Below are 262,198 nucleotides of genomic sequence, written 5' to 3'. Positions count from 1 at the left end.
TGACCTCTAACATAGTCATTATCACAAATTTACTTACATTTACATAGTGACCTATATACATACATATATATATATATATATACATTCACTTTCTGTACCACTTATCCTACACAGGGTTGCAGGGAGTCTGGAGCCTATCCCAGGGGACTCAGGGCACAAGGAAGGGGACACTCTGGACAGGGTGCCAGTCCATCGCAGGGCACAATCGCACACACACTCCCATTCACACACTACAGACAATTTGGATATGCCAGTCAGCCTACAACGCATGTCTTTGGAGGAGGGGAGGAAACCAGAGTACCCAGAGGAAGCCCCAGAGAGGGAGAACATGCAAACTCCGCACACAGGATGGAGGCAGGATTTGAACCTTCAACTCTGGAGGTGCGAAGCAAGTGTGCTACCCACTAACCCACCTTGCACCCAGCACCCAACAACATTTTAGATTTCCAAACATTAGTTTTCCAGCACAAAATTAAATGTTACAGAAAAATATTCATATGTCAGTAAAGAAAGCAGCACATTACATAAGAGACACTTTTCAGACAAAAAACATAATGAAGGCTGCTGGGTTTTGCTGCAAAAATAAGAAGAAAGTACAACAGTCAAAGTCTCGAGAAGACCTGTGGCTGCTTCTGCAAGATGCTCAGTAACACTTACAGCTCATTTCCTTATAAAACTGCACACACCGTACCTTTTTAAACAAAAGGTCGTCACACCAAATATTAGCTTGGTTTCATTTATTACTGTTTACTGCTCTTTATAGTATTCATTATTTGTGAATGCATCTTTGCTCTACAGCATTTCTTTGCATGTGCCTAAGACTTTTGCAGTAGTGTATATACATACATACATACATACATATATATATGTATATATATATATATATATATATATATATATATATATATATATATAGATGGTTAATTCATAAGGGGACATTTTTATTTTTATTTATTTTTGTTTTTTTCACAGTTTTGAGGACTCATTACATTGAATAGTACATCTGTTCCACTGTGCTGTGAAGCTACGCAACAACAATGTAGCTGAATGTGCTGTAGTTTTTGCTTAGTGTGATGAAAAAATGAACCAAATGGACACAGAGGATGTCATGACTGGTTTTATTATACTTGTGTAGAATCAGACCAGCTGTGGTTGTGTGGTTTATTTTCATACAGCAACTGTTATCAGGAATACATGGCAGGGGGTTGACAATTGATTTAGGATAAACACAATCTGCCACCATTTTATTTGAACATGGAATGTAACAGACTTTCAGCTCAGTAATAAACTAAAATACTACACCAGTAATAAATAAGTCAAACGTGTGTATTTTCAACTTGTTTGAATAACCACTCCACAAATTACAGTATATACAAATGTTATTACAACTGCAGGTTGTTAGCTCTACAAAAAATTGACTCATTTTACCTTGGTACTCGGACTGTTCTTCAATAAAGAGGATCCATTGTGCTATTATTATTGTGCTATTCACACTCACACGCCTCATTTTACAAATGTATCACACACAATGATTTATCCAATGTTAGCTTGAATGCTAAATTTGTTGGGGATAAACATTTACAGCTAGTTGGCTCTTGTGCGTTGCTGGTAATTCCCTATATACAAGGCAACATTACACGTCTTGAAAGAAATGAGCTTTCATTTACCCCAGGATTTTATTTTTTCACTTGTAATGAAATGGACATGCTAATATCATGATCGATTAGCTGGTTAGCATGTAAGCTAGGAGAGATGCTATTAGGCAGAGCTGAAACTTTGTTATGAAATACAAATAAAATACAACACCAGGTGTATTTATTACTGACAGCATACAGTATGATCTACCTGTTCATGCACTACACATGCATAACGCACCACTCGCTGTATCATGTTTTTTCTGATTTTGCTCAACATATTTGGATCGGCATATTTGCTCAACACATTCCCATTGGTTCCCTGGCAACTAGGAGGCGTGGCTGATGTCAGACTGACGTGTATCACTCAGGGGTCTATAGCTAGCTATGTTAGTCAGCATATCATACAATGGAAAATATGCAATGAAATATTACCATAAACAATGATAAAATGTCAGATAATTATTATGCAGTTAAAATTTTTATTAGGATATGCATGATCTCATACCTGACTATATGGCGTCTAAAGCCAAGAGAGCCTGAACGTGTGGCTATAAATGGGTAATGAACTAAATTAAAGTACGTGTCACCCGTCTATGCTCTACACACATGTAATATGTGATGGAGTGAATAATTAGGTTTCTGTCACTTTGCCCTTTGTACACTAAAGTGTTCTGCAGAGAAAAGTGAGCTAACCCACATACAGAAAAAAAATCAATGCCGGATCTCCCAGTGTAGGAAATTCCCTGTGTTAGTGAAAAGTTAGTAAAAGTTCAACATATTACACAAAGTCACATAAAGGATAAAAGTCCTTCATCTACAATTATTACTGAATTACACTGCAGTTAATCATAGTATAATTATTGTCTGTATTCAATAGGTATCCTTATCTACAATCAGTTCTGCACTGGGATAAGACACCAAAGTTAAATCTCTGCGTATCATCACGCTGTGTAATTGCATAATTCGTACTTTGGCTGGTTGCCGAGTGTCTTCCTCCACACTGTGTGAAAGATCAGCAAGGCTATTTTCACATTTCTCCAGCTGAATCATGCACAATCTCAACTCTCTTCTCTCAGCCGTCCTACACAATTAACACAGAGGCAGTGCTTAGGGGGTGTGTTTTATGCATCGGGTCTGTGTTTGGTATACACGTGGGCTGTGCGGGTCCTCATTAGAAACTGTCCTAGGATGCATTCCAGTCCTGTTTGTAATACATACCAGTTGACTTTGCATTTCTGTTCATTCTTTTAGCCACCTTTATGACCGTTCCATTACTTTACAGAGTGCTGGTGCATAACTACCCATAAGGCATCATTGCAACCTTTTGAGACATTTTCTTCTCAAAATGGCATATGAAGTTATTTATGGTACAATACATTACTTAAGGTTTCACAAATAGAACAGAATGGGCTTTATTACTCTGACACCTCTATCTGTATATGACGGGCGATACACCTGTGCTACTTCTGATAACTGTAGCTATTTGCAAGTTAGCATGCTAGTAAGTTACCTAGCCAAGTAGCAAGCTGTTATAACAATAGTATTGTCTCAAATTGTATTTTGTTTTCACACTGGGAAATCCAGGGAGATGCACTGCATTATTAATTCCTGGATGATGTACTAGAATGTGTGGAACAGTGGACGTTGTTTGCACTTCATGGTCGCACTCAACTCAATGTAGCATAGTGTACATATTAGCGGACAGCAAGATTTGAAATTTTCTAAATAATGTTGCTATTACAAGGGGCAGTCAGTTTAGCGTATGTTCTAGCAGTGATGTGAGATGTCAGTGATAATGTGCAATGATTGTGCATTTCCATTTAGTGCATCACATTAGCATACAAATTTATATAAAGTACATTATATAAAGTACTTATATAAGTCCTGTGTACTGTATAGTGCATAGTGCACAATTTAGGACAGAGCCAAGGTGAAAGTTCAGTCGAAATATCTTTTGTTTGCAAACCAGCTAGTTAAGACTCAAGCTAATTAGCAATGCGACATGACCTTTGACCACATAGTTCAAAGGAATTACACCATGCGATCTCAGAGGTAACACTTCAGCTGCATTGTTCTCGCTATTTAAGGTTGAGTGTGTTTGTGCTGAAAAATCTGCTCTCGAGTATACACACCCCATACCTTGTGCTGTAGGTGTACAATCAAGTGATGTACTTGATAGTTCTACTTGAATGATGAGGGGAGTTCAGAGAGCTAGAGCTCATACCCTTCTCACAGAGACAAGGATGCTGTGGCTGCAGTCAGCAATCCTAGCATCCTCAAAAGGAGCCACTGCTGCAGACAGTGAGCTGGCTAGATTTGATTTGGCTGGCTAGTATTCTCATTTAATCTAGCTTCACACCAGTGAATTACAGTATGTGGCCTGTTTCAGTGTTTGGGATAGCTTTTCTGAATTCATAGTGAGACTGAGCACTGTAATATGGCTAAGGCAGACATGTACCGGATGGCTTGCTCCCTGATATGGGCATACTACAACCAAACAAGGCAGTACCTGGCCAAAAGAGGTTACAAAGCTGCCTGCATACATCTCAAAAACACTTTTGCTGCTAGAGAAAGCCAAAAGAGTAGGACTTCGGTTTGTAATGCCTGTCCTTGGAAGACTCAACAAACATCTGTGTTCTGGGGATGATGGTGACATGGAAATATGCATCAAGCAGATCCACTGATGTGAACCAGTCCTGTGGTTGAATGGGATGAATAACATCAGAGAACCTTAACATGCATAAGAGGAAGGATTTTAGGAACCAATTCAGCCCTCTTGAGTCAGAATCAGATAGAATCTGAATAAAGAAATATGTTGAGTAGAACCCATTGTTCTGAACCATGAGGTTGACCCTTTCAATCACTTCTGGGGTCAGAGTAGCACACTTGATGGGGTCTGATATTGATGAGGCCCTGAGCCCTGAATAGGTTGTGGGCATATGGCAGAATTGGTTTGTACCCCTGCACCATTGTAATCAGGACCCATTGGTCCAATGTAGTTACTGCCCAATGAGCAATATTTTTGGCTGTGAAGTTCCCAACTGGAAGACCCCATACCCTGGCCAATGAGGGTGCTGAAACTTGCTTGGCTGTTGCAAATCAAGGGTGCCATGTGGCCAGTCTATTTGGCTGTGCCAAGTTCTACTTTCTGAAACCTACATTCTCTTCTCCAGAGCTTCTTTGGCAGCAGGCCCAAAAAGTGACCCTGAGACCCTGAGGGTAGATTATGCAGATTTTCTGGCTCAACACACTAGCTGCATTTAGCCACAGGCCAGCTTGTCAGCTAGATGGAGATGAAGGCCACAGTATGGGGAGGGAGAACCAGTCAACCACACTAGAAGCACATATTCACAGGCCTACAGGGTGCCAGGGGTGTGATGTGAAAAACTCAGAGGGACAGTTGATAGCTAACAAGGCTAGCATGTTAACAAGATAAACCCACCCAAGCCACCAGCCATGGACTTCTAAATGGCCTCTGGAATTATGAAAAATTACAATCACCACAATCAAACAAATGATGAGAGATGACAACAGTCTATCACCAGGTTTGTAAGACAGGGTACCTTCACTAATCTTGTATGCAAACAAGAAGGTATCCAGGTGATATTCACCACTCCTGGTGGTTAGACGGGTGAAAAACAGAATCATCCAACTATTTTTAAGGAAAAAAATTCCCTGAAGGTCCAATTACTCGGTCACTCCTGCCAATGGAATCTACACCCCCTTGCCATCTGGGAAAATATTTTTGAGTAAAGAAATTATTATGTTCACTGCATTTCTGGAAGACTTTATATAATTCATCCAGCCTCCACTTCTGTGGGTGACACACATTATTCATTCCTCAGATCAAATGTGTGAGAATTCAAACTGTTTCTAAAAGGCATTGAAAAAAGTTCTCAATAATTCTCTCAATTACCTCTAACTCAGAAGTACCCCTCTCTATATACATTACTAATGTTGTTTAAGGCAGTCATGAGTTGAAATGATAACATGGGTGAAATTATATGAGCAAAATGAAAGAGATATGGTGCATGTTTTAGCTAACAGGATGATACCCAGTTAGCCTGTGTTTTTAGTAGCTAAATAACCTGTGGTAACTTGTTTCTTAACAAAAAACTCTTAAGTATAAAATTTTCTATACTAATACTTAATATGCTCCTCTACTACACCGGAAGCGACAAAGCGGCAGGTGACCATTCATTGTCACAAACCTGTGATTTCAGGAACAGCGGCAAGCAACAAAGCAACAGCACAAGATACGATATTTGAAATGAGATTTTCTCAATTCTGCACAAATTAGGTATAGTAACTAGACAAATCCAAACTACTGGCTCGATGATTTCTCGGGAATAGTCCTATGGCGTGTGTAGTTTTGTTTAAATGGCACCCATTTATTGCTTAGTGTACAAAAATGGAAAAAAAACGTATACCCAAGGTTTCATCTGCATTTCATCCTGCATTTTACAACCTCTCATCAAATATGTATGGAGACTTTATGAAGAAAAATAAAGCTTGGAAGGAAGTAGCAAAGCTTGTTGGTGTCTAGCATGTCTAACAATTGTAGCATTTAACATGTAAATCAACCAGTTTTCACCCTGATTGTATATATATGTATATATGTACACACACACACACACACACAGGTATACTGTGTATATACAGTTACTACAGACAGTATGTGCCTACAAACAACAGCAGTAATGGTTGCTATACACCCACAAGAGACAAACGTCAAGCAGCACAATCAATTTATCACTCACTACTCTGAACATTGGGTTAGAGGTTTTTTTTTGTTGTTGCTTTTTTTTAATCATTCCTCCTGCTCTCAAAACACACTGTATGGGACTGCTATTATTTCATATTCACACATGCAATGTGTTTCTCATCCTGATCTTCCCCATATCTATAGGGTACTTGGATATATATATATATATATATATATATATATATATATATATATATATATACACACACACTGTATATGCGTGTGTAGGCCACAGTGTATATGTTCTGTCCTTTCTTTCACCCTCTCAGCATGAGATATATGTCCTGATTTCCCCTTCCTCTTGGGGAGAAACCTTTCTCCATTCAGGTTAAGATGACCTATCCAAGCCCATCCTGCAGCTTTTTCTGTCCTTCTTGCTGATTTAGCTTCTTCCAATTCCTCTGCGATTCTTCTCTTTTACATGTATAGGGTCAAAGTTCAAAGAGAAGAGGGTTTGCACTTGTCCAAAAATAGCCAGCCATTAATCAGGTGAGGAGACCTGAGGTTTATGCACACCTCTCCCTGCTCCAAAGAGCTACTGTAACACATTACTTCATCTTTAATCGTCAGAAATTGCAGGAGCACCACATCTCCTAGGGTTTCTAGATTAGTCGTGTTTCTGTTGAGGTCTAGAAAACCTCTACTGCTTTTGTGTCTATGCCTCCAAACTGTCTCTCTGTCTATAGATTTAGTCCCGGAAACTTGTTATGAATTTTGCATGAGATCAGGACAAAGCATTGGACAGTAAAGAAGAAATCGACTCATGTTGTCAAGAAAGAAAGCTGATATTTTATGTTTAATAATACCTTAAAGGAACAGTTCTGGCAAAAATGAAATATACACAATGTCCATTTTAAAAGAAATGTAGTTGATTAGCCTGGACATATTTGGTGTCTTATTTTCTTTTGGGTTTCTATCTATCTATCTATCTATCTATCTATCTCCATATCAATGGAGACTATCCTATACAACGTGTGTGTGTGTGTGTGTGAGAGAGACACCATTGTAAATGAGATGTCACTGTGTCTTACTGTAGCTATTCTTAATGCTTCATATCTACAGAGAGGAATATACAGCTGATGGGGCAGATTTGACTTTCACAGGCCCTACATTTGGAACATCCTATTAATATTAACATATCAGGATATTAATAAATCAAGATATAATTAATAATTACATTCATATATCATTGTGTCATCCATATTCTTGACCCTGGAAGAAATTAGCATCAGCAGAAATAAGCACTAACCTGTGACCTAATTCTATACTACATTGAACAACAAAAACAACAACAACAACAACAAAAACTATTATTATTATTATTATTATTATTATTATTAATACTTATATCATAGTGTTCTAAAACTTGTGTATATTTAATTTTTTTGCCAACCTGCTCTTACAGTATTAGTGTGTGTTATTTGCTGTATTCTACATTTTCCCTTTATAATAATCGACTTTTAGTTTTTGAGTTGTAAAAAGTCAGCAAAAACAATTTCAGTTTCAGCATTACTAATTTGGAACTCTTACACAGCTCATGGCTGGGTAATGTGCTACTGAAAACCATGCAAACGCCAACGCTAGTATTTAAGTGCTTGTTTATTAAGTCTTAGGAATACATTATAGCAGACAGGGTTGAGTGGATTTCTGGGATCACAGTGCTTTGTGCGTTATTGTATGTTAAGCTGATTGAATAAAAATGCCAAGCTAAAAAAAAAAAAAAAAAAAAAAGGGAGCTCTGTTCTGTTGTAATGTGTTTTCAGTGAGGGCCACATAGCTGGATTAAGGTTTATAATCCTTCTAGCTGTCTCAGAGTATTTAAGGGCCTCTCCAGCCAAACATCAAGCATATAAACCATAAATAGCTGTATTATAAGCATGCATACTTGCCTCTTTGCCTTTTATAATGGTGATTAAGTCATCAGTTTTCAAAAGAGGATAGTTATATGTAGAAACCTAGCTACATGAGTGACAACAAGCTAAAAGACAAAGTGAGCAAGTTCTACAATATCAGTTAGTTAGCTTAGTTTGGCTCCATTTTCCTTGAGAGTGTGAGGACAAGGAAGGTGTATCCCGAGTCTTTTGTGTCAGGTCTGTATGAAATGACAGTTTTCTCTTTTTACCAGAGGCCAAAAAATGGAATTTCCTCCTGTTTTGGGGTGCCAATGTTCAGCATTGAATTTATTTGTGATGTAACACTTCACACTATTGGTTAATGGCTCATATGAAAATAGACACTAAGGGATTTAAGAATTTGCATTGTTTCATAAGTATTTCTTTTTTTAACCTAGCCTACTAGGTTTAAATATTATTATTTTATTGTGCCAGTTGTATACAGTGTTTTACTATCAAAAAACTTTAGTTGCGCTGTCCGATTTATCTCTGTACCAATGTTATTGTGGAGAGGTGTGAATTGTTTGCCCAGCAGGGGGATCAAACCCCTCCCCTTTCCTATCGCCCTGCTCTCCAGCAGCTAGACACAGAGTCATGATACTCTATACACAGAAACCCAACAGTATCCTGACTAATCTTGTAACAGACTTGCAATGATAAAAGAATTCATTTGTTAATACTGATTGAAAATGTCGCTGGCAGAATGGAGCGCTAGTGTACTGCGAGAAAGGGTTAAATATTCTTTGCTGGATCCTCATAAGTGTGCTTCCAGATTTTGTAGTCCTGTGGTCCGAAGTGCTGGCAACACACTCATAAGTTTTCCTCAGGTTTTTTAACAATCTCTCATAGCTGTTAAAACTATCTGGGAAATGATGACAACAGCACCTTTAGCCTTTGCTCCTTCGTATTTTCCACATCAGGAATTGCTAAACTGAATCACTATTATTAATATTAAAAAAAAGGTTACTTTGTTGGACGACCAGTGGTCCAGGCTGCAAATTAAGTTTTAGCACTAATGCTAAAATGTAAAGCACTAAAACTGTCTTGGTGAAAAATCTAAGCGTATGAACCAATAGAAAACAAGAGAACTTATTCTGTGATCTCATCTATGTATAAAAAGAAAGAAACTGCTAGAGCTCACCCCAACCCATTCCATGATTGATGTGGCATTAAAGATGTTATATTTACAAATATACATTCACTGTCCACTTTAATAGGAACACCTGTACAACTGCTCATGTGGCACAGCAGCACAATGCATAAAATCATGCAGATACAGGTCAAGAGCTTCAGTTAATGTTCACATCATACATCAGTGTTTGATATTTTGTGCATGCTGAGATGCGTTTCTCCTCACTACGGGTGTAAAGAGTGATTATATGAGTTACTATATCCTTCCTGGCAGCTTGAACCCATCTGGCCATTTTCCTCTGACCTCTCTTATCAACGAAGTGTTTCTACCCACAGAACTGTCGCTCACTCAGTGTTTTTTGTTTTTGGTACCCCAGTCATGGAAAACCCTTCTGTCTCACTAACATTACCACAAAATTCCCTCCAAAAACTCAAGTAAAATAGTAGGTGACTGATATTTAGTATAGGAATGAATTGTGGAAATGATTATTTATTAGCATACATATTTATTAGCAATAGAACATTGAGGAACGACGGGACAGCGACACTCTCCAGCTCCTGTATTTGAACCGTGTATGTGATGCCCTCGTAACCTTTCCATTTTGACTCAGGAGCTAACCACCTAGCATGCGAACTAGGTTCTGTTAGCAGTGTTGTACAAATTATTCAACAGATCAGTAGCTGATAAAAGCACACAACCAAACACATTTTATTTTGAACACTTTTAAGAAATTCGCAAGTGTGTTTGGTAACACCAACTATCCCATTTTTATTTTCTCTGGCTAATCCTGGTAAAGAAGTCGATGCTATATGTTAAATGGATCGATCCGCTCTGGTTTTAGCCTTGGGTTTATGGACAGAAAATGCCCTACATGTGTGCTCATGTGGGCTAATGCTCCAAGGTGGAGTCATTAAATATTCACCATGGCAGCCATGTTTTATTGACTAGGATTGTGCTGAGCAGAAGCAGACAGATAAAAATATATAAAAAAATATATGACTCTGAGTCCTTTACAGTGGCTCAAATAGTTTTTAATCATGATGTAATGTGATTTGAGTTGATCTGTCTCTGTTTAAATGGATATAAGTGTTTATAAAGATTAATTTACATCATTCTTAATTAGCAAATAGCTCTGCGTGGCTAGATTTAGCATCCTAGTGTCCAGACTCCCAGTGCTAGTGTTTTTAATTTTAGTGTTTTAGGGTCTGTTTATGAGCTGATAAATTTAACTCAAGCAGGAAAATGACCAAACTGTCTGATCAGTGACCCGTAGAAAGGGCTGAATCCCAAATTACCCAAATCCCTGTAGTGCACTATAAATGGTCATACACACAACCCCTGCTCCCTATTAGTCATGAACTAAAGAGTTGTGTGGTTTTATTTTATTTTAGCTTGTGTAAGAGTAGACAGGATCCTGCTCTAAGATACTTACAACTTTTCTCAGTTGCCCATACACATTTCGGGAAACAGTCTCAGTATTCCAGTATTGCTCAAACACATTTCTAAAAACTATATATTTCGTCATTTCTTATATGTGTGGTGGTGTGTGAAAACCTATCAGATGTATTGTAACTGTGGTTAAATTCTGGAAAAGAGTTAAAAAGTGGCTTTGGATCAAAATTGGGTTTTTATGCTTATCCTTGCGATTCATTGTATAATATCTGCCATTTTGATTACCGAATAGGACATTGGCTGCATCAGTGTTATTAGGGTCTGTGCTATATTAAGAAAATTAATTTGGATTTATACTTATTGTCCAAAGGTTTGTGGACACCTGATCATAACACACATATATGCTTGTTGAGCATTCCGGCTTTAATCCTCCTTTGCTGTTATAACAACCTCCACTCTTCTGGGAAGGTTTTTCACTAAATTTTGTTGTGATGTGATCTTTCAGCCACAAGAGCATTAGTGAGGTCAGGCAATGATGTCAGGCAGGGAAGGCACAGGGGCATTGTCATGCTGGAACATGTTTGGGCCTCTTAGTTCCACTGAAAGGAAATTGTAATGCTACAGCATACAAAGACATTCTATACAATTGTGTCCATCCAACTTTGTGGCAACAGTTTGGGGAAGGTCCATATATGGGTGTGATGATTAGGTGTCCACAAACTTTTGGCCATATAGTGTACAATACATCTTCAACAAGCATCAGTGCAATGGACCCTCCCCGCCATGCTGCTTCGTAGCTACCTAGCTATGTTATGGGACAACTGGGAAGTTTATATCAGCAGCAGGTTTTGTTAACATTAGCAAAGATACTTTACTTGCCAACCACTTTTTAGGAACACCTCTACACCTGCTCATTTATGCAATTACGTGGCAGCAGCACAATGCATAAACTCATGCACATACAGGTCAAGAGCTTCTGTTAATGTTCACACCAAACATCATGGGGAATGGGGAAAAATGTAATCTTAGTGACTTTGACCTTAGCATGCCTGTTGGCGCCAGAAGGACTGGTTTGAGTATTTCAGAATCTGCTGATCTCCTGGGATTTTCATGCAAACCAGTCTCTCGAATTTACACTGTTTTTTTTCCTTCCAACTGTCCAGTTTTGATGAACCAAGACAACAAAAAATTTGGATAGATTTCTGTCAGTGTGGAATCAGCAGTTCAGGGGAAAGTACATAAGGATTACAGTCTATCTGATCAATTTTGTTGAAGTACTGTTTATTATGTTCCAAAGTAAAGTGAGTATTTCATCAGGTTTCACCTTTAGCTACACTCACGTTGTGCAACAAAGCCAGAAATTCAGACCCAGATATGGTGACCGCTGCAGAAAACTTATGTGACTGAAATGCTAGGATAACATACTGTATTTTGACACCTCAAAACCATAAAAATATTAAAGATTTTCTTTTCACCTCACTGAATTCACATCTAATTCACATTTCTGTAATTTGTCTCTAGAATTTTGACCTTTTCGGGTGATTTTACACTATTAAATAATTTTTACTGACATAGAAGTGAGTCAAAATACATTCCATTTTTGCCTTTCTGCCTTTACTTTCACCATTTAGTAGGCATTTCATGTTTCCAGCCCTTTGTGCACTTGACCTTTTATGGAGTTTTGTGGGCGTCTCTAAATGCAAATGAGCTGTGTCGGGAATGCACTTTGCACTTTATGTGTGATTAACAAACATAAGCGAGTATGAAAGCAAATCAGCGGCTCCCAAACTTTTGTAAATCCAGTGGAAATTTTTTGTTCAGTTTGGCTTCCACAAACATTTACACACAACTTTAATAAAAAGATTGATAAATGAGGTCCATTGTGGGTAAAATGAAACTTTCTATCCAAAACCATGAACAAATTAAACTCAAATTACACCAAAATACTGGATCACACACTCACACACACACACACACACACTCTCTCTCTCTCTCTCTCTCTCTCAAATGAACTTCAACAACAAACTGTGTTTTTCCACACTGCACTGATCAGGTGAGAACAGTGCATTCATAGTGTGTGTGTGTGTGTGTGTGTGTGTGTGTGTGTGTGTGTGTGTGTGTGTGTGTGCAGTATTCAGTGCTGCATATCCAGAAGAAAATTGCACAGAAATGCAGAAATGCAATGGATTCTTTACTGATGTATTTGCTTACTTTATATTTTTAGGGCAGTGGTGGCTGAACGGTTAAGGCTGTGCTCCAGGGGCGCTGTATCATGGCTGACCCTGCGCTCTGACCCCAGCTTCCTAGCAAGCTGGGATATGCAAAAACATTTAAAGGGCAGTAGTGGCTGAATGGTTAAGGCTCTGGGTTACTGATCAGAAGGTCAGGGTTCAAGCCCTAGCAGTGTCATGCTGCTACTGTTGGACACTTGAGCAAGGCCCTTAACTGCATCTGTTCTAGGGGCATTGTATCATGGTTGACCCTGTGCTCTGATCCCAGCTTCCTAGCAAGCTGGGATATGCAAAAAAAAACTGCATTTCATTGGCTCTGTACTCATACTCTGCAAAACCCCAACCTTGGCAAGAATGAATGTAGCATAAACTCGAACATTATGACTGTATAGCAGATAAAAAGTAAAACAGGTCCACTTACAAAGAAAGTAAGTCTATAGAATTTTGTATGCCTTTCTTCTACTTAAATCATGGTTGATGACATGGTCAATTACTGTACCTTGAATTTTATTTGAGACTCTTTGTCTCCATGAGAGAGAGAGAGAGAGAGAGAGAGCCCTTTCCCTCCTCTTGTTTCTCATCCTTTATATTTATATGTAACTTAATCTCTGTTCTCGGGTTCTTACTTTCCCTGTTTCCTCCAAACGTCTCTATATTACAGAATGTCTTACATTTACTAAACCAGTGAATGAAAAACCAAGAAATGAATACTCCACATGAGAGCAGCTCCTGGTGTAAAATGAAGAGGGCTACAGAGCGAGCGAGTGAGACGTGCCTCGCCTTGCATGCAGCATTGCATTGCGGGCGTAAATCTGCAAACCTGAGATGCCCTCTTGTAGTTTAAGACTTCTAATGGAGTTGTACTGGAGTGTCGTTGGAAATTTTGGAATGTTGTTATTCCATCTGCATGAGAGGCGTTAGAAGCCCCTCTAACTTCCACACCAAGACAGTGCCACTCTTGGCCTCTAAATATTACAAGACCGACTTCAAGTGGCTATAGGGCATAATAAATAACACTTCCAGCTACTTGAATATATATATATATATATAGTATGTACATAGTCCTTCTACTAATATAACATTCTCTGTTTAGCAACTCTTCTTTGTCACACAGTATCTGTGTACATCACCTCAAATCACACTTTTCTTTTCAATGACTATTACTATTACTTTTTCATCACAAATCCTAATAAGAATACAAGCATTTGGAAGCAGTTTTCTCAGATTTTCCACTCTTTATTTATCGGTATATCTATTCCAGAGATTTTTATTGCAGTATACTGTCACAATGATATTTCATTACAGCCTAAACACACACACACACACACACACTTTCTTGATGATCATGGAATATTTAGACCCTTGTTTGCTGAACACACACACACACACCCAAACACACACATGCCTCACCTTGCGAAGACCTTCGACTGACAGTGATTACTGTAGCTAATTAACGCTGTGCATACGTCTACTTCTAACATTCTAACCCTAACCTTTACCTAAGTAACCAAAGCTTTTAGTTTTTAAAATACAATCTGTAAAACACATGATTTTTGAAGGACTGGGTGATTGTGAGGACCTTTGTTCCTTTTTGGTCCTCACACAGAGCTAAATACATGCACACACACACACACACACACACACACACACACACACACCATGTTTCTCCTCCACATGCTCTGCTAATAAAACACCAGAGATTAGAGAGCTGACAGTTTAGGGATTTTAATCACCTTAAGACCACACACACACACACACACACACACACAGTGTCAGAAGGCAACCGTGATTACTTTCAACGTGTGTGTGTGTATGATACTACTACGAGACTCACAGTGAAAACATATCTCTGTTTTGTTTCAGATTTTTATTAAATATGTGATGTTCAAGAGCTGAGAAGAACAAGCACAAATAGAAAAAAATTGTGAATAGGTTGTGTATTTATAGATTTAACACCAATCTATAATGTACTTCAGGGGTCTTATCCGCAAAAAGGCCCGGTGTAGCTGCAGTTGATTGGAGACCAAGATGAACTGATTAAACAAGTGGAGTCAGATATGACTCCTGCTTGGATGGAATGAAACCTGCAGCCATGTTGACCCTTTGAGGATAGGACTGAAGACCCCTGATCTACATTAACTTCATTGTTTTTAAAAAAAAAAATCATGTTTGTGAGTGTAAGGTTAATCTAAAATGGCTGCCATCCTAGGAAGAAAATTAATTCTAGGATGGAATTTTTGGACGGAGCCTCAAAATGTGTCACTGCCTCCACATTTAAAAAGTTTATATTAATCAAATAATTTAAAATAATGTAATAGGAGAATAAAAAAAAAATCTAAAGAGAAAGCCGGGCATCACTCTGTTAAGTAATGCGCACTACAGGAAAGTATTATTCCTCCTTTTCAGTGCTTCCATTTTGGACCCGCTTGAGGTTGCACATGCACTGAAAAGATTTGTATTGTATCCCATATTTCCCTCACAGCCACTCAGATGTTATTAAATAATAAGATCAATTTTAATCAAATAAAATGGTACGCAAGCTAGCTGATGTTAGCTAGTCAGCAATACAGCAGCACGTAATAGCTTGGGTTCTTCACAAATAGCTAGCTGGCTACCTACATGTAAGATACACATGTATCATAATTTGTTGAAAATATATCCCAGAGGTGAATTATCAACATTTTTCTATTTTCATTTCCATGTTTTATATAGGCTCCTGAATTAATACAGAAATACAGAAATAAGCTTGAGCGCATTGCCAAAATATATATCATGTTTGTCTGTGATCGGCGACAGAACAAAATTTAATGTAATATGACTGACACTAAGGGGTGAATTGTGCCCCTTATTGCAAGGGAGATTGTGTGTGAAAAGGCTGCATCACACAAAATTTACACTCCAGTCTCTGAGTTTACATTGCCGTTGCTGGGGAAATAATGTGTGTGTGTGCGTGTGTGTGTGTGTCCCGGCAGAGTCAGGCAGAACAGGGCCTGTGCAAACACACACAGCTCTGCTGAGGCTGAACTCACATGATGATCACACAGAGGAATAAAACCTGACTTAAATGATATATAAATGGTGTCAGAGCAGTTTGGAAAATAAAATGACTCTAGTAGTGTGTGAACAGGAGATTCTTCAATAACAGCGCTCACGAGTGATGCCTTTTCAGCAGCTGTGAGGTTTCTCTCCCTTTTATCACCTCCATAGACATTTCACTGAATTAAAAAACAAACCAAAACAAAATAAAAAAAAAATACTCAACCAGTTCTAAGACTAATCATGTCTTATAATAGTTTCTTCTAAGCAAGAAAAGGCAGGGAAAAAAGGTGTAATTTATGAGGGAATGAATTACACTCCTGATCCTTTACAATGTGTAAATGATGCAATCATCAAATCAGTTGCCTTCCACTTTCAGGACAGTCTGTATTTTCTCCAGTATTAGGATCTCAGGATAGATTTTAGTGTTGTGTAATTATTCTATACTGTATATTGCAGGTTTTTTTGGACATGTACACACAGTCTTTGACTGGAGGGTCTCCCTTTCGGACAATGGGTAGTGTAGTATATTAGCATGTTACTTCAGCAGGTAAAAACCTTTAAAGGACCAAAGTTAAACCTCAAACTGAGTTTTTCCTTCGACCAAACCGGTGTGTGTTAGTCTCACAAAGTTTATAAGTTATCGCTAATAATCAAATTCACTACAGTGAGATTTTTTCAGAAGCCTCACTGTACTGCAATGTAAGGAGCTGGATTTCAGTATTTCAGGTCTTATATTGTGAGTTAATACATTAGTGTTCCTAAAAAGCATGTTGCCACACACACACACAAACACACACACTCGGCTCTGAGAGTGTGCGTGTGTGTGTGTATGTGTGTGTGTTTGTCCCTGTGGATCCAGGCAGAATGGAGGCTGTGCAAACACACTCATCTCTGTGGTTTAACTCCATCACATAATGATCACACAGCGGAATAAACCGGAACTCACATGGGGCTTTTTGTCTTTGTTTGCTTTGTGAAATGGCTGTGTCCTAATTACCGGAACATAGTCTGAGTACACTACCATGAACTGTTTATTTCATCAGAGAGGCCACTGTCATGTCATAGACCATGTCATTTTAGCTGTGTGTTCATAATCACTTATACCATGGATTGTGATTTTCATGACCCTTTAGACTATCATCAGGAGGAAGCTGCCTACGTAGGTACCATTTTGGGGGCAGCAAGATAAACTCAGTCACATTTGGGAGGCAGCGTAAGGACATTTTTAGGTCTGATGTTGCTCTGTTCACTCCCTCAGATTAAGATCAAGATTAGTAATCTGCTGATCTATGCGTGTGTGTGTGATTGCTCTCTGTGCAGCCTGAGAGCAGGTTTAATCTCTAATCTGCCCAATATAATCCACTCTCCCAAACTGCTACTCCAAATCTACCTTTATAAATACATCTTTAAAAAAATACCGTTCATATTTATAATATACATACTCATCACTCGATTTGCACATACTATATAGCTTGCAATTTTGTCTACCGTACCTTTTTCATATTGTTCATAATTACACTGTACGTATTCGCCATTAGATCTGTATATACCCATCTTCCTGTACATAGAGTTGCTTGCATACCTAACATACCTAAACGAACAGCATCATAATGAGCCAGGAGCTATTGAAACACATCCAGGACAAATTGGAGGGAAAGCATCGGTTAAAATCTAAAAAAATATCCCAAACTTTGCACATCCAGAGGAGCACTGTTACATCCATGATTAAGCAATGGAAAGAATATGACATCGCTGCAACCCTGTTTAGAGGAGGTCATCCAACAAAATTCAGTGACCAAGTAAGGGGTGAATTAGTCAGTGAACGAATCAAGAAGCCAAGAATAACTTTCAACATGATGCCACCACCACCATGATTCATTGTAGGGATGGCGTTCTCAGAGCAGCGATGGGTTTTCGCCAAATGTAGCACTTTGTTCCAAGGCCAAAATGTTCAGTTTTGGTCTCATTAGACCAGAAAACCTTTTTCTGTATGTTCTCCAACATGTCTTTTGGCAAACTCAAAACAGGATTTCATGTGTCTCTCGACATATGCTCCTTAGGTAAAGTCTGTCCCTTTAAGAATGCAATATAAGGAACTTCTAATGGTCTTAAAATGAGGCATCTATTTTTAAAAGCAAAAATTCACTGGACCAGAGTTTCACAGAAGTTTGAAAAACTATCTGAAACGGCACCCTTCTCCCTATTCCTGACTAACAGCAAAGTGCATTATGTTGTACACTCACTGAGCACTTTATTAGGAACACCTGTACACTTACTCATTCATGCAATTTTCTAATCATCCAATCGTGTGGCAGCAGTGCAATGCATAAAATCATGGGCCAGCAGCTTTGGGAAATGTGAGCTCAGTGATTTTGACCTGATTGCAGGTGGAACTCCTGGGATTTTCACACACAACAGTCTCTAGAGTTTACTCAGCATGGTGCAATAAAGAAAAAACATCCAGTGAGTGGCAGTTCTGCAGATGGAAATGCCTTGTTGATGAGAGAGGTCAATGGAGAATCGCCAGACTGGTTCAAACTGACAGAAAGGCTACAGTAACTCAAATAACCACTCTGTACAATTGTGGTGAGCAGAAAAGCATCTCACAACATGTCAAACCTTGAGGCAGATGGGCTACAACAGCAGAAGACAACGTCGGGATCCACTTCTGTCAGCCAAGAACAGAAAGCTGAGGCTGCAGTGGGCACAGACTCACCAACACTGGACAGTTGAAGACTGGAAAAACTTAGCCTGGTCTGATGAATCTCGATTTCTGCTGTGGCACGCAGATGGTAGGGTCAGAATTTGGTGCCAATAGCATGAATCTATGGACCCAACCTGCCTTGTGGTAACAATCCTGGCTGGTGGAGGTGATGTAATGGTGTGGGGAATGTTTTCTTGGCACACTTTGGGCCCATTAATACCAATCAATCATCGCCACTGCCTATTTGAGTATTGTTGCTGACCATGTGCATCCCTTCATGGCCATAAAGCAAAAGTCATCTCAAACTTGTTTCATGAACATGACAGTGAGTTCAATGTTCTTCAGTGGCCTTCCCAGTCACTGGATCTGAATCCAATCGAACACCTTCAGGATGTAGTAGAACAGGAGATTCGCAGCATGAAAGTGCACCTGAAAAATCTGCAGGAATTGCATGATGCAATCAGGCCAACATGGACCAGAATCTCAAAAATTATTGTGATACAAATCTAAAATCTAGATAAATACATAGATTTGGACTTGATTCTCTTGTACAAACTCCATCAGGTCTAGATTTACTGTAAAAAACTGGCCTGGAACTAGGCACCGTATTCAGAGTCAGTGACTTCAGTCCAAAATGTATTAAGGGGAAAGTTGCTCGTATTCAGAGTCAGGTTATGGACGTAGTTAAGTTAATTTTCTGAGTGGTTCAGTTCGATTACTGACCTTATCTGCATGCAGTTAATGGCATTGAGTTGGTTAGATCTTTCTTGGGTAGAAGCATCCAAGACAGGGTATTTCAGTAGAGTCTAGACCATTGCCTTGCTTTTAAGCCCAAAAAATAAATAAAAAGACTATTACAATAATATATGAATGAGAAAATTGCAAGTATTGAAGTAAACATCTAAGAGGAGTGTATTGCTGCGTGCATAGTCCTAGTTGTAAATATCACATTAATCACTGCAATTTGGGCAAACGACACACTGCAAACAATATGGCTTCCACCCACATTATTCGGCAGCTCATAAACTAGCACTTGACCCAGCACATCCTATTATTTTGCACTGTATTATTTCTTATCAAGCAGTTAAATGTGCACAACTTAATGAAGAGACAACATACTAAATTGAGGTCATGAAATTGTAATTCCGGGAATGTTTTATGTTGGCAAAACAGTATCTTTAATTTTGTTTTAGCTTTTGTTAAAGTTAAAAAATGGGTCATTGTGACTCAATTTAGACTCGACGACGATGCACAGCATTTTACATTAAAAAGCGTCTTTTTCTGTGTGTGGTGCCAAGATTAAATGGCAGGTTCTGACTTGCACCAGAACCTGAAGTATGCTGTTCTCCATAGAGAATCCCAAAAAAAGTGTGAGAGGACATGTAAACACTTGAGAGTGTAATCCTGAAATCCCTGTGTGTTTTATTTGCTACATTGGAGCTTTGATGAGTATAATTAACATAAAAAACTCTCTGTTCTCCTTTTAGCCTCTCTCCTTCGTTTACCCACAGTCCTTTACAGATCTTCTCTTACCTCCATCCTTTGTTACAAATAAGGCCAAACTCCTGAAGTCTGCAGTGAGCTTGACGCAATCCTGATCCACTCCAGCTGATAAAATAGTAGAACAGTCCTTAAGATGACCAAGGGGACTCAATCAAGAACACAGGCAGATTGGATATATTTTAAGTGAAATACAGAAACATCAGTACTCTTTACCCTGTACACTGATGTACACTTGGGTCCAAAAATCAAGACTACTACCAAGATATCATTAGTTATGTGTTATATGTATTAATGATTAATTTAGTGAACAGTTCTTGACAGTGTACTCAGGTTTTGAACCCGACTGTATATATACTTGCTTTAGTGGAGATTCCTGATGAACCTTTTTGGTCTTCTATTATTTAAAGGAGAATAATGCTGCTCTTGCACTGGGGAAGAGTGCAGAAGCTGAGAAAGCTGGAAATGGATGACAGCAAGTATGTAGACTGTTTCTGTGTGTGTTTATATATAGCTACTTTTCCCTGCAAATGTTTCCCAAATGTAAAACCAAATACAAAATGCTCTTTGGAAAAGGGAAGCTCTACGCAGACATCATGATGTACTCATAAACATAAGGTGTATATGATAGTGGTATGGGGTGTGTTGGCCAAACAGACATTTTAGTGTTTTTGCACTAAAGGATCCCAGGTTTGGAACTGAGCTCTGGTTATGGTATGTGTGGAGTTTCAAGAAGTTTCTTCCCATGTCCCTTGTGGGTCTCCTCTGGATTCTCTGGTTTTCCGCCCACCTTGCAAAAACATGCCAGTAGTTGGATTGGCTACACCACCCTGCCCCTAGGTGTGAATAAGTGTGTGAATGTGTGTGACAGCCTGTGGTTACTGAAAATGAATAAGCTTACCAAAGCAAAATGTGAATAGTTATGCGTTTCCATAACCATGGGCTAGTCCTATCTCTGCTCTCTGCATTCTGCTTTCTCAAGGTTCTCATATTGCTTTCAGTTGAACACGAAAAACACTCAATCACACTGCAGAGCACATGGTGCCCAATGATGCAATTTTCAGTCTGTACAATCTGGTGAAGGTAGACAATGAGCTCTACACTGCAGCTTCACAAAATTTCCTGAAAGTGATGTTCTTCATGGGCCAGCAGAAATGTAGCCATAGCATGCATCAAAAGACATTTCATTTCATTGAAGAACCTCTTGGTAAGAATTTGAGTTCTGCCAATGCAATCACCTGCTTTATGTAATGAGCTAACCTGTCTTTAGACAGCAGGCTCCATGACTGTCTCCAAAACATACAAACATTTAGTTGGTACCCGCTAGCTGGTGGTCACTTCTCCATAGCTCTTGAGAGTCCTCACTGGACACAGTGCTGGCCTGGGCAAATTGTTTTTCAGACCGAAGGAGGTGACAGTTCAGTGCCTCCTGGGTAGCTGTGCCAAACACCTGTCAGCACTAGTGGCAGGTGGTGTAGAGAGGCTCCAGTAATGGCATTTATGCAATGCCAATAGGCAGTGCATGTTTATGCACAATTCTTCATCATCCTATACAGCCACCCTTCTCATTGGCTATACATAGTTTCTCCAAGCTCACTCGTTAATTACATTGTTGGGAACAGCTTTTGAATTTATCTCATGCCCACTTCTAATTCCTCTACTCTGTGCTACAGTGCAGTAGAAGTATTCACTCTTCTTTCTCATCATCCAAGCTTTCTGCCCAATTTTGTTCCTACTGCAACAACAAATTGCTGTTCACTTTTTATTATTAGGAGTCTGAACAGCTGAGTCTTCTGTACTTTTCTGTTTCTCTTGCAAAACAAAGGTTTTCACCTTCTTTCTAGGGGACTGAGCCTGCTGCAACAATGCAGCAAAGGTGCTCACTTTTGAGGACTGTTCGACAACAAAAACAGAGTCAACAAAACACATTGATGATATGTTATGGCCATTATCCAATTCAATTGCAGTTTGGCGTGTAAACGGAGAATTCAAAAACCTGACAGAGTTAAAATTGTTTTTTAATCACTCAATCACTAAACCAAAAGATTAAAGCCCTATATCATAGAAATTCTTCTATCGTCTAGGAAGAAGACAAACATGATGTACTTAGTAGCTTTTATAGGCTACTCCCAGGACGTTAAGGTTACAAGGTCATTTCATCATTAGGTGACGAAACAAGCACATGTAAAGTACTTAAGGAAGTAGAATCAACATCCACAGCAACAGAGAGCACTATGAATACATGATGATACCATATGGTCTGGATAATGGCTGGATAACTTGATAATTTGTTTTATTATCAACCTAAAGCCTCCAAGAGGAGTAAAATAAATTTAGTGCAGTAAAATTTTTTGATGGACTCACAGCATATTAAGGAACTCTAAAATTTCTAAAACTTCTACTGCTAATTAATAATAAATTTAATGCAGGTGCTCCTTTTTAATCTCTTCTTCTAAGGAAAAATTCCAGCTGAAAAAAAAGGCACAACTCAGCTATTTTATTGACTGAGTCATGTTCATAACACTGAGTCTGCTTTCTTTGCCTGAACCTCTCAAATTTAATGAAACTGGTGGAGGGAACAGAAAAAGAGCCTTTTTCAGAGCCAAGTAAATATAGTGTCCATTCCTTAGGAATATATATTCATTCATCTTCAGTAACTACTTTATCCTGGTCAGGGTCACTTTGGATTTGGAGAAAATCCTGGCAACACTGGGTATGAGGCAGGAAAATAGTCCAGTCCATTGCAAGGCAAAATAGCACTGTGCCACCATAGCTGTCATTTTATTTCAGAATATTATTTATTTTGGAAACAGGCAATGGGAAAAAAATTGTTGTGGTGGACTAACATTTAGCTAGATAGTTAACACTGTTTTGATCTAATACCTACAATATGATATGTTTCTATTTTAAATACCGTGTTTCGATTCCCCTTTCATCACTTCACATCTATATCACACACAAACACTTTACTGTGGTATTCAAGTGTGAGTCTCTGTTTTCCATTCAGCTCATTATGTGCACACACACTCGTACACTCATAAAAAAAAAAAAAACAACACCAAAACTGTCTAAAATTCCTCTACTTTATTCAAGATAAATGTTTTTTTTTGTAAAACATTCAATAAAAAATGCCATTACTTATTGCTTAGTCATTAACCTAGAACCCATGATCTTATGCATAATCTCTAACTAACACGCTGCAGGTTTTTTAAAATTGATAAATATATAAAAACAGAACAAAATCAGAAGTCAGAGATTAACACACACCTTGCCTTGCCTTTGGAAAAAAATTAGTTTGTGCATCAGAGCCGGTTCGCTTACAAAACACATTCATTCTTTTTAAGGAAAGCGTGACCAAGGCAGTATCAGATGGTGAAAACTGGCATAATGTGTGTTATTTCTTCTTTTGCTCATCACACAGTCAGGTCCGAGAGTCTGAGTTTCCTACCAAGAGTTGTTTATATTTCGCCACTTTTCGAGAAACTAAAAAAATATTGAAAAAAAAAAAAAACAAACCCTAAAACAAGTCTACATTATTCTATAAATTAAAACACAGATCGTCATGTCTCCTTTGTGCACAGGCTAAAGTTAGCTAAGCACCTTTCCGATTACTAGTGACATTAAAACACTGGTATCTAGCCAGCTAGGTAATGAATAAGAATAGGAACGTTAGCTTGCTTGCTAAACCAAATAGACGTACTCTGTATTAACGTAAAATGATGACATCTAGCAACATTTGTGTGTTGGTCAGAGAAAACCCTTCACATAGTGATGTTTTGACATTTTTTGTGAGAAAACTGCATTTAAAGAATCCATTCCACTGAAAGACACCAGTACACTGATTCTCTAAAAACAACTATTATTTATTGATTTAATTTGCATTTAAATTTAACGTGTGATAAATAAAATATTAAAAAAATAATCAAAATGACCAAAAAAAAAAAATCTTTCTACCCACCTTTATACATAGGCTACAGCATTTTTTGGAGTTGTGTTTGTTAAACTGGCTCATTTACACAACGTGATTTGCAGAAAGCTTAAAGTTAAAGCTTCGAGTTTAAAATGTTAATAAAACATTTCTACATCGTTTTCATGAAATATCTTTACGCTTTCTTAATAGATGTGTCAAAGTATCTTATAGGAAGAAGCCCCCAATTTTTGGTCATTTTTGGTTGCCAGAATTCAGTCATAGCAACATCTGATGGGTTTTTAAAAACGTGTCTTACATATGTGTCATATATCATATCAAATGAAGATTTCTTAGCAGCTAAACACTGGATTCATTTCAGTGTTAAATAATAGACTGTAGAAATAAAGAAATGGATTCTGTTATACCAAGCGTCACCTATGGAGAACATCATATTAGTGTGTAATCAGTGAAGAAATTAAAAAAAAAAAATAAAACGTTCTCAGTAGTGTAACTCGGAACCTCAGACCTAAATTTTAAAATATCAAGTCCATCAGAGCATCAACAGTTAATTTAAAAAAAAACAAAAACAAAACATAAATAAATAAATAGATCATAAATTAAGTAATCAAACAGACTCAACGAAATGGTGCTGAATGTGAACATGTTTCTGTGGTTTCTGTCTAAATGGTGCACTGTCGTGATGGACAGATTAACACGCTGCAGAGAAAAAGAGAAAAATCTGCAGATTTATACATTTCAGAATGCAATAATTCTCTCATTTATTTGCAGGCATTAATCTGTCACTCATTTTCTGGCAGTGAGACACTAAAACTTGAGTTTAAAAAAAGCGCAAGCAAACTAATATGTAACAGACTAAAAGAACTAAGTGCATATAAATAGATTGAGTTATTTTTCTATGAATATAATATTAATAGTGAGTTTTTAATAACATATTGACCTTTATGAATATAATATAGTAATGCGTGGCATAGTTTCAGATCTTGCAAGTGACTGTACGGTGCTAATGCCGCTGTGTGTGTGTGTGTGTGTGTGTGTGTGTGTGTGTGTGCGTGGACATTCAGATCTGTGCTGTTCCGTTGTTTCCATCCTAAATGATCACACACTTGCCCTTTTCCACCCATGGGTTATTCTTCATCAGCTCAGGGTTCAAAAACGGGTCAGTGGGCACTCCATCCTCAATCCACTTCACCAAGCTGGAACAGGAAGAACAAGTGAACATCAGACAGACAAACATATAGAAAGATAAAAGGATAGATAGATAGATTAGAGGAGTAAGGTACGGCTGCTTGTATTAGAATGTTGGGCATTTTAAGGCTCCACCCCAAACAGTGGAATACACAGAGTCTGTTCTAATATGATGCTTGAAAGTGGTTATTTTCTGTGATTGTACAGTGATATTCTGTGTATTACCCATCGAATGCATGGTAAAAGTTATAAACAGCGAGCACAAATGCTGCGACATGTAGCAAGATGCCTGTGAAAACTCATTGCTGCAGCTGAATTCCTGAAAACAACCAAAAATTATGAAAAATGGGGTTTTGAAAAGTGAAAAATTTGAGTTTTTCTGTCAGTAAAATATTTTGATGTTTCTACTTTCAGAAAACATAAATATATTTTTCCAAAATGACAGAAATGTTTTTTTTTTAGGCTGCTTTCTAACTTTACCTTGTTCTCTGCCTGCAGATATCACGTCAGGTAAGGAGCCAGTTTAACAAATGCAGCGGTAAGTGCATTCAGTCTGCCTAATGATCTAAAACATTGCTTGCTCAGTGTGCTTTTCTCACAAATTTGATCAAGTTTATGAATACCGAAACAGGGCATTAATATGGAGTCTCCTTCGATCTTGATATTGGAAGGTGGCTGTCGGGATTTTAAGCCCATTCAGCCAGAAGAGCATTAGTGAGCTTGGGTACTGATGTCGGGAGAGAAGACCTGGCATATAGACGGCGTTCCAATTCATCCCAAAGGTGTTCAGTGGGGTTGAGTTCCAGTGAAGGGAAATCTTAATTCTACAACAACTAAAGACATTCTAAACAATTGTGTGCTTCCAACTTTATGGCAGCAGTTTGTGGAAGACCTACATATGGGTATCATGGTCAGGTGTCCACACACATTTGGCCATATAGCGTATAAACTGTGGCCATTACTCTATAAACTTACAGTATAAAACTTTAACTGACAGTAATACTGTTTTTCCATAAGTAGATTAGGTTCTAAATGTAGAGGTAGGTGAAGCTTCATTCAATGGAACTGGGATGAAACCTTTTAAATGCAATTCTCTCCCAGCGGTAACCAGCTTTTTAAAGTTTTTAAACTTTACTTCTAGTTGAGATACACTATGTGGCCAAAGGTTTATGGACACCTGACCATCACACCCATATGTGGTTCTTCTCCAAACTGTTGCCACCAAGTTGGAAGCACGGAGTTGTCGAGAAGCACGAGTTGTTTTTGTATGTTGTAGTATTACAATTTCCCTTCACTGGACCCAAGAGGCCCAAACCTGTTCCAGCATGACAATACTCCTGTGCACAAAGCGAGCTCCATGAAGACATGGTTTGAGAAGGTTGGACTGGAAGAACTTGAGTTTCCTGCACAGAGCCCTGACCTCAACCCCACTGAACACCTTTGGGATGAATTGAAAAGCTGACTGCACCCCAGACCTCCTCACTTCACATCAGTACCTGACCTCACTAATATTACTCTTGTGGCTGAATGAACACAAATCCCCACAACCACCCTCCAAAATCTAGTGGAAAGTCTTCCCAGAAGAGTGGAGCTTATTATAACAGAAAAGGGGGAATAAATCTGGAATGGGATGTTCAACAAGCACATATGGGTGTGATGGTCAGGTGTCCACAAACCTTTGGCCATATAGTGTACAGTTCAGGAAAGTCTCTTGTTTATGAAACTCTACCTTGTCAAACAACATTTTGAAAATTTATCGTGTAAACCACACATTTAAGCTGTCGCACCAATGGCGTGGTCAAGTGAATGGGAGGAGCTGAGATGAACTAAATCAGTGATAATGACTCTTTAAATGTCTCTTTAAAACTTTTTTGTTTTTTTATTAACACGACTTTACTTTACTTATGCTTATACAGGTTCACCAGAACTGGACAGTTGAAAATTTGAAAAACATGCCTAGTCTTGTTTTCTAGTCTTTCACCTGTCCAGATTTGCTAAGTCTGTGCCCACTGTAGCTTCAGATTCCTGTTCTTGGCTGACAGGAGTGGAACCCTCTGCTGTTGAAGCCCATCCGTCTCAAGGTTAGGCGTGTTGTGCATTCTGAGATGCTTTTCTGCTCACCACGGTTGTAAAGAGTGGTTATTTGAGTTACTGTAGCCTTCCTGGCAGCTCAAACCAGTCTCTCAGACCTCACTCAGACCTCTCTCTTCGACAGTGTTGTGTGTGAAAATCCCAGGAGTCATCAGCAGTTTCCTAAATACTCAAACCAGCCTGTCCGACTTTAGCTGACTGTGCCGATGTATATTTTGGGCGCTCTCATATGCTCTCTGCTAATTAGGTAAATGTGTTCAAGTAAAAAGTTGAATTATTAGAATGAATCCTATATAAGAATTCCTTGATCAAACTCTGGCACTTGGGATACAGTGCGTTAAATTGTGCTAAAATCTAACTGCTGCTGATCATCTGAAGAGTTTTGCAGAGATAAAAATGACAGACGTCCAGCATGTTGCATGTGGGAGTTTCACACTGATTCATCAGGTTTGGTATTTCTGAGCTAAAATCTGGGATGCAGACTGAAATAGTGATGATGGAGAAGAAGCTCCTCAGATTCTGGTGATTGATATATTTTTTTTAATATACCACTTTTAGAAACATTCTCTATAGTTTACCATGGTTTTACTATACTACTTCATGGGAATTATGATACTACAATTGCTTTACTAGGGTATTTCATGGTATCTATGTTTATTACATTTACTATATGGCCAAAAGTTTATGGACACCTGGCCACTACACCCATTTTTGTCTTTTGAGCATCCCGTTCCAGATTTAGTCCCTCCTTTGCTGTTATAGTAACCTCGACTCTTCTGGGAAGGCTTTCCACCAGATTTTGGAGTGTGACTGTGGGGATTTTTCCAATTCAGCCACTAGAGCATTAGTGACGTCAGGCACTCATGTTGGCTGAGGGGGCCTGGGGTGCAGTCGGTGTTCCAGTTCATCCCAAAGGTGTACAGTGGGGTTGAGGTGCAGGCAACTTGAGTTTTTCCACTCCACCCTTGGCAAACCATGTCTTCATGGACCCGACTTTTGTGCACAGGGGCATTGTCATGCTGGAACATGTTTGGGTCTCTTAGTTCCAGTGAAGGGAAATTGTAATGCTACAACATACAAAGACAATCTATACAATTGTGTGCTTCCAACTTTCTGTCAACAGTTTAGGGAAGAACCACAGAAGAACTACACACTTTAGGCGATGCAGTTTATTTACCCATGATACTGCCCATGGTATTACTACAGTGCTTTAGAATTTGATGTTATTTCATTATATATTGGATTGGTATTTAACATGGATTTAGATCTTATTTTTATTTTCTTGTTGATTGATTGCACTAGAAACGTCTATATGATCAACTAATGGTGTTTTTTTTTATTTTTTTTTTTATATTGTACAAAATAGGAAAAAGAAACAAGCTCTAAAAAGTGAGGACTACTAGACGTGCATATTGAGATAAATGTACAATATAAAGTGCAGTAAGTGTGAATGTGCCAGGGAATTGTAGCAGGTATTTTAGTATGAATCAGCAGTTACAGAGTAATGAGATTAGAAGTGGAGAGAGCTGGCTGCTGGCAGCTGATTAAGTGTAGGTAGTATTTAAGAAAAAAGTTTGTTAATGTGTGTTAAAGTGGAGTGGCTCTTTACAGACTGTGGGTTAAAACGTCTGACGCAAATCTTATATCATTACAACCAATAGTGAAGATCTGATTACAGCATTCACGGAGGACGATAAAGACAGGAAAAGAAAGGGTGATGGTTTAGTTATTGGGGAGAAACTATCAGAATATTTTTATTATATAAAGTGGACTTAAATATCCTTGTTAAATCCAGCGTGGAATACATAAAATGTGTTTATACTGAACCATTATAAATTGTGCTAAGACTTCTGATACTAATTTGTTGGATGATTAGTATTTTCATGTATGTAGAAGTACTCAAAGTTCCAGAATGCAATGCAGCTATATGACGCAGTCGCACCGAGTTCCGGCAGGGACTCGGCTCAGCTAGTTAGCGATCTACGAGATGACAAGCACGATGGCGTTGAGCAGAGTGTACAGATAAGGAGGTGAGAGAGCTGGACAGACTACAGGACTAAACGAAACAGGGTAGAAACGAAACAGGGGCTAAAGCCCACTGGCACCGCTAGCAGCAGGAAGACAAATGGCATTGTGGGTAATGTAGGAAACTGTTAACCAAAGTGAAAACAGACCAAAATAGACTGATGAAAGACATTAAAACAAATTCGTAAATCAACTTGGAATTTCTTTACAAAGCAAATCTTGGACGAAATTGAAGATCACGTTAATTGTAAATATTAGCATGAAAGTCATTCAAGGTGGATTTTTATAAGAGCTATGTACAAACACTACCCATTGGTGGAATTATCAATAATGTCTCTTTAAATGTTCTGCAGAAAAACTGGATTCATGAAGGTGGTGCTAATGACCTGTGTATCAATCAGTGTGTGTATTTGTTTCTTTTATGTTTATATTATTTCATTGTGAATTTCCTTTATATCTGTATATACCTGTAAAGCTCTACTTCACTAAAACTACTGGTGTGTGCTTAGTATTTCGACCACATCAAATGATATCAGCTGATGTTATTGCTCATCATCTGCATCGATGTTCCTATGGGCCGGGCCGTTATATAAATGATTGGTGTATGATTCTTACTCTGTGACTGTCTTGGATGATTTCTCCCTCTTAAACGCCAGCTGGTACTTGAGGCTCTCTACCTCTTTCTTCAGCTGCGGCACATCCATTTCATCCATGGCTGTGATTTCAGTTCAATCAAAGCAAACCTGGAAGGTGCAAATAAAGAAATAAAAAAGTTGAAAATTCCTAAAGCAAACAACCAAAAAAAAAAAATCTCATGACTGCCTCGAGCTATTTTAGACGGACGATATGTGATCTAAATACAGCAAACTGCAATCTGGGATCCTGTTCCTCCCACACACTGATAAAGGAATGAGCCAGGACAGCGTTAAAGTGTGTGTGTGTGCGTGTGTGCGTGTGTTAAAAGCATCCATCATGCAGGTGTTCCATTGCTTTAAAAGCACTTTTCCTGCCGGTCAGTCACTGACGTCTCTGATCTGATTTCACTCAGTCTGTAGTGTGCACTAAGAGTTCGCTCCTCTTGTCCTAGACGGTTTCAATTTTACTGCATTACAACTGTTACTGTAAAATCCTCAATCTGTGTTTTAATCCAAGTCCCTTCATGCTTTGGGATCCTCCTGAGGGCAGATTTTTTATGCAGGTGCATGTAAGAGGAAAAAAAAAGATGAAGGGAAAGTGATCTGTTCTCATCTTTTTTTGCTTCACCCCAGCCATTTTTAATGAACACTTATTTGCCCTTCTCCAGACCTGAACATCATTACTGTAACAGAAACCAACATTTTAGAACTGTGTCATGTTGCGTTGTATTGACTGGAAGAGAGCTCTAAATTCTAGAGATGCATCCAAATGACAATTCTTCAAAATAGAAATTCAACTGCTGGATTATTTTTTAATATATGCATAAATTGTAATTATTGTAATTATTTATTTAGATACTTGTGAAAATTGAAAGCCACTAATTTAAAGTGTTAACTAATTGAAAGACTATAAGGTAATTAAAAAAACTCTGTTATTGACAAGTTTGTCACTTAAATAGGACATTACTTCACCACAGCTAGCGGACAATAAATAAAGCAAATGATAACAAAATATGTCATGCTTTCAAACATTTGAAAAATTACCAGGCATAATTTTTTTGGCATTATTATTGACCATTTTCAAACAAAATTTTTCAGTTCATTCTTTTGGCACTCATTTTTATCCAGAGCACAACTTTGGTACTACTGCTACTACTTCTTCTTCTTGTTGTTATTATTATTATTATTATTATTATTATTATTATTATTACTGAGTAGTGGGAGGGAGTATTACCTACTGACTAAGTTTCACATCTGTATGACCTACAGTCTGGTAGAATTAGAAGAAGAAGAATCCTACTGAAAACAAAAGGCAAATAATAACAATAATAATAATAATAATAATAATAATAATAATAGGTAGTGCTCAAAGGCTCAATAGTGGCAAACTAATGACTTTCAAGTCACTAGCACAGTGGAATTACTGTTGCAGTACTATAGCTCAACTGCTCTTTTATTACTTCTATGTCTAGTATATAATTTTATGCGTATGTAATCATTTTCAGTTTAAAATCTGAATAGGAGAGAAGAGGAAAACCATATTTAAAACGTTCAATTCATTGAGCACAGTGTCTGTGATCTATAACGCCCTAAAATGACTCAACGTGCCATTAGCGTGTCTTGTGTAACGGAACAGGACGCAGTCTGGTTTTTGCCTAAAGCCAAAGCACAGATGAGTGAACACACTGAGATCGATGAGTCCTCAAAAACACAGTGTACTGTGAGTCAGTCTCGCTTTGACTCTGATCAGTTATATGGCCAACACACAGCCAAATAAAAATAGCTGGGTGCCAATATGGAACTCCCACGCCACAATAATTGCCAAGTAATTACAATTTGGGTTATATTCTTAATACTCTATTTTAAAGAAACGACTACACTCACCAGCCTTTTTTAAAAGGATCACCTATACATCTGCACATTCATGCAATTATCCGATCCTTCCAATCATGTGGCAGCAATGCAATGCATAAAATCACGCAGACATACATCAAGAGCTTCAGTTAATGTTCATACCAAATAGCAGACTGGGGGAAAATGTGATCTCAGTGACTTTGACTGTCGCATGGATGGTAGCGCCAGATGGGTTGGTCTGAGTATTTCAGAAACTGCTGATCTCCTGAGATTTTCATGCGCAACAGTCTCTAGAGTTTACCCACACAGAATGGTGCGAAACAGAAAAAAAAACCCTTTAGTGAGCAGAAGTTCTGTAGGGAGAAACACCTTGTTGATGAGAGAGGTCAGAGAAGAATAGCCAGACAGGTTCGATCTGACAGGAAGGCTATGGCAACTCAAATAACCACTCTTTCCAACCGTGAAGAGCAGAAAAGCATCTCAGCACACACGACACATTGAAAATCGATGTGCTGATGGGCTAGAACAGCAGTAGAAGACTTCCTGTCAGCCAAGAACGGGAATCTGAGGCTACAGTGGGTACAGGCTCAGCAAAACTAGGCAGCTGAAGATTGCAAAAAGACCAGGCGATGTTCTGTATAAACTCTAGAGACTGTTGTGTGTGAAAATCCCAGGAGATCAGCAGTTTCTCAAATACTCAAACCAGCCTGTCTGGTACCAACAACCAAGCAATGGTCAAAGTGAATCAAGAAATCTGTCCTGGTGAGAAGACACTACAGTAAATATATTAAGTAAAAAAAAAATACCAGTGGCTTAATAGGCAGATTTTGCTAGACCAGACTCTTGTTTAAGTGAAGGTGTGGTAAGCCCCACCTCCTTTCTATTTCCATTGGCTGCCGTGTCAAGGTAATCAGAATTGGTTCTGTCCCCAAGCTTGCTCTGATTGGTTGAATCTTAGTCAGCTAGTTTTGAAGCTCACTAACACTGTAACAAGCACTAACACAGAGGGCACTCAAAGCAGCACTACTTTCTAGCCCAGTACATGTTGTCTGGAACACTGGCAGAAGAACTGAGTGTTTTCTGGCCCTAAACAGGGAATATGGATCGTCACCTCACAGTCACAGATACTAGGTGGCCTGAGCAAGCGCGTCTTATGCGTCGGCAGTCTCAGCAGAGACACAGTGTTCGCTTGCTATATGATTGATGAGGTTGACACACAGAGGCACTGAAAAACGTCTAAACACACACTGGGAATTTTCAGCACCGCATTCTCATGCTGAACCCAGCAACATGACTGAGAGAGAGACAGAGAGACAGAGAGAGAGAGAGAGAGAGAGAGAGACAGAGATGCAGACAGACAGACAGAGCCTGAACCTCATTGAAATGACTCTTTTGGGAAAATGACAGCTCTTCCTTAGTGATGGTGACAGCAGCGCTCGCTATCTAACAACATGTCACCACCAGGGATCCTCAAGCCATACCTCCACTCCTTACTTTATACTGTGCTATTATTAATTCTTTTCTTATTTTCCTTTGCAAAATGCATTTGTAAACAATGCTTTGGCAATAATGTACTATGCAATCGTGGCAAAAAAACTATGACTGAGAAAAAGAAGAAGACACACTGTATGTATATTTGCACTCGAAGAGAGATGAACAGCAATGCAGCGGCAAAGAAACCACCGAGAACAAGAAATTTTCAGAAATAATCCTTTTAAAACAAATGAAAAACACATACATGCATGCGCACGTGCACACACACACACACACACACATATATATATATATATATATATATATATATATATATATATATATATATATATATACACACGCATACATAATATAAACAATGTATATAAACAATAATATAAACAATATATATATATGTTTGTGTGTGTGTGTGTGTAATATATATATATATATATATATATATATATATATATATCCTCTTAAAAAGTGACTGTGTGACTGACCAGCGTAAATCCTGATGCATGTTTGACCTTTTTAACTACTGTATTAATTCAGAATTATATGTATTAATACAAACATGTAATTTTCAAAAATCTTCAGTTTGTACGTTTATATTTAGCGTTAACTGATCAGAGAATTAACAGGCGGTGCAGTCCCTTACTGCTGAATTAACACATCTGAACAGCATTTCTACAACTTCAGATGTGCACAGATCACACAATGTAAAAGTTGTGTGTTAATTCAGCACTCTGCGTGTTAATGCAGCACTGTAGGTGTTAATTCAGCACTGTAATTCGAAACTCTTCTGTCGTTTATATTTAAGGGATCTAAAAACTGAGCACAAATCTAACACAGGGCATGCAGCATATATCATAAGCAGTGTGCATCATACAGATGTTACGTGAACCTGTACTCCTTTCATTAACTGAATTGACACAGAGCTGTACACAGGACAGAACTTGCATTAATGATTATATGATCAGAAGACAAATCATCTCTGAGCAATTTTCAGAAGTCATTAACAGTAAAATAATATGAATGAATACTAGAAGGAATATTATATAATCACATTGGCCTGCACACATGAACATAAACTGCACTCACTCATAAATGTGTGTGTGTGTGTGTGTGTGTACAGGACTACCGGAAGACTCTGCAGTTATTATGTCAGCAAAGCAAATAATCAAATACTCAGCTCTATCCGAGATCCGCATGAAAAATCCCAAGTTTTATATAACAGCATCCTTCCCATGTGCAGAGATCAGGATGGTGAGGAAATGTATTAAAAGGCAATAAACTCATCCGCATTGTGCAGCAAAGTCATGAGTCATATCTAAATATACCACACAGCTGTAAAATAACAACACTGCCCCGAGGATCATATCTGATGTTTTGCGTTTCTAGGCTAGATCTTACCTTTGGCTGAAACTGTAGCTGCTGTGCTCAGTAAAGGACGCGAGGTAGCTGTAAATCCAAGTGCACCCAATTTTACTGCTCCAAATCCTGGAGATCCTTTAAGACACTAAGAGTGCAGAATAAAGGGGAGCAGGATGCAGTGTGGACTCACTAATCCCCAGTGATGTGGAGGAGCTGCAGGGGAACAGAAAGGATGCTGGAAGTGGAGATGAGCACAGAGAGAACAGAGCTCACAGCCTGCTGAATCGCCAACGAGTACTGAATCGGTTCCTTTCTGAACGACTCTTTTAAATGATCCGGTTCGCAACACGGAAGAATCTTTTTATTATTATTATTAGTATTATTATTATTATTATTATTATTATTATTATTATTATTATTTATGTACAGCCAAACGCTAATTAAACCAAATTATCTTTTTCTGTTGTGTATTTTGTTTGTTTATATCTAAACGGGGTTGAATCATTTGAGCCTTTTGACTCATTCATTAAACAAACAAACAAACAAAACCCACAAGGTCACGTGACCAGGCCTAAAGCATCTTAAATTTTAAGTTTAAAATTTTTTTTTTTATTTGGATATCTGGGTTTTGAATATTTTCCAAATTATTTTTAAATTCTGACTTTCTGTGGTCACAATAACTTGTCCTGCAATGGTGTTAGCATGCTAGCTAAGTTGTTTTTTTCCTGTCTCACCTTCTGCCGTTATTAGATCACGTGACCACGCCTTAATAATCTTAAATTTTAAGTTTTAAATGTTTTTTTTTTCATTTGGATATCTGGGTTTTGAATATTTTCCAAATTATTTTTAATCCTGACTTTCTGTGGTTGCAATAAGTTGTCCTGCAATAGTGTTAGCATGCTAGCTAAGTAATTTTTCCCTGTCTCACCTTCTATCATTACTAGATCATTTCAGCCTGACCAATATAATACATGAAATGTGATGTAATGCCGTGGCTAAATTGTCAAATATGGACTCTTCTGAAGGTGGAAGAAGCCGCTTTGAAATCTGGTGACACAAGAGCCTACAAAGATGCCCTAGGAACCCTAAAAAATGAAATAAAGAGGCCAATCGTGAATACAAGCGGCACATAGAGGACCACTTCAAAAACAACAATTCCCACTGCATGTGGACTGGGATTAAAGCAATTACAGACTACAAAAGCAGCAACACCCTACATTCTAACATGGACGCTTCACGCTTCTTTCCCCGATATGCTGAACCAGTTAATCGCCTGCTTTGACAAGCAACAGGACGAAGCTGCCAACCATGCTGCACCACCTGAGATTGAGCAACCATTGTTCTTCACCACCAACAGGTGAGGTCCACTCTGCGCAAAACTGATATCACCAAGGCAGCCGGTCCAGACAGGGTCACCACATGCTGCGTACTGAAACAGTGCACTGACCAACCAGCAGATGTAGTTACCAATATATTCAAACTCTCATTGCAGCAAGCTGCTGTCCCCACCTGCCTCAAATCCAGCACCATCATCCCTGTGCCCAAGAAGTCAGCAGTGCAATGCTGGAATGACTACTACCCAGTTGCTCTGACTCCAATAATCATGAAGTGCTTTGAGACCTTCCCAAGTTGAGATCATCCCCCCGATCTCGACAAACACCAGTTTACATACAAACAGTTTTACGCAGGACATATGAGAGGATGTTGTTTGTTGACTTCAGCTCTGCTTTTAATACAATAGTCCCCCACAAACTGGTCAACAACCTCGGCATGTGTGGCCACTTTGCTCATGGATTATAGACTTTCGTAACCAACAGACCCCAGAATGTGAGAATTAGAGACTGCACATCCTTCACCCTCATCCTGAACACAGGCGTGCCACAAGGGTGTGTTCTCAGCCCTCTCATCTTCTCCCTGTTTACATACAACTGCACGCACTAATGCAATAGTCAAGTTTGAAGACAACACCACTGTGGGTTTGATTTCGGATGAGAACCTGATGGCCTACAGGGAGGAGAGGCAAAACCTGGTGAAGTGGGTTTGATTTCAGATGAGAGTGTAACGGCCTACAGGGAGGAGGGGCAAAACCTGGTGAAGAGAGCTACCTAGTCCTCAACACCACTAAAACCAAAGAGATCGTAGGAGACTTCAAGACAACCAGGAGATCCACACACTCTGCCCTCCCCATACATGGAGATGAGGTGGAAAAAGTGAAAAGCTTCAAGTTCCTGGGCGTCCACATCACAGAAGATCTGACATGGTCTCTCAACACCTCCTACCTAGTGAAAAGAACCCAGCACAGACTGTTCTTCCTGAGGAAACTCATGAAGGCCCGCCTACCATCATCTCTTTTGAAATAATTTTACTGCAGCACCATAGAAAGTATACTCTCCTACTGCGCAATGGTGTGCAAACTGGAGAAACCTACACCAATTGGTGAAAGTGGCTCAGCGAGTCACTGGGACCAAGATCCCTAGGCTAGACTCCATCTACACTAGCCGACTACTAAGGAAAACTCACAGCATTGTTGGTCACCACTTGTTTGCTCCTCTACAATCCGGCAAGCGATACAGGACAATCTACACACGGGCTAACAAGGCTACGGAACAACTTCTTTCCAAAGGCTGTAACCTCCCTCTCCTGCAGACAGTCCACCGATGGCTGCTAAACACATACACACAGACCCTACACTCTCAGGGCTGAACGCTAAGTGCTGCTAATGCCAGACAGCACCTTACAGACAGTGCAATACAGACTCTCAATCAGTGCAACAACACAAAATCCCTAAATCAGTGCAACAACTAAATGCTGCTAATGTTGGCTAGCACCTTACAAGAGTGCAATTCACACTGAACTAAATCAGTACAAAAACACAGTCCTGATAATACAGATTTGCACAGTATCTCCCACTTGAATCCACATAGTGTTTCAGTTTTTATATTTTATGTCTATATTTTTATATTCTGAAGTGTCTTATTCTTATTTTTTTATACAGTATCTTATAATTTCTGTCCTCCCATTCTATTCTTCTTCTAATTCTACTACTTCTTCTTTCCCATGGTACTCAACAGAACAGTGGTAGATTGTGTGTTTTAATATTTCGATCATTAAAATTTGTGAACAAAAGTATTCAACAAAAAAAATCCATTCTTCTTATCCCCCTGCAACAGTGCCCCTTGGCCACCCAGTTTGACTACCACTGAATACCACTAAGTATTATATTCTGTATTATGTTGCCCCTGTAATGATGTCCACAAAGGAAGGAATGGGGGTGGAGGGGGTGGAGCAAGAGAGAAGGAGGGATCAAACCTCAATCTGACCAGCCTTGCTATGTTTAGATTCTTCATATACACACAGTTCCTTAGTTTTTTTTTTGCCCTAGGTTTCACACACACTATTTCTGCCCTAATATGGTGAAATTCCTCTCCAGCATGACACTGTGCAGATTCACACACTCCCCTAGGCCAACATTAGACCAAACAGAAATCAACCAAAATTTTACAATTTATCCAAAACATATAACAAGCAAAAATATTTAGTTTGTTGAATAAAAACTACAATAACATCAGATGATACTATATATTTTTATTTCTTATTTCAAATCATAAAAAATCATGTGCATATTTGATGGACATGTCTCTTCTTCCCTCCTGTGACAAACTTTCCACAATCATTCCTGTACCAAAAATCTTTGTACCCCAAGTGGCTCAATGCCTACAGACCCATTGCCCTGACCTCTGTGGTTATGAAGATGTTTGAGAGACTGGTGTTGGCCCTTCAGAAGGATATGACAAAAGCCTGACAGAGGTTGATTGCCCAGAGATCTATGCCAGGGTCCATTAACGACTCAGAGGACCCTTCTGTTAAACTCCTAAAGTGTGCAGACAACACAACAGTCATCTGTCTCATCTTAGATGGTGAACATCTGGTCCTCTGGCACAGTCCCAACACTCTGGAGCTGAACACCATCAAAACAATAGAGAGGACAGTGGACTTTTGGAGGAACCCCCCCCCCCAACTGAACTCCCTTACCATGCTGGACATGTCTGTGATGGCTGTGGAGTTCCTGGGAACTATGATCTCTCAGGAATTGAAGTGGGAATTCAACACTGACTCTACTGCCAGAAATTGTCAGAGGCTGTACTTCCTGTGACAGCTGAAGAATCCCAGTTTCTACCACAGGAGCTGTTGGACCAGTTTTGCACAGCTACCAGTGAGCCTGTTCTCACCACGTCAGTGTGGTTTGGCTCTGCAACCAGTAATGAGCTGAACAGAATGCAATGTATTATCGGTTGAAAGTCGGTTGAAAATCTCATAGCAGGGAACGTGCTCTCCTACAGAGACAGAGCCAGGAAGCAAGCAGAAAAAAAAATCCTCACCAACTCCTCACACCCAGGCCACCACATACCAGAAAAGCTTCTTTTAATATGCAATCAGCCTTATGAATATTTAATTTCCTCACAAACATGATGAGCTGCAAGGAAAAACCACAGGTTTATGTTAAAGTGGTTGAATATATTATTATTTCTATAGTAATAGCTAAATCACAGTGAATTGTTTGGTGGATGCTCATATAATGTAAGACTAATAATAAAAGAATGTGCTATTATTTAACAAAGAACACCCTTGTAGTCAGTGAGAGGAATGAGGACACTTGAGACAGCATTCAGCAAGTTTCACACCAATTTTCTATTTATTTTGCTGGAGTACTATTCAACACTTCTTTTAGCAAACTCAATTATCTATTTAAAAACAAACAAAAGGCACACACAGTGTTTCCTTTGTCACCAGGTCTGCTAATGGTCAAGGTCCGTTCTGCCTGAGTAGTCCCTCTGGTGTGGGGTCAAAGAAAATTCATTACAACAGAAACTATCTATAAATACACTTCATTATTTACTACACACAGGTGCACACATTCATTCATTACCCCATTCATTCTCCATGACTCCTCCTCTCAATTACAGTCAGTGCTCAATCACGCCCCTGCTGCGACAGTTTAATCAGTGATATGGTGAGGTTTTCTGTAAGGAGACGTTTATATAAATAAACATTTATGGAAGGAGTCTCGAGTATCAGGGCTTTGTAACGGTCATAAGAAGAATAAAACACTTTGGTGTGGTAATAACTTGCATTGGGCCATTGATCATTTTCCTACAACAGCACACCTCGTTGTGTTTTATTCCCTTATATAGTATCCACTTTTGTACATAGCAAATGTGTTTCACAGTAGCAGTGTTTTCTATGTCCTTGTCTTTGTTATTTAGGGTGATTTTTTTTTTTAATTTATGGTGACATTTGTTACTGTCTGTAATCACAATTAAATTCCTTATGAACTCAAGTGTACTTGGCCAATAAACCAAGGTTCTGATCCTTCGTCTGAGATATGCTTGGTGAAATTTATCTTGAATTTGATATGATACACTTAGCACCATTTTTAAATTTTCTATTTAACCTGGGTTGTCCCAGTAAAGGCTACGAAATATAAACAACAGGCAGCTAAAAATGAAACTGTTACCTAAGATATTTACAGTCAGTTCATTGAAATTCTATGGAAAACATACAAGTCCTTTTTTCCTTATAATAAACTGGAGTTCAAGGTAGGTAGATGTAAACTATGTACTGTATTAGCCTGCTAGCTAATTGGCTAGTGTTGAAAATGATATTGAACGAAACATGGGGACACAAATTACTCATTATTTCCATTGCTTATGTGAATCCCCTAAGAATATCATCTTATGAATACTTGAAACCTGGACAAGTGTCAAAAAGTCTTGTCAAAAACTGATTCTGTGTGCTAGTGTTTGAGTCTTAAAATGGCTGTCGGTCTAGTAAGAACAAAAACTTGACATGAATTAGCATTGCACGTAGTATGGAGGTAAATGTATAAGAAAGATTCACAAAACGAAAAGACTGTGCTTCAAATCACACACTGATTTTAGTTACTGATGATAAATTAATGCCCCCTTTTACCAAGGAACCAAGGAACATGGGAAAACATTAGCTAAGTCTAACTAACGACAGCTTTAGTCCTAATCTCTCAAATGTTAGCTAGCATTATAATAACTCTGATGATACACACTAGCAGAATTATAATAGGTACTGTAGCTATCACAATACAAACTGCCTTGATAAATGCAAAGTGAACATAGCAGATGGATTATGGTTAATGTTTTATTAGACTCCTTGAAGCTGTCTCATAATAAAAAGCCTCCTTATGACTTATGAAATATACGATTATAGAGAAATATATTGATGTTGCGCTTGAAAATGTAATGAGTAGAAAGTAAAGATTTTTCTTTTTCTCAAAAGAATTAGGTGAAACTCAGGTACAGTACAGATACTTATAAAGCAGACTTAAGTACAGTAACAAAGTTACTTCCCACCTCTGCTTACATGTAATGTATAAAAGCACAATTATTTCTATTCTCTCATCTTTACCAACTCATCAAGGAGAACGAAGTCTCTACTCCCAGACATCTTGAAGCTAAAAGCCCCTAAAAATACACACGTTGTTATTATTAGACCGTATGAAGCACTGATGATATACAGCCTGCATGTTAGGATTTGACAGTAGGTCATTAAGGAGGAAGCAAACAACATGAGGCCATTAGATGATAACATGGACATGTGTTATCTGTCATTGATTTCAGGACGCTCCTCCACCAGTGCTCTTAAGTTCTTGATGCATTGCATCATGCACATTAAGAACTAGCATCAATGTCATTTGTATTCTTTTAGTGGTTTATAAGAATTAGCGATGTAACAGTACAATAAATTTACACTATGATAATAATCTAACAATATCATGGTTTTACAGCTTCCTCTGTTTAATAATAAAAGCATTAAATGCCATATAGCACTGCAGTTCTTCGGTTAAAATATTGCTTTTAAGCAGACTTGTTAAAGTCGTCCTAAATTTTATAAAACATGATTTATTAATGAGCAAATCCTTTCAGTGGAATTAATTTGAGTATCCAGACTGTCAAAGTGTGAAAATTATTGCTGCACAGTTTTGCTGTGTTATTTTGGGAAACAGGGAGAGCTGAACATCAGAAAATCAGAGTTATTCTCAAACACATGATAGGCAAGTATTCTCAAATCTGATTGATCATAAGGTGTTGATTCATTTTCTGTAGCAGCAGCTCTGACAATACTGCAGCTGCAAATCACAGGTTTACTGTATATTAATGTGCTTGTTCTAATACATTGTCATTTCTATAGTAAGACTTCAGTGTAGGGCAGACATTCTGCATAACTGAAGTCTAATAATAAATGGATTTTAAAAAAGTGGTGATGAAAAGTACAATGTGTTGTGTTATTTAATTAAAAATGAACAACTTGTAGCTAGGTGAATTGCTTTGGTATAAAAGGAATAAAACACATCAGGATGTGCTGTTAATTGAAAATAAAAAGTGTAAATGTTTCTGTACCATTTCTCTGTGCAATGGTACCATCATATCAAGCAGTTGATATTTCAATAATCTTATGGTCTTCAAAATAAGCTTTGGATGACTTCAAGACGATGCTCCTAGTCTTTGGGAGTTTATCAGAACAACGGAGGACAGCTTTTTTCCTGATTTTCAACCTTTTACAAAACAATCGATTGCAAGCACAACAGGAAAATGGACTGTACCATCCACTCAGGACATTACCCCTTCCTGCCAGCAGAGGTCACATTTAGAAGCTCATAGCTTTCAGTATCTCTTTGTGAAGTCTTGCCAATTGTCTAGTTGCGGAAATAATGTACTGTATCTATAGTAGCCGACTTGTCTTTGGACTCTGACTAGTCTTTGGATTAATTGTCTGGTTCTGTTGTTTGATACTTGAATGTGTTATGACCCTTGCTTGGTCTATCTGTTCGGATTTTAGACTGTTTTGGTATTGTCAATAAAGCCGTTCTGCATATGGATCCTAAACTAGTTATAATGAAATTTAAACAATTTCACACCTCATTATCACATCATAACAACCTAAACTCTATAATTAATATGACATAGTATGTTTTACTACAAAGCCTGTATGGCAATAAATTTGTGAGCCCACAAAATGGTGCACACAACCTTATATATCTGTGACATGCCACTCTCTGAAAAGACTCAGATTAGCGCATTCCACATTCTAGGTTATGGTGCCTGTAATCCTGCACAGATTAGACATTTTGCATATTCCATTAACCTTTATTATAAGCTGTGATAATATACATTTAGATGTAAAGTCACAGGTGAAAGGTTATATTGATGTGTAATCACGGCATTGGGATCATTCCATATCTCTTCTTTTCTAAAGAGTGCCATAAATTCTGGCGCTGACTATATTTTGGGAGATCCTTGTATTTATTTCATTTATTGTTGGCTATTCATACTGTATATGTGTTGTATTTCTTGTAAAGGCTCAAAAGAGCTGCAACAATTGACAGCTATAGAAAACTTGCTACATTTTGCTGTGCATAAATTGTCACTTTATTCAACTGGTGTTAATTAAAATCTTCATGCTGATATCTGGATCAAACCCAAAAAGCAACCCATAAAACAATCCACAGATAGAGCCAAGATTTCTGGATGGACAGATATCAAACTGTGAATTTATCATATGCTACATTTATCTCAGTCCTACATGTTGTCTGAAAATACTTAGTGATCAGATTAATGGCACTCCAGATTCTGGGTTACAAGGCTTTTAATCCTGTAATCCTGCATGGATTAGACATTTCCCAAGCATTAGCTTCCATTATAGGCTTTGATTGTAGGCTGTGAATATATACTGAGTTACATAGAATCTCTGGTTGGCCTTTGTATTTCATCATGTGCAGCAGTAATTGACTCCAGTCTTTCATTTGAAGCTCATGTAGATAATATTACAAGGATAGCCTTCTTTCATCTCAGAAATATTGCTCAAATAAAAAATATAATGTCACTACACAATGCAGAAAAACTAGTTCATGCTTTTTTACCTCTAGGTTGGATTATTGTAATGCCTTGCTGTCTGGATGTTCCAGTGGGTGCACAAACAAGCTCCAGTTAATCTAGAATGCAGCAGCGAGAGTCCTTACTAGAAGCAGAAGATATGACCACATCACCCCTATCTTATCCACACTGCACTGGCTCCCAATCAAATTCCTCACCGATTATAAAATACTACTATTGATCTATAAAGCAATGAATGGTTTCGTGCTGCAGAACCTGAGCAAACTTTTGGTCTTTTATGATCCGTCATGCCTACTTCAATCAAAAGGTGCAGGCTATTTGTTGGTACCTCGAACAGTGAAGGCTACAGCAGGGGCAGAGCTTTCTCTTACAAAGCCCCACAGTTATGGAACAGCCTTCCAATTATTGTTGTGGGCTCAGACACAGTCTCAGTGTTTAAGTTTAGTCTGAAAACATATTTGTTTAGTCAAGCCTTTTGTGAATAGTTTTTCTTAGGTAAAGGAGCAGAGGATTCATCTAGAGGGTTCATGGGCATAGGGTGTTTAGGTGAACTGGGCTGTATGGATACTGTCGCCCCCCCACTCTCATGCATTCACTCAGGTTTGTTGATGGTGGAGTGTCTGGCCGCTTTATGTCCCAGGATGCCCAGGATGCTCTCATGCATTCACTCAGGTTTGTTGATGGTGGAGTGTCTGGCCGCTTTATGTCCCAGTATGCCCTCGTGTCTTTGTTACCTTCGGGCTCTACGTTTTAGTTATGCTGTCATAGCTTGTCTTGCCAGAGTCCCTGCTTGCACTCTGCACACAATGTACATTGTCATTAACCATTACGTGACAATTAGCATACCTAATGATCTCTCTCTCCCTCTCTCTCCCTCTGTCTCTCTCTCTCTGTCAAGCTACACATGCTACTCCTGAGATACCAGTGATCCTGACCCCTTCTGCTCTCCGGACCTGCCTGATCCAGCCTGATGCCCTACTTCTGGTTGGTGTTCTCATCACTTGGGAATCACTCACTGCTGCTGATGATGGCCCCACATGGACAGCCTAAATATACATGAGATTACTGTGGATAGTACTACCTAAAAAAACATGAAGATGCCTTTGGACTGCAATTGATACGAACAGTTTTGTTATGATGGCTTAGGACTACAATTGTTATGATAGTTTTAGAACTGCAATTGCCACAAACAGTTTTGCACTCAAGTCTCCATCAGTGAACAGGTGATAACTTCAACGAACTAGACTTCATGTTAAAACTATAGTGAATTTACTGGTTACACAGTTGCACTTTTTGACCATGTAGTACACAGTTACAGAAGGAAAGTATGTATACTTGCACTATCTGTTGTCACCCAGATGAGGATGGGTTCCCTTTTGAGTCTCTTTCCTCTCAAGGTTTCTTTCTCATATCATCTTAATACAAAAACATTTCAATTTTTATGAAAGAGGTGTAATTTATCAACAAACTTTTGCAAAAGCTTTCCATACTTTCTCAATTTCCCTGTGTACAAACTTCAGCATTCCCAATGCATTCACTCACACTTGCACACTACATTGGGCATCCTAACTGAATTATACTCTTTAAGATGAATAACGGAATAATATTTGGTTTAAATGTGTGGCGTGTTGTGAGTATGGATCATATATGTGTTGAATTCCTGCTCGGATTTTCACTATACTGAATGATTCTGTTTAATGGACTAGAGTGATTCTGTTTAGAGTGACTAGAGAACTGATTGCTCCAGGGTTTGGGCCTTTAATGCCTCTCCGAGACATTTCAGTGACTTTCTAATGCCTATAAATACATTTCACTCTGAGAAAAAAAAAAAATTCATTGTGTCAGGAAGTTATGGAAGCCAGGATTAACGCTTCACCTACTTAACACAAAGGCAGAGTGGGACTGCAGCTGTGCTAATGGAACCTCAAACTGTATGGAAGCCTGCTGAAATATTTTTTTTTATCCATGGCATTAAGTGCCCTTTAGTGCTCTTAGGGGCAGTCCTGTGTGAAGGGGTGAAAGCAGTTCTGCACAGTGAAAAGAAACATGCAGTGTGACCAGATTACAACCTCAACACAAGATCATTAAAGGAGCAGCTCGGCCAAAAATGAAACGTACACAATATTCCATGGCCCTTGACACAAATTACCCAAGATAGCTAGGTTTGGGGTCTGAAGATTGCTTCTTTACTTTTGCATTTGAACTGCAAGGATAATGTAGCTATCAATTAATGGAAGATTTTACCTCATAACCACACTCGCCTCAAAAAACATTAATTAATAAATAAATTAATGATCATGTTAATAAATGTGGTCTTTGTTTGTTGCTTGTACCCACATAAAAGTAAGAACCTCCCGCTCTCACGACTCCTTTCTTGCTTCCCTCAGGATGCCGGGCCAGATACACATCTCTGGTCTCACCCAGATGGTTGCCAAGCTTCCTAAAAAAAGCAAAAACAAATAGTTTTGGTTGATTGGGTACATTTGGGTGGAGGTTTGTGGCTAAATTTTGGCCAATTTTTGGCCTAACCGTTCCTATAATGAGATAATAATTATTTCACCCAGTTAATCAAAAGGCAGCTCAAAGTGCTAAATATGACAAACCGGAAGAATAATAAAATAGGTACTAGTATAAATAGGTTTGACATTAAAACTGTGAAACAATAAAGGAAGGGAGGAAAGCAAAAGTAAATGGTATGCTAAGTAAACAATGTTACTTTAATGATAAAAAATATCAGTATGATTACATGCTAAATTGTAAAACTGGCTTTGAGCTATGTGTTAATGATTTTTTAAACTTTTTATTTAAATTTATATTTTATTTTATATTCCCCTAGTATACTGTTGAAGCCAACGGTTTGCATACACCTAGGCTAAAGATATTCAGATCTCAGTTGTTCACGTTATGATACATTTCTTTTTGCGAATAATTTGGAGTATCTATTTTGTTCACATTAGCGGTAATTTAAAAAAACTTTAACTCACTATATCAGAAATCTAGTGGGTCAAAAGTTAACATACACCAAGTTGGCTGTCTCTTTAAACAGTCCGGAAGATTCCAGAAATTGATGCAATGACTTCAGGAAGCTTCTGATTCGCCAGTTGTCATAATTAGAAGTTAATGGGGGCACACCTGGAGAGCACCTACCTTTAGAGGCACCTACCTTTGTCTTTTTGCCTTTGATACCATTGGAAAATCCAAGCAAGGCCTCAGAAAAAAAACGATGAAGCAATTTCCAAACAACTGAAGGTACCAAGAACACTGCATCATTCAGGAAAGAGGCACAAATTAACTCTCAGGGAACAAACTTGAAAGGTTCAACTGAATCCCAAGACAACAACAAAGGAACTGGTGAAGGAGTTGGAGGCATCACATATCAATGTAGGTACATCCATCATTAAGAAAGTCCTATATCCCCATAGCCTGAAAGGCTGTCATGCAAGGAAGAAGCCTTTACTCCAAAGACCAGCATGAAAAAAAGCCAGACTAAAGTTTGCAGGTGATCACCAGCCTTTTGGAGGCATTGGCCATAATGATCAATGCTATGTACTGTACTGTATGGAGGAAAAACTGTGGCTTTTAATCTCAAGAACACTATGCCAACTGTGAAGCATGGGGGTGGCAGCACGGGGGCGTTTTTGTTGGAAAAGGGACTGGTGTACTTCAGAAAATTAAATTCAGTTAAACCCCAAGTTAAAACTTGGTCGCAATTGGGTCTTCCAGCAGGACAATGATCCTAAGCATACCTCCAAAGTTGTAACAAAGTGGCTTAAAAACAACAAAGTGAAAAACAGAAAAAGCATGTCTGAGCAAGGAGGCCCACAACCTGACTGAGTGACACCAGTTCTGTCAGGAAGAATGGGCAAAAATTCAGGCAAAGTATTGTGAGAAGCTTGTTGAAGGCTACCCCAAGCACTGGCTTCAAGTTCATGCCATTAAAAGGCAATGCCACCAAATATTAACAAGGTGTATGTTAATTTTTGACACACTGAAAAACTAGATGAAATGTGTGGAGCTGTGAAAAATTGAGTTTGAATGTCTTTAGCCTAGGTGTATATAAACTAACACAAACGTGAACAAAGAGAACAATATAGAAAACAAGACAGATAATATAATGCTGCGCATTTCACTGTGTAGCCCGGATAAGAATGAAGCAGTCATAATACCGAAGATATTATACATTCAGATTTGATATGTAATGCTATAAACAATGAAGGTTTATTTTGAAATGAATAAAGATTGGATTTAATGCTACACCACTGATATGATCAAACAGCACCCTCCTGTGTTTGCACCACTCTATAGGCTTATGTGGTGTAGTAATAATTATTGTCACATTTATTCATACCATAATACTTCACTAGAAATACCATTACACAGTATGAGGTCATAAAAACAACCAAAAAAAGGAACCTGGACAGAGACATACAGCTGTACTGCAGCTTTACAGTGCAATCATGGAATTTCCATTTATGACCATTGCTGACACGTCATCTACTTCATGAATATTCATGAACACGTAGCTTCATTATGAATATTCATGAACACGTCTCTACTTGATGAATATTCATGATCACCCCATCTAGCTTTTTGAATATTCATAAGTACATGCGCCATATGAACTCTGAGATTTGTAGTCATTTAGGGACCTCACTGTAGTCATGTGTTACTCAGCCTGAGCCGTTTGTGTACACCATTTCCCAGAAGTCTTCGCGTGTTGTGAGGGCGTGAGCGTTATGAGGGAAGATGAAAAATTTTCGCAGCAGACTTTTCGCGCACTGGTAAAGAATCCTTAGAAAAATGTTCATGGTACATGTTTAAATGTTGGGTAAAGGAGTAGAATAGAGTCGAGGTGTGTTGTAGAAGTCATTCTTGTTGTCATGTTTGGATTTTGCGGAACGTGGCCGAAACCAAGTTGGTAAGTTAGCTTAGCTGAAGGTGGTTGGGAAATAACACTGACAGCTGTGCTAAGCTAACTCGCTCGCGCAGACTGTTAGCAGCAAAGCTAATGTGTGTGTTTGGAATGGATGTCTCTGTAAAAGCAGGACTGGCGTTTAAAAAAAGGTTTTACGCCTTTATTACTGATTATTACCGCGTTATAACGCACCTTTTTGTCTAACTAGCTTTTATTGTGTGTGACTTAAAGCCTGTATTTGGCTTGTTTTGATTTGGCGTGTTAGCCGCGTCTGCTAACGTTATATCTCTCTTTTTTTTGTATGTGTATTTTTCCCACAGCACAAGATGTTTTTAGAGCTAACTGTAGATTTGAGGGAATTAATTTCACAATTTTACAAAAAACAAATACTACTAAAACATCCTAAAGTTGATAAAGACGGGAATATTTTTAGAAATTTAATGAAAAGTTCAGTATTTATATTTAAAATTAGTATTTATTTCTGTATATGAGCCTAACTACACACTACACTAAAGACACACGTTAGTGTAATTGTGTGTCTTGTGAGACCCTGATACCTTTTTGTAAAGCACAGAAAGTTCAGTTCTGCTGATAGCAGCTATGATATGGTAAGTAAAGACTCACAGGCATGCTGATAGAGGAAAATAATCAACGTGAAGCATCCAGAAGTTAATTATTAAGCCCCAAAGTGTTTGATTTCTCTTATACCGCAGCAGTTTGTCAATCGGACTGTTACAAAGTGCTGACACTGGAGACTCCTTCCAAAAAAAAAACCAAACAAACGTGTACACACGAGCACATTAATATAACCGTTACAGCTGGCACTACTGTCCGAGCTGCAGTTATAGAAAATTAATCAACACCTTCTGACCAATCAGAATCGAGAATTCGCCAGCGCTGTGGTTTACAGTGTGTTGTTTCTTTAATATTGCAGCCAAGTCAATTTGGTTAAATTTGGTTAGATTGCTGTTTGGTGTTATTAGTGTGAAGGAAGCATTTCAGTGTACGTGTGCTTGTGAAAGAGAGAGAGAGAGAGTGTGAGAGAGAGGAAGTGAGGAACACAGATTCACAATAATGAAAAATCCACAGTTTAATAACGCTGGGGATTCGCCGTGTAATTTGTCCGTCGCTGATAAATTTCTATCAGAGTTGATAGTTATAATCAGATGGATTGCAGACTCTCCGATTTTATTTGGTCTTGCAGCGTGAGCGGACTCATAAACGGATCTTTAGAAATTGAGTGTGTGTGAGTGTGTGTGTGTGTGTGTGTGTGTGTGAAGCAACAGTAATAACACTGTTAACTCATAAACTGATGTTTAGAAATTGAGTGTGTGTGAGTGTGTTTGTGTGAAGCAACAGTAATAACACTGTTAACTCATAAACTGATGTTTAGAAATTGAGTGTGTGTGTGTGTGTGTGTGTGTGAAGCAAAAATAATAACACTGTTAACTCATAAACTGATGTTTAGAAATTGAGTGTGTGTGTGTGTGAAGCAACAGTAATAACACCGTGAACTGATTGCCGCAGCTGATATGATGCATGTGGCTCGGCGTTAGAGGAATCTGAGGCAGACTCTTTGGCTGTACTGCTTTCAGGCATGAAGACATAGAGTGTATCTGAGCTGGTGTATGATTTGTACAAAACGTACTGTCCTGCTTACTGTAACTTTAACGTCACTGTTTTCCCTGCAGGCTGTGAAAGCCTTTCTTCCTTGTAGCGTTTGATGGATTATGAGCTCTGGTAAAACGTCGCACTACAGCCATTTATCAGGAGAAGCGACATCCACTGCAAGCATCAGCGCCTGTTCGTCTGATATCAACCACACGGTAATCATTTTTATTTCTTTATTGGCTGTACCCAGAATGGAGTGACTGTATCGCCAACATGACGAAGAAAACCACTCCTACCTGTTACACAATAATGTCTCATCACCAAGAAATAAAACCCTCACTGCCTGAGTCATTTGGAACTCTTACCTAGTCAAACAGACGCATAAACAGAAAAGCTGGCCAACTCCTGCTTAGCAGACGTACACTGCAGACATGGACTAGACTATCTGTATACTCCAATAACAAGAGAGATAAACGGAGAGTCATACAGCAAACACAAAGCAATGATATGGATATAAATTTATGTATGATGCCTAGTGTTTTCACTGAATGTGTTTTGTTCCCTTTTTATGCCACCGTAACCACTCAGTTCCTGCCTTGCAAATGCTCTGTCAGATTACACATCCAGCATACCACTGTGACCAGCTGTAGCTTACTTCCTGCCTCCTGTAATTTAGTAGATAAATTACCTAAGGAATAAAACATGACAGGATGTGCTGCTACAGGAAAGTAATCAACAGTCAAGGTGGTGTGATGAAGGACACGTTATACTTTTTAGCCGTTTATAGTTAAGTTTTAATATTGTGGAATGTCCATGAGACATGTTTGTTATGTCATAGCTGCTATTAACAGTTGTTCCCTCACCAGGCTCTTTTATTTTCTCCCTCGAAGTAAATAAGAGAAAAACCGACACAGGTTGTGATGTCATTGGCTATGTTTACATACATACATCATATATTCTAATATTAATCAGAATTTGGCAATGTTCTCATTAGTATTGAGTCATGTAAATGCCGCAATCTGATTGCCCGATTCGGATTAAGACAATATTCTTATTCCCCAAATTCTAATTCCCACCCCTGGAACATGCCTGTTTTAATCGAAAATTCAGTCTGCAAGGAATTGTGGGTGATAACAGACACTTAGCTGTAGTTTGGGTATTTAGGAACGGCAACTCAGCCACAGATACAGTTATATTCCGATGCCTGGACGCATATAAACATCGTATTTGGAATATGGCTGCATGTAAACGTAGCCAATGAGAAACTGCAAAGTCCTGTCTCGAAGACTGTTCAGTGGCAGAAAACTCTCTGATTGTTGTAGGCAAAGTTTCCCAGCACTAGAAATACTTCAGGACAGTGAAATGACAGATCGCATTTTTTTTTTAAGCGAGACACAGAGAGTGGTTTGGGGGCGGGTGAGAGAATAACTGTTTATTGCAGCTGTACTGCAGCTGCAGGAGAGAACAGGAGCCAAAGTGTCTCTCGGACATTCCACAACATTAAATCTACCTATAAACCTTTAAAACGTGTGACGTGTCATTCATTAATAAATTAAACGTTGTAATCATTGGCATAACACACTTCAGACCCTGTGTAATATAAAAATCTTGCACTGAAGGGGGTTGCAGCACGATGCAAAGATTATTTTTCAGATAACCACATGGTCTCTCGCATGTTATTCCTTACTTCCGAAGCATTGTTACCAATTAACGTTCTAGCTGTTTAAACCGAGTTAACATTTTATCAAGTACACTCTTTTATTTTTATCTTATCCTCCAGCTCTTTTAGAAACCCATTTCACATTCAGCAGCGTGAAGGGGAAGTGAAACAAAATCTGTATTTATTTATACATTTGTTTATAGTTAACTTGTCTGTTTTATATCTGTTTCTGCAGGTCAGAATGGAGAGCACATTCGGGCCGACGTTTTCAGGAGTTGCCCCAGTTAGCAAAGGTGAGTTCAACAGTTTCTAACGTTATATTCCTTTTGAGGAGATTAAACGTTAGATTCATGCTAATTGTGTTATAAAAGTATAAATTAACTAGGGATTCAATGGTTTCGAACCAAACTTCACCAAAATCCACAGTTTTGCCTTGCTATTGGTCAGCAGGTGTGATAATGTAGCTGATTTTTTAATATTTTATATATTTTTACATACTATCCGTCATTTATAGCATAGCTTTTATTGTTAACAAGCAATAATTTTGAAGCACACACTATTTCTTGCATTACTTATGAGGAAAAAATTTGAGGTGATGAAATTTTAAACTAAACTGTACCATGATACATTTTATACTTAGAGAACACTACACCTAAAATAATAAAAAAAAAAAAATTACAAAATTATGTTTTTTGAGTCCTGATTGTAATTGCTTGAATTGAGAATTCAGCAGTGCTGTGTTATAAGTAATTATATAGTAATAGATACTTTTTTTTACTTCTTTTTTTCAGAAATTAAGAAATAAAAATATTGTAGAAGTATTGACCTGATTTGTGCCACTGCTTACTCTGAAGTTCCTCTGTCTGAAATAGATTTGCTGTAATGAGAATTTTTAACTAATGCAACTAATTTGCACGGTGTGATATTTTCAGCTGAGACATCCAGTAATTATAAACAGCACCGTCGAACACCTTCTACCTCCAGCACGCTGACTTTCTCCGCTCGAGACGATGACGACGGCATGGTAATTAAAGCAGTTAAAACTTGATGCTGTGTTTGTTTGAATTGCACAAAAAAATGGTCAGTAGAAATAAATATTTTCAGTTGCTTTTGATCAATAAATTTTGATTTAACAATTGAACAAGCTAGCTAACTGTACATTCAGTTCACAGGCTGTCTTAATTTCCCTACATCCCTTTACCTTGGTTGAGAAGATTCAGCCATCTTAAAGCTCGAGTGCTTAGCATAACTTACTCAGAAAGCAGTGCTGCATGTTTGAAGTGTAAGAGCAATATAAGTTTATAAGCATACTCAAGAGCAATAAAATGTTTCATATTTTCATTACATTATCAAGCAACAAGCGAAAAGCCGTTTTCTATGAAACAATGAAACATTGAGAGATATCAATGCAATATCAAACTGAAATCTCTTCCAAACCTCAGTTTGACAAATCACATCCTCATCTACTCAAACGGTGACTAATCGATCACATGTGTTGCCAATTCAGAACACATTACTCATTTGAATCACAAGATCATTTCAGCTCAGTGTTCTACACAGTGCTTCTCAAATGTAGAGAATTGACTGGGTATGTGTGTTTGTGTGTCTGTGTGTATAGCCACCCATCGGTACTTCACGTGGTTCGGACTCGGCCATCTCCGTTCGTTCTCTTCACTCGGAGTCCAACATGTCCCTGCGCTCAACTTTCTCCCTGCATGAAGAAGAGGAGGATACGGTAAGCACGCAGACACGCTCCATGTTGGTCCGTAGTGTGCACACACAGTCTTGTGCTGATTCACAATCCTAATAGCACACCTGCCTTTGACGGTCCAGCTGAGTTTGACAGGAGGTTCACACTGCTGTCTTGCTCTCTTGCTCTCTGTCAAATGCAACAGTAAAGTGCTTTATTGTTAGTACTGTCTTCTACACAGTGTTGCCAGCTTCACACGCTCACAAGATGACAACAATCTTATCCCACAGCGCTGTTGAATTCTTAAATCTGTTGATATTAATGCGCTCTTTTTAATATGTAATCATTTATACAGCAACAGGTCATACACAAGGACATATAATCTAAGCCTAATAATAAACAAAAATGAAAACTGTGCTGTTATTTAACAGAGAAAAATGTGTAATCATTAATATGGTGAAGCATTCTATAAGGAGAAGTTTATTTAACATTTTTAGAAGGAGACTGCTTTGTAACTATATCTTAGGTTTTCAGATGACTTTGCACTTTCCAGTTTCTCCGTAACCTGGCAAACTGCATTTTTTTCCCTCGTTAAGCTCAATAGAGAGATAAAAGAGGTTGGGAATGATCCACAACATTAAATGTAACTAGGGATAAAAAAGTATGACGTGACATTCATTAATACATTTGAAAAATTGTAATTGATGGCAAATTGCTGTGGAATAAGAGTAAAAAAAAAAGTGCTATTATAGAAAAAGAATCACCTGTGTGGTAGTAACAGTAACTCTCCCATCGTTGATCATTGTCTTATAGCAACACTAAACTTTGTTTTTGCTAGTTCACTTACCATCTATTTTATTAATTAGTGAATAATTAATTTTACAATTACTCACTGTAGCCTCTGTTGCTCTGCACAGAGTGTCAGCCCCTTAATACATGCTTCAATGCAAAGGGATGGTGCTGACATGAGAGTATTAAATGCAGCAGCTGTGTTGGGCTTTTAAACACCTGTATACTGTATAAATAAACTATATGTTGTTGTTGTTGTTGTTTTAATGATAATTCAGTATCTCTCTCTCTGTGTTTCTCAGGATCCGCAGGTTTTTGCTGAGCAGCCTTCAGTTAAACTGTGCTGTCAGCTGTGCTGTAACGTGTTTAAAGACCCCGTCATCACCACATGTGGGGTGAGTCGCACTGTGTGAACCCCAGCTCGAGGTATTTAGTAAATGCCCAGTAGAACTGTGCTAAACCGTATTTACTTTGGATTAGCTGGATTTCCTATCTGTTAGCAAAATGCCTAACTAAAAACATTGTAGTAAATGGGCTGATGTACATTATCATTAGAAATTATACATAATTGTAGTATGATGGCATCTAGGAATGTTGTTGTTTATATGTTCTGTATTGTGTTGCATATTTATAGCAGTATGAAACTATTGTTGTTGTTATTTTTAATACCTGTCTCATTTTCTCTCTAGCATACCTTCTGCAGGCGATGTGCCTTAACCTCCGGTAAGAGACCTATCTTATTTTTACACACATTTCACAGTTAAAGCTTCATTGTGTAGGAAAATTATTCTAAACCTGTTCCTGTCTGGACATGCACGGACAATCATGCATTGTAATTAGCAAGATGTGTTGTAATTACCCAGCAGGCCAAGTCTGCCCAAAAAAGTGAACTGTAGTAAATAAAAGTTAATCCACCAGTAGCCTATAAAGCACTCGGTTTGCCTGCATTGTTGCCATTACGCCTGATCTGAAAATTGAAGGGAGCAGCATTCTTTTATTTATTCGTTCATTCAGCTTCAGTAACTGGTCAGGGTCACAGTGAATCTGGAGCCTATTCTAGCAACACTGGCTGTATACACTAATAGAACTATTAGAACATTAATAGATAAGTGTGTTTCATGGGAGTGGAAGTCGTAGACTGTTTATACTGTATACTCTTGGACAACAAGCATGACCCTTAGAGAAAGTGCCACAGCAGGTCAGTCAGTGGGTGTAATTTTCAGGATTTTCAGGAATAATTGAAAAACAAAGGATGAAAGTTCTATTAGAACATTTATTTTACTGAACGTTAAACAAACTGGTTGTTAAATGGATGTCTTGGATCTCATAAAAAAGAATGACAGAATTTACCTGCTACTAAGCTTTACTATGCACCTTTTATTTAATATTACCACTGATTTGTTTTATAGAAAGTCTTGGGGTGGTGTTTTTTGCTCTTTGGTGATGATTTTGAAATAAAATGTAACACACATGATAACATAGGGTCTGAAATGATGGGCGTGATTTTGTTTGCTTATTAATTTTGCCCTCGGTTAAAACAACACTTTTGATAGGGTTGGAGACCTCAAAACATATTTTTAAGTGAAGTAGACAACAGACTAGTACTTGTGAGACATTGCAGTCATGAGCAACTGATTTTGTGTGTGTATTTATAGAGAAATGCCCAGTGGATAACTCGAAGCTCACCGTGGTGGTGAACAACATTGCTGTGGCCGAGCAGATCGGTGAACTCTTCATTCACTGTAAATATGGTGTACGTCCCACCGCTTCAGGAAAACCAACTGCCTTTGAGGTGGATCCACTCGGCTGCCCTTTCACCATCAAACTCAGCACCAGAAAGTGAGAACATATTCCTGCATTTTATTTGATAGTTAGGTCATTAGAGTGAAATTGCTTTAAGCATGAGGTTGAGTTAAAGCATCAAATAATGTGTGTATTGATGCCGCAACATAACAGAAAAGCATTAACTTTGGTGCGTTTGTGTGTGTTCAGAGATCACGAGGTGAGCTGTGACTACCGGCCGGTGCGCTGCCCGAATAATCCCAGCTGTCCTCCCCTGCTCACTATGAACCTGGAGGCTCATCTGAAGGAGTGTGAACACATCAAGTGCCCACATTCAAAATACGGGTGAGTAGGAGTGTGTGTGTCTGTATCTAAATGTGTGTTTTGGTTGCATGTTTTACTTTGTCATTTTTATTTTGAACTAATCGTGGCATATCTTGGACACGTTGGGTTCTTGTCTTTCTCCCAGATGCACGTTCATTGGGAATCAGGACACGTATGAGACGCACCTGGAGGCGTGTAAGTTTGAGGGGCTGAAGGAATTCCTGCAGCAGACAGACGATCGCTTCCATGAGATGCAGGTAAGCTGAGGAGTGATGGAGGACATTCCTGTGTCTCATTCCTGCTTATACCTTCATCTAGTCCACTCACCCTTTGTCCACTTGGCTATAGGTGACTCTGGCTCAGAAAGATCAGGACATTTCCTTCCTACGCTCCATGCTGGGCAAATTGTCAGAAAAACTTGACCAGCTCGAGAAAAACCTGGAGCTCAAGTTTGGTAATAATACTTTTTTTTTTTTTTGAAATAAACACAGCTCAAAATGATATATTTCTCTCTGGCTATCTGTTGGACTTGGTGTTCTGGTCTTTGTTCTGAGTGTGAGCTGCTGTTGTGATGTTATGCAGATGTGCTGGATGAGAACCAAAGTAAACTAAGTGAAGATCTGATGGAATTTCGTAGAGACGCCTCGATGCTTAACGTAAGGAAAAATATTATTCATCGCATCACTCTGTATACATCAGTTCCTGAGTTAATGTTTTGTTGCTCATTTGGAATAGAGATAGCTTTTATTTGGTATAGCTGGAATGCTATTGCATTACTAATTGCTAGCAGTAGAGATAGAATTTAGTTTTAAACAAAACATGCTTTTATGCTTTCTTTTTATTGCACATTCCGTTTTTTTTAAATAATTAAACGATGAATGATAACCATATGTTTCTCTTTTTAGGATGAGCTTTCACATATTAATGCCAGGCTTAACATGGGCATCCTCGGCTGTGAGTATTATCTCTGGTTTTTCCCCTTATGGTCTATCTTTGTCTTTGGACAGTATGACAGATGCTTTGTTTTGATTGGAGTCAGGAATCTGATTGGATTGAAGAGTTGCACTGCAATCCAACCTCACGTCAGATTTCGCACTGCTCACACCCAATGTGTCTTATTGTAATGTCAGAGTTGTGACAAGTTTTCAGGGGATTATCTCATTAGCTATACATCACACATATGTCAGTAACAGAGTGGAGGCTTTATCTTTTCATTTACATCAGAACTCACATTAAAGTAAACTCGCTCTATGGTGATGTAGGAAACCTGCCGTTGTGTAGCACGTGCTCTGTCACATTATATTAGCCTCATTTATCATTTATCCCCATGTTCTGTCATTCTTCCATGATCATTTATCGGAAAGCAATGATCAATAATCAATGTATAATAACTTTTAATTTCTGTATTTTTTTTTTCTAGCCTATGACCCGCAGCAGATCTTCAAGTGTAAAGGCACATTTGTGGGTCATCAGGGTCCGGTGTGGTGTTTGTGTGTTTACTCCACCGGTGACCTGCTCTTCAGCGGCTCCTCAGACAAAACCATCAAGGTACGTTAAGTTTTACAAGTCCACTTTGCATTCATAGTAAAAGTAGAACAATGCTGATAGAGATGGCGTTCAGGTCAGAGGTCATTTTATTTTATTCCCTATGTCTTTTATTTTCACTTGCATACACATATAAGCGCAGCCCTGAGCATGATGGGACTTTGAGGCTCTGTTTGCACCAGAATAGCTTCTAACCATCAGCACTGGGATCAAGACTGATGATGTTAAAAACATAACTGTTACAGCTATGTCAATATATATATATTTTTTTTTCTGCTTTTAAGGTTTGGGACACTTGCACCACATACAAGTGCCAGAAAACTCTGGAGGGCCACGATGGCATTGTGTTAGCGCTGTGTATTCAGGGGTGAGTGTGTGTGACACCAACGCACACACATCTCTCTCTCTCTCTCTTTATCTTTATAGTAACTATTTTACAGGAGAATTCACAAATAATTTTCTCTTTTTCACACACTCTTTTCTTCTCTCTCTCTCTCTCATGCAGGAATAAGCTGTACAGTGGCTCAGCAGATTGCACCATCATTGTAAGTGAGCCTGATGCAAACACATCCTTTGGAACGTTCATTCTTACAATAATAGCGTCAGCTTACGTTGCTTACCACATTTTGTGTGTGTGTGTGTGTGTGTGCGCGTGTGCACATGCAGGTTTGGGACATCCAGAACTTGCAGAAAGTGAACACAATCCGTGCACATGATAACCCAGTGTGCACGCTGGTCTCGTCACACAACATGCTCTTCAGTGGCTCGCTCAAAGCAATTAAGGTGACTCACACTGAAAGACACTACATAATACATGATACTGCATTCTATATGCATATATACTGTGTTACATGTGCTATTCATGTGTATATTACATTAAATGAATGTCTCCTTACAGAAAGCTTCACCATATCACTATATTTGGGTGGACAAAAAGCATTTAGGCATAAACGAGACTCAGAAAAAGCTCTTGGTAGTGCCCTCAGACATTACAGGAATCATCACTACATCATGGATTATTTGTTTGTGTTTGTGTCTAGGTGTGGGATATTGTGGGCACGGAGCTGAAGCTGAAGAAAGAGCTCACTGGTCTGAATCACTGGGTGCGAGCTCTGGTCGCATCTCAGAATCACCTCTATAGTGGTTCCTACCAAACCATTAAGGTAAAAGAATATGATCAGTTACCACAATCTACTGAAATGTCATGGTAAACTGATAGATTGTCATGGATCCAGTTTAAAGCTGTACTTTATTCAGTCATGCAAAGAGTATTATAAACAGCTTTGCAGCAGTTATTCATGAAATACTTAGCAATGTCCTTGTTACTGAACGGCACATGACCCTTTGCCTACTAACTAGCTCTCACGCATTATCTCTTGAACTCTCTGATGGGCTAATTTACAGCAGCTGGACTTCTAGATCAGGGGTATTTGTAAAGGTGTAATTACATAAAATTCCTTGCTTACTAAGGTACAGAACAGCAGCCATTAGGAATTCGTTTATGGCTATAAATAAAACAATACAAAGTGGTTATGTTTTTTTTGTGGAGTTTCATGTTACCACTTTCGGGTCCTCATATGAACTGCGGTCTGCCGGTTGGCGACCTTTGACCTTCAGTGAGGCTGTAAAAATAAGTATTGTTTTTATTTAAAATACTTCGAGGGCATTATATCCACTTCAAACTTACACACAGTGTCTTTTGATGCTGTACTTACAAATGTTAAAAAGTATGTATTTATAAGCCTAAACACATATAGGTTTAAAAAAAGGAACCTGATAGGGAAAAAGCAGGAACAGCCATTCCACAGAGAACAATAAACAATGACCTGTACCACAATCTCCATTCCTACACCTCATGCAATCTTGCTATTGTTTTCTCTTTCTGTCTGTCTCTCCCTCAGATTTGGGACATTCGTTCTCTTGAGTGCGTCCATGTCCTCCAGACCTCTGGGGGCAGCGTTTACTCCATTGCGGTCACCAACCACCACATAGTGTGCGGCACGTATGAGAACCTCATCCACGTGAGTCCATGTCTCTGCCCTAAATACTACAGCTCATGTCTGCATAATGTAGACAGCCACCCTCCTTTCACTTTCACACATATACATTTTGTGTTTTCTTGGTGTTTGATTTTTTTTCTCTATCCTCCCCAGGTGTGGGATATCGAGTCTAAAGAGCAGGTGCGCACACTAACGGGACACGTAGGGACCGTTTACGCTCTGGCCGTCATTTCCACTCCGGACCAGACCAAAGTGTTCAGTGCCTCCTACGATCGCTCACTTAGGGTAAATAACGAGAATCATTTATATAAACGTAGTGCAACTAGTCCAGTGTTCTCACCAGAATGTTAGCCATTTTAAGTGTCAAGAATAAAACTGATTTATTTTGGTTTGTTTTATGTGTATTGTTGTGTTAACTGGCCAGGTGTGGAGTATGGACAACATGATCTGCACGCAGACTCTGCTGCGTCATCAAGGCAGCGTCACCGCACTGGCCGTCTCTAGAGGGCGCCTGTTTTCTGGAGCCGTGGACAGCACTGTGAAGGTTGGGCTCACTCTGTTCGCTCCATCACTTTTATTCCTAATGGCAACTAATGTCCAACTCTAGCTTGTGTTTTATTCCAATTTTTTATGTGCTTTTGTTGAATTTAACTCCCGTTTGTCACCTGTTTGGTAACAAAGCTTGAGCAAATGATCATCCTTGGACAGTATAGCAACATCTCATGTGAGAACAGTATTTAGAACAGTGAGCAGTTTAAGATATGACTCTCAACAGTGCGAGTGAAGATTGCATAAAAAAGGGCAAGCTTCATAATTCAAACGTTGCTTACTTATTAGTGGTGCAACAGACAAACGTTTGGCCTAATCACCACGTGATCGCGAGTTCCTGACGATGCTACAGCCATCCGTGGGCCGGGAACCAAGCAAAATTGGCCATGCTCTGTGGGTGGGAGGGATGGCATACACTCTCTCACCTGTCAATCACAGTGACACTAGCCAATCATAAGCCTGTGTGAGCTCGTGTGCAGAAGAGGGCAGGTAGCACTTTCCTCTGAGTGTGTTACACTGCCCTGTGACGCAGCATGAGCAGCAGTTCGAAAACACACTCTCCCTGGTCGGTAACTGTCATTTGATAGGGAGAACTGGCTGGTGAGTGGCAAATGATCAAAGTGAGGAGAAAACTGGTGAAAAAAAATTACACCGCTTAGAGAAGATGAGTGGTAGTGTGAAACTACTTTTCATCATCTAATCATTTGCCTTTTTTATGAGTAACATCATTTCTCTCTTCTCTCTCCTCAGGTGTGGACCTGCTAAAAGAGGAACAACTTCTAAAATCACACAGTGGACCTTTAGTTACTTCCAGCGGTGTGTAAAAACTGTGATTACGTGGTGAAGCTGCATCACTTTTAAAGACAGCAGCCTGAGCAGGAGTGACCTTTTTCCCTGTATTGATCTGTTTCTTGTGATGTGGACACGACTTATCTTGGCTCACACAGCCTTGGACCAGGACTACGGCATCGCCTTAAACCACTCCAAATGACCAGCGTGTAAGAGTCAGCAGTGATGAGACTGAATATACGGTTCTGTATATAGACATTTCACTCGGTTATAATGGTGGCTTCTCTGAACAGCAAGTCACGATGTGATTAAGCATGTCTGAGATGCCTTCTCTACTAGGACTCAGCAATTAGATCATCTGAACTGACCACCTTAACTTTTCTCCACTAACGTTATAAACTGTTTACGAAGCATCCTGCACAGGTCTGGGAACAGAGCTTCGATAATAATTCAGTTGCTTCTAGATTGAATTATGTTACGCGAAGTGCTCACTACACAAGTTTAGCCTTGATTTTGTGCTCATCATTAATCATGTGTTCACACTGGCAGCCACGTGATGTGACAAAACAGGCCAGAGTCACGTACAGCCATGACGCACGGTTAGTGTTTAACACTTCAGAGAATGTGTGAGCAGCCAGAGATGTCATGCCATTTTCCAGCATGTTGGAAACATTGGGTAATAAATCTCAGCATGTGAGCACAGTATGATGTAACGAGTGACGGAGAGCGAGACAGGAAATGTGGACGAGCAAGAGGACAGCTCTCATGGTGAAGGACACTGAGGTCCGTGTGGAACAGGAAATGGAGGGAGCAGGTGTAGCAACGACTACAGCAAACTGCTCATGGCTTCGTTTTAGCAAAGTCACATGATCAAGTTACAAACAGCTAATCAGTATTCACTGTTGCAACGCCAATTTCCAAACCTAGTCCTGAGAGCCAAATGATTCCGTAAGTGGAGGTGGAAAAAAAATGAATAAAACCTGTTCATATGATGCCAAATCACAGGTTTTTCATACGAGCAGCTTTGTGACTAACATTTGATATTGCCAAGTGAGATTTCTTTCTTTCTTTTTTTTTTTTTTTTTTTTTACTGTATATACTTAATCACCTAATTAATCAGCAGCACACCATGTTGATGGAAAAATGAAGTTTTCAGTGCATCATTGTCCACTTCCTAGTAATCGAGTCCACTTGGCCATCTTCATCAGCTTGAATGAAGTAGATGAGGGATGGAGTGAATATCACTCTAGACTGCTGTTTCTTTTTGAAATGGTGGATGAAGCTGTTTATACATAGCAATAACATACTTCATATAGGATTTTTTTCTAAATCGCTCTGCCTCCTCTACAAGTCCTGCATTCATTACTGCAGTTAAACTTGTGTAGCTAGCTAAAAATTCTTCTGTATAGCTAGCAGAGGAGCGAGCGAGCGAGTGAGCTGATTAACACGTCTGCTTGTGTTGCTAGTGCACACTCTTGATGTAAACGTTTGTCGGGGAGGGTGTGTTAAACAGTATTGAAACACTGGGTCTTTGAACTATTAACCCAAATTCTTACTGTATTACAGCTGATGACAGAGCAGTGCTATGAGCAGCTCCAGCTTTGGCGTGTCTGTGTTTGTGTGTGTCTGTAATGCAGAATACACACCGCAACAGGTCCAACTGTCTGGGCGTCTCACCACGAACTGCACTGGTGTTTTATTCAGTCACACATGCACTTCTAACATATAGTGTTAATCATCGTTGACTCAGTTATTCCACTCCTTTGTGTTATTGTATCTACTGCTCTCAGCCAATCAGAACGCACTGTACTGGTGTAAACAGTAGACAAGTGCCGATTATACGTTTCCATTGTTGTTGATAATTGCCTACATTTTTATCATGGTTCATGACATTATCACAATATTGAATAAATTGTTCTGATGAATGTCTTATTTGTCTGTTATTAACATGGTACAACATTGGACCGCATTTTGAAAAGGGCTGTACGCTGTAATGAGCAAATGAAAGAACGTACCTCAAAGGAGGGCTGCACAGTGGAGCAGTTACTCTTTCTGTATGAAACTCCAAAGTCACATGAGCTCTCCTGATGTTATTCAAGTCCTAAGTGATAATGTCATGGTATATTGTTTAACTGATTACTGACACATATCAGGTTTCATTTTCGGCATCCACTTTTGGATTCTTTGTTGCTAACAAAAGTCGTAAGGTGGAACCAAGCGCAACACCAAGTCATAAGAAAAAAACACGGTGTGGTAAGAAGAGGTGAGGCTGGGGCTGATGTTTTTTTTTCCTAGCCAAGACTGTAGATTCATGCAGCCTATCAGTGACAGTCGTGTCAGGTGATTACACAGAGTGAAACACTCCCATAGCTTCCATCTCTGTTTGAGCTCATAATTTTTAGCCCCCTTCGTTAACACAATCGCAGAGATTGAAATGGCACAAATGAAGTACAGTATTGGGTGTAATGAACATGAATGAGATGGATTCTTTACTCATCTGTTTTTTTTCCTCAAAATGCCTTTGGGGCAGAAACTAAAACTAGATAGATCTTATGTCATCAAAGAAACCTCATGATATAGTTCTCAAGCCTAATTGTTTCAGTGTCAAGTAACTGATATAAAAATTTTATATATATATATATATTTGTGTGCCCCCCCCATTTCAATGACCAAAGGTATTTGTACAAACTAACAATCATAGTTAGTAGTAAAAGGTCATTTTTAATACTTGCAAATCCACTTTAGGGGGTTAGGATTCTCTTTCAAGAACTCACAAAAGGTTTTCCATGAAAGTGGTTTCCAGCTCTTTTGAAATCGGCCTTTCTCACTGTTAACGTTGTGCTTTTTGTCTGTAGCCATGATTAAATACTTCATTCAGTAAATTAATGTGCATGTGTAGTCAGAGGGAAAAAAGGCTCTTGCATTTTGGCTAACTATTAACACAGTCTGATGCCACCATCATTTGGAAGAAAAACTGCAACGTGTGGGCCAGTGGGTCACCTTTCATACTGTTACGTTGGTGCCGAAACCCGGGAGGGAGGATGGACATGCTGTTGAAGAGCCCTCGCTGCTGCCGGAGGATGGAGGCACCAAGGAAGAGTGAGGCAGTGGTGCAGAAGCGGTTGCCAGGGGACAGAGGACACGCTGCCGTCCGCCTGAACAGTGGAGGAGCCATCTGCCAAGAGGTCCCGTGCCATCGCCCAGCATCATGGGGGATCGCTTCCGGGTACCGGGCAACCAGTTTTCTTTCTCTCTCCTCTCTTCCCTGCTTGCTCCTTCTCTCTCCCCTCTTTCTCACCTCGTCTCTCCTTTTGCTCGCAGGATGCGGGGCCAGCTGGCCTGAGGAGGCGTGGCTGAAAGGGGAGGAGGGGTGTACGTCAGGACGGAGGCATGAATCTGGCCACAGAGTAGTGTGATGAGGAGGAGCAGGTGGAGATGCCAGAGGGGGAGAGAGAGAGACTCACGTGTTTTGACCTACGTTTGTGTTTTACATTCTGTTTGAGTTCGGTTCCCGCCTCCTCCTTGCCTATCTTTGAAGTTTGTTACATATAGATTCTGAGGGATGCTGCAGGCCAGTTAACGTCTGTCCGCGGGCCACATTTGGCCCTGGGTCTGGGCTTTGGACACCCTGCTCTGTCCTGGCTTCAATCCTGAGCTCGGGTGACTGTCTGTGTTGAGTTCCTGTGCATGATCTCCTCATGTACCATATTTTGATTTTCAAACAAAAGTTGACTGTGGCAGGATGATGCCATGGAACATACGGGCACCAAAGGAAACCAAGGTTAAGCAAAGTTAAGCAAAGCCAAATGCCGGACATTTTAGCCAATGTAGAAATCCCGGCTGGACGCCGGCCCAGAAAGGAGGAGGACGTCTGATCACCCTACCTCATGTCTGCATTGGTTTCCTTCAGGTTCTCCATTTCCTCCCAAAAACATGCCAGTAGGTGGATTGGCTACACTAAATTGCCCCTAGGTGTGTGTGTGTGTGTGTGTGTGTATACACGGTGCACAGATAGGCTCTAGGTCCACCATGACCCTGATCAGGATAACTGTTAATTGATATTAATTGATAATTAATAATAGATAACTGTTGTCAATTAATAAAAGTGAGTGAGTGTATAGGGTGAAGATCTTTTTCCTGTCTTGTTACTTCTGGATTCATTCATACACACAGCCTGTGGGCCAGGAAGTCTGGATGCTGCTGACATCAGAAATGATTTAAAAAAAAATAAAAAGCACAGAATTATGTGTTGAACATTTATTTAGAGCAGGTGGTTTTTTGGTGCATCACTGCAAGCACACCACGTTTCCCAATGGCGATATGAACACAGCTCAATACGAACCAACAGCAGGAACATGAACACAATATACAGCCTGCACTCACTCACACACTCACACACGCACACACACACACGCACACGCACACAGACACACAGGTGAGCCGTGCAGGGAATCTCACGTTGTCTTCTTTTTAAATAAACATCTCTGGCAAACAGTGAAAATAAAACATTTTGAACCAATATATATAATATTTTGCACATTATTTTTTTTTAGAATCTGAAAGATGAATAAAAGGCAATAAAAATAAAAACATGGGCATTTTATCATGTTAATAAAGAATTAAGCAATGCAGTTGGCTATTTACAAAGCTGAAAAAAAAAACTCATGTCTCTGTACACTGTTTCTACACAATCACTCTAAAAAAAAGAACAGAATTTGGACAAGGCACATACATTAAAAAAGTAACATTACACATTTTAGGCATGTGCCGATATTCTGGTTATACATCACGATAACTAGCGTAATCACAGATTGCAATATTATTGTGAAGTTTGTATTACTGTTATGGGAATAATGGAATTGCATGCTCCTTCTGCTGCCTTGCATTTATCCAAAATATGGGACTTATTTGCGATAGTTATGAGATAACTGTCCTTTCAACCTTTCACACAGGACATTGGCATTGCGTACGTAGCCTAACCAAGGTGTACGAATGATAGTTAAGTGTCCACAATAACAATATTGTTGTATATCGTGATATGTAACTGATTACTGGCACATGTCTGTACAAACGTAATTCATTAAACTACAATATAATTCATTTTCAATTCCTATTCATAAAAAAAAAATCCACCTAAAAGCCCTCGTTATGGTGCACACACATCATTATAATAACGTTTTTCTGGAAAACATCTATAATAATATAACAATGTGTACTACGTAATAATCGAATATTTAAGTTATAATGAAATATTTACTAGATTATCTTCTTGAGCTGGAGGATTGGTTATTATACGTGATTGGTGTGTGTGTGTGTGTGAGGTCACCGGTCGTGTTAAGGCACACGAATCAGACACTGTAGGATGAGGTTGCGGTAGAGGGGTGGATGTCAACACTGTGCCAATCGTTGGAGTTAGTGTTCTTAGTAGAACGTCTGCCTTTTTAGGTTCTCCTTAGTTAGGCGGTTCTTCGTAATGGTTATTTCAGTGTGTTACCCATAATGCACTATGTGTGTCAAGTTTAACACTGAGAATGAGGGTGTAATGACTTAGCATTAATGATGTTATGTGTAGCATAGCTCTGGAGGTCGTTTGTTTAGTGTCCCTGTGTCCTCTATCAGGATATATCAAGAGCACTAATCATGTATGCTAACCGCTAATTAGCCCTGAAATAGGCCATGACAGTGCAAAGTTGTCTCTTCTAACAAATTCTAGTAGGAATGGTTTGATCAAACACTAGCATTTGGGACACAGCCTTGGGGCATCCATTCTGCTGCAGGTGAGGTCAAAGGTCACAGCAAAACAAGCAAAAAACAAACACAGCAAAATTTTAACTCATCACTGAAAACCAGCACACATCCAACACTAAGCTTTTTTTCTTTAAAAAAAAACTGTCATTATAGAGGTTCTGAACATAACACTGCATTTACCATGGAATAAAAACAAAATAAAATATTTATATATATTTCTTTATATATAATTATATTTATATATATTACTGTACTGATTGATGCAGGTCTCTCACTGTGAGATTTTGTTCTTTAGAGATTAAAAACTTTTCTCATGCTTACACAATGTACACATACCATAATAATTATTTCATATACATTAGCGGGTTGCTAGGCGAGACGCACGACAGGCGGAAATCGACGTCCCCTCACTGATCATTTGAAAGAATAAAAGGTTCGGCCTCCGATTAAAGGCTGTGCACCAGAGGCAGATGGAGAGAAAGAGAGGATTATTGGAATGAGGAATGAATAGAAGGAAGAGAGGATAGTGTAGGGTGATTACATAAGGAGGTTGTTGTTCGTTTGTGCCCTTGTTGTTCAGGTATTGTGCTCTTCACTCCAGCATGGCATCCAGCTGATCGGCCAAGTCGTCGAACATGCTGCCAATGTCGTCCAGGATGCTCACTGTGCTCTTATTCTCAGCCAACAAGCTAAAGCAAACACACACACAAGTTTGACAATATCAAAAGGTATAACTACTACACATACATAGAGTGAAGATGAGAAGCCATCTTCTCATACTGCGTCATAGGGCAGCGTAACACACTCGAAGTAAAGCACTATCTGCAAATATCCACAAATATGAGCTCACGGACACCCACAATTACAGCCATAACAACAACCATGGCATAACCCTAGCCTACTAATATGGTAGACTAAAAAAATTAGATCTTACTTAATCAATCAAGAACAATATCTAAGGACATATGTTTTATTCCAAGTCTAGATAAATGCAGCAGATACTACAGAGTTAGGTGGATGATTTGTTGTGTTAATGCGTCTTACTCTTTATTCCTGTCCTCTTTGATTTTCTCCTCCACAGCCTGCAGTGCTGCAGCGAGCGATGCACTTGTCTCCTCAATCTTCTGATGCACCGCGTCCACACTCGTCACTCCAGCGACCTCTGACGTCTGTGGAGCCCCGCCCCCAGCGTCCATAGACACCCCCCCGATGGAGGAGCGAGGTGGTTTAATGGGTGGAGTGATGGGAGTCTGTGGAGTTTGTGGACTTTGAGCTGGTGATGTTGGTGTTTTTACTGCATTAGGGGGCGTGACAGGGGGTGTGGCGGTAGTTATGGTGACGGTCTGATTGGAAGGTGACACCAGTGATGTCACAGCAACTTTCTGAATTATATTTTTATTAGGTTTGGGAGCTGTGGGTGGAGGAGTGGGTTTCGGAGAAACCGGAGGAGGAACTTTCTTCCCTTCGACTGCAGCAAACATACACAGAAGGAGATTAAAGCAATAGTTTAACCAAAATGAGGAATACACAAAGTTTTCCTTACCCCAGATGCAGTCAATCAACCAAATCAAGACTTCATTTAATTTGATAGCTTTGTAATTCCAGTGCAAAATTAAAGCATCAACCCTCAAACACCAGTCATGTATTGGCTGACCAGCTAGATTTGGGGTAAGAGGAACATTGTGTGCATTTCATTTTTAGTTAAACTGTTCCTATAAAAAGACATTTAGCTACTAGATTTATTGTAGGAGAGTAGAATGGATGGCTGAAACAGAACATCAAAAACAATGAGGATCAATCAGCAAAAAGAAGATCTGATAATAGAACAAATGAGCCATTGCATCTAATCTAAGACATCAACTACATAAGCCATGAAGACTATGAAAATGTGGAAACAATGTGGGGAAAGAAAAAGAACAAACGATGAACCAACAATGGAATTTGACTGGGGGTATTGGGCCACTGGAGCTCCAAACATATACACACATTCTAGAACAGAAGGTACTTTTTGGAAAGTAATATTCACGTCATTACGGTAGCAAAAATGAAAACACATTATGCATCTTTTAACTGGCCAACAGTGGAGATTAGTTGACCACAGCCAGCTTTAGTAGTACACTTCTACAGCTGTACTTCACCACATATAATCCCACTGCCAGAGCCAAGCTCTGCTGGCCTTCCCCAAACTGTTGCCACAAAGCTAGAAGCACAGAATTGTCTAGAATGTCTTTTTATGCTGTAGCATTAGGATTTCTCTTCACTGGAACTAAGAGGTATGACGGTCAGGTATCCACAAATGGATGGCAATACTGTGTATGTCACCAGGAGCTCAATGCCACCCTTGGCGAACAGCTCTGTGGGGGTCAGACAAAGAGGGATCCTGAAGCCCCCAGGAAAGGTACAAAAAAGTGTACCCTGCCCAGAATAAGGTTACTGGCCTGAAGCCAGGCCTGGGCAGGGTGTCTGTAGGCAAGCACCTGGTGACCGGACTGCCTACATAACCTGATCAGACAGACTCACTTCAACATGGTAACGTAGAGCCAACTTGTGGGCTCAGACCTGCAAGATGAAGGTGAGGGTCAGGTGCAATACCAGTAGGGCAGCATGTATATGATGGACAGCCTGAGGCAAACTGGTTTTTAGGAGCATGAAATGTCAATTCACTAGCAGGGAAAGATCCTGATTTAGTGCAAAAGATGGTATGGTATGGACTAGATATAGTTGGCCTATAGCCGACCTTACATTCGCACACATTACAGGCTCCGGGAGACAAACAGCATGACTGAGAGAGGTCTCCCTCCTACTCTGGAGATCTTACAGGAGATAGGCCTCAGGTGAGTGCAAGGATACTCACCAGTCCTACGCTGAGGGCCTTGCAAGTTTTTTCCAGTGGTCAAGAGGGTTATCTCAACGGAAGACTGCCTGTTTGTGTGTATGCATCAAATAACTGTTTGGAGTATTCAGATCTCTTGGAGAAAGCAGGTACCTCCTACTGACACCATAATGCCTCTTGGGGACATCATTGCTCATGTGGGGAATAATGGATATACTGAAGGGGAGTGATTGGGAGGAACAGCCTCTCGAGTGGTGAAATATTATTCTTTAGTTTGGATTGACAATAACAAACACTTTGTTTGAATGCAAGGTTATTCACTGGACTTGGTACTAGGTACTCAATGATTGATTTTGTGATTGTATCATCAAACTTGAGGTCATATATTTTGGATAGTCAGTTAAAGAGATGGACAGAACTGTCAATTTATCACCACTTGGTGGTGATTTGAATTTGTCACACAGTGCATCTGCCAGATTTACTCGGTAAACCCAGGCGAGCCTTCTGTGTTGCTTGGGAGACCCTCTGAAAGGACTTCTCCCTTGAACTTCTGAATGGACAATGTCATCAAATGTAGAGACAGCTGCAAGAAGCTGTATTTAGTGCCTGTCATGGTGGTAGACCTAGGCTGCACTGATGAACACCAGTGGTGAGGGAAGCCATGAGGTTGAAGAAGGAAGCCTTCCAAGCAATACTCACAGAGGGCTTGGCTGTTTAAAACGAAATTTATAGGAGAGTTAGAAGGGCTGCAGCAAAACAGCTGCAGAAGCAAAAGCTAGAAAGAGTTTGGACATGCCATAGTAAGAAATACATTTGGGTGGCCTCAAATATGTTCTGGCATACCATTCAGGGCCTTGGGAGAGGGAAATGAGACACTGCACAAGCTCAGCTGAGGAAGTTTATGGGAGTATTGACTTCTACTGTAGATATTATTGAGCAATGGTAGGATCACTCTGAGGAATTCCATAACCCACTGGACATGAGTTCCTTTCAGGAGGCAGTTCCAGAAATCAATGTTGTGGAGTCCATCTCTAAAGGCTGAATTTATTATGGCAGTTAGAAACCTTCATAGAGACAACATTGCAGTGTTGGATGAGATTCAATTAACAGCTGGAGATGCTGCAGGCACTGGACAGGTTGGGGTTGTGTGCTTAACATGCCTGTTTAATCTTAGATGGGATTCTGGGGCAGTGCCTTTGGACTGGCAAAATAGGATGGTGGACCTGTCCCTGGAGTTGTGTCTGCATTTCTGCCATCGAAATAGTTTAAGTGTGACAGACTCCATCCAAGTTGGGTTTTGCCTCCACTAATGTTTGTGGTTTTCATGGTCAGGATATCACATTGCAGATAAAGTTCTAGAGGTGTCCAATATAGAAGGATAGAGGTAACATCCCTGTTATTTGCAGCTGATGTTCTTTTGGTACGATCAAAACTGGACCTCGGTCACTCACTCGACCATTTTACTGCTGAGTGGAAAGTGGATGGTATGAAAATCAGCATCTTCATGTCGGAAGCCATGGGGAGAGACCTTGGTGGAGAAGTATAACTATCTTGGGAGCTTATTCACAAGTGACAGAAAAAGAGAGCATAAGATTGACAAAAGGATTGGGTCAGCAGCTGCACTCTTACAGTCGCTTGGTTACAGGAGCTTGGTTCTTTTGACAAAACTTTCTGTTTTCTGGTCAAACTATTTCCCTATCCTCACTCATGGTCACAAGCTGTAGGTAGTGACCAAAAGAATAGGGTCATGAATACAGGTGGATTAAATGATGTTCCTCCACAGGATTGCTGTCCTTACTTTGCATGGTAGACTAAAAATCTTTAACCCCCACTATCCTCACTGTTTATCTTATTGTGCATCTTATGGGAAATGGTTAAAAAATGTACTCGGGTGCTGGCAAGGTATGTTGTGTAGTCATAGATCAAGCCAAGGCATGCTTGCTTCTTTCACATTACACTAGTGCTGCAAGGCTAATATAATGGAAATCTGTCTCACATAAATCTTTACCTACCAACATGCCTTTTATCCAGTAGGGATTTCCCAATTCTATACTGTATATTAGTATAGGCCTAATACTGGATTGAAACAGTATTAGTTCAGATTTTATGTATTTTCTGATTCAATACTCTGATGCTTTTTATGTTATAAATGTATGTTATGTTGATTATTGCAACAGAGAACTAGCACAGGTCTTAAAGCCTGCCATCATTATGCCATTTAGCATAACTGCTAAATCTGGGTAGTACGGAATAAGTGTAAATATGTTTACACTAAATTTGGAAAAAAAAAACCCAGGGTGGAAAATTAGCATGCTTCACGCAATAAGAACAAAGATGGGAAGAAAGCAAACCAAAACTTCTGATCCGACACAAAATAAAAAAGGCTTGGAGCTGTTTTTTTTAAGAGGAATACTCACATAATTGGGTAAAGACAGGGCAAGAGAAAGGGCCACACTGTGTAGTACCTGGGCTGCCAGGAGCTCCAGGAAAGGCGCCTTTTTTGGTCACTGCAGCTGGAGTGTCTTGTCTCTTCACGTTATGGAGGACGGGTTTAGGAGACACTGGAGGTTTAGCAGTTTTACCAGGGGCAGTTTTTCCATCCAGGTCTGATTTTTCTCTCCGAGGTGCATTCTCCACTGGCTTCTCTACCGATCTGGGCTGTTCGGAGACAGTAACATCAGAAACCGGACGCCTCTTAATAGTGCCGGTTCCATTCTGATAAACTGTCTCATCCTCAGACTCCTTCTCTCTGATCTTGGGCCTCCGTTTGACAGTGTTTGACTCTGTGAGGTAAAATCTGGCTTCATCATGAGGTGGCTTGGAGCTCCAGGTCCTCTTTTTAGAGCCATCAGTGTTTGAAGAATCCTCCTGTGGTGGGAGGTGGATGGCACCTGTGCTGTCCTCACTTTGCTTCGGCTTTGTTTTAACAGTCAGGTTTCTGTCCTCAGTAATAGGCAGGTTCTCAGCCATTGGTTTGGCCTGAATTTCATTCTGTGCTGTAGTTTGGACTGGTACTGGCTCGGATTGTTGCGATTTTTTCTTAGCAGCTGCTACAAGGTCTGTCACTGGGCCACTGATGGTCCTGCGGCGATTCACAACTTCTCCGTCTAAACCAATTGCATCATATTGCCTACCTCCTGATTGAGACACCTGAGAAGAAAAGAGAATAGTTTAAATTGCAGTAGGGCACCACCAATTGGGAGTAATGTCAACTTTACCTGAAGGAACTTGGTTACAAACTATATCACTATATATGTTTCCTAATGTTTTATTCAACTTTCCCAGTATATCAGAATGAGCTCTAAACGATCTGAATCTCAATCTCAATCTCAAAGTGGATTCAGAAACTTGGAAAGGGGCATCCTGTATCTCAGTATAAAAAGTACACTGAAATAAGTTGTGGAATTGAGCAAACGAAATTTCTACATGAAATCTGTATCAACTGAAAGCTGAAATAGATTTATAAATTTCTGTTTCTGGTACCACTAAATATATATAGAACATGGGTTAATATATAACTTTTTGTCAGCTCACTGTGTTATTCATTCTATCATAACTGGGGGTGCCTAGAATTCTGGAATGCGCAGTTGTTGTACATTTCAGATTTTTTTGTAACAAAAGCATTGGTATAGTGTTTGAAATGATGAAAGAGAGGCAGTTTTTGGTTGGACCCATTGTAGACTTTATGAATGTAAAGGACACTACAAAAAGTGCAGGAAGGTAGGAAGAAAGGAAAAGGGGAAATAGAATGAGCAAGTAACTGTTACCTGTAGATAATGTGCTGTAGATCTCTGCATGGCAAGTCCTTTTGCTCCTCCTCCAATGGACGACATCTCCAACATGGCGGCGATACTCCTGACGCTGCCCATACTGCCTGTCTCCACGGCACCACCAGCCCCCGTCTCCACAGTGACACCTGTTTCCACAGCACTGGCTCGTCTCTGTGGGTTGTAGTTGACGTCCAGAAGGTTTCCAGGACCCGTGTCTTTGGGCATGTCGTTTAGGTTTGTGCTGGAGCTTGAGATGGCCGAGCTAGAGCGTTTTGGCGGTGGAGGAGGAGGACCTTTCTTTTTCTGCCTCAGAGCAAAAGATTGGCTGCCCCGGTTCACGTTTTTCTCGTTTTTGACATTTTTATCATTATTTTTGTCGCTCTGGTTGCGTACAGAGTTGCTCCGGCTGACGCGTCTCTGCACAGTAGTGTTCGCATTCGCCATGTCGGCCTCATTGCGCTCCTGCTCGCCATCATAGCGATTTAGGCTGTGTGCGCGCTTTTTCATTTCTTGTTCCTGTTTACCAGATTCATTGCCCTCTGGTGGCAGGAGAATTTGAGGCACGGTTATGGGTGGTGCAGAATGTGATGTCATATCCATTTGCACTTCCTCCTTCCTTCCTGCGTCCTGATACACCCTGTGTGTGGGAGATGAAGTGGGTTTGTCCATCATCTCAGCTCCATTTTTTGGAGATGAAGGGGGTTTTGTTTTGGTTGGAGTCTGTGGCGGTGTATATGGTGGACCTTGAGTGTAAGCCTGCCGGGGTTTGGGATGCACAGATGAAACGCTACCCCTCTGTCCACCCCCGCTGTTCTGGCGAACTGTACGTGGCTCCTTTTCAGATCCATCTGGAATCTCAGTGTTCGGCTCATTCTCCTGGAGGGCGCTCAGTTTGGGAGAAGTGCACTCAGGGGGAGGGCACTCAATGGATGTTGACTCCTGAGGTTTTTTACGAGTCATGTTTCGCTTTTCTGAGCCTTTCTGGATTTCAGCTAGCTTCTTTACAGCGAGCATGAGCTTTTTCTGATGGCCTAGATAGATTGAGCAATAAAAATTGGCAAAATTTGAAAATTGTACAAAGCATACAGATTACATAAAAATATGTATACAACAACATAAAAGCTATACAAACAACTGTTTTAATGTATATTTCTATGTTACCGAGTTTGGTAATGCCGATTTCCTGCAGATCCTCCCACGTGATGTCTGTGATGAAGTCGATGTTTTCATAGCCGTTTTGGACCAAAATCTGGTGATACTGACTCAGTCCAATCATGTTTAACCACTCGCAGAGATTAGCCTGAAAATTAGTCAACACACACACATACACAGACACACACACATCTCCTTAGCCCTCCTGTTTCCTGTTCCTTACTGCTTTTATCCAGTAAATGCAATACTGTGTACTTTTGAAAATGTTCTTCCTGTCATCAAGGCCATATTGAAAAAGTCCTAAGGCCTAAATACTGTCAAATGATCTTGCTCTAACAATATCTTGTCTGATGATCAGAAGTGGCACTCACAGGTTTTTTGTCAAGTGTCCACTCTGTGACACTGAGCTTATTGATCTCTGAGAGCATTTTCTTGCGGTGACCCGGTTTAGTCACACCAATCGCTGTCAAATCCTGAGAACAAAATCATAAATCACACAATCCACACACACACACACCCATCACACACACAGGAGTTTATTACAGTCAGATCCAACAGTCTGAGGGCACTGCCAAGTCAATACAGATGAGACGGAATAAGGAACCAGATTAAAAAGTTATACCAAAATAAGTAAACGCTTCATGATATTATCATCCCCATAATGTTAAAAATACTATACTGTAAAATATATTAAATATTCAAAGTGGTGTTGCTATGTAGGAGTGACAGTTGAGACATGCTATACCCACTTTAAGACATTTGTTCTTACTCTGTCTTTGAACTGGGAAAAGGGGAACACAGGGGAACGCAGGGAGAGTGGCAATATTTCACACTGTCTACCTTAATGATAGGTATGTTCTATATTACTGTGTGTTGTATTGTTGACTATTGGGACATGCCTAATTAGAAACATACTTGTGTTACTGTTAGAATGAAATATGCAGTGCCTTACATAAGTATTCACCTCCTTTAAACCTTCCCATGTTTTAGAAAATGAGCATGGATTTAATTATTTTCACTGATCTCCAGCACAATGGAGCACATTTTGACGTGTTTTATTCCTCTTATACCACACCAATTTGCCAATGACTACAATTATTACTGATTAAGGAGTGACATGTGGTGTTTTTTTTCCATATATAATTACATTTAATGTTGTGGAACATTCAAAATAAGTTATTTCCTGTTATTACTTCAGTTATAACAGCTATAAACAGTTGTTCCCTCACTAGCCTCTCTTTTTTCTCCTACTTGATACATATCATTTTACCAAGAAACCGCAAAGCCCACCATTCTGAAGTTTTTATGCAAAAAACTTAAAGTTACAGCTTTACTGATGACTGTTACAAAGTGCTGACACTGGAGATTCCTTCCCAAAATGCTAAATAAAAGTTAGCTTAATGAACTCTACCTGGGTACAATTAAAGTGTTGCATGATCTAAAGATAAATACACCTGTTTCTGGAAGGCCCCAGAGTTTGGTAGAGAACATCTAACCAGTAGCATCATGAAGTTCAAGTTCAGCTTAAAGTTCTGCAGAAGCAATAATCTGAGTGAGTTATTAAAATATAAATAACAAAATTCTGAACATTTCCTGGAACACCATTAAATACATTATTTAAAAATAGTCTGTTCACCATCTGTGTAAGAAGAGCATAGTCAGAGAGGCAACCAAGAGGCCATTAATTAGATGGAGAGATCCACAGCTCAGATACAAGACACTGTCTAAGGAGGCCAACTATAACACTAAAACTTCACGAAGATGAGCTTTATGGGAAAGTGGCAAGAAGAAGGCCATTACTGGAAAAAAACATCTAATCCTGTTTGTAGTTTGCCTAAAGACATGTGGGAAATAGAACAAGTTCTCTGGTCTGATGAGATAAACACTGAGAAGCATGGTGGTGGTAGCATTATGTTGTAGAAATGCATTTCATTGGCAGGAACTGAAAAACTGGTCAGGATTGAATGAATGGCAAATGCACAGGAAAGGAAAAGGAAAACTTGCATAAGTCTACAGGAGACCTGAGAGTGAGGACAAGCAAAACAACATTATACATTATATTGTCCCAGTCAACAGAGTCATTTTGCCAAGAAGAATTCACAGCTGTAATTATTGCCAAAGGTGGGTTAAGTATAGGCTGAAGCGGTGAATACTTATGCAATCAAGATATTTCTGTTTTTTTAAGGTTCTAACTACATAAATTTGGACCATAAGTGTTTGGACCATAAGGGTAGTGCTGCTGCCTCACAGCTCCAGGGTATCAGACACGACACTGAGCTTGGGTGACTGTCTGTGAGGAGTTTGTGTGCATGTTCTCCCCACATCCACACGGGTTTCCTTTATCCTCTCCGGTTTCCTCCCTCCTCCCAAAAAACATGCCAGTAGGTGGATTGGCTAAGATAAACTGCCCCAGTTGTGAATAAGTGTCTGAATGTGTGTATGCATGGTGCCCTGCGATGGACTGGTGTCCCATCCAGGGTGTCTTCCCACCTCACACCCAGTGTTCCTGGGATAGGCTCCTGATCCACCATGACCCTTATCAGGATAAATTACAATATGGAAACAATATTGATGTACAACATGTACGTCATGGAAAACTCCAAGTGGTGTGAATACTTATGCAAGGCACTGCACATGTGCTTTTTGAAATGACAGATGTTGATGTAATGAGAAAAGCAACATAATTTCAGCAATACGTGAGATAAATGAGCGAGCATAAATGAGTGACGTCCCCTTTAAATATTATCATCTTAAATGTTATTCAGTCCTACGCATTAATTAGCAGTGTTTACTGCTTCCACTAGTGTGTTAGCATGAAACAGCCTGTATGTGCTTACAACTTAATTTCTACAAAATCTAAAAGTACTTATATATGTTATAAAATAATTTGCTTTCTGTATTCACGAAGATGGATGATTTTTCAAAATCATCCATCTTCTATTTAGACTGATTCAAGGGTCAAATAATGTGAATAAATTTCAGTATTTAATATCCATCTTGTTTATCTTACGTATTTGGTCTGATTAATTATTATCACTTATTATTTTATAAAATATTATTTATTATATAAAATAAAATATTGTATTTTATATTTAATATTTTTAAATATTATTTTAATATTATTTTAGTATTTTATATATAATACTTTTTTAATATTCTACTTATGGTCAATCAGTTTATGCCTGAATTATGAGTGAATTAATTTCTCTTTTTTATGGATGAATGAATGAAGTCATTCTGCTAAAGATGCAAATTATTATTTTTTTAAAAACTTTATTAGATGCAAATGATTATTTTTTTTTAAACTTTATTACTATTAGTTCATTTTGTCCTTAGTTGATTAATATTAAGAATTATATCTCTAACCTCATTCTGCTTAGGGATTAATATGAATTTATCTCTTTTTCAGAACTTAATTTTTTAATTTATTTATTTTTACTCTTACCTCTGGGGTCATTCTGCTAATGGTGTAAATGTCATAGCCAGCGCTGATGAAGTATGGTGCGTAGAGTTGCAGCTGAAATTCGCTCAGCCATTCAATAACGGCCTCTGAGGTCTAGGAAAGAAGATATGAGGCAGTGGGTCACTGTCTCAGTCCCTCTTGCCCCTGGGAATTATGGGATATGGCTACACACTGGCTGTATCGGCTCTGAGAGTCTGAGTGCGCTGCTGAGAGCCTTGTTAGTGTCAGACTGTCTGAGCCAGCAGTAGGAGCCAGCGTTCTACAGAGTTCAGATAAACGGACCTATTTAAGCTTTTCATTCCATCAGCCATGTGGCATTTTTATTTATGTTTAATCACAAACCTGATCATGGACATTACCGCTAGCTTTTCTTTTCACATCTTAGGCTCAACAGACTCCTTAACATAAAATACTGCCTTTAAATAAACAATAGAATATTGCGTAAGAACATAAAATCTTTAATTGCTATTAAGAGCAACATAAACTACCTAAAAGCCAGATTAGAAGTGAGCTTAGCTAACATTAATGTTCCCCTAAATACCTTGCTAAATTTGCTTGCTTGCTCACTAGCTTACATTAGGCTATTTTACTACATCATTTAAACCAGTATTTTATGCTGAGCTGTCTGTCTGTTCAAAGAAGTGGACAGAAAGGTTAGTCGTAATGTCCTATAATCAGGAGTGAAATTTGCTGGACGTGTGTTTTCCCCCCAGACCTCTGTTTTATAGAAGCCACAAAAAAAAAAAAATTAATTACTTGGTATACCAGGGTACCTCCTGAAAAAAAAAAAAAAAAAAACCTTAACAAAGATTGGTGTAAATTAAAAACAAAAAAACTCTGGAATGGGTTTCCTAAAGCGGCAAACAAAAACAAGGATGGGAAAAATGACAGAGGAGCATGAGCACATACTGGTGAAGGAGAAGAGTGAAGTGAGTAGAGGAAAAGAGAAAGAAATAAATAAAAGAGGAAGGATAGAGGAAAGGAGAAGGAAGGAAGTGGAACAGAGAGAGCAGTGAGATAGGTGAGAGGAGAGAAGACAAAAAAAAACGAAGAAAGTTAAGAAGAGAGACGAAAGGAATAGAAGAGAAATAGGAAAGGGAAAGAAGTGAAAAAGCAGAGAATTGTGTGTGTGTGTGTGTGTGCGTGCGTGTGTGTTATCACCTTCCCCTCATCTCCTTTCCTTTCTGTGTACTGCGGCTCATGGACAGGACAGCTCGATACACTCTGACTGCGGGAGGTGGGAGCTGGAGACACACCAGAGACACTGGCTGCATCAGGATCAGGATCAGGATCAGGAGACATGGATTATCCACGCACAATTACACCAGAACAAAACCAGAACTGCCGTAATAGTATGTGACATTAGGCTTTTTCATAAACCAGCTGAAGCATTAAGCACCAGGTAGAAACACAGGCTCTTATTCTAATTCAGCTTTCGGTCAGATTACTCTGTCAAATGAGTTCTTTGCATCCTGGCATCATTTCTGACATGTCTGTCTGTCTTTCTATACATATATCTATCTATACGTCTGTCTGAATATCTATCTATCTACACATCCCACTGTCTGGCTGCTTATCTGTCTATCTGTATGTCTATCTTTTAGCTACCTATACATGTCTCAGAATGTCTGCCTATCTGTACATCCGTCTATCTATCCATTTATCTATCTGTACATCTCTCTGTCTGGCTGCCTATCTGTCTATCTGTACATCCGTATATCCATCCATTTATCTATCTGTACATCTCTCTGTCTGGCTGCCTATCTGTAAATGTATCTATACGTCTGTGTCTACCTATCCATTTATCTATCTGTACATCTATCTGTCTGGCTGCCTATCTGTCTATCTGTACATCTGTCTATCTACCCATTTATCTATCTGTACATCTATCTGTCTGGCTGCCTGTCTGTACATCTATCTATCTATATGTCTACCTTTTAGCTATCTATACATGTCTCAGACTGTCTGCCTATCTGTACATCCGTATATCTATCCATTTATCTATCTGCACATCTCTCTGTCTGGCTGCCTATCTGTACATCTGGCTATCTGCCTATCTGTACATCTAGCTACACGTCTGTGTCTACCTATCCATTTATCTATCTATACATCTATCTGTCTGGCTACCTATCTGTACTTCTATCTATCTATATGTCTGTGTGTCTGCCTATATATTTATCTGTCTATACATCTCTCAGTCTGTCTGCCTTTCTGTACATCTATCTTTCTCTACATCTGTCTGTCTGTCTATCTATTTATTCTTCTATCAATACATCTCTTTGTCTGTCTGCCTATCTATACATCTATTCACCTACACATCTGTCTGTCTTCCTATTTATACATTTATCTATCTATACATCTTGCTATCTATACATCTCTCTGTCTGTCTGCCTATTTGTACATCTATCTATCTATAGATCTGGCTATCTATCTCTACATCTGTCTGTCTGTCTATCTATTTATCCTTCTATCAATACATGTCTGCCTATCTATACATATATGTATCTACACATCTTTCTGTCTTTCTATTTATACATTTATCTGTCTATACATCTGCCTGTCTGTCTATCCATCTATCTATTGATCTATAGGTCTATTAACCTTTATTAGAAGTTATGGCTGAATCCACAGATCTGGACTGTTCCAACAGATGCTCTTTTGCCTTCGCTGACTGAGAGAGAACTGTAGCAAGAAGCTGGAGCAGGAACACACACACACACACACACACACACACACACACACACACACACAGACACACACACACACCGCAATGTTACTCATCAATATCACAGCATTAGAATGATTTATTTAGTCATCAATACTAACTGGACATTTTGGCAGCTGATAGGGATTATGTGACACTGAGGCAAACCACTGCATATATACAGGTGTCTTAGGTGTAGGTGTAGAATTCATAGGTGTAGAATTCTCCATCCACCTGCCAGTCTGCCTGTCTCACCTTTACTCCCTCTGCCTGAGCATGGAGGATGTGTGTGTTGCTCTGTCCACTGCCTGACGAGCGAGCGCTGCTCGAACTGCTCACACTGCTGCGGTCCCCACCTAGCACAACCACACACACACACACACACACACACACACACACACAGTCAGTCCAGACTGGTCTTGAATACCCCAGAACGAACAGACGGTTGATGCACTGCTGGTACAACGTGAGTACAGACACTCAGACACACACATGCACGATAAGGCAGATGCAAGGTGGTGATAAACTGTGGAAATGAAAATAGACTTCATGAGATTAATCTTCACACACACACACACACACACACACACACACACACACACACACACACACACACTGAGAGCCAGCTATTTGAATGAGCCTTATGCACATACCTGTGTGTGGAATTAAAAAAAACAAAAACAACAAAAAAAACTGTCCCTGGTGGGACTCCAGGGATATTCTCTCCGATTTAGAGGACAGCAACCACCTGACAAAATACACCACAGCCAACGCCATCCTAATAGTCTACTATAAACAGCTGTTATGATAACATTCTGGTTCAAACTGAGTAATGGGACAGCTTGGCAGAAAGGGAAATATGATCAGGATTATGCTCTGAATTATATCCACGCTTTCCTTCTGGCTCAGCAGAAATACTGAAAATCGGCGCTCCAAACCAGTGTAGTGTTTTCTGTGAATGTTGATGGTGGATGATTGATGATGGATGGTGGAAAAATACAGTGGCTTCGGAAAGTATGCAGACCCTTTCCTTTTTTTTTGCACACTTTATTGTTGTAGATTTTATTAAAAATCAAAAACTGAAATCTCTCATGTAGATAAGTATTCACACCCTTTATTTAGTACGTTGTAGAAGCACCTTTGGGAGCAATTACAGCTTCGAGTCTTCCTGGATAAAGCTCTACAATCTTTGCACACCTGGATTTGGACAGTTTCTCCCATTCTTCCTGACAGAACCTCTCAAGCTCAATCAGGTTAGATGGGGAGCATCTGTGAACTACCATCTTCAGGTCTCTCCCTTGTCCTAAGGGGTTCTGGGCTTTGGCTTGGCCACTCATGGACATTCAAGGACTTGTCCCAAAGCCACTCCAACATTGTCTTGGCTGTATTTTTCGGGTTGTGGTTGTGCTGAAAGGTGTAGCTTTGCCACAGTCTGCTGTCGTGTGCACTCTGGAGCAGGTTTTCTTCGAAGATCTCTCTGTATTTGGCTGCATTCCTTCCCTCAATTCTGACCGGTCTCCCCATCCTGGCACTGAAAAGCACCCAACCGCATAATGCTGCCAACACCATGCTTCACCACAGGGATGGTTATAGTCATGAAGGCCTGATTGATGAAGCATTTCTCAGAAGGTTGTCCTTCCAACAGATTCTCCCATCTCTGTGGAAGACTTCTAAAACTTTAGACTTGCCACTGGGTTCTTGATCTCCTCCCTGACCAAGACTCTTTAGCACAATTACTGTTTGACTGGACAGCCAGCTCTAGGACGAGTCCTGGTGGTTCCAAACGTCTCCCACTCCACTGTGCTCCTGGTAACATTCAAATTTGTAGAAATGGTTTTATACCTTTGCCCAGATCTATGTCTTGACACAATTTGATCACTGAGGTCTACAGAGAATTCCTTGGATTTCATGGCTGGGTTTTTGATACAATTTTTAATACAATAAGGTGTGCAAAAAGTGAAGGGATCTGAATTCTTTCCAAATGCACTGTATTACTGTTGCGCAAACTTGTGCAAATACCACTTGTCCGTAGTGCGACCGAAAGTCTATGTATATGATGCTAGATTTACTATCTGTATACTAGAGTGTATCTCTATACTGTAGGCTGAACTTTACCGTAACAAAGCACCACCCTTGTTGAACAAAATACGTCTGTTACGCAACATAATCCAAGCCTGCTGTTAAAAGCACTAGAAAAGTAAATTGAAAAATGTGTCCTGTGTCATTTCTTGTACATTCCTGCATTCTTACAGGTTTGCACACTGATCTGTCTTACACTCAGTGCGCTGTAATATATGCACTTTTTATTACAGATGTGTATACCGAGCAACTGGCATCTTGGAGACTCAATATCTTGTCTCACTGTAACTGTCTGGTAGTCTGGAAAAACCCATCATATGTCGCTGTGGCTGAATTCTGGTAAACAACCACGAAAGAAGAAAAAATTGTTTCTGGCCACAATTGGGTTTTTCTGAGTATAACATACTTTGACTCCTCTGCCTGAAGATGTCTAAAACCCTGCTAGCTAAGTCTTGCACACTGAATGTCAGGCTTTGTTCAGGTTGTTGGATAGACATCCAGTAGCGAAACTGACATAAACCTAATCATTTCAGACTGTAATTAGATACCAGATGTTGAAATGTCCACGACACTCCTGCACCATAGTCCAGAATAAAATTTTACATGCGAATGAGTCGGCATACGCCTACAACGTACACGCCCGTGATGAATGAAATCCTTCAGAGACACAGCAAGTCCATACTCTCTAATACCTAAAAACCCTTTCTGACTTCTCCACATCTGTGTGTGCAGTAGGCATGTACCGATATTACATTCTCAGATGTAACATTGTGTATCATACCAATAAAGCACATTCGAACTTGATCTTGGACTAGAGAGACAGAGCTAAGCAACCTTGTGAATAAAACACCCTGGCTATTGATTGTATATCGACACAGCATCATGACGTTATTTTGACACAACATAACAATAGCGTCCGTGTTGGATATAGGAGTACATCGTAGAAAACCGATTATCGGCACATGCCTAGTGCGTGATGGATGGGAAGGCTCCAGAGACACCGAGGAGCATCTGAGGTCAAGCAGGGCGAGCGAGGGATGAGCAAGCGGAGGATTAGAAGGAGAGGAGAAAGAGGAGCGAGTGTGAAGGCCCTGCTGTTACCTGCTGCAGGTTTGCGCAGGACCCAGATTTCCTCAGTGCTGCCCCCCTGTGGCCCTCCGGAGGAATCTGAACCCCGAGAACCTTCAACACAGAGAGCAGCGTTACAAACGCGCCACCGTGATACACTCCCGTGGTGTTGCCGAGGACAGTAACGCTGAATTCATGTGAACTCCAGGTTTTACATCTATTTTATGCACTGTATGCTTTTTTTTTTTTTTCAAAACTGGCTTCTCTCTCTCTCTCCCTCTCTCTCTCTCTCTCTTTCTTTCACACACCTGCACTTACATACTCAAGGTGCACATTTATATACATTAGTACATAAATATATCAATAACATATATATCTGTGTATATACATATATAAATGCCACAAAGTACAAACACACATACACACAAAAATAAATACATATATAATATATACAAAGATATAATTATATATGTGGAAAGGTTAGAAACAAGAACAACTGCAGTGCATCACAAGGTCCTTCGGGAATTATAATCATGATGCTGAAAATTGATAGAAATATATATATAACAGCATTATATAATAAAACATAGCAGGGTCCAAAAGTCTGAGTGCTTTATTAATATCCAGGGCTGTGTGTTCCTATTAAAGTCATACTTCGTGTGGAGACGGCGTTCGGCTGGCTTCCACAAACAATCTGATGTAATTGCTGAGCAAATGGATGTGTCATACACATGGTATCTGGGCTGACTCTGAGAATAAACGTGCTATGCAACAGAAAAATTGTGACAGGTTGTTAAAAATGAGCCATGCTCAAGCTGATTCATTCCAAGATGGATGACTTTGAGGAGCGGCAAGCTTTTTCCTACAGTCATGGGAATTGTCGTGAAAATTTAACCGCAACACCTGCAGTACTGGAGCAGTCATATGTGACAGCCAATGTGAAAGTGCAGTGAGTACATGAGCTTATAAGTTTGCAAAGGTCTTTGTGCAACCCTCCCAGACGTCATCTCCACGTGAAGTATTCTAAAGTCTTAACACTGTGTGTTACTACTTGAATATGTGCTCAGGCATGTGCTGATGCCAGTAACTTTTGAAAAACCTACAATCCTTTCTGAATACTGAAGATCACCCAGCTTAGCATTAGCATCTTAAAGCTCAGTAAAGTAAACATCTCACAGTAGCGTAACTCAGACTGTCAGACCCGACCGTAATTACCTGGAGAATAAGACTTAATAGCTTTCATTAGCTTGTTAATAGCTTGTTAGTAGAGATAAAAGGGTAACAGGAAACTTGATGTGTGTATTAGTGTATTAGTGTATTAGTGTGTCCAGGTGACTGGACTTGTATTATAATGCCGAAGATGTTTTTCTGCTCATCTGAGGTTCTTCTTCAGTTGAATGGCAGGACATTCAGCACTGTTTAAACCTGTGTGTCTGATGTCACTCATATCATGTTGGTCTCACGATGTCATTAAGATGGAACAAACCATTCCTGAACAGAGGGAGAGAATGCAAGAACCTCATATATCTAGCTAAACTTGGCACATACCATGCCAACAGATGGGGAAGATCTAATATACTACTGTTTGAACTGTCCTTTGTATTTATCTTCCTGTGTACTTATTGTCTATTTCACACTCGTCTCACACTGTTGTGTATTTTCACTTTATATAGTCCTGTGTCCATGCTACTGGATATCTGCGAGTAGAGGAATGACAGTAAAATCCCATTTGGCTTGATGCGACCTGACTGTGTGTCATTCAGACTTGGTATTCACATCCGTCTCACGTGGTCTGATCACAAACGGAAAGCGTAAAAAAAAAAGGCGCGTGGGGAGAAACTGTAGCCATATTCCATTTGTAGTGTAAAAGGCAGTGTGTCCTCAACAACGTCAAAAGATCCCATTGACACGAGGGTTGCCAAGTTTGCAATTTTCATGCAGAATCAAGCTACCATAAACTCCTGTCTCTCAGACATGTTCTAGAAAAGAAAATGTGCAGCTGCAATACAGGAACACTGTTATCAATATACTGTATTCGAACCAGCTTTAAGGACTTAAGCTTAAGCAGCTTGAGGACTAGACTAGCTAGACAATAGTGTATGAAATGTGATATAATCTTTACATTTTTTATGAGACGTGTCTCTGCAATCATGTGAGAGATTCAGTCAAAGCAAATAAAATAGAGCACAAATGAGTTTTAGTACTTCCTTGAAGCGGTATTGTTAGTGTGGATTCTTATTTTATGACCTTGTGCACTGTGATGAAGTTCATTAGAGCTGCATGTGTGACGAATTTGCTGTTTTTTTTTTTTTAAAATCCTTAAACTCCCAAAGCACAAACAGTGCACTTGCCCAGTTTTTACATTCCTCTCTTTTGGGTAAGAACTACTGTTAGTGTAGATGTTGAAAGCACAAAAACTGCATAAAATACCATGAAGTCTGACCCTGATAGTGTGCGTAAAGCTTTTACTGACTTATCTAAGTGTCCAGTGGTTTAACTAGGAAATGCCATTCGAGAGCTAAATATAAATATATAGGCTACAATCCATCCAAGTTTTGGCAATTAACAACTTTTGGCTTTGGTTTGGAAGTGATATAGGGTTTCTTTTAGCAGAACTCTTCTAAGTCGCAAAATGTGATCACAAGTGGTCAGTGAAGATGTACTCAAGACACATGAAAATAAGAGGTGAGTACGGCTATCCATCTCAGCTGTCGACTTGGGATCGGATCACCTGAGCTGGTTGTTACTACCAAGTCTGAACAGGGCCCGTCTGTTTAAAGATGAAGCAAACCATTTCCTGCTTAAAAGCAAAGAATCTCATGTCAATTTCATGATGTCAGAGGTGTGACATCACAGAGATAAATCTAAACGTTGATCGATTTTCTACCACTCGGTAGAACCATCAAAGAATCCCAAATGAGCAAAGGAACAAGTTCAACATTATGACATTATAAGTCCAGTCACTTGATTTTTTTTTTACTACTACTTTAATTACCTTACAACAGATGGCTGACATATTAAAGGAAAAAACCAACATAAAGTGTCTTAGAAAGGTGTTGGGCCACCACAATCCTCCAGAACAGCTTCAGCAGTGCACCTTGCCATAGATTATACAAGTCTCTGGAACCGTAATGGAGGAATAAACACCATTCTTCCAAAAGATATTCCCACAATTTTTTTTTTTTTTGACGCGTGTCAAGGCCATAGCATATGATTTACATCATCTTCATCCTCAACAAACCATTCAGTGAGCCCGCATAGATGGGGGCGGGATCATGCTGGAAGAGACCACTCCCATTAGGATGGAATGTTTCATTATAGGATAAAGGTGATAAGTGGACACTAAGGAGACAAATGGACCCAAACCATGTCAGCAAAATAGCAGAGCATAACAGAGCCACTGTTTTTTTCCTTTAATTTGTCACCAGGATGTATGTATGCTGTGTGTATTTCTAGTGTAGTTAATCTGTGTGATGTTATCTGACGTGTGTTGTGTCTTTGCTACTGTGTTGATAATGATAATCAATGGTCAATATGACTAAAAACCAACTGCCATCCGAAGGTTATAATTATTACATTCTATTCAATCAAGATCTGAGAGGATGGCCCAGCATTTAAATACTGTTTTTCATTGCGCCCATGTCAACTTCCCCTTACAACACAAGGAAAATCTTATGTCCAATAAGACCAAAATTGACATCACAACAAGAACAACATAGCTCAGAGACTTACACACTCAGGACCTGATGTAGTACGTTTTGGGAATCTGATTTAAGGCTCGATTAGGATGCATTCTGCATATGCCTCTATGGCGTACATGCTTAAATGCGCAATGGACTCGGCAACACTCAAAGATCAACACTGGAAAAAGGGGGAAGTCAAGTAGAACTCGTCAGGATGCCTCCACCACCACCAAGTCTAGTCCTTCGGGTTACTAAATTGTGTCTCAAATGTACTTCAAACAGGAAGAAAGCTGAAGAAAACCTATTTCAGACATTTGACCTTGTTGTGACCTTGACCCTGTTTGAATCAATCCCAAAATCTAATGAGCTCATCTGCTGTTTACAATGACAATTCCTTAGAAATCCTACAAACATTCAACCACTCATTATAAAGGAATAAAAATGGGAAAAAATGGAAAGTGTGGCTAAATTACAAATCCCATTGGAATTTTCCTAAAAAAAAATAAATATTCGAGCAATTATCGTCAGTTCTGCGTGTCATTTTCTCCGCCTTGAGGTAAAGCTGTCTCTTTAAGTCTTCAGGACAGAAGACTTTGCACTTTCCTGTTTATTAGTAACATGACAAGCTGCAGTTTTTGTCTTATTAACTTTAAAAGAGAGAGAAAGAGAGAGAGACACAAGAGAGTCTCGTAAGAGAACAACTGTTTATAGCTTCTGTTACGCAAGAGACGACTGTATTGCGGGAATAACAGAGAATTAGTGCACTTTCGACAGCTGTAATGTACAAACGGAGGAGTCAGAGGAATAAAACCCAACCTGAACACGCAGCAGTACACCCCAGTGTACACACATTCAGCATCTCTTTACATCGAGGTAATGAAAAGCTCTTAAGATGGCAGGCAAGGAGACTCAATCAAGGGGAAGTGGACGAGGATGCGCTATAAACAGTACTGAAATGAGGCCCGGATGTGTATCCAAAGTACAACAAATTTGTCTTTAATATATGCTCCAAGGATCAGATGCAGAAGACACGACCGAGACACATGAGAACACACACACACACACACACACACACACACAGGAAGAAGGAGTGATAGAAGGACTCGGACAAGCATGACAGAAAAGACTTGTGAAGGGCTGTGAGGTCACGGCACAGACAAACGAAACATGTCCTGCTTAAAGCAGCTAAAAGATCAAATTAAATAACAAAATAAGAAACTGCAAAAAGCAGGTTTCAGAAAACGTCAAGGAATGTCTGACATTTGTTTAATTTTAGTATGAGAAAAATAGGTACCATCCATTTTTAAACATTCCTTAAAGTTTTTAGAAAGCAGTAATGGATTAATAATAATAATAATAATAATAATTATAATACAGTCAGGTACAAAACTCTGAGTGCACTAAAAGGGAACTAATCTTCCATTGGTTATTAAATACTACAGTATTTCATGTAAAATTTAGTCTGCTTAGACTAAAAAAATCAATACTTGCTAAATCCCCTTCATACATTAAGCATTTTTAATGACCATCATGTTTGTACTGCCTCCAAAACAGCACTTCAGCACCCCCTAGTGGTACAGTGTAGTTTAGTGTTTGTCCCGTTAGTGTTGCAGTAGGCTAGCACTGTATTGTTTTCTGAGCTGAATCACTTTGCTACAGTTCTGTTCCTAATTTCTCTGTATATTTTTATCTGTAAATTTCTTGCATAGTAGTCATTACATAAAAATGTTAAAGCTTTATGGAGCTTCTCTATAACAATTATCATTTCTGCTAGCGCCACAAGAGATTTTAACGTCAGCTAACATCCTTCCGGTAAATTTTCCTTCATTGCTGGAGTACGCTAATGCTAAAATGACTCTCTGCTGTCTGTCATCACAGCTACACTATTTAGAACATACAGTTTTGGATGTATAATAGACAAAGATGATGTTTCCAGACTTTTGGACCTGACTGTAATAATAATAATAATATTAATAATCATAATAATAATAGTGGAGAGTCAGTGTCCTGTACCTTTCTGGCTGATCGGCTCGGCCGAGCTGTTTTGTGAACTTTTATAGCCAAAGGAAGTGAAAAGTGGCTGATGGGATAGTGGCAGGAAATGACACGATTCTCCGTTCACCATGGCGACGGCGGGAGACACACACACACTCGCCGGCGCGATGGTGTGATACTGTTCAGTACAAATGACTAAACCAGCACAAAATAAAATATGCAAAACATTAAAAAAAAAAAAAGAGAGAGAAAGAAAATCAAAGATGCAAAACAACACAATACAACCAAAATATCAGCAACACTGAACCCTTCTGCTCTGTTCAAAAATTACCCGTTACAATAAGCGATCTATTACAAGTATACCGTTGTAATATTTAGGTTAGGTGTAGCCGAGAGGAAGAACGATAAAAGTGTCCCATTTCCTCTATTTCTTATTTTCACTCCCAGCTGTGCACACACACCTGCTCTACTCTGTGCTGTAGCCCTTAGACACTGTGGTTATGCTTGATGTGTGACGCCAGCAGCTACGCAAGCAACCTTCCATCACATCACATCTGGAGGCTTAAAAGCTCTGTGCACTAGGGGAAAGTCACACAGGAAACATACCTCACTAGTACTTGTAACGGTATTCCCTTTTTTTGACCACTTCCCCTGATATTGCAGTGAAGATGGCGTGAGCTGAGAAGCCAGTGATAACATATATCTTCAGAAAATGGCTGAAACACCAACCTAGATGGTATTAAAGCAATCTTTAAAGAACAGACAAGAGAAATAGATTGATGCCAAGCAGTTTTCGATGTACCGGTAATTTAGTTGAACGTACAGAAATGATTCACTGAATGAAAGCGGGAAACATACGGCAGCCATCTTATGCCTAACACTAATCCCTAACACTAACACTGTCTTCGTGGTGCCTTGTAAATTGCAATTTGCAAGTTGTAATAACATCATTTCCTACCTCGGGATGTTCGACGTGCAAAGTATGGGGGAGAAAAAACATGGATGCCTCCACAAAGTGTGTCCTTTGTTTGTTCAGTCAGAGCACGTAAAAACGTATAAAAAGCTACTTTACCTGCTTTTTTTTACAGTTACAGGCCTGAGTGGCTATTAGTTCTGTTCTACTGCAGTGAACTTCAAACATTTTGGACTGAAACTGCAGCACAGCAACAGCAGCAGACAATAGGGAGTAGCTTAACAACAAGCTAGCCAGCTATCGTTAGTGATAACTCTATGGTCAGTGTTAATTAATACGGTTAGTATTATAGATTTATGTATATGTACAGTGTCTGTATATTAACTAATCTAAATACTATATAATAGTGCTATAATCTAATTTAAAAGTAGAGAAACGAGACGTTATACTGTTCACAGTGAGAGCGGCCATGTTGATTTGACGTCACTCGGTAAACGTGGAAGGAACTGGCGGTTGAAAAGTTCCCCAAGTTGACGAGTTTTAAATTCCTTCACGGTTTTCTGTGTTTTTTACCAGTTGTAGGGAGGGAAATACAAGTTTTGCCCCTACATTCACACTAGCAAGTGCCAAAGCAACCAGAGACCGTTCATTTTCTATGTATACGTATGACACGGTGCTTTCGAATTGATAGTGTAACAAGCGAAACAAGATTTTTCTCAGTTCTGTGCAAATTATGATGTGGTAAAGTGACAAATCCAGACGATTGGCTTGAATGATTTCTCAGATGACTCATAGCATGTGTGGTCCAGCGTATCTTCAGTTCCCCACTCACAGCTTTATTTCCTAGCTACAATTAGTTCCCATTTACTGTGTGATGTGCGTAAACAGAAAAAAACCCAACATATAACCGCGGTTTCATTTTATCCTTTCATATTCGACGTGTCTATAGAGAAATTACAAAGAAAAATAAAGCTTAGAAGGAAGTAAAAGAGATTGTTGGCACCTCTGGGGAATGTATGTAGCTAGTACAGTTAGCTAGCTTTACTAATCTGCCAATGAAGTTAGTATGACGTCTAGTATGTAACGTCTAGTATGTAACGTTATTTCTTCGTGCTTAACTAGTTCAAGTTTGAAGCTATTAGTAGCTACTACTTTTTCTCATAGAAACTAGAAGCAAAAAAAAAAAAAAACGCTGGACAGTGCATGCTCACAAACTCATGAGCGACTTGTCACTTGCTAGTGTGAAGGTAGGTAACCACTAAACCTAAATTTCCCCAACTACAACTCAAAACCGAACCCCTAACAATTAACACTAAACCAGACATATTCAACTACAATTTGTAAAATTTGACCTACATAAAGGTCTTGAAAATCGTCTATGATGACTGAATGGTGACAACCTTTTTAATGCTTAAAAATTGTGAATTAGCTTATGGCTATATAATGTTTAGGTCTGCAAAACTGGTAACCACTTGACTCATGAGCTGAGATATCTGTTTGAATCTGGAAACGGAGAATTAACACACACTTCTGTCTTCCAACATTGTTTTCAATTTTTTTTAACAAGCCATGCAGTCACTTCACTAACCAGGCTAGAGAGGGGGAGTGAAATAGAAGTCTGTGAAAACTTTTCCCTTTTGTTGATGAGCCGCCTTCAAGCTAAATAATTTACATAAATGCACAAGATAGCGTGCGTTTGATCTGCATCAACATTCAGCCAGTTAGCCATCCCTGCTTTAAACTTTTACTGCTAATAAGAATCCTCTAACTCACACCTAACTCTAGCCTTTACAAATCTATCTTACAGCAATACTGCTATAAAATTTAATAATGAAATGTCACTCATCACTCCTAAGTACAGAACAGAAGGGTTAAAAATAGCAAATCATAAAAGGAGACAAAGAATAATATTAAACTAGTAAATGTTTGTGAACCTTTGGACAGATTAAATAAGCACAACCACTACACATATAGTGCATCACATACGCACATAGATGTATAGATATACTGGAAATGAGAATGCAAAATATTCTAAATATGAAACAGTGATAGGTACATACATATATATTGATGTAATAAATGAATAAATAAATAAATGTATGTGATCTTGGTAATGGTTTCTTGAACACAGGGCCGGTGAACACCATTTTGTCACTCCAGAAAAAAAACCCATTGTAATTACAAAAACTGTCTATGGGGAAAGAAATTTCTGGAATCAAGGGCTGAAAAGTAGACGTGGCCACTGTTTAGCTTTGTAATGCTTCTGTAGAAAATTCTCCCAATCAGAATTGGGGCTAGCTGCTCGCTCAGGTCCCTGGTTCCCCTACATGGTTGCGCCGGCACTGTTTAAACAATACGTATTAACTGAGACAAATGTTATTACGAATTCCGTGTTAGTGTTTGATGACAGATGAAATAAACACAATTGTTCGTGGTGCACACAGACTGTCAGATCCGATGGCATGGCAATGAAGCATGAATCACACTGAACATGGAAAGAACAGATGACACACAGCTGAGACATTATAACAATATTACTGCAGATTTATGACATTAACGAGAACCACAACCGGAATAAGAATTATAGTCCAAACTTGAACCGAAGCCAGAACCTGTCTAAGAAATCAGAACCACAATTAGAACAAGGATCAGAACCTGAAACTACTCAAGATAAAGAAACAGAACCAGAAGCACATTCACAACTAAAACCAGAACTAGGATTAGACAAATAAACAAAACAAAACCTGTATCCATATCCAAGTGCAATCAAAACAGAACCTGATCTGAAAGCAGAACCACAACAAGAGGAAACCAGCAGCAGAATTAAAATCAGAACCCAAATAAAAACAATATAACTGGGATCAGAACCAGAATCAGAATAAGAACAAGGAACCAGAATTAGAACTAGAACCTGTACAGGAAGTAGTACAAGAACCAGAACAGAAGGAAGAAGCTGATAACTAGACAGATACTGAATCCTTAAACTAAATACCAGAAACAGAACCAGAGAGAACCAAGAACCAAAACTACAATCGAAACTGAGAAGAGAACATGGACCAGAACTAAAACAGGAGCCTCATCATGGACCAAAACCAGCACCAAAACTAGAGCAAGAACCAGAACCAGAAGGAGGGGCAAGAACCAGAACTAAAACAATAAGACAACCAAGAACCAGAACCAGGTGAAGAACCAAAAACCAGAAGCAAAAATGCTCTGTGTTGGTGAAACAGGTTCTGGGTAGGAAAAGTAGTGAATAGGGGTTAAACAGGAACAGATTCAACAAGCGGTACATGAACAAAGAACAAATAAATGAAACCGTTTATATTCTGTCTGGAATCCAAACAGTATGTTGTTGAAGAACAGTGGATCCACATCTCCAGTGATAAACCATGAACTCTGCAACACAGTTGTTCAGCAGATGGCTGGATTCCACCACTGCTTACTGTAAGCTGCAGTTGTTCTTCTGTGTTTGTTCTTCTGCAGCTGTTCTTCTGTGTTTGTTCTTCTGCAGTTGTATGTCTACAGCTATTCTTCTGTGGTTGTTCTTCTGCAGTTGTTCTTCTGTGGTTGTTTCTCCACAGTTGTTCTTCTGCAGTTGTTCTTCTGTGGTTGTTTTTCCACAGTTGTTCTTCTGCAGCTGTTCTACTGTGGTTGTATTTCCACAGTTGTTCTTCTGCAGCTGTTCTACTGTGGTTGTTTTTCCACGGTTGTTCTTCTGCAGCTGTTCTTCTGTGTTTGTTCTTCCGCAGTGGTATTTCTACGGCTATTCTTCTGTGGTTGTTCTTCTGCAGTTGACCTTCTGCCGCTATTCTTCTGCGGCTGTAGTTCTACTGCAGTTGTTCTTCTGCAGTTGTTCTTCTGTGGTTGTTTTTCCACAGTTGCTCTTCTGCAGCTGTTCTACTGTGGTTGTTCTGCAGTTGTTCTTCTGCAGCTGTTCTTCTGCAGTTGTTCTGCAGCTGTTTTTCTGCAGTTGTTTTATTGTGGTTATTCTCTTGGAGCTGTCCTTCTGCAGCCATTTTTATGTGTCTGTTCCTCTATGGTTGTTCTTCTGCAGCTGTTGCTCTGCTACAGTTCTTCTGCAACTGCTCTTCTGAGACTGTTCTTCAACCTTTGTTCTTCTCATCTTACATAGATTATATGAACATTTTTTTCCAAACATGATCCCTACACCACTCATTTTCCCCCAAAATGCTCATATCTAGTTGGCCACATTACATAGAGCAAACAGTTTTAGAAAACCAACAACCTTTACACAATGTTGCATCTCCCCCTAGTGAGAACATACTAGGAAAACAACTAAAGTTGTTCTTCTGCATCTGTTCTTCTGCAGCTGTACTTCTGTGGCTGTTAATCTGCAGCTGTTCTTCTGTGGCTGTTCTTCTGCACTTGTTCTGCACTTGTGCTTCTCAGGCTGTTCTTCTGTGGTTGTTCTTCTATGCTTGTTCGTCTACAGTTGTTCTTCTGTGGCTGTTCTTCTGCACTTTCTCTGTGCTTGTGTTTCTCAGGTTGCTCTTTTGTGGTTGTTCTTTTATGCTTGTTCATCTACAGTTGTTCTTCTGTGGCTGTTCTTCTGCACTTTCTCTGTGCTTGTGTTTCTCAGGTTGCTCTTTTGTGGTTGTTCTTCTATGCATGTTCTTCTACAGTTGTTCTTCTGTGGCTGTTCTTCTACACTTGTTCTTCTGCCATCGTTCTTGATTGTTCTGTGTTACCACACTCTTACATAGCTTCCGTATACGTTTTATCCGAACAAAATCCTTACACCACTTTGTTTTCCACAAAACTCTGCTATCACTTTATTCACCATTAAAAGTCTTACATGGAGCAAACAGCTTCAATAAACTGATAGCTTTTACAGGATGTTATATTGCATCTCTCCTAAGTGAGGAACACTGATGAACTGAACGGAAAACATGAAGAATTCAGCGATAAAACAACGTACTCATCAATAAGCGACATGTTGCAACCACTGTCTTCAATATTTAAAAAGAGACTTTAAAAAGAAACTCCAGGGCTATGAAGTGCTATTAAGAATAGCACGTTATTCTTAATTATCTGAGTGTATAAAATATTTTTTATAATTAAAAAGTAAAATACTGCCTGTGGTTTGCTATAATGTATTGTAAGCTATTAGCATTCAAGAGACACAGCTGTATATATATGTGTGTGTATACATATGGGGCCATGTGGATAATTCTCCTTGTAGCATGATGGCATTACTAGCTGTAAAGTATCGGTGTGGGTGTGTGTGTGTGTGTGTGTGTGTGTACAACACTGAGCAAATCTGAACATTCTTTTCTCTCTCCTACCTGTAGCACCCGGCCTCTTGCTAATCACCTCCACTATGCTAGAAGGGAAGTATCCGACTCTGTCATTTCCTGTTCGGTTGTCATGGATGCAGCCTTTCCACCGTCCATCAGAGTGCTGCTCCAAAACCTAGATGACGAAGATGTAATATTTACATTCACAAAATCATCACATAATTCAATTAAAAAAAGCAGCAAGATGTCCGAATCCATGCAAGATGATCGCAGCGTTCTTATTTCTCACACTTCTTGTTTTATTCCTTATTATTCTCCTAACATTTGAAAAAAAATTAATTCACCTCAAATTACTTAACATACAGGTGCCATTCAAACTATGTTTCAGATATCTTCTACATGAGAAGTAAGGTATGTGTTTGTTCAATTCCGGTAGGTGTTTGTCATGAAACTGATTTTGCACATCTTCAATAATTCTAGAGTTGACTGTAACAAATGCATGTACATATGATGATAATTGTTATAACAAATGGCATCCGAGCAGCAGGCATGTGTTCATGAATGATCATATCAGCAGCAAAGCATGAGCAACAGCGCCCTCTGTAGACTATAGAAAGACAATACACACTACTGTTATTAGTCAACCCGGTCTCACAGAAAAAAGTATTCTCATCCAACTAATGTATCTGCAGCAGACGATGAATAACAGCGTTATGTCACGAACACACGTTGCATATCACGTATTAAACATTTACTCCACTGGTCTGTATGCCACGTTCTGCATTACTGCATTAGCTCTCCAAAAACATCTGCTCATCTATCTGCCTGACTGTGTTTTTTCTAGTTTCTTCTAAGAACGTGTGTTACAGACAGACAGACAGGCAGACAGACAGATAGAGATCTACAGATAGATAGATAGTAATCAGTCTTACCGTGATGACGTCTCCCGCTTTAATGTTGAGGCTCGTCAGGTCGTAGTTGTTGCAGTAATCCTTAAGAGCCCTGACCTGCAGAGCCGCAGACGCATCTACACACACACACACACACACACACACATATACCACTTGTAATCTGCTTCCTTATGGTAAAAGATAAAAAAGATGTTCCTGTCCACAGAACGAAATGACTGAAAAGCAGCCTCAAGCATATCATATTATAATCATTAGAATATTATAAACCAAGACTAACACTGCGATAGGAGTATCATCCATGTGTCACTGTCTGAATGAAAATTGTGCCATTGTAACAATATGAATAAATAAATAAATAAATAAATAAATAAAGTCAGCTCCAGATTTATTGGGTCCCTTGGTAAAGATGCGTTTGTGGTTAATTCGCTTAATTTCACTCTTAATGTAACCACTAATTAAGGTAAATTAATTCTATATATTAATAAAGTCAGCTCTAGATTTATTGGGCCCCTTGGTAAAGATGTGTTTGTAGTTAATTCGCTTAATTTCACGCATAATCTAACTACTAATTAAGGTAAATTAATTCTATATATTAATAAAGTCAGCTCTAGATTTATTGGGCCCCTTGGTAAAGATGTGTTTGTAGTTAATTCACTTAATTTTACACTTAATCTAAACACTAATTAAGGTAAATTAATTCTATATATTAATAAAGTCAGCTCTAGAATTATTGGGTCCCTTGGTGAAGATGTGTTTGTGGTTAATTTGCTTAACTTCATGCTTAATCTAACCACTAATTAAGGTAAATTAATTCTAAGACAAAAAAAAACATTATCAAAAACAGTTTTTATCAGCACCACACACATTATTGGCACCTTTTGCATTTACTTCTCAGTACAGAATCACTCCAGATCCTCCAGGGTTTAAAAAGGTCAACACACTTTTGCCTCATTTCTTTTGTGTATTCTCTAATCTTCCCCATGTTGATGAATTTGGCCCTCATTGTCACCTCATATTTAGCTGCTTTAGTGATTGATAATTTTATTACTGTTTCAAATCCACAATGCTCTACTGGATTCATGCCGTGTTTCCTCCAAATACCAAATATGGTAAACAGAAAAGCCTATAAACTTTTAGTTTCTCCTCCAAATGCATTTTAGGGAAAAAAATGATAGAGTAACCAAAATAATCCACCTCTTTCATGTTGATTATGTCCGTGACTGGATCTGTAATAGGCTTGGTTCCACGAAAATCCAAAATAATCCGCTTTAAACATTTGTTTACAGCAAATATTCTGCTATGGGTGCCAAAAATAAAACCATATACTGATTTTTTTTCTTTTTTTTTCTCTTTTTTGGCTTTGAAAGACGGGGGAGCCCATTGATACTGGCAGCACCTGGGTGCCAAAAATTGAGCACCCCAAGACCCCATATTGGGTTCCACTCCTGTCAGCCAAGAACAGGAATCTGGGGCTACATGGGCACAGGTTCATAGAAACTGGACAGTTGAAGATGGGGGGGGAAAGTCATGTGGTCTTTACACATGCTACTTCTGAGATGCCAGTGATCCTGACCCCTTCTGCTTCCCGGACCTGCCTGATCCATCCTGATGCCCTACTTCTGGTTGGAGTTCTCATCGGCTGAGATCGCTCGCTGTTGCTGGGGGTGGCCCCATATGGACGGCCTGAAGAACAGTTCGGATTGCTGGGGATGGTGCCACCTGGGCTCTGTGGAGATGGCTTGGGGATCACATATGGGGAGCTGTACTGTACTGTAATGGCCTGGGACTGCGATTGCTGTAGTGGCTTTGGGGCTGCAGTTGCCACGAGCACCTTCGTACTCAAGACTCCATCAGTGGACGATGGATAGATTTTAACCAACCGGACTTCTTGCGAAAACTGTGATGAATTTACTGGTTGCACAATTGCACTATTTGTCCATATAGTACACAATAATAGAAGGGATTTATTTATAATTGCACTATCTGTTGCACCCAGATGAGGATGGGTTCCCTTTTGATCCTGGTTCCTCTCAAGGTTTCTTCCTCATATTGTCTCAGGGAGTTTTTCCTTGCCACCGTCACCTCTGGCTTGCTCATTAGGGATAAATTCACATACTTCACAATATATTTTTTGTGAATTCATTTATTTCTGTAAAGCTGCTTTGTGACAATGTCCATTGTTAAAAGTGCTATAAAAATAAAATAAAATTGAATTGAATTGAATTGGTCTTATTCCAATCTACATTTCTTCAGTTTCCACCTCAAGTTTCAACATGCTTTTCTGCTCATCATGGTTGTAAAGAGTAGTTTTTTAAGTTACAGTAGACTTACATAGTCTGGCCATTCTGCTCTGACCTTTCTCATTAACAAGGCATTCTGTTTCTGGCATCATTCTGTGTGAAATCTAGAGACTGTTGCCCATGAAAATCCCAGAAGATGAGAAGTTTCTGAAATACTCAAATAGCAGCCTGTCTGGCACCAACTGCCATGCCACGTTTAAAGTCACTGAGATCACATTCTTCCCTATTCTGGTGTTTGATGTGAACATTAACTGAAGCTCTTGACCTGTGTCTGCATGATTTCATGCATTGTGCTGCTGCCACAGAATTGGCTGATTGTATAACTGGCATGAATAAGCAGGAGTACAAGGTTTTAAAAAAAACTGAATACATTTACTTACATTTATTTAGACTTCTCTCAGTGTAAAAAAATTCAGATAACTACCACAAAGTAATTTTTTTCCTAAGCTTTTTTCATAATCATCTTTACCAAGGGTGCCAATAATTCTGGGCATGACCGTAGATGCATTTCAGTAGCATATATCATATCACGCTGGATCTGTTCTAAGTCTAAAATACTAAAGTCTTTAATAACAAGGATCAACTGAGGAAAAGGTGAAGGTGACTAAATGAAAATAATATTTTTTTTATCATTTCCTTCATCCGTACCTCGCAGCATCTGTTTGATCTCTCGGCTAGCCTGAGTGGCAGTAAACTGGTAGACGATGTCCAGCGCCGTCTGGCTGTACGTGTTCCTCACCGTCGCATTAATGCCACTCTGCAACAACAAAACATTAATAAATAAATTCTCCTTCCTTTGCAGTATGACTAATCTAAGTTAAAGTGCTGAGCTAGCTATCTAGGTTATGTAGGTAACGCTTAGCTGCCGCTAAATAAATTGTACCTACAGTTGAGGTCAAAAGTTTACATCCCCCTTTCAGAATCTGCAAAATGTTAATTATTTTACCAAAATAAGAGGAATCATACAAAATGCATGTAATTGTTTATTTAGTGCTGACCTGAATAAGATATTTCACATCAAAGATGTTTACATATAGTCCACAAGAGAAAATAATAGCTGAATTTATAAAAATGACCCTGTTCAAAAGTTTACATCCCCTTGATTCTTAATACTGTGTTGTTACCTGAATGATCCACAGCTGTGTTTTTTTGTTTACTGATAGTTGTTCATGAGTCCCTTGTTTGTCCTGAACAGTTAAACTGCCTGCTGTTCTTCAGAAAAATCCTTCAGGTCCCACAAATTCTTTGGTTTTCCAACATTTTTGTGGAAAGAGCTGGGGGGGTGAAAACTTTTGAACAGAATGGAGATGTGTACATTTTTCTTATTTTGCCTAAATATCATGTTTTTTCATTTAGTACTGCCCTTCAGAGGCTACACAAGATAGTTACATGTTTCCCAGAAAACAAAATAAGTTAAATTTACCCTGATCTTCAAATTCAAAAAGTTTTCACCCCCCGGCTCTTAATGCATGGTTTTTCCTTCTGGAGCATCAGTGAGCGTTTGAACCTTCTGTAATAGTTGCATACGAGTCCCTCAGTTGTCCTCAGTGTGAAAAGATGGATCTCAAAATCATAGTCATTGTTGGAAAGGGATCAAATAAACAAAAAATGCTGGAAAACCAAATAATTTGTGGGACCTGAAGGATTTTTCTGAAGAACAGCAGGCAGTTTAACTGTTCAGGACAAACAAGGGACTCACGAACAACTATCAGTAAACAAAAAAACACAGCTGTGGATCATTCAGATAACAACACAGTATTAAGAATCAAGGGGATGTAAACTTTTGAACAGGGTCATTTTTATAAATTCAACTATTATTTTCTCTTGTGGACTATATGTAAACATCTTTGATGTGAAATATCTTATTCAGGTCAGCACTAAATAAACAATAACATGCATTTTGTATGATCCCTCTTATTTTGGTAAAATAATGAACATTTTGCAGATTCTCAAAGGGGCATGTAAACTTTTGACCTCAACTGTATCTACCAAGCTAGCTAGCTATTTAGCTATTTACGTTTGGCTACACCAGTGACAACGCCTCAGTGGAACAACTATCTATAATTAATACCTTTTTTATGGAGTGATCTGTGGAAACGTGTTATGTCATCTCTGTAAAAGTAACAAAAATTCACTGCCATTAGCCTGTGTCTGTGTTTTCTACGTGCGTCATTAACTAGCTTAGCTAGCTAGTCAATTGTCTAAGCAAATGGCAGTGAATGGCAGTGCACTCAGCTGTCTTGTTGCAGTGACACTCACATCCAGCAGGAGGCGCACCACCTCGGTTTTCCCACACAGAGCTGCTTCATGTAGGGCAGTGCCCGCTTTAGTCTGCCTGTTAATGTCGATGCCGGCCTGGATCAATAACCTACAGACAGAGACACAGAGAGAGAGGCAGAGAAAGTGAAAGAAAAAACAAAGCTGATTACAAGGCAATTTCAATACAGGATCAATAAAGTACATATCTCTCTGTCTATCTCTCTATCTGTCTGTCTGTCTTTCTCTCATTCTGACCTAATGATGTCGATGTGTCCGTTTTTAGCGGCAAGGTGGAGCGGACTGGTGCCATTCGGATCAGTCGAGTCTCCTGGTTTTGGTTCCAGAAGAGCGGCGCACATATTACTGCTCAGGAGGAGCTGAACCACCTACACACACACACACACACACACACACACACACACACACACATGGAGCTGTGTATATTAAGGCTTGGCATGCAGCAGTAAATCTAGACAGTGAACGCTTAAATGTAATTCGCCAAATTTTAAAACGATTGAATCGACACGTAACTTAAGATTCCGTCCATCATTCTGACACGATTAAATGCGAGTGTTAAGTTCAGCTAAATGCTAAATGTACAGCATGCTCAGCGTAACTCACTCCGACTCGTCCAAATTCACACGCCAGGTCCAGCGGCGTTTTTCCTGCATTGTCCACTATGCACGGGTTTGACTGGTGCTGCAGCAACATTTCAGACTGAAAAAAAAAAAAACATGTTTACACACTGTATACATATTACACACTACAGAATACACACAGATTACACACACCACACAAATGTTAAGCCAGCTTTACACTATACAGTCTTTGAATGCATAATGTGACATGCTCACTGGTGTCCGATTTAGTGCAGCTGCGAGCAAGGACAGCCGATGACAAAGTTCTGGCAGTGTCTGAAAATTTTGCTTAAATCTCAGAGTGCAAGTGCTGTTCTGACACTCGTCTAAAATCTACCAGTAGGAGGACGGCATATGATTACACAAAACTCAAGGAACCACTACAAACCTGGTAGTGGCAATGACGAAATGTAAACAAACCATTCGGGATTTAAAAGAAGAGAGGTGTGTTGACTGTCTCTGTATTGTCTCATTACAGGTTTATCATGACAGGACAAAAAGGGACGTGATACAGAAAGAAATAGAGGATTAATTACAGCTTCCATGTGTGTAGCTACCTAATACTTTTCAATTACTAATACTTTTTAATTAGCAAACAAATGATACAGATACAGGTATGTTACCTATACGTTACTCCCACGTTACACATACATTACAGATACGTTACTCCCATGCTACACATATGTAACAGATACATTACCTATACGTTACTTCACTGTTACACATACATTACAGATACGTTACCTATACGTTACTCCCATGCTACACATACATAACAGATATGTTGCCTCTACGTTACTCCCACATTACACATACATTACAGATACGTTACCTATACGTTACTCCCATGCTACACATACATAACAGATATGTTACCTATACGTTACTCCAATGTTACACATACATTACAGATACGTTACCTATACATTACTCCCATGCTACACATACATAACAGATGTTTCCTCTATGTTACTCCCACATTACACATACATTACAGATACATTACCTATACGTTACTCCAATGTTACACATACATTACAGATACGTTACCTATACGTTACTCCCATGCTACACATACATAACATATATGTTGCCTCTACGTTACTCCCACATTACACATACATTACAGATACGTTACCTATACGCTACTCCCATGCTACACATACATTACAGATACGTTACCTATACGTTACTCCCATGCTACACATACATAACAGATATGTTGCCTCTACGTTACTCCCACATTACACATACATTACAGATACGTTACCTATACGTTACTCCCATGCTACACATACATAACAGATACGTTTCCTCTACGTTACTCCCACATTACACATACATTACAGATACGTTACCTATACGTTACTCCCATGCTACACATACATAACAGATATGTTACCTATACGTTACTCCAATGTTACACATACATTACAGATACGTTACCTATACGTTACTCCAATGTTACACATACATAACAGATACATTACCTATACGTTACTCCCATGCTACACATACATAACAGATATGTTACCTATATGTTACTGACATTCTACACATACATAACAGATACGTTACCTATATGTTACTCCCATGATACACATACATTACAAGGATGTTACCTATATGTTACTCCCATGCTACACAGACATTACAGATACGTTACTTATACGTTACTCCCATGTTACATATAGATTACAAATACATTACCTATACGTTACTCCCATGTTACATATAGATTACAAATACATTACCTATACGTTACTCCCATGTTACATATAGATTACAAATACATTACCTATACGTTACTCCCGTGTTACGCATACATTACAGATACATTACAGATATGTTACTCCCATGCTACACAGACATTACAGATACGTTACCTATACGTTACACCCCTGTTACGTACAGATTACAAATACATTACTTATACGTTACTCCCATGTTACGCATACATTACAGATACATTACGTATACGTTATGTATACATTACGCCCATGGTACGCACACATTACAGATACGTTACCTATACGTTACACCCATACTACATATACATTACAGATATGTTACCTATATTTTACGCCCATAATACACATACATTACAGATACATCACCTACATGTTATTCCCATGTTACACATACATTATCGATACATTACCCCATGTTAAGCATACATTACAGATTTGTTACCTATATGTTACTCCCATACTACATACACATTACAGATACATTACCTATACGTTACCCACATGTTACACACTCTACACATACATTACATACATGTTACACACATTACACAAATGTTGCTACATGCTACAAATCGTTACACATACGTACATTACACACACTCCACACCTTACACATGCTCACACATATACATGCATTACAGATGTCACACATTTACACACACATTATACACACCTTAAACACTTGTTACATTTTATTACACACATTACACACACATGCTACACACGTCAATTTTTCACAACTCCACACAATTCATGTTACCATACATTTCTTGTGGTAAGTCAATTTGTAAAAAGTTTACATACACTTTGTTAGTATTTGGTGAAATTGTCTTTTAATTGGCTGAACTTGAATCCAATGCTTGGGGTAGCCTTCCACAAGCTTCTTACAATCATGTGCTGGAATTTTTTGCTCATTCCTCCTGACAGAACTGGTGTAACTCAGTCAGGTTTGTGGACCTCCTTACTCAGACATGCTTTTTCAGTTCACTTCACAAATTTTCTATGGGATTCATGTCAGGACTTTGTGATGGCCACCTCCAATACTTTGTTGCCTTTAAGCTATTTTGTTACAACTTTGAAAGTGTACTTAAAGTCACGGTCCTGCTGGAAGACCCAGTTGCAACCGAGTTGAAACTTCCTGCCCGATGTCTTGTGGTGTTGCTTCAGTATTTCTAGATAATCCTCCTTTCTCATGATGCCATCTATTTTCTGAAATGCATCAGTCTCCTTTCCAGGAAAACGCCCCCACAACATGATGCTGCCACCCCCATGCTTCACAGTTGGGATGGTGTTCTTCGGATTAAAAGCCTCACTCTTTTTCCTCCATACATAGTGTTGATCAACAGGTCAATTTTTGTTTCACCTGACCATAGAACACTCCAAAAGTCTGTTGATCATCTGCAAACTTGCAGTCTGGATTTTTTATGCTGGTCTTGGAGTAGGACCTTCTTCCCTGCATGACAGCCTTTCAGGCCATATCAACATAGGACTCTCTTAATGGTGGTTTTACATACTATGGTACCTGATGCCTCCAGCTCCTTCACCAGTTCCTTTGTTGTTGTCTTGGCATTCAGTTGAACCTTTTGGACCAAAAATCGTTCATTGCTGAGAGTTAATTTGTGGCTCTTCCCTGAACGATGGAGTGTCTGTGTGGTCCCAAGATTTTTATATTTGCATACAACTGTTTGTACAGAGGTACCTTGGAACCAGCAGTTGTTTGAAAATTGCTCCTAAGGAGGAACCGGACTTCTGGAGCTCCATAATTTTTTTTTCTCAGGTCTTAGCTGAGTTGCTTGAGTTTTCCCATGGTATCAAGGGCAAAAAGGCACTAGCTCTAAAGGTAGGACATTTTACAGCAACAGGTGCACTTCCATTAACTCCTAAGTATGATAATTATCCAATCAGAAGCTTCTTAAAATCATTACATCAATTTCTGGATTCTTCCAAACTGTTTAAAGAGACAGCCAACTTGGTGTATGTAAACATTTGATTCTGATACAGTGAATTAAAGCTGTCTCTAATCGATTGTTTTAAAATCTGAACAAAATGGATGCCCTAATTAACTTGCAAAAAGAAATGTATGGGAACTTGAAATGTGTGGAATTCTGAAAAACTGAGAGTGAATATTTTTAGACTAATTGTTTGTAAACTTCTGGCCTCAACTGTACATTTGAACACCCTCTCAAGTGGTCAATCCATATTTCACTGTAGAATCAATTCACTATTTATTTAGAACTATTATAACCCCTAATCCCTGATTGTTATTCAGGTGAATAATATATTTTTCAGTGATTGTAATATTCTATTTTATAGTCTTGCCTCTTGGTTTAATCCACTCTGACATCAACTCCACTACGAGAAGTGCTATAAAATGCTATAAAAGAAGCCAGGCATAAAAACTGGCAACAACAGAACATTGCTTAAAATATGTAACCCAGATATAACATAAAATAATAGCACATAGCTATAGACAATATGGTAATATGCTTTATGCTGTTAATAGGTGTCTCTTTTTCTTATTTTTACAACCCTGTAATGAAACACACACACACACACACACAAACATTGTGCAACATAGAAATGATGGCAACAGCGTTTTCCTCACAGGCAGTGAGTATAAGCATTTTTGTGCAATTTGCAAACATAAGCATCAAGATGGTGCGATGATTAGAGTGATCTACTGCACCACAACATGCATTTTTATAAGATTCCATAAAATACGTTGACAATTTTTGAAACATAATACATCTTTGAGCCCCTCAAGCATAAAAAGGTAGCAGTCTAAGAAATAATCTTATGTAAACCACGTCAGTTGTAACATAACTGTTTGACAGTTTAGACTAATACAGAGCTTTTTTATTAGGTCCTTATGGATATATTGTCCTTATGATTTTTTTAATGGGTTTTACAGAGAGTACAGATGGCACAGAGCAGATGACTTGCTATTAGCAGAGCCCATGCCAGGATAAGTCACTGAAGAGGCTAATGTGTGTGTGTGTGTGTGTGTGTGTGTGTGTGTGTGTGTGGGCACATTTTTATAGATCTTTGATATGAATATTTGATAGTTTTGACTTCCATAAATGTTGAATAAATGCCTTCTTACAGAAAATGTCACCATATCAATGATTAGATGTTTTTATTATTTAAATAACAGCAAATTTTTTATCATATTATGTCTTAGACTATGTGGAGCAATGGCTATACAAGTCAGCGTGAATGAACTGTTAATATAAAAATATAGCACTTTGTAGCATTTATGCATTTACATAAAACTGTGCAGCTGAACTACTGTTAAATTAGTCAACGCCTTCTGACCAATCAGATTTGAGAATTCAACAGTGCTGTGGTATAAAGGTGAGTACAACACCACCGGCTGTCAATCAAGATTAGATTTTAAGAATTAAAAAAAAAAAACAAAACACAGTATCCAGCACAAACCACCCTGTAAGACGTTAACATTGGCTAACAAGTAACATAACCTAGCCAAGGGTGTGCCACTTCTCCCTAGAATATTTTGTTAGACCGAATTAATATTCAACAAAAGATATAATTTAATAACATAATACATAAGGCACACAATCAAAACATACATTTGTTAGTCCTAAATCGCAAAATGTCTTTGACATTGTTCATAAAAATTGTTTATTTAGACAGATTGATGGTTGATGCCTGATTGATGGTTTCCCTGATGAAGTAATCACTTGATTAGTCATTATCATTAGTCATTGGCTGAATGACTTAAAGTAAATCAATGGATTCACTGATTTGCTGCCTGACATCCTGATCTACTGCTGATCTACTGCTCAGTTCACTGATCACTGAATATCCAATGGATAGAAGAATGAATGAATGGATAGACCGATAGACTGATGATTGAGCAATAGATTTGTTTGCTGATTCATTTACTGAATCATTTAACTGTATTACAGCCTGAGTGAAGGAGAAATGATTCAGAAATGACAATTAAGTTTGGCTGGTTTATCGGTTGGTTTATTGGGTGGTTTGCTGGAGGGTTGGCTGGTTGGAGACTCACCACATCGTAGTGTCCATGCTGTGCAGCCAGATGAAGAGGAATCTGTCCCTCATCTGACTGTGCATTAACCGAAGAGCCTGATTTTAGTAACATCTTCATTGGCTCGGATTTCCCCTGCCATGCAGCATAGTGTAGAGGACGCATGCCTGAAACACACACACACACACACACACACACGCACACACAGCTGTAATACACACGTCTACACTGCACTCCAAATCTCCAACAGGACTCCATCATCCTTTACTAATATGAATCAAGCACAGTAAATTCTACTTGGCTGTGAGCATCAGGAACCAAAACACAGTGTAATAACTGAGTCAGCATCAGGTCTTTATCAATAAGAGACTGCACAAATTAAAACTAGGCATGGGATGAGCCATGAGGCATGGGATGAGCCATTATAGCAAGTTAGCATATTATTAGAAGCTTTTAAGTGTTGTAATGTTGCTATCTCAGTTGAGGAATTCCATTAGTCTGCAGGCTATGGCTCTGAATTTCACTTACAAAGCGAAAAACCTGACGCTAACGTTCTGGTAATGAATCTGGCATCTTTTCAAACTGTTGCTCATGCTGCATCAGAGGGCAGTGTAACACCCTCAGAAAAAAGCACCATCTACTCTCTTCTGCATACATGAGCTCACATTAAATATTGTAACTGCGAGTGACAGCAGAGAGACAGTATGCCATCCCTCCTACCCAGACATCATGACCAATTTGCTCCCTTGACTCCCGGCCACGGATGGCTGTGGCGTCATCCGGATTTAAACTCGTGATCTCCTAACCTTTGTGTGAACACTTTTCTGTTGTGGCATTGGAGCCAATCTGGCCACTGACCGCCTGCAGTACCATCAAATACCCCTGTTGAAAAATGTTATAAATCATTCTCTATTGCTGATACAAACTAGAAAGTAGGGTGCATTGCTTAGCTAGCCAGAGAACCTTTGGCTACCAATATCACTCTTCCACAGGGGCGGTAAATAGAAAAGAGAAATTAAAGCACACAAGAAAAGAAAAAAGGTCAATAAAAAAAGTAAATAAAGTAATAAGGAAATGCACACAAAAATGGAAATCTTAAAAAAAGTAGAATATGCTTAAGATGTCCATTAATTATCAATAATGATCAGTTATCAGTGTTGATGTATACGATTTAGTTTATTATTTTATATCATGATTTTCATTAATTTCTTTCTGAATGGATTTCCATTTTCCTTATTGAATAAATGTATTATTTCATTTGCTTTCTATTACTTTTTACCTAACTTCTTATTTCTTCTTATTAGATGAGGTCATCTACTGCACTACTGCTTTAGTCCCTAATGCAGGACTAATTAGCTTTTTTGCTTCAGTAGCTGTTTGGTCCACGCAACCTCAGCTAACCCAGTTCTCAATATAGCACCAACCTTTCTGGTCCCTGATGTCCACCATGGCCTGAGAGTCCAGCAGCAGAGAGATGAGCTCCAGGTTCCCATTGAGGGCAGCATGGTGGAGCGCAGAAAATCTGCAACACACACACACATATTCATAACAGCCGAACGTGAGGAGTGCAGTGTGATATGACACTTTTTTTTAAGAGCTTTGTGATTTGTAAGATCCAGATGGTGGAAGTGCAGTGCAAAATGAGGATGAAAGGGAAGGAAAGAAGAAGTCATAAATATGTAGAAGTGAAGGGTTTTAGTAGTGAAATCATCCTGATAGAATAACACAGACACACACACACACACACACACACACACACACTCACATGCATGCCTGAACACATCCACAGATCCATAGACACAGAAACAAACACAGTCACACAGTCACTCACACATACACACACACACACACACAGTATCACCAGAGACTGTATCACTGACTGTGCCCTTCATATCCTCAGGCTAGTCAAACAAATTCCATAAGCAGGTCAGTATGGATCAGTGTGGCTGTTTTTCAAACTCAGACCAAGTTAGAATGCATTAGCTAGTGCTTATTAGGTAGTACACCATCGCTAGGACAAATCAAAAGTTCACATTCAAAGTTTTACATAGTACATTACTATTATATTTTGTCTGATATTGTGTACTGTGTCCTAATTAAGGCCATAAATACACACACACACACACACACACACACACACAGCTGAATACATGAGTGACTGTTTTATCATAATTGGTATGGAATCTAACCACTGCTGAACAAATTACAATAAGATGTGTCACTTTTGTCCATTTATAGTCGCATCCACAGATGCATTTGCACCCACTACTTCTGGAAATAAAATGTGCTTTTTTTTTGTGCAAAATCTGAAACATTGTGAAACCTTAAATACAAAGTAGCTGGTACAGATTAGCCTGTAAACCCCAGATAGTAAGAACCAGCTAGTTCACATTAGACTGAACACCTCAGATAGCACACATTAGCTGGTACACATTAGCCTGAACATCTCAGATAGTACATTAGCTGGTACACATTAGCCTGAACATCTCAGATAGTACATTAGCTGGTACACATTAGCCTGAACATCTCAGATAGTACATTAGCTGGTGCACATTAGCCTGAACATCTCAGATAGTACATTAGCTGGTACACATTAGCCTGAACATCTCAGATAGTACATTAGCTGGTACACATTAGCCTGAACATCTCAGATAGTACATTAGCTGGTGCACATTAGCCTGAACATCTCAGATAGTACATTAGCTGGTGCACATTAGCTTGAACATCTCAGATAGTACATTAGCTGGTGCACATTAGCCTGAACACCTCAGATAGCACACTTTAGCTGGTACACATTAGCCTGAACATCTCGGATAGTACAATAGCTGGTGCACATTAGCTTGAACATCTCAGATGGTACAAAGTAGCTGGTACACATTAGCCTGAACACCTCAGATAGTACAAATTAGCTGGTACACATTAACCTTAAACACCTCAGCTAGTACATTAGCCGGTACACATTACCCTGAAAACATTAGCTGGTACACATTAGCTTGTACACCTCAGATAGTACACATTAGCAGGTACGCATTAGCTTGTACACATCATGTAGTACAAATTAGCTGTAAAATATTAGCAGGTGCACTACGGGTTGCAGAAATTAGCTACTACACAATATACACAATAGCTGGTACACATTAGGTAGGTTACACACATGATAGGACAAGTTATCTAAGACCTTTTAGCCAAGAGGCATTAGCTAGTTACACATTATATAAAATTAGTTACAATTTTACTCATTAAATGACACATTACATTTATATAGAGAGCTCTTTAATATAAAGTAGTCCCATGGTGTGTGTGTGTGTGTGTGTGTGTGTGTGAATAGGGTGTGCATATATACTTGTGCATAATAAAAAATACTGACTTTGTGAGGGGCTATGTTTAGAAATGCACTGCATATGCTCAATTGTGAACATTGCCTATGCAGCTGAAACAACACAAACACACACACACACACACTCACACACACACACACACACACACACACACACACCATGGGACTACTTTATATTAAAGAGCTCTCTATATAAATGTACAGTGGCAGTTCACGGAGTTCACAGCCGTGCTTCAATTCTTCATTTCCCAAGAAACAAAAAAGAATAAAAATGATACTCTGGAAAGGAATATCATTTCAGAATTATTACTAATGATTATTAACACAGTGCTCTCAGGCCTTATGAGGATGTTTTGCTCCTAACAGAACAAATAAAGTGATCTGATTGGGCAATTTTCCCTGCTTCAGAATTGGTGCGTGGAATGTGCTGTAACCATAGCGACGACCATGAGGGCTGAGATGAGTACGAGAGAGTGGAGTGAGTATGCTCAGAGAAGAATACTAAACACACACACACACACACACACACACACACAAACAGAATGGGAGCCAGCCTTCTCACTCTCACTTGATTTCTTTCACTTTCTTTTCATCTCTCTCTAGCTGGTAAGGAACTCCCCTGTCCTTCATTTCAGTAGTAAAAAAGCACACACCGTACAATATTCAAGAGCTGAACAATGCCTGCTTTGATCCACAGTTTCCAAAATGTGTGATATGTGTTACAAAGCAAGAGGTGAAATATCAAACACACGCACACACACACACACACACACACAAAAACCCAGAGGCTATTATTATCATTGTCATTATTACTGTCACTATCATCACTTTTACCCTCATCATTATCATACTAGATCATGATCATGAACATAAACACCAACTTCACCATCGTCGTCATCATCATAACCATTAGAATTACCACCACCACCACTATCCCCATCATCACCATTAGAATTAACACCATCTCCATCAGCCTCATCATTATACAACCATCATCACCATTAGAATTATCATCATCATCATCATCATCATCAACATCATCACCATTAGAATTACCATCATCATCATCATCATCATTATAAAACCATCATCACTGTTAGAATTACCATCATCATCATCATCATCATTATAAAACCACCATCACTGTTAGCATTACCATCATCGTCATTATAAAACCATCATCACTGTTAGAATTACCATCATCATCATCATCATCATCATCACTATAAAACCATCATCACTGTTAGCATTACCATCATCATCATTATAAAACCACCATCACTGTTAGCATTACCATCATCATCATTATAAAACCATCATCACTGTTAGCATTACCATCATCATCACTATAAAACCATCATCACTGTTAGCATTACCATCATCATCACTATAAAACCATCATCACTGTTAGCATTACTATCATCATCATTATAAAACCATCATCACTGTTAGCATTACCATCATCATCATTATAAAACCATCATCACTGTTAGAATTACCATCATCATCATCATAAAACCATCATCACTGTTAGAATTACCACCACCACCATCATCATCATCATCATACCATCATCACCATTAGAATTTCCATCCTCCTCCTCCTCATCCTCTTCCTCCTCCTCCTCATCATCACCACTGGAATTACCACTACCACCACCAGCATCATCATCATCATCATCACCACCATCAGAATTCTGACCCACATCACCATCATCACTATTATCAAAGCACCATCATCACCATCATCATCATCATAATACCATTATCACCATTAGAACTCTGACCACCATCACCCTTAAAATCATAATACTATAATCACCATTAGAATTACCACCATCGTCATCATCATCATCATCATCATGATACCATCATCACCATTAGAATTACCACCACCACCACCATCATCATCATCATCATAATACCATCATTACCATTAGAAATACCATTATCATCATTGGAAATACCATCATCATCATCATCATTAAAACCATCATTACCATCACCAACATCATCATCCTTATCATCATTCAATTATCACTGACCCTCTTTATAATTATTTCCATCCTCAGCCTCATTATTGATACCTTTAGCAGTTTCTCCAGCATAATCACTACCATGATGATCATCATAATGACCACCATTATCCTTTCATCTTCCTCACTCCTCACATCATCACCAGCATCATCACCTTCATGATCATAATCAACAACATCATAAATCATCATCATAATTTGATTCATTTACAATTCGACAAAAATGGGCCCATCTTTAAATACTTAAATGTGTGTGTCTTGTGTTTAAGCTCTTTTCTTCTGAGTGAACACAAGTTACTATAGCTATGCATTCATGTAGTACATTTCATTAGGCAGGAATAATTTAGTATTCTACCAGTTTATCATGTATTAAATGTACATCCAAATGTGATATGTGATAAGGCTGCTTAGAGCCGGAAACGTGCAAGGAGAGAACAGGTGTCTCCTCTGAGCAAATGTTAATAATTCATGAACATGTTCCCAGATTGTTCTCATCTGTCAGGGGAGCGTTAATTATGCAGAATCATAGCTCACCCTGTCGGCAAGAGCTTACAATGAAATACTGCTAAAACGGTGAGATATAGAGACAGCTTCATCTCTAAATCTCCCAGCAATAGCTTTAAATAAACATCCATTCATTATGATGGATGTGTTCTGATCATCTAAATCAGTCACGTCCAATCATTAATCAGTTTTATTACCTTACTCACTGGGCCTAGACCTCCACTCTTTTTAATAAGCCATACACTACCATCTAACACCTATAGAGTACCTACGTACCTATAACCAGTCATGACAGTTAATATCGTAACTGTCTTAAGTTTCATTTGGAAGGAGGCTGCCTAAGTAGGCATCACTTTGGGCAACATTTCTCTGGTATATTAAAAAGAGGGTTCTACAAGAAGGCAATTTGCTTCATTGGACAATCTCATGAAGTATGGAGGACATATTTGAGGAATAAATTCACAAATCTAAGTTAGTTGTCTGTCTTGTACAGTTGCCTTTACAGTTCTGAGTAATTGTTTCCAGTTGTTTCCACTTACGGTGGAAGAAATTTATACCCAAAATACTAACTTTTCTCCAAGGATTACTTGATCATGGCGAGTCTCCATCTACGCTAAAGGAGGTGTATGCAGCTGCTGTCTGAGCGCGCTGCCACAGCGCTGTGGATTCATCTCTCTGGGGTCTCATAAACTCATTACAACCTTTCATAAAGGGAAGAGGTGCCTCTATCCACCATGATTCCCCAAGAGCCTGGCATGGGATCTCCTCCTAGTCGAACGCTGCCTTCGTGGTGCCTTATAAATTGTAATAAATTATGATTAATGAAAGCATGTCTCTTGTTTGCAGAGCACTTAAAGCTCAGAAAAAGCTACTGTACCTGCACTTTTACAGTTACAGGCCTGAACGGCTATTGGTGATGTTCTAGTAGACAACATTTTGGACTGAAATTGCAGCACAGCAATAACACTGGACAACAGTGAGTAGTCTTAGCAACAAGCTAGCTGTCTGTCGTTAGTGAAATTGCTAATGTTGCCGCCTCAAAACAGTGATTATGGTCAGTTATAGATTTAACCAAGTACTGTGTCTGTATATTAACTGATCTAAAGCCAATACTGCTATATAACTCATTTAGAAGTAGAGAAGTGGTACTTTACACTGTCCACAGTCTACACTGTGATGCTGATTTGATGTCACTATGTAAACGAGGAAAGAACTGGTAGTTGAGAAGACTTCCCCAAGTTGATGAATTGAAATTTCAAGTTTTCGTGGCTTTTGCTGGTTGCAGGTGGGGAATTACAAGCTGTAACTTTGCCTTGAACCCAGCATTAGACTGCCTCAAGGTGCCTCCTTATGAACTGGGTGTCTCTGAAAAGTGTTTTTACAAGTGATCAGTAAAAGACTGGGAGAACTGAATGCTCTGGTGATAAGACTGGACTGCAAGGATTTGTGGCCAGATGACTCCGTGACGACCTTGTGACCGAATCCAGCATGCATGTGGAACTTGCTAGCTAGCATTAGTAACTCAGTTGGCGCCATTCTTCTGGTTAGTCCCATTTCTTGTGATGTTGATGGCATACGTTATCCAGGTGTTTCGCAGCGTCCTTGCCGGTGAAATATAACACTAGTTATGTACAGTCTTGAGCGAAAAATTTGTAGACACCTAACCATCACACAACATATGGGCTTTTTGAACATTGCGTTCCAGGTTTAATCCTCCTTTGCTGTTATAATAACTTCCACTCTTCTGGGAAGGCTTTCCACTAGATTTTTGGAGTGTGGCTGTGGGGATTTGACCATTCAGCAACAAGAGCATTACTGAGGTCAGGTACTGATGTGAAGTGAGGAGGTCTGGGGTGCACTTGGCATTCCAGTTCATCTTAAAGGTGTTCAGTGGGGTTGAGGTCAGGGCTCTGTGCAGACCACTTGAGTTCTTCGACTCCAGCCTTGGCAAACCATGTCTTAATGGAGAGTGCTTTGTGCACAGGGGCATTGTCATGCTGGAACATGTTTGGGCCTCTTAGTTCCAATGAAGGGAAATTGTAATGCTACAGCATACAAAGATATTCTATACAATTGTGTGCTTCCAGCATTGTGGCAACACTTTGGCAAAGAACCACATAAGGGTCTGATGGTCAGGTGTTCACAAACTTTTTTCATATAGTGTATGTAGCTGTGATTTTTGTCATTTTTTTGTGATTGTTGTCATTCAGAATCAGGTCCAGGGAAAGAATGCTGTATGGCAGTAGTATTTATTACAAATACCACATCTTCTGTCACTACGTTCCAGGCATCAGACTGTAACGGTGCTGAGAAGTTCCGAGAAGTTCCGAGAAGTTTCATACGTTTAATTGTGTGTTTTATTATCTATGTGTTATACTGACAGAGACAAATTATACTTCATAAAAAATAGAATTGCTGACTGCAGCACAGACGAAAAGTCATAATTAAAATCAGAAAGAAATCGTTACTGTATTTGCACTCACTGAAAGTGGTAATAAATCAACAGCATAACATTCACTCCAGTAAGAGTATTCAGCCTTTTTCTCCTTAAAGTGGCAGTTCAGCCAAAAGTGACATTTTACACAATTTAATTAATCTTTAATGTTATTGCTATTGGTCCGATAAGAAAATTCGTTCGAAATACAGTATTAAAGATGATAAATCATAGATTATTTCCTCCGGTTGAACCACTTCAGATGCATACTGCTCACCATTTGGGGTTTGATTGGTGCCTTCCGCATGACGTGACATGTCAGCATGCAGCAGACTACACGCGCTTTTGAAGAGTTGATGCTAGAAAGAAGACGCAATGCCGGCTGGGTGGGAGTTTTTCACAGTGAAAAAAGAGGACAATTGCAATTTGCAACATCTGACAACGTGAGGAGGCAGTAGAGCAAAAAACTTCACTCCAACTAATATAACACGTCATCTGAAGTCTCGCCATCCCGAAATTTATAAAGATTATCAGACAAATGCCATTGCCAAACAAACCTATTACCAACGTTAAGCCAGAACAACAAACACTTGAGAGTACGAGGAAATTCTACAAGGACAGTCCCAAACAAAAGCTATCACATGCAAGGTTATGGAAGTGATTGCACTTGATGACCAACCTTTCAGCATTGTTGAGGACCATGTTGAGTACCATGGCTAATCGAATTTACTGAACCCTGCTACTCCCTGCCTAGCTGACGGTACTTCAGTCGTGGCCTAATGGATAGAGAGTCGGACTTGCAACCTGAAGGTGAACCTGAAGGTTGTGGGTTCGAGTCTCAGGTCCGGCAGGGATTGTAGGTGGGGGGAGTGAATGACCAGCGCTCTCTCCCACCCTCAATACCACGACTGAGGTGAGACCCTTGAGCAAGGCACCGAATCCCCAACTGCTCCCCGGGCGCTGCAGCAAAAAAGGCTGCCCACTGCTCCGGGTGTGTGTTCACGGTGTGTGTGTGTGCACTTGGATGGGTTAAATGCAGAGCACATTCCAAGTATGGGTCACCATACTTGGCCACAAGTCACTTCACTTCACCTCACAATTTGCTCCCTGCTTTATACAATGAAGTAGCAACACTTATCCATATGCTTTTGAGCAAAAATGTAACTGATATAAGTTTTACTACTGACATATGGAGTTCTGATGTAAGTCCAGTGAGTATGTTGAGCTTTACTGCTCAGTGGATTGAGATATGAGCAATGCGTCATGCACAAAAATGCATAGGCTGTCACACCGGCGCCGCCATAGCGCGTGCACTTGAGAGCATGTTAGTTCAGTGGAACATAACCAAAGATATGGTGCATGTTGTGCTGAGAGATAATGCCTGAAAGGCCACAGAAGATTGTGGTTTGAACAGTCTTGGCTACATGGCTCATACTCTTCAGTTAACCGTAAAAGAAGGCGTTCTGAGTCAGCGCAGCATCTCCGACTGTATGGCGATAGATTTAGAATAGAATAGATTTTTTTCTTTTAGAAAGAATGTTGGCCATAGGAATGTAAAATTAATTGTAAAGGTTAATGAATCTTTAACTGGTTCAGAGTAAGCTACATTTGGTATATGATTTTGGGAAAAGAAAGATCTAGATGTTTCCTTGAAGTTTCCTTTTTTCTGCAGGTAAGGTTTTAAAATAAAAGCAGTTGTCCACTCTATATGTTTGCCTTTTGTTTTTGTAATCAGACTCCCAAAATTTTCTATCAAGGTTTAGATTTATTGGCTAATATATTGGTTATCGGCTTCCAAATATAAAGAATTATTGGTATCGGGCAAAATTTCCATATTGGTGCATCCCTATTTTTCATTTTTGTGCTTATACAGCTGCCAGTTATGGGTCATGCTGTGATCATCACACACTTATCACACATTTGCCTCAAATGGCCTTGTTAAGTATTATAAGCAGATTTGATGTGGTTTCTAATGCTGTATGACCTTTTGTTATCCATACAAATGGATTTTTTGGCGAAGTAACATCCACATGAATGCCAGGACCCGAGATTTCACAGCAGAACATTGCCCAGAGCATCACACTACCTCCGCCAGCTTGCCAAATTTTCCTGCTTTCAAAAAATTCAACTTCGAAAACTGACTGTTCACATGTTGCCTAATATATCCCACCCCTTGACAGGTGACTATATGACTATAATGAGTTAATCAGTGTTATTCACGTCACCTGTCAGTGGTTTTAATGTTATGGCTGATCAGTGTAAGAATGTTTGACCACTGTTTGAGCACCTGTTTGTCTGGGGCCATGGAATAGTCTGCTTCTACTGTATGTTAGCTAGCTAAACCTGCTTGTTTCTGTACAACATTACACAACTTGACAATCCTCTCTGTTGGACAATCCTGAAATCAACTTTTAAATTTCCCAGAGATGTTGTAGGCTAAGGTGGCACTTGCTACCCCTGGCCACCCTGTAGCCACACCCATGGTCCCGATTGGTTGGATGGTGGTTGTTCTATGAGCAACTTAACTGTAGCTGTCCACTAGAGCTGTACGCTATTCTGATCAAAATGAGAAATTAAGTATCAGCCAATACTTTTTGCTTTATATACGTATGTCACTGTACCATGTGCACAAACCAGGACATGTTTTTGGGGTAAATGTACCTGTGGAGGCCATTCAGTGGCTTTTTGATGTGTGGTCTTGTGTACTGATCCATCACTAAACGTTAGTGCAAAACACTACTGTTTAGTTTGTGAAGTTACTGTCCAGGTACTAGCTAGTCAAATACATAGTGTATAGTGTAGGTAGCGTAAGAACGTTGTGCAGTGTGCACAATTCGACACCGACCATCTCCTGTACAGTCACAGTGTTCATATCCATCCGATGTGTAAGGATGAACAGGGTTTTTATCTCTGATCACCAGGGTTTTATTGTTCCTGCTTTTCAGAGGCCAGAGAAAGAGACTTTGATCTGTGGAGCTCTAATCACCACCAGGCTGGTCTGTGTGTGTGTGTGTGTGTGTAGGCTGCAGGCTGTAAATAGAGGCTGAAACAATTTGTGTTGTGTTGTGGCCCATACTCTAGCACTATAGAGAATAAGATGGGGAGAAAGACGGAGAAAGAGAAAGCAGGAGAGACCCTGAATTGCACCGTATTGAATTGAAAGAAGTGGAGAGAAAAATGGAAATGGAGAAAACCTAATGGAGAAAACAGAAAGACAGGGAGAGGGGGAGAAGCTGAAGAAAAGAGAGGAGAGAGAGGGGAGAGAGGGTGAGGAAGCGAGGCTCAGACATAGAAGCCTTTGTCCCTCTTTAATGCCACTTTCTGATCCACTTCCTTCCTGAATGTTGACATCATAACCTTGAGTCGACACACACACAACTTTATTTAGCACACACTCTCGTGAATAGTTAATCAGTTGGGCGGTCCTTCATCAGTTAGTTAAAGCAGCCTTTTCAGTTGGAAAGGCCACAAAAACAAGTACAATTGCAAAATGGAAACAAAACTACAAAAAGGGGTGGTGTGTTGTTAAAGCTGTGTTATGTGTATTTTTTAATGGCGAAGCTCTTTTAATATCCGACGCTGCCACAACACTAACAGTCCATACACCCATAATGACACTAGACAGTGCTGTGGGGTCTCGAGCTGTATGAAGCAAGAACATCCGCAGTGCCATCGCGTCTATGAAGCTACCCTGAGATCAGCACCAATCAGCGCAAAAAGAGAGAGACAAACGTCCAAAGCAAAGCAGCTCGTGTGTGTAGGCTCGTTATTAACAATTAGCAGTGGAACAAACAGAACAGGCAGTCCCAAACACAGAGCACAGAAGAAACACACACCGGGATTGATGAGACACAATGATTGACTCATGCCTAACGCACACAGTATCACAACCAGCAAAATCCTCTGATCAAGCCCAGGCCTGTCAAGCTTTGCCAGTACCAGGGACATGGACTCAAATCAGCTTGATGGTACACTCAAATACATATCAGTACTCTCAACCAGAAGTGTAGAGGTGTGACCTTGTTCCACACATGCAGTTTGACTGACGTTTGACTAATCCCGCCCACTCATGCAGTTATATGTCTTTGTTCCTTCCTGCAATATTTTCTAATGTACTTAGTTGGTTTCCCAAAATATAAACAAAGTAGTAACTTAACCCACAGCAACCCTGACTAGAATAAAGCATTTACCAAAGACGGATGAAGGAACACATTAAAGGCACAACACTGCATCCAATACACTCCATGTTAATCAATGTGGTTTTTTTAGCTTCTTATCTGACAACCTGCACAAGTGCAAAAACCCCATGCTCCTGTGTTTGCTTGTTTTTCTTGGGTCCTGCACGACCACAGTCTTGATGCACAAAGTCCTATGTTACCGCTAGCTAGATGCAAACATTTAGTTAGATGGAAACATGGTGATCATGACCTATGCTAGCTTCTTAACTTTAAACTTGCTCAATTCAGTTTCTCTAATGATGAAGAAGAAGTCTTTATTATTTGTCACATATACATTACAGCACAGTGAAATTCTTTTCCTTGCATATCTCAGCTTGTTAGGGGGCTGGGGTCAGAGCGCAGGATCAGCCATGATACAGTGCCCCTGAAGTGGGGGGGTTGGGGGGGGATGGTTGGTGCTTTTATTAAGGGCCTTGCTCAAGGGCCCAACAGCGGCAGCTTGGCAGTGCTGGGGCTTTTAACCCTGACCTTCTGATCAGTGACCCAGAGCCTTAACCACTGAGCCACCACTGCCCCATGGCCATGACCAATCATTTTAAAAATCAGACTCATGACACAGAGGTGACATTCAAGGCCACATTTCCAAAAAAACACTGCAGCACAAAGCTCATTATTAAATGAGAGCATGAGCGTCACACTGAAAACTCTCTCTCTCTCATATAAAACGATTTTTTTTACTATACAATGCTTTTGGGAATTGGGGTTCAGGTCCTTTTGAGGCGCACCCAGCATGAATAGGTCCATTTCCATCTGCATTCTTTGTATTGATCATCAGTGAAATGCTTAATGGGAGGCCTCAGGTGACACTGGCCCTCATTAAAATTTTATTGGCTCCTCTCTACTGAATCTGGCAGTGATAGACTGATTAGGTTGTCAGTAATAAAACTGATGCTACGTGTCCACTTGCGCATTTTGATGCCATCGCTTGATGGGTGTTTATATGACAGTTAAAAAGACTTTGCTTATCGCGAAGTCTTTCCCTTTGTAAATTAGATGGTTAAACACAAAATGACTGTCACACTCATTTGCATGAGGTTGAACTTTTCCACCGCACACTGAGACACATTTCGCTGCATGGATCCGGCAGAGTGCTCCTTGATGAACAGGAAGTGGCAAACTTGCAAGTGGTTATGTCCTGTAAACCAACGTTATCGAGCAAAACTCTAATCGGGTCTGATATTTTGAACCAAAGCCAGAAATGTTCTGTCCTAATCAGACACACAAACTTTGAATCCAAGTAAAATCATATGAGTAAAATCCAACTAAAATCATCAATCAACTTCACATAAATTGGCACTTAAATGTATCCAATCAGAAGTACTGAACAACATCCCAAAAGTCTAATGTTGGCTATTAAGAATAATGAAGAAAAACTGAAGTGACAGAGAGGAAAAAACTCTCAAGGTTTCATTTTGATTCACAGACAAACAAGGAAATGAGGCAAATGTTAAGTGTCCGACAAACTAGAGCAAACTAAACATTTTTTTTTTAAATCTATATTTGATAAATTTATCTTGCTGATGACAAATATAAATGCATGACTGACCACACAAATTAGATCTGCAACAACTAATAGACAAAATTGTTAAAGTTTGATCATAAAAATAGTTACATAATAATAGAAACAATTTTCATTATCGATTAGTTGGTTTATGTCTATGATTCAGATTCCAGACACCAGAAAGGCTTCACTTCGTGCAAACATGGAAAAGTAAAATGAAGCTTACTAGCTTCTGAGCGTTTCAGTTAACGATACAGTCGGGGAATATGAGACTTTATTTTGAATTGGACTGATTGGTCACAGTGGCATGAATAATTATTCAACCAGCCAAATAATTTTTTGAAAAATGAACAAATTAATCAATATCAAAATAACGGTTAGTTGGCTCCCAAACGGTGCACTAGAAACCTGAGAGTGTGAATCCTAACAATGAGTCCAAGAGAGCGTAATTGGCTGTGCGCTCTGGGTGAGAGGGATGGCGTTACTCTCCCCTCCTGTCAATCATAGTGACACTAGCCAATTGGGAGCTTCTATGAGCTCATGTATGTGGAAGAGGGTAGACAGCACTTTCCTCTAAGCAGCAGTTGGAAATATGTGGTTGGCTGGCTTCACATGTCTAAGAGGAAGCACATGTTAGTCAGTTGGTAGCTGGCTTGCGGATGGGAATTGGCAAATGACCAACTTATGAGAAAACAGGGGTGAAAATATTGATAGTTGCAGGCCTAATACAAATTTAAGCCTGATAAAATCATACACAATTTACAGTGTGGCTCAGAATAGGTAGTTAGAAGCAGCTGTATTTTAGTATTCATCGATTGGCCCTCGTGCTGAATTCCGTGCCATTCTTGGGCCTACTACCTCTAAAATTGGTCTGAACAAGCCAGTGGTAAAATGAAGAGATGACAGATTGGGGGTTATAAACAGAAAGGTTACAGACAATCAGAGAGAAGACGGCAGAAATAGTGTACGAACAGAAGAAACAGAACTGAAGCGCTGAGAGAGAGAGAGATCTCGCTCAGGCATCAATAAATATTCTTAGGACACACACACACACACACACACGCTAACAAGCACCAAAAATCTTTGGCAGTCTGACAAAAGCCTCAGTGATGTTTACAAAACAGCCACACGGATCCCTAAAAGGCCTTGTCTGTCAGACACTTACCCATCTGTGTCTTGGAAGTTCACATTCACCTTCTTGGCAGAACCGAGCAACTCTGGCAAAGAAAAAAAAGAAAGAAAGAAAAGAAAAGAGAAAAGCGATTAGACATCATCCTAAACTGAAACACTTCCACCTTTAATCTGGCAGCGCTGCATGCTGAAGCAGTCCTGGATATTAAAACTGAATTTAGAACAATGTCTCTTAGACATTGAGATATATGAATGCTTTAAATCTTTAAAAAAAAAAAATTACAAGGATTTTAAAATCAAGTAATGGCTGCAGTCGTGCTAGTTGCTTTTTATGTTAGTTACTAGTGATCAAAATGAGATAATGGCTAGAAATAACTAGCCAGCTAGCTTTAAATGGTTACATTTACTTAGCTAATGTAACAGCAGTTAGCTAGTTAGCTACTGTTATTCAGCTAGTTAGCTCTGTACGAAATAAAACGATAAAACAAAAGCAAGTGTTTTATTCCTCTTATACCACAGCAACCTGCCAACAAGTTTTTTAAAGTAATGAATCTTAACACGTCATACATTTTATGCATTTATAGTTATGTTTCATGTTGATAAAAACAGTCATTGGTCATCCAGGTAATAACGCACAGTATTAAGAATCAAGCTTATGAACTGGTTTATGAACTGGTTCATTTGCGTAATTTCAGTTATAATTGTGTCTTGTGGACTATACGTAAACATCTGTTATGTGAAATAGCTTATTCAGGGCAGTACTAAATAAAAACAAAACGCAATTTTTATGATCCCACTTTTTATGATCCAAGGCGTATGAAACCTTATGACCCTGACTGTACATAGAGAAAATTTCACTATATCAACAATTACACATAAATCCACCATACAAGTCATTGAGTAAGTTGATAATACAGAAATAAGAATGTATTTGTGCATAAATACAAGAGTATTAATACTGTATACACCTGTGATTTGCCTTGCAGCTGGCACTACTACAGCGTGAGCTATCTCTGCTATCTCTGTATAAAAAGCTTTGTTCAGTTTTCTTCCAAGCTGAGAAGCTAGTAAGTGTAAGCAATCGAATCTAACATACAGGTAAATATAGTTATTTTCTAAAATACAGTGTTGTGTTTGGTAATATGAACAAACAGTGATTAAAAGTTAGGCAGTACGTGAGCAACACTGAGTATTCTGCACATGAAATGCTGAGGCAAAGACAGGAAGGAACAGGAAGAACAGCCTCCCCGTCCCTCAGGGCTGAAAACACACAGGCACCAGAATCAAACAGAAGGCCGCCTATCTGTTCCTCACAGCGAGAGGATGTGGGAGAGGAAACACCACTGGCCTCTATTGTCAGAAAGGTTAGAATGATATAATAATTTTCATAATACAATAATAATCCAACCTGCTATCACAGTTTCAGTGTATCACAATATCTCCTCAGTCTCATTTTAAAGACCACAGTGTTTGTGAATTCTCAAATCTGATTGGTCAGAAGGTGTTGATTCATTTTCTATGATAGATGTCCCTGCTCTAAAGTTTATATAGTTTATTGTGCTCATTCAAATGCGTTATCGTTTCTATAGTAACAGATTATTCACAGGGACTTGCATGGATGACTGTTAATTAACAAATTAAAAAACAGGTTGTTATTAAACATATAGACGTACATGATACGGTAAAGCTTTATGGAAGCTTTATGGAAGGAGTCTCCAGTGTCAGTTCTTTCCAACCTGTTTTCCACCTGCATTTTTTTTGGTCTTATAATTTATTTCCTATATTTATTTATAGCTGCTACATCACAAGTGTTAACAGGAAATAACTCGTCAGGTCTTAATATTCTAATACGCATGCTTGATTGACAGATTTCTGTCCAAGACTCAAGGCGAAAATAAGGATTGTTCAACCCTACACATACCCAGAAAACACACGACCGTCTCAATTTACATCTCAACAACATCGCATGCAGCTCTTTTGCTAATTGGCAAGACGTCAGCACACCACTGTTTTTTTATCTGCTCCCTCCAGAGAGACTTGAACATAAAGTGTGATAAACCTAGCAGTGTTGTAAGACAGCACGCATGATCTTAAAGAGGTTTAATCTCTAAGTATATTCAGCTCAGGATCTCTTCACGCAAAACATTACCTACTTTTTGGGTGCCTACATTTATTTGGGTAGCACACGAGTGACTACAGTGAGAGTCAGTGACTGAATAAAGTCCACTTTGTCTATAGGTATAAACAACACAATAAGAAGAACATGCAGTAACTGTACAAATGTGCTGAAATTATGGTTAGAAAATTAGAATGGTCAGTGCAGATGCATTCAAACTGTCTGAGCAGGAGATGCTGGCAGTGTGAAAGCATTTCACGCTTTCTATGAGGGACATTAAACAAGCAATTTGTAATCACTGTTCAAGCCATGTATCAAGAGGTAGTACAATTCCCAACGACTCTTCCTCTATAGTCATTTAGCTTCTCTCTAGAAATACATGCTTAAAATTAGCAAGACTATTTCAAACTTGAAATGAGTAAGAAATATCTAGAAATATGTTTAATAATCTTATATTTGGTTTATTGTAATGTTGTCAGAGGAAATACTAGACAAATTTGACTATATTCAAGATAATTTCACTTGGTAAGATGTCATTTTTTGGTGTAGGTAGGCTACATTTGCTAGGTTAACGCTGAATCGCTAGTTCGCTTTCATGCTAGTTTGATCTTGGGTGCTAGTTTGCTTTCGCTTACCTGATCCCTCAGACTCTAAGAGACTATTTAAGAGAGAGTGCATACAGTCTTTTCAATAAAATTATGTCTTGTGAATAGTGAGAGTGCAAGCTAGGGGGTAGAATTACTCCATCTTAAATAGGGTTGTTTTGAATCATTCTCTGTCAATATTCACTCAGTTATTCATTCATTCATCTTTAGTAATGGCTTTATCATAGGCAGGGTCATGGTGGATTTGGAGCACATCCCAGAAACCCTGAGCTACAAAGTGGGAATACACCCTGGAAAAGATGCCAGCTCACTGTCAGGAACCATTCACACACATTTAGTTTTTGAGATGTAGGAGGAAATCTGAGAACCTGGAGGAAACCCACATGGACACGAGGAGAATATACACACACGCAGGCATTAACCCTCTATCAGTAATGTTATTTTTAATTTTAGATGATTGTTTAAATAATTACTCTGTGCTCAGGTTTATTATACCAGCATGCAGGGTGCAGACGGGCCTACATTAGCATACTGTACATACTGTGCTTGTGTAACACGTTTTTAATCAACACAATTGCATAAAATGACACTATTTGTGTAAGAACCTAATCTTGCTGTGATGGAGGAATATGGATTCAGTGGGAAATTCAGCGCTGTGATGGAGGAATATGAATTCATAGAAAAAAGTGAATGGAAAATATTAACCATTACTAAAAGCAGACTCGAGTGCAAGTGAGAGCACGACTAAACACAGTATTTGGATAGAGGGTATAGAGGGTGGATGTGGGCCTTCTTATGCAAGCTTTTCCCAAAACTAGCCCCGCCCACCCTACATCAGAAAGGGAGAACGCATCACACCCTAAACAGCCATTAAGGCTGATGTATACTTCTGCGTTAATGCGTATTATCCCACGCACATAGACGCAAAGATGCATTAATGTGCTAGCTCGCGTCAGGCGAAAGCTGATTGGTTGGCTGTGAGGTGTGTCTGGTTGGATACCCAGACATGGTTTGATGATGTTGTGACATTTCTTCCACATGTTTACTCAAATTCAGATTAATATTGTTTATTAATATTGTTAAATATTAATATCGTTTAACACACGGTGTAGGTGATTGAAACCAGAACAACTCCATAACAATAAAAACTAAAGCATCGTCATTCAGTGATTGATAGAATTTTGGATTTAAACACTAGTTAAGCTGAAGTGTTTCGATACAGAAGCTGCTCATACTGCTGAATACAGATTAGGAAAAACAGTTCAGAAATGCTTTCAGTGAGAATTCGCTTGGTTTATAATTAATCATGCGAGGTTTCTTTTCCCCAGAACTTTACAAAACAATATTATGTCTGTGTTCTCTTTTATTTATTATTCCTACAGTGAAACATGGAACTCATCGTTTTTTGGCTTTTCTTCACCGTGTTAAGCAGTAAATTCTGGTGTGGTTCATGTGACAGCGCCTCCATGAGGACATGCTCACGTTACGTGCAAGTATGAATACTTCATCCTGTATGAGTGTCTGCACACGATGTCCTGACGTGCACACAGAGACACGCATGCAGAAGTATAAATCAGCTTTTACGCACACAGACAAGCGGAACGACATCAAAGGCTGCACGTGACATCTACATCTAAAACTTTTACACTAGCACTGTCTGTCTGTCCGTCCGTCCGTCTGTCTGTCTGTCTGTCCATACATCTGTCTGTCTGTCTGTCTGTCCGTCCATCTGTCTGTCTGTCTGTCTGTCTGTCCGTCCATCTGTCTGTCTGTCTGTCGGTGAATCTGAATGTTTGAATGTCATAAGAAGAACAGAGTAATGAATGTCCCAATGTGACCTCATCCGGACTGTGTAAAATGCACACATCTCAATCTGTTAACCCTTATGCATTGTGTGTGTGTGTGTGTGTGTGTGTGCGTCTGTGTGTGTGTGTGTGCGAGCATGTATGTGTGTGAGCTGCAGGTGGCTAATGAACAGTGTGTCTGGATCACTGCACCAAAAACTATTAACACTTGGCTGAGAGGATCCAGAACGCACCAGAATGCTGATTTCCCAGAATGCACCACGACACACACACACACACACACACACACACACACACCTGAGATGTTCTCCACATAGAGCTTGTTAGAGATTAGATCAAACTAAAGAGATGAGTTCATTACTCTCTCTCTCTCTCTATCTCTCTGTTATTCTTCTGTCCTTCTATCTTCATAAAAGGAGTGGAACACTGAACAGCTGGAACAACATCTCCAAATATATCTCCAGACCTGCCAACCCCAAAGTGGAATATCGTGGAGTTCCACCATGGGGGCGGTGATGGACAACGGATGACGCAGTAGTAAAAACACAGTGAACAGTAATAAACATAACAGTTTCCATATAATCCTTTTACAAATGGCTTGTCTAATGTCCCTCGTAACAGAGATTAAATGTGACATGCTTTCACATGGGAAACAACAAGCGTTTTAAATCGCTGTCTAATTATCATTATTTGTAGATAGATTTGACACTTCTCTGTAGGGCTGTTTACTCGTTTTTCCTGTCAAAATGTTCAACCTTTTTTTCTGACTGCTGTTTTTGACCATTTTTGGCTAAAAGTTTTCAGTGGCATTCCTAATAAATATAGTTAAGTGATCTTAACTATACGCTTGTCTAATGTTTGCTAGGTCAAGCTGGTTGATTTTATTCCACATGATATGAAAACTTCTCCACTTACATTGACAGAAAGCAAGGGCACCATGTCATTCAAGCAGGAAAATCAAGTGAAGGCGAGCGAATTTGCCAAAACATATGGCTACTGTTGTGAGGTCAGTTAATACTGGAGACCTGCTCAATCCAGATTCATATTTTCATTCTGCTTTTTTGTGGAGTGGAAAAAGAAGACCTTTGCCTTTTTTGTTGGTGGTTTGGGGGATGGGTTCCCAATTTTCTCTCCAGTTTGGTCACCTCCCACTCACAAGAAAGCTCTTCTCTAACATATCACCACCAACAGGGAAGGCTTCTGCCAAAACATGTGAAGCCAGTCTGTCCATCCATCCATTTCTGTACTGCTTATCCAACACAGGGTTGCAGGGAGCCTGGAGCTTATCCCAGGAGACTCAGGGCACAAGGCAGGGGATACCCTGGAAGGGGTGCCAACCTATCGCAAGATACAATTGCTCACACACACACACACACTACGGACAATTTAGAGGTGCCAATCAGACTACAATGTGTGTCTTTGGACTGGCGCAGGAAACCAGAGTACCTGGAGGAGACTCCTGAAGCACAAGGAGAACATGCAAACTCCACACACACACACACACACACAGGGTGGAGGCAGGACTTGAACCCCCAACCCTGGAGGTGTGAGGCAAGTGTGCTAACCACTAAGCCACCGTACCAACCACTGAGCCACTGTACCCCCCTGTGAAACCAGTCACACTCAGAGGAACGTGCTACATGGGCTCACAGATGCTAGTTTCACTGTGATTGACTGGGAAGTCAATAGAGAGTATGCCATCCCTCCCACCCAGAGAGCACAGAATTATGCTCCCCTGGTTCCCAGCCACAGATGGAGGTGGCATCGTTAGGATTTGAACTCAAGTTGATAGGGCAAACATTTTTCTGTTACACCCCTCAGGAGCCTCCTTTTGTTAAAATGCGGAGTTCCTACGCAAAATGGGTAAAGTTTGGCAGGTCTGTATTTCCATCTGTCTCCTTCTCGCTCCTCTTTTTTTCTCCTCCATTGCTGCCCTTCTATCTCCATGGCTCTTTTTCCCATGCTTCTCTCCCATCTCTTCTTCCCATATCTTTAACATTCTCTCCATATCATGTTCTCCATTGCTCTCTCTGTAACATCTAGTCCACACTTCCTTTCCTTCTCCTCCTTCCCTCCATCTCCTCTGTCCACTCATGCCTTTTCTATCTGTTATTTTTATCCTCTTCTTCACTTCGTTCTCACTCCCCCCTTCCCCTTTCTATTTCCCATCTACAAAACATCAGAACCGATACGCTGATTTCCTGCAAGCTACAGTTTTCTGCATAATTCCAGATCGTTCATTTTTCTTACAGTTGATTAGAGGCATGATAAGTGAAGTGTAATTAGCCTAAACTGTCACAGTCATCCCCTGAAATGGCTTACCTTTCTTCTCTCAGATTGCAGCTATATTTTTAATCGCTCTCAGTCTGCCTGAACTGTTGCCTTTGACATTATCCTGTTTCCATGGGGTATAATCATGAAGTTGAACACATGTAAATGTTTATGCACAATAATGAGTATGGTGTGGGAGGTTAACTATTATACACCACCTTGAAAGAGCTGTACAAAGCTCTTCCTTAGATAAACCCCCAAAAAACATAGCACCATTGGAGATATAATTGGAATCATGTGTTGTGGTCAGAAAAAAAAAATCTTTTTGGCCATGTAGACTGTATGTTTAGCAAAAAAAAATATCTGTTTGTTTGGCAAAAGATTTGGGGACCGCAGGGGGACTACAGGGGAATATGTAAAATATGGCAGTGAATGCTATGATGCTTTGGTGCTGCTTTAGGCTGTTTTATGGCTTGTGGGTCAAGGGCTCTTGTAAAGATTGAACTACTAGGATATTTTAGTCTAAAGGTCAGTCTGGGTGGGTTAGCAAACCTATCTATATTTTATAGCTGATGGAACTTACTTTACTCTGCTAGAATGCTCGCTAATAATCATAACATGACTCTGTAGCTGTTAACATTGCTCTTGGTTTCAAAAGCAAGAACAAATTTAACTAAATAATCTGCTACTAACTACTACACTCCTTCCTTGCGCTGTATATGTAAACTCTACATATATGTGATGTGCGCTTCCAAGAAAGGAAGCTGGTGAAGACATCACAAAATACATTGAAGTTTTAAGTGGAATTCCTTTAGCATGGCCAAAAGTTTGTGCCTGACCATGTGACCATGACCCCCAGATGTGGGCCTTCCCCAAAGTTTTGCCAAAAAGTTGAAGGCAAACAATTGGAGGCAGATGACTGTCTAGAATGTCTTTGTATGCTGTAGCATTATCATTTCCTTTCACTGGGAGTAAGGGGCCTAAACCTCTTACAGAATGACAATGCCCCTGTGCACAAAGCGAGGTCATTGAAGACATGCTTTGCCAAGTTTGGTGTGGAAGAACTTGAGTGGCCTGCACAGGGCCCTGACCCAACATCAGTGCCTGATCTCACTAATGTTTTTGTTGCTGAATGGGCACAAATCCCCACAGTGACATTCAATAATCTAGTGGAAAGGCTTCCCAGAAGAGTGGAGGTTGTTATAGCAGGAAAGGGGGGTGGAAACTCCATATTAATGCTATGGTTTTGAAAAAAGTATGGTCAACAAGCACATAAGGGTGTCATGGTCAGGTGTGTACATACTTTTGGCCATATAGAATATCTGTACTGTGTGTCCAGATCTCTCACTGAGGCATTTAAACTGAGTGGGGTGCTGAGACGAGCAAAATTTCTGCAATTATTTGTACTTAATCATTTGGAATTTGGTAAATCCTTCTCAGCTAGTCTATACCAAATCATTCTGAGTATGTTCCCTTCTTTCAATTTTGCTAAAATGCCTAGTGAAGAGCCTAACAAACAAACAGCTTCACAGTGAACAGACTAACTGACAACCTGTGAAAAAAAATCTAACCAATAAAACATATGGTCAACTCTATTCAAACTCCATTATTGGCACCCAAATTGGCCATTAACTAACTTACCAACTTCTTCTAAAAATCATTCCACAAACATTGGTAATTCTGAAGTATTAGGATAATATAGCCCAAATTTCCTTTGTCTTTACCAGGAAGTTAATACTTGGATCTTAAAAACAAGACCATCACCTCAGAAATACATACAGATCATTGCAGAAATGGCTGACACAAAATTAGTGCTTTGCAATTACCATCTCAGTCTCTAGATTTGAACAATTTTGAAAACCTGTGGGCTGAATTACAGAGAACAGTCCACATGTGCACATCTGTTTATGTGTTTGAAATGTTCTGCATTGAGCAATGGTCAAAGATTCCTTTACTAGTGTCTCCAGCCTTGTTAGACATTACAGGAAGATGCTCGGTTCTGTTTTTCTCTCCACTGGAGGCTTCACCAAATATTAATTGTGTGGGTGCTGACAGCTTTGAAACCAGTGTTTTGAAGACAAAAATACTGGAAAAAACACTGTGTTAAAATAAAACGGTACATTTTAATCACTGACCCTTTTCATAATAAAAGCCATTAGAATTGACTACTTATCATATTTTTTTTACACTTTTCATATTGATTTAAAACTTGGACGAACTTTTTGATCAGGTTTATGTTAGCCGTTAGTTTCACTTCCTGTTTTCGAATTGTTTTGCCGGGAGTTTCTTGCCTGCATCGGCGTCTTAACTATACTGTTTCTTTCTTTTTTTAAATCAATAATATCGCGCTATCGTTTTCATCTGTTGTATTTTTCACGTTCTCTTCTACCGTATTTTCATTTTTTTTTTTCTCTCGAAGTGCGCTTTTGTATTTTGTCAAGACAGCGAGCGGAGGCCATTCACACCGGATCCATGCCGTCTACAATAATATCAACAAATCTTCGACTAAGGTGCGTTAAACAACATGTCTAACATTCAGCTTGTTCAGTGTGTTGAGTGCAGGATGTTTAGTCACTCTTCCTCCGTCGTTAGTATTAACTTTATTTGTGATAAATGCATGTTAGTTAGCTCTCTGACGGAGAAGATTGCTGCATTAGAGGTGCGCATCCAGTCTCTAGAGAGGGTTAGTGAGAGTGAGAGCAGCGTAGTTTCTGTAGGGGAAAGTCTGGATGCCTTAGGCGGAGTTAGTAATCCCCCAACTCCGGCATTAGAGCCCTCACAGCGGGGCGAATGGGTGACGACTCGGCGGCATAATCGCAAAGCCAAAGCTAACGCTAAGGCTCGCCCACAGGAGCACCACTCCTCTCCGCTTCACGTGTCCAACAGGTTTGCTCTCCTCAGTGAAGCACCCGCTGAGAAACCTGAAAGAGCTCTGGTTATAGGTGACTCTATCTTGCGGCACGTGAAATTAGCTAGGCCTTTAGGGGCACCAGCAGCTTTAGTTAGGTGTATACCGGGAGCCAGGGCGCCGGACATAGCAGGTAATCTTAGGGTCTTAGGCAAGCACAGGTTCTCAAAGATAGTTATTCATGTAGGAGCTAATGATATACGCCTTCATCAGTCTGAGGTTACTAAGATTAACTTGGTAGAGGTGTGTAAATTAGCGAAGGCGATGTCCGATGCTGTAGTATGCTCTGGCCCCATCCCAATGCGGCATGGCGATGTAGCTTACAGCAGGTTATGGTCGCTGAACTGCTGGATGTCCAGGTGGTGCTCCGAAAACAATGTGGGCTTTATAGATAATTGGACTAACTTTGAGGGCAAGGCTGGCCTGTTAGGGCGGGACGGTGTCCATCCCACTCGGGAAGGTGCTGCTCTCATTTCTTGCAGCATAGCACATAGTCTCAGAACAGGCCTAGTTAATCGGTGACAATCCAGGGCCAAGGCCAGGGAGCAGACAAGCAGGCTAAACCGACCGTCTGCTAGCTGCACTGAGTCGTCACTTAGGTTCCACCGTATTGAGACTGTGTCTGTTCCCCGAGCTAAACAAAATTATAGACATACTCAGACAGTTTGTTTTAGTAATCTAATTAACATAAAATTAAACCATACCGAATGCATAGCCAGCACCGTTGATCTGAAGCTAGGACTGTTGAATATTAGATCTCTTACGTCTAAAGCGCTTATTGTTAATGAAACCATTACTGATCAGGAGTTTGATGTACTGTGTTTAACAGAAACGTGGATTAAACCAAACGAGTTTGTAGCATTAAATGAAGCTAGTCCTCCCGGGTACAGTTACATACATCAGCCCCGTCTAACTGGCAAAGGAGGAGGCGTCGCAGTCATTTATAATGATAATCTAGCCGTCACACAAAAACCTAGTCATAAATTCAACGCATTTGAAGTTCTTTATTCTAACATAACATACGTAGCCACTAAAAATAAGTCTACCCAGGTGATTCCAGTAATTATTATTTACAGACCCCCAGGGCCATATTCTGAATTCCTGTGTGAATTTGCGGATTTCATCTCTAACCTGGTTGTTTCTTTAGACAAGGCATTAATTGTTGGAGACTTTAATATTCATTTTGATAATCCAGATGACCCTCTGAGAACAGCAGTTGTGTCCATTCTAGATTCTGTAGGGGTTAATCAGAATGTAATAGGACCCACCCATAGTGGTGGTCACACTCTTGATTTAATACTAACATTCGGATTAAATATAGAAAATATAGTCTCATGTCCACAGTCTGAAGCTATCTCAGATCATTACCTCATCTCATTTAAAATGTGTATTAATCATAGTATATGCACCTTGCCACGTCACCGTGTCAAACGTACGTTCACGTCAACAACTGCACAGAGTTTTATCAGTAATCTCCCAGATTTATCAACCATGATTGGATCACCGTCTGATCCCGAAGAACTTGACCAGGCAACTGAATGTTTAGAATCAACGTTCTGCAACTCACTAGATAAGGTAGCTCCACTTAAAAGAAAAATAATTAGGGAGAAAAAGCTAGCACCCTGGTATAGCGATCACACACGAACTTTAAAACAGACCACTCGAAAACTAGAACGTAAATGGCGTCAAACTAACTTGGTAGTATTTCAAATAGCATGGAAGGAGAGCCTATTGAGCTATAAGAAAGCTCTTAGTGCTGCTAGATCAATGTATCTCTCCACCCTAATTGAAGATAACAGAAATAATCCTAGATTCTTATTTAATACTGTAGCAAAATTAACTAGGAATAAGACCACAATAGAAACACGCACACAATCATTATATAGCAGCGATGACTTCATGAATTTTCTCAATGGTAAAATTGAAAATATCAGGCTAGAAATTCAGACTATTAATTTAAAACCGGACAGTTCTATAACTAACCCTGTAGATGATAATATGATAATATTAGATAAACAACTACAACGCTTTAGTCCCCTTGAAGAGACTGAACTAATTTCACTAATTTCATCATCAAAATCATCAACCTGTATGCTAGATCCTTTACCTACTTGTTTCCTCAAACAGATAATTCCTGAAACAATCAAACCTCTTTTAAAGATAATCAATTCTTCCCTTAGCATTGGCTATGTACCTAAATCTTTTAAATTAGCAGTTATCAAGCCCCTGATTAAAAAACCTGACCTCAATCCCTGTCAACTGTCCAACTACAGGCCAATATCAAACCTCCCCTTTATTTCCAAGGTCCTTGAAAAGGTTGTAGCACAGCAGCTATGCTCATACTTACATAGGAATAACATTCATGAAATGTATCAGTCAGGATTTAGGCCTCATCATAGCACAGAGACAGCACTGGTAAAAGTTGTAAATGACTTACTACTGGCCTCTGATCAGGGTTGTGTCTCCTTGCTGGTGCTGCTTGACCTTAGTGCAGCTTTTGATACCATTGATCATGCTATTCTCCTCAATAGACTAGAAAATGTAGTAGGCATTAAGGGAACAGCCCTTTCCTGGCTCGGGTCTTATTTGACTGATCGTTATCAGTTTGTAAACGTAAATGGTGACTTCTCTTCTCATGCTAAGGTAAAGTTTGGTGTTCCGCAAGGCTCTGTTTTAGGCCCACTGCTCTTTTCTTTATATATGCTACCTCTGGGCAAAATTATTCGTAAGCATGGAATTAGCTTCCACTGTTACGCTGATGACACACAGTTGTATGTTTCAGCAAAGCCAGATGACAGACACCAGCTTAATAAAGTTGAGGAATGCGTAAAAGACATTAGAAACTGGATGCTTATTAACTTTCTCTTACTTAATTCTGACAAGACAGAAGTACTTGTACTAGGACCACATGCAGCTAGAAGTAAGCTTTCTGATTACATAATAACTCTGGATGACCTTTCTGTTTCATCATGTGCAGCAGTAAAAGACCTTGGTGTGATTATCGACTCTAGTCTTTCTTTTGAAGCTCATGTAGATAATATAACTAGGATTGCTTTCTTTCATCTCAGAAATATTGCTAAAATAAGAAATATATTGTCACTACACGATGCAGAAAAATTAGTTCATGCTTTTGTTACCTCTAGGTTGGATTATTGTAATGCCTTACTGTCTGGATGTTCCAGTAGATGCATAAACAAGCTCCAGTTAGTCCAGAATGCAGCAGCGAGAGTCCTTACTAGAACCAGAAGATATGACCACATCACCCCTATCTTATCCACACTGCATTGGCTCCCAATCAAATTTCGTATTGATTATAAAATACTACTATTGACCTATAAAGCACTAAATGGTCTCGCGCCACAGTACCTGAGCGAACTTTTGGTCTTTTATGATCCGTCACGCCTACTCAGATCAAAAGATGCAGGCTATTTGTTGGTACCTCGAATAATGCGGGCTACAGCTGGGGGTAGAGCTTTCTCATACAAAGCCCCACAGTTATGGAACAGCCTTCCACTTAGTGTTCGGGGCTCAGACACAGTCTCAGTGTTTAAGTCTAGGCTGAAAACATATTTGTTTAGTCAAGCCTTTTGTGAATAGTTTTCTTAGGTACAGGGGCAGGTCTGGAGGGTTTCACAGGCATAGAGTGTTGTGGTGAAATGGGATGTTTGGATGCTGTCGCCCCCCCACTCTCACACGTTCACTCAGGTTTGTCGACGGTGGAGTGGCTGGCTGCCTTATGTCCCAGGGTGCCCTCATGTCTGTGTTAGCTTCTGGCTCTCCCTTTCAGTTATGCTGTCATAGCTAGTCTTGCCGGAGTCCCTGCTTGCACTCTGCATGCAAAGTACATCATGCTTAACCATTAGAGGACAAAAGCTCACCTAACAATCTCTTCCTTTCTCTCCATCTCTCTCTCTCCCTCACTCTCTGTCGAGCTACACATGCTACTTCTGAGATGCCAGTGATGCCAGTGATCCTGACCCCTTCTGCTCCTCCTCGCTGCCTGACCCATCCTGATGCCCTACTTCTGGTTGGAGTTCTCATCGGTTGAGTTCGCTCGCTGCTGCTGGGGGTGGCCCCATATGGACTGCCTGAAGAACTGTTTGGATTGCTGGGGATGGTGCCACCTGGGGGCTGTGGAGATGGCTTGGGGATCACATATGGGGAGCTGTACTGTAATGGCTTGGGACTGCGATTGCTGTAGTGGCTTTGGGGCTGCAGTTGCCACGAGCAGCTTCGTACTCAGGACTCCATCAGTGGACAGTGGATAGATTTTAACCAGCCGGACCTCTTGCAAATACTGTGATGAATTTATTGGTTGCACAATTGCACTATTTGTCCATATAGTACACAATAGAAGGGATTTATTTATAATTGCACTATCCGTTGCACCCAGATGAGGATGGGTTCCCTTTTGAGCCTGGTTCCTCTGAAGGTTTCTTCCTCATATCATCTCGGGGAGTTTTTCCTTGCCACCGTCGCCACTGGCTTGCTCATTAGGGATAAATTCACAGTGATAAATTTAAATATTTACAATATATTTTTGTGAATCCATTTATTTCTGTAAAGCTGCTTTGTGACAATGTCCATTGTTAAAAGCGCTATACAAATAAAATTGAATTGAATTGAATTGAATTGAATTTTATCCACATGAAACCAGTGAAACTGCACACTGTCCAGGTGAAACTGCTTGTTAGGAACACACACACCATTCTGAGAGCAAAGTGTGTGAACGAGTGTGAGAACTTTATTGAAGTTGCTAGGCAACAAGCTTTCACCTCTTCCTACACATAAGTGTACGCAAACATACACACATACACACACACACACACACACACACACACACTGCAGCCCGCCAAACCAAACCCAGCACACATACATGCAGAATGACAGAGATTGTGTGGGATAGCTGTGGAGGCAAAGGCAGATCAGTGTGTAGGTTACTCCAGTGAAAATATTAAAAATAACACACAAGCACTTGTATGTATCACAGACACTTGCAACTAGGCATATGTTGGTAATCAGCTATATGATAAACTATACAGTATAACTGACATTCCACACTCACAGTAACGTCATCACAGTAATGTCACTTCCCTTTCGTCTTTTATTTGGAATGAGGTTGCCTACACAGGCAGCACTTTTGGTAGTGATTAAACATGTGCCATTTGAAAGGCTCTGTAAGGACAGCTGTCTTCTGAGGGTCCTAAATTTGTTCAACTTTGACAATACCTTAATTCTGTTATACATTAGAGTGTGGAAAACATGATGGACAGAGCTCTCACTGCAACCTTTCGCATAATGTTATTTAAGTGTCTGATTAACTATGGAGCCCCTAAAGGGACATGGTGACGGAAAGAAAATATGAGATGAGAGGAAAATTTATATTTCAATGCTTTTGCGTTCGCTCACTAAACTTTTGCATTGAAATATAAATTTAGCGTTGAAATATAAATTTAGCATTGAAATATAAATTTTCCTCCCATCTCATATTTTTTTCATTACCATGTCCCCCATATATTACCAGCTATATTGGTAATCAGATCATATAGTACATCAAGTATCTAAGCTCTATGTAGGTGACAAAGTGTGCACTACTCAAGCCTTGACTAAAGCAGATTACACTCCCTGGAAATGTCTCCCAAAGCCTCGTAGTGATTTTTGCCATTGTTTAAAGCTCTTTTTCTTTAAGATAACTGACCAAAAATAGCTTATTAGTTTCTGGTAGAAAACATACTCCAAAGTCTTATCATTTGGCCTGTAATGATTTAATTGTATGTGGCTCATTAAAAGTGTGCTCAAAGCTAACCGGCTAGTCAAACAGCTCATTAAATCCAGCGCTTCAGTAAAATCACATCAACATACACATCAACATAGTTTGCTTGTTAAGTTACTTATTTACTCAATGTCTTAACGAATCTGACCTTTGTCACATAAGTAGTTTAAAATATCTAGCTAATGTTAGCAGGAAAAAAAACTGCTTAGCTAAATTAGCTTATGAATCTTAATGTAAGGCTAGACAACGCATACACATGCTAGTCATACACATGCTAGCTATACACATGCTAGTCATACACATGCTAGCTATACACATGCTAGTCAAACACTTGTTAGTTATACACATGCTAGTCAAACACTTGCTAGTTATACACATGCTAGTCAGTGACTTGTAAAAGTCAAAGAGACAAGACAAATTGGGTTTGTTTGCACAAAAACTACTCAAAGACACATTGAGTAGTATATTGATGTTTGCTAGCTAAAGCATATAAATATTGCCTGGCTGTTAACTCCCAGGAATGTCACAGGCAAGGCAATAAATAGAAATCCTCCTAACAGGTGGCTAAGATTAATGGAGTTGATGTTTCTGAAAATGATACAAATGTAAATGGAGGAAATGTCAAATGCCCAGAGAGCTCGTGTCCTTGCTAACCAGTTTGCTAAATAACAGGCAGTTAGTTAGCTTGGTAGTACCGGCTAAATTACAGCAGCTTGTTCACAGTTAGCTAAAATCTGAGTGTGTGTGTGTGTGTGTGTGTCTGTGTGTGTGTGTGCTGTTGCTGAAGGAGACAAGCTGCCCGAATGATTGACAGCTGCTTTATAGTGATGTGACACATTCAATATGATTCCAACCGGTGTGTGTCAGCTTTAACAGCTGAAGTACAGATAACCGTCACACACACACACTGTAACACAATCACTATATGCGGTAATCAGACATGTGTGTTTAACCCTCTGTAATGTAGCTGCCAGTATGAGTATGCAGGTGTGTGTGTGTGTGTGTGTTAGATTAGTATGTGAACCATAACACTTGGTATTTATTGATTATGGTGTGGATTAGGGTTGTGATGATGTGTCAGTATGGTGATTATATCATGATAATTACACCTAAAATAGTTCAGTTGATAGCAATATGCTATGCTTGTGCATTTACTGTCTTTGAATATGTGAAACCAGATACTGTATTCGGAAAAAGTCACTTGGATGGTTTGGATTACAAAGATGATGTTCAGGCTATTTTGAGCTCAGAATCAAAGCTTAAAATAGAAGTGTGTGCTAAAGCAAGAGATTGATCAAAACATTTTAAATGTACACAATATCCATCTTATACAGACCGTGTTTACAGACCTGTCCAGGAGTATCGTCACTAATTCCATATCCAGCTTCATCGCATTCACCAGTAGCACATGGCTCTACCTTGGTAAAATATTGCCAGTGTTTATTCTAGTTTTTAAGCACATTTCTAGCTATTAAGTTATTTGGGAGTATGACATGTTTTTTTTTCTTTCTTTCTTTTGTCTTTTTTTTTTTTGCTGGCTGTGCTGGGAGCTTACCAGGTTGCGCTATGACTTCCTTTCGGATGGACTGAGCTGAACTGTGACAGAGTGAAGGGGTGATGGGAAGAGTCTATAAAATGACTGACAGGAGTCTCATATAAACAAAAATAAGCATTCAATGCAAGACTGCAGTTTTCCAGATGTTTTTTTATCCAACCACATAATACCCTAGTGCTGAGACAGTGGCTTAAATGATTGTTTTCTTATCATATTCTACACATTTTCCAGATTATGTGTATTATTAAGAATTTTTTTTTAAAAAAGCAAATGCCTATTGCACCTTTAACTCACTAACTCGCATCCTCTAACTTATTTATACGCAATGCTTTTCTAAACTAGCAGAACTCTTATTTAAGTTTATTTTTTACAAAAACTTTAAAACTGGGAATATGTTATCATCTTTTATCACTTTGCATTATTATCTATTACCATTATACACTGCAAAAATCAGAAAGCTACACCTCCTACCCAAGTCTGAGTGATACCACACTACATAATTGGGCCTTAAAATTAAGTTTTAATCTCTGTGAAGTTCTTCTGTCCATTTTTATAGAAAATCGTGTCACGTAGTGTCAGAACCCACATAAAAATGTCTGAGATACTCAACTAGATGACTGTGTGATGGCTTAGAAATGCATGGTGCTAAACTGGTGGCTACAAGTCTCCCTTACTTGTTAGATACATTAGCCTTGTAGCTTTAGTGAAAAAATAAAGAAGCAAACTTCAAAAACCAAAGCCACACTATATTCAAAAAGCATGCATGGGTGTGACAGTCAGGTATCCACAAACTTTTGGCGATATAGTGTGTCTTGGCTGATGAATTACATTTGGGATATAGATTTTAGGTTTGGGCAGGAGTGAAGCTCCTGTCACTTTAAGAGAGGCAGATGGGTGATGCTGGATTCCTTCTGCCACTTATTAACATCTTTACTGAGATGAAGTCAGATTGACAATTTTAAATATTATAGTTGTGTTACTGCAGCAACAAGACACAACACTGCTAAGTAGTGAACAATACAGAAAGGTTAAATTGCTAAAAAAGAAAATGTTTCTAATTATTCCAAGTATCCATCATGAAGTGGAAAAAATATCAAACTTGCAGATAAGATTTTGGCATTCAGTTTGTAAAAACAGGAACAGACAGGGAGAATATGCAAAAGGAAAACTTGACTCAGATGAAGAGGGGAACTTTTTACGAATGTCCTCACGTCTTGGCTGAGGAACGAGTTATGTCACAAAGTCCACAGTGTGTGTTTTCTATCCACATCTTCTTCAAATTGTGGATATGAAAACCTGAATGGAAACTCAAACACACACAGTCACCTAATATCTCAGTGATCTGTTTTCCCCTGTTTAAGGTGTAAAGTTTGTAGGGTGGATAAAGCTGAGATAATGCGATGATAGGGAAACGGAATTGTTTTGGAGTAAACAATAAGCGCGTGATCACAAATCGGCCCAGATCACAGAGGTCATGAGTGTATGTTTGAAGTAGTCGCTATCCTACGCTTATGTCCCAAATCTCAATAATTGCACTAGGTACATATTGTGCCTGTGGAAGAGCCTCAGGCAGCTACTGCTTGGAACACTTGCAGAGCTTTTCCACTTGACATTGCAGTGGCACAGTGTGGTTACTAAGTTGAATAAAGAACTATCTGTCCTTTGGTGGGGTACCCGTAGTGTGTCCTTGGCTTTCAGTGCCATGACGTCCTCGATGATTTACTTGTAATCGTAAAACATTACGTCTTGATCGTGTCCACAAACAACAATATTGTAAGCATCAAAAAGACTTGTATGCCTTTCATCTCCCTCTAGTATAAATGTTCAGAGTTTCTATGAGATACGTATATACACTATATGGCCAAAGGTCATGAACTCCTGTCCATCACATGCATATTTGGACCTTCCCCAAACTGTTGCCACAAAGTCAAAAGCACACAATTGTCTAGAATGTCTTTGTGTACTGAAGCATTACAATTTCCCTTCACTGGAACTAACGGGCCCAAACATGTTCCAGCATGACAATGCCACTGTGCACAAACAGTAAGGTCCATAAAGACCTCGGTGTGGAAGAACGTGAGTGGCCTCCACAGACCCCTGAACTCAACCCCACTGAACATGAAGTGGAACTGGATGCCCAACATCACTAACACTCTTGCAGAAATCCCCAGAGCCACACTCCAAAATCTAGTGGAAAGCCTTCCCAGAAGAGTGGATACTCTTATAGCAATATGAGGGTAACAACTCCATGTACATGCCCATGGTTTTGGAATGGGAGGTTCAACAAGCACAAAAGAGTGTGATGGTCAGGTGTCCACATACATTTGGACAAGTAGTAGTGTATATGTTCGGACATTGCAGGCTAGGCCACCGCTTAGGATCGTTTAGCCACTAACAGGGTGCCAAGCCATAAGGATCTTCTAGAGATACGCCATCTGAAAGTTTTCATTTAGTCAAATAGCACACAAGTGGATAACATATTAACTAACGTCAAACCCATTCATAAATAAAATTCTTGAGCGAGTCTTCAGTCTGATTATAAACAATTAGTGCCAGGTTGTTAGGCTACTCAAGTCTTTTTGCAACCAGGTTAGAAACACCAAAGGGGTCTATACAAATCTCTCAGTTTGCAATACACATGTTTGCATCGTTGACTACATTTGTAAGTCTTTTCTTGTTTGTGCTAATTGCTGTTTACTTCCATGTAGGGCTCCTGTTGTTTTCTGTTTTTCATGATCATCCATTTTGCCTCCATCTGTTTTGCTTGCTGTGTTTTTGACTCTGACTTAATAGTTTCGACCTTGATTTTGGCTTTGCCCAGTGTTATTTTTGGATTGTTTGCCTCTCGTTTACTGTTATCAAATTGTGATTCATTTGAAACCTGCAAGCATCTCCACTCTTCTTGACACAATGCCATTGTATTATACCTTATTTTGTGGCTGTACCATATACACACTCATTGCACACTTTAACAGGAACACCTGTACACTTGCTCATTTATGCACGTATCCAATTAGTCAATTACACGGCAGCAGAACAATGCATAAAATCATGCAGATACAGGTCAAGATCCTCAGTCTGAGTATTTCAGAAATCTCCTGGGAATTTCACGGTGCGAAAAACAAAAAACATCCTGTGAGTGGAGGGTCTGCAGGCTGAAACACCTTGTTGATGAAAGAGATCAGAGAAGAATGAGCAGACTGGTCTGAGATGACAGGAAGACTATAGTAACTCAAATAAGCACTCATTACAACCGTAGTGAGCAGAAAAGCATCTTAGAATGCACAACACATCAAACCTTGAGGTGGATGGGCTACAACAGCAGAAGACCACATCAGGCATGTTGCACAAGACCACATCAGGTTCTACTCCTGTCAGCCAAGAGCAAGAATCTGAGGCTATCATGGACACAGACTCACCCAAACTGCACAGTAAAATAGACTGGAAAAAGACCAGGTGATTTTTTTTTTGTCCAATTTGGGGGAGTCTGTGGCCATGATAGCCTCGGATTCCTGTTCTTGTCTGACAGCCCACCTTGCACCAACAAACTTGCCACGATAAAGTCACAGGGATCACACTTTTTCCCCATTCTGATGTTTGATGTGAACATTAACTGAAGCGCTTGACCTGTATCTGCATGATTTTATGTATTGTGCTGCTGCCACATGATTGGTTGATTGGGTACCTGCATAAATGAGCAGGTATACAGGTGTTCCTATTAAAGTGGACGGTGAGTGTAGTGAACAGGAAGTTTCTTGAGATGTGGTCTAATTAAAATTTAAAAAAATAATAAACTAAGGAAAAAAAACTAAAAAAAAAAAATTATCAGCAAAACATTTATAAAACTGTTAATTTTAATATAGGTAAATGCATCCCAATGCGACACTATGCATTGTCCCCACCAACATATAGAATCTCTCTCTCTCTCTCTCTCTTGCCCATTCATTTTGTTGTGGCCCTTGTTAGAGGTCATGTTGCATTGTTTTCAACTGTTTAGATCTGCTGTGCGTGTGTGTGTGTGAGTGCACTGTGATCATTTGTAATCATATGCATGCATAATAATTTCTCATGGTTCACAATATTGCATTAAAACGTTAACTGGTAACAGATCTGGGAACTCTTCCTGGAGTGGCTCTGTAATCTGTCACGTCTGCAACTCTTATAAAACCTTGTTAATCATCCAGCTTGCTTGGTACTTACCCAGCATAGTAATCAGCTAAGTAACTAACCAGCCATCAAAAGAAATTAACATAGATGTCATGTAATAGAAAGATAGAATAATAAATATAACATTTTTGAAATAATATGTTTTTTTAAAGTCAGCAAACTGTGTTGGAAATACCGTTTGTAACAAGAGTATGAAGCTCTATTAGGCCTTTCTCTTCTTTGATCCAATCTGTAAAGGAGAAATCCAACAGAGGTCTTTGATGGCTGACTGTAATCTTAGGGGTTTTACATTTTAAATGAGTTTTAAAAGCAGAGATGTGACCACAGATAAGGTCAGAGCTGAGCTACACTTCTGTCTCCTTTAGTCTAGAGAGATTGGCGTCTCATTGACCTTTCTGTACTGAAGCGGCCTTGTCGATAGCAGCATTGGGAGTATACTGTTTCTTCTCTTAAATAATGACAAAGAAGAGGGATTTAACTCTCTCATAGCTCACAGCTAAATTAACTGCTGCTGAGGTAGGTACAAATTCCATTTCATAATTAGCTAAGCTTTTGCCAAAGTTTGAGATATTACTATGAATCAGTCATTTAATATTAGCAAATGTAATAAGTTTGCTTCTGTCAGTTAGCTAAATCTAATCAATTCCTAAGATGGCCACTTAATGAAGTATCACTCAGTGGAGTGTTCGTACATATCTGCCATACATAAAGGCTTGCAGTCCTGTAGAACTGTGCAGTTCAGAATGGAGACTTTGGTCCTTATTTGGTCCATAAGTGTGTTACACTGAGTGTGTTTACATGAACCCTAAAAATTCTAATAATCAATATCAGATTTTGGAAATTATCTGGTAATTCAAGTGATCATGTACACAGCATACTCTTACATCTGACATCTGATTAAGACTGTTATCCATTTCAGGAAATCCAATAAAGCCACCTGGATTTTTGCCAAGTAATCAGGTTACTCAGACTGTGTTTACAGCTAATCAGATCCCTTTCCATTTTCTACATCTGCGCATGCGTGGAAAAAAAAAAAGTTCGTCTTCGCCAAGTCACTTGTGCTCCAACCAACAAAAAGAAACACAACATATTAGATTAAACCTATATATTGTGTATGTTACTACACAATATAGTACTACACCACTAGTTTCTCCTTAGAAGCTACTTAAATTAAAAAGTTGAATTAATACGCTCAGCTGCTGGAACTACTGGAAAATGTACATAACATAGTAAACATATAGAAATAGAGATAGGGATAGAGATAAAAAATACCAAAAAATAAACATATGTCCATTTCTGCCATCCTTTACAAATTTTGTGCAGGAGCTTCCTCTTTTTCTTGTTCTTTTCTCCCCCTAATAAACATGTCAGATGATCCAATCAGCATATTCATCCAGAAAGATGAATGCAATTGCACAGGTGTTTTAAGCTCTCTGCTTTCTCTGCTTGAAAGATGCACTGATATGGCACCCTCGCTTTCTGTCATGGTAAATAGAGTTTTTTTTCAGTTCATTACTGTAAAATAAAAATCTAAAATCTATCAATGTGTGTCCATCTATCATTAAATAAGTATATAACATCAGTTAACTATATTTATTACGGATGCCACCAAAATATTTCAGCCTAAAATAGTCAAAATAGTTGATATTCTCAGTTTTCAGGGCAGTTGGGGAAAAAAAACTGAAGTGGGGCTCATGGGGAAAAAAGTCTGAATATGTCTGCCAATGAAGCCTCCTACAGCTTTTCTCCATGGCAGATGAACAGCTGGTCTGAGGATCAGATGGCTGCCATCCAGTCTAATTAAAACTCTAGGGTATTGCTCTCTGCAGGTTCACGCTTATTGGAAGCTGCAAGATCAATACGCTGATTCATAAAGTCAGGTGATACGACCTTGGGCATAAATCCTGGATTCAACCACAAGGTGACCCTAGATTCAGACAAACGTATTGCCAGAGCTTGCAGTCTCCCACTCTTTTGTTAAAGTAATTGCAAGCAAAAGGGCAGTTTTCTGAGATACCCATTTCATGTTGGCATGTACATAGGCTTGAAAGACTGGCCCCTAAAAGATTCCAACATAAAGGTCCTAGTAAACTGTGGCAGATGGAGGCAAGGGAGGCAGTAATAAGCCTAGGAGACCCTAGAGAACTGCCATCTATAGTGCCGTCATGTACTGTGATGGGTGCCTGATAGACCTTTAGTGTAGATGGTGCCAGGCCACTGTCTAGTGGTCCCCCAAATTCAGGATGACGTGAATACCATTTGAACAGCTTCCACTTACAAGGCACACAAGGCCCACATGCTAGAAGCGCTTACATTCAGAAGTTTGTCCTGGAATGCTAGGCCACAGTTCTGAGTTGGCAAATCAAACAGAGAAGCCATACCCACAGACACAGGTGACCCATCTGGGGATTCAAAATCCATTTGGGGCAGCAAATCTGCTCAGGGAGGTAGCCATCAGGATGTTCTGACAACTAGTGAATGCGCAGAAAGTATCAGCAGCAGAGGAAGAAGATGTATAACAAATAGTGAGGCCAGTATTGGGCCAGAGCATCCAGTTCCAACGGGCTGCCTGGCTCTACCAAGGAGAGCCATAACCAGCAGTTTGTTGACTTGGCACTGGTGAAGAGGTCTTCCTGCACCTCAGCTTCTGGAGTTGTACAATGGTGTGGTGGACATGCGGTTGAGATGGCACATTTGTCCACTGAAATGGAGTCTGCACCCAGCCCATATCTGCGAAAGGTTTGGTAAGAATAATAGTACCTTTCGCAGATATGGGCTGGGTGCAGACTCCATTTCAGTGGACAAATGTGCCATCTCAACCGCAAGTCCACCACACCATTGTACAACTCCAGAAGATGAGCTGTTCTCTGTGAGACCAGTTGTAAATGGATCCACGTGAAGAGATTCTGTCTAAGGCAGAGAGTCACTCAACACTATGACATACCGATGGTTGATACAGCTGGCTGTCACAACATGTCTGAGTGGACCATCACGTGGTAATGTCTCAGAACCAGCAACAAGAACTTCATGGTCCACCCTCAATTCCAGCTTATTGATGTGTAAGGACCTTACAATGCTGTGGCAGCTGTTGTAATTCATGGTGATTATCTCTATCTGATGGGCCAACAACCAGGCTCCTTACCCAAATCCCTCTTGAAAGCTGTCAATAAAACCCTTGCACTGTAGCATAGCACAACAGTGTTTTGTGAAAGAGGGTATTGGGTGTTGCGAGTTGCACTGCACCACCCAACCCTACTTAGGTTGCTGTCACATTTAGAGTAGCTGCCACAGCTAGTTTAGAGTTAGCAAGTCATTTTCAGCGTTAAGGAATCACCCCAAAAATTTTTTCTGTCTAACCAGGTCATCTGTGCTCCTCTATACAAGAGGTCAAGTCGTAGTCAGAAAGTGCACACCATCTGTACAATTACACTATGAACTTTCCTGAACTGTTTTCCTTTCAGTCTAGGCAGATTCCACCAACCCTGCCAAAACCAGCACATATTTTGTCTCTCTAGCAACTGTGTGCCTAATATCAAGGATATTAGAACAGTTTGTGATTCCTGAGTTAAATTATCCTTGATAGAGAAATTAAAAGCACAGTTAAACACAGAATCAGTATTCATCAGAGGCAGTTTGGCCCCTGTCATGCCCCAGACATCCAGACACTGATGTTTTATTTTTTTTAAATATGATTTTACATTACTAAGGCAAACTTTCCCATCCTTTACACTTCTTAGCTAGGGTTGCCTACCATTCCGGACTGTCAAGCGGGAACAGTAATCAGCCTCAGTCTCCCAAAATGTAAAAAATACATTCCTGGAGGGAAGAAGTGAGGAAGATTGAATTCAGACAACACTTGAATTCATTCAGTGCACCAAATCGGCATTGTTTTAAACAGCTGTACTAAAGTTAAATATGGCATTATATTTATATTTAAAACAATGAAAATATTCTAGTGTTAAATGTGTTTTTCTATGTCAAATATACAAATAACAACTGCCTGACAAGTTTAGTAGTCTTTTTTAATTCCATTTATACGTGAGACTGGCTGCTCCGGAGGCCAGGGTTGCCAGGTCTGTATGATGAAAGAAGTTCCATGATCAGTAAAAATAGCCACAAAACCAAAATTTAAAAAAAGTATAATCTATAATCAGCTTTTAAATTCCAACAACATTGCAAAATACATTGTAATATTTGAAGTAAGATAAGAAATTTTAACAAAACAGTTAAAACATGGTTTCCATAAACATTTGTGTAAATTGGCCACACTGATTTGGCAACCCTATTAATATCTTACATAAATACACAGATGTATAATCTTCAGTTTCTGCTGCTGCAAACCATAGAACGCAATTTTTAATTACACAATATAATTAGCTAATCTAAACTAGCAACAAATGCAACGCTGCACTAACATTAACTAGCTAACTAGTTATCTTAGCTAACATTACAAGTTCTCCAGCGGTAGCTATTCCGTATTAAGAGGCTAGCCAACTAATGTTAAGTAAGTTATTGTGGTGACTTGGTATAAAATTAAACTTAAGCTTCACCCTTGTTGACCCAGGGATGTCAGCCAATCAACAAAATAAGGATATGTGGGTGTGAATGAACTTAAGACAGTTATCTAAAAATCTCTGTGCCAGCGAATAGGTCAATGCCGAGCTGCCATCCCGTCTGGGGTGAATTTTCCCCGCCTTGCACCCGGTGTAACCAGGATAGCTTCCAGACCTACTGCAACCCTGACCAGGATAAAGTGGCTACTGAAGATGGATGGATGAATAAATGAATAAACCTCACTCCCTCATGTACAACATCATACAGCTGCCTCAGTCATCAGACTACTATAGATGTGTCCCAAACCACACCCACTATTTACTATATAAATCACACACACTCACACACACACAGCTAGATGAATATTTCATATCTGTGTTCTGCTGAGCAATTGCTCATGACGCTGCAAGGGACTCATTAAGAAACAAAGAGTGTGCCAACACAGACATAGAGACACACACACACATTTGCAGATGCTAAAAAATATTTCTTATCTACTAGACGATAAATTTAGGCTCTGTCTCAAATCAAACAGAATGCACTATACATTATATAGCGGATGTTTTGCACTAAATGTAAATGAATAATCACAGAATCTCAAGTCAATGAGCAGCCAGAACAGCCTCCACAAGAACAATGACCCATTTTACAACCCAAAATTGCTGTCTTCTCAATAATCTGTCTTCTCAATTATCCAAATGGACTAATAAAGTCGATTTCCACCACTTAAAGAAGAAAGAAATTCATTTACTCGGTCACAGTAAAGAAATTACAACTCAGTATCTCAAAATTATGACATCATGCATCATAATAATGAGAACGTTTATTAAATTTATTACTTGTTTCACAGCGTACAATGTCCAGAAGGCAACCCTGTCTATAAATTAATAAGGGACCATCATCGAATTATGGATTATCAGACGTAATGTATGGGCAAACCAACTTTAATTAATGCCTTAATTGTTCTATACTGAAATGCGAAAAAGACTGCAAGAGCCTACAAAATGGCATGGAAGCAAAGACCAACTGGTGTGATATAGATGTAAGTAATAATTCATTGTAGCACACATTTAATAATGTGCACTTTGACAATGGTCCCTTACTAGTTAACAGAGAGGGACTCTTGATACTCAGTTTAAAGATAGGATGCATCAACTCAACAGAAACACAAACTAGTAGAGGGTATACATGACTTACCAGTCCTAGGACAGGAGGTGGGAATAATCATAGTAGAATTTGTCGGAACACAGGTGTGAAGAAAAAAAGACGTGGCGAGGGAGCTCCTTGCTGCTCTTCTCTAAGTTTATTCATAGATTACAAGCCCGTGTTTTAGGTATACAGTCAATAATAAAGCTGCACTTCATCAAATGGTGTAATGATTACTACTCTAAACGGCAGACAAGACACAGAGGGTGTCTGTCTCATCTCTCTCTCTCTCTCTCTCTTACTGTTATGTAACTTGAGATGCAGTCGGCTTAGATGGATCTGCTGGCAGACAGGACAACACATTGTCATCATGTGTGTGTTTGTGTGTATGTGTGTGTTTAATGTCACTGCCCTGAAGTGCTATATTTGTTATACAGTTAAAAAAATACAGACAGACGGACACACACACAATCACACACACGGTAACATCTCAGTGCTAAATCTCACAGTCTACTGCCTTTAAGATTAAACAGTAAACAGTAGAATTTCATTCTTTTTCTTTCTCTCTCTCGCTCTCTCTCTCTCTCTCTCTCTCTCTCTCACACACAGCTTCTTTACACAAATACAAACATTTGGATTCAATCATTACTTTGGTATTAATTTCCTCTGTTTATTATTAAGAAGCTTCATCTTTACCTTCCTACTCTCTATACAAGTGCACTACGCAGGCAATCACATTATTCTTACTATTCCCTATGTAGTACACTATACTGTATGTTCAAACTGCAAGGCATCTTGGATGCCAAAAGATGATCATGTGACCTCAAACAAGTGCTATTTTATTGATTAAAGATATGTCTCCCTGAATCATAGTTAATTTAATACAATTTTACATTTAATACATTTAAATTTAATACAGTACTAAATGTATTATTTCTTTAAAAAGGGTATAATGTTGGGGGATTGAAATCAGATGCACAAGGTTGTGTTTTTTTTTCACCATGGCTATCCTGATGTAGTGGTTTGTGTAGATCTTGGTTTGTGTAGATGTACAAGTTACTCACTTTCTGTTTCTGTGATTAAAAAACAGCAACTAGAAATAGAAATAACTCTGTTATTTCATATGAACAGTTGATTTCAGCTTATTTGCACTACAACTGGTATACACTATTAATACATCGTTTTTGCCAATGGATGTAACAAACAAAAATCTGCTTAATTATGAAACAAAAAATGATTGCATGAATTTTTTTGAATTTTGTTGAATGAGTATTTGGGTATTTATTCAGAAACACCAACAAACAGTCATAGTCTGTAAAATGCTGTTCTGGCCAGCCTTAATAGTGGCTAACATTACAGTACAATCAGATACCCATTCCATCTATTTATCTAGTTTTCATCCATCCATCTATCTATCCACCGATCAAATCATTCATTCATCTATCACACCATTATCCAAATTTCCCACCCATTCATTTATTGGTCCATCCATTCATTTGTCTATCCATTTCACATTTCATTTATTCATCCAATGTCCACCAATTCATGCATTCAGCTATTCATCCATTCATCTATTCATCAATCTATTTCCAACTTTTCATCACCCATTCCATCTATCCATCCGTCCGTCCATCCATGCGTTAACCAACAATCAATCTTTCCATCAGACCATCACTCCAATCGTCCATCCATCAGTCTATTTGTCCATCTACAGTATCTATCCATTCACCAAGCCATCCATCTGTCCATTAAACCGTCTTTCCATCCATTCATCCATGCATCCATTCATACATTCAACCCATCATTCTCTATTCATCCACCCATCAACCCACTCAACCCATCTGTCCATTAATCTTTTTGTCCGTCCATCGCCATGTCCCTCCAGCCATTCCATTTGCCTGTCCACCTAGCGACCCATCTGCATATACATCCACCCAGTAATCCATCCATCATCAATCCTTTTATCTCTTTAATCTCTTTTCCCTTTCTCTGTCCATCCATCTATCCATCCATCTTTTTCTCTTCTGCAGTACACTCAGCACACACAACAAACACACGCATGCCAAAATCAACTCCTGTTATTTGAGCCCTGTAAGTTAATTACACTCTGCTTTGACGATGAAGAATTAAATTAGGGTTCATTTCCTGTCTTAGTTTCAGCTTCGCTTCAGCTTCAGCTTCGGAAAGTACCAATTTACACAATTACAAACAGTTACACACTTTACACAAGGCATTTTTGTTCTTCAGTCATACACATTTTGCATGAAATTCAATGAGAAGCAATGCCATACAGCAGTGTCCATAAAACAGAAGCAATGGGGAAAGGCAACTTCTACCAGCTGTATTTACAATAAATTTCACTTAAAAACATGACAAAATTATGATGGTGAATAAACTGCATATTAGTGTCTATTCAGATTACCCATAAGAATCATTATTGTACAAAAATAATCTTGAAAATAGTTACATTTATCCAGTAATTCTACTAAAAGATTACAACAAATAAAATATAATATATTTCTAGACATACTGTATTAAATTTCAAGCTTGAAACAGTCGTTCTATTGGCAGATCATTTTTGCTTCTTTCTAGAAAAGAATGCTTAAAATTATCTGCTACTACAGCAACACTATTTCTAAAGATATTTTCACTTATTGCTAAGATGTTATTTGTTCTATTGTTTCAGTGAATCCCACAAATCCCCTAAAACATTGGATGCATAACTGCTGTGTGTGATGTGCTTCTAAAAAGGCTTCAGAAACATTAATATCAATAGTATCATTAACAGTATTAATAAGCCTGTGATATAATGATTAACGTACTGACTAGTGTATCAGCCTACGAAAGTTGTTGAAAAAAATAAGTTGATGTAGGTAATCATTATGAAACTGAGTCACAAACATAATTTATAAAGTTTATAAATTGCATTGAAAGGCATATACACTATAATAATATATGAAAATATAACAACCATAATATGCGTAGATTATGACAAAATGTCGCCCAGGCTAGAAGTGACTTTGACGCCTCTGGATATACTGTATATGTGACCTTCACATGGTCAAATTTGGACAATCTGGACATAGCTATATATATATATACACACACACACACACACACACATACACAGTAGTTCTGAGAACTGCACACTTTCCTGAAGTGAAATCTGTTTCTCAATCAGAGTTAAAAGTTCTAACATTTTAAATTCTGGTTCAGAAGACATTTAAAAGCTTCATCCCAGTTCCAATGAAAGATAGCTCACCTAGCTCATTCATAACGTAATCTCCTTATGAAAAAACAACATCACTGCCAAATTTGAAAGAATGAGAAGTTTACAATGGGAAATGAGTTCAGACTTATGATGATCTGCATCCTTCCCCTCAGTCTCTGTCTCATCACCTGAGCTAAAAGTCCCTCATGGCATTTAAACACAAGCCTCACTATCTGTTCATGCTAACATCAGTGGAGAATTAATCACTGACTCATTCAGTCACTTCCTATATGATGGTTACATTACTTTTAGTGTGTAAAGTGTAGAGTGTATAAGTGCTCTTCTCTGTTTGTGACAGCACTCACATATGACCTAAGGTCAGTTCTGCTCTATTATAATCTCTTTATTCTATTTCATCCTTTTTTTAAACCATGACCACAGAGAAATATATATATACATATATACATTCTCTGATATCTTTAATTCCGGTCAAAAAATTTAATCCCAGTTCTAACTCAGTATACTTGATACCATGGAACTAGGTTGGATTGTTACCATGACAACGAGTAGTGGTTTAGCCTAAGCCTGTGTTCACACTATTGCGATTCTACAAGACAGTGTGAAAGATTAACATCTCTTATTGACTCCAAGAGGATTTATTTATAGGGTAAAGTGTGTCCATATGGTGAGGTGATGAATTTCTCTACAGCTTTAAGATTTTAAATAAATGCCTAAACACACACACACACACACACACACACACATCTAAACAAACAACTCACAATCACACTCAACTCCACACAACTAACATCACCATGATTACTGAGAGAGGAATGGAGGACACAAACAGGAAAGACAAATAAAGTACTCCACACAGAGAGAGAGAGAGAAGGGAAAGGGTACAGGAGAGAAAGACAGACAGAGAAAGGAAAAGGAGGAAAGAGACTAGAGGTGAAGTTGGAGGAAAAAATCATGAAGAAAGGAAAGGAAAATAAAAGAAAGAGGAGGAAACCACAAAGAACCGAGTTTGTAAACAACTTACAAACTTCATCCGTGTTCAATGGAACTGATAATGACAGGCTAGAGTAGAGTATACACACACACACAGACACACACATACACACTGTAATTGTGCCCAGATGCTCATGAATCTGTTTTCATGCATTTCAGACAACCAAAAAAAAAAAAAAAAACCTGTGAAGATCATAAATGACACTGACATCTTCTGTCTCAGATCACACACTGTGCACTATTATTCTTACACTATACACTAACGGACATCATTCTTTTCCATAAAGAGTCAGTGTGGCTTCAGGTTTTGATTCCAGCCAAATAGGAGACATGCCTAATAGCTGCTTGAAGACCAAGACTAATTGATTAAACAAGTTGAATCAGGTGAGGCTCCAGCTTGGCTGGAATGAAAACCTGCAAACACACCGGCTCTTTGTGCCTCGAATCGCGTGCTTTCGTAGTGAGGTAGCCTCTCGTATAGCGAATAGTGTGCTTACACTGCGATACTCCATATACCCAGTGTACACAGCAAAATCTGAAAGTGTAAACCTGTGTGCTTTATTGCATTATAACTAGCGAAACTAGCAATGCCTTAACTGAGAATTGAATCGAAATCATTATTAGCCTCCACACATCCTGATTACCCTACAGAGCATATTATTAGCCTACCTTATACAGTACACATCGTTTTTAGCCTAAAGAGATATGGAATAGCATGTCACCTACATCATTCGTAACATTTCTGCAGCTATATACAGTACCGCGTCCCTGTATGCTAATTTTTTCAACTTCTAGGAAGATACTGTACGATAAGAATGACTTTTTTCCAATGAAACATTTAACGTTAACATACGGTATATCTAGCGTACGTTTGCTAGACCTAGCGTTCACTAAACAGGTGAAACTGCCATTGTTTGGTCGTGAGTTGAGATTGGCAGTCTTTGGCAGTGATTGCTGCTATGACAGTCGTCTAAAAGCCACCAATAGGAGGATGGCGAAATCCGCGAGAGAATAAGCCAAAAAAAAATAATCAATCATTAATGCTCACATTAATAAATGTAATGCTTAATACTAGCCTACGTACCTGGCCCCATATACAGTGAGCTGCAGCTCTACTATGCCAGAAAATATAGCATTATTACCTCAAATTCAACTCTGAAGGATAGACATTCTATATTGTCCTTTTTTACCCAGCCACAAAACTCTCCTCTTTTTCTCCTTTTAAAATGCTTTCTCTAGATATAACACACTGCTGCGATTATAGCAAGGACCCAGACTGCCCTGACTGATGACATACGCAGAATGTAGTCATTAATCGCAGGATGTTTAGTGTGTAGTCTAACATGGAGAACACAAGTCTGTTATAGAATTTGGTCATGATTTTTTTTTGGGATCATCTCCTACAGTGTGATAAGTGATCATCTTAAAAGACTGGCTCGACTTGACTGGGTACAGGCCATAATATATCTAGAATTTGGCTTCGCTGCATGTACATTCAGCTGTTCTGCACTCCTTTCCAAGCCTTGTATTTCTGCAGTGTTTCAGCATAGGTTTTTTTTTTTTTGCATTTGTTAGTGATACAGTTGCAATTAAAATTGCCAAGGAACTTGGTGCTATAGATATATATATAACCTCCAAAAACACAACCCTAATGTTTTGAGTACCGACCTTTTCATTACAGATATTAATCCTGTTTGAGTAAGAGATCAAAATGTCAACGGAATGGGATACAGTGCTTGACTGTGTGTGTGTGTGTGTGTGTGTGTGTGTGTGGCCCCATTCCATGTGTTGTGTTAAAGAGTGTACGGATATATAGAATTTGTGCTAAATTAACTGTTCTGAGGCAAGTGTTTGAATATTGAAGGGTACTTTCAGTAATCTCGGAAATGGTGGGCGTGAGGCAGGAATACACCCTCTATGGGAGCACCATGTATACACACACACACACACATACACATACACACTCATTCACACTTAGGAGCAATTTATCATCCAGCTACCAGCATGTTTTTGGAAAGTGGGAGGAAAATGAAAAACCCTTATATTTGCTGCATTTTCAATTATTATTTCTTTATATCACTCCTCTTTTTTTCAATTATGTGCACACTTGCCCTACAGGCTCAAGCAGATTTTTATTATACATTGACCTGATATTGGCCAAAGGACGTTTCAGTTCCACACGGCCAACCAAATATATGTTCATCAAATTAGTTCAGATATACTGTATATGTCTTGCCTACAGAAGAATGATTCGCACATCCGTTTATTGCATTCAACATTTCGCAGCTGTAAAGCATTAACATAATGCATACACAGATGTAGTGCTATGTGACGCTAAGATAACCAGCTCTATTCTCAGACAAACCTCAATAAAAAAAAAAGGATGTAATTACATCCCGGCTCCTCTGTGATACAGAGCAGAGAGAGGCAGACGGAAAACTTCCTGTCATACAGTATCTACGCACACACTGCATTCAGCAGCTCGTCTATCCGCGCACACACACATACACACACATACACACACACACACACACACACGAGAAGCTACATAGTGCTCGTGTACCAAGATATAAAGCACTAATACAGCATTGTTCTTAGTTGATCCTAGGGTTATATAATGTCAGCGTTTCAGGGTGAAGTCCTTACTCCAGTGGTTCTGATCCCTTTTGTGTCTGGATGTGACTCCCCAGAAATGTAGGTTGGATTTCCCTCTAGACTCCCCATACTACACCATCATACTACACCATCATACTGTATCATCATACTACACCATCATACTACACCATCATACCACAGCATCATACTACAGCTTCATACTACACCATCATACTACACCATCATACTGTATCATCATACTACACCATCATACTACACCATCATACCACAGCATCATACTACAGCTTCATACTACACCATCATGCTGTATCATCATACTACAGCTTCATACGACACCATCATACTGTATCATCATACTACACCATCATACTACACCATCATACTGTATCATCATACTACACCATCATACTACACCATCATACTACAGCATCATACTGTATCATCATACTACACCATCATACTACACCATCATACTACACCATCATACCACACCATCATACTACACCATCATACTACACCATCATACTACACCATCATACTGTATCATCATACTACACCATCATACTACACCATCATACTGTATCATCATACTACACCATCATACTACAGCATCATACTACACCATCATACTGTATCATCATACTACACCATCATATCACACCATTGTACTACAGTATCATACTACATTCATCATATCACAGCATCATACTACACCATCATACCACACCATCATACTACACCATCATACTACACCATCATACTACAGCATCATATCACAGCATCATATTACACTATCATACTACAGCATCATATTACAGCTTCATACTACAGCATCATACTACAGCATCATACCACACCATCATACTACACCATCATACTGTATCATCATACTACACCATCATACTACACCATCATACTACACCATCATACTACACCATCATACCACACCATCATACTACACCATCATACTACAGCTTCAGACTACAGCATCATACTACACCATCATATTACAGCATCATACTACACCATCATACTACACCATCATACTACAGCATCATACTACAGCATCATACTACAGCATCATATCACAGCATCATAATACACCATCATACTACAGCATCATATCACACCATCATACTGTATCATCATACTACAGCATCATACTACAGCTTCATACCACACCATCATACTACAGCATCATACTACAGCTTCATACCACACCATCATACTACACCATCATACTACAGCTTCATACTACAGCATCATACTACAGCTTCATACTACAGCTTCATATCACACCATCATACTACAGCTTCATACTACAGCATCATACTACACCATCATACTATACCATCATACTACACCATCATACTACAGCATCATACCACATCATCATACCACAGCATCATACTACAGCTTCATACTACACCATCATACTACACCATCATACCACAGCATCGTATCACAGCATCATACTACAGCATCATACCACAGCATCATACCACACCATTGTACCACAGCATCATACTACACCATCATACCACACCATCATACCACACCATCATACTACACCATCATACTACAGCATCATATCACAGCATCATACTACAGCATCATACTACACCATCATACTACAGCATCATACTACAGCTTCATATCACAGCATCATACTACACCATCATACCACACCATCATACCACAGCATCATACTACACCATCATACCACACCATCATACTACAGCATCATATCACAGCATCATACTACAGCATCATACTACAGCTTCATATCACAGCAATCATACTACACCATCATACCACACCATCATACCACAGCATCATACTACACCATCATACTACACCATCATACTACAGCATCATATCACACCATCAACTACAGCATCATACTACAGCTTCATACTACAGCATCATACTACACCATCATACTACACCATCACACCACAACATCATACCACAGCATCATAATACACCATCATACTACAGCATCATATCACACCATCATACTGTATCATCATACTACAGCATCATACTACACCATCATACCACAGCATCATACTACACCATCATACTACAGAATCATACCACAGCATCATACTACACCATCATACTACACCATCATACTACACCATCATACTACAGCATCATACCACAGCATCATACCACACCATTGTACTACAGTATCATACTACATTCATCATACCACAGCATCATACTACAGCTTCATACTACACCATCATACTATAGCATCATACTACACCATCATACCACACCATCATACCACAGCATCATACTACACCATCATACTACAGCATCATATCACACCATCAACTACAGCATCATACTACAGCTTCATACTACAGCATCATACTACACCATCATACTACACCATCACACCACAGCATCATACTACACCATCATACTACAGCATCATATCACACCATCATACTGTATCATCATACTACAGCATCATACTACACCATCATACCACAGCATCATACTACACCATCATACTACACCATCATACTACAGCTTCATACTACAGTATCATACCACAGCATCATACTACACCATCATACTACACCATCATACTACAGCATCATACCACATCATCATACTACAGCTTCATACTACACCATCATACTACACCATCATACCACAGCATCGTATCACAGCATCATACTACAGCATCATACCACACCATTGTACTACAGTATCATACTACATTCATCATACCACAGCATCATACTACAGCTTCATACTACACCATCATACTATAGCATCATACTACACCATCATACTGTATCATCATACTACACCATCATACTACAGCATCATACCATAGCATCATATCACAGCATCATACTACACCATCATACCACAGTATCATATCACACCATCATACCGCAGCATCATACTACAGCATCATACTACACCATCATACCACAGTATCATACTACAGCATCATATCACAGCATCATACTACACCATCATACTACAGCTTCATACTACAGCTTCATACTACAGCTTCATACTACACCATCATACTACACCATCATACTACACCATCATACTACACCATAATACTACAGCATCATACTATACCATCATACTACACCATCATACTACACCATAATACTACAGCATCATACTATACCATCATACTACAGCATCATATCACAGCATCATATCACAGCATCATACTACACCATCATACTACAGCATCATACTATACCATCATACTACAGCATCATACTACACCATCATACTACAGCATCATACTACACCATCATACCACAGTATCATACTACACCATCATACCACAGTATCATACTACACCATCATACCACAGCTTCATACTACACCATCATACCACAGCATCATACTACACCATCATATCACAGCATCATACTACACCATCATACTACAGCATCATACTACAGCTTCATACTACAGCATCATACTACAGCATCATACTACAGTATCATACCACAGCATCATATCACAGCATCATACTACACCATCATACCACACCATCATACTATACCATCATACTACACCATCATACTACACCATCATACTACAGCATCATAATATACCATCATACTACAGCATCATACCACAGCATCATATCACAGCATCATACTACACCATCATATCACAGCATCATACTACACCATCATACTACAGCATCATACTACACCATCATACTACAGCATCATAATATACCATCATACTACAGCATTATATCACAGCATCATACTACAGCATCATACTACAGCATCATATCACAGCATCATACTACACCATCATACTACACCATCATACTACAGCATCATACTACACCATCATATCACAGCATCATACTACACCATCATACCACACCATCATACTATACCATCATACTACACCATCATACTACACCATCATACTACACCATCATACTACAGCATCATAATATACCATCATACTACAGCATCATACCACAGCATCATATCACAGCATCATACTACACCATCATATCACAGCATCATACTACACCATCATACTACAGCTTCATAATATACCATCATACTACAGCATTATATCACAGCATCATACTACAGCATCATGCTACAGCATCATATCACAGCATCATACTACACCATCATACTACAGCATCATATCACAGCATCATACTACAGCATCATACTACAGCATCATACTACAGCATCATACTATACCATCATACTACACCATCATACTACACCATCATACTATACCATCATACTACAGCATTATACTACACCATCATACTACACCATCATACTATACCATCATACTACAGCATTATACTACACCATCATACTATACCATCATACTACAGCATTATACTACACCATCATACTATACCATCATATCACAGCATCATACTACACCATCATACTACAGCATCATAATATACCATCATACTACACCATCATACTACAGCATCATACTACACCACCATACTATACCATCATACTACAGCATTATACTACACCATCATACTATACCATCATACTACAGCATCATACTACACCATCATATCACAGCATCATACTACACCATCATACTACAGCATCATAATATACCATCATACCACAGCATTATATCACAGCATCATACTACACCATCATACCACAGCATCATATCACAGCATCATACTACACCATCATACCACAGCATCATACTGCAGCATCATACCACACCATCATACCACACCATTGTACCACAGCATCATACTACACCATCATACTACAGCATCATAATATACCATCATACTACAGCATTATATCACAGCATCATACTACACCATCATACCACAGCATCATATCACAGCATCATACTACACCATCATATCACAGCATCATACTACACCATCATACTACAGCATCATACTACAGCATCATACTACACCCTCATACTGCATCATAATACTACAGCATCATATCACAGCATCATACTGCATCATAATACTACAGCATCATATCACAGCATCATACTACAGCTTCATACTACACCATCATATCACATCATCATACCACAGCATCATACTACAGCATCATACTACAGCTTCATACTACAGCAACCTCAATTTGACAGAGCAGGGGACATGACTGCACTGCAAACACTTTGGCTGTGTAATTTGCTACTGATGTAAACATGTTACATTGCTACCTTTGCTACCTCTCCTAGCACGTTCAGAATTTTATCATAGACTATGTTTATCAAACACACAGAAGAACATAGCATTGCTGAGCATACATAAACGAAACAACTATCAATTTTTGGTGAAGCAGAGCAGAACACTAACTGCATCTCCCTGCAGTCACTATCTTTTTCAGCTCATAAGTTGCGAGAAATTGACAAATATTTACGATGTAAGGAATTTGGTACTGTGATGCTGTGATATTTTTAGGCAAGCTTATCATTATCATGTCTGGAAAATTTCAAATCATAACCCCATCTGATTTTGATTTTATCGTCAGGAGATCATGAGTTCAAATCCCAATGATGCCACGCAGGTATCCATGGCCAGGAGCCAAGGAAGCAAAATTGGAGGAATGGAAGGATACACTCTCTTCCCTTTCAATCTCAACGACACTAGCCAATCACAGGCACCTGTGACTTCATGTATGTGGAAGAGGGTAGATAGCGTTTTCCTCCGAGTTTGTTATGCTGCCCTGTGATGCTGTCTGAGCAGCAGTTGGAAAAGATGCAGTAGGCTGGCTTTATATGTCTTGGAGGAAGCTCGCATTAGCATTCACCTTCCCCAGCGGGAAGGTGATGCACGATGGGGAGAGCTGGCTAGTGGGTGGGAACGATCAGGCGATCAATTTGGAGAGAAAATGCATGGAAAAAAGATGTGCCTTTATTAAGAAATATATTTATTAAATATACTGATTCATTCTTAATCTGTGAATTAACATTGAGACAAAGGAGTATGAGCATCCTTCCATATTTTCAATCTATTTCTGTGAGCACTTGATATTGACTCAGCTCACTTGACATTGACAATTCTCCTGTTCGAGAAATAGAATAAATAAATCACTAACACTTAATTAAAGCCATGTGCGTGTGTGAGTGTCTAAAATTAATCTATCCTTGCAACTGGTAGTTCAGGTCTATAAATAATAAATCACACTTTCTAACTCTACTGGATGAGTTATGATTAAACACTGTTTCTTTGCCTGTTAATGATTCAGTGGATTACAGTCATTGTTCACCTGCTCTATTAAGATGAACAAAAAAAAGTTAAACAAAGATGGATTTGGTGGTATGAAATTAAATGGAGTTTACAGAATTTAAATGCAGGAGAAATGCAAATAGATAGGAATGGAGGTTGACGAAGTTTGAGTAGCTGAACATAAAACAAAGTTCTAGAGAATGCAATTAGACTGTGCTACATGGAGTTAAATTGAGTTCTAGCGTTAAATGGTTTCATTGAGATAACCCCTTAACCAGAACCAGTCAGAAGGTCCAGACGTACAATTCCTCACTCTCATACTACTGAGCCAAACTTGAGCTGTGTGGAGTGGCACTAAAGTTTCATGTTGGAAAAATCCAACATGATCCAAATCTCATTTACTATTGTCCCACCCTTTAGCAAAACTGTAAAATGGGTCATTTTACCAAAAAAAAAAAAAAAAAAAAAAAAAAACCAGAACACACACACACTGGCAGTATTGTGTGAAGCATAGCCAGCTCATGGCCTCAACAGAGCTACTGAGCTATTTTGGGAGGTTCCAGTAAATGTGTGTGTGTGTGTGTGTGTGTGTGTGTGTGAGTGTGTGTGTGTGTGTGTGTGTGTGCGTGTGCACGCAGCTGAGGAATCAGTGGAGATGGCTGATGTTGGTCGGTCTCTCAATGTGAGCTGCTGCATCTCTTTCCTTAATCACACATACACGCAAATAAAAAAGCATGTGCACACACACACACACACACACATACACACTCCACTCAGTTTGCTTTCCTCTCAAACACAAAAAGATGTCTTGTGGCTGCTAAACATTTAACTCACCACTTAACACCACTTGCTAACGGTAAAGTAATGCATTTTATTTGATGCACTATTTAGTACACTAATATGGAGTTTGGAACGGGTACACTGAAACACACACTGTGTTATAATGAATTCCATACACTCTATTTCCATTCCCTTTATCACATCCTCTCTTTATACACATCACGACTTTCACACCTCACACACAAATACACGTTATTGTGAAATTTAGGGGTGCACAAATTTAACATTTACATAGAAACAGGTGCAGAAAATCTGACTACTGGCACTGAAAGTGGTCTGTTCTTGACACTCTTCCAGAGGCTAATCAGCTCCAGCAGGGAAGAAGAGCAGCTTCACGGCTGTGTTCCAAATGTCTCTCTACTCACTATTCTAGGAAACAGAATGAGTGTCTAGTAATGGATTGAGTTCACTAAAATTTGTTCATCATTCTGTCACATAAACACCATCAGACCAACATTTTACTATCATCAGTCCACTATGGACTTGTCTCAAACCACCTACCCTACTGACTATGCCCCATCTTTAAAAACCTCTATGCATGTGGGTATGCTGTATTGATTGGACACTGACCTACTGCAGTACAGCCTAGGCTGTCATAATATTCTCTACTATTCTTTCTAGAAAATGCCTGGCGTACAATAATATATTTGATTATAACACTAAAGTGTAGTGTACACTACATGGTACACCAATGTTTTCCCTCAAATACCAACATTCTCCATTAAAACTGCAAAAAATTTCCCTCAGAACACCAACATTCCCCATCAATCAATAACATTTCCCAAAACGTTAACATTCTCCATTAATCACCAACATTTCCCCTCAGACACCAACATTCTCCATCAAACACCAAAGTTTTCCATTAACCACCAGCATTCTCCAAGAAACACCAGTATTCTCCATCAAACACCATGAAACCATGAAATACCATCATGGGTTCCCATGAAACACCAACATTTTCAATCAAACACTTTCCATCAAACAACATCATTCTCCATCAAGCACCAACATTTTCCCTCAAACACCAACATTTTCCCCTCAAACACCAACATTCTCCATCACGCTCCAACATCGTACCTCCATCATGCTCCAACATTGTACCTCAAACACCAACATTTTTGCTCGGACACCAACATTCTCCATCAAACATCAATAAACTACATTCTCCAACACTCTAATGCAAACACCAACATTTCCATCCAACACCAACATTTTCCCTAAAACACCAATATTTTCCATAAAACACAAACATTCTCCATCAAACACCAGCACTCCCCCAAACACAAACACTCTCCATCAAACACCAACATTTTCCATCAAACACCAACATTCTCCATCAAACACCAGCACTCCCCCAAACACAAACACTCTCCATCAAACAACACTCTCCATCAAACACCAACATTTTCCATCAAACACCAACACTCTCCATCAAACACCAACATTTTCCATCAAACACCAACACTCTTCATCAAACACCAACATTTTCCATCAAACACATCAAACACCAACATTTTCCCTTAAACACCTCAAACACCAACATTCTCCATCAAACACCAACATACTTTACACTAAACACCAGCATTCTTCATCAATCATTTTCCCTCAAATGCCAATATTGTCCATCAGACACCAACAAACATTCTACTGCAACCAACAGCATTCTCCATCAAACATTAATAAACAGCATTTTCCAACACAAATCAACCATCAAAAACCAACAATATCTCTATCAGAAAAACAGCAATATCTGTTGCTTATCAGAGAAACCTCTGCCAAAACACCAACATTTTCCATCAATTACCAACATTTACCAAAACACACAAACATTCTCCAGCCAACATCAACATTTGTCGGGAAAAAACAGACAGAACAAGTGAACCACCATGACTGGATAAGAAAAATTTTAACTTCCCAACAATTACAAATGAGAGAGAGAGAGAGAGAGAAAGACAGAGAGAGAGAGAGAGAGACAGAGAGAGAGAGACTGAGACACTGGATGTCTGCCCTGCAGTAATGAGGGTTTGAGAGCCGGAAAGACATAACGACCATGTGATTAGCCACTATAATGCTGCATCAGCAGCTCCTGATTAAACACCATTTTCAGGACATTGACCCCCAGGGGCCTCTGACAGCCACAGGGCTGACAAAGCAGATAACATTAGGTTCCGCAAGTCCGACATGTTGTAGTCTAACTCCTCATCCTTGCTACTAAACATCCACTCACAGCAACAAGACTCTAAGCTACGTATTACCATCTGTAGCTTCTGTGGTAAACTCATCATTGATTCAACTGTGTTCTGCTTGCAATACTATGTATCTAATACTAATAAAAGCTACCTGGGAATGGTGAGGCAGTACTGAAGTGCACAAAAACCATAATTTTTACCATTTTGAACCTTGCCAAAAGCTCTACGCTCCTACTCTCCAAAGTTCCTGACTCACAACTTGTGCAAAAACATAGTGGAACTGGTACACACTGTCGTTCCTACCCCTTTTTTCCACCACTGGTTGTTTATGTTCCCAGGGAAAAGCCACTAGCATTCATTATACAATCTGACAGGCCCATACACTTCTGTTCCTGTTTTGGTAGCAATTTTTGTAGCATTTAACTATAATTAAATTGCACTTGAGATATATTTTCACAATTCTATCTCTAGAAAATGTTTAAATTAGGGATGCATTGACACCCATTTGTCAGCCTGAGTATGAGTACATGACGTTTGGTTCCTGTAGATACTGATCACTGATACTGATACTAAGTAACCTACTTAGTACTAATCAATCAGAGGGATCGTGGAACATCATATTTAGCTCTGTTTATGTTTTAAAATGTGGCCATGAAAAACTACACACGTGCATGTTCATATTCACACTCACTACTAGGTTTGTTTTTAATAACGTTAGCTAGTTGATTTTACAGGACGCGCATTAGCTAGTTACATTAGTTACGTTGGATCGAGTACTTTGGATGGAGAAGAGCGCATTTTGTTCCACTTAAAGAAAGAAAAGCGTTTCTTTATAGTTCTAAGTAAAGTGTGTTTTATTGTATTTCTTGCATCAGAATGCCTTGTGGCTAAGGAGCAATATATTATGGCTGATATTCAAGAACAATATCCTAGGTAAGAGCTTTTATTTTCACTCACCTAGACATTTTTTCCTCATCTACCTCGCTAGGCCTTTCTTACTGCAGCGTTGGTTGTTGCAGTTTACTGAGCTTTAAGACATTTTATATATATATATATATATATGTATTTGGTATTTTAAGACATTTTATGTATACACACACACACATATATAAATATATATATATATATATATATATATATATATATATATATATATATATATATATATATATATATATATTGAAACTCACTAACAGTGAAATAAACAGTGAAATAAAAATGTTGGTAATGACCTTTTGGACCTAACTGCAGTAAAAACTACCAGTGCAGCCTTTATAAATGCTGTGCAAGTAAGACACAAATAGCACACATCTGATGCAGAAAAGGAGACGGAAGCAATTTTTTAGAAAGGCTGGGTGGTGCAGCAAAAATATTATCTTGATACTTGATGTTTTTTAAAAAAAAATATTTAAAAATATATTCTATTGTACTACTGTCTGACACGAAGACACCCAATTGACTAATTTCATGATTTCACCACGCAAAGTCAAGAAAAACACACACACACACACACACACACACACTTCCCATTCTTCCTACTGTATCCCATAGTGATGTGTAACTTTAATCTTGAACTTTAAATACATTTATTATGATGAAGTATTTATTGTATAGAGTATTTATAAAGATAAATTGAATCATCTGAAACATTTTAGAAAGTATAAAGTTTATGAAAATCAAAAACCCAAAAGAACATCTCTTACTGAAATTATATACAAGGAAAAAAGTCTCTACATTATGCGCTTATCTACAGGCTGCACTTATCACGGAAAAGAAAAAGAAGTTCAGAATAACAGCAGTGCATGTGCCATGTACAACAGTGTGAGTCTTGAATAATAATCAGATTAGGACAATTTTGTGTTAGAGTCTGGCAACTGATTAAATAATATATAATAGCATGCAAACTATCAAACCTATAGACTACAGCTGTAAACACTTCCAGTTTACTATAATACACTATTTTACTTTGTTACCTCACACCCTATCCCACGCTTACCAACACACACACACAGACACACACACAGACACACACACACATTATTTGGAGTAAGATGATGCCATTGGCGCTGACAATTACTCCCACAGTTACAATGGAGCTTTTGTTCAAATCTGTAACTTTATCAGTGTTTAAATAAAGAAATGTAGCACAGTAAACACACAACCCTGCTGGATGCCTGTAAGTGGTGTTTTTTTTTTAAATCAGTGATCAAACACTAATCCAACTTTCTCCTTAGCTGAACCACATTATTCAAGAACAATTTATTTAAGCCTGACACATTTTTTTAGCTGTATGAGGACCCCTTATATCATAAAGCCCAAAATAGACAAGTTTGCCTCTCAGGTCTGGCTCAGAGCCATCACGTCACACACAGTTCACAGCAGTGTGTCTTTCATCTTGGTCCCTTTTATCTTTTCTTCTGCTTCCCATCACATACACATACGCCATCTCTCCCAGCTATACTCACTATTTCACTGCACTGGCCTTTTGCCCTACCAGGTCTCACGTTCCTCAAGTCCCAATGTTCCCCCCGTTCTAATGCTCCAGAAATCTGGATATAAATTTAACTCATTTGAGGTATGCTTTATTAACATAATGGGCCGAACCACATAAAAGAAGTCTGCTCATTCTTTTCTAATAATCAGAGTTTACAGGCAACCTGGCCCTATTTTAAATTTCTACATGAATTTGCAGATTTTCTCTCTAATCTAGCTGTATCAGTAGAAAAAGCAGTAATTGTTGGAGACTGAAATATTTATTTTGGAAATCCTTAATGATCCTTTAAGAGCAGTGTTTGTGTCTATAGTAGATTCGGGAGGGAAGAGTCAGAATATAACGAGACACACCCTTGATATAATACTGATATTTGGCATAAATATAAAAAACCACACAATCAGACAACCCCAGTCTGAAATTATCTCTGATCAGTAGGTCATTTCATTTAAAATGTGTTTTAGTCATAATCTACACTATATGGCCAAATGTTTATGGGCACCTGTCCATCACACCTATATGTGGCTCTTCCCCAAACTGTTACCACAAAGTTGAAAGCACACAATTGTATAGAATGTCTTTGTACGCTGTTCCCTTCACTGGAACTAATGGGCCCAAACATTCCAGCATGACAATGCCCCTGTGCACAAAACGAGCTCCATGAAGACTTGGTTTGCTAAGGTTGGAACAGAAGAACTGGAGTGCCCTGCAGAGCCCGAACCTCAAACCCACTTAACACCTTTGGGATGAACTGGAACACCGACTGCACCCCAGGCCTCCTCACCCAACACTAGTGCCTGATCTCACTAATGATCTTGTGGTTGAAAGAGCACAAATCCCCACAGCCATGCTCCAAAATCTAGTGGAAAGACTTCCCAGAAGAGTGGAGGCTGTTATAACAGCAAAGGGGGAATAAATCTGGAATAGGATGTTCAGTAATCACATGTGGGTGTGATGGCCAGGTGTCCACAAACTTTTGGCCATATAGTGTATGTACTTCACCATGCCACCATACCCACCATACCAAAATTTCTCCCATATCACCTTTAATTGGATCACCCTCTAACCCCACAGAACTCTATGAAGTGAACCTTTTAATTAGTTACAGAAAGGCTCCAGCTCCTGCAAGATCAGCAGATATCTGAACCCTAACAGATGACTAAAAAGAAAATAATCCTAGATTCTTATTAAGTACAGTAGCAATGTTACCTAGGAATAAGCAGTGATACCAACAGACCTTGACCATTGGGAGCTGTCAAACTACAGACCAATATCAAACTGCCCCTTCATCTTCAGGATGTAGTGCAGTAGTTAAGCTCATAGGAATCACATACATGAAATCCTTCAGTCAGGGTTTTGGCCTCAATACAGTACTGAAGCTGTGCTGGTTAAAGTAGTAAATGACTTACTACTAGCTTCAGATCAGGTTGTCTCCTTGCTTGTATTACTTGAGACTTTGATACCATAGACAGACTTCAGGGAACCCCAAGCTCCAGTTAGTCCTGACTGCAGCAGCTAGACTCCTTACAAGAACCAGAAAGTTTGTCCATATCACCAGTATTTCATCCACACTACACTGGCTCCCAGTGAAATTTCACATTGATTAAAAATACGACTAATGACCTACAAAGCACTGAATGATCTTGCCCCACAGTGCCTGAGTAATAAGTACCTAGTATAATTAAGACAACAGCAGGGGGAAGTGTCTTTTCCTACAAAGCCTGTAGCTATAGAACAGCCATCCAATTAGTGTTCATGACTCAGGCACAGTATCAATCTTTATGTCTAGCTTGAAAACTTATTTGCATAGTCGGGCATTTTGTTAAATAGCTTTTCTCTTGGGTAAAGACGTAGATCTGTGGGTTCATGGGCATAGAGACTTTTGGTAAACTGGGATGATTTGAGCTTTACATTCTAAGAACTGCTGCTGTAATCATAAAGACTGTCCTGTGCTCATTCTAGGACTCTTATTCACAATATGCTCATACTATACATCCTTTCAACACACATAGTACTGTTCGACTTTACTGTAACACTGTAAGATGCTGTATTATACTACCCAGAGAAAAGGCTAGATATCCTTTTGCATCTGTTTCCTCTCAAGGCTTCTTCCTCATGTCATCTCAGGAAGTTTGTCCTTGCCGCTGTCACCTCTGTGTTACTCATTGGGGTCTATATCTGTACAGCTGCTTTGTGACAATGTCTATTGCTAAAATAAATGTGAATGGAATTGAACTGAAGAATTCTGCAGAATTTGTCTCACTTGCTTCTGTTTCTGTGTGACATCAGTGCTGGTTTTGGCCATAAAATGGAAACATCGTTTCCCATCAGCCCTCACAGACTACATCTAATCACAATGACCTTTCACATGCCTTTGTTATAACTGTCACCTGTTTTGTGTTTCCCTTGATTACTGTCACTATATAACTTAGTTGAGAAGTTTTTGTTGTGCATAGTCTGCTGTTGCTTACAGTCTGTCACGCATGCCATGCCACGTTTCCATAGCTCTTGATTCACTCTATTTATGATTCTGCTTTGTTGGCATTTTGTTTAATAAAAAGCCTGCACTTGCATCTGCCTCCAGTATCTGACACGCTGCAGGTAATCCCAGACCTCAATTGTTTTTAAAATTCTTTTAATCTATTACTTAATGTCCTTCGATCTATTAATATACAAAAAACATTACATATATTGATGTAAAATTAAATATTTTTTTGATGGGGGTTTACACAGTACTGTAATTGAATTTACTTACACACTATTTAATTAATAAATGAACAATGGTTTCACTTTGTTCTGGGAAATTAGACTCGAAGTTCATTAGACTCGAAGGTAATTCGACTCAGGGTCACAACTTGTAATTTCCAACCTCCAATCAGGAAAAGCCAAAAAAACGCCCCCAACCTAAAACTCCTACTGATCGCACTACATGGGGTAGTTTACGAGTTCCTTACCAGAAAATCGTTTAAGAATTATAACAACTGATGAAATAAACATGGCTCTTGGACAAAGAAAGAGACATCCATGTTTCGTTTTGTTTTGTTTTTTCCAAAATTCTGTGTCAAATGCGCCAAAGTCGAAAATGACAACCTGAGATTTGCCACAAGGTAAGTCAAATGCAGCATTATAGTGATGCTCCAGTTTTACTGCTACCACTTTCTGTCCCCCTTCACACATCGCTACTGCCCGACTGGCTTGAAAGTGGGTGGCCCATCTGGACTTTTCCTTCTGCCTCCCCTTCCAGAAATGCCTTTCTGACCTTTTGAAGACTTCGGAAACCTGCTGGAAGGAAGCACTAATTGTTGTCTCTCAAAACCCAGATATTGGCTCAGTACACACTTCTCTATATATTATGCATTTTATTATCCCTACTGCTTTGGGGCCAAAAAGAACAGACTGTACTAAGCACACTCAGCCTATTGAACCCAACTGTATTCAGAAACCCCCTGAAGTAACACCTGAGGCACCCAGCTGCTTTCTGCCTGCGTGTTGGCGCTGTATTAAACTCGGGAAGGGAATTTCCGCTCGAGACAGGGAGCAGAGAGAAATCATGAGGGGAAAAAATGGCCAACACTTCTGCCCTCAGTGTAACACGGCGGTTTGGCAAAACCCTAAACTTCTATGACTAGCATTTAGTGCTTCTGCCAAGCCACATGTGGCCCATATGTGAAAAACGGCAGAGTTGCATACAGTTAACTCCAACAGGCTGAGGGTACTACCAAGAGCCATGTGTTTTTTCATCAGTTATTATAATTCTTAAGCGATTTTCTGAAACATCATTTTTCACTGAGGCCAATGCAGTATAGAGTTCAACAGCACAAGTGAAAACCTGTAAGCAGAACTATTTTAGTTTAAACTTTACAATGGGCTTGATTAACGAAACTACACACATAAACAGTAACAGCAGAACAAAATAACAAAAACCTCTATTGTGAAAGAACACATTTCACCTATTAGTCTGTCTGCTGAGTCAAAAAAAATTGATCATTTTGGCTCATTTGCTGTTTGGTTTGGACTGGTTTCACAATGTACCTAAACAAATCAAAAGGCAACCCAAAAAAAAGAAGTATTCATTCATTGTTCATTCACTGGTCAGAAATACATCAACCTTTGCCATGTTTGCGTAGCAATCACAAAAATCATTCAAGAATGAAGAATACAAACCCAGTGCTAAATAAATGATTAGACACTTGTATAAATAACTAGTTTAAAAATTGCATTACTTTAATTGTTCAATGCTGCAGCTACACTATATTGCCAAAAGTATGCGGACACCTGACCATCACACCCATATGTGGGTCTTCATCCAAACTGTTGCCATAAAGTTGGAAGTACACAATTGATTTGAATGTCTTTGTATGTTCTAGCATAATGATTTCCCTTCACTTGAACTAAGGAGCCCAAACGTTCCAGCAGGACAATGTCCCTGTGCACAAAGAGAGCTCCATGAAGACATGGTTTTCCAAGGCTGGAATGGAAGAACTGGACTTTCCTGCACAGAGCCCTGACCTCAACCCCAATGAACACCTTTGGGATGAATTGGAAGTCTGCATGCCAGACCTTCTCGCCCAATATCAGTAATGTGCTGGGGCACAAATCCCCACAGCCCTGCACCAGGATCTAGTGGAATGCCTTCCCAGAAGAGTGGAAGCTGTTACAACAGCAAAGGGGGGACCAAATCCATGCTAACACCCATCGTTCTGGAACTAGATGTTCAAAAAGCACATAGGGTTGTGATGTGTCCATACTTTTGGCCAATTAGTTGTACTTTATTTGGTTCAGTTTGCATCTCGCAGCCCATTTTCACCACTCACAACAATGTAGCCCAAAATACACAGCATGTTTTGTTCATCTTCTGCAGTTGGTTGAATTCAGGTTCAAAATCTCATTCTCACTGCAAACCATCCACGCTAGTGTTCACCTGAACCCGGACCGAGATCACCTCACTCAGACACTTTCGAAGGATTTACGCATTTCAGAATGCATCCTAAAAAATCCAGATATCAGAACTAATATGTGGAACTAAATGGACAGCAACAGCAAAATTTAAGACACGATTAACCAAAATAACAGGTTATGAAAAAAAGATGACTTTTCATTTCTTTCATTAAATATTCAGCAGCAAAAATGGAAAACTGATGACTATATAAAACAAACTAACAAGAATCACTTTAAAAACACAAACACAAATATTTCCTGCAGATATCAATACACAGAAAAATCTTTCCGGCTAAAAGTTTTGAAGGATTAACGCATTCCGGGCATAGATTCAGCACTCTCATAACTACATACATTTCTTATTAATTTCACTGTAGTTCCTAAATAATTCAGCAGCAATTACTGAAAAATATACTTTGATAAATAACTGTATAACAATCTGCGAATTTATGGTTAATGTACTGCAAATTATGCACGGCACAAGCAATTGTGGTTGGCAAGAAATCAGATTTGAAATGCAGCCTAGGACTAAAGCATAACATCTCGAAACAGACAAGGCCTTGCTGTAAAGAGATAAGTCGTGCTCTTGGATGTTATGCTCCTGCTTTTCTATCAGGGCTTAAAATATTATCACCATATTTTATCTTAAAATAGTACAGATTCTATTCTCTGTGTTTTTGTGACTTTAATAGAACTGCTGCAAGAAGTATAAATGCAATAGATGCAATAGATTTGTCCAAAATCAGGACCCTTAGAAGATGGCAGTCTCTATGCTGCTTTCTGAAGGGACAGACTTTATGTTCCTGTCTATATATTTTGAAGTGTCCATGCTAACAATATTGCATTATTAATAATAATGCAAATTGGTAATCAGTTCACTGGTGTGTGAACAGGATGTACATAGCTCAAACTAATGGATGGGATGGAATAATGTATTGCAAATAATGTGGATGAGTTAAGCAGACTATAGGACTAGTGTTTGATAACTGAGGAAATAAATACAGGTCTCAGTAGTATAACTCAGGACTGTCAGAGAAGGGAAGTGCTCCACGGAAAAAAAAAAAAAAGAAAAAAATTCCCTCTGCGTATTTTCCATTCAGAGTTGTTTCACACTGCCTCATTCTCTAAGCAGCAGAAACGGAGCTTATTTAAAGTCAGGAGGGAGAGTCAATGTGTTCCTGTCTCTCACTGACTTGTTTTGCACGAAGACAGGTGGACGGAAAGCCCCACTAATGTCCATTTGGTGTGTCTGTCCCTCCTGTGTCTGCCTGTCATTAACGTATCGTGATATTATATATTAAGTAGTAAGGACAGGCAACGGGATTTAGGAAAGCAGCAGATGAGCAGATGTGCAGCCTGAAATCAATCAGTCTAATCATGTTTATTATAATGAACTACATTCAGCTGTTATCTTTTATGTTGTTAGTCTTGTGCTACAGTGATACAGATGATGGTACGAATGGTACAGAAAATCCCAGACTTTGTTTAGAATGTTTTTTTTCCGAAATGTAGAGACTTTTTTTTTTTTAAAAGAGGTGATCATCAGAGGGCTTGATCACCCCAATACATCATCGTTTATTCATGGTGGATACAGAGCTTATCCTACGAAGACAGAGTGTGAGGCGGGAATAACCTTCATATTAGATGGGAAGCCATTCCCAGAAGGGCACCGTGCACACACACACACACACACACACACACACACACACGTTCACATCATGGGGCAATTTCGTTCAGTTGATCCACCTATCGGCATATATATATATATATATATATATATATATTTGGGATGTGGGAGGAAACCCAGAGGACCCCAACGTGGACATGGAGAACATACAGAACATGCAAAACATCCCACTGGGGACCATGGAGCTGTGAGACAGCAACACTAGCCACTGCACCACTGTACTTCAGAATATCCTATATTATATTATATTATCCTATATATATATATTTAAAGAGAAACATGTGGTATTATCTGTTGTAGTGTCCATTTTTCTATACAAGAGCTAACAGCTTACTCCCAAACTGCACACTAGCATATAATTTTATCTATCGTAACAGATAATCTATGGCAGTGAACAATTTTGACATACTATTTAGTGCACTGGAAGCTTTCCGGGATAAATCCTGCAACCTGACACAAAACACGACTGTAAAAAAAAAAAATAATAAAAAAACATTACCTGTGATTTTAGTTCCAGATAATCACAGCTCCTGGAGCAGCCAGATTTTCCATTCTAGCAAGTGTTAAGTGGGAATACATCTGACTCGTGAACGGGGCAAAACTTCTCTGTAACACCAGCTCGGGGTGTTACTCCTCGGCAACAGAGATCACCCTCACAAGAGTATTACCGTAGCTGTCGCTCATCATTTATTCTAGAGCAGTGGTGTCAAATATTCCAGCCCAATAAACATTGTAATCCGGTCCACCGAATAATTTTAGAATCTGGGTTCTATATTAAAATCGTCTTATTTTACAGTCGATGTCTGCAAGAGCTCTTATTCCATTAAGAGCAAAATAGAACAAGCCACTGTGTATACATGGTAAAATGTTGGTAAAATCATAATTTAGAATTTTTTTATAATGAACTGCAGTGTGCTCGTGTGTTTTGTAGGTGATAGAGTATATGTCCAATCTGTCTGTGCATTCAGAATGAACCTTTCAGATAAATGCCAATAAATAAACACACTTAAGCGGAGTCGATGTGTTATAGTTGACTTAAATGACTTTTTTGGTCTAGTCCACCCGACACTGGACATTGGAAAAAAACATTCCCTAAAATGAGTTTCACACCCTTATTCTAAAGTGTATTTTAAATATCGATTTTAAAAATTGTTGCTTCTTGACAGATATAAGCCAAAGTTTTATTGATTTGTTTGCCTTCACCGCCCCATAAAGGTGGAGTTATAACCACACCTACCTGCAACACGCGCTTATAGAGGCCCACTGGGGCACGACTCATGCTGCCCCATGCTCAGGGGAGAAGCACAGGACAGGACACTTAATGACAGGGTTGCCAGATTGGGTTAGTTTAAAATTACTCACCGATCTTGTTTTATAGCAAATAATCAGAATTAAATCTAAAAGAATTCCACATAAGACACTTACAGGGCCAAGGGTAAGTGCAGACAGTGTACATAATAACAATTTTTATTGTAAGATATAATACAAAGTTCAGGAAAGGAGACGGAAAGGGGGATTATGGAGTGGATAATGTACATACATTGCATGACCTTGCTTCCCATGCAGAAGCCGAGAAAAAGAATACTAATGTCTCCCTTTGTCTAATTTCAGGTCTTTTGAGATGTGGATTAATGATTAATGATATTAGCTGTCCTCTCTGTGCCTCGCACATGGAAAACATACCTGCTGAACACAGTTTAACACAGGTACGGCTAAAACCTGTCAAAACAAACTGCTAGACTGTATGACTGTGTACCATCAACTCCCGAATTCCTATTATTGGGTTACTCTAAAAGTTCACTAGATGGTAGCCTATAGCATAGATCGACTGTGATAACCTCTTGAGGCTATATTGTTATTAATGTCATTCCGCTCCTCCACAATCTATGATCAAGAGCCACTGCTGGCTTTTGGATTTGCCCATTGGTTTGCTGAACCATGCCTCACTGTGTTTGACCTTTACCTGCTCTTTCACTCTGCTATTTCAATGGCGTTGGCCTACACTATCGGTTTGACTTTTATGAATAAAGTCCTCCAGCACATGGATCCTGAACTATCTCCTGATCCCAGTTTGTTTCATCTTAATTTTAGGCAGAAGCCATCTGATTTTTGGTAAAGGCTGATTCTACATACACACTGTATCGCACTATGGTTGTCCCGCAATTCCCACAGTGAATTTCAAAAACTGGCACTTGTGCTGGGATGTACTGTAAAAAGCTAGATCGAGTACTGGGAATTTATCATATTGTTACAGCCGTAGTGAAAGGTTTCATTTCTGTGTGTTATCTCAGTGTGTATGTATGTATGTGTGCAGTCTTGTACAGATTGTCCTCCAGAAGGAGAAAGCGAGTGGCTTAGGCTCTCCATCCACCCACCACCACCTCCACAGCTCTACTGCTAAACCTTACATAACAATATCGAACTGGCCTTCAGCCACTTGTTTCCTTTGTGTTTCTTGATTCTAAGAGAAAATATTCACCTCAATATGAAAACCATGCTTCTCTTTAAGCAAGTCAGAGACCGTGACACTCAGCGAACCCATTAAATACAGTTATAATGCTGATAACTGGCTATATGAAATATTCGACATGCACCGTATTGCTAAAATACCATCGCTAGCCCTACATTCCAGTCGAATGACATGGAGGCTGTGTTCACTGTATTTAAGATTCCATATAAACAGCCCACGTCTTTGGTAGTTGAAATTTTTTCATAATCAGTAATGTAGTGTTGACTTTTCTCAATAAGCCAATAAAGTTATTTGCACTCAAGGCCAAACATAATTACAATGTCATTTTACTCATACAGTCTTTTCTCAGACATTTGCCAATAAGTCTGTAGAAAATATTTATATTCTTAATGATTCTGTCTGGTGTCTCTACTTTTTTCATTTAAAGGACTTAATGGCTACCTGCATCATCATCGCTAGTTTACGCTCGGCATATTTCCCATATTCCCCAGTTGCCTAGCAACAGTTTTCTCACTAGCTTAACGTACCATTAGCTGAGATACACATGAGCAACCGTGAGTAAAAAAAAATTGTCATGTACCTATAATAGCAAGCGGAGTAACGATGAAGCCAGTTTTATTTTTAAAAAATTGTGTAATAATGTAAATTATATGCTTCGGTGTGTGTATATACAGTATGTGCGTGAGTGTGTGTGAGTCAGATATGGCTCTAATTCTTGTCAGGATGAAGCATTGTGTGCTTATGCAGTGTATGGTTGTATAGTAAAGTCTAGTTTATATAGGACAGGAGCCTGATTAAGGTCATATACAGCAACACACACACACACACATACACACACACACACACACACACACACACTACTCCATCTTACTCACACGTTTCCGCAGCATCATCACTTTAGTGAAGCGAAATCCATCCCTCAGATTTATTTCCCTTTAAATCATCAGAACCCTGCCTGCAGGAATGAACGTGCGTAAAGGAGGAGGTTAATTATCACAATGTTCTCTTCTCTCTTATCTCTTAGAGTTCTTTCTCTAATAATTCTTTCAACCCCCACCACCCTCCCCAAACCCCCACCCCACCCTGCCATAAAATGGACGTGTTTTCATCCACAAGTCACATGGACTAATGCTCTATCCACTAGGGATCATAAGACTGATTACTAATAAAGGATAGAATAGAGCATAACAGAGGGACAGGTGCTCCCTATATGATCCTCCCTACACCTTCCTTTACTCCCTATACTCTTACCCAGTGTAAATCCCACTCACACTGTCTTTTACTGTCTATAGCTTCTCCTTTCACTCAGCGTACCCTCCCTATACCCTCTCCTTTCTGTCCTGTAGTAAACCATGTATGTGATATATCCTCCCTTTACTTCCAGCACCCTCTCTTACATCACATGCCTTCCATTATTCCCTAGTCCATAATTTCTTTCCCTTGCCTTTACTTGCCTGTACACACGTTTTTAACTTCCTATCTATGTTTTTTACTCCATTCCCCCTTGTACTTCCTCCTTTTATCCTCCTTTAGTCATTATACACTATACCTCACTACTTCCTAGTAAATTCCTTTACTTCCTAGAGACATCATTAAACCTTACTTAGACCATCCTCCCTTTTCATCCTATATTTCACATTTATTTCCTTAAACCCACGTCCTAATGCCCTCTCTTTACACCCTGTTGTACTCATTGTACTCTTTATATTCCTGCCTAGTGTATTTTCTCCCAATTTTTGGCTCATTTCCGATACACTTCCTCTACACACTTCCTTTACTATACAACTTCCATTTACCGTCCAGTAATTTTCTTTTTCTCTCCCCCCCCCCCCCCCCCCCCCCCCCTCCTCAACCAACTGTTCCTTCTCTAACCTTCCCATTGCTGCCTTTACTTCCAAATCAAGAAGCCATTTTGTTTTTATATCGCTGATATAAATGGAAGTTCAGGGAGAAAGGAAGCAGTAAGGATGGGAGCCAAGCAGGCAAGAGTTACATAACAGCTCACAACACTTCCTTTCACTTTTATTTTTCTAGGTGTGTCATTTAATGCTTTTCCCCATTTTTTTTTTTTACAAGTATTTTTAATAGGAGCGCTGTTTCAGGGCCAAGATAAGCCAGACCCACGCCTGTCCGCTTCTCCTGCTGTTATCACACACCACTCACATCTCCCAACGGTGGAAAACATCCGCCTACCGACTCTGATGCAGAAAAATTGATCTAATGTCTTTCAGTAATGTCTCTACTCTGTCTCTTTCACTCGGCCTCTCTACTGTGTCCCTTTCTCCAGGCCATCTGCGCTGTAATTCAATCATCACATGCAGCATCGGGAGAACTGAAGCCCTGGATTGGGTACAGGGATCTGTGCCAGTGTCTGAATATTTTCTGAATATCGCCTAGGAAAAAATGCGACTAAGAGCTGGAGCTTTTTAACTTGCCCCAGTTGTGTGCTTTTATAAAAACAAGTTTCTGATTTCTTCTCAGGTCTAATAACGTCCTGCTCTCTAACTTTTCCTGTAGTGTTTATTACTTAGCAATGTCCTGTTGCTCTAGGCAACTCTTTACATTTTACAGCAATGCATCTTTAACATATGTGTTTCGTCTTCTTCAATCTAACGTCTCTTCATCTTACAGCTGATCTACTCGATATAAACAAGTCTGATTTAGATGAAATGGAGCCTTAACATGCCTTGAGCTCCTCTTGAGGATGTGTGTGTGTGTGTGTGCCACCAATATCACCATTTTAAATTTTTTAATTTAATCAGTGAGAGTAAATATAATATTATATGAGATAAATGGGTTCTTCATGCTGAACAGTTGGTTCAACCTCCTTGTGGAATTTGTGTCGTAACCCAGTTGTGAATTAACAGGTGGTGTTTGTGTGTTTCTCCATATATTTGTATTTCAAACTGGGTTATATCGGGAAAAAGTGAATCTTCCGGGGTGTCCGCTTGCCATCCATGTGTATATTTATTGCTCTGTGTTTTAGCTAGCATGTGAACACTATCTACACAAAACAAAACAAAAATTAAACTGGTGATAAATATATACAGTAAAGTACGCAATACAGTAAACACAGCAGGGATTCACTGTCTTAGTCTGATCACTGCGTACACTAATAGTTAACTAATATAAATCCATTTACACTCATCCATTCACACTGTCTAATTTGCTCTGTTCTCTATTACACTCTTTCTAACCACTAGCAGTGATGGGAATCACCTGGATATCTTCTTGTCCACATGCATATCCATGCCGAGAACTTTCAACAGTCATGATGTGATGTATGAAGCAGTATCTGCAATAAAAAGCAATCTTTCCTCTTTCTTCTTCTTACCTCATACACAAGTCAGACCATATGTACACCATATGAAACTATCAGCTTGTGATTACAGTGATTACACTCAACCTTTCCTCCACAGCTGCCAAGAGCTTCCTCTCATCGCATGTCATCTCTTCGACCTCGGTGAGTGTATTTTTTTAATACGTTACTCGTAGACTTTTTTTGATAGAACACTGCGAAACTCTTTATCACCACCTAGCTTCAAGTTTGCATTATTATTGATTATACTATTATTATTGATTCTGTATTCCTCACCGTGTAGCCGACTAGCAGGCCTATGTGTAAATACCACTAGAGTGGTTGAGTAGGGGTGGGTGATATGACGATCCTACCTCTTGAAGAATTAAAATGTCTCAATGAGCCGTTTTTACAAAGAAATCACGTGTATCATTGGGCTGAAAACACTCACACATGGCACCCCGAGTCGTTTTATTAACTAGACTTCATTCTATTTGCTAGTCCAGCTTGCACTCTCTCTGACAGACACATGAATAAACTAATAATACCCAAGATTAGATGATATCTTAGCTTAAGTTTCCTCTTGGTTTTGTTTAGCAACACGGTAGCTTGATACGGAGAAGACAGTTGATACAGTAACAAAATACGTAGAAGTTGGTGCCTAAAAATTCAACATCTGTTATATCAAACTGCTGGATTTTATACAATGGACATGGCATAAACAATGGTTGTTTGCAAAATATGCAAAGGCAAGAAAAGGAATTTGTTTAGCCACCAAGAAAGCACACCAAAGAGTTTGCCGAAATCCAAATAACACGGTAAGCACACATGGATATAACAGAACCGCAGCCAGAAACAGAGCTGACGTAACCAAATGTGATTGAAAAAACCCTCTTATGAAAAAAAAACTCGATACCGTGACATTTTACCATTTTACGAGAATTTAATACCCACCAAAACATTTCAAAAATGAAGGATATAAGCGACTTCTGAAAATAGCTGATCCTCTTTACAACTTACTGAGTTGCACATATTTTTCTAGCTGTAAGGAATGCACAGAGAAGTGCGATTAAAAACCAAAACCGTGACACACGAATAGCTTATTTTAAAATGTTAAATAAATAATGGAAAACCAACTCATGTATTCAGTATTTAAACATATCAACTCTCAATTACATTTTTTTCAATTTATCGGACTTTTAAATACTAAAGACATTAGTAGAGATCATGTACTTTTTATTTAACATCTTATAAATATGTTATCCATGCTTGTTTTTTATTTTAGAAATAACTGTTTACATTATGTTGGTAAGAACACTTTTATGAAAATTAGTTTAAAAAGGGTACTTTGGCCGAAGGCATCTGTTATTCCTTTTCCATTGTGGTTATGTTTCCTTGTAGAGCTATATTTTCAGCAATATGGAAATTAGGTTGGTTGTTCTGTTCAGTAATTTGCAAAATAGTCTTAAAAACCAACATGAAAAAAAATCGTGATAAAATCGTGACTCGTGATCCAGCCCGAAAAAATCCTGATAATAATTTGACAATAATTTGGTGTTATAATAACACCATAGCGTGTGCTGTTTAATGATGAGTCTGATAAGTTAGATTCACTGGACTCCTTGATTCACTTCGCCCTGTTGACTCCATATAGCCACAATTTATTCCTTTTTACACTTGGCTTCCTTTACTGCCCATACTGTTCCTTTGCTCCCAATATCCTTCCTTATACTGTTTATAAACTCCACTTTTGTCTCCCACTATGTCATCCTTAACTCCTTACACCCTCCCTTAACCCTGTTTGATGACACCTCGTTCAGATTCCCCTAAATGAATTTCCTCTAATCTATCCTTTTTCATCATTCTCTTCATTCACTCACTTACATCTTACTAATTATACACCATTCACTCCTTCCAGAAGAAAATCAGTTAATCAGACTCTCCACCCTACCCTCGCTTCACTCCCTTAACCCTTCACCTAACTCATTATGTCCTCCTTTTAGTCCATACACCCCCCCCCCCCCCCCCCCCACTTTCCTCTGTATTTCTGGTACATTTGGTGAATCAGTGTTTTCTAATTCTGAAGCCTGAGCTCCATCTGCTCAATGAAAACAAAGTAGGTGATTACACACCTCCAGCAATCCATTAGTGTGCCAAATCCAAATACATCACGGCAATTTTACAAACAACATACGATCGATAAATATCAGCACTCCCACTAATGCACTAATACTTAACACTAAAAAGCTCATATCAGGGAAAACTGAGGAGACAGAAAGGAACAAAGAGGAGACAAGGTTGTTTCCCGGATAATGGTTATAGTATGCAGCTGTCATCTTAATGCTATCACACACATGCACACATCAAAGTCAAAACACTATCAAGAGTGTAAATGAAACACTGACATATGCAGGAAGGAAGAACACACACTTGGCTATGTGTTCGAAAATCTACAGACGAGACATGCCTCCTTCTCTGGGACTGACACACACACAGAGACCACGTCTCCGTCACTGTTCTTGACAGGCAGAGAGGCCACGCCTACTTCGCTGAGGACTGACAGAGACACAGGCCCCGCCTCCTTCACTGTGTATCACCAGAAACAGACATCAAGCCTCCTTTAGTCGTCTGGGAAGTACAGAGGAGATACACCTCTTTTACTGCGACTGACACACACACGGGCCATGTCTTCTTCTCTGAGACGGACACATAGGCCACGCCTCCTTCACTGTTACTGACAGGGACAGAGGCCACACCTCCTTCACAGTTACTGACTGGCACACATGCCATATCTCCTTTGCTGGGACTGACAGAGACACAAGGCACGCCTTTTTTTTCCAGTGACAGACGCCTGGTTTATACTTGTGTATCTTTTTTGTCATGTTTGTACTGCCAAAAAAAAGACACACATGCTAGGTTGAAGTGTCAAACCAGAATTTTCCAAAAAAAGAAAAATGTACATTGTTACAACGTAGTAAGGCGAACAGAGGATCGAACCGGATTTGGCAGAGTTGTTTATACCTGAAGATAACTAATGGCAACAATATCTTGAAATATATCTTGCACTGACTTAAAGTTGCACATACTGAGCATTTTTCACTTGCGAGCCTGACTGGGCAGTCAGAAATAAAGATAGCAGGACAAAAAAAAAGAATACAGGTCGCAGAAAGAGATAGCATTACTGAGCTTGAAAGCGAGAGCTGTTTTCTATCAGCTCATGTTCTAGATGAATTCAGTGTCCTTCCTCATTCAAATTAACTAGCTTTTTAACCAGGCATATATAATTCATGGTCAGTCTGCCTGGCTTGTGAGAATAATGTAGGAATGTACAGTAAATAACTGCTGTAGTTATCTATTCACAACACGGTTCGGGTCCCAATCCAATGCCTGCTCAGGCAATCAGCATCTGCCAGTCACAGAAATAATACTGTGCAGATTTACGTACACAGTGTTGATTTTTGGAGGTGTGCAAGTCAGCATAGAGAACTTGTAGAGAACATTCGCTCAATACGAATCACTCACCGAGACCTTGAAAGACGCTGTTCGGTTCTATGATGCTTTACAAACACATGCGATTAACAGTCAGTCATTACTGCTTAGATTATAAAGAAGAGCTATTCAAAAATCAAGTGAGCTCAGAGCTATATATCACATATAACTCTGCAGGAGATATCACCCAGTTAATCATGTTCTAGTCTTGGCTGTATATTAACATTTTTAATATAATAATGATGCTTAAAAAAAAGCTGCAAGTTTTGCAGCACTGACATAATAAAGAATATTAGAATACTTCTGAATATACATTCACTCTCCACATTAATAGTACACCTGCTCATTTATACAGTTATCCAATCAGCCAATCATATGACAGCAGCACAATGCATAAAATGCATAAAATGGTTTGAGTATTTAAGAAACGGTTGATCTCCTGGGAATTTCACACACAACAGTCTCTCGAGGTTACACAGAATGGTGCGAAAAACAAAAACACTGAGTCAGCGACAGTTCTGTGAGTCCAAACGCCTTGTTGATAAGAGAGATCAGAGGACAATTGCCAGATTGGTTCCAGCTGCCAAGAAGGATATAGTAACTCATATAATCACTCTTTACAACCGTGGTGAGCAGAAAAGCATCTCAGAATGCACAAAACATCGAGCCTTGAGGTGGATGGGCTACAACAGCAGAAGACCACATTGGGTTCCACGCCTATCAGCCAAGAACGGGAATCTGAGGCTACCATGGGCACAGACTCATCAAAACTGGACAGCTGAAGATTAGAAAATAATCACCTGGTCATTTTCCAGTCTTCAGCTGTTCAGTTTGGTGAGTCTTTGCCCATGATAGTCTCAGATTCTTGTTCTTGGCTGATAGGAGTGGAATCCAATGTGGTCTTCTGCTGTTCCTGTTGTCAAATTAATTGACACTGAATAGGTCTCTTCCACTCACAGAACATGAGGTGTGCTGGATTTTTACACAAACATTTTGCTTGTTCTCCAGTCAGACAATTTATTTATCTATTTACGCATCCTGTTAATAAACTCTGCAATTATTAACCAAGGCTGTCACTCACTGGGTTAATGGCCCTGTCAACTGAAAATATTTTGCATGTTTCAATTAGATTTTTTTTTTTTTGCTTTTACTTTTGCTCTCCTCTTAATGGAGGCAACCAAGTCTCACAGAAATAAGTTTGCATGCAACGTCTATATGATGACGATCAATGCTCTGTCACAAGAATGAGTCGCATATCAACGTATCATACATTCACTCGAATGGTCCGTATGCTGCATAATTTAACCAAGCCCACTTCTATCACTATGCTGTTTGGTTAAGCTCGATATTTAATAGCTAATTTTTACTTCTTTTGTAAACACTTTGTAATGTGGAGGTTAGAGGCAAAGAGGCAGCAAGCAATTGCGTAAGATCAGCGTGTTTTTTAGGGCACATTCAATATTCATAGTCAAAGTCCATAGCGGGAGACAAAACACAGGCAGGCAGAAACAAACTTAAATAATCCATGTTCAGAACCAGAAAGATAAGCTTGGGTCAAAACCAAGAAATCAAAACAAACACGGACAAGAACTAGGACAAGCGGGCAAAAAACAAGTCTTAAAAATGGACGTTAACTGAATGAGACTTCGCACCGAAGCACTGAAAAACAAGCCCTTAAATATACAAACTCATCAAGAAAAATACAATACAGGTGAGAACAATCATGACAGATTAGGAAGATAAACCAAAGACAAGACAGGGCGGTGACAAGACATGAACCAAAACAAAATACAATAACATAGAACACAAAAACCCAGAAGCAGCGCCGTTCGCATTGACAGTCGAGGCGCACGTTGAGGGCTGAAGCCCGTGCTGAGAAGGGGAATACGTGACAGCCTCATTTATCGATTGTTTAGTAAAGTTGTGTGTAAATGTTTGCGTAAACAAAACTGCACTAAAAATGTCTGCCGGATTTACAAAAGCTTTAGAAACGCTGAGTTTTTTTGTACTCATATGCGTATATTGACCACATGCATCGCACGTTCCCAAAACAGAACTCATTTGCATTCAGTGACACCCACAAAATCCAATCCAATTTCAAGTGCACAGACAACTGTGAGCACGAAATCAACAACCAGGGTAAAGGCTGAGAGGAAGAAGTGGAAGTTATTTTGACTCACTTCTATGCCAATAACAAAATTTGATAATATATAATATTAATAATAATAATAATAATAATACTAAGCAAGCGCTAAATCGGCGCAGGCAGACCGACCCGTCCTCCATTTATACAGCGTCTTTTCATTTGTTATAATTGAATGATTCGTTTTATTTATCTTAGTTATATGGGTTTACATTGCCGCACTTTCTTTTTTATTAATATTCTTTAATTAATGCCAATACCATAAAACGACTAGTGCTCACAAACTGTTCTCTGTGGTATGCTTAGTCCTTGACTTAGTGAACTAGCATGAGGATGTGTTTTTGATCGAGACTCCAAAGCACTTCTATAAATCGCTCTGGATAAGGGCGTCTGCTAAATGCTGTAAACGTAATAAAAATAAGCAATTTAAAGTATATAAAAGTGCAGTAATCCATGCAAATTACATGATTTAAAGTTGAACAAGTTGAGGTTTACATTAGTTAGTCTTCGTATGAGTAAATTTATGCACACTCAGGAACACGAGTAGGATATGAATGTTTTTCCGAATTTACGAAGTTTTCACGAATACCAAATTTCTTGTGTAAACACTCATACGAATGATTTATGATAAATCTGTTCATATCCAGCGTGATAAATGAGGCCCAATGTCAGAATGATTGCGAGGAAAGGTGGTGAGACAGTGTGCAGCGCTGCGTAGCCACAAATAGCTAGCTGTTTCATTTAGTTTTGCACAGCAATGCTGTGTTCGTCTGCGCGTTTGATAGCCTTTGTTTACGAGAAAGTTACAAACAAGCTAGTAGTAGCTGCAGCAGACGTAAAAATGCAACGTAAACACGAGGTTGCCGTAGTTTGATTTAGGGTGAGTCCAGAGGGAATTTTTGGGGAGTCACAGCCAGACACAAAAGGGGTGAGAACCAATGAAGTAAAGAACTTGATCAGCTAAAGAATTAAATAGGTAGATGGTAATAGATGGAAATGCATTGTGATCGGTATTTTGAAAAAATCACCGGTGACTCTTCTTATGAGTAAATTTACCAACACTCAGGAGCACGAGTAGCATATAAACGTTTTACAGGATTTTCATGAAAACCATATTACTTGTAGAGACGATGCCTTTCACGACATATGACTAGACTCACCGGGTTCAAAAAAAAATAATACGCCTAACTTCTGCTCTTCAGTGCAAACACAATCAGGCTCCCAAGGCACATGGTGACACAGTACGGTACAAGAAAAACACGTATCAAGACTCTTCTCTGTCCTGGCACTCTGGTGGTGGAATGAACTTCCCCTGGATGAAAACTAAAGAACCACTGCAGCGCCAAGCATTTGAACGTGCTCTTATTTAACCTATTTTAAAAAGTCAATTGTGTGTTTTCTTTTCATGCTCTTATAACCTCCTCTAACACGGTTTTAGCCCAATGGTATTCTCAGTCATTGACCTAGTGAACTATATTGAGGATATGTTTTGATAAAGACTACAAAGCACTTCTGTTGCTCTGGAAAAGGGCATGTGCTAAATGCTGTAAATGTAAATGCAAAATGTCCCCACAGTATAACAGTGCCACTGACTGACATCCCCTCACTATAGGGGTTACGGAGTCTGACCTGCACTATCTTCTTGTTTCATGTGTCTGCCACTCATGCTCTTCCCCAGTTGCTGTGACTACAGTGAAAGATGACTCATTTGACCATATGACTTTTTTCCACATCTCTGAAGACCAGTGCCTGTGGTGTTTTCACCACTGAACTCTCGAATGTCCTTTTGTTTCGTAATGAGGGGTTTCAGCACCGCAACCCTACTATAATATCCCTCTCTATGTAGTTGTTAACAGACTGTATTTGCTGACAGTCTGATTACGTCCTGCCCTGATATTCTCCATCTCCTGACCAACAGCTGATCTGTTGTTTTTCGCTTACATATAACAGTAATTGTGCAAGCATCATGATGTCAATGCAGCAAAAACAGAATTTTAAAAATGCACAAATCATCTTGGAAAAGGTGAAAAAGGTCAAGAATAGCATGGGGGTGCATTGTACACATGCGGCACCGATCAGCATGTCTACAGAGTCTGGTGCCAAATGGGTTTGAGGCTGCGATCCTGTGTTGGTTACAGTAAGACACAGTAATACTGATATCTGATATTTATAAGCTTTTACACAGTATTATGTACAGTGTTAGGCTGTGATACAAGTTAGTAACAGTACCAGGCCATCATGCACTGTTAGATACATTTAAAAGGCTATTCTACAGTATTACAGTATCAGAGTGTGAAGTGTGAGTTAGAGTGTGAGGCTGTAATACAGTGCTGTTTACACTGATATGGGCTGATAGAGGGTTAAGGCGTTTTCACACTCGGTCTGAATATCTGAGTCCGCACTCAGGACCGATTCTGGGCCGGGATTCATAAGCACAAGTTTGGAGTCACGTAGAACAATTCCTTCCGAACCGTGACTCAATTGCGCAATTCCATATGTCACATTTGTGGCAGGAGTACCCGCAAACGTGGAGCTGATCTCAGTGCGAGCTCCGATGCTCAGTGCGAGCACTCACACCGCAAAACTGAACTAATTACAGTGCTCCGGTCCAATGAATGTCCGGTTTCATATATGAATATCCATTACAACTCTTTCCCCAGCACCAGAACAGAAGAAAAAGTAATTAACAACTAACTGAACCAATTAAATTTGTCATCGTATTACTAATCGCGTGCTACCGCGAGTGCAGCTAGCTTCCACACCTGATGCAGACCGTGCCACGGTTCAGCTGAAGCAAACCCCAGACCACTGTTTCCAAGAGGGCCAGGGATCAGATCTCTGGCCCAGTCCTGGACTCGAATGTTCACATTGCAGCTTTCATACCAAACTTGGGGCTCAAACGGGAAAATACATGTGTGAAAATGACCTTAGTGAAGCACAGATACAGTGTCAATAACAGTGTGAAGCTCCAGTGCATTACTGTGTCACACTGAAATAAAGTGTCACGCACAGCATGAGGCTGCAATGCAGTGTTAGTTGCAGCAGGATACAGTGTTAGTTACAGTGTTACAGTAGCAGATGATGACGCAATGTTAGTTCAAGTAGGATTCTGTGATAAAGTACGAGTTACAGTATCAGATTATAATAGTTACAGTAGGCATGTTACAATATGCATATTAATATTCCATTTTATTCAATATGGGGTTTGCAAGGCAATATATGCTGTGAATGGAATACATTTAGATACATTTATACTATAAAAATATTGGAGATCAGACATATTGACAGTAATTATAATGATTTCTGCTGTATGTTCTAAGCTATGGGATTCTTAAGAAAGAATTATGAATATACACGATAATGCGTATCATGAAATTTGTGTATAGTTACACCTTTAATATCAGGCTGTAACAACGTGTTAGGTACAGTTTCAGGCAATGAGGCAGTGTTAGTTATAGCTTTGAGCTGTAATGGAGTGTTAGTTATAGTATCAGGCTTTCATGCAGTGTCTGTTTCACAGTGTTTAGCTACAGTTTCAGGATGTACTGCAATGTTACAGTCGGAGGCAGCTCCGCAGTGATGTTATATTATAATGCTGTAATGAAGTGTTAGTTACAGTATCAGCTTGTGATGCAGTGGTAATTAGGGTATCAGACTGTAATGCAGTGTTAGTTACAGTAGGAGACTTTGATGCAGTGTTAGTTATAGTATAGTGTCATGCAGTGTCAATATGTAATGCAGTATCAGGCTGTAATGCAGTGTTAGTTACAGTAGGAGACTTTGATGCAGTGTTAGTTATAGTATAGTGTCATGCAGTGTCAATATGTAATGCAGTATCAGGCTGTAATGCAGTGTTAGTTACAGTATCAGACTGTAATGCAGTGTTGGTTACAGTAGGAGACTTTGATGCAGTGTTAGTTATAGTATGATGTTAGAGTATGATGCTGTAATGAAGTGTTAGTTATAGTATCAGACTGTAATGCAGTGTTAATTATAGTATCAGGCTGTAATGCAGTGTTAGTTACAGTAGGAGACTTTGACACAGTGTTAGTTATAGTATGATGTTATAGTATGATGCTGTAATGAAGCGTTAGTTATAGTATCAGGCTGTAATGCAGTGTTAGTTACAGTAGGAGACTTTGACACAGTGTTAGTTATAGTATGATGTTATAGTATGATGCTGTAATGAAGCGTTAGTTATAGTATCAGGCTGTAATGCAGTGTTAGTTATAGTATGATGTTATAGTGTGATGCTGTAATGCAGTGTTAGTTATAGTATCAGGCTGTAATGCAGTGTTAGTTACAGTAGGAGACTGATGCAGTGTTAGTTATAGTATAGTGTCACGCAGTGTCAATATGTAATGCAGTATCAGGCTGTAATGCAGTGTTAGTTACAGTAGAAGACTTTGACGCAGTGTTAGTTATAGTATAGTGTCATGCAGTGTCAATATGTAATGCAGTATCAGGCTGTAATGCAGTGTTAGTTACAGTATCAGGCTGTAATGCAGTGTTAGTTATAGTATCAGGCTGTAATGCAGTGTTAGTTACAGTATCAGGCTGTAATGCAGTGTTAGTTATAGTATCAGGCTGTAATGCAGTGTTAGTTACAGTAGGAGACTTTGACGCAGTGTTAGTTATAGTATAGTGTCATGCAGTGTCAATATGTAATGCAGTATCAGGCTGTAATGCAGTGTTAGTTACAGTAGGAGACTTTGACGCAGTGTTAGTTATAGTATAGTGTCATGCAGTGTCAATATGTAATGCAGTATCAGGCTGTAATGCAGTGTTGGTTGCCGTATGAGACTGATGTAATGTTAGTAATGGTATCAGATACGGTCGTTATGGTTTCACAGTTTCAGGAGTAGTCACAATGTTACCTCACCGGTGACTTTTTCAAAATATCGATTACAATGCATTTCCATCTATTACCATCTACTTATTTAATTCTTTATCCAGTCAAGTTCTTTACTTCATTGGTTCTCACCCCTTTCGTGTCCGGGTGCGACTGCCGAAAAATTCCCTCTGGATTCACCCTAAATCAACCTCCTTTTCTCAGCGTAAACTGTAAACCCTTTGGCTGTGTAATCCGCTACTGTTCTAAATACGTTACATTTTTACGTCTGCTGCAGCTACTACTAGCTTGTTCGTAACTTTCTCGTACACAAAGGCTATCAACTGCGCAGAAGAACACAGCATTGCTGAGCAGAACTAAATGAAACAGCTATCTATTTTGGGCTAAGCAGCTCTGCACACTGCCTCACCACCTTTCCTCGCAATCATTATGTCTTTTCGCTTATAATGACAACATGATAAATACTGATACTGGGTCTCATTTATCAAGCTGGATATGAACAGATTTATCGTAAATCATTCGTACGAGTGTTTACACAAGAAATCTGGTATTCTTGAAAACTCTGCAAATTCGGAAAAATGTTCATATCCTACTCGTGCTCCCGTGTGTAAATTTACGCATAATAAGATAAACTAACGTAAACCTTGACTTGACTGACTTCAAATCATATAATTTGCATGGATTACTGCACATTTATATATGGAATATACTGTCAAGTTTAAATTGCTTATCCAGAGCGACTTATAGAAGTGGTTTCGCGTCTATCAAAATCACATCCTCTTGCTAGTTCACTAGGTCAAGGACTAAGAATGACATTGAGAAAATTTCGTGAAAACCAGTTGTTTTATAGTATTCACAGGAATTAAAGAATATAAAAAATAAAGAAAGCGAGCCAACGCAAACCCATAAATTAGGGCAAATAAAACAAATTATTACATTATGACATAAGAAATGGCGCCATATAAACAGACGACAGGCCGGTCTGTCTGCGCATAGCTGTAAGATTTAGCGCGAGCTTATTATTATTATTATTATTATTATTAATAGTACATGTTATTAAATATTTTTATTGGCACAGAAGTGAGTCAAAATAACTTCCACTTCTGTCTTTCAGCCTTTACCCTTTTCATTTCGAGTCAAAAAAAATTCCACTTCCTGTTTTTCAGGCATCGTTTCTGCGCTCACAGCTACCTGTGTACTTGAACTTTTATAGAGTTTTGTGGGCGTCACTATATGCAAATGAGCTTGGCATGCACGCACTTGATAATTTCTGAGTGATTGGCATTCATCATCAAAAACACACAAGTACGAAGAAAATCAGCATTTCTGAAACTTCTGTAAATTCGGCTGAAATTTTTAGTTCGGTTTGGTTTATGCAAACACTCACACACACACACTTTACTAACAGACTGACAAATGAGGCACGATGTAAGATATTTTATGTGAATAAAAATCTTAAAATATCTTTCTAAGAAAGAATCATTAGCGGATTTGATCTTTTTTCCATTTGTTTTTTTTTAGACATACATTCAAGTATGTGAAAATACACTCTTGTACAAAGAATTCATAATAAAATTTCCTTCATTTTAATCACCAGTAAAAATTGTGTGTTTTTAAATGGTGGATTAATACAGTGATACCGTGAAACCGTGATATTTTCAGACTAGATTATCATAATATGAAAATTTTAGGCTGTCATGCAGTATTAGTTACACTATCAGGATGTATCGCACTTGTTGCAAACAAAGGGTGATGTGTTATTTACAGTTTTAGTCAGCAAAATCCGTTAGACAAACACTTGTTATTAATTCAGCAGGTGTCATGAAGCATTAATTGGAAAACTTTTTTTGCAATCATTCTCCCAAAATATTAAATCTAGCATGGTCTGAGCAGCTGATCTTGGTCTGAAACACAGACTGAGTTGGTCCACCTTGTAGTTTTTTCCCTATTGCTTGATTTAATCGACTAATATATGTGTTAGATTTTCTAATTGCCTTGCTATTGTTATCTTCTTGAAACAACTTGGCTACTATGTTGTATTAGTAGCAGGAACTCATAAATTATTGCCAACTACTTCACCAGCTTTTAGCAGCTGTTCAGACAGACCAAGCTGGGCTTTTCAGCAGGAAAAGTATTAATCTGTTCATTAACATTACAAAGAGCCCGATCACCCGGCGCATTGAATAAATGCACTTTGAATAATCCACAGTCCTGCCGGAATCTCACGATGAATTTATAAAGCCTGTTGTGTTTGCACTCAGCAAAAGCAAATTTAACAGCAGCGAGTCTTTGTTTGTTAACTGTGCTGTCTGGCTTGAACATCTTTGTTTTCTTGCGATGTTGTGGTTAAATGTGAGTTGATGCATATACTAGTAAAGTTTGTAGAGTTGAAAGCTGATTGAAGTTGTAACAACTTGCAATGTGATCCTACGTTAAGGGATTTTCACGCTGTTGAGAATAGTAACCCTGCGAAACCAAGCAAGTGAAAATTCAACACTTTTGAGGCGGCAACACGAAAATCGCATCGGCTTGGGCCATCATTTCTAATATTCGCCAACTGTGGCTAACATACTTGGTTATAATACATACTTCACAAGCAAAATGCGAGCAAATTCGATCGAAATGTGAGTTCTGTAGAACCCTGTTAGTTTTGGTATCTGGCTATGCTACAGTGTTAATTACAGTGTTAATTAATCAGGTTGCGTCGCATCACAGTGTTACATACAGAAGCTGAACACAGTATCATTCTGTGGTACACTTTAAATTACAGCATCAGCTTGTGAGGTAGTGGTAGGATATCAGGCTTTCATGCACTGTTTGTTATAACATGAGGCTGTGACATGTTAGTTATAGTATCAAGCTGTAATGCCATATCAGTTGCAGTAAAAGCTTGTGTTAGTATGAGGATGTGATGCAGGGTTACAGTATAAGGCTGTATCGCAGTGTTAGCTCGTGCTCAGAGCTGTTTATGAACCTTTGGGGACCCTGAGTATCATCTTACTTGTCACCCTGCACTACCCCCATTCACACATATCCTTCAGCTGCAGACCACAAGGGGGCCCCCTGAGAAAGCCTGAAGCAAGGTAAGAATAATTGTGAAAAAAAAAAAAAAGAAAAATTGAAAAAATTCATATGGGCCGTATGCAGTGTTAGTTACAGTGCCATGTAGCGGCACTATGTTAGGTACAGTGCCATGCTATGATGCAGTGTTAGTTACAGCATCATGCTGTGATGCAGCGTTAGTTACAGCACCACGTTGTGATGCAGTGTTAGTTACAGTGCCATGCTGTGATGCAGCGTTAGTTACAGCACCACGTTGTGATGCAGTGTTAGTTACAGTGCCATGCTGTGATGCAGCGTTAGTTACAGCACTACGTTGTGATGCAGTGTTAGTTACAGTGCCATGCTGTGATGCAGCGTTAGTTACAGCACCACGTTGTGATGCAGTGTTAGTTACAGTGCCATGCTGTGATGCAGCGTTAGTTACAGCACCACGTTGTGATGCAGTGTTAGTTACAGTGCCATGCTGTGATGCAGTGTTAGTTACAGCATCATGCTGTGATGCAGCGTTAGTTACAGCACTACGTTGTGATGCAGTGTTAGTTACAGTGCCATGCTGTGATGCAGCGTTAGTTACAGCACCACGTTGTGATGCAGTGTTAGTTACAGTGCCATGCTGTGATGCAGTGTTAGTTACAGCATCATGCTGTGATGCAGCGTTAGTTACAGCACTACGTTGTGATGCAGTGTTAGTTACAGTGCCATGCTGTGATGCAGCGTTAGTTACAGCACCACGTTGTGATGCAGTGTTAGTTACAGTGCCATGCTGTGATGCAGCGTTAGTTACAGCACCACGTTGTGATGCAGTGTTAGTTACAGTGCCATGTTGTGATGCAGTGTTAGTTACAGCACCACGCTGTGATGCAGTGTTAATTACAGTGTAATGCTGTGATGCAGTGTTAGTTACAGCACCACGCTGTGATGCAGTGTTAGTTACAGTGCCATGTAGTGGCACTATGTTAACTACAGTGCCATGCAGTGATGTGTTAGTTACAGTTCCATGCAGTGGCACTATGTTAGTTACAGTGCCATGCTGTGATGCAGTGTTAGTTACAGTGCCATGCTGTGATGCAGTGTTAGTTACAGTGCCATGCTGTGATGCAGTGTTAGTTACAGTGCCATGTAGTGGCACTATGTTAACTACAGTGCCATGCAGTGATGTGTTAGTTACAGTTCCATGCAGTGGCACTATGTTAGTTACAGTGCCATGTTGTGATGCAGTGTTAGTTACAGTGCCATGCTGTGATGCAGTGTTAGTTACAGTGCCATGTTGTGATATCATGTTAGTTGCAATGCCATGCTGTGATGCAGTTTTGTTAAATATTAGAGGCGTAAAAGTCAGGCTTTCACACAAAATGATGCAATTTTGATTCTTAAGCAAATGATTCGATATTTGACAAAACCACTGAATGTGCTATAACAGGTTACGATACAGTTTTGATTCAAAATGAGTAAAATTTAACAATATCACTGATTCTATCATCTATTATGATAAAATATGATACAATAAGATACAATACACTTTGATTTAGTGGCCTCTGATCAATATGTGATCAATAGGTGTGTCTACTGGTAACTCAGGAATGATGATGACGCAGATAAGGGTTACGGGCAAAAGAACAGGTTATGGACAAATCGCCTTGATGTCTTTTTCAATAATAATCGATTTATAGTCAATTATAATTCATAATAATTCATTTATGATTGTTGCCTTGATACATTTCCATCACTGTCTTTTAAAATTGATAAATCAATCCAAATTGTCAGACTGTAACACCCCTATTAAATATTAAAGCTGTAATACTGTGTCAGTTACAGTAACCAGCTGTAATGCAGTGTTAATAAATGAATCCAGCTGTAATGCAGTGTTAATAAAAGTATCAGGCTGTAATGCAGTGTTAATAAAAGCATCCGGCTGTAATGCAGTGTTAATAAAAGCATCCGGCTGTAATGCAGTGTTAATAAAAGCATCAGGCTGTAATACAGTGTTAATAAAAGCATCAGGCTGTAATGCAGTGTTAATAAAAGCATCAGGCTGTAATGCAGTGTTAATAAAAGCATCAGGCTGTAATGCAGTGTTAGTTACAGTGTAACACAGTAATGCAGTTTGGCATAAAATATGAGGCTGTAATACAGTTTTACAGTAATACAGTTTTAGAATCAGGCTGTAATGCAGTGTTAATTACAGGATGAAGCTGTAATGCAGTGTTAATTACTAGTATATTATGGATTAGGCTTTAACTGCAGTGTTACAGTAGGAGGCAGTGATGTAGCATTGGTATGATTCTGTTATGCAGTGTTAGTTACAGGTGTGAGGCTGTTATGCAGTGTTAGTTACAGGTGTGAGGCTGTTATGCAGTGTTAGTTACAGGTGTGAGGCTGTTATGTAGTGTTAGTTACAGGTGTGAGGCTGTTATGTAGTGTTAGTTAGATGTATGAGCTTGTGATGCAGTGTTAGCTAGCATATCAGGATCTAGCACAGTGTTAGTTACAGCGTCAGATTGTAGTACAGTGTTAGTTAGATGTATGAGGCTGTTATGTAGTGTTAATCACATGGATGAGGATGTGATGTGTTAGTTAGATGTATGAGGCTGTTATGTAGTGTTAATCACATGGATGAGGATGTGATGTGTTAGTTAGATGTAAGAGACTGTGATGCAGTGTTAATCACATGGATGAGACTGTGATGTGTTAGATGTACGAGGCTGTGATGCAGTGTTAATCACATGGATGAGACTGTGATGTGTTAGATGTACGAGGCTGTGATGCAGTGTTAATCACATGGATGAGACTGTGATGTGTTAGATGTATGAGACTGTGATGCAGTGTTAATCACATGGATGAGGATGTGATGTGTTAGTTAGATGTAAGGGACTGTGATGCAGTGTTAATCACATGGATGAGGATGTGATGTGTTAGTTAGATGTATGAGGCTGTGATGCAGTGTTAATCACATGGATGAGGATGTGATGTGTTAGATGTATGAGGATGTGATGCAGTGTTAATCACATGGATGAGGATGTGATGTGTTAGATGTATGAGGATGTGATGCAGTGTTAATCACATAGATGAGGATGTGATGTGTTAGTTATATGTATGAGAATGTGATGTGTTAGTTAGATGTAAGAGACTGTGATGCAGTGTTAATCACATGGATGAGGATGTGATGTGTTAGATGTATGAGGATGTGATGCAATGTTAATCACATGGAAGAGGATGTGATGTGTTAGTTAGATGTATGAGGATGTGATGCAGTGTTAATCACATATATGAGGATGTGATGTGTTAGTTAGATGTAATAGACTGTGATGCAGTGTTAATCACATGGATGAGGATGTGATGTGTTAGTTAGATGTATGAGGATGTGATGCAGTGTTAATCACATAGATGAGGATGTGATGTGTTAGTTAGATGTATGAGGATGTGATGCAGTGTTAATCACATGGATGAGGATGTGATGTGTTAGATGTATGTATGAGAATGTGATGTGTTAGTTAGATGTAAGAGACTGTGATGCAGTGTTAATCACATGGATGAGACTGTGATGTGCTAGATGTATGAGGCTGTGATGCAGTGTTAGTTACATGGATGAGGATGTGATGTGTTAGTTAGATGTATGAGGATGTGATGCAGTGTTAGTTACAGGTGTGAGGCTGTGATGTGTTAGTTAGATGTAAGAGACTGTGATGCAGTGTTAATCACATGGATGAGGATGTGATGTGTTAGTTAGATGTATGAGGATGTGATGCAGTGTTAATCACATGGATGAGGATGTGATGTGTTAGTTAGATGTATGAGGATGTGATGCAGTGTTAATCACATGGATGAGGATGTGATGTGTTAGATGTATGAGGATGTGATGCAGTGTTAATCACATGGATGAGGATGTGATGTGTTAGATGTATGAGGCTGTGATGCAGTGTTGATCACATGGATGAGGATGTGATGTGTTAGTTACATGTAGGAGGGTGTGATGCAGTGTTAATCAAATGGATGAGGATGTGATGTGTTAGTTAGATGTATGAGGATGTGATGTGTTAGATGTAAGAGACTGTGATGCAGTGTTAATCACATGGATGAGGATGTTCTGTGTTAGTTAGATGTAAGAAACTGATGCAGTGTTAGTGACAGTAGCAGGTGATAATGAGCTAATATTACACAGACTGGCTGAAGCAGGTGATGCAGGTGTGCTCAGGTAAACATGTGTTAATTATTCTCATGATGTTATGATGTTAAGCAGCCTTGTTATATTTGCCTTTAATCCTGCATTAATAACATTTTGAGTAATATCGTCAGACTGCAACGTCGAAGCCGAACCCCGTGACATCTGTTCCCAAAATAATCGCCGGAGTGCGAGTGCACGCGCTCTAATCGACAATCGATGCAGCACATCAATACAGCACGAACACACAGAGCTGATTTATACAGGACTGGGAGAACCTACTTGCTTTGCCGGGTTTGGGCCTCTGCAGGAGTTTCTGGACCGTGATTAAATCCTCGGTCTTCACGGCCTGGAGCAGTTCCTGATCTTTGCCCATGGTTAATTTGTGTTTTTACACCCGGAGCATCCTCTGAGCGCGCGCGCGCGCGCGTGCGTGCGTGCGTGTGCTGTTTTCCCCGCGCGGATCCTCCCTGTGCTGGAAGGATGCTTCAAATCGCGCGACGATGAAGAAAACGCTGCTGCTGCTGTTGCACGGCGCCCTTCTTTTTGTAATTTTATTTTTGCGATTTTACGATTTCAGTCTTCAACTCCAAGAGCCTCAGTGCTAATCACTCCGCAATCGACAGCCTACATCAGTACATTGTCGCGAAAACGACGTGCATATTCTCGTGCACGCAATCCGTTTACACGCCGCGGATGAATCACATTGCTGGCGTTTGCAAACAAATTGAATACGGTTTAAAAAAAAAAAAAAAGCAGCAGCACTGAGAAGCTACATTCCGAGATTGGAGCAGAAATCCCAGTGCTCGCGGTGTGTAGCTGCAGCGCGCGCTGCCATCGCTGCTCCTCTCCGTGCTGTGTGTTCTGTCCCAGCTGTATTAAAGCTGAGCTGTTCGAGAACGAATCGGTTCCTTCTGAACGACTCTTTCCTAAAAGAATCGATTCTCGGGGAAGAATGAATCCAGTGTGTTGACTGACAAATTTGCGTCTTTTTTTTTTTTTTTTTTTTTTTTAAATTTGTATCTTTTCAAATATTTTTGACTTGTTGACTTCTGACTGAAAAGCTATTGCGTTCTATGGCATATGCACCTGTGTGCAATTGATAATTGTACCGTGTTCATTGATAAAATGATTCCCCACGCAAATTGCGTCATTTCTTAGATTTAAAGGGGACTGACAAAGAGGTGATTGTGTAAAACCGTACAAAATGGACTCAAAATTGTTGTCTACTCGCTGTTTTTAGCTGTCAGTATGAGTGGCAAATCAAATGAATCACCTCCTCCCTGTGTAGTGCGATTCACAACAACAAATCGAGTCAGTGACGTGAATCCGAGCTGAACGTCGGTTAGCGTCGCGCTAATGGAAACTGCAGCAGTAAACAGCACTGCTCACTCCAGAGACCGGAAATTAAAGGAAAAATGGAAATCACTGAGCAAATTATGAAGAATTACAGCTGCTATTCATTTTCAATGGAAAATACACCGAACTAGCACTGCCGTTCTGTAGCTAAAAATATTCTGAAGCGCTTGATAAGGTTTCAAACACTGAATAGCAAAAAATTATTACGTTTGAGGGGGGCCACAGTGGCCTAGTGGTTAGCACGCTCGCCTCGCACCCACAGGGTTGGGGGTTCAAATCCCACGCATCCCATCCATGCTCCCCCTGGGCAACCCAGCCCAAAGACATGCATTCTGATATGACTGGCCAAATCCAAATCCAAATTGTCCGTAGTGTGTGAATGGGGGGGGTGTGAGCATGTGTGTGCGCGATTGTGCCCTGCAAAGGGCTGGCACCCTGTCCAGCATGTCCATTACCTTGTTCCCCAAGTTCCCTGGGAAAGGCTCTAGGTTACCCCACAACCCTGTCTAGGATAAGCAGCACAGAGAATGGATAGATAGTTATATTCCATGTTTGATGAGTCATAACTGAAATGTGGTGAAAATAAGGCTCTGTCCCAAACGCAAGCATTCAGATTTGAATATTAGCCATTTTATGGATCTGTCCCGAACACATAAACACACCGAATCGGTTCTGACAAGACCTCTTGATAGCAGTATGCAATTGTATGTCAAGTGTAACACACAAAAGATGCATTTAATGTAATATTTATTTGCATACCTTCTCTTTGACAAGAAAATATTTTGTTGTAATGTTCATATCTGCTCATTTGGCTGATTATCCAAAATGACTACAATTGAGACTTGGCGATGCTGGGATTTGCCTCACAACGTTCCAACCAACAGCTATACTGAGCTACCACCACTCAGTACAGAACCTTTAAAGGGACTTGCTGACTGAGGTTTGCATAGGAGTGGCCTATAACCATAGATTTTGGTGGGGCAGGGCAACACAGCCTCACATCAAATGAAGTCAAGAAGCTATCACAGTTGACTTATTCTATAGGCTGATATCTAATGAATTTTTAGAGTAACCCTGTAATAAGCATTTGACAAGCCTGAAATGAACTTGAAGAAACTAACTTGAAGAAACTAACTATGTAAACCAATTTTTGACAAGAGAACAGAAAGAAGTAGTCAAAACGTCAAAAAGTCGAAAAAAATGCAATTCATTTAGGTCAAAACTAAACATTTCTGACATAACACTCCTACCTCAATGTTTAACTTGCCTCATTGGTAAAGAAATTTAGCTCTCAATCTGTCAGATGAGCAACTTTTTTCGTTCACAGATTGAAATCAGACATTGTAAATCCATAAGCAACTGGTGCAGTTATGATGATTTCTTGTTGCTGAAATCAACCTAGCTACTTACGTAGCTTGTTAGATAACAGTGTAGATTTGCTAATCACATCCTTTCTAATCAAGAAAAGAACTGAAAACTATGGACTGAAAAGATGAGAGTGTTCATTTTGAAAACTTACACTTAAATGGGGTTTTTAAAAAGTAATTAAACTGCGTTTGATACAGCAGGCGTGGTTCCCATTGCCACTGTTACGGCATGCGAGGTGAATACAGAAGATATAAAATAATTAAATATTCTGTCCACTGCCCCTTCACCACTCCTAAACAAAAAAGTTCATAGAACAAGTATTAAAAAAGAGTGAGAATGGCATACAAAATGCAACCTTGGCAACCCTCATTAACTATCCTGTCCACTGCTCCTCCCCGAGCATGGGGCATTGTGATTCCTGCCCCAATGGGCCACTATTAGCACTTGTTGCAATTTCCATTTTTGAACACTAGGTGCAATAATAACTTTACTGAACTAAATGGGGCTACTGCCCCATTATTGCTCTACATCTGGAAACGTCACCAAATCCATAGAAGACTGATTATATCTGTCAAATGGCAACTGTTGGTCACACAAATTAGAGGTAGTTTAAATGGAAATTAAAATGTTTGGCATTGTGAATGAGATTCTGCCCCTACAGCCAAGCCAACACTGGGTTTGCAGATTAACTTGCTTGTACCAAGCAAGTGCAAGTTAGCTACGTTATCTGTAGAGGTAGTCATACACTCACTGGCTATTAGCTAGCAAGCTACAACACTGCAAAACCTTCCTCCATACATTATTCAAACACTCATGTTTGAGGAGGATCTTATGAGGAAAAGTGAATGCATCTTCCATTTCTTCCATCAAAATCAGTCCAATACCAAAACTCAAAATCTCTTTCAACCATCATTTTCAAATGTATTGTGATATTTACGAAGTAGCATCACACTGCAGTAATTAAGAGCATTACTTTCTCACTTTCTTATTGAATTTTAGCATTAAGTAAACCACAGTTTGGTCACATTAAACAATAAACGAAAAAAAAAAAAACAGGGTCGAACAAGCACAGAGAGAAAGCTTGGTCTAAATGTTAAAGATGGAGGTAAAAAAAAAAAAAAAAAAACATGGAGAGGGGACTACATTTAGTCATGGAATTTTGTTGTAGTGCAAAACATTGATACAGACAGAAACAGCATCATATCATACACTCTAATTAGTTTCTCAATATTCCTTTAGGGGAAACTGATTCTAAGGAGTTAATATAAGGCCCCCATACCTTATAGAATTGTTCTATTCCTCCATTAGTAACACAAGTTAAATATTCTAGTGGTAATAATTCTTTTAAAATTCTGTGCCACCCCTCCACAGTTGGACGTTTATTACACTGTAAAACATTTCAAGTTGTTTAAACTTAGAAACGAAAGTTCACCTGCTGCCTTAAAAACGTGAGTAAACTCAGCTTGAAGATAACCTTTGTTTCAACTCAAAGCCAAATCAAGATAATGGACTACTTTAAGTTTAATTTTTGAAAACTTATAAACTTGAGTTCAAAATCTAATACTTATCATGACAGTTGGAGTTAAAGAGAAGAAATAAGTTCACATAACTTATTGGGGCTATCATGTTTTACAGTACTAATCTATTGCAGTAGTATTCTTTCTTGCTGCAAAGCTATGTATATTGTATAACCTTGTTTTATTTGGGGATATTACTGCTCTACTAGGAAGGCGTTAAATCAAAGACAAGGGTTTTGACTCCCAATATATTGCCAATTGCCTGTTTTATCTTAGCCCAGTATATTTGCAGCTTATAACAGGACCAAAGGCAATGGGTGAGAGTACCTGCCTTTGTGTTGCATTGAAGGCATAATGGTGAAAGGGCATTATTGAAAACATGTCTGCGGCTGGGTGAGATATAAACATGTCTGCGGCTGGGTGAGATATACTGTATGTCTACAGGTGTTTGAAATAATGATTTTTCCCTTACCGTTCTTTTAAACATTTTTTTCCAGTACAGACAGAACGTTTGTTTCCCTTCTAATCTTTCAATCTAGTTTACCTACACTGTTAAAAAAATCCTATAAAAAGGTTAAAAAAAAAAAGGGGGATACCATTAGAAAACCATTCACTTTCAGTAATTTACTGTGTGAAAAACTGACACAGGCTCACAGACCAACACAAAATATTATGGTAATTAACCTTTCAAGAAAGCAGAAGGTTCTGTACAACTGGAGGTACACACATGTGGAGGATCGCCAGGGTGGTTTCCTACAGAGCTAGTGAAGTTTTCCCCTTTGCTCGATTCCTTTTCCTGGACCTGTGACCGTGACCTTATGGATGTAGCCTATAAAAATGTCAAGTTCATCCTCTGGCCATTCTCGTCTACTTGACTGACCCACGTTGCTCTGGCGGTCTTCCACTCCGTCATAGAACCATGGTTACATATATAACCTGACCTACTTCCTTTCATTCCAGACAACTGAGGTGGTTACCTTCTGAACTAGTGAAGGCCATGTATCAAAGTCGTCATGAAGGTTCATAACAAGGACAATAATAGACAGCACTCCAATAGTGGAAATGTCATACTTCATTGAGACTGTGTTAATACTGCTTCCTACTGAGGGAGTGAATCACTCTCAGTTGTTTATTGAGGATAAGAATCGCTCAACATTCTGATACTGCTCTCTACTGATCATAAGAATTATTCTTGTTGATTTTGTACTCTGTTGAGGATAAGAATTGCTCAGTCTTAATATTTTATTCTGTTGAGACTCAGGAACAATCAAAGTCACCACAGAGCATATGAGTCACAACAAAGCAACAGTCAGTTTGTAAACTCTGCTGAGACAAACATTCCTCTTAATCACTTCCTTTACCCCACCTGTATTTATAGGGCTCGTGTAGATGACTTCTACACACTATGTGAGCACTCTGGGTGCCAAACCTAACCCAAATGGAACAATATGTCACTCTACTAATGTAAAAGCAGAGAAATTGCTTGTATTCCACTAAAATTAAATCTTTAAGATGTATTTAACTTCATGTGGATGACATAATTATATTATCCGGCATCACCTGGGAAGATTCCCTGTTGAGCCCGGTTGCGCTCAAGGTTTCTTCCTCATGTCGTCTCAGGAAGTTTTTCCTTACCAACACTGGTTTTGCTCATTATGGATCTAAATCCACATCCCGGTTTCTATAAAGCTGCTTTGTGGCAATTGAATTTAATTGAATATACGGTCACAATCAAACATGTTTATTCACGACTCGCATAACATCCGATATGAGCATTGGATAGAACCTCAGTTGTATTGACGTATAGGTTTCTTAGATCCAGATTGGTATCTGGTGTCCAGGTCAACCACATAATATGGTCGTATATAATATAATATCTTGTGGGTTCACCACCTGCAAGAAAAAGAGATCTCCTTATTATTTCTATAGTTTCTCCTAGACAGCAATGAGATCAGATGGAAATAGAAGGAAGATTTTGGCTTAAGTATCCAGTCTCTGGTTACAGCTGTGTGTCCTGAGACAAAACACCCCAGTAATCTTGCATATGTCTTCTCCTGAGTTTCAGTAGAGATGTCAACATCAAATCTCACACTGCTCTTAGATCTGCCAAATTAATGATTTACAAGCATACTGAGAGATGTACAGTTTACTTTTGATATAAAATCATGTCTAAGCCCATTTGAGGGTAAGCACACTAGTGTATTTTTGATATGCTAATATAAGTACTTGAAGAAAAGTACACAAGTATATTATATACATTGTATTGTATATGTACTCAAAGAGAAGCACAATAGGTACCAAATATTTGGTTTGAGATAGAATTTTAAGCAAAAACATTCCTTAAGAAAACTTTCCTTAAGCAAAAACATGTGATGAAAAGTCTTAGATGGACTACACCCGCTGGAGACACTATATCTCACAGTTGGCTTGGGAAAGTCTGGGGATCCCCCCAGGAAGAGCAGGAATCCATGGAAGGGGATAGAGAAGACTGGACTGACCTTCTCAGCCTGTTGCCACTTCTACCCCCACCAGGAAACGTGGAAGGAAAATGTATTAATGAAAAAGAGATGGGGCAGATTGTGTCTTCTTTTTTTATCATAAATTTGGTTGAGAAGAACATGGTCAGGTGCTCTGGCCCATAACTTTATTTATATGTCCTAGCAACTTCTGACTTATGTAATCAGTTTATCCAGAAGATATGCGCCTTTGTGGGTGAATCCGTGGTGGTCGATAATGAATTATGTGATTATGTACTTTCATTTTTTGATGAATCATGCAGTGGAAGCATGGTCATATTCTTATCTGACATGAATTGTTTTTATTGATATGGGTTGCATTGCAGCACCAATATGGCCCAAGCTGTATACCGTTTAACTCCATCCATTTGTTTGTTTCTGAAACCCAAGTTTAGCTACACATATATATATATATTTGCAAATAACTCTGCCATTTGACCGAATCAATAAAGTGAACAAATCATTATTGGCGACTGCCGTGTACTGAGGTCAATGAGTCCTGTTTGGATTCATTCAGTCTGAGCTGGAGATTTGGAGTGATTCTGTACATGCAACAGTAATGTTGCTTCCATGGTAGGTTGCACATTTGGGCAAGTGTCATAGGCTTTGAGAACCATCATGTCAGCTTCTTTTATATTCAGCTACCTGCTGTGTAGGTTTACATGCAGGGCTTCATCACGCTGTGCCACTGTTGAGACCATTGGTGTACTGAAGGATTTAATCTCAGTGCATTTGCTATTGCAGCCAGTATCCATGTTCTTTCTGAGGTCACAGCTTCAATGGGCTTTAAGTGGGCATAAGAGCTCTTTAATGCAGTTGATTCATTGTGGGATAGCACAGTCACTTGGAAACTATACACCAATTGGAAATATATACACAAGCATTAACTAGACACAGAACATTAGAATAGCAGGTAAGCAAGATGAAAAGCAATGAACTTAAAGGAGAAGGAGAAAATGAAACCAAACCAAAAACAGAAGCACAGGGAATCAGTCCGACAGGGAAGCAGAGCTATGAGGACATGTCTTGTTGGATGTACACATTATATACTGGATTACACTGCTAAAGTTACTTTTCTCTCCATCCAAGTCTGAAAAAAATGGAAGGAACAAGAAAAGAATTGGCCAGAATCTGCCAGAAGGACAACAATCACTGCAACACTCCGCCAATCAGACCCTTATGGTAGAGTGGGCAGATGGAAGCCGCTACTCACAAAATCACATGACTCTCGGATCACAAGAAACAAGATTCTATATGGTCTGTTGAAACCAAAGACCAAACATTTTAGCCTGAATGCCAAGTGGTACATCTGGTACAGGCCCTGCTTGAGCATGGTGGTGGTAGCATTGTGCTCTGGGCATGTTCTTCAGCAGCAAGGTAGCTTGTTAGGATCGAGGGAGAGACAAAAGGATCAAAGTAGACTGACGTCCATTCCGTAAGGAAAACATGCTCAAAGCTCTAAGGACCTCAGATTGGGGAAAAGTTTTACCTTCTAACATTATAACAGCCCAAAATACAAGGCCAAGACAATGCAGGTGTGGCTTTGGGAGAAGTCTCCAGGTGTTCTTCAGTGGACAAGAGTTCACTACTGTTGAAGGGTCTAGGGGAAGGAGAAATCATTCGTTCTTGGTATGAGGGTGCTTGACAAAACAAACTACATAAAGTCTGTGTGACTATACCCATTCTGTACACCCACATGTGATGGACAGCTGACTCCTGAAGGTGATACAATACAATAACCTTGCTGCTGAAATTGAACTTTAGAGCTCCATGGAATGAATGTCTTGTTTTGGCAAGATTCTGTTGCTGCAAGAATCCAGGACTCTAATTTTTGCTCTGTAGGATGCGGCCCCTCTGCCTTGATCTGAGTCGTTGGCTACAGGTTTGTAATGTTTTGAGTGCCTGGAGTCAGCTTCCTAGCCTAGCTTCTGCTCTCTGAAATCTGAAAACACAAAACAGATCAAACCTTTGATTTTTTTAGAAAGAAAGAGAGAGAGAGAGAGAGAGAGAGAGAGAGAGAATGGAATGATGTTCAGACACCCCCTTGTGGTAAACAATAAGTGTTGCAGTTTTCAGGCAAACAGCTAGAGAGCAACCTCTAGTGTTCAAAATAAAATTAAAAAAAAAAAAAAACATTGCAGACTGGTGCCCCAAACCCAAAATGTTATTCACAAGCCAAGTCTGTGTTCCAGTATTGTTTTTTAAATTTAGTATGTACATTTCCCCTTGTCACTGACTCTTGGTTTAGTCTCTGCTACTATGAGCTTTATTGTTGTTTACATGAGTGTTAGATAAGGGATTGAGGTGCACAATGTACCCAGAAGTCATTGCTGCCGTTTAAAACAGATGAAGTGTAAACAGGAGCAGTAAAATATACGTAAGGAGTGTAAAACTTGAAACATGCTGTAATAGTAAAAATATTCAATGATGAGCAATGTGATGCGGCCCGAGGCGCAGCAGAGTTAGTGTTACCACCACAGAGTTTATTAAATGCCTGTAACAGCATATCACAAAGCACTTTATTCCTTTTATACCACAGCAATTTGTCAATAATATTTCAATATAGAACTTATTTCCTGTTATCACTCAGGTTATAGCAGTTATAAACAGTCATTCCCTACCTAGCCTCTATTTTTCTTTCATTATTTTTTTGAAGTTTGTCATGTTATCAACAAACCAGAAAGTCGTCTGTCCTGAAGACCTTCTCATGGCGGAAAACTGACTGTTACAAAGCACTCATGCCTGAAAACTCCTTCCAAAAATGTTAGATAAACTACCCTAAACTAACAGAAAGCTTCACAATATCAACAATTAGACATCTTTACTAAATGACACTTTTTAAAGGTCTTTTTATTATTAGATTTTTTTTTATTATTGGATTATTAGAATAAGTGAGAAATGATAATGTATTAGAGTACAAGTGTTGCTGCTGTTACAGTGAGGAGAAATAAGTATTTGGATTTTGGTTTTTGTTATTTAATATAACAATATTAAATATAGCTGAACCAGTACATATATACACTTTTGACTGTAATTAAAAAAACTAACTAAATGTGTGTATGTATTCATAAGCAATAAACAAAGATATACATATATGTAAAGGTTTCATAAAAATAAATCAAGTTCTAGATATAAATGCTGGAAAAAAAATTCTCATGCAAATTGCACTTGGTGTCACTATAAAAGACGTTGCCACTGGTTGGAAAGATTTCACACAACAAGCTTCATGTTGAAGGTGAAGAAACTTCCTTTCTTCCTTCCTTAATGTTCAGGGACAACATTATTAAGCAATATTTGGTGGAAAAAGCTACAGAGCTATAGCAAAGACCTTAAACATCCCTGTCAGGACAACTGGTTCTATAATATGAAGATGGAAAGTTCATGGAACTACAACTAACTTCCCTTGGACAGGTGACCCGTGCAATCTTATGATAAGGTATGTACGTGAGAAGAGAGCAGTCTCTCAAAAAAAGAGTTGCAGGACGACCTGAAAGCAGCAGAAACAGCAGTTACACAGAGAACAATAAGGAATGTAAGGAACTGCACCAAAATCATCTCCTCTCCTACACCACATGCAAAACTCCTTTTGGAACACTTTTGGAACAATGTACTATGGTCAGATGAAGAAAAATAGAATTCTTTGGCAGTAACTCAGCATCACGCTCGGAGAAAGAAGAGTTGTGTAGTTGATCACAAGAGCACCATATCCACAATGAAGTACAGAGTTGGGAACATCAGGCTTCTCTGCAAACGATACTGAGGCATTACGCATCATTGAAGGAAACACGAGTTTGAGAAAGAAACCGAATCTGGGGAGAAGACTGAAGACAATGATTCCAAACATACAGTAAAACTGACTGATGAAGGCCTTGTCTTAGCCAATTACCAGACTTTTTTGAAATTGTGTCTAGCAGAGGGACCCTTGTAACCAAAGCTTCAACTTTTATGCTAAAACCACCATCAATGTCATCATGCTCGTCCTCTCGTAGATCTATAACCAGCTGAACCAAGACTCTGCTGTAAATCAGTGCAGCTTCTTGCTGTCTCCACTATTTCTACGTTGGATTTCTCACTAATATGATGCTGAATGTTGCTGAAAAATTGTGAGTGAGAAGATCTCATTCTTTTTTGACATCTTTAAAATTATTGTCTCCTATTAAATGCCATCGTAACTGTGCTAGCAATGTCCCCCTGTGACATCAGCGAAGCACACAACAACTAACTTCTCACAGGAATTAGGAAAGTACAGCACCAACCAACCAATTTATTTTAACAAATATTTTATTTTATATGTATATTTTATGTGTTTCAGTGTGGACTTGAAATAGCTTTAGGTACATTATTATGGCTAGTGATGAAGTTTCAGAATGACTTGGTTCTTTGATTCGGCTCTTTCGTGTGACCTTTGAGAGCTGACTCACGCATGTGAGCCGTTTTTTTTCTTCCTTTCCTTCTTTCTTTTTTGTAGATGTTGGCAATGTAGGTAAAGACTAACTCATTTATCTGTTTATTTATCTAACCATTTATTTATTCATATTCAGTAACCACTTACTCACCTCCTTGGGAACCTCTTTCCAACATCTGAGTTGTTTGTTTGCTTAAATGATGCGATGTGTTTTACTTTCAGCTGTGTGTATGAGGGAAGGTATTATAAGAGGCACTCCGTTATCATTATAAATGGAAATAAATCTTAATGAAGCACAGACACATCAGAGCACAATAACAATGCAGGGAAGCTTACTGTATTTGTCAGTGCATTTGTAGTGCAAGAATGATGGAAACCACTGGAAAGCCTGAAAAACAGGAAGACCAGATTAGAGTTTGCCAAAAGCAAACAGTTCTGGAACAACATCCTATGGAGAGAGATAAAGATACACCGCGTCTGGTGATGTCTATGGGTTCCAGACTTCAGGTCGTCAGGTAGATAAAAGAATTGGCAAAGGATTTGCAACCAAGTTTAATTTAGGATCATGTTAATTTGTCCAATCACTTTTGGGCCATTAAAAAGTGATTGTTAATGTTGTAGACAGCTAAAATAACAATAACTCTGTCCAAATATTTATAGACCAGCCTGTATGTTTTTAATTTTTAATAATCCTTTACGTCCCTCAGTCCAGACTATCTGAAGTGTATGAGAGTAAAAACATTGTTAACCATTTTAAACATAATTCACAGTATTGCAGGTTTTACATGAGTTTATTCTTTTTAAAATAATTTCATTGTCACAAAACGTTCATATTTCTATCATCCTAGTCATACAGAAAGAACAGACCTGCAAGTTTTTGTCATTATAAATTTAACACTGTTGAAACCAATGTGATGATAATATACAGTAAAAATAAAGTTTATGTAGGTCCATTTATAACATCAGTTCAAGACTGTAAACAAAACCCCCTGTGTCTAACCTTACATACAATTCTTCTTGAAATATTTCTCATTCTTGTGGCAAGAGCTTGGATTAACACAGACCTATAATTTACTTTCCTACATTGTTGTCAAATTAGAGGATTAAGTCCCAGCATAATTACTAACAAAGAGGGGAACTGGGGAGGGAAAGACAAATTTACTTCTCTCAAAGCAGAAATGTTTCATTCGTGGTGCTTATTTTATAACAAAGACACACAAATATACACTCTAGACACACAGACTCTACTTTAGACTTAGCAGTACGTACTAGTGTTCATTAAACTGATTTATACCATGTTTTTTATTGATTGATTGGTGAGGGAAAGACTGCTATAATGTAAGTGTGCTTTATATCCTCTTCTGTTCTCTATACTCAATCTCTTGGTGAGGTCATATCCTCACATGGGTTTTCATACCACTGCTCAAATTATTCGCTCCTTTCCTCCTTCAGACACTGATGGTTCTGCACAGACCTCAGAATGTTTAACAGGTTCTCATCATCTGAAACCTAATCCAAGCAAAACTGAGCTGCTGATCATCCCTGGAGATGCATCTCCAACATCAGGATCTTGTGATCTCCCTGGACAACTCTCAGATCTCACCATCTGTCACTGCACGCAACATTGAGGTAACCATGGACAATCAACTGTCCTTCTTGTCTCAAATTGCTACCCTGACAGGCTCATGCCAGTTTCTCCTTTACAACATCAGGAGGATTGGTCCATTTCTATCCACAGAGGCCACTCAGGTGCTTGTTCAGTCCCTTGTCATTTCAAGACTGGACTACTGCAACTTGCTCCTGGCAGGTCTGCCTCTGCGCACCATTTGAGCTTTCCGACTGAACCAGAATGCAGCTGCGTGACTTGTTTTCAACCTTCCCAAGTTCTCCCACACCACCCCATTGCTACACTCCCCCCCACTCAGATTTAAAACACTGATGCTTGCATACAAAGCCAAAAATGGACCGGCAACCTTCTACTTCAAAGCACTTCACACACCCCGCACTGCAGCACGCGTCCTCTGATCCTCTAGCACTGCTCGACTGGACCCACCATCTCTCAGGGTACAAGGAAGGCATCCATCAAGACTCTTCTCTGTTCTGGTGCCTAGGTTGTGGAATAAAATAAACCTTCCAAACAGATGAGTAATAAAACTTCCAAACAGATGAGTCACTGGCTGTCTTCAAACAAGGTCTAAAGACCTGCATCTTCATGAAGTACGTATATTAGCACTTTGTTATAAAAAAATGAAAAAATCATGTCTTGTGTGGTTTTTTTTTCATACTATCCTAACCCACCCACCCACCAAATCAAGTTATTAAACAGGTAGTAATTAGTCCGTGATCTAGTGAACCAGTATGATAAACAATTCAAAGCACTTCTGTAAGTCGCTCTGGATAAGGGCATCTGCCAAATGCCACTAAGAACCAATTTGTTCGAAACCATTAAATGTAACTGTAAAGTGATCAAAATTACAATGTGTCAGTAAAAATGTAATTGTTGGCAAGCTGCTTTGCGTTGGGCTGCATGACACCACCCCATCATTGATTATTTTCCTATAACAGCACTGAACATAAATAAACACTGTGGAGGTGTTACTTTATAGAGTGATTAGGCCTGTAATCATTGTTAGTAGAAAAAAAAAAAAAAGACACTGAACTTTGTAAAATAAATTAATAAATAATAATAATAATAATAGACACATTTTAACTATATGGTTTGCCTTTTTTTTAAATAAATATCTTGCATATGACATGATATCTGCTAAATTAAATGATAAGAATTTTAAAATTAAAGAATTTACATACATCAAAGAATAGTGAATCATATTTATGTCTTTTATTAATGGCTCATCACACACACACACACACACATACACACATTTGTCAATAATTTCTTTCTATATATACTGTGTAAACACCAGGGATTTTGTTGTGTAGTATTAACTAGATGTATTCCTATGTTATGGGACATATACTATGTCATAGTTCCAGAAGGACAAAACCGTTGTTTAAATTGAACTTCCCTCTATACATTATATGGCCAAAAGTATGTGGACACCTGACCATCGCACCTACAGTCAGGTCTGTAAGTATTTGGACAGTGACACAATTTTGGAAATTTTGCCTCTGTACACCACCACAATGGATTCGAAATGAAGGAATCAAGATGTGATCGAAGTGTAGACTTTTGGCTTTAATTCAAGGGGTTTAACAAATATATTGCATTAAATGGTTTAGGAATTACAGCCCTGCATTTTCACAAGCTCAAAAGTAATTGGATAATGGACTGATAAGCAGTTTGATGGCCAGATGTGGCCTGTTTCCTCCTTATTTCATGACAAATTAAGGAGATAAAAGGTCTGGAGTTGATTCCAGCTGTTCATGTGAACTCTCGATATGCCGTCCAAAGGAGGCCATCATTAGGCTGAAAAAACAAAACACACCTATCAAAACACACCTATCGGTTCAAAACACACCTATCAGAGAGATAGCAGAAACTTTAGCAGTGGCCAAATCTCCTGGGTGAAAAAAAAAAAAAGCCAAATTTAATTTGATATATAAATAATGATATATACTCTATATAACTTCTATATTGAGGAACTTTACACTATTTTTGTGGTGTGTTTTCTCCTGGTTTTGCTATCAGCTTATATTTTTGTAATTTGTATGACATTTTGGAGGAAATAAAATTTAAAAAAGAATTATTTTAGCTGCTACAGTTAGCTACATTAGCAGAGCTAAACAGGCTAACTGTTATTTTTGCAGTATAACAGCATAGGATTAGACTCCACTGACATTTTCCGCCTTAATATCATTTAAATAAACAAAAAATAAAGGTATTTAATGTAATATTTATTTTATTTGACAGAGTTGTTGCTAATTTGGATATTTTTTTTAATCACATCCTGTCTTTTGAATATCCGCTCACTTCTGACTGAGGGGGTTTGAGTGTGGCGTTTGAGTGGGATTTGAATCTCCCGGACGCATGCGTGAAACTGTGCGCACGCGCAGTACAGATCTGGTCGCGCGCAGTCATAGATCCACGGAGGCGGGATGAACGAACCGTTTCGAATGATCTGATTGGTGTGGAATAAAAAGAGGCGGGGTTTAAAGGCAGGAATTCGGGCTCGTGATTGGTTGTTCATCTTTTGCGTTAAAGAGAAAATATCTCTTTGCTCGGAGTTGCTGTTGAGGCTGTGTAGTGAATGTCAATGGAGGAATTGGAGTGCTAAAGTTAAACTTCCCGAAGGTAACGTCACATTTAATCTCCGGTTCTCTGTTGGTAGAAGTTGATATATTTACGTGTTAACGTTTTGTTTGGGGAAAGGAAAGGATGTAAAGGGTGGATAATGGATGGCGCGAGGTGAAACTGATAAAAGTGAGGTTTAATTTTTGTTTTCATGCAGAAGTCTGGGTTAAAGCATTAATTGCATTTAGCACGATTTATACATAATATAATGGGTTAAAGAGATGGAAAAGTAAGTGCTATCCAGCAGCATGCTGCTCTTTTCTCTGGGTGGTTTTGGGGAAGTTGATGTTTTTGTCTGTTTTAAGCGAGTATGAACATGTTCAGGGTTCAGGGCTGGGCAGAGCAGCTCAGCTCAGTAAATAAGAGCTGGGTTAGAAAACACTTTGATTCATTTAACATCACTGATTTTATTCTCTCTGGAAAAAAGTAAACATTAGATTAAGGCAAGACACTACATGTGAGTAGTGTTGTTGTTGTTGTTGTTGTTTTTTAATAATAGACAATAGCACAATCAGTCTTTGCCTGTGCATTACTGATATTCTTATGGATAGTTTTTGTGTTGGAACTTTTTCAAAAATCTGCATTGCTTTATGCAAATGAGGCTTCATCCAAATCAATATGTCCAAATTTACATCCTTGATAAAAATCTAAATCTAGTCTCTGGCTGATGTTAGAATTAAAATGTTGATTAAAAAAATTGTTTGTTTTTTTTTACTCTGAACACACTCTCCAGAGAAAGACTTACAGAGCAATTTGTATGTGTAATCAAGAAAATATCATGCTGTTATAATTGGTTTTAAAATCTCATTTTCAGTATAAAATCTAATGTAAAGCCAAAAAACATTTTGAGAAATTCTGCTGTAATAAGCTTCTAACTATAGATAGGAAAAGTTCATGAATGAAGATCATCTACAAATGTTATATATATATATACACACACACACACAGTAAACAAGTGTTTCTGGGATGTATGACATGATGTGATTCCGAAGTGGGCGGAGCTTAAAGCCCTTAAAAGTTCAGATGATGTGGTGGACATGAGTGGATTTCTTTTTTTTTTTTTTTTTTTTTTTTTTTTTAAGTGAAGTAAACATTTTTCGGTTTTGACGCTTTGATTGCTACGATTTAATACACGCTGCAGGTGCAATTTATCCAAAAAAAAAAAAAAAAAACCTGAAAATTGATGGCCAAAATGGTCATTTCTACCTGTAGCATCTTGCCTTAATAGAAAAATGTAATCCAAATGCATAGGTAGGTAAATCTGGGGAAAGTATAAATCTGCATGTTTGTTTTCGTAACGAAGAAACAAACCGATTTGTATAGTAATAGTATAGGAATAATAATTTTGATAACATGATTGTGATCATGGTTAATAACTGAGTTATTATTATTATTATTATTATTATTATTATTATTATTATTATGCACTGTAGGCCATTAGTTGGCATGCTTAATGTTTTATATTATTTATTGAATTGATGCTGTCATCTTCATGATTTAGTTTGTGTAACAGGCATAGAGAGGTCTCTGGATGTATTTGCTGTTGTGATGAGTAATGCATGTGGAGATGGGCTGGTACCGCCATAAAATATCACTATCACTATAAATAATGTCACAGTTATTAAATACTTCACTGAGGTATTCTAGGTACCTCTGCAATACTCACAGACTCAGTCGATACTCACGGTAAACAGCAGCTGATTGGATGTTTTTTTCTCGTCAAATAACTAACTTTTCTAGAAGAAAAAAAATCTTTTTAAGTATTTGATTAAGTGATTGTTTTGTTAGGACTTTGGTAGCAAATCTAGTGTGATAATGTCTTCAAGCGTGATGATGAGGGTAGAATGAGATATTTGTTTTCTTAGTCAGAGTTTTGACTTAACTCACAGGTCTCAGGGGTTTTCCTAGTTTAGCAGCCGTTCAGCATTTTTAGGAGCCAAAACAGTGCCACCCTAAAGCTAACTGTATATATCCTAAATGTATAAAATGTATAAAATGCATTTTGTAACGTTGGAAAAACCCTCAACAGTTTGTTACTGCAAAGATATCGGGTGTGTATTAGTGTGTACATTTTTCCGTCCTGTTATATTGAATGTTCAGTAACCACAAGTGTGCAAAATTCCTGAAACAGATGACAGCCTTCAGATACAAAACCACTGAAGAAAATTTCACTGCATGTAAAATCACAGGCGCTTAGTGCTCTGATTGGAAGAAGCCCCCCCCCCAACACACACACTCACACACACACACTCACACACTCATGCACACACACGCACGGTCATTCATTTTTCACAAATGTTCTCAACTCATTTGCTTAAAAAAAAAAACAAACTCACTTGTAAAGACATGAGTAAAGATACGTGGAAAGATCCTAACTGTGGACAAATGGTACTTTCCTAAACGTTCCTATGATCATTATTTTAAAATGATCAGCATGTTTCGTGTGAATGTCTCCACCTAGAGAGCACCCACAAATATCCATATATGGTGGGGCACACAATGGCCGGTTAAGAAATTAGTCATGGTAGTTTTCTGTTAAAATGGCAAGTGAAGTGCAAACCTGAAATCGAGGTTCTGGTGGCTAAGATACATTAAATACATTAAATAAGTACTAATCGACCTAAAATACTACTCAAAAATGACCAGGGATCAGGGACTTGTACGATGGACATGCCACAAATGTGTCATTAATTAACAAAGAATAGCATATAATTGCTGATGTGGTAAAGTTTTGTGTAAGGAGACTTTTATTTAGCATTTTTGGAAGGAGATTTCGGTGCCGGTGCTTTGTGTCAGTCAGAGGTAAAGCTATTCTTTCAGGTTTTCTGACACGGGAAAGTCTTCAAGACGGAGGACTTTGTGGTTTTCCGGTTTCTCAGTAACATGACAAGCTGCATTTTGTTCTATTATTAAGTACAAAAGAGAGAGAGAAAACAAGAGAGAGGCTAGTGAGGGAGTGACTGTGCATAGCTGTTATAATTTAGTGCACTACACAGTGCCCTTGATTCTTCGGTTTCGGGAGCAGGGAGAGTGACGAGATTTTAGAACATGGTCAGCTGGTCTAGAATGCTCCAGTAATTACAGTGAACCCATATCATTTTAGAATCTAGTCTGTATTGTAGAACCATGCTAAATGAACATGTTCGGGTTCATTGTATGAAGAGTATGCACATGTGTAAATGTATAGTGCAGTTTGGGTCACTTCCTTTATTCATAACAGCAGCTGATTGCATCATCATCCTCTTAGGAGGGATGGAGAACTGATCGGAGAACTGATCTTTTAGTTATGCTATGACTAAACACACACACACACACACACACACACACACACACAAGCGCACACACACACTTCTGCCCATAACCTTTTGATAGATGTTTCAGAGCTTGATGGAGTGCACAGATCTTAGTCTCTTCTTCACAGAGACATTAAATGTCTTTTAATTTTAGAATTTGTCCTCTGTGGTGATGCCTTGTTTTACAAGAAAATAAGAAGAAGACAGAGAAGAAGAAGACGACTACTAGGAGTGAGTGATATAGCCGCAATTTTATACCATTCTAAATTTTGAAGACATATCAATGGTACATATCGCAGTATACAGACTATTATGAAAATGTGATCATCACGTTTGACTGAAATTTTATTCGGACACATTACAAGAGGCTTACAAAGTTATACATTAAGAATTGAGAAATTTTCATTTTGAAATTTTGATCCACAATAGAACAAACTAAAAGCAAACGTTTACAAAAAAGGGTTTTTACAGTGAACAATCAGAGGTGCTGTGTCAGAACCTGTCTGTCGGACTTTGTGGACAATTCAATAGAATTCACTCCACTCCTGTCTGGTTTATTGGCAGGATAAACAGTGGTACTGTCTGTTGTGAAAGCCTAAGTTACTGAGTGTGTACAGTTCAAAGAATAATAAAAAAAAAAATATGGAATGGAACAATTTTTGTAACCAAACAAAGAAGGTAATACCAAAAGATGAAAAAAAAGAACAAGAAGACAAATAAAGAATATATAAATGAAGGATATATATGAGCCGGTCACTATAGCCAGCCACTGCTGACCTGGTCAGTACTCTGTCACTATGTTTTTTTGTTCCCCCTTTTCTACTGATATGAGAGCTTAAAAACTCCTGCTTTTCTATTTTTTGATGAACTAATGAGCATGTGTATTCCAGTCTGTTCCATCTACCAATTTGGAAAATGAACATCAAGTAGACAGTATATAAGGAATAAATTATGGCAGAGTGTGCTGTTATAGGAAAGTAATCAGGGTGGTGTGATGTTGAAGTGTTAAATCATGAAACAAGTTAGTTCCTGTTATAACTGAAGTTATTGCAGCTATAAATAGTTGTGCCCTCACCAGCCACTCTTTTTTTCTTGTAAATTTAATGAGCAAAATTTAAAATTTAAATTTAAAAAGCAGCTTGCTATGTTACAGTGAAACCACAAAGCTCTCATTCGTGAAGACTTTCCTGTAATGGAAAATGTAAATGAATACCTTTATCTTTATCTGAAGTGCTGACAAAAATGTTAAATGATGTCTCCTTATAGAAAGCTTCACAACCAAACAGCTCAGAACTTAGACAAATACAATTAATCAGCAAGGCTTTGCACATGTCCTAGTGTTCATATGCTTTATATACTCTTAAGACAGCAAGTGAATGTAACAACTAAGGAAGAAGTCTTAAAACTCAGAGAAAGATTGTCCTTTGGTGGCGTAGTATTGAAATGCCCTCCAGATGGGCAGCTCCCAAAGCCGTACACGCTCTGTGATGGGGACTTGGGGTCTGGGATCTTCGATCAGTGAGTGGTCAAGAATGTCCTTTGCTGGGATCCAAGATCACTCCTCTGGGCCAAAGCCCTCCCAGTCCACCAGGTAGAATAGGGTGTTGCCCCATCGCTTGGAGTCAAGAAGTGTGCAGACACTATAGATTTTGTTAACTTGTTGGATTATTTTGAAAGGACCAGTGAACAGAGGACTTCACTTTTGGGATGGTAGTTTTAGTCTCAGGTCTTGGGTGGATAGCGGTACAATCTAGCCCAGTTCTGGTTGAGGATGTTGGCCAGCCTCTTCTGTAGAGGAGTGGGTTAAGGAGTTCGGAGCATACTCTGCCAATCAGAGGTAGTGATAGGAAGCTCCCAATCTCCTGATTTAATTGATCAACCTGGCTATTGGATTGAGGGTGGTAACCTGAGGAGAGACTAACATTGATGTTAAGCCATGAAACAAAAGGCTTGCCAAACCCTGGATGTGAACTAAACTCCCTGATCTGAAACAATGTCTTCTGGGAGAATGTAGTACCTGAATACCTCCTTGAACAATTTTATTGGTGTCCAGACCAGTTTGGGGAGTGGTGCCAGGTGACATGCCTTGGAGAAACAATTGATAATTGTGAGAATTGTGGTGTTACCTTATGAGTTGGAGAGGCCAATGGTGAAGTCTAGGGCTATGTGAAACCATGGTGTATGAGAAATGTGTAGTGGTTCAAGGAGACTGTTATGGAGTGCATGACTGAGCACAGACAATACAGTCTTCCGCAAACTTCTTAACATCATAGAGCGTAGATGGCCACCAGAACTTATTTTCCACTAACCTCTTGGTTCGTTGGATGCCGTGATGACCAGAGCTGAGGGAGGTGTGTACACACTGGCACTTGGGCTGAGATGGATCGTCTTGGTGGGCTTGTTTTTCATAATTTTTTGGAGGATATCACTTCCGCAGGAGTGGGTTTATGTAAACAAGACAACGCATCTGCTTTGGTATATTTTGATCCTTGTCTGTAAGTTTAAGTTGTAGGTAAAGCAGGTAAAAAAAAAGAGATGTAAAAAAGGATGTTCAGATCTTTTGAGTCAATGTTGCCACTTTTCCATAGCGGCCTTGATTGGCAGATGTTTCTGATTCCCCACATTGTAGTTCTCTTCGGCAGAGAAGGCACGGGGTGTAGCTTTGGAGGATTACTATGATTGCAGGATTACTATTTGGGACAGTACAGTGCCTGTGCTATTTTTATAGGTGTCTACATTGACCACAAACGGGAGAGAAGGGTCAGGACGGTGTAGAATAGGTGTGTTCATGATCCTTACTTGGAGTTCTTTTGAGACCAGGTCATATTTTTCTGGTTGAAAGAGACATGGCCAGAAGCAGTTTACTTCTGGGTTAGTGTACAAGGTTGAGTTACTCAAGCTATTACCTGGATGTGGGGGAGTTGTAGCTTGTGACTTCCCTCTACAGGTCCGGATAAGCTCCTCCATAGTCGTGGAGATTTGATGCAGTTGCTGGGCGTGAGAACCCAATAGTTTTCCTTGTGACACTACGGCTGAACAGAGGTCTTGTGCCTCAGCTGAATCCATGTTTTCTGGTGAAGGCTTCTGTAACATACGGGACTTGGAGGGCAGGTGAGGATTAAGAGGTGCAAGTGGTTTATTTTACGTAAGGCAATGCTTATAAAATGAGCAAACAGTCCAGGTCATGTACAAGAACGCACAATAATTACCAGGCCCATGGGATATCCAAAAACAGAGTCAAAAAGCCAGCCAGAGATCAAGAATGTATAACAAGACAATACCAGGGGATAATCCAAAAAGTTAGAAAAACCAGAACAGAGAGCAAGGGTCATATATAGGAGTATTAACAATGAAACAAACAGCTAAAACTTACAGGAGTACAAGTAACCAGCAAGGCTTTGCACCTGGCCTAGGGTTCATGTGCTTTATATACTCTTAAGACAGTAAGTGAATGTAACAATTAAGGAAAAGTTCTTAAATCTCATGGGAGGGTGCCCTCTGGTGGCGTGGTGGTACCTGTTTTAATGTTATTGTGGATGTGTTTTTCCAAGACTGGAAAAGACTTTTCCCAGCGTAAACTTGTGTAGTAGAATTGGCTTCATCTAGTCTGGAATATTTTCAGGCTAACAGCCTTAAAGTACATTTAGCTGCTTTCTTTACCATCTGCCTCACTGTTTTTTCCACTGCCCTGACTAGTCGATATCGTCACAGCAGCGACTAGTGAATGTATTAGTCGACTAGGCTATGCGGCCCCTAGTATGTGTGTTTGTGTACATTGTAATAGAGTATGTGCATCTTTGTGTTTGAGCAGTAACAGATGTCTCCCTCTGTGTTTTGTCTCTTGTATGTAGGATGTCTGTGGAGACGGAGTCATTGCTGCAGGAGGTGAAGGAGTGTATAGAAGCAGCTCAGAACTACAGGAGTGAACTGCAGCAGAGACTACAGGGACTGAGCCAGGCACGCAAACAGGTAAACACAGCGATTCAGAGTCCTTTGACTGACCGGTGGAACTCTGTGCCTGTAACACACACACAAGTTTCAAGAAACTAAGGGATGAAAATTAGACAAAAAGAATAGTTTTTGTTTAAAAAAAAAAAAAAAAGCTGAATTGGAGCTACATTGCTATTGGTAATACAAACAGGATAAGCAGTCAACAGCAATACAACTGTGTATGCCATGACTCTGTCATGTGTGTTCAGTTTGGATGGTAAATTCTGCTCTCAAAACCAAAAGTACAACCCTCCAATAGTGTTAAACCCTCAGTGGTTGTTATTTTTACACTGTGCTTTATGATACACCCAGCTATGCAGGCTGCTTAGTTATAAAAAAAAAAAAAAAAAAGTCTGCTGGTTCCCTGAACATGCACTGGCTCTGTGCACACACACACAAACATGCAGTTAGAGTGTATTCAATGTTCAGTTTAATGCACACCATGTGTGCATAAAGAGGCATGAGCCAGAGCGGTCAGCTGTGTATGTGAGGCTAAATGGTGTGCTAAGGCTTGGCAAGCTGTGCACAGAAGAATCTCACAACGTCTGCTTGGCGTGTGTGTGTATGTGTGTGTTGTCTCCAGCAGCTTCCTCTCAGAAATGCTGTGCTTACTGAGCGTAAACAACACTGTTATTTCCTGTAGAGACAACAGACACACACACACACACACACACACACACACACACACACACACACTGTATATACATACACATGCACTTTGTCATTTTCCTTCTGTCTCTCTGGCTGTATCACCCATCTTTCTCTTTTTTTTCACCTTCTCTCTCAGTTATATATAATAATGATGATGATAATAATAATAATAATAATAACAATAATAATGATTAAGGATACATTGATATCAATACTGCTATAAGGGATAGATGTGATACCATGCTCATTTACTAATACTTGTACTTGCAAAACTTGCTCTGATAACATCATATGATACCCATATATCACATATCAGAAGGATATACTCAAGCATATTCTGACAATAAAAGGAACCTGATAAAACAACAGTATTTTTAATAGAGAGCATGAAGGCTGCTGACCTGAGCAGGTGCCGTGAACTGCACACACACAAACGTATTCGTGAGAGTGTAGCAGTGGCATGAGTGTGCAGAGAAACACATGAGCATGTGAGCGCACTTCACTTCTGCGAGCACTGAGCACAGAGATATGCCAGCTTCCTTCCTTCCCCCTCGCTTGGCATGGTCTACACTTTGTTCATGAGTCAACACGCAATTCCTGGTACCTTGTGCTCATTTTTAATGACCGCAGTCTCTGATAATGCTTTAGTATATTACACAAATAGTAATGGAACTAATAACAGATATAAGAGTAACATTAATAACTATATTATCAAATACCATCAATAACTCTATCATTAACAATAACAATAAAAATAGTAAACACCAGTAATGAAAGTTATATTAACAATAATAGCAGTAATAACAAAAATAATGACACTAATACCGATAACAATAATGACAGTAATACCCTTAATGATAAACTTAACAACACTGTAATAGCAACATTACTCATAAACAATAATGCCAATAATATTAATAATAACAGTAACAATGACCACAGCAGCAAAAGTAGGGTTTAAGGGAGGCTTAGTGTGGGGTGTGTTCACGGAAGAGTGTGTGTGTAAGGGTGGTAAGGTGTATATAGAGGGAAGTGGGGTAGGTGTATGCGAATGGGTGTGTGTAGATGGGCACCACATTATCAGCAACCATAATATAAAGAATTTATTATTCTTTAAAGGCCCATGAAAAATTTGACCCCACAATGTGCGTAACTGAGGATGTGTGTGTATAATCAGTTCGTACTCCAGCCATGTTATCTGTGTTATTTTAGGCTTTGTGTTTCCGTTTCCTGCTCAGCACAGACAGCGCTGTCTCTCTCTGCACACGTACACGTATGCACAGACACACAGACACACAGACACACAGACAGACAGACAGCTTGCAAGAGAATGCATCACGTTTGCAATGATGAAGGGTGTTCCCTAACCAGTCCACCAGTAGCTCCAGGGTATATGTCTGTGTGTGTGTGTGTGTTAAGGAGCTGGATCTTCCTCATTCTAGACCTATGACACATTAAAAAATGTACATACACTTTGTGTGTAACCTTTCAAGTTCATATTTGACCTATAAATAGCCAGCTTCCTCCCTGTATTCTAAATTTCACAAGAAAACACTATCGTGTGTGTCATAGATACCACAAATTTGTCCTAGAATCAGAGCAACATTAAAAAGAAGAAAGAAAAAAAGATTTTTCCAACATGATATGACATGTTACTTCTGATCTTTGGGGTTGTAAATGTTGGACTTTTATCATTTTAATTTATTTAGAAATTCAAAGTTATGTTTGCTACATTGAAATGCGTTAGTGTGTTTTACCTCAGAGCTCGCGTGTGTTCACGTTTCTCAATATGACAGAGCCCGTGGAAGTTCTGTTAGCATTCAGTGCTAAGTGTCAATCCAGCGTGAAGACCTTTCTTGGTATTTGACTAAAACATTTATTGAAAGTATTCATATTCCTCACAGTTCTTATAGTACCACTGTCGCTATAATGTCTGTGTAAAAGACTTGGATGGGTAGTTAGCCTCGATGCTGATTTGGTTGTATTACTTTAACCAAGATGATGAATATCTAGCGTGTTCACCCTCCCGTGACAAATTTCACAAGTTCCATTTGAATGCACCAACAGCTGAAGCTTGCCCTGTGATCCAGTCTGAAGCATTAGCATTAGCATTGCTTCTGTGCTAAGTGCTGTCCCATTCAGAAGGTAGCTAGTCTACGCACTCCTAGTTTTAAACAAATTTAATGGGGGCATTTCTTGTGTCCCTTCTGGAAAAGGTAATCCTATAATTTCCATGAACGTTCCATGAGTTGCATGAACATTTCAGTAAACACGTTGACCCAAAATGGCACTCTGACTGAGGAGTATGTTTACAAATGTAATTGAATTGCTTGTGTCCTAGTTAACAGTCATGTGTATGATTGTGTTTGTGTTGTTCTGGAGTTCAAATGAACTAACAACGCTACTTCACAGCTTATGTAGCTAGCCTGCTAGCTAGCCATAGCTATTTAGCTTCAGAATTATGTCACTAAGCGAGCAGTAGGCTAGCTAGCAGCAGAGAGGTAGCTAGTGCTAGTTTGGTGATCCGTCCTCAAGCCATTAAAGCAGTAGTTAATAAACAGATGCCATGGACCAATGAAGATATTAAAAAGTGCGCCGAGGGAAATGCTAAGGCTTCGTTTCGGTTTGAAAAAATGCTGACTAACCAGACAGGGACCTTCAAAGGAGGCAGATACAAAAATTTTAAGTGTGCCACAGCTAGACTGTGTTACTGCGATGGTGTTCAGATCAGTTTTTAATTAATATTAATCTTAATAATTAAGGTTACTATTACAGTTGCGGTCTGCTATCAGGATTATCTCTCACCTCTTTGTGCTCAGTAAGGACACTCGAAGGACATTTTGACATTATGGGACAGACGTCATGTAATACTCATGAAAAACAAAAGCAGTGCTACTGACCTCTCAGATAACCCGCTAAGCTACGGTTAGTTGACGCTAAATGATTCTTACATGCACATGTGGCTGTAACGTAAACAGAGATTATAAAAACAGATTGCTCAATTCAGGATGTCAATATACAAATACAAAACATGGCTACTGAAATAACGAGACACTGGATTGGTGTAAGTAGTGGGCATTTGTAGTGGTTCTTGTTTCAACTGGTACAAGAGGAAGTGTGTGTATATGTGTGTGTGTGTGTTTTTTCTCTTCGAGTATAAAACCATGAGAGACAGGAAGTGTGCTGGTTTCATCTTGGTGAATCGGAGTTTGAAATGTAAAGAGAGGCCCTTGTCTTACACCATTTCCTCTTTTTCTCACCCACACACCATCTTGAAGTGATTCAGTTCTCTATGCACAAAATATACACTTTGCAGTATATAGTACTTCTGTAACACTGACCCACTCCCATGTTGACAATTTCAAATTTATTTTTGTAGTCTGCTGCACATAGTTTCCTGACGTAGGTGAGACACATAGCTACGTAAGCTGAAAACTAAAGCACACAGATCATGCACAGTTAATAGTCATAGTGGGACACTTGGCTAGCTAGGCTAGCTATCATACCAGAGCAAACAGTTATGATAATTATGTTACAACACACGGCTAGTTATCAGTTCCAGTAATGTAGATAGCTACCAGAGTTAACAACATTGGCAAAAAAAACTCTAGCTTAATTATCATTTCCTTTCTAACCCTGCAGTGTTTTTGTGTTAAAGGTGCGAGGAAGCTCCACTCACACTCGCGAGGTTCTGAAACGACATTTTCAGGAGCTCCAGACGACACTGAGCCGTTTGCTCAATGAGCGACTGAACACACTCCTACAGGAAGTGGATACCATCGAGCAGGACAGCATCAGTCCACTAGATGACTGCCAGAAACTCATCGAACATGGCGTCAAAATGGCTGATGAGCTCTTGCGTGAAGGTGAGACTGAAAAACTGCGAAGGGAAAAAAAAAACATTTGGTACGACAATACTACGACACACGGCTGTTAATCTAAGGAACGTGCTGGCTGATGCAGCTAGTCAGCAATCATGCTACAACACATAGTGGCAAATAATTATGCCAATTTCTAGGATACGCATTTAACGTCACCAAGTTAATGCAGTAATGCTAGGATAAACGGCGTAGTTAACAGTATCACTGTGCTAACACTGTGCTAAAAGTGTTAATGAGTAAAGGCGAATGGGGCTGCAAGAATGGAAGAGCAACGTTAGAAGACACAGTGCGTGAGACAACAGTGTGTATGTGTGTAACAAAGGCAGGAAGGTGTACAGTCATGTGAGGATATGAGATATCCTTCTGAAATACGTGATACTAGCCATTTGACTGTTTTATTCTTTGTGGTCATTTGTATCGTCAGCCTCGGAAAACACTGTGACATTTTGCGTACAAATGCCAGTTATTAGTAATTGTTTTGACTTTCGAGAAATAGTTGTTATAATTACAGAATATTTTCGTTTTATCTTCACTGTCTTCATATAACACTTTTGTGGATACCGAAATTTCGTACACATCAGTATCTCAGCAGCGTATGTTTCTATCATGGGTAACTAAGGAAACATAGGAAACTATGTAGCTGTTGATGTGCTGCGTTTTATAACACTGACTCATGACACAACATAGACGTCAAAGCAGGTGCCTTGTCTTTCAGACACAGCCAGTGTGATCCAACCCAGCGTCTCATGTTCAGAGACATTAAACACTGCATAACCATGCAGCAGCCCCGAAAGGGTTCAGTTATTCAGAGAGGAAAACTACTGAATATTTATATTGTTTAAAATGGGCTACTTGGGCAGCTTGTTGTGTTGTTGTGTTCTTGCACAGCACATAAAACCCAGCTGTTACAGGAAGTTAGTAAACAGCGTGGTCCTGTAATGCATCGTGGGCCACTCATTACCCCTCCGACGTTGATTATTTTCCAATAACAGCACATCCCCCTCATAAATTGTTTTATTTCTCATATACTATAGCAATTTGAGAGCACTATCTATTAAAAAAAACTACACATACATTTTTTTCACCTGTTTATAATTACATTTAATGTTGCAGAACGTCTGTTAAATGAGTTAGTTCCTGTTATGAATTATATTAAAGCAGCTATAAACAGCCTTCCCCTCACAAGCCTTTCTTTTTCTTCTTTCTCTTCGAAGAGAGAAAAAAAGAAGCTTGTTATTGTCCGAGAAACTGGAAAAAACGTGCAAAAACCTCTATCCTGAAGATTTTCCCAAGTCACATGCCAGACAGACAGCCTCACCTCTGATTGGTCCAAAGTGCTGACACTGGAGACTCCTTCCAAAAATGCTATATAAATGTCTCAACTTTTACCCACAATAATTCAACAGCAATGTGGTATAAAGGGCTTTTTAAACCTTGGAGCAGATTTAAAGCGGTTGCTCCACATGTGAAATTAATATCACTGTCACTATCTATATGACTATACTGTAGCTTAATATTAATGGAAGTAGTATGACATATTCCCTTATCACAGTTTACAGTCATATCAGTGTATCATCACTGCCCTAATCTGAGTATTAAAGTGTGGGATTTTTGTGTCCTTTGTGTTTGTGCAGGCGAAGCTGCGATACGCTGCGGGATCAGTGACCGAGAGGACAAACTGTGCAGCTTCGCAAAGAAAGCTCTTCACATCCAACTGGACAGGTGGGAACCGAACTGCATATCTACATCCTGACACATTCACCTCAAAGCCAATGCTAGGTTCAGTACTATAATATCATTTATACATAACCAGTTCTTTTTGTAAAATAGTTTCATTAAAACTAGACGGATAACTTGCTTATACGCCTAAAGAGACAAGGACTTACCTAGCTAAAAACAGTACTCGCTAATTCACTTCATTTGTGTGCAGCCTCCCCGAGGTGCCGGCGCTGGTGGACGTTCCGTGTGTGTCGGCGCAGTTGGACGACTCGTTGCTGTGTGTGATGCAGGAGCGAGTGGCGCGTCACGGGAGTGTGTCGTCACATCCGCCTGTACAGATAGAGGAGCTGGTTGAGAGAGCGGGAGGTGTGTTGGTGCGCTGGAGCAAGGTAACACACACACACACACACACACATGCACACATATCACCTAGAATGTAAGTGTGTACAGTCTGTAAGTGTTAGTGGATCAGTGAGAGTGTGTGTATGAGACAGTGAGTTTGTGTGAGTGTGTTGGAGTGTAAACAGAATATGATAATGTGTGTTTTGTATATATGTGATTTTTTTTGTTTATGTGCATCCGTGTGTAGGTAGATGAGGATTTCTTCCCTCAGGAGTACAGACTGCAGTACAGACGCAGTAGCTCCACTCACTACGAGGACGCCTACATCGGGAGCGAGTGTGAGTTTCTGCTGCTACACCTGGACCCTCACACAGATTACCTGTTCCGAGTGTGTGCGCGCGGCGAGGGACGCACTGAGTGGAGCCCATGGAGCATCCCACAGACCGGATACACAACACTCACAGCGCACGGTACATGTATACACACTATACACACACACACACACACATATACAATGGATATAAAAAAGTGTACACACCCCGTCTAAAGGATGGAAACAAATAGAAAAGTTTTTAGGAAAGAAAAAGAAAAAACTTGGTATAACCAGGTTGTATAAGTGCACAAAAACCTGCAGATTTTTTTTTAAAGGAGTGTGTAGACTTTTTATATTCACTACACATTTAGCGTAGACCAGGGCTTCACAAACCTTTTGCAGCCAGAGACCTCTTTCAGAGTAAAAGAGTTTCCGAGGACGTATTTATGATGACTGCACAGATTTAATTTTAAGATGAACAGAGCACATATACAACATCGTATGAATTTATTTGAGCCATTAGAACTCTTTATTCTGAATCTTCCACTCATTTGAAACACTGTATAACAGCAGCTCTAACATTAGCAGACTCTAGGGATTGGTGTGAGCTAAAAATAAATGAGTGAAGCCAGCAGGCAGATTAAATAAATCCCTGAAGATGGAATCACATATGAGAAAGAAAGCAAAATGTTACAGAAGCATTTGTTTGAGACATTTAATTAATACAGTATGTACAGAAGTAGTGAAAAATGTGCAATGAAAATGATTTTAATTTTTACTTGTTGATGAGTAAAATAGGTTAGAGTCAGATTTAGGATTAAGTGTAGAAATAATAATAATAATAATCCTTTTCCTAATGTACTGTAACCTGTGTGTGTGTGTGTATAGAGTGGAGTGCTGGGGTGGACGGCTACATTCTGAGCAGCAGGAGGAACATGGCCCTGCGCAGTGACTCGTCTTCGTCAGGCTGCGCGTCCGTGCTTTACTCCAACTCACCCTCGTACTTCTGCGGACAAACGCTCACCTTCAAGTACGAGTTCGGCACTGCTGAGCCGTTTTTATTCCGTTATTCCATCAGTTCTCAAACACTGACCCAACAAGCGGTGGTCAAATACATACAGTTGAGGTCAAAAGTTTACATCCCCCTTTCAGAATCTGCAAAATGTTTATTATTTTACCAAAATAAGAGGGATCATACAAAATGCATGTTATTGTTTATTTAGTGCTGACCTGAATAAGATATTTCACATAAAAGATCCTCATGTGTTTTTATATGTATACTCAGCTATAAAAATCCTCAAAATGCCCATCAATGCTCTTGGAATATAATATTAACTCTTGTGGACTGATATTAGTGAAGATTGATGTTTAAGAAATGTTTGATAATGGATAAAATAACAGTTAGTAATCATGTTTTCAGACTGCTGGACCTGATGGTAACACTGTGATTTTGCTAATTGTGTATGTGTGTGTGTGTGCGTGTGCGTGTAGGATTACAGCAGCCGGGCAGATGGATAAGCGTGACAGTGTGGGTGTGTGTGTGGATAAACGCAGTGAATCAGAATCTCTGCAGAGGGACCAGGCTGTCTGTATCTCTACTAACGGTAGGTCTGGTCCTCACCACCAGTGATGGACAATCACATCGAGTTACTCTACAATCCCATACCAAAGCTGACATCCAGTCACTGACAACATTTTGGTGCATAAATTGGTCATCGTCGTGATTTTTAAATCAATGTTTGAGTTTTTCTTGCATGTTCAGTACCCTGTTGCTGTACTATTCTGCTGCCCCATAAATAACTACCATTTAATTGTGTGTTATGAAAATTAAAACATGTAGCAGGGTCAAAAACAGTTTAGCTACTTAAACTGTTCTAAATCCCGTGCAGCTAACAGTGCTACCAATCTATCACTGATAGTGAGAGCTGAAGAACTCATGAGCTCATGCTGATTTGCTGCTGTGAGAATGGTTAAGAGTGCCTTTGCGACCCTGTTTTTCTTTGTAATGAGCTCTCATGAGCTTTTCAGCTGACCGTCACCTCTAGTGTTGGCTAGTTAGCATGGGAGTTAGCTAGCTTTATGTACTTTTCTATGAAGGTGGTTCATCCAAAGCATACTCTACCTGGATCTCTAAGGGATAAAAACTCACCTACTTGATTTGTTAGGTATAATCGGCCATTCAAACACTTCAAGTGATGGAGCGTTCGGGCGTAGAAACTGACTGACAGGAGGCCTATGTAAACACAAAACAAGCATTACAGTTTTCTTAGCCAAACAATACAGTTGTACTGAACCCATGGTTTATTATAATTATTCTTTAATCATGTTCATGATGTTTTTAATAAGCCATTAAAAAAAAATTGCACCATTAAGCCTGTTATGTATTTTGAGTTTTGTTTACTTTTCATTGTTTCCTCATAGTAGTAGTTTCCTGCCAACATCCAATTGAAAATATATTTTTAACTTTATTAAATATACCAAATATAAATACTGCATTCCATACTATAGTATACTAATTATTATTACATTTATTTTGCAGGTGCTGTGTTTGTTAACGGGAAAGAAATGACCAATCAGCTTCCCGCCGTCACCATCGGCTCAGCCATCACCTTCGACATGGAAGTGGTCAGCGTTTTTCCCGCTAATAACAACCCAAGTGATGTGAGCAGCTTCAAGCTGCGGGTTACGATTGGTTCGGGGAACAGGGAGGTGGTTTTTGATTGGCTGCTCGACCAAGTCATGGACTGCCTCTTCTTCGGCTGTTCCTTCACACACCCGGGGTGGAAAGTGCTGGTTTTCTGATGCTGCACTCCCTGTTTTGCTGATGTGCTTCGTTATATTTGTCCCTTGATGTCAAAGCTGTTTACAGTGTTTACTCACACATACAATTTATCACAAAGTAGAGTTGTTTTTACATTGCTGCATTGCTGTCCAGCACATAGCCACCATGCTAAATTTTGGACCCCCACTTTTTTTTTTTTTTTTTTTTTTAAAAACCCTGTTAGAGTCCTGCATCCACTATTTTATTGTAACACCAAGCACATGATTTATTTAAGTTTTTTTTAACCATGTATTTGTTGGGGTACTGGGTGACCTATAGGAGTGAAGCTTGACTGAGTTGTAACATTGAGTGGTTCGTCAATACCAGGAACGTAAAGAAAGTTCTTGCCAGGTTAACTTGTAAGAACAAACTCAGAAGAACACAAGAACAATGAGAGATGTGCTGTGTACTTGCCTTTATTGTAAATGCTAACATCTTTCAGCTTTAAGATTTAAACATTAATGAGCCAACAGCTAATGTTTTACTTGTGATACAGAAAAGATACATGCACTGACGACCCTAACGTGACAAACTCGCTAAAGTCAGCACAAGATGTGATTGCTAGCTAGCTGTCCTAGCTAACCAGAGCCTCCTTCTTACGAATTTGATATGATGACCTTTCCCTTGCCAAGCTGGTCAGCAGTGACATCACATATACTGTATCACTCCCATGGTTACCTACACTGTTTACACAGCTGACATGTATGGGTTGATGTCCCCTAGGAAGCTCATTTTCAACAGAGCTCCGCTCAGATTACAAAACAAAAACAAAAACGTTAGAATAAGTTATAAACATCCAGCAGTCTAGCTAGCTTCACTGATCAAAACAAAAGGGTCTGTATATGCCTTATGCTTATCCAAAGATATAACCAGTTTGCTAATTTTGATCAGGAATACTCATTCGCTGTTTAAAAAATAAATCCATTTAAATCTACAAAAGAACATTAACGTAGACAAGAATGCATAGACGCATATTAAGAAACAGTCCTAAAGAGAAGTACGACTAAAGAAAAGAATAATAAGGACTTTATTCCGATTATCCAAATAAGATTTACAGGTGAAATGAATTATTTTCGACCATTATGGTTTGTGCCTAAAAAGAGTCAACGTTTGCACTCTCCTCATAGTAACAGGTGTGTTTGAGGTTTTTATAGATATAGTATGTGCAGCCGTGAGTTGCAAAGCATGCTGGTTTACCACACAAGCTCAGATGCAGATCTTTGAGGTTGCTTCCTTCGTTCTCACTCTCACTCTCTCGCTCTCTCTCTCTCGTGAGCTTCTGAAGTAATAATGATTTTCTCTCCATGCTAATGCTAATCTCTGGGATCTGGACTGAAATGAAACTGGTGCAAAACAAATGTGAATGTCGTGCATACATTTAGCAACCTCAATTTTGATTGATTTATGAGAAAAATTGTTCTCTTTTACATAGTGACATTCTTGATTAGTGGTGATGGCTACTGTAAATTATTACATTTTTGAAAAAAAAAAAAACAGCAACAAAGTTTACCCTGACTACTTAGTACAATTATCTACTGTCCAAAAATGAAATGAACAAACTTGCTAAATTACAAGCTTACTTACTTGCTAGATGAGAAAAGTAGTGCAATTCTATCAGTTGTCATTTATAGAATGAGAAGTCGGAAGAATAAAATCCAGTTTGGACACAGATCAACACTAGTCAGTGAGTCAATATTGGAAAAAAAATTGTTCAGTTATTTAAAAACTTATAAAAGGTACTTAGCTATTATAATGCTGTTGAACACGTAACCTGACACGTAGCGCCGCTTATCAAACTGTGACGGTTCAGTGAATTTGTATCTTCTTTGTACCTCATTTGTGTTTGTGCCTTCTGAAAACATCTGTTAGAGCGCAGCAGAATATTTGCCAAGAATTAATAAACAATTCAATTCTATTTTATTTGTATAGTGCTTTTAACAATAGACATTGTCACAAAGCAGCTTTACAGAAAGTGGTATAGAAAGCCTCCCTGAGTGAGAAAGAACCCTGGAGAGGAACCACTGTGGGATCTTTAGAAGAGTTAAGACAGTACTAAACAGTACTGAGTGTGCTGAAAGGATTTTCATTGTGAGCATATTGTGAATAGGATGCCCAGACTAAGCACAAGACAGTGTTTATGATTACAGCAGCAGTTCTTAGATGGAACAAATCGACAGTATCCTGGTGAGATTATACACTGAAGCAAGGGCAAGTCCTTAGGGATAGGCTTCAGGCTCCCACATGACCCTGTGTAGGATAACGCTTATCCTACACAGGGTCATGGGGGAGCCTGAAGCCTTTCCCAGGGAACTCGGGGGACACAAGGCAGGGGGACACCCTGGACAGGATGCCAACCCATCACAGGGTACAATTGCACACACATTCACACTCCGGAAATTTTGGAAATGCCAGTCAACCTACAATGCATGTCTTTGGACTGGGGGAGGAAACCGGGAGTACCTGGAGGAAGCCCCTGAAGCATGGGGAGAACATGCAAACTCTGCACACACAGGGCAGAGGCGGGATACGAACCTTCAACCCTGGAAGTGCGAAGCAAACGTGTTAACCACCAAAGTGAGTCACAAGTGCAGGAAGTGCCATGCAGAAGTAGAGCATCAAGATGCATCAGGCAGGTCTGGAAGGTGAGAGGAGTCACAGCAGTAGAAATGTGTCAGGATCTGGTGCTGGTATCACACCAGGCAGCAGGAAGTACACAGCTCAACAGTGAAAGAAAGCAGCTTATAAGGTTAGAGTGCAAGCAGGTCTAGCTATGACAGCAAAACTCAAAACTAACACAGACATGAGGGCACCCTGAGACATCAGCTTCCTGCCACTCCAAAGTCAGCAAAACCTGACTTACAGCCTGGTTCAGAGTTGAGTCCTGCCCAAGACCCATGTCCAGTGATGACTGACAAGCACACGAAGAAGCCCAGAAAGCAGAGTTATTCTCAATACCAATTACCCACTTGGTGTCAACGTGGCTCAGCTAAAATCAATTATTCAGGGGCTGACGCCATGTAGCACAGAGGCTTGTACTTTTCAGCAGAACCTACTTAGAGTCCAATGACAAGTCATCCTTCTCATTACTTATCAGAGGCGTGTGAGGATCCTATGTATACAGCTACATCTGGGAGATTCATCCAGGCTGATAGTATGGCAGTGGCAGTTGTACCGCCATGTTAAAATCTGGTGTCAGGGCTCTCGAGTGGTGCAAAAGAAAAGCGCACATCCAGAGATCTCGAGTTCGGTTCCCAATGAGGCATACTCTATCTCCCCATCAATCACAGCGACACTAGCAAATCATGGCCATATGTGAGCTCATGCATGCAGAAGTGGGCTTTCCTCTGAGTGTGTTTCCCACTGATGTTGCATGAGCCTGCTGCGGTTGGCTGGCTTCATATATTTCGCCTTCCCTGGTTGGTAGCATTCCTGAAGGGTGGAAATTGGCAATGACTGAAGCAGGGGAAAAATGATATGGGGCAACTTCTCTCTCACTTACTTGCCCCCAATGATGCTATAGATAGTAGGGCACTGGTTTCAGAATCCTAAAGCCAAAACATTGGTGTCATTTGACCCCAAGGTGGTGCTATGTAGTGCTTGAAAGCCTCTTGTTTACATTAGAATTTTCTTCTTCTTCTTCTTCTTCACTAAAACTGATAATGCAGATCAAACCGTAGGTCTTATAGACATGAAACTTGGTCAGTATGTAGTACTCCCTCCTGCTGCTCAGGCAAGAGAGCCCAATTGGCCTAGTGGTGGCACTGTAGTGAAGGATTTTACATTTTGGCTTATATCTCGCTTACCATACATCCTACAGTGAAAATTCTCTTTGCTACTTATTCCTTGGTTCTCGTGAACAAAAGCCATAATATGCAAAAACTACTTTTGAGAACTTGTCTTAGGATTTTTGTATTATCTTAACAATTTTAGTGTGAGAGTGTGACTCTCAATAATTATCAAAAACATGTTGAAATTTGTAAACAATATGGCCACCACATGTCAAACAATTGTAATGAGGCAGAGCCTAATTTACTCAAACAGCTCTAACTCATGACTGTTTGCATGGATTTGCACAAAACTTGAAGCATACGCTGATCAGCCATAACATTAAAACCACCTGCCTGATATTGTGTAGGTCCCACTTGGGGAATCTGGGGAATTTGGAGTTTGAAGTCAACACCCTGAGGCACTTTTAGGTCACAGCAAGCCAGTTCTACGTTTCAAACGACCCTCATCCACCCTGTGGAACAGACCCTAGACAGCTCCCCACCACCACTAAAGAGGCTGACAGGGCATGCCACTGAAAGACAAGGGATATTCATTGGACACTTTGCAGACAAAAACAGTAAGTGTTGTTTGACGACTACCTCAGGTGAGTAGGTCCTGACAACAATGTCACAGCCGGCATACTGAAGTTCAGCTTGCAACCTTTTCAGCCCTCCAGCCTTTTCGGGACTCAAGTCCTTGTCTATATAGGACCACAACAAAGTTACTGCTCTGTTGCATCTTAAACATACTTTGTGGCTGCCAAGATCTTGTTTTATAGCAAATAATCAGAATTGAACTAAATCTGATAAAATTAGCAAACAAAGACAACAGTCTATGATGTACAGGACTCTTTCTATTGTAAGATATATTGCAAAGATTGGGGAAGGTTAAAGCAGGATTATGGAATTGATAATCTGAATATCAGAAAAGCACATGCACCACAGTGACCTTGCTTCCCACAAAAACACAGACAGAAAAAAGAAAAATCAATTTTGGGGGCTAGATTCAGGTCTTTTGTGTGATTTTTGAGATGTAGATGTTTGGAGAAACCTGGCAACCCTGGTTAATGCTATCAGCTCTTCTGTGTGTCTTGCACGCAGTGACAACAGGAAATACATCTGCTGTATCAAACACAGTTGAACAAAGGGTCATCTAAAACTGATCAAACAAGCCACTAGATTGTGTGCTGGATGGCTGCATGGTGTTGACTCTCAACTGCCTATTAGGGGGTTACTCTAAAAATTCACTAGATAGCAGCTTATAGCCTATCGACTTAATTTTGTGGGGCTTTGTCATTATTAATGTTGTCTTGCCCCACCAAATCTATGGTCATGAGCTGCTCCTGAACACCAGGAACTACAGTGAGGGGAAATAAGTATTTAGACACTTTTGTTTTTGCTATTTAATATACATACAGTGCATACATCCATTTCAAATTTATACAGTGTCTCGACTTTGTACTTGTTAATATGAACAAAAAAAAAAAAAGGATGTTAAAAAACAAAATTGATATGGAAAAAGCATTTGTATGCTATTAAAAGAAAGGTTACATAGAAATAAATCAGGTTCTAGATATACATGATGGGAAAAAAAATAATTAAAAATAATAAAAATAATAATAAAAAGAATCTTGTGAAAATTGCACCTGGTGTCATTATAAAAGACGTCCTCACTGGTTTGAAAAATTTCTTGCAACAAGTAGCAATCATGTTGAAGGAGAAGGAACTTCCTAAAGTTCTCAGGGACATTATTAATAAACAGCACTGGAGTGGAAAAGGCTACAGAGCCGTGGCAAAGCCCTTAAACATCCCTGTCAAGGCGACTGGTTTGATAATATGCAAGCAGAAAGTTCATGGAACTACAGGGTGTCCCAAAAGTCTCCACAGAGAGGGGACTATGTTTGCCAGCACCACGTTGGTTGTGCCTTCGTCAGTGGATGTTCACAGACATCCACTTTTCGTTTGGTCCGCAACACTTCCAGTCTTTTTATATTTGTTAATAAGCTTGGCAAGTGTCATGTATGATGTACTTTGTGTTAAAGTCCATCACAACCTTGCGAAAGCTTCCCGATCCAGCCATGAGAATGATTTCAATACGTTCTTCTTCTGTTAAAAAAAAATAATAATATAAACTAAAAAATTTTAGGAGACATTTTGCTAAAACATGTCAATTTCTCCTATGTATGGAGACTTTTCGGACCAACCAGCTACCCCTGGACATGTGAGCCACGCAAGCTCTCAGACTAACGATGACAAATGTAAGAGAGAAGAGAGCAGTCAGAGGAAAAAAGTTGCCGGATGACCTGAAAGCAGCAGGAACAGCAGTTACACAGAGAACAGTAAGGAATGAACTGCAAAACAATCATTTGTTCCTGCACCTCACGCAAATCACGCCTGCTAAAAAAAAGCAGCACAGCGATGCCAAATAAAATTCTATTTTTGTTTTGTCTGACCAGAGTATATTATTCAAAAATTTTCTAAATGCTTTTAGACAAATCAGAACAATATACTCTTGTAAGACGAAACAAAAATAGAAGCTTTTGGCAGTAATTCAATGTCATGTTTGGAGAAAGAGGGCTGTGTGTATGATCCCAAGAACACCATGCTCACAGTGAAGTACATGATATGGGACTGCTCCTCTGCAAATGGTACTGAGGCATTACGCGTCATTGAAGGAATCATGAATGGAGTGATGTACTGGATATATAAGAGAGGATGTGGAGAGGATGGACGTTTCAACAAGACACCAAACATACAGCCAAACTAAGTGGAGTAAGTCTTGCATGGCCTTGAATCCTGTTGAAAATTTATGGACGATTTGGAAATCGGGAGTCTATCAGAGTAACCTTGGAGAATCGAAGATGACTTGCCAAGAGGAATGCTGCAAAAAGCTAACTAATTCTTACCACAGCCATCTTTGTAATCTGTCAGCTCTGTAATTGCTAACAACAGCTAATGTTGTTCATTTGTGGTGGCCAAATACTTTCCCCCCATAATTTTTTTTTAAAACATATATTTATGCTTATGAATACCTCCTTTTTCATTTGTAAGTACAAATTCAAAAGACGTGTATAAAGTTAATGCATATATGAATGCACTGGAAGTATATTAAATAACAAAACACAGGTGTCTGAATACTTATTTCCCTTACTTTATGAGTACATGAGAATATGCTAATGCCAGTAATAACAAGCTAGTTAACTGCTAGTAAACTAACATTCAGTAGACATGAGTGGGGTTTCTCAGGAATTCAGAGAACCGTAGCCAAAGCTGTCAAACTATAACAGCTACGATTTTGTTAATTCTGCATTACGTGTCATCCTCTAATGCTGGACGTGAGTAGTCCAAAGCGAGGAAGTTTATATTTTCTGACCATCGCTAGTCAAAATGAGCAACAAGCAACATGAATCATTGGCAATGAAAAATCCTTTATTTTTTTAAATAGGAAACAAAACAACTCTTTTTGAGCAAAAGCACCAACAAGCTGGTTCTTATCAGTTTATAGATTTCTCCCCCCCGTGGCCAGCCGTATCTTGTGCAAACGACGCTGGTCTCCGTTTGAGGCGCTGAAAAAAGTTTTTAGCTGGTAAAGTCACATTTCTGCAGAATTTAATATGAAATCTCACAAAGCTCCAGCGGAAATAAAGCGTAACCTCCAAAATGGACGCTCGAAGAGTTTCAAAACACTGCAGTAGCGTCGCTCCCTTTGGTATGTGAACTCGACTCCATCGAAAAAAAACCTTATCCTTCTCAAGAGATATAATCCCCTTTTTTTTTTCTTTTTTTTTGTTTTGCATCTATTCCCCATTACACAGTATAGCTATGTGCCGATAATCAGTGCTACAATAAAAGTGATATTTAGCACGCACTATATTGTTATCATGGACACTTTAGAGAGAAAACTGCTTGGCAGAAGGCTGATTTGACATTTCCATTAGGAGTACTAGGTATAGTAGCAAGAAATTTTGGAACACAGCATGAGAATTTTAAAAACCGTAATTAAAAAGACAGGCAGAGATAACGATATGTATTGGCACAAGCCTAGTTGTGTGGCTTGTATACATATTCTGCCTTTGTAGGCCATGTGCTGATTTTACATTTTTAGATCATATAAAATTAATTTTCAAATGTATTAATCAGTGTTTACGAAATGATCACACTATATTCTTTAAAAAAAACAAACAAACAAACAAAAAAACACATTTTAACTGTACCTGGAGCATCAGTTCTATTTATTGTGTTTTTCAAACTAAACTAAATTACAGTACTGCCTTCTCTGCCAAAGACAAGACTGTCTTGAAATTTATCCAAAATAAGGATTCTTATGAGACGTTTAGAGATAGTATTTTGATTGCTCACATTCGGAATATCGTGATGTATTGTATACCTGATTAGCGGCACGTGCGCGTCACTGCATTTTGGTTAAAGCAAAGTAAAACAGCAAAAAGACAGAAAATTATTCAAAACATAATCAGCAGGAAAGAAAAGAAACATTGCTATTAAAAATATAAATGGGAAAAAGAAAGAAAGAACGAAAGAAAGAACCTGCACTTCTCACTAGGGATGCACCGATCTGATACGGAATACCGACGTCAGAAAGGATTTGATATGTTCCGATCTGATCCGCTGTTGGTTTACTTGCTGTGAACGTTAGAGTGATCTGATGTTTACCTACAGCCGTCCTATTTAGATCTGGACCATTCCAAAACCTGACCCTAGTTTAAAATCAAATCAATGCTCCTGCTCATACTGCACAGGGGCATGCTGGAATGTAACTGTAAGAGAGCATAAATGACAGTTTAAGCTAGTCCTGTATTTACACATCACTATTACAAGTCAATATTAATTGTGCACAAATGAGCATCAAACTTCAAAAAAATGAAAAATATGGATCAGTGCATTCCTAATTTTTTTCTACCCAAAAAAAAAATAATAAAACAAAACAAAAAAACCACCTAGATGACTAAAATATCCACACTAAAAGTCTGCATCCTGCATGAAGTACATTTAAATGAAGTGTAAACAATTCAGCAAGGTGTCTCCCTGCTCACAAAGCTGTGAGTGTGTTACCCTGTATGTGTGTGTGCTTTAGGCATGTGCCGATATTGAATTGCCGTGTCGCAATGTTTAGCTGTAGCTGTCCTCACTGGCCAGCCTTTTCTTTTCTTTTTTTTTTTAAAACCTCAGACGCATAGGCGACATAAAACAGTGCCTTCGTATGTGCTTAACATCTGAGAAGAAAGCTGTCCTTGTGCTAGTGGGACACCATTTACTGATGTGGTGTCACTCAATAGGTATGTTTCTGTCAGCTGCCGAATATCTTTAAACTTAGCAGAAAGTGCACCCGAGTAACTAGCATTTATTAGCTTGCTCTTCACTAGGATAGATAACTCTGTTTAAAAGGCAAAGTTTTGTCACATTTAGTAACTTTAAGCACTTTGAAGCGGAGACCTAGCAAGCCAACGTATGCTAGCCTGTGTTAGGTAAATAGCTAGCCAAATTTTCGCAACTCTTGTTTTGTATTCAAGCGGAGAACTGGCTAGTGGGGAGAAAAAAAAAAATAAAAATTACGTTTAACTAACTGCTGTAACGCAAACCTGACAGACCGCAAACGTGACTTCCTAGCTAGCGTAGTTTAGAGCTAGTCACCTAGCTAGGTCAGATACAAAAAGCTGGCCAATGACAGCAGGCACAGGTCAACGTAATATTGTGAAGATATAATATTGCGGAGTAGTCAATAGCGCAACATAAAATCTGCTCCGAAATGGAAAGCAACAGAAAGAGACAATGCAGATATTTCACAGCATCATGGATTATACCGTGTAATTGATCACCAGCACATGCCCAGCGTGTACCACCCGGTTTCAGTGCAACAGTTACAGACATTCACACTTGAGTTTCAGCACCTTTAACCACAGCGCCCTGTGTGTGTGTGTGTCACTCTCACACCCCTGATGCCTATAATTAAGGGTGTGTTAATCAGCAAGCTAAAGAGTTTAGTTGGGCATTTACAAGGAAACAGCGAAACAGCGAATACCAACTCTGCTCTACCGATGTGCGCAAACTGATTTTACAGAGTAACAGACGTGTCTAGGTCAACAAGGGCAAGTTGAACAGCTACAGGCCAACATGATCGAAACGCTAGCCTTCGATGCCACTTCTTTGACTCGACCTACAGGTAAGCAACCTGCTTGATTTTAACATCTGAATAACCCTAACACTCACAGGAAATCATGTACTTAATATGGCGTATTTAACGGCTCGATATTTCAGAGCACTGCTGCAGCTCTGGCGCTGGTTACCATTCAGACGTCAAGAAAACGCTATCCGTCACAGTGTTGTAATGCAACTCTTATTGTTTACCGTTGAACTTTCCTGAGATGTTTTTTTTTTTTTCTTTTTCTTTTACAGTGCATCAGAATATTGCCAGATGCAGCTTTCCTGTTTTCCTTTCCTGGTTTAATAACATTCAACTACCAGAAGGCAGCACTAACATTAGCTAGCTAAATAGTTTTGTTGTCTGATGTTAAGTAGCTAGCTATCTAATGTTAGCTGTCTAGTTATATTGCGTATTTAATTTCATATTGAAGTCATGACGTTGAGCCAAAGACAGTCAAATCTGCGGGTCGGCTGATCGGTTTTAGCTTAAGCTTCGCCTTCGTTGAGAGCTGTCACCCGGCAGAATAAAGATACGTGCACCAATGTATGTTAGGCATCAGGGGTGGGAAATAAAAACCATATGTTTTTGGTCTAAATCTCTTATTAAGCAATCATAGAAAGCATATTAACAACCAGTGGCGATGCCTTTTCAAATTAAAAAAGCCACAATGCTTGGCAAACAAGTAGCTAATTGGACTTTGAGGAAATGATGCCCACATTCATACTGTATTTATTCATTTATTAAACACTTCAATAGTTTTTTTCCCCCACAGGCGTATTCTAATTTTCCAAAAATTAAAATTTTATATTAAGCATCATGTATTGTGATGATCGACCGGACATCAAGGACGGAGCTTGAATTAAATGTGCCAATCACAAAGCTTGATCATATGATGACATCACTACCTTTCTGTTTACATCTTTGGCTCGACCTCCAGCTAGGCATAAAGAGTTACCCACTAGCAAGCATGCTAGTGATTTTGTCTATTCCTAGCTACTTTGCAAACTCGCTAGCTAGCTGCTAACGTTTGTGCAGTGCTGTGTGTAGGTAGCCGGCTTGCTCAGCAAATGTTCCTGTAATATGTACTAAACACCAGGATTTTATGCTCATCAGGACATTGAGCTAAAGAGTGGCAGTGTGATGACAGGTGATCAGATTTAACCCTTGTTGACCCCCGGATGTGCTAGTGGGACCATTTTTGTCATATCGCCCGCTGCTGCCTAAATGTAGACACAGTTTCAAAAACATCAGACAAAATAATTATACAAAAAAACAAAAAAACAAAAAACAAACAAAAAAAATAAAATAAAAGTCGCCAAAGCCAAGTCTTACCCATTTGTCACGCTGTTTAAAATATATTAAAAATATTTCCATTCGAAAATTGGCGGGAGGAAAAAAAAAAAAAAAAAAAAAAAAGGTACAAAAATAGCACCCACGTTTATTTCAAAGCACGACGTAGTTCATTAGCTCCAATGAATCAGTTGATTTGTGGTTAAAATGAATGATCTGGCATCCAGAGGTCTGGCAGCTCCTGTTGTCTGGGAAAGGTTCTAAGGTTTCTGTGCTGCTGAGTTTCAGGCGTGTTCCTTCGCAGGGTCGGCGTTGTTGTTATTCGGGGCCGGTTTAAGCTGGCGCAGGCGAGCCATGGCCCTGTCGATGGTCAGTGTGCTCACCAGGCCGAAGTCGTGCATGCTGACCAAATGCAGCAGGAAGTTCCGGCACAGGTTCTTCTCCACGACGATAGAGCCGTAGTTCTCCACAAACAGCATGCAGGCCTGAGTCATCTGATTATCAGCTATAAATCTGATAAAGGAGAAGGGAGGAAAGGAGAAAATTAGATTCCTGCTCCAATTACCAGGCATTCAGAGAGGCCTTGTCACTTTCAGTAAGGCGGTGCTCAACTTGATTTGGAACACAGCCAATCAGACATTTAGAAAAGCCTCATCATGTTCACGAAGGCAGCACTTGACCTGATTTGAAACACAGCCAGTTGCTTGACTGGATTGGGAACACAGCCAGTCAGGTATTAAGAAATGGCTCATATCGTTGCCCAGTGCACAGAATGTCTAAAACTGATTTCAAAATTGGATTTTCAGAGCTTCTAACGGCTTTAGCGTCTTCATCCCTCTCCGAATGTCTCACGGTTGTGTTCCAAATTGGATTAACATCAGTGAGATGCCTTGCAGAATATTACAAGGCATTCCTGAATGTAGGACAGGTTGAGGTTTAAATCAGGTTTTAACTTCAAGTGCTGCCTTGCTGAACGTTTCTTGAATGTTGAGACATCTCTGAATAACGGGCTGTGTATCAAACCACTCTGAGGTGCATTTTAATTGGACTGGGTGCTACTGTTAGTATTATTAGCAGTATTTGTATCTTAAAAAAAAAATACTGGGAAATACAGATACATACCCATGTTTCATTACATGAAGGTTCCACAGTTTCATCACCTCCTTCTCTCCTTCGTTGACGTCAGTAAACTCATCAATTTGCTACAGTGAGACAACAAAAGTGCAGTGTAGAACAGTAATGGATTTAGGGGTTAGAGTCAGATCAGCTTGCTAAGTAGCCAGCAAAAGTTAAGTAACACTGTTGCTTCCATCAGCTGTCATATGTAGATGCAAGAGTCAGTAAAAGAAAACCATGAACACAGACCATCAAATTTTTTTTCAATAAAAAAACTGCAATTGCAAGGCTAAAGCTGTGTTCACACCATCAAGCGACAAGTCTTGTAGACGAGGCCTACCTTTTTCAGTTCTGATATAAGACGGAAGTAAACACATTTATTTATCATTGTTGTGGGAACGTTGGTTAGACGGGGTAGTGGGAAAAAAAACAGTGAGGCGGACAGTAAAGAAAGTGGATTAAACATACTTTGATAGTCTGAAGATAGCCAGACTAGAGTATGCTGGGAAACATTCCCTCAGCTAGTTTAGGATAAGATCATTTGCACGCTCCACTGATGATTATCACCTTGGAAAAAAACGTCCTAGATGCAGCTGTAGACACAGCAACCTCTATCCATGGAATGCTGCTCATTGTGCTTTCTATAAGGAGCGCTCTGTTGATGGACATGAGCTTCCATGCTGCGCACTCTAAGCTCCAGAATCAGCTGCAAGTCTACCAGCGTGTCCAAATAAGTGCAGTTAAAGAAATGGTATGTCCTTATAGTGTAATATTAAACAGATTTATTTTACATAATAAACTGATTGATTTTCTTTCTAACAGTATAGTCTTTTATTAAAAAACAAAAAAAACCAAAAGCACTGAAGCTGGAAATGTAATTTGTAGACCGTGTATAGTCGTTAATTAAAGTGCGGTTTGACGTCTTCTTTGCTGTTGTTTATCAGCATTTTTTTTTTTAATTAATTAATAGACTTGGTCCAAGAAATTGTTTGGCTTTGTCACTTTACCTCTTTATATTTTGCAGAATTTCCATATAACTGAGAAAACTCAAACTGAAATGCTCCTTGTCGCTCTGTCTGAAATCACAGCTCTGTGTCATGGACTTACATAGAAAATAAAGTGTCCTGTTGCTTTTGCTAGAGTGAACGCAGGGTAAAGGTTTGGGATTTTTTTTCCCCCCCAAGAGGATTTTCTTACCATGACCGTTTTCTCCCTCAGCCACTCGGGGTCTTTCTCGTCCTCACTGTCCTCGTCCATCTCGTGAGGACGCAGGGGCATGCAGCTGTCACTGTGGAAGTACAGGCGGTTATGGCCGCTCACTAACGGCCTCCTCTGCTCCAACGGAACCTCGTCACACTCCAGGAACTCGGACAGACTCGGCTTAGTGCGCCTCGGCCTGCAAACACACTACCATGATCAACATCACGCTACAGATGCGCACGCTTCGTTGTGAGACAAGGGGAGACAAACTGAACTCATAAAGAAGCTGATAAAGAATTAAGAAAAATTTAATGAAATTAAAGCAGCAACCTGATGTTAGAGATAAACCTTTGCGTATCAAAACATTTTAACGTATACGATTTAACGTGCAAATGTGCAAAGCAGGGAAAACACTAAAATGTGCAGGACGCGGTTCACCAGGACCAGAGCTGGGAACCAGTTCTACTTTGTCTTATACCTACACAATAGCTATCTGAGCTACTGTTCCCCCTGTGTTAGCACTTAGCACTTTACACATTTCCAAGCAGTTAGGACAGATCTGCTACTCTGAGAGGCTTGATGAAGAGGGGCCCTGGTGTGTTAGAGCAGAAAAAAAGTAGACAGTACCGAATACAGGACTCAGAATGGCCTTAATCTTTCTCACAAACATACACACACATAAAACTGACCTGCACACAAGGATGTGTGTGACGCAGGTGCGTTTAACGGGGCCGTTGCGACTGAAAGCGAAGCCGGGCTGGCAGTGCAGGTCGTGAGGATTTCCAACATAGGATCCATCGTAACACTCGTTCACCGACACGTCTATCCGCGCTCCTTTAGGGTGAGGCTGCTCAACACAGAAATTTCAGAATTTAAAACATTTCGAAACCAAATGACTTGCATTGATTAAATCATGATTTGCCATTTTACATAGCAAAAATATAGTTACTCGCAGCTTCTATCAGTTTTCACCAGTTATCTGATATTACAATATTCAAAATGTATTATTTTGTGCTTGTGGTCAAAAGTCATTCACGTGATTATTTTTAGCTGGGTAATTAAGCAATATCACACAAGCAAGACTGCAGTTATACCGAATATCGGTACCGATAATCAGCCATAATCACAGCTGTGCCGTTATTCAGTACAACCACATGACTGAGTGCAATACTGCTTTTATACAGCAGCTCTATAAACAAGAAATTAATAGGGACACAGTGAAACACAAAGAGTGATAAACCCAGTGAAAGGTCCCAGTGCGTTTATAGGAAATATAAGCACTCTTGCAACACTTCTCGACCAATCAGATTAGTGGACTGGAACTAACTGTTGTATAATATAATACAATCAGACAACAGTTGAGAACAAAAGTTTAGTTTAAAACAATAAAACTAATAAGCCATTTTAGGAGAGTTACACTTCAAAGATGTTCCTTCTAGGGGTGGGAGATTTGACAATTTCAGATTGAGAACCATTAAAATGTCTCCGCGATCCGTTTTTACAGACAGATCCCAAGTACCCTGATACTAAACCCATTTTGTCAGTTGTGCTGAAAATACTCAGACATGGCACCCTGAGTTGTTTCATGAATCAGACTTTATTCGTGAATCCAGCTTGCTCTCTCTCTGACAAATACGCCAAATATAACCAAGAGTAGGTGGTTCCTTAGCTTACATTTCCTCCTCATTTTGTTTGGCAACAGCATGGCTGACAGCATGGCTGACAACAGGGAGGAGTTGGTGCCTAAAAACAGTCAACATCAGTTATATGGAACCTGATAGCCTTTACACAACGGACACTACGCAAACAAGGGCTGTTTGCAAAATATGGAAACGCAAAAGTTGGCGCGTCGAGGAAACAGGACGAACCAGATTAACCACCATGAAAGCACCCCAAAGAGTGCTGAAATCCAGATAACACACTGAGTGTACGAGGATGTAATGAGAAGTGCTGGAAAGACATCAGTGATGCTGTGAGGATTTACCTGGCCAAGGATATAAAACCCAGCAAAATGGTCAAAAACTAGTGTTTTAAGTGAAAGCTAAAAATTGCTGATCCTTGTTACGACTTGCTGAGTTGCAAATATTTTCCAACACCGCCGTTCCTCAGCTGAATGCCGAGAAGTGCAATAATAACCAAACCAATGAAAATTTACAAATGTTAAATAAAATGTAAACCAACTCAGCTAACGCATTCAGTATTTACACATATTAATGGTGCATTAGAAAGGATTGGTTTTTCCCCCCAAAGATTAGGTCTCTAATGGTGAGGTGAGTTTGACATTTAAATGATTCCCAGCCATGTTCATGAAGCTCCGCCCACAGGATCTTGGCCTGTATAGGGTCTATAAAATGACTGACGGGAGGCGAATCCAAACACACACAAGTATTCCCGACTGGAAGTCTGTTTTTCCAAATGGGTTTTCTCAGCAACTTAAACCTTTGCTACGGCCACAGCTTAACCCCCTTTTTATTTTTTTATTTTTTTTTTAAAATCATGTCAATCTACGCATCTCCCAGGATATTTATACGGAAGGAATAATAATAAAAAAAAAGGAGTAAGAAAGGAAAAAAAAAAAATCGACTACTACACCTTTAAATGCTCACTCGCTTGTCAATCAGCTTTCATTTATTGCACTTTTAAACACTGAAGAAATTAGTAATGATGATGCATATTTTTATTTAACATTTTAAATATGCTGTAATTGTTCCTAATTTTAGAAAGATTTCTTTATATTTTGTTGAGAAATGTACTTTATTAAAATTACTCCGAAAAGGTAATTTCATCATGGCTTGTGATCGAGCCTGAAAGAAAAAAAATTAGTAATTTTTTTGCCAGATCGCCCACCATCGGTTCCTTCACCATGACAAGTAACAAAAATCATCCAAACTAAAAGAAAAAAAGTGTATATTGAGGTATTAATAATGAAACAATCCTATAATGAATGGAACTGAAATAATAATTAACAACAGGATGTAAACGTTTGCTAATAAATGTACATGCTCACTTGGTCTCAGTGGTCTTTTCCCTTTGAAACACTTTACAACACAGATTTCATTTTACACCATTTACCACAGAATTCTGTCTTGCTGGTGGTTTTCCACCTAGAAGCCATGAGGGATGCTAACTTTTTCACTCAACTACAGCTTTAGTCGACACACTCTGGTAAAGCTGTCTAAATAAACGGAATAAAAGAAGAGCTTGTTTTTTTCCTCACCACATAGTTGAAGATGAAGCGGCTGTGAGACAGTTTGAGGTGTTTGAGGAGGCTGTAAAGTTTACGGCAGTTAAGCGTACACCAGGGACAGTGCAGGTCGTCGCGAGCCTCCGTCTGCTGCCGCGTGTTATTGTTATACAAAAACTACAGGGAAAGATAAAAACGGCTTTTAGCAAACAGCAGCACTTTCTCCATTAGTAGAGTTATCATTAAACCACCTTTACTTATTCTCTCTCTCTCCCTTTCTGTAAGTGGGATGCTAACAATCTGTCATTAACATGTTATACAAGTGCTTTTGCTGTACTTCGCTCATTAGGACAAATTAAGAGCATGTGAAACATGAGGTCACATGATAAGAGAGAAGGATGCACTTCTGAGGGAGAGTATATTAGTTCCATTGTTAGCTTGCCAGCGATATATCTCTGTTCGGTGGTCATATCCTAGAGTCATTCAGAAAATGTGTTACCTGATAATAAACACGGAGTTTCTGCCGAGGCTCCACATGAAGCTGCTCTTTCCGCAAGAGAGCGTCTGAGCTCACAGGATCTTTAACAGCTGGAGAATAAAACACAGCAGAAATATCAGCGCAGTGCATTAAATGTGGCACGAGAGGCCTGTTAATAACTGCTAATAAAGCTGTGCTTGTATTAAAATTAATTGTGAGTGAACGGATGTCACGTGCACGTGACTAGACACATACAGATTGTGGAAAATGTTAACCAATCACATTTAATACGTAAATGAAAATAAAAGGTTTTAGTGATTATCACGATAGTAAAGTTTACCGTCGCCATACCTACTGTTTGCGATGGTTTAGGAGTGTTAGTCCTCTGGTTCTCGCTGCCACTCGTGTGTGTGTTGCGTGTAGCGAGCGGTCGGGTCATCGGCGGCGTGGTGATGTCACTTTCCTCGCCTGTCCAGCGGAGCGTGAACTGCAGAGTCGGGCCGTGAGAGAACGTGTCGAATGGAGGAACCCACTGAGAGAGAGCACACACAGACATGACAGGTTAATATCAAGGGCCGTGGTTTCCTACACTCCTCTTACAATTACGCCAACATCAAATAGCTAAGGTTGGATAAATAACAAACAATTGTAACTTGATGCCTTGTTTCTCTGTGACCTAAGACTTGAATCCCGAACTTTGAATAATAACCATTTCCGTCACACCTTTCCATCCACAATGGTTTCCCACGTGGCTCGTTTCTTGCCGACGGGACACTCCTCCATCTCCTGCATCGACACTTCATATTCACCGTCCAGCAGCTGCAGACGCCTGTACAGAAACACACACACACACACAAATGTAGAGTGGTCAAGCACTGACATGGCACTTATTAAACTTGGTTCACCTTCACATACACACACACCTGTTCTTATCAAACACTGTCATCTGTGCTACAAACGTTGTCTCTCCGTCATCACGGTGGGAGGAGTAACGTTTCTTCCTGCCGGATATCTCGTCAGCAACGTCTGTGCAAACACACACATACACACACGCAAGCACCTATGAGCATACTGTGATGTAACTAATAGTCACACGGTGTAGGCAAGTTACTATAACCAGTTATGACACATCGTGACGCATTCTCACTTTTACAAGCAAGAACTGTGTACTTTCGTCACCTGGCTCAGACCTGCTTACTGTTTCGTGCTTTCCTGACAGTATTTAAAGGAATACTCCTCTGCCCTTACACTTCCATTATAAACAGATTTAGAGTAAATGTAAAAGTTTTCGGTTCTTTTCTCAATACAGGGACGTGTGCTAATCATGGTGTATTCCTTTAATGTGGTCTGCAACTAACAAGATTTTCTAGCACAAACATTTCGCTGTGTAATAGTAAATCTAACAAACACGTATCTGTTGACTCACGTCTGTAACCGAGATCGTTCACGCTCTGTACAGTAATGATGATCTCAGGAAAGTTGAGGGGAAGAAAGTGTTCTATACATTTGGCCTCCTAGTCCGTTTAGACACGGAGTTTGTGTGTAGCATGTAGTGTGTATGGCGTACTGTTGTCTCGGGTGCTGATCTCCCTCCCTGCAGAACACGTGACCCTGAAGAGCAGTGAGTACGACTTCACCATGTGACTGTTACTGGGTTCAAACTCCTGACTGGGCACCGTGATGGTCGGCCACGTCCCCGTCTTCACCCGCGGGTTCAACGGCACCTGCTTCTTCCCTGTAGGCACCTGTTTTATGGGGCAACTCACATCCTGCAGATATCAAGAAAAGAACAGAACAGGCATAGTGAGGACACGGAGACAAACAAAATCAAAATCTGAGAGAGGCATAATATTATTCTGTCTCTCCTGCACTGGGATACACGTGTGATTAACGTAAGTGAACCGTTCGTCTTGTAGCCACTGCTATATTCAAATAAATATAAATATCCACACACACGGGCTTATTTGTGTCTACAACACCAAGAAACACTAGTTTCAATTTCACTGGCACTTTATCGTGGCCTACTATGGAACACGGCTGTGTGGGTGAGAGTGTGGAGGCGGTTACCTTCCTCTTCTTATGACACACTTTGATGAGCAACACCTCCAGTGACACAGAGCTCTCCTCGTTTTCGCAGTTCTGCGTCTTATCTGAAACATTTTATTACTCCGTTATTAGCCACGTGAAATGACTGCAGCTGCACAAAGCTACAGAGAAAACAGAGTGGAGCTTATAGAACAGAAAGAGGGACATAATGACAAACAGAGAGACAAGGATAGACAGACAAACATAACTACTTACAAACAAAAAGAAAGATACAAACATAAAGACAGAGACAAAGACATATACTAGGGCTTGACTATATGATGATATAACATGGATATTATTATAAATTAGGTCACAATACACTTTTCTCAGATAGCATTTACTGTGGTATCTTTTTCTAACATTTTTTCATAATAATTACAAACTCTGATTGGAAGCAGTGGATTAGTTGTTAAAATTTTGTACTGAATTCTTAAAACTGTAAAATGTATTTTTTTTTCTTCTTCCTTTTCAGTTTGTAAATAATGTATTTTTGTAGATGTGAAATTTTTAAATGCAGGCTTTTTTGTGTGTATCAGAAATATCACAGAAATGTAGGTTATCTTTGTCATATCACTTACTAGACAGGTAGACAGACATACAAAGATATGCAAACAGACAGACATATAAACAAACACACTACATTTACCTAGCAGGACAAAACATCTTAAACAGTGATAAAATCTGAATATCAGCGTCGGAGCTGCTCTTACCAACTTTATGGAAGAAGCCAGTGAAGGTGAGCTGCAGGTGTGACGCCAAACTGAGGAACAATTCAATGACATGCATCATTACACTTCACATCATGCAAAAAAAAAAAAAAAAAGGTTTAAATCAACTGTGGATAAGCCGAGATCAGCTTACTTGTGCGCCTCCTGCTCCGTTTTCATCCTCTCCACTTTGAAGAGCAGATCGTCCATGCTGAAATGTTTTCTGATAGACAGAGAGGAAGACACAGACACTGAGGCCCCGTCCCAAACACTATACTTTATGGCTGGGTAGTTCTCGTTACAGAACATCAGCAATGCATGGCTCAATGTCAAGCACGAGAACACACAGAATCTGCTCTGTTGAGACTCCATGATAGTGCTTGTTTATTGACCTAATGCCCACTTTGGGGACTGAAGTGTATACATAGAGTATAGAAACACTTACATTATTTCTTTTCGAATACAGTAAGAGGTCATATGCAACACTAATGCATGCGGGATCGTGATAAGTGTTTGTTATCCTTTCAGTAGTTACAGCTTAATCACAGGAAACTTTACAGCAGATGCTCCACAATAACCTAAGACTAATAAACCAATTAAAAATGTGCTGTTACTTAACAAGGGAAAAAAGTATAATCATTGCTAAAGTTTTCTATAAGAAGAGGTATATTTAACATTTATGGAAGAAGTCTCCAGTGTTAGTGCTCTGTAACAGTAAGTTTTCCGCCATGGCAAAGTGTTCATAAACAAGGACTTTGCTCTGGTGAGGGAACGACAGGTTATAACCGTTATAGTGCCATAACAATAACAAGAACTAACTTAACACAGATGCTCCACAACGTTAAATGTTACTACAAACGGTTAAAAGCAAAATGAGTCCTTCATTAATAAACTGAATAACTGTAATTGTTTGGAAAATTTCTGCGGTATACGAGAAAGAAAACACTTCAGGAAACATGCTGTTAGAGGAAAATATTCAACTCTGGTGTAAGCAACAGTATCACACCCCTGGACATTGATTATTTTTCTATAACAGCATGTCCCCAAGTGTCCTGTTGCTTACTTAACATATAGCTACATTCACCTTAAATATTAGCACGTCTTCATAATGTTAAACAGAACTGAAGGATGTGGTGCAATTAGTAAGTTGTAATTCATTATGAATTTGAAATGTAAACCAAAATTATTTTAAATTATTACAAGTACAACTATTACCATTCACGATGTGGCAATGATTCTGACTAATAAGTCATTGAGAAAGTATCAATTCATCATCACGCACTGCCATTTGGTACACAGCCTCGAATTAATCTCACACATCTGCTGTCAGCCACTTTTGAGTTATGAGGAACTCCACATCTCTCATCTGCTACTACGGAGCGTTTTTTCAGTTAGTGGTTTTGCCTGTATATGGCAATAGAACTGCTGCCACTACAGGTGGTGAGGCACGTAGAGCTTAGTTGCATGCTGTATTACTCAAATTCACTTCCCATTATGTAATTTATACATTACAAACAGCAACCAAAATTTTAGCCACCAAAAATTCCCCCGAAAGAGTAAAAATGTTGAATAGCTCTCAGAGAAATCCATAATGTTTTCATTATTTATGATTGTATAGCCTAGAACAAAAGATCAGAATCACTTGTCAGTTGTAATGAAATCCTACACTTCCAATGACTGAAAGGAAAAAAAAAAAAAGATGAAGGATCTTCAGTAGCTAGCAGACCACAGGCAAGTAAATGATCAAGTGAACTTGCCAATGTTTTGGTAGCCTGGAACCCAAACTGACAAGGTTAAATAAAAAATGGTAGCTAACATACCATAATAAATGTATGCCGAGACAAACGTCTATTTGTACCCTCTTCTAACAAAGTTTCATTGTGTTTGCGCCCTTAACACAACATCAGCAAACTTTTCAGCTAATGTTGTAGATAAAAGCTATTATTAGGGTGTGTTTAGATTTGTTATTTCCTCTCCACTTCCTCATCGTGAGGAGACTGCTTGAGAGTTATACAGCGGCTTTACATTGCACTTTATTCTGCATGGTTTCGTTAGTGTTTCGGCATACCGGCACGTTCCCGATTCTGAAAAGATCGTCTGTGACTGATGCGTGCTAATTAATCCGACTAGTAGAAACTGTTCGACTGTCAACCGGATCATGTGATTAGTGCAGCAGGTGGTGGGATTCAGAACAAGTTACAGCACCCCCGTGAAGCTCATTAAGAACAAACATTGCTGCATACTAAATTAAACTTTATTTTGCAAAAGCTAAACATTGTACTGTTTTTCTTTCTCTGGATCTTAAACATACTTGTTTGCTATGCAATTACTAATAAAAAAAACTATTAGCTTAGACACACATAAACAAAAAAAAAAAGCTTGCCCAGATTTGTCCACCCTGAGAAAGAGTTTCCTCTTTCTCAGGGTGGACAAATCTGGGCAAGCTTTTAAAAAAATGCTAGAAATGCGTTTTTTAATCCTCAGTGTTCAACCACGTTTCACCATGCTTCCTCATTATTGTACACCCTGAAAGCTCTACTTTAACCTACGATTCAAGCAGAAGCCCTGTTACCTTTTGCCGCTGGCTCGTGAGTTGCGGTGGGACATGTACGTGAGGGTCCTGTGCAGAAAAATGGGCTGGAACCAAAGGAAAGGCAGAAACAGAAAATACAGTCACGTCTCTTACATTTCTCTGCTCAGCTTTAATGTTTCAGAAGCAGTAAGGACGCATACACTTACAGCCATGAGGTTCCTCGTTCGAAGGAACCGGTATATCTGAGTCGGTTCTGCAAACAGACGAAAAGAGTTAAATATTGACATCCAACATTCTGATCATAATGAGAAGTTAAAGTGAGCGTTCAGTCAGAAATGGTCCCCTTTAACCCAATGAAGTCAGAGTCTTTTGCACTAGAGGTATGACATTGATGTAGCTCACTTTCTGTAAGGAGATGCACATTTAGTTTATTTGTGCTTTGCTGTTTAGCTGTAACATGAAAAGCTGCATTCTTCTGCCTTATTATCTCCAAGACAGAGATAAAAATAGAGACTAGCGAGATGACTGTTTATTGATGTTATAACACGAGTGATAACAGGAAATAACTTGTTCCGTGGACATTTTTCTACATCAAATTGAACTACAAACTGGGAAAAAGTATGACATGTTGTTCTTTAATAAATGTAATGTCATTTTTAATTCCTTACTTGTCTTTATAGTCATACAGTATTAACAACCCAGACACAGCTACATCTAACTTAGTCTAACAACCTGTTGTGAGGGAAGACTCGAGCCAAACAAAATTTTGTGCTCAATCGTCACTTACAGTCAGACAGCACCTTGTTTCCTAGTTTCTCAGCACTAATTGGGCAACATTAGACAGCTTCAGCTCATGATTTGCAAGTTAAAACTCACTTATTGTGTATCCAACAGTCCTTTGCCTATTAATTGCTACTAAACTGAAAATTTCCTGACCACAATATTGCTTTCCGCATGTATGTACAGTGACGTAAGATCATTTTTTAACTAGAGATGCACCAGTTGATACGGAGTATCTGTGTCAGGGTTGAGAACAGAATTGATATCTGACATCTTGCTATCCGATCCTTTACTATAGTGAAACAAGTTTACACATATCTAATTTTATTCTTCCATTTGCTCCCTAATTTGGTCATGCACACTTGGAGGAAAGTGCCGTCTACCCTCTTCCGCATACATAAGCTCACAGATAGCAGCAATTGGCTAGTGTCACTCTGATTGACAGGGGATAGAGTTATGATATCCCTCCCACCCAGAGGGCATGGCCAGTTTTGCTCTCTTGGACTCCTGGCCATGGATGTCTGTGACATTGTCGGGATTCAAACTCGCAATCTCCCGACAATAAAAACAAATGTCCCATCAGCAAGATTTTAGCATTAAAAACAAGGACTAGTGTGAATAATGATGAAAGCTGAGCTGATTATCTTTAAAAAAATTTCCATATCAGGACTATATTGTTTAAGAGTGTATGATCTGGTCATATTTGGTACCCACGGTGGGGTAAAGAAATCTCACTATGGTTTACCGTAAAATAACTATGGTTAACCATGATTACCTATTGTTTTACTATTGTTTACTGGTATACTATGCTTTTAGTATGATTTTACTTCAGCATGCATGGTAACCATTATACTATGGTTTAAGTATGGTAAACTATGTTTAACTAAGGGTTTACTACAGTACTTCTTGGTAACCATAAAACGACTATGGTTTAACTATAGTATCATATTGGTAAGTATAGTTTTAGAACTTCATAGTATGCATGATAACCATAGTACTACAATGATTTAAATATGATATAGTATGGTTACGTTTGATTTTACTGTAGTACTTCATGATAAACATAATATTATGATGGTTTACCTATGGGATACTATTGTTAAGTTTGGTTTTACTGTAGTACTTCATGGTAATAACAATACTTCTGTAATTTAACTGTAGCATCATACTGGTTTTAGTATTTCATGGTACGTCATGGTAACCATGATACTACTATGGTTTAACTGTGGTATAGTATGTTTAACTATGATTTCACTACAGTACTCAATGGTAACTATGATTAAATATTCATTTACAGAAACCCAGGCTAAATGATTACAACCCAGAACAATAGGCAAGATCTGATAGTCACAGCTTGAGATCTATAATGTTCATCTTTGAAGCTAAGGAAGTACTTCTGATCTGATTAACTAAGAACATAATAACTATCAAAGCATGAAGGTATGTCCTGCCATTTCCTGTACCTGCCTGACTTTCCTGTAGTGCGCACTTTCAGGGAGGGAAAGAAAAAAAAAAGAAAAAAAAAAAAGGGAGTACTAAACTGCACCTTCCCTTGTCACTGGAGTTCCATCGAGATTACACTTTCTGTACATTTAGTAGGTAGAAAAGTGCCATTAAAGCTTTTACGGTCCATTTATGGTGGGAAAGTGCCAAGAAAAACTACTTATGGTCCATTTATGTACCTTAATCCTACATCCATGGTTCCATAGACTATTTTTATCTTTAATGTAAGACTACTTTAGACTAACTGTGCTGATAAGGTCACAGTCCAGTACTCCTGAACCCATAGTGTTCAGTGTTTAGGGAAAGTTGGTGCTAGGAGCTTTTCACAGCGCCTGAGGCATGGTACAAGTTGTGAAGAAGTACAGAAATATCTGTGCTGCTGTGGCTTTAACCGTGCTAGTCGTGTGTCTCCTCGGTTCTTCTGGGTCAAAAAGAGGAAGATGAGGGAGTTTAGTGAACACGCCGAACGCACGTGCCGTGGCTTTTTAATGCACGCGCCCTCTCATTTGCCTGTTGTCTTTCTTAAAGTAAAAGTAAACAATTATTCCCCTGTTGTCATATCCTAACCTTTTAAAAGCACCTTATTGTAACAGACAGGCTTTTTTTTTTTTTTTTTTTTTTTTGCTTACTTGCTGCTAGCTAGTCCCCGCCTTTAGCCTCATACCCATAGTCAACTCTGTAGTAAAAATAATTTTGTAGCATGTTATATATCTTTTCCAGTACAGGAAGCTGAGAATGTTATACACACGGTATATAAGCGAGAGGAATGCGATGATATGAAGCGTTAAAAGAGCAAAGAAAGATATTTTAATAAGGCTAAACGAACAGTATTGTTAGCCACCGGCTAATTAGCTCAGGTCTAAACAGAGTTGAATTGTTTAGCCTCTTTAGCTGTAGACAGAAGAGAGCGCGCGAGACTCACTCTCGAAGGCCTGCAGGAAGAGCTCATGGTCGGCTTGGAGCTGCTCCATTTTGGGTCTCTTGGCAGCACTCATGGCCAGGCTGCTGGCATGTGTCGGATGCGCGTGTGTTTTTGCGGATCTGTAGGGATCCGAGCCGGGCTTGTGCGGTGCCATAATCCGCCCCCGCCTCCGCTCTGAAAAACGCCGAGACTGTGACAGAATCCCAGCACAACTCCGCTGAACAAAAGGCAGCGCTCTAGTGATGACTGTGTTTCCGCCAGCGGATGAAACGGCGCGCGCTCGTCTCCATGGCAGCCGCGTTCGATTCCAACAAAAAGAACGACGCAGCGCGAGTGTTTACTGCGTGGAAACCGCGCGCGCGCGCTTAACAAACACAACAAACACCGCGTTAGCTTTGTTTAGTGCTAATTCAGGATTAAATGCGGCTAAATGCTAAATTCTCTGCTCTCAGTTTGCTCCAGTGGAACACTGTAGGCTATTTAAAACAACTTCCGGAAGCACAATATTTAAAATACGCCGGACCTTTCTTACTTTCTTAAAATAGATATAGATATAATAAATTATTCATACAAAACATTTAGTTCACAAATATAAAACTTTTTTTTTCAGGCGTCCTGTATCCCGCCCAGCTCGACGCCGCGCGAGCAACCAGACTGGCTCGGTCCCAATTTACACACATAGTGCACTACATAGGGCGCAGAAGTCACTATTTCATATGTTGTGTATCAAGTGAGCCTGTACAGCGAGCAGGTAGGTGTTTGGTATCGAGCCCATCTCCATAGCCAATCGCAAGGAACTTGGGCAAGTTTGGTAGAGAGGTTCTGCACGCATTTCCGGTTTTATCTGACGTCATCGAAACGTAGCTCTTTCCAATACACTTTATAAGTCGTGCACTTCCCCTTGGTTGCACTTCCGCCATCTTAAGGGAAGTTCCTTTACTGTAGTAGTTTATTGTGATTTATCCAGGAGCTGCAAAGAAGAAGTTAAAAGATATAAAAGGCTGGTGTTTTGCTTATTTACAATAACAATTGTACATTTCTATAAATCTCTGATCTCTGATCTAGTATCTGAAATGTTATAATGCATAATTAACATATACAACATGGAACAAATGTTATAATTACCCTTTCATTCAGGTATAAATGAACATAGACTTAATTAAAATAAAAATAAATAAATAAAGCCACACAATATGTTAAATATCAAACTAATTTATGTGTATTAAAGTATTACAATGTAAAGGTTCAATGTCAGAGTTCCAGCTGAAATTAAAGTACCTACGTAGGACACAATGCATCTGCTGGATTACAGGACACTTTCTTTTTTATTAGCTTGTATGTTTTTATTGTTACCAGGTGCTCTGTCTTATACAACAAAATCTAACTGCTTTCTGAGTAAATTAAAAACATTTGAATTTAGTGGTTAGGTTCGATAGCTACCACACACACACAAAAAAAAAAATCCAAGAAAGTAAAAATTAGGTGTGAATGTATCCTTTAACAAGGGATCCCCCCACCTCGTTATAAAGAAAATATAATAAGAAAAAAAACGAAAAAGGCAAAAGTACCAGAAAGCTCTTCTGTTACACCTGTTCTCATTATAAGGACAGTCAGAAACAGAAATGGGAGATTCTGATTTCACTATTAATATTTTGTTAATTCTGATAACGAACGGACGTTTGTAAAACTTTTCTGTATGTATAATATATTAAAACTATACTGTATATCTACAGTCATCTCTAAACCATGAAGCAGCCACTAACGCCAAACTGACTTCCATCCATTTTGTTAAATTTCCATTTAACTTGTTTCAGTGCATCTTTTTGTATCCTTGTGTTCCTGTTTCATAGCTGGCCTGCAAACACACTTCCTCTTCGCCAGTTTCACATGTGACATTCTAATGCCAAACTCTGACTTCTCAAATAGTCACTGCTGTATTGCTAATTTTAGTGCCGTACTGAACTGTAAATATTCTAACATTGTGTTAGTATTTATCTTATGCTTATCTCCCCAGGCCGCACAACATCTGAAAGAAGGCCTGAAGGTTTCCTTTGCATGAAAAAAGTATAACGGTCTTCATTATAATTATTAAATGTAGTATCTGTATTCATACGCACAACACAGAGCGGCGTATTATAAGATAAAACGACTGAGTAAAATCTCTCTGATTTGTTTAGCTGTGTTAGGATATGTTTAATACTTGTGTAATGCAGCTAATCATTTTTGAGATCGTCGATTTATCTGAAGGAAATAATGAATACAAGTGACAATCAGATTTCATGGACAATCCACATATCATTAGTGACGCACTGATTCCAGTACTGCTCATTTACTTGTAAAAAAAATGCTCTGATACCAAACATCTGATGCCATCTGATGCAATCTGCAAGTATTTCAAAAATAAAAAAATATCAAAAGGAGCTACTACACTATCTTCTTACAGTACAAGTAACCTGATAAATCATCTCACGGTATTTAAATAGTATCTTTATTAATATAGAGCGCTGAACTGAGCGCACAGAGCAGTATCAGCCAGCGTGGTCATGAAAAACAAGCACAAGGTGGAGATACTGTTGCGCGAGAGCACTTCACTTCTGCGAGCACTGAGCACTGAGCAACGTCAGCTTCCTCAAGATGGCCACCCTCACGCTGTCTATTAAAGATACTTTATAAATGCCAGAACATCTTACACGTTGCTAGCAGCATAAGGGCACAACAACCTAAACAGATCTAAATAAATCGTTCTCTTATGCCTTTGATTGATTAATATTCTACAGTAGGTTATTCATTACAGTATCAGTATTGATGAGTACTAAAAAAACATGTACTAGAACTTAGTTTGAAAACAAAAATGTTCTGTTGTATAGTGTGATGTTGAGATCACAGGTATCTGGGAATCCCATAATTCAAAAGAAACACAGTAAACAAAACTGTCTCTGTAGAGGCATGTGTTAGAAATGCCGTATTTCTTTAACTACAAAAAAATGATAATATTGTAAACTTTTTGAGACTTAAAAATTTGATATTGTCAGACAATCTGACAAGAAAAATCATCTATCTATACAGTCATCCTCATCCCCTGAGGAACGTAGTGTTTGTCTCATGGTTCCTTGAGGCTCACAGCCGGGTTCTGGCGTGCCGTTTCATTTTTTCTTAAAGATGATGTACGAGATAAGCAGGACGAGGCTTGCCGTGAGGAACACGATGAGGAACTGGTGGATGGTGAGGACGTTCTCCAGAGTGTGGATCCTCTCCTCCATGGCGCTGGTGTGGAAGTAATCATACACAGATGCCCCAATACCCCACACCATCCACACTACATCCACTATCAACTTCATGGTTCAGTCTTTTAACCTCTCTCCACACACACACACACACACTATGTTGCAGAGAACCGCTGAAGCTCCACCCTATCTAGTGAAGTGTGCATCTGCTACAGGAGGATTTCAGGAGTGCAGGGATCTCAGCTGAAGCTGAAGACATCTGCTGAAAAAAACAAACAGCTTTTATTTTATTATAAACAACAACGTCATATCCACTGACATACACACTTTAAATACCAAGCTCAGGAATTAGCATTCACACACACACACACTGACCCTAACATTAGTTACTGCTGTTTTTGACACCTCCACAGTCGTAACAAAGCCAAAACAAAATGAAGAATAAACTCGCTCCACTCACCTCAACACCGCAAATACAGCACACATCAGCTGTTACTGTACGTGCTATTTTTACGTCGCGCATGCGCAGAGTCACGCGCACCGCTCCGGCCCTGTCTCAATTTCCTCCCTACACACTCCGCGCGAGCTAAAGAGCGATCAGCTGGGAGTTAGATGAGGCGCGGGATATTTTTATGTCGCGCATGCGCAGTGCAAAGAAGCACAGCTAGGGTCGTGCATTAAATGTATGTCCACACAGCTTGTTTTGTATATACATATACATATACACACACACACAAATGTGTGTGTGTGTGTGTGTATGTAAATAAATAAATAAATAATAATAATAGTAAAGCTAATAAAGAGTTACACAAATATCTTGTAAAGCTTAAAATAATTATAAGTTTTAACACCTTTTTTTGTTAGAACATTCAAAGATTGAAGAACCGTATTGTTTGAGCTTTACTGATAGTGAGTCTTGTTCTGAAATCACTGAATTTTGATTTATGAATGTAAAATTTGGTTAAAATAATAATCAAATTGATCAAATAAAATTGAGAGCTGACCTTTCTATCATAGTCAGTGAAACCAAACAATACATTTCTCCAAAGTAACAAAAATTTAGGACAGATATGATCAGCAATAAAGTGGGTTAATTTACTCCAGAGTTGCTTTGTATAGGAGCAAAACCAAAATAAATGTGCCAGCGTTTCTCTATGTTCTTCACAGAAGGTACAACATCGATGTCTTTCTGAAGTTTTTGTAGGTAATGGATAGTTGGATAAAACCTGTGAAGCGTTTTAATTGATATCTCTTTGACGTTATTAGTCAAGAAAAACTCTGCCTCTTTTCGCCATGTTGAAGTGCATCTTGGAGGCGTTTTTTAATGACTCAAAGAATGAAAGAATGTGTCTCACTGTTCCTTATTTGACTAAGGGTTTTTTTTTTTTTTTTTGGTAATAAAGCGTTTTTTTTTTAATTTGTTAAAAATTTCAAAGACATAGCACTCCGTCAAGCTAAACTAAAAAAAAGCTATAGAATTTATTTTATAATTTTAGTGTAAACATGCTACTTTTTACTGAAAAATCTTACTTAAAGCTATTAGACAGGTGCATGATCAAAAAATTTTACAGACTGAGTGGATGAATTAATTGGTAAAATATTAAATTATTAATATGTTAATGTAATTAATTATTCAATATAATAAAATTGCAAAAAGGCTCTAAATATGAGAAATGTTTTTGCTGTCGTTCACTTATTAGAACATTTTCTGTATTTCTGTTAGTCAGTTTAATTGTTTATTTAGCTGTCTCAGTTATATATGAAATTCTTTTGGATACTGAAATGTTCACATACTAAAACACAGGGCTAAGTTATTAGAGAAACAAATGCAAGCTTAAAAAACAAGTCCAGTCTCTTTAATAATGAGATGAGTGTTCGAGCTGATAGAGGTCATGTGGTTTAAAATGATTTCTAGAAATACTTTTTTTTCTATCTGAGTTATCACATCTGCATTTTAGACCATGCACACAGACTGTAGACTAAGCAGCACCAGTTCTGCTTGGTAACTTAGCAACTTTGTTGCTAGTTTTGGTGACTATTTAAACCACCTTTTTAAAGCCTAGCAAAATATCTAGCAACTT

At 39.2% G+C, this 262,198-nt stretch overlaps 5 protein-coding genes across 16 annotated transcripts; 2 read left to right on the top strand and 3 right to left on the bottom strand.

Moving 5' to 3' along the window:
• Positions 1–23,361: 23,361 nt before the first annotated feature.
• On the bottom strand, positions 23,362–35,170 carry gng13b (guanine nucleotide binding protein (G protein), gamma 13b). Its single transcript, XM_034309699.2, has 3 exons — positions 34,903–35,170; positions 30,140–30,267; positions 23,362–25,416 (listed from the first exon to the last, which is right to left on the bottom strand). The coding sequence occupies exons 2-3, from the start codon at positions 30,235–30,237 to the stop codon at positions 25,311–25,313; spliced, it is 204 nt and encodes a 67-aa protein (XP_034165590.1). The 5' UTR covers positions 30,238–30,267; positions 34,903–35,170; the 3' UTR covers positions 23,362–25,310.
• A 13,281-nt stretch (positions 35,171–48,451) lies between these two features.
• Positions 48,452–63,366, top strand: traf7 (TNF receptor-associated factor 7). Of its 2 annotated transcripts, none has more exons than XM_026916976.3 (22): positions 48,452–48,568; positions 50,394–50,528; positions 52,209–52,266; positions 52,906–52,997; positions 53,592–53,708; positions 54,755–54,847; positions 55,142–55,175; positions 56,108–56,291; positions 56,445–56,579; positions 56,704–56,815; positions 56,907–57,012; positions 57,141–57,214; positions 57,464–57,512; positions 57,979–58,106; positions 58,388–58,470; positions 58,609–58,648; positions 58,770–58,886; positions 59,144–59,266; positions 60,005–60,124; positions 60,257–60,388; positions 60,528–60,647; positions 61,403–63,366. In XM_026916976.3, exons 2-22 carry the CDS (start codon positions 50,433–50,435, stop codon positions 61,415–61,417), a joined length of 2,028 nt encoding a protein of 675 aa, XP_026772777.1. In that variant the 5' UTR covers positions 48,452–48,568; positions 50,394–50,432; the 3' UTR covers positions 61,418–63,366. The 2 variants fall into 2 exon arrangements, with proteins under 2 accessions (XP_026772777.1, XP_026772776.1); XM_026916975.3 differs by having other exon boundaries at positions 48,501–48,705.
• Positions 63,367–65,683: 2,317 nt separating this feature from the next.
• Positions 65,684–199,598, bottom strand: caskin1 (CASK interacting protein 1). Of its 10 annotated transcripts, none has more exons than XM_034309912.2 (22): positions 199,021–199,598; positions 123,193–123,244; positions 109,403–109,500; positions 108,000–108,145; positions 102,199–102,294; positions 101,833–101,963; positions 101,578–101,686; positions 99,967–100,075; positions 97,040–97,134; positions 96,156–96,282; positions 89,955–90,131; positions 84,292–84,372; positions 81,367–81,467; positions 81,009–81,102; positions 79,569–79,675; positions 78,390–78,500; positions 75,316–75,417; positions 74,954–75,092; positions 73,790–74,823; positions 72,440–73,172; positions 68,234–68,657; positions 65,684–67,878 (listed from the first exon to the last, which is right to left on the bottom strand). In XM_034309912.2, exons 1-22 carry the CDS (start codon positions 199,112–199,114, stop codon positions 67,782–67,784), a joined length of 4,257 nt encoding a protein of 1,418 aa, XP_034165803.1. In that variant the 5' UTR covers positions 199,115–199,598; the 3' UTR covers positions 65,684–67,781. The 10 variants fall into 10 exon arrangements, with proteins under 10 accessions (XP_034165803.1, XP_034165805.1, XP_034165804.1 ...); XM_034309914.2 differs by having other exon boundaries at positions 72,488–73,172; XM_034309913.2 differs by having other exon boundaries at positions 79,569–79,651.
• Positions 199,599–214,024: 14,426 nt separating this feature from the next.
• On the top strand, positions 214,025–233,080 carry crlf3 (cytokine receptor-like factor 3). 2 transcript variants are annotated; one of them, XM_034310207.2, is made up of 10 exons: positions 214,102–214,155; positions 217,603–217,679; positions 221,300–221,417; positions 225,748–225,955; positions 227,605–227,692; positions 227,901–228,078; positions 228,279–228,501; positions 229,233–229,374; positions 229,836–229,948; positions 230,884–233,080. In XM_034310207.2, exons 3-10 carry the CDS (start codon positions 221,301–221,303, stop codon positions 231,144–231,146), a joined length of 1,332 nt encoding a protein of 443 aa, XP_034166098.2. In that variant the 5' UTR covers positions 214,102–214,155; positions 217,603–217,679; position 221,300; the 3' UTR covers positions 231,147–233,080. The 2 variants fall into 2 exon arrangements, with proteins under 2 accessions (XP_026772737.3, XP_034166098.2); XM_026916936.3 differs by lacking the exon at positions 217,603–217,679 and having other exon boundaries at positions 214,025–214,155.
• A 5,260-nt stretch (positions 233,081–238,340) lies between these two features.
• On the bottom strand, positions 238,341–257,873 carry suz12a (SUZ12 polycomb repressive complex 2 subunit a). The gene is made up of 16 exons (XM_026917224.3): positions 256,894–257,873; positions 253,895–253,941; positions 253,728–253,792; positions 251,310–251,378; positions 251,159–251,208; positions 250,428–250,510; positions 249,928–250,129; positions 249,284–249,386; positions 249,084–249,189; positions 248,712–248,892; positions 248,382–248,470; positions 247,916–248,059; positions 245,388–245,545; positions 244,696–244,894; positions 243,505–243,584; positions 238,341–242,895 (listed from the first exon to the last, which is right to left on the bottom strand). Exons 1-16 carry the CDS (start codon positions 257,045–257,047, stop codon positions 242,667–242,669), a joined length of 1,959 nt encoding a protein of 652 aa, XP_026773025.1. The 5' UTR covers positions 257,048–257,873; the 3' UTR covers positions 238,341–242,666.
• Between the last annotated feature and the right edge of the window lie 4,325 nt (positions 257,874–262,198).

Source organism: Pangasianodon hypophthalmus, chromosome 13 (genome assembly GCF_027358585.1).
Source record: "Pangasianodon hypophthalmus isolate fPanHyp1 chromosome 13, fPanHyp1.pri, whole genome shotgun sequence".
Taxonomy (NCBI): domain Eukaryota; kingdom Metazoa; phylum Chordata; class Actinopteri; order Siluriformes; family Pangasiidae; genus Pangasianodon; species Pangasianodon hypophthalmus.
The sequence above is the reverse complement of the archived record's forward strand: the minus strand, read 5'-3'. Positions and strand labels throughout refer to the sequence as shown.

What these genes read in the sequence shown, in the direction of transcription:
- gng13b (XM_034309699.2), bottom strand. Translation starts at nt 30,237, where the DNA reads ATGGATGAAATGGATGTGCCGCAGCTGAAGAAAGAGGTAGAGAGCCTC. An exon ending in TCATCCAAGACAGTCACAGA is followed by an intron (nt 25,417 to 30,139) that starts GTAAGAATCATA and finishes TTCCTGTTCCAG; the next exon opens with CTTGGTGAAGTGGATTGAGG.
- traf7 (XM_026916976.3), top strand. Translation starts at nt 50,433, where the DNA reads ATGAGCTCTGGTAAAACGTCGCACTACAGCCATTTATCAGGAGAAGCG. An exon ending in CCGTCATCACCACATGTGGG is followed by an intron (nt 54,848 to 55,141) that starts GTGAGTCGCACT and finishes TTTTCTCTCTAG; the next exon opens with CATACCTTCTGCAGGCGATG. An exon ending in TGCCCACATTCAAAATACGG is followed by an intron (nt 56,580 to 56,703) that starts GTGAGTAGGAGT and finishes TCTTTCTCCCAG; the next exon opens with ATGCACGTTCATTGGGAATC.
- caskin1 (XM_034309912.2), bottom strand. Translation starts at nt 199,114, where the DNA reads ATGGGCAAAGATCAGGAACTGCTCCAGGCCGTGAAGACCGAGGATTTA. An exon ending in CAAGAGGCCGGGTGCTACAG is followed by an intron (nt 90,132 to 96,155) that starts GTAGGAGAGAGA and finishes GTGCTGGTTTAG; the next exon opens with TCATTTGTACTGAACAGTAT. An exon ending in CTCAGGCAGAGGGAGTAAAG is followed by an intron (nt 81,103 to 81,366) that starts GTGAGACAGGCA and finishes TTCCTGCTCCAG; the next exon opens with CTTCTTGCTACAGTTCTCTC.
- crlf3 (XM_026916936.3), top strand. Translation starts at nt 221,301, where the DNA reads ATGTCTGTGGAGACGGAGTCATTGCTGCAGGAGGTGAAGGAGTGTATA. An exon ending in TGTTGGTGCGCTGGAGCAAG is followed by an intron (nt 228,079 to 228,278) that starts GTAACACACACA and finishes ATCCGTGTGTAG; the next exon opens with GTAGATGAGGATTTCTTCCC. An exon ending in GGACAAACGCTCACCTTCAA is followed by an intron (nt 229,375 to 229,835) that starts GTACGAGTTCGG and finishes GTGTGCGTGTAG; the next exon opens with GATTACAGCAGCCGGGCAGA.
- suz12a (XM_026917224.3), bottom strand. Translation starts at nt 257,047, where the DNA reads ATGGCACCGCACAAGCCCGGCTCGGATCCCTACAGATCCGCAAAAACA. An exon ending in CTTCCTGCAGGCCTTCGAGA is followed by an intron (nt 253,942 to 256,893) that starts GTGAGTCTCGCG and finishes GTCTGTTTGCAG; the next exon opens with AACCGACTCAGATATACCGG. An exon ending in TGAGGGAGAAAACGGTCATG is followed by an intron (nt 243,585 to 244,695) that starts GTAAGAAAATCC and finishes GTCTCACTGTAG; the next exon opens with CAAATTGATGAGTTTACTGA.